General features: G+C 56.0%; 11 protein-coding genes, 1 long non-coding RNA gene and 3 other non-coding genes across 31 annotated transcripts; 6 read left to right on the top strand and 9 right to left on the bottom strand.

Moving 5' to 3' along the window:
- The first annotated feature begins 4198 nt into the window (after window positions 1-4198).
- On the top strand, window positions 4199-5693 carry HPCA (hippocalcin). Its single transcript, XM_063418868.1, has 3 exons — window positions 4199-4741; window positions 5236-5341; window positions 5564-5693. The coding sequence occupies exons 1-3, from the start codon at window positions 4364-4366 to the stop codon at window positions 5659-5661; spliced, it is 582 nt and encodes a 193-aa protein (XP_063274938.1). The 5' UTR covers window positions 4199-4363; the 3' UTR covers window positions 5662-5693.
- Window positions 5694-5711: 18 nt separating this feature from the next.
- Window positions 5712-8319, bottom strand: TMEM54 (transmembrane protein 54). The gene is made up of 6 exons (XM_063418867.1): window positions 8141-8319; window positions 7408-7601; window positions 7029-7088; window positions 6726-6914; window positions 6509-6643; window positions 5712-6397 (listed from the first exon to the last, which is right to left on the bottom strand). The coding sequence occupies exons 1-6, from the start codon at window positions 8151-8153 to the stop codon at window positions 6308-6310; spliced, it is 681 nt and encodes a 226-aa protein (XP_063274937.1). The 5' UTR covers window positions 8154-8319; the 3' UTR covers window positions 5712-6307.
- Window positions 8320-9089: 770 nt separating this feature from the next.
- RNF19B (ring finger protein 19B) lies at window positions 9090-35550 on the bottom strand. The gene is made up of 10 exons (XM_063419230.1): window positions 35420-35550; window positions 21307-21977; window positions 16303-16508; window positions 14181-14325; window positions 12771-12933; window positions 12224-12338; window positions 11627-11767; window positions 11263-11470; window positions 10241-10372; window positions 9090-9874 (listed from the first exon to the last, which is right to left on the bottom strand). Exons 2-10 carry the CDS (start codon window positions 21864-21866, stop codon window positions 9400-9402), a joined length of 2145 nt encoding a protein of 714 aa, XP_063275300.1. The 5' UTR covers window positions 21867-21977; window positions 35420-35550; the 3' UTR covers window positions 9090-9399.
- On the top strand, window positions 21968-34369 carry LOC134561878 (uncharacterized). Its single transcript, XR_010082996.1, has 3 exons — window positions 21968-22160; window positions 27497-27603; window positions 28198-34369. It is a non-coding gene; the product is annotated as an uncharacterized LOC134561878 (long non-coding RNA).
- Window positions 35551-37627: 2077 nt separating the features above from the next.
- AK2 (adenylate kinase 2) lies at window positions 37628-44843 on the bottom strand. Of its 2 annotated transcripts, XM_063419233.1 has the most exons (7): window positions 44684-44843; window positions 44174-44299; window positions 42327-42437; window positions 42128-42222; window positions 41498-41570; window positions 40421-40616; window positions 37628-38432 (listed from the first exon to the last, which is right to left on the bottom strand). In XM_063419233.1, the coding sequence occupies exons 1-7, from the start codon at window positions 44795-44797 to the stop codon at window positions 38425-38427; spliced, it is 723 nt and encodes a 240-aa protein (XP_063275303.1). In that variant the 5' UTR covers window positions 44798-44843; the 3' UTR covers window positions 37628-38424. The 2 variants fall into 2 exon arrangements, with proteins under 2 accessions (XP_063275303.1, XP_063275302.1); XM_063419232.1 differs by lacking the exon at window positions 37628-38432 and having other exon boundaries at window positions 40380-40616.
- A 19-nt stretch (window positions 44844-44862) lies between these two features.
- Window positions 44863-52287, top strand: AZIN2 (antizyme inhibitor 2). The gene is made up of 10 exons (XM_063419231.1): window positions 44863-46875; window positions 47919-48081; window positions 48157-48330; window positions 48973-49145; window positions 49544-49675; window positions 49954-50119; window positions 50242-50404; window positions 50478-50590; window positions 51211-51434; window positions 51767-52287. Exons 2-10 carry the CDS (start codon window positions 47983-47985, stop codon window positions 51906-51908), a joined length of 1386 nt encoding a protein of 461 aa, XP_063275301.1. The 5' UTR covers window positions 44863-46875; window positions 47919-47982; the 3' UTR covers window positions 51909-52287.
- A 912-nt stretch (window positions 52288-53199) lies between these two features.
- NDUFS5 (NADH:ubiquinone oxidoreductase subunit S5) lies at window positions 53200-54406 on the top strand. The gene is made up of 2 exons (XM_063418838.1): window positions 53200-53538; window positions 54212-54406. Exons 1-2 carry the CDS (start codon window positions 53323-53325, stop codon window positions 54314-54316), a joined length of 321 nt encoding a protein of 106 aa, XP_063274908.1. The 5' UTR covers window positions 53200-53322; the 3' UTR covers window positions 54317-54406.
- Window positions 54407-61411: 7005 nt separating this feature from the next.
- On the top strand, window positions 61412-206592 carry MACF1 (microtubule actin crosslinking factor 1). 15 transcript variants are annotated; one of them, XM_063418741.1, is made up of 100 exons: window positions 61412-61646; window positions 93228-93289; window positions 94237-94326; window positions 95546-95644; window positions 97342-97419; window positions 98784-98876; window positions 104874-105040; window positions 105634-105746; window positions 105839-105945; window positions 106338-106457; window positions 106556-106651; window positions 106884-107011; window positions 107107-107200; window positions 107931-108085; window positions 108503-108779; window positions 109145-109273; window positions 109500-109577; window positions 109665-109826; window positions 110346-110450; window positions 110956-111051; window positions 111326-111451; window positions 113375-113527; window positions 114650-114804; window positions 115324-115450; window positions 115899-116082; window positions 116563-116732; window positions 117281-117459; window positions 117611-117749; window positions 118090-118283; window positions 118394-118556; window positions 119027-119110; window positions 119203-119310; window positions 119941-120039; window positions 120717-120869; window positions 120966-121054; window positions 121447-121582; window positions 125326-130614; window positions 131106-131255; window positions 131595-131810; window positions 131890-132039; window positions 132718-132945; window positions 134214-134357; window positions 134440-134673; window positions 135210-135431; window positions 136514-137032; window positions 137294-137470; window positions 137929-138052; window positions 138342-138550; window positions 139083-139400; window positions 140128-140294; window positions 141541-141697; window positions 142348-142465; window positions 143714-143776; window positions 145754-146001; window positions 146473-146602; window positions 147417-147616; window positions 149526-150021; window positions 150613-152084; window positions 170581-170742; window positions 170882-171052; window positions 172445-172611; window positions 173902-174061; window positions 174478-174804; window positions 175480-175564; window positions 177709-177950; window positions 178031-178237; window positions 178871-178990; window positions 180115-180222; window positions 180550-180768; window positions 181318-181521; window positions 184181-184412; window positions 185517-185743; window positions 186604-186726; window positions 186852-186953; window positions 187317-187418; window positions 187517-187690; window positions 187781-187936; window positions 188069-188266; window positions 188607-188735; window positions 189065-189238; window positions 189907-190062; window positions 190163-190369; window positions 190492-190611; window positions 190796-190965; window positions 191094-191253; window positions 191509-191703; window positions 192319-192447; window positions 192526-192669; window positions 192792-192980; window positions 193291-193408; window positions 193914-194077; window positions 195102-195264; window positions 195367-195521; window positions 196618-196692; window positions 197345-197362; window positions 199186-199303; window positions 200608-200819; window positions 201317-201427; window positions 203134-203257; window positions 204895-206592. In XM_063418741.1, exons 1-100 carry the CDS (start codon window positions 61427-61429, stop codon window positions 205143-205145), a joined length of 22527 nt encoding a protein of 7508 aa, XP_063274811.1. In that variant the 5' UTR covers window positions 61412-61426; the 3' UTR covers window positions 205146-206592. The 15 variants fall into 15 exon arrangements, with proteins under 15 accessions (XP_063274811.1, XP_063274810.1, XP_063274813.1 ...); XM_063418740.1 differs by having other exon boundaries at window positions 132718-132951; XM_063418746.1 differs by lacking the exon at window positions 61412-61646 and adding an exon at window positions 66563-66725 and having other exon boundaries at window positions 132718-132951.
- A 1030-nt stretch (window positions 206593-207622) lies between these two features.
- Window positions 207623-219681, top strand: LOC134561669 (bone morphogenetic protein 8B-like). Its single transcript, XM_063418861.1, has 7 exons — window positions 207623-208047; window positions 212453-212645; window positions 214064-214212; window positions 214756-214953; window positions 215518-215597; window positions 216346-216456; window positions 219075-219681. The coding sequence occupies exons 1-7, from the start codon at window positions 207636-207638 to the stop codon at window positions 219222-219224; spliced, it is 1293 nt and encodes a 430-aa protein (XP_063274931.1). The 5' UTR covers window positions 207623-207635; the 3' UTR covers window positions 219225-219681.
- Window positions 219682-222963: 3282 nt separating this feature from the next.
- On the bottom strand, window positions 222964-226685 carry PPIE (peptidylprolyl isomerase E). Its single transcript, XM_063418984.1, has 10 exons — window positions 226565-226685; window positions 226366-226464; window positions 226197-226240; window positions 225875-225901; window positions 225645-225726; window positions 225445-225545; window positions 225202-225325; window positions 224074-224259; window positions 223402-223544; window positions 222964-223302 (listed from the first exon to the last, which is right to left on the bottom strand). The coding sequence occupies exons 1-10, from the start codon at window positions 226593-226595 to the stop codon at window positions 223234-223236; spliced, it is 906 nt and encodes a 301-aa protein (XP_063275054.1). The 5' UTR covers window positions 226596-226685; the 3' UTR covers window positions 222964-223233.
- A 1315-nt stretch (window positions 226686-228000) lies between these two features.
- PABPC4 (poly(A) binding protein cytoplasmic 4) lies at window positions 228001-242881 on the bottom strand. 2 transcript variants are annotated; one of them, XM_063418935.1, is made up of 16 exons: window positions 242726-242879; window positions 241907-242481; window positions 236361-236554; window positions 235242-235357; window positions 234641-234780; window positions 234380-234474; window positions 233664-233801; window positions 232989-233084; window positions 232271-232543; window positions 231896-231983; window positions 230173-230289; window positions 229529-229656; window positions 228888-228981; window positions 228675-228805; window positions 228497-228597; window positions 228001-228349 (listed from the first exon to the last, which is right to left on the bottom strand). In XM_063418935.1, exons 2-15 carry the CDS (start codon window positions 242097-242099, stop codon window positions 228511-228513), a joined length of 1890 nt encoding a protein of 629 aa, XP_063275005.1. In that variant the 5' UTR covers window positions 242100-242481; window positions 242726-242879; the 3' UTR covers window positions 228001-228349; window positions 228497-228510. The 2 variants fall into 2 exon arrangements, with proteins under 2 accessions (XP_063275005.1, XP_063275006.1); XM_063418936.1 differs by lacking the exons at window positions 228001-228349; window positions 228497-228597; window positions 228675-228805; ... (1 more) ...; window positions 229529-229656; window positions 230173-230289 and adding an exon at window positions 230299-230504 and having other exon boundaries at window positions 242726-242881.
- LOC134561890 (small nucleolar RNA SNORA55) lies at window positions 229922-230049 on the bottom strand. Its single transcript, XR_010083003.1, has one exon. It is a non-coding gene; the product is annotated as a small nucleolar RNA SNORA55 (small nucleolar RNA).
- On the bottom strand, window positions 232620-232747 carry LOC134561888 (small nucleolar RNA SNORA55). Its single transcript, XR_010083001.1, has one exon. It is a non-coding gene; the product is annotated as a small nucleolar RNA SNORA55 (small nucleolar RNA).
- Window positions 233244-233379, bottom strand: LOC134561889 (small nucleolar RNA SNORA55). Its single transcript, XR_010083002.1, has one exon. It is a non-coding gene; the product is annotated as a small nucleolar RNA SNORA55 (small nucleolar RNA).
- A 5013-nt stretch (window positions 242882-247894) lies between the features above and the next one.
- On the bottom strand, window positions 247895-256734 carry HEYL (hes related family bHLH transcription factor with YRPW motif like). Its single transcript, XM_063418951.1, has 5 exons — window positions 256417-256734; window positions 253149-253215; window positions 252710-252793; window positions 252190-252271; window positions 247895-250515 (listed from the first exon to the last, which is right to left on the bottom strand). Exons 1-5 carry the CDS (start codon window positions 256494-256496, stop codon window positions 249863-249865), a joined length of 966 nt encoding a protein of 321 aa, XP_063275021.1. The 5' UTR covers window positions 256497-256734; the 3' UTR covers window positions 247895-249862.
- Window positions 256735-262163: the final 5429 nt, after the last annotated feature.

The raw sequence follows: 262163 nt of genomic DNA, 5'->3' as shown, positions 1-262163 counted from the left end.
TTTGTCCCAGTATCCCAGAAGGTTTTAGGGGTGGTGTCTGTTGGGTGCTGAGCACCAAACCTCCCCTGCCACAGCTCCTGTGCCACCCTGGCTGTGTGGGCACCCACTCGGGGCTGATGAGGGCGGCGAGGCCGATGCTGTGACCCCAAATCACCGAGCTCTGGGCACCCCGAGCATCATCGAGCCCCACCAGCTCGGGGACCTCGGCCAGGGCCACTCTGGGGACATCACACACCGCCCGGGACACACAGAGGTGTGCGCGGAGCCCTGCCAGCCCTGACCCGCCGTCCTGGGGCACAGGGACACCACGCTGTCCCCTCCCCTGCCGGGGTGTCCCCTGCAGCCCCATCCCTCCCTCCCCCCGTGCTCTGCCGCAGCGAAGCCTCGGGGGCTTCACGGCTGCCATGACAACGCAGGAAATTCCCACAGAAATCCCTGCAGGGAGGAGGAGGAGGAGAAGGGAGAGGAAGAAAACGAGGGGGAACTCCCAGGCAGGCATCACCAGCACCCCACATCTGTCCCCAGCAGCTTTGGGAGGATGCCACAGCGGCCCTTTGGCTATTTCAGCATCCTCCTGGCAGCCCCACAGGGCCAGAGGGACCCACCCTGGACCAGCCCTGCCTGCCCTGGCACCCCCAGGACATCCTCATCCCTGGGGGCATGAGCTGGGGGGCCCATCCCCCTGGCAAGGGGTGCTGGAGGGGCTCCAGCCAAAAAACCACAATATTTTGGGGTGGAGGGGGTGGCAGCCAGGCGGGATGAGCTGGGGGGTGTTTGCCCCCTGTGCCAGGGACCCTGTAACTCCCTGGGGGTTTGATGTCCCTGCCCGTGCCCCCCTCATGGGCATTATCCTCCCTCTCCCTCTCACAATCCCTTCCAGCACGGGGATTAGGTGGGTTTAGGGTCGGGCTGGAGTCGGAAATGGGATGCTTTCAAATCAGCCTGCGTCAGTGGTGCCTCTGTCACTCATGCCCGGGGGGATTAAAATAGATATGAAGATTATCAGAGGGGAGGTGGCACCCCCACCTTGGGGGCCCCCGCTCTCCCCCAGCCCTGGCTCTGCTGCCTGTGGGGCGCTCAGCTCCAGGACCTCTTCCCAAAGGCACAAAGGTGTGGAATTTCTCCCTTTTCCTCACCTTTCTCTCATATCCCATCCCACCCCCCTTCTCAAATCTCTTTCTTAAATGGGAGAGGAGAAAACACTGCTGCAGCATCTCCCCTCTCCAGTTCCCACATTTCCAGCCCAATCCCATTCCCAAAATGCACAAACCTGGAGCTCAGGGAGGGTTCCCAGGTTTGTTGGTGGGAATTGCTCACTCCTGTGATGTGTCAAGTCCCTGTGGCCTTCAGGGCCTGGGCTGCTCCTCTTCTCGCCCTCTGTTTGGTCAAGAGCTGCCCACCAGTGTTCCCAAACACACCTCTGGATTTTGGATGCTTTGCCAGGACTGGTCCCTGTCTCCTGCCCTGCTTCAGCCTGGAGGTGCCAGGTGTTCCTGGGTGGGTGCCTGAACCCCCTCAGCCTCACTGACCAGGGACTGGTTTGGCTGGGAAGGGACCTTAAACTCCCCCAGTGCCATGGCAGGGACATTTTCCTCTATCCCAGGCTGCTCCAAGCCCTGTCCAACCTGGCCTTGGCCTCTGCCAGGGAGGGGACAGCCACAGTTTTTTAATCCCAGGAGATTTTGGGGGTGAATTAGCCCCGTGCTGCCTCCTTCCCCCCAGCTCCCCACCCCGGAGCACTCCTGTTCCCCCAGGCCAGCGGTGGAGCTGGATTTAATCACTTGATGCATTTTTGTTTGTGTAATTCCAAGGAGGGTGGCTCTTCCTCCCATCTGCCCCTGCCATCTGCTCCCCACGGCCACCCCGGGCCCCGCAAACGGAGGGAGCTGTGCAGGCACCCTGGAAAACCTCCTGATGGAGAGCATCCGTCTGCACTGGAGCCTTTTCCCAGTGCTCCGGGAGCCACTTTGCTCCTTACTGGAGTGACTGGGGGTGCCTGGCTACCCTCGTCTGAGTCCTGGGGATGCTCAACCCAAAATGTCCCTTTCTAGCCCCAAAAAGCCTGGCTTGGCACCTCCTAGGGTCAGTGGAGAAGGTACTCCCAGTGCTCCCAGTGCTCCCAGTGCTCCCAGAGCTCCCAGAGCTCCCAGTCCCCCAAGATTCTCAGTGTTCCCAGTGTTCCCAGTGCCCAAAGACCTTCCAGTCCACCCAGAGCTCCCAGTGCTCCTTCCCAGTGTTCCCACTGCACTGAAGACTTCCCAGCGCCCTGAGTGCTCCCAGTGTTCCCAGTGCTCCCAGTGTTCCCAGTGCTCCCAAACCCCTGCAGTTCTCACAAAGTTCCCAGTGCCTGAAACCTCCCAGTGCTCCCAGTATTCCCAGTGCTCGCAGTGCCTGAAATCCCCCAGTGTCCCCAATGTCCCCAGTGTCCCCAGTGCTCCCAGTGCCTGAAATCCCCCAGTGTCCCCAATGTTCCCGATGTTCCCAGTGCCTGGAAACCTCACAGTGCTCTCAGTATTCCCAGTGTTCCCAGTGCCTGAAACCCCCCCGTATTCCCAGTGTTCCCAGTATTCCCAGTGTTCCCAGTATTCCCATCCTCCAAGACCTCCCAGTGCTCTCAGAGCCCCCCATCCCCGCCAGCCCCCTCCCTCCCGGGGGTGTGCGGTGTCCCGGGGCGGGTGGGGGTCCCGGGGGGCGCTGCCGGCGGTGCCCCCGGTGCCGGTGCCCCCGGTGCCGGTGCCCGCGGTGCCCCCGGTGCCGGTGCCGGTGCCCCCGGTGCCGGTGCCCCCGGTGCCGGTGCCCCCGGTGCCGGTGCCCCCGGTGCCGGTGCCGGTGCCCCCGGTGCCGGTGCCCCCCCGCCGCCCGGCGCTGCGGCGGGCGCTCCCGGCGGGCGCTCCCGGGCTGCGGTGGCGGTGGCGGCGGAGACAGCGGCCGTGTGCGGGCAGGTAGGAGGTGGCGGGGACGAGGGGCGCGGGGGGGACACGCACACACCCGAGCGGGGGGCACTGAGGAACCGCAGAGCCCGGAGCACCGGCACGGAGCCGGCCCCGGGCACGTCCGGCCCCGCCGGCGGCTGCAGAGCCACCCCCGCCCCGCCGCCTCTTTCGGGGTGCCCCTCGGTCCCCGAGGCTTCTTTCGGGGGGCCCGGTAATGCTTCGGGGGCTTCGGGGGCTTCCCTTGAGTGCGTCCCCGGCGAGCCGAGGGTGCCTGGTTTGGGGGGAATCCCCTGTATCCCCCTCCTCACCCCGGAGAGGATTCCCTGGGGGTGCCCACCCACCCTTCCCGAGGTGGCCGCTTTGGGGGGGTCCTTGCAGAGCCCTCTCGGGGGGCTGAGCCCCCCACGGGTTCCCTCCCCAGCGGCGGGAACTGCCCCGGGCTGTGGGGAGGGGTCCCAGACCCCCGGGTATTAGAGGTGGGGGTTGTGCCAGACCCGGGAGGACAAAACTGAGGACCCCTGAGTGGGGTGGGGGACACGCAGATCCTTCCTCGGGCTGCTGGAGAGGGGCTGGAGCCGTGGTGGGGAGTGATGGAGAGACTCTGGGGGGTCCCATCCCCTGTAACTGCGGGGTCCAGCCCTACCTGGCTGCTCCTCCTGGGGACTCCTGTGTGCCCTGAGCTCCAGAGGGGGCTTTGGGGAGTCTGGGGGCTCTCCCTGCTCTGGATAAGGCAGCTCCAGGCACTGAAGCCCCCACTGCACCCCTGAATCCCCCCGAGCCCTTCCTGTCCCACGCAGGGGTCACGGCACGGCCCGGGGGACACGGCAGGACAGTGGCAGTGGGTCAAGGTCACCACAGAGTGCCCAGGGTGGGGACCTGAGGTGCGTGCCCGGGTGCTGGACACCCTCTGAGCTCCTCGGGGCTGACCCTGCTGGGTCCCCCCGGGCTGGGGGCACCCCGAGCCACCCCCCAGCCCTTCCTGGGGCTCCAGGGCCCGCCGGAGGCATCAAATATTCACGGAGGCAGCGGAGGAGCCGAAAATAACCCTCCTCCGAGGGATCTGACCCAGATCCGGCCAGCCCCAAAGCCGGGCCGGACCCAGAACCGCGGGCACGGCTCCATCCCCGCGCCCTCCTCCGGGCCGCTCTGCCCCGCTGATCCCACCTATATAGCACCTATATCTTATGCAAATGAGCTATAAGGGCTTATTACGCAAACAGGAGGGGGCTGGCGCTGCCTGGCGCTGGGTGGTCCCCGGGGCCGGCCCCGAGGGCTCAGAGCGGCCGGCGGGGATGGAGGGAGCAGCACCGGCTGTGTCCGGGGGAGCGCTGCCCGGTCCCTCTCCCCTCCTGTAGCGCACAGGGACCCCCCGAGCCCGGCCAGGCCCTGCCCCTGCAGCGCTCGATCCCCCCGGGACTCGTCCCAGCGCGATGGGGAAGCAGAACAGCAAACTGCGCCCGGAGATGCTGCAGGACCTGCGGGAAAACACCGAGTTCTCGGACCTGGAGCTGCAGGGCTGGTACAAGGGTTTCCTGAAGGACTGTCCCTCGGGCATGCTGGACGTGGAGGAGTTCAAGAAGATCTACGCCAACTTCTTCCCCTACGGCGACGCCTCCAAGTTCGCCGAGCACGTTTTCCGCACCTTCGACACCAACGGCGACGGCACCATCGACTTCAGGGAGTTCATCATCGCCCTGAGCGTCACCTCCCGCGGGAAACTGGAGCAGAAGCTCATGTGGGCCTTCAGCATGTACGACCTGGACGGCAACGGCTACATCAGCCGGGAGGAGATGCTGGAGATCGTGCAGGTAGCGGGCGGCCCCTCCCGGTGTCACCGCGGTGGCGCGGCCGCTGTCGCCTCCCCGGGAGCGGGTGGGTTGGGGGTTTCACCCTGGGGGACCCCCGGGACGGGGTTTTGCAGTAGCAGGGATGAACCCGTTGCTGCCTGGGATCGTTTTATCCTGGAGCATTCCCTGCCCGGGGATGTCCCTGTGTTGTCCCATCCCGGGACTCTTCCCGCGGCTCCAGGGCTGGCAGTTGTCCCCCGGCACTCCTGGTGGCGTTGGCAAATGGGCAGGAGATGCTCTCCTTGCCCAAATCCCAACCTGGTGGTTCTCAGTGGCATCCAATGGCCAAATCCTCCCTGCAGGAGCAGCTCCAGCCCTGGCTGTGCTGGGAGTGAAGCCCCCACAGCCTGATCCCATGGGAAGGGCGTAAAACGTCCCCAGAGCTGTGTCCCTGTCCCAGGTGGGCAGTGCCAGGAGCCCACCCCACACCACCCTCACCCCTCTCCTTGCCCCAGGCCATCTACAAAATGGTCTCCTCTGTGATGAACATGCCCGAGGACGAATCCACGCCGGAGAAAAGGACGGACAAAATCTTCCGACAGATGGATACTAATAACGACGGTAAATGAGAGGAGCGGGAGGGGATTAGGGAAAGGTCTCATGGCTAAATCCAGGGGTCTTAGAAGGAGCCGCACGCACGCTGATTAAACGGCTCATGTCTGCTGCCGTGGCCCCGCAGGCTCAGGGTGCTGAGCACCCCAGGGTGCTCCTCCTGGCTCGGGGGATGTCCCCGGGCGGTGTCTGGTCCTGGCTGGTGGCTGAGCCGTGTCCCCTTCCCTGCAGGGAAGCTCTCGCTGGAGGAGTTCATCCGAGGGGCCAAGAGCGACCCGTCCATCGTGCGCCTGCTGCAGTGCGACCCCAGCGGGGCCATGCAGTTCTGAGCCCCTCGGACCCCCAGAGCCCCCCACCCTGCCAGCCCCACCCTGCAGATGGTCACTGTCCCCTGCCCTGCAGTCCCCGCTGTGTCCCCACACCCCCTCGTGGGATGAGAGCTGGAGCCCGGCTGAGATTGGGCCCAGTCCCCATCCCCGGGGGGCTCCTGCACTGGTTTGACTGGTGGGAGGATGGAGGCAGGGTCTGCCCTGAGTGAGGACAGGGGGACAGCCCAGCCCGGGGGGACAGGCTGGTGGCCAAGCCACCGCTGCAGGTGTGGGGACACAGCCCAGGGGACAAAGCCCCGGTGCCTGGGGGGTCCCAGGGCTGGGTCAGCCCCCTCCCCACAGCCAGTGCAGGGGGTGGGGCTGTGCTTCTGGTCTTTAATACCTGCAGAATAAAGTTTGTGTCAGTGCAGTCCATGCTGGGAAAGGGGACACGGAACCCCTGGGGAAAGTTCCTCCCTGCAGGGTCTGGATCCAGCCCCGTTTCCTCCCTCGCTGCAGCCCCAGGCCGTGGGGTGGGCTCGTGTTCCAGGGGATCCTCCACACACCCCGGGAGGCAGCTGAGTCCTGTCGTGGGGCTGTGCCGTGCTGGGATGGGGCAGGAACGGCCAGGACACATCCACAGGGTGTTTTACCCCTCAGGCCCTGCTCAGAGCCGGGCAATTTCCACACTGCCCAGTCTCAGCAAGGCCAGGCACTGCCCGGGGCCGGGGCTCTCCACAGGGGCCTGCAAAGAGACCTGGAAACCAGAGAATGATGAGAGTGGGACCAGAGGGGTGCAACCTTTGGATCCACAAATCACCCCTGAGCCCAGCCAGGTCTGAGCCTGAGCCCAGGAATCAGAAATCACCTTCATCCGGAGCACCCCACGGCAGCAGCGGCCGGGGCGGAGGAGCTCGAGGGTGAGCAGGAGGCAGCGGATGCTGAAGAAGATCGCCACGGCCTCGAGCAGGAGGGAGATGGCCCAGAGGGACAGCGTGGAGCTCTGGGGGACAGGGGAGCATCAGCTGCCTGCACGTCCTCCCCCTGCCCGGCACGTCCCTGTCCCCATCCCACCAGGGACTCACGTAGACGCGGGTGGGATCGAAGGGGCACTCGCGGGAGACCGGGGTGAGTTCGACGCTAGTCATGGAGCAGGGGGCCAGCAAGGCCCGGCCCTGGTTGCCCAGGGTCAGCCCGATGGCCACGAGCAGCCCCAGCAGGCAGCACAGGCAGCACAGGCTGCTGCAGGCGCTCAGGGCCAGCAGTGCCCATTTCTGCAGGAGGGAGAGAAGAGGCAGCGCGGGGACTCGGGGATGTCCCCTCCCCAGGATGGACCCCAAGAGGGGTTGTGGGGGCTGTGCAGCCCCCCGGGTGCTGGGGGTGCTTACAAAGGCAGCAGGGCCGAGGTAGCGGGACAGCAGCAGGGCAGAGACTCCACAGGAGATGGTCTGCAAGGAAGCACGGGGAGGTCAGCCAGGAGCAGCACCTGCCCCGGTGACACCGGGCCCCTTTCCCTGCTGTCACTGTCCCTGGAGGCTCATCCAGGGGGCAGAGCCTCATCTCCCACAGCCTCACCCCGTAACCATCCCCTGAGTGTTTAATTCCCCGGGTTTGTGCTAGAAAGGCTCATTTAGAGTGGGGAAGGGGAGACAGAGCAGTGTCCATCCTGCACCCCATCTCCTTCCCACCCCGCATCCCTTCCCCATCTCTCCCTCACCCCAACCCTTCCCCACATCCCCCCGTGTCCCCAGCCCCCTGCAGGGGTACCAGCAGTGCAGCAAGGACAGAGGCGCTGTTGGTGATGCCGTAGTGCAGCGCGGTGGCGTCGCGGGCGGTGACCACGAAGCGCAGCACGGAGCCGTGCACGAGCGCCCCGGTGATGAAGATGAGGTGGCCGAGGATGAGGAGGATGAGCCCCGTTTTCATCAGCACCTTTCGGTGGCTGCCGGCATTGAGGTGGCCTGAGACGAGGGGAAAGGGGGGTGAGGGGTGGCCGGCACTGAGCTGTCCCCACCCGGCACAGGGTTGGGGACATTTGGGGACAGCCCCAGAGGACGTGCGCCGTGCTGGCAGGGGGATGAGGCAGGAGGGGATGTGGAAGCCACCGCTAGCCCAGGTATGCAAACCACTGGTCCAGCCAGCTCTCCTGGGACTGGAGCAAAGGTGTGGGGCCAGTGGCCACAGGAAGAGGGTCCCTGTGGGGCTCCGAGTGCCCTGAGGGGCTGCTCGGAGTGACGAGGAAGCTCTGGGAGAGCAGCTGTCCCCAAACTGCGGCTCCAGGGCTGGGCTCTGGCACCCAGCGCTTCAAGGAGTGACTGTGGGGCTGTTCCCCCTCTGGATCCCACCCTCACACACCCACCAGCACCCAGTGCTCAGCCCAGCTCCTTCTCTGACCCCGTCTGAGTCCCTCAGCTCCTCTCCCTCCCTGCCTCAGTTTCCCCCGCAGGAGGGCAGAGATGGAGCCCTCCTGTTGTGATCCCCAGGCCAGAGCTGGACTCACCCACTTGGCACATCTTCACCGGGCCAGGACCAGGCCAGCTGAGCCCCGCGATGCCCCGGGGGCCTGCCCTGCCCTCAGTCCCCGGGCAGTCGGATCCATCGGGGGGGTCTGGGTGGGAGCAGGACTGGGACCACCCGGAGCCACCCGGAGCCACCTGGAGCCACCCGGAGCCACCTGGAGCCACCCTCCTGCTGCTCCAATTCCTGTCAGACCAGCTCCCCGGGACTAAGGGATAACTCCACCTTCTCCCGCGTGTCCCACCCCTGCCCTCCCCTTGCAGCCGTGCCGTGCCGTGCCGTGACATGCCGTGCCGTGCCCAGACACCATTCCACGCTTCCTCATCCCCCTCCCCACCCCACAGCCGGGGCAGCAGGCTGGGATCCAGGCAGGGCCCAGGCCCAGGCTGAGGGGCTGGGAAGGGGCAGCCCCTGGGACACTGCCGGACCTCAGGGCACTGCCCGGCACTGCCCAGTGCCAGGGACTGACCCGCAGGGAGAGGGCGAAGCAGAGGGGTCAGGGCGGGCGGTGACTTGGACAAAAGGTGACTCAGGGGAGCTGGTTCGGTGGCCATCGCCCTCAGGGAGCTTCCAGGGAAGTTCCAGGGAAGTTCCAGGGAAGGGATGGGGAATTTGGCTTGCTGGGGTGGCTGTGGGAGGAGTCCCCAGCTCAGCTGTGGAGTCCAGCAATTACAGGGACAACCCTGGTTCCTGTCCCCAGTGTCCCACCTGAGCCTCTGCTCTCATCCTCAGCTCCCACACACCCCAAAGTGGTGGAAAATGTTATTTTTGTCCCATTCTTCCCCTCCTTTCACCTGTACCCAGCCCTGTTGCACAGGGAGAGGGAGAAGAGAGACCTCTCCTCTTCCCAAGCCTTTGGGAACAGCATTCACGTGGGCAAAGGCAGCTGGAAGATTTCTCTGCAGCTTTGGAAAGGACGAGCTGGATTCAGGTCGAATGATAACCAGTTTTTATTCCAAGAGTCTCTTGGGATGGTTGCAGACATACAGACACACGTACATATTTACACTCTTACACACCTCACAGAGTCTGAACCAATAAATTAAAACAAAAAGAGGGCGGGGGAGGATTTTTTTTTTTCCTTTCCTTTTTTTCTGTTGTGGTTTGTTTTTTTTTTCTGTCACATAAGAAACAGCAACTCCCCGAGGCCAGGCTGGGGGAGCCAGCTGCAGGATGGCAAACAGGAGCCAGCAGGGACACAGGGCTGGCCCAGAAGCTGCAGTGACAGGGAGAGTGCTCGGGTCACACTCTGGCTTCGATGCACTCCAGCTGGACCATCTCGTCCAGCCGGCAGCCCTCGGCTTGGGCACAGTGGCTCAGGTGGGCACTTGGGCTCTGGGCACCTCTTGCTCTGGGGGTCTGGGGGCAGCCTGCAGCGGGCTGGCAGTGCGGGGACTCGCACTCGTCCGAGGTAATGTCCGGCACGTCGTCCGACTGGCTGTCCGAGCTCTCCAGGTCGCTGCGGATGCTCTCGGGCTGGGCCAGGGTGATGTCCCACGTCTGGCTGGCAATGCAGTCCTTTTGCTCACAGCTTTGGTGTTTGCACGTCTGCTCCTGCTTGTCGTCGTCCTCCTCTTCTTCCTCCTCCTCCTCTTCCTCGTTCTCGGCCATTTGGGTGTGGACGTGCAGGGAGTCCTCGGTGCTGCTGCCGCTGGTCAGCTGGTAGTGGCTGGGCTTGGCCTCGATGTCCACCTGGATCTCCATGTTATTGCACTCCCTGCAGGAACAACCAGCCTCATGTTACTGGGAGCACTTGCTGGGTTCAACTGGGCTGTACTGGGAGGAACACACCCTCCAAACACGAGCTCATCGCTCGCTGCTCTCCTTGAATACTCCTAACAGAGCCAAAATCACCCCTGGGATGAGCTGGGAATGCTCCAGAGTCCCCTCAAACTGCCACAAGAATCTCTGAGGGTGCTGGGCTGCAGATTCCCTCCCCAGGCCCCACACCACGCACGGAGGCTGCTCCCAAACTGTCCCCAGCCCTCCTCCCGTGCTGGGGGCAGGACGGACCCCGGTGCCCACACAGCCATCCCACCACCCGTGGGACGCCCCCACCAACGCTGCCCTCCCCGTGCCCCACCTGTCCTGGGGGTTGTAGGAGCTGATGATGGAGCCAGCCATGGCTCGGGTGCTGGCGTTGTCGCTGATCGCCCCCAGACTGACCGAGTCTTTGGGGAAAATCTCCTTCTGGACGTCTGCCTGGACTTCCAGCCTGCAGGAAAGACGAGGATTCCTCAGAAATGAGGGAGCGCCAGCCCATCCCCGCTCCTCACGGGAAAGCAACAATCCCAGCGAGCTGGCACAGCTCAGGTGGCAGGAGTTTAACCCCACTGGTTGCTCTCATTTACTCTCATTTTTGCTTCATTTAGGCAAATCCATTCCGTTTTCCATGACGAAGGTGAAGCCGTGTTTACATCCATGACTCACACGGTTCCTGCAAAGAGCTGATTTCCACGGATCTCGCACAGGGCCGTGATTACATCCTGGCTGCCACATCAACACGTGGCTCTAATTACCCAGCAAACTGACTCACAGGCAAGTGGGGAGGAAAACTGTGGTGTAACCTCCTGACTTGGAGAGCAAGTGACCCTGCTTGCAGAACAGGAAGCATCAAAGCCTCCAGGCTGGGATAACAGGGCTGGAATAGCTTTAAGCAGGGCAGGCAGGAGCTCTGTGCTGTTGCCAATTAAGCTGAAGCATCAGCTCTGTGGTCTGAAGGAGCTCAGTAGGGATCTGTTCTCCTTGCAAGAACTAGACTGGCACTGACTCCAGAAACAGAATCGTGGAATGGTTTGGGTTCCCCCTGCCTAGACCAGGCTGCTCAGAGCCCCATCCAACCTGGCCTTGGAACATTTCCAAGGACGGGGACCCCACAACCTCTCTGGGCAATCTGTGCCAGTGCCTCCCCACCCTGGGTGGCTCTGAATTCCAGATCATCCCAGGTGATCTCCTAGACCTGGTTATTCTACAACACACCAAGACACAAAAACACCACGACACAACCCCTAGATCAAAGCAGCTTCCTGGAAAGCTCCCCAAAATAAACCCACTCAAGCCACACAGGCCTTGGGAAGCCCTCTGCTTTTCCCACAGCCCAGTTACCTGCTGTACTTGCCCTTGCTCCCCGAGAGGACGCCCCCGCTCAGGGTGCCCCCGGACAGGGCGGCGAAGCTGGCGGTCTCGCTGTAGTTGCCCTGGATGACACTGAGCCCGTCCGTGGGGCTGCCACTGGTGCTCAGGACACTGGTCAGCCCCTCAATGCTGCTCTCTCCAATGCTGGGGTTCTTCAGGGCTCTCCAGGCATCGGCCACTGCGGGGAAGGAGAGCACAGCGGGTTGGAATCGGCAGTGGGAGCGCGCGGCTGTGATGTCTCAGCTCAGATTTGGGAGACATCAGGACCTCGAACCATTTCACCACAAGAGGCAACAAGATCATTTTATTTCACCCCCTTCCCATCAGTTATTACCTGTGATGGGTCCATCATCTTCATCAAACTCGATCTTCACTCCCTTTCCATTGGCTGTGCTGACCCCGCAGCCGCCGCCCCGGCACAGCGAGATGGGCACGACCCCGTAGACGTAGGCCAGCATGATGGGGACCCCAATTCCTGGAGAGAAGGACGAGCTGGGTTAAGAGGAGCTTAAAGATGCATTGGCCAGACAGAAAAGATTTTTTAGAGATTCTCTCAGTCACGTTTTTGTCGCTTTTGAAGGCCTCAGTTCACAGTTTTGCACACAGACAGTGGAGGAACCCTTTGTGCTGAGCGGGGGAGCCCCGAGAGCATTGAACCCCCAAGACATCAGCCACTAAACCAGGACAGGGGACAGCTCTGTGTGACAAGGGACTCCAGGATGGGCTGTGGCACTGCCAGCTGGTGCTCCAGACAAGCCCTGTGCTGGCTCTGGGTCAGCTCGAGCACATCAGGAGTGAGACAGGGCATTGTGCCCAAACCCACACACAACTTCTGCATTGTCCTTTGGCCACCCCCATGGCACAGGGCTGGGCTACCTGCTTGTCTCAGTGGCTACTGGGCAGCAGAAGGGACGGGGCTGAGCCCACTTACCAACACTGACAGCAGCAATGACTGGGGAGGCAATGACAGACAAGGTGACCCCACCAGTAATGGCCAAGTTCCTCTTGTGCTTGGAGGTTTTCTTCCCCTCGTACCTGCTGTGGATCTGAGGGGAGAAAAAGCACCAGGTGAGGACAGCAGACACCCAGAGGACATTGAGAAGGGATTTTGCAGCTTTGCCAGCCGCATGAACCCTTGAAGAATCTTGTTTTGAACTCAGATCTCCTCAGAGAACACAGCTAAAAGGAGGGGCTGTGTTGAAGAAGAAGCAACCACAAGTACAGGATGGGCTCAAAAGGGACCCCCTGGGTGCTCCTGAAGGCACAAGAGAAATGAAAAATGCATCTGGGAGGGCTTGAGCCTGAAGGGCCACCAGGGCTATCAGCCACCACCTCCCCACACAAAGCCCAGGAGATAAGAGAAGCTTTAGGAGAGAAAACTGAATTTGGGTTCTATGACAAGATCCACCCTTCCTATCAGCTCCAAATTTCTGGTCAGCACAGAGAACACCCCAAACCCTTCTGCCCCCCACACTCACCTTCCTCCCCACGTACACGGGGATGCCAATGACCATGGCAGGAATGGCAATGCCAGCGATGAGGGAAATGCCCACAGGAGCGCCAATCAACGTGCCCAGCTGCCAGAGAATCTTCTTTTTACGACTCCATGGCTTTTTGCCCCAGAATGTACAGCCAGAGGGGCTTCATGGAAGGGGAAAAAATGGCATTAGCACTCCAGCAATTCCTGTAAGCTCCTGAGAACCCCAAGTTCAACTTGCATATGAATAACACCCAAAACTTAGGAAGCAGGTGGAAAATACAAATAAGTTTTCTGCCTTTTTTCCCCCCCAAAAGGTGAATATAACACTATTGGGTCTATGTTTAATAGTACACCAAGAGCTCTTTAAAGTAATTGTACCAGGAGCTTTGTTTGGTGTGGGAAGAGCATCTGAACGCTTTAAAGTGGGAGCAGAGTTCACCTCCAAGTTCAACTTGCACATGAATAAAACCCAAAACTTAGGACAATAAAAATAAGTCTTCTTTTTCCCCCCAAAAGGTGAATATAACACTATTGGGTCTACATTTAATACTCAGTACACCAAGAGCTCTCTAAAGCAATTGTACCAGGAGCTTTGTTTGGTGTGGGAAGAGCATCTGAATGCTTTAAAGTGGGAGCAGAGTTCACCTCCAAGTTCAACTTGCACATGAATAAAACCCAAAACTTAGGAAGCAGGTGGAAAATACAAATAGGTCTTCTGTCTTTTTTCCCCCCCAAAAGGTGAATATAACACTATTAGGTCTATGTTTAATACTCAGTACACCAAGAGCTCTCTAAAGCAATTGTACCAGGAGCTTTGTTTGGTGTGGGAAGAGCATCTGAACGCTTTAAAGTGGGAGCAGAGTTCACCTCCAAGTTCAACTTGCACATGAATAAAACCCAAAACTTAGGACAATACAAATAAGTCTTCTTTTTCCCCCAAAAGGTGAATATAACACTATTAGGTCTATGTTTAATACTCAGTACACCAAGAGCTCTCTAAAGCAATTGTACCAGGAGCTTTGTTTGGTGTGGGAAGAGCATCTGAAAGCTTTAAAGCGGGAGCAGAGTTCACCTCCAAGTTCAACTTGCACATGAATAAAACCCAAAACTTAGGAAGCAGGTGGAAAATACAAATAGGTCTTCTGTCTTTTTTTCCCCCCCAAAAGGTGAATATAACACTATTAGGTCTATGTTTAATACTTGGTACACCAAGAGCTCTCTAAAGCAATTGTACCAGGAGCTTTGTTTGGTGTGGGAAGAGCATCTGAACGCTTTAAAGTGGGAGCAGAGTTCACCTCCTCGGGTCAGAAACAATAAAACTCCACTGAGGAGAGAGGGTGAGAGTCCAGCAGGGGCAGTGAGCTCCCCCAGGCAGCCCGAGGGGGGCAGGAGGTGCTGCCCTGCTCACCTGAGGTAATGCAGGTCCGAGATCTCCTTCATGCAGAGCCAGCAGAACTCGCAGCCGCACACGGCGCACGTCATGTGGTTGCAGCTGCCGTCGTTCATCTTGATGATGTAGGCACTGCAGCGTGGGCACGGCTTGATGTCATCGGCTGAGGGGAGGAAACGAGGGGTGAGATGGGATCTCTGCTGTGAGACTGAAGAATCAGCCAGGGGCTCTCATTAGGGACTGAAATCTTTGTTTTCTCTGCAGCAGAACACCTTTGCTGCTCTCGGCGTGTCTTTATCTCAGAGGAGATAATTCTGATGTGACAGACCCCACCAACAGCAGGGATTGGGAACAAAAGCCACTTTTAAAAGCTTGTTCTAATCCTGAACGGGATGTATTCCAGGATTCATGCTTGAGCACTGGGAACGAGTCATACCTGCCCAGCACAACGAGCCATTGCTGAATTGCTCCACGGAGGTGATTCAGGGGCCAAGAACAACACAACAACTGCGAGAACAGGCACTGGAGAAACCCCAAACCTTTGGGGGACACGGGGCTGCAGCCACACACGGCTGCTGAGGCTGCTGGCAGACTAGGACAAGGGGCTTTCATCCCTCCCTTAATTCAGGCGTCATCTGCCCGTGGTTGTGCAATGGCTGTGCCGTGGTTCGGGGCTCTGCTGGCCCCTGCAAAGCTCAGCAAGATGAAATCCAGCTGTGAGCCCGCCTCACACCTTATTAATCACCAGGCTGGATCCAGCACGGCGCGGTGGGAGAAACCACTGTCTCAAAAACCTCCCTTCCCGTGGCTAAGTGCCCTTCCTGGCAGGGATCTCTTCTTTAACAGGACAGGAAAACTCTCACTCTGGGTTTTTCTGCTGGCTGGGGCAGTATCTGTGCTGTCCATTCTTAGGGTTCTCTAAATTGGGGCATGTTGGACCTTGGCACACCACTGAGCCACCTCAGAACCACCCAGGGCAGCTCCACGCTGAGGGAATTAATATTTAAACTCCTCACACAGAAGGAAAAACAGGGTGTTTTGTTTGGGGCTAGGGCAGGGCTTTCAAAAATGGCCTCACTGCCCACTTCCAGAGTCAATAGAGTTATTTTTAAGGAACACAAACTCAGCAGACACAGCAGCTCCTGCCAGGCAGTGGAGGAGTTCTGTGGGTTGGCATTTTTTTTTTTGGTACCTGGCATTACCAAGACCTAACAGTGCACAAGAGCAGAGCTGGCCATGAATGCTGCTCTTCACAACCACACCGGGCAACTTTGAAGCTGCAACAGTTAAGAAGTGACTGCTTTTTCACTGTTGTTCAGGGTTTAGATCAGCAAAAAAGCAAGAACATCCAAGATCAAAAGAGCCACAAGCAGAGCTGGGGCGGATGAGGGGAGTTGCCGTGACACAGAGGGACCCAAAGCACATCATCACCTACTGCTCTGTTTGGTGCTGCTGGAAGAGATCACGTGTGTTCTAACACACAGGAGGAGGGGAAATGACTCGTGAGTTTTACAGCTGCAGGAAAAGAAGCTCAGGCTTTGAGAGGAGGAGGCTTGCACAGAGGTGCCTCTTTCTCAGCACACACACAGAGGCCAGCAACCAAAAAATCAGGGTGTGACTCTTGGGGCCATGCAGGGTAAGGAGCTGGAGCCTAGAAGGTCTCTCCCAACTTGGTGCCTCTTTCTTAGCACACACACACAGAGCCAAGCAACCAAAAATCAGGGTGTGACTCTTGGGGCTGCCCATGCAGGGCAAAGAGCTGGAGCCTAGAGTCTCTCCCAGCTTGGTGCCTCAGCAAACACACACAACTGAGCAGCCAAAAAATCAGGGCATGACTGTTGGGGTCATCCTGTGCAGGGCAAGGAGCTGGAGCCTAGAGTCTCTCCCAATTTGGTGCCTCTTTCTTAGCACACACACACAGAGCTGAGCAACCAAAAAATCAGGGTGTGACTCTTGGGGCCATGCAGGGCAAGGAGCTGGAGCCTAGAGAGTCTCTCCCAGCTTGGTGCCTCAGCAAACACACACAACCAACCAACCAAAAAATCAGGGTATGACTCTTGGGGCCATGCAGGGCAAGGGGCTGGAGCCCAGAGGGTGTCTCACAGCCTGGGATATTTATGAGAAATGGGTGGATCCATACCCGGCCCGGACTCCTGTCCGTAGCTGAGGCCCGAGGTGTGCTTGGTGCGTACCCGCAGCGCCTGCGCCCGCTGCTGCCGGGCCATGTCGCAGGTTTGGTTGGGGTGCCATATCTGCTTGCAGTGGTAGCAGAACTCCGTGTGGCAGCCGTCCCTCTCGCACGTCAGCTTGGGGCAGCTGGCGCAGCCGTAGGCGATCACTGCGTATCTGCAGGGAGGAGAATTGAAATACAAAGTTAGCAGGCTCAAGCAGAGCCCAGAGGCACCAGCCCATCTCCTCTGTCTCCTTCCTGATGGCTGGCACTGCAGCCTCCACAGCAGACACATTCCTGTGCTCTGCAGGGCCTGAAATTAAGCAGTGCTAATTGGGTTACGCAGGGCAGGGACCTTTCATGCGGGCAGCTTGAGATGCTGGGTTGTTCTCTCCTCAGTGACTGCTGGCAGTTCTCACTGGCGATTCACGGAGGCCAGATTTGTCTGGCCCAGTGTGCCCAGCTGACTCCTTGCTTTCCTCCCAGAATGGGCTCTGGCTGCTCTTTCCAGGCACACACATCCCTCATTTCCTCAGGACAGACCTAGGGGTGGATGCTGTAAGGTCCAGAGGAGTCTAGGGAAGCTGAGCTTGTCCTGGGCACTTCTATCAACTGAATGAGTCTAAAAAAGTGGAATAACAGTTCCATATGTAGCTAAGTCAACAAGCTCCTGATGATCTCCTTTTCCAAAGAGCGGTTAAGAACAATGCCCTGCCTTTGCAACAAGCCAAAACTGGAGCAAAATGATCAACTGTGCAAGAGAGAGAGGCCAAGCTCAACCAGCTCACTGTGACAGCAGTGTGACACGCCCAGAAGGAAGTGTCCTGTGTACACAGCAGCCCAAGCAGCATCACCAGGCTGTGCTGCAGAAATCTGACTGACAGCCACTGAGGATGAGGCTGTTTCCATTGGCAGGGGCTGCCATGAGCAATTCCAGAAGTGCCTTCCCAGTCCTGCAACACCCATATGGCAAAAGGGTATTTTTGTTCCTCACCCTCAGTATATTTGTTAGTGGTCAGAGGAGAATAACTCCTATTTCAGGTTTCATATTCAGAGCTCGTGTGGCTCGAGTTGTATTTGCCTCTTCTTCTCCGAGGCAGCAGCGTGAGAACCACTGAATGTGTCATACCACAGTGATTCATATCCCGTGGGAGTTGGAGCAACTTCATCCTGCCAGGCTACGACAGCATCGCCAAAGAAACAGCATCCGAGGGCTGGCAGGCACGACTGCAGCTCTACCTGTGCATCCACACACCTGCCCCTGAGCCCAGCAGCACGAGAGACGGGAAAAACCCATCCCTGGAAGTGCCCCAGCCCGTGGCTGGATGAATTTTAAAGGTCTCTTTCAACCCAAATCACCCTGTTCCTATATGATAATTCTGTGATGCAGACAGCCCAGAGGGCTGGGAGGGATGAATTTGATTCCTGTGCACCTTGCCTGAGGAATATCCCACTAAATATCCTCACTCTGCCACGAGCCTCTGGCCTGCCCTTGGCAGAACAGAAAAGAAAAGCTCCCTCTGCCCAGCTGTGTTGTGACACTGCTATTTCAAACCATGACAGCAGCCTAGGAGAGCTCAGTGTAATATATTAAGCAACCCCACACTCTAAATTAATTCCTCGCTCGAAACGTTGGGTTTTTTTAAACACTCAAGAAATTAAAATCATCAGCATTTATATTTTATTGCTGGAGCTGAAATGACAAATATCATGCACAAGCCCACAGCTGTGGGGAAAGAAGCTGCAGGACTGTCTAGTGGGGAAAGAAATAACACATCTCCACATCAAAGTCAACTAGAAAGTGGGTTTTGAAGTGAAATGCTGAGGAATAGTCATGGCAGAGCTGGGTGGACAGTGGTTCTCCTCTTCCACTGACCCCTGACACTTAAATGACCATTTTCAGGCTCAACCCCAGCAGATAAGAAGGGAAACTGAGTTCTCCTCCCTGACTTTTCCCCACAGAGCAATGTGAGCGTCTCCCTAGACCCCAGGAATCGCTTCCAGCCCCCTCCTTGGATGGCCACGAGTTTCCTCCGTCCCTCCTCCTGCCCATTCACGGATCTCAGCCCACACAGCTCCATCTTCTTTAAAGGTTCTGTTTTCCTCCCGAGCTTTTGGGAAGCTGCAGTGTGACAAACACTAGACAGCGATACCACCTGATTGTAGCGAGGGTGGGGGGAAAAACCCGGAGCTGCAAACACAGAAAATGATTTGTTTTGCGATTGATGGCGCATCAATTGACCAGGGTTTCTATGGCAACACGCACCGGTGTTGTGTTCTCCTCCTCCTCCTCCTCTTGGGCAGCACAGCCAGGCTTTTTCATTTAGGAAACATTGCAGGATGCAAGGAAGGCACAGGATGTTTTTAGGGTGCTGTCACAGCTCCTTGATGCCACCACCTCGGTGGCACTAAACCCCAGCCCTGCCCACCTTGGTGGCGTTGGAAACGATACAACTTTTAGCGTTTTTGTTGTTATTTTCACTCAGGGGTTTTGTTCGCCTTTGCCCAAGGGGAGGGGAATTGAAGTTTCTCTTCAAAAGCCCGGGTGAGGCCTCATGAGCTGAATATCAACAGATTGAGAGGAGCCAATAGAAACAGAGGAGATAATGGGACATCAACAAACATCACCCCCTGGTGAGGCTGGAGACACCTGGTCTGGGACAAGATCGATAAGAGAACCAAAGAATGAGGGCCAAATTAGCATCGAAGGGATCAATAACCAACAGGAGATCGAATCATTGTGTAATTAAGACCAAGTAATGTGAATTTCTTTGGGTTTTTTAATGTATAAAAATGTGAAAAGTCTGGTAAAGAACCAGGTGGGATGGAAGGATTTCACTGCACAAGCCGGGTACGTGTGGATAAAATTATTCCTGTTGTACATCCTGACCAGAATAAAGCAATAAAGCCTTGATTCCCTGACACTGAAATGACGTTGTTGGAGAGTTTCAGCTCGGGTGACAGCGGTGGGTGACATTCAGCGACAAACATCACTCTGCCGTGCCCCCAGCCCTACGCTCCCGTACTCTGGCACTACTACAGCGGGGAAAGCCCGCTGTAAATAATTCATACCCTGATTTTACATAAGCACAGCCACACAGGCTCTGCTGGGAAGAATGAATAGGGTGATTAATTCCTCTCCCTGCCGGAGGGCTGATTCCAGCAGCCTTTGTTCGAGCGTTACAGACACACCAGCAGCGCTGGTCCACCAGAGCTGTCTCCAACATCTCCAACAGCCCCGGGGTCGCTTCTTGCTCTTCTGGGCAGCGGGAGGAGGATGCCAGCACTGTCACCAGGCTCATCCTGCTCGCTGACTAACCAGGGAGGAGGCTTTAGCTCGGAGAAGGAGCCGTGTGTGCCACCAGCCTGCCCAAACCCCCCCAGAGGAAGGGATCAGGCTCAGGCTGCGCTGCTGTCACAGAGGCAACGCCCTCCGGGCCCCGAGCTGGAGCTGGCTCCTTCCAGCCAGCCAGCCCGGGTGACGTCGCTGTTTGTACACCTTATCCTGGGCACAGATAACATCACAATAGTCGAGGAGCTGAGATTTGCTGAGCAGGAACTGGATTTTCTCTAGCCGGTTACCAGCAGAGGCATTCCCTCCGTGGCGGCACAACCTGCTCTATCTCCCTGATCTTATCCCCAGCGCTGCTGAAATATCGAGATCTTGCACTTGATTTGGCTTCAGAAAGGAGCAAAGGTGTTGTTTGCTGTTAACTTCACCCTCTGAGGGAACAAGCCCTCATACAGGATGCTCAAGAGGCCGTGAAATGGGTAACCTGAGCCAGGTTCACTGATTTGCATAGGATGCCTATTACAAGGCTCTGATTAAATCACAAGTCCTCCCACCACCTTTTCCATTCCGACTACTAGGTCAGACTTTCCTTTCATGTTCTTGCTACCCAAAATTGCCATCCAGGCTGAGTTGTAGCTCAACTTTGCAGTGCTCCTCTCAAGTTCCCCGACAAAGCCCTTTTCCAGGCAGCTTTGGCTACCGCCCAAAACAGAAACCGAGCAGAGTTCGTTTAAAAGAAAAGGGAAGAGAAAATGAAAGCAACACGTTCATAACTACACAGTCATCAGGCTTGGCTGGGCTGACTTCTGGACGGACAGACAGACGTTTCCTCACTTGGGCAACGGACAGTGAGTCAACATCACTCCTCTGTGTCGTGTATTAACGTCCTCACTGGGAAAAAGTGACTGGTTATGGTTCCTTCTTCCCCACTGCTGAGGGCTGCAGTGCTGTCCCCATGCACTGTCCCCAGGACTGGCAGCAAAACACACAGCCGGGAAAGTCCACACTTACCATTCGTGCAGAAAAAAGGGTTTCTGTTAAATGAGGGAAACGATGGCTCTGCTAAAACCCCCTTCAATCATATCACTCCTATCCCGATTTGTCTATGTTTTCACAATCCCCAAGGTCAAATCCTTGTGCTCGAGGGAGATATTAGGGATAGATGGAATTTTAGTACCCAGTGCCTATCAGCTGTCCTGAACAGACCGCAGATAAGCCAAGAACCCCTGCAGCGAGGGCTCCTCATGGGACACAGCGGGACCAGAGGTGTATCAGCAGCAGCAGCACCCTACAGAGGGTGAGCCACCCCTCCCCGGGTGTCCCGGGGCCATCCCAGCCGGGATGCCATCCGCAGGACCTGCCGGGGACAGGCAGCAACCCACACTGGGCTCCACCTCACCCAGCTATCCCAGCATGTGTTGGGGACAGGCAGCATCCCTCCGGGACGGGAATCTACCTCCCCCAAGACGTCCCAGGACAGACAGATGGGGCAGCACCCTAAGGTGACAGCAGGTTTCTCCTGCCAAGCTGTCCCACGATGGGTCACGCTGTCCCAGGCTGGAGAGGACAGCGGGTTCCCCACTCCCCAAGGTGTCCCAGGATGGAGAGACGACCAGTTCCCCCGTTACCCGGGCTGTCCCAGGACGGAGCGGCAGCATCCCCCCGTGTCCCCCGGCACTCACCCGCAGTCGGGGGCCGGACACCAGCGGCAGTCGGGGTCTGCGGCCAGGCAGCGGCGCAGCATGAACTCTTCGTACTTGGCGACGAGGTGCGGGGAGTCGCGGAGCAGGCGGCGGATGTCGGCGGGGTTGAGGCGCTCGCTGCACTCGGGGCAGCAGATGTTGACTCGGGACTCGGTGATCTCGATGCGCAGGTACTGCCGCAGGCAGGCCCCGCACGACCGGTGCGGACAGGACAGCAGCCGCGGCGCGTTCTCCGCCGGCTGCCGCACCAGGCACAGCGGGCACTCCAGCTCCTCCTCGCCCTCCGGGACCTCCGGAGCCTCCTCGGGGGGCGGCGGCGGCGGCGGTGGCGGGGCCGGCGGGGCGGCGGGGGGCGGCGGAGGGGCGGCCGGGCTCGGCTCGGCCTTGGCGCGGCGGCGGCCGCCCGCGGCGGAGGCGGCGGCGGCGGAGAAGACGCTCTGGAAGGAGAGGCGGCGGCGGCGGCCGGGCTTGGGACACTTGGCGGCGGCCGAGTGGATGGATGAGGAGCGCGGCGACTCGGAGTCCCGCTCGGAGCCCATGGCGGAGAGGTTGGCCCGGCGGTGTTACCGGCGGCGGGGTCCCAGCTGGAGGCAGCGGATCAGTCCGGGGGCTCCGGGCGCCGCGTCCCGCCGGGCGCTGCCTCGGCCGCGCTGTAACGAAAGCGGCGCCGGGGCCGGGTGAGAGCGGCCCCGCCTCGTCCCGCCCCGCCCCGGCCGCGCCGCCGCCATTTCGGTTGTGGGCAACGCCCCCGGGCAGCCGCGGTGCCCGTTGCTGTCCCTGTCTGCGTGCCCCGGCTGCCTTGCCTGTAAGTGGCTCTGAAGCATCTCAGCCAGGTACAGCTGAGTGTCCGCTCTGCTTCTGGGCTCCCCTCAGTGTCCCCCGGCCCTCAGCGCCTCCATCACCCCTCAGTGCCTCCATCTCCCCTCAGCGCCATTGCTCCCCTCGGCCCCTGCTCCCCTCAGCGCCTCCATCTCCCCTCAGCGCCTCCATCTCCCCTCAGTGCCTCCATCTCCCCTCAGCGCCATTGCTCCCCTCAGTGCCCCCCGGCCCTCAGCACCTCCATCTCCCCTCAGCTCCTCCATCTCCCCTCAGTGCCTCCATCTCCCCTCAGCGCCATTGCTCCCCTCAGCACCATTGCTCCCCTCAGTGCCCCCCAGCCCTCAGCGCCTCCATCTCCCCTCAGCCCCTCCATCTCCCCTCAGTGCCTCCATCTCCCCTCAGCGCCATTGCTCCCCTCAGCGCCTGCTCCCCTCAGCTCCATTGCTCCCCTCAGCTCCATTGCTCCCCTCAGCGCCATTGCTCCCCTCAGCGCCTCCATCTCCCCTCAGTGCCCCCCCGGCCCTCAGCACCTCCATCTCCCCTCAGCGCCCGACTCTCCTCAGCACCTCCATCTCCCCTCAGCGCTCGCATGTCCTCTAAACACCCCTGTCTCCCTTCTGCTCCCCATTTCCCCTCAGTGCCCTCTGTGGCTCCTCTCAGCCCTCAGTCCCTGGGTCCCCTCAGCGCTCCTGTTTTCACACTCTCAGGCACGCGGTGGCATTCATGAGGTGTCCTGCATAAGGCCAGGAGTTGGACTCCGTGATCCCGATGAGTCCCTTCCCACTCAGCCTATTCTATTGTTCTCCCTTCAGCTTCACATCTTCTCCTCAACATCCCTCACTCAGCACTGCCATGGCTGCCTCACGCAGAGCCTGGAATGGGGTGAATCTTCTGGCTGGATTGTGCAGAAAAAAAAGGTTTCTATTAAAAAAAACCCTGGGGCAGTTTGCTTTTTAACATCTCTCGTTGGAGAGGGGTGTCTATAACCTCAGGATCGCCCTCTAAATCCATCCATCCCAGTGGAGCAGCTTGTCCCTCACTGTGTCCCTCCTTGATAACGTTTCTGAAGATCACGAAAAGATTTATTTAGCTGGGAACTCCTCCCTGAGTGCCAGGTTTAGAGGCACTGAAACTACAACCCACATTCTCACTGCACTCATGCAGAAAGTTAAAAGCCTCCACTTCCTTGCAGGGTTCCCCCGTGCCCAGAGGGGTCTGCCAGCCTCATATCCCATCCAAAGGCAGATAAACCAACAGGAAGGACGTTGCTTCTTATTATGCAGGGGAGGCGAAGCAGAAAGATCTGCTGTGTCTACGAAGAGCTTCTTAAATAAGCACAGAAGGAGCTGCCTTGCCTTAGACTGTCAGCTCTGACTGGACAGGCTGTGGTTATTCATGTGACAAGTGTGGCTCCATCACTGTCTCCCAGCTATCACCATTCCTGAAATTGTCTCTCTCAGCAAAGCCTGTTTGCATGATTATTATTACCGGGATTCTTCCAAGAGGGGTGGGAACAAGGAACCAGGATTTCGGTGCTGGTGCTGCTGGATTGCTGTAGGCAAAGACCCCAGATCTGTCGGCACAGTGGGGATAATGATGACACTTCCCTGTCTGATGGGTGAATGAAGGCACAGAAGGAGTAAATCACCTGCACAAATGAAGCATCGTCCTTTCCTAAACGCCCTGCAGCAATCCTGCTTTTCCCTGTGCTCCTTCTCCATTAATTCTGTGCCTGCCATACACCCTCCCTTACTGCTTATCCCAAGACGTCTGCTACACCCAAGTCCCTCTCCAGAAATTGCATTCCCCAGACATTTGTCAGCTCTTCACATTCCTGCCACAGCACACAGGCCTTTGGACCAGCTGGAAGTTTTGGACCACACTTGGGTTTGGCCTCTGAGTGGTAAATTCCTGCCTGAGATCAAAAACCCTGTTAATTAGCAAGTTAATTTGGCAAGGGCCATACAGCTCTGCTCCAAGAGAAGCAGGGATGCTTTGAGGGTGTCTGTGGAACACATTTTTTTCTGAGCAGGAGTTGCTGAGCTGTGGTCCTTGGGCAGGCATGAAGATTTCCCTGATGGAATGGAGCTCCCAGAGGAAAAGGGAAAGGAATAAAACGTATTTTCCATGGGAAAGAAGAGCCAGATGAAGAAGGGGGAGATGTTATATTGGTGTAAAACGAGATTACATTGAAATCAACAACAAGCCAGGTATGAGGCATCTTCAAATGGCTGTCGCTGCCCATCTGTAGCAGAGACTGTCTTGCTTTGATGATTTCACTAGAAGAATCACACTCTTGACTGAAATAGAGAAACCTGAACAGGACTCGTGTGTGGGATGGATCTCCCAGACAGCGCTCTGCCAGCTCAGCCCTACGTCCTCTGCAGCGCACAAGCACAGACTCTAATTGTGGGAAGCTTTCAGCTCAAAAGCTAATGTGAGACAGGCCTGAATTACCAGTAGTGCAGACACAGAGAGACTGAGAGCAAAACCATCTGGAGCTCCTGGGAAAGGACGGGCTGATGGGGCAGAAATGACTCTTCATTGCCTTATATGAGGAATCACGATACCAGCAAGGCTGGGGGAGGCCAGGGTAAATCCGAGTGACTTCAGAGCTATCCTTCCTGCTCCCAAGCTGTGCACAGCTCTTGCCAGTGGTTGTATTTTTGAGGGAACTCAGTGCTTTTTTGGAGCTCTGAGACACAGATTTCCAGCTGTCCGGACCCCGCTGTGGTCCAGACAGCCCAGCTACTTAAAAACAAGTTCTCCGTGGCTGAGGTGTTTCTCCATGGCGAATTTCCACAGCCCTTGCCAGGAGCAAAGGCTCCTGCTCAGCGTGTTCCTGACTAGCAGTTTGAACCCGGTAGTTTGTTTTGATTCAAATATAAAAAAAAAAAAACCAAACCAAAACAAACAGCCAGGAACTGGAAGGAGAGGGCAGGAAAGCAAGCTGCCAGGGAGGAGAGGAAAGAGGCTGATTGAAAAGTCACCGGATTGGGAGCGCGATCAGATCAGCCCCTCCCCGGAGCTGCGGGGAAGCTGCCACCAGCCTGACCGTTAAACTGGAGGATATTTGAAAAGATAAACCCAAAACAAACAAACAAAAAAGATACAGAAGGAGAGGGCGTGGAGGGGGATTCAAACGCTGCAGCGAATCGTTCTGCAAATCCCAGCTCCAATAGGCAAATTTGCTTTTGCTTACTCTGGCAGAAAGCTGGAAGATTGCTGACTTCCGACCCCTCTGGATTTGGCACAGGCGACTTTTAAAGCTGCCTGAAAGCGCCTTATCCCCCAGGAAGGCTTCCAGGGAGAAAGCTTTGTTCAGACACCGGCTGGAGCCACCCCACACCGCCCAGTTCCCAGCCTGGATGGAGCCACTGGGAGAGGCTGAGCTGGGCTGGACCTGCTTTGGGGTGATATTTCTCTTTCCAGAGAAATACCCTCGTCACCCACACCCCAAAAACCCCCTGCAAAGCAGAGTGACAGTCTGTCGCTATCGAGGAGGAAGAGCCTCTGGTGATGTAATGAAAATTCCCCTTGGTCATTCAGAGAGTGAAAGCAGAGGCTGGGCTGCTGGGAAGGGATTGTGAAACTCAGACTGCATGGAGGAACTGGGGTGTGCCTGACCGCGAATATCGCTGCGGTGGGACACTGGCAGGAGGCACGTCGGTTTAGGTTTGCAGCCGATAAAACTGAAATTCCAGCTCCTACCACATCCCTTTTGCCCACTTTCCTCCCCATCCTGGTTACCCAAATATCACAGGTATGGGAAATACCTGCCTGGTACCCTCCTCCCTGGCCTGCAGGACACAGGGGGTGTTGAAACAGCTATTTCAGGACACACAAAGATCCAATCTGCCTTAAACCTCTGGAATGCCAGCACCGAGGTGTGAACCTATCCCCAGCACTGCCTCTTTTCTTTAGAAATCTTTGGGTCTCCTCAGTGTTTCTCCCACTTTTCCCAGGCGGGGATGGGGGGTTATTCAAGGGGGACGGGCTGCATTCCATAGCAGATGGAGTTTAGAGAAAACCCGGCTCGTGTTGCTGCTTGCTGATGAAATGCGGGAAGGAAGAGAGCAGCTTTACACCAGGAATTCTTCCTTGTTTTCACACAGGGACACTGGGCAGTGACTCAGCTCTGGTTTTGCTGGGCAGGCTGAGACCTTTGGCCCTATTAAGGTGGGACAGCCAGGGCTGTTAAAGGGGTTTAGGTGCATCAGGATGCCAAAATGCAGGTGGCAGGTTCAGGGGTCTCTCTGCTGAGGACCCACCACGGGACCCACCTGAGATGTGCTGCACTCACAGCATCTGGAGGAAGATGAGGGACAGACAGAGGTTTTAAACCTCTCAGAAATGCCGTGCGAGGTCTCCCCCCAGCTCCCTGCCCTGGAGAGTTGTGCCAGGGGCACGTGGGCTTCCCTACTCCTCTTTTAGGGATCCCAGCTCCAGAGCAGGGCTGTCAATCTTGGCTTGCCCGAGGCATTCGCCGAGGTTTAGCCCCCCGAGAGCCCTTCGAGGGACGCTGAACGTTCACGGGGAGCAGCTGTGATTGCGAGAACTGAAGCTCATCGGGGTCATTTTCTGCCAGGGCCCCGGGGAAGCACCGGCTCATAATGACATGCACTGTGATCGTTTGTCAGATGGAGATGTCATTAACAGCCGCTCATGGCTCTCCAGGGAAGACACCGTGGCTGGGGAGGGCTCTCCCCAGTGTGCACAGCTCTGCCTCTATCCAGTTATTTCATGTTCTGTTTGCCTCTCCTGGTCCCCCGAGATGTGTTCAGGGAAGGAAGGAGATGATTGTGCTCGACTCCTCTTCTCTCTGCTGGACTTAACAAGGATTGACGTTCTTTGAAATGAGGAGGAAGAGGCAGGAGATGGGAGCCTTGGGATCACAAATGCAAGGTTCTTCCAAGAGGATTCGTTCTGGTTTAGTCTGTGGTTACACCTCCTCTCCCCTCCATCTCCCCATCCCACTCTGCTCCCTCCTAACACCCACACGCATGGCAATCTTCCACTCCCTGCTGCGACTTTCTGGGGAAGAGGCTGTCATGTGAAATCCTGGGAGAGAGTTCCCACATGGAGCTCTCCGAAATCATCAGAGCAGGCCTGGCAGAACAGGCCGGCAGCCGGAGGAACGCCGCGCTCCCCCTCCCCGAAATCCTGAGCACTCCTCTCACGGATGGCAGGTGGGGGGAGCGGGGAATCGTCTTGGAAGCTTGGGAGCCGCCTACACACATGGCAAGTCTTGTCAGCAGCTGATAAAAGAGGTGGGAGGTGGGGAGATTTCGAGGGGGAAGCATGTGGAGGCTCCTGTGCCCACGTAGCTCCCCCGTCCTGTCTCCTGCAGGGCTCCCACAGCCGGGATGGCCACGGGCTCGGCCCCGTTGGTGGCACACGTGCAGGGAGGAGAGACCCCAAAAAGGGACTCGGATGTACTTCAGCAATGACGCAAAGGTAGGGATCGTTAAGCAATTACTTATAATAGTAATCTGACATGCTTTTCCCCTCTACAAAAAGCAGCATTTCCTTTTGTAATAAAAGCACAGGCTGTTCCGTGTTCTTTATTCACCTCCACGCTCACTGAACAGCTTTGGGGATAGAAGTGACAATGATCCCCGCTCTCAAGTCACTCTCACCAGTGACCTGCTACCCTTAATGATGGGGGATTTATAACTGAGAAGGTTTAGCACTGTAGGGTGCTGCCAACAGGATAGGGCTGGCCACATCCCTACAGCAGGAGGAAGGATCCAGACTCCCTCCTCACCTGAGTCATTAAATAGACAATTAAGTGTTTGGTGTTGGCATAAACACAGGCAAATTAGTCACTAGAGAAAATATCAGTGCCTGTGATGGCTGGCGGTGGTTAGAAGGTGGTGGTGACAAACACCTGTGACAGCAGAAGGCCAAGAGGCATGGAGATGGCATGGCATGGCATGGCATGGCATGGCATGGCATGGCATGGCATGGCATGGCATGGCATGGCATGGCATGGCATGCTCCTGGCTCTGGACCATCTCCCTGATGCCAGCTGGTTTTTGGGGTGCTCAGCTTCTTGCAGGACACGAGCAAACCTGGCCACAGCAGAGGCAGCAAGATCAAGGTGAATTCTTCAGGAGAAGCACTCACGAAGAGCTAAGGAAGAGTTTGTCCTGCCCTTCAGAGAGCAGATGCACAAGGCAGAGCTCTGGCACGGGCTTGGATTTCTGCAAGGAGAACTGAGCGAGGCACTGGCCTGGTTTCCAGGAAAGGAGAACAGTGTGTCACAGAGAAGGCATTGAAAAGACCTGAGGCTTCTGCCTCAGCTTTCGCTCTTACTCCTGCAGACACGTGGGTGCTTGGGAGTTGAAAGGCTGAACTGGAGGCTGTCCTGCAGCTGGCAGAGGACAGGAAGCTGCGGGCTCCTCCTGCAGAGCTGCTGGAGCAGAGACCACAGAGGGTGTCCCTGTGTCTGCTGGAGATCCCTGCTCAGCTCAGCATCAATCCCTGCAGCGCTGGCCTTTGCAGTGGGACTCTGGGAATCCAAGGTGGACAGGAAGGCTCGGTACAAGGCACTATCTCCAGAGCCCTCAGAGGACACTGGCAGCCCTTCAGCAACATCTCAAACCCCACAGGATCTCTGACATCCTCTCCAGCTGGTGCATCCCACAGCACAGGTGGGGCTGGGCACACCACACGTTTCCTCCAGCCGACCCACCCATTTCCTATTTTCTGCAGACATGACAACTAGTGAGTTAATCCTGCAGGCCATAAACTAAGCTGTATTAGCAGACACCATCTGTCCTTTTTCATTTGCTGATGCACGACCTATTTTGCTGTGTAGTGGAGCAGGCTCTGCTGTTTCGGGGCTCGCAGTGTCCCTGTTGCCAGGGCATAATCCACTGCTCACAGGGACCTGCTAGTGGGAGAAAGCTCCAGTGAACTGAGCACCACTGGGACCTGCTGCCATGGGCAGGGGTGGATGAAGCCTGTCCCCGTGGCTGCTTGGCCTCTGAGGAGGTTTGGGCTTCAATCCCACCAAGCACCTGGGAAGGGAAAGGTCTCAGCAGAACTTCCAGGGACAAGAGCATGACTGCCCTCAGCAGGGTCTTCTGGAGCCCTTTCAGCAAAGCCACATCCACCTTCCCTCATTTGTCAGGAGGTCATGGAGAGACCCGAATCCTCATCCCAAAGTGGATTTTATGGGAACAGGCTCGGCACTCCAGCCACGCTGCTCTGGCCTGGGGTAATTCCTATGTTTTACAGAGCTGAGCAATGTCAATCACACCAGGACAGGAAAAGACTGGAAGAAAACTCTTCCTTTATCCCTCTGGTCATGTCTTGGAGCAGTGTGGTGACCCTTGTTTGGGTACAGAAGTACAGACATTGTGAAAGGTCATAAAACAATCAGGATTTTCTAACCCAGTTATTATTTGACTTTACCAACTCTTGAGGCAATTCCAAAGGTTAGTGCCTTGTTGCAAGAAGCCTCCTGAATTTACCAACTTTTAATTTAACTCAGTGCTGGTGGCAGGAATTTTCCCTGAGTTCTGAAACCAAAAGCCAGGAAATTCTGTGGCTGTGTGCTGAGGAGTCAGGAGGGAGCTGAGTGCAGGGCTGGGTGCTAACACTCTCATCTGTTCCTCAGAACCAGGATCATCACTGCTCACTGACTTCTGGACTCCCAAAATCGGCCAGAGAATTTTCAGTTTCCTGCCTCACTGCACAAAAGCGGAAGAGAGAGTGGAGGGAATTATTCAGACTGACCTTGGCCTTAGCCAGACCACTTCTTTCTGACTTAGCTCAGTTGCATTATTTGGGTTTTCCAAAGAACTCTCAAGCTCCTGGCTAGGATGTGGCCCAGATCCACCCCCTTCAGTACCATCAGTGTCCTCTGAGTATCCAGCACTGCCAGAAAGCTGGCCTGGAGTCATTCCCCTTTCCTGCTAGTCCTGCTCTTTCTCTTAGAAACCGGCTTAAGCTCTGAACCCTGGGGTTTCCTACCCTAAAATCCGTGGTAACTCCTACCTGCAGAGGTGTTTGACCCTCTGCTGAGCTCTGTACCTTCCAGCAGCAGCAAGCCCTGCTGTCTCCTTCCTGCCTTCCCCAAGCTTTGCCCCGAGTTCCTTTGTGCTGTGGACACTCTGAATCAGATGTGACCAGAAATAATGACATCCCACACCATGCCCTGGTGTTCCTGCAAGCTGTGCCCCCTGTCCTGCACTGGGGAAAGGAGAGCTGGTGTCAGGATCTCTGTGCTAGGAACAGACTGATAATTTGGTGTGTAAATCCCCACTGGTCCCAACTTTTCTTCTTTCTCTCTTTTGAGCTTTGGGAGGAGAACTGGCTCAAGAATTGTATTGATCTCAGTCCAGGAACAAACATTCCCCTTCCACAGGCCACAGCCTCTCTCTCCTGTGTGTCATGTGAGGAAGAGGAGCAGGGAAGGGCAGTGCTTTGCCAAGACTAGAACGTACCCAAAGCTGTGACTGCTGTCAGGAGGTGGGAAGAGGAAGAAAGAGCCCATGTGGTCAGCCCTGGAAAGGGCAGTTCCTGCTGAGAACTGCCTGGGGAACATTCCTGCTTTCATAACCAGCAACAGCTGTGAAAAGGGGAAAGAACAGTGATCCTGGACCCTGCCAGCAGCACCTCTCGCCTGCAGCCAGCCTGGGAGAGCAGAGAGAGTTCCCAGCACAGCCCCCTGGCCCTGCAGCAAGGAAAACTCGTGTCATTTTCCAGAGGGCTGAGCCAGCATTAACCAGGTGGGGAATGTATGAGCCTCTCACTCCGAACATGTGCTTGCTCAGGGTTCCCTTGTCTCAGCTGAGATCTTTCCCCAGTCCAGGCCCCTGCCCCCAGCTCAGTCCAGGGCTGTTCCCCCTGTGCTCTGTTCAAGGTGGGCAAAGGGAGAGGGGAGCTGTAGTTTGTCTTCGTTCCTGGGCTGCCATGGAAAGGCAAATGGGTTTGTTCTGCTGGGTTTTGCTGCTGACCCACGCTTTCCTTCCCCCAACCCCATGCCATGACCACAAGCTCATTCTCTCTAACTTCAAGCACAACCCACCTTTACCACAACCAGGAAATTCCTCTTCTCCCTCCCTCCTCTCCCTCAGCCCTTTACCACCATGAGAAACTCTTATCCCTCTCTGGGGCTTGCCATCTGTGGGATATCTTAACCAGTGTTTGAGCAAACTGCCCCCTGTGCTGCCTCAGGCTGGGCTGTGCACAGCACAAAATTGAGTAGGAGGTTTCTGGGGCGATCAGTGCTCACTGAGACCTCAAATGCTTCTCTGAAATCAGGCCCTGCTGTTGCTCCAGAGCATCCTCCTCACAGGGAGGCAGCAGCCTCTCATCTGCCCAGCCCTGCCATCTCTGATCCAGGCTGCCATCCCTTTTCCCCTGAGCACCAGGAGAAGTCCAGTGCCTGACACTGAAACAGCGGTAGCTGCCAAGAGCCTCTCAGCTGCCTCCGAGTTACAGCATCCCTCCCTGCAGTCTCTCAGGAGGAGCTGTCAGCAAAAACAGCCCTATTTAACCAAAGCAGAGACAGCCTGGCTTTACATGGCCTCCCTCTGCCTTTTCCTGCTCCCTTGGAATCAGGCATTCCTTGGGAAAAGCCTCTCAGGGCAGCGCTGACTCCTGCGCTTCCCCCTGGACGTGAACCCTGCATGCAGGGGTTCACGTAGCTCTGGGTCCTGCTCCAGCTATTCCCTCCCCTCTTCCATGGATCTCCTGCACGATTCACAGCCCAGCACCCAGGGGTGCTCCCTATCCCCGGAACGGTGCCCTCAGCATGGGATGAGCAGCGAAATCGCAGCTGGAAAATCTGGCAGTGGACGTGGAGCAGAGCCCTGTCCCCGGGCTCAGGACCAAGAATGCCTCTTTCCCATCCAACACGCCAAGGCTCCGAGCCCTGCCAAACCCCAGTGTTTGTTCCTGCCTTTGGCAAGCAAGGGATGGCAACAAAAGCATGTGCGAGGCAGAAGGAGTTCAGTAAAGGAGGGAAGTGGGTTTCTCTTGGGTTTCTGTGACCTTTTCTGGTTTGGAAAGAACAGATATGTGCAGAGATGCTCAAAATGCACAGCAAGGCTGTTTTCACTGCCCCAGCAGCAGAACAAACCCCGAGGCCTCCTTCAGTCACAGGAAATTGGAGCCCAGAGCCACAGCCCAGCCTTTGGAACCAGAAATCAGCTCCTGGGAGTCGATGCCTTTGCCTGTTTGCAAGGAAAATTTATATGCAGCCATGGAACCTCGCTGTGGGCTCCTTGTCTTCCAGCCCTGGTTCTCTGGGATACAGCTCCTGCTGTGGGATGGCAACAATATTTCTTCAGCTGAGCCAAGTTGTCCTGGAGTCCATGGACTGGGAGTTATGTCAGCAATGCCCTTGGCCATGAGGAACCCACTGACCTTCACCTCTCTCCTTAGAGAAGCAAGCACAGAGAAGGAGCAGTTGGGGCAGGGCCAAGAGGAGGGCTGAGACTGAAGAGTCCAATGACTCCAGAGGTTTCTCCGTGTGCTTCCAGCCCTTGTGGCTTAACCTCAGAGAGAAAAAATGGTGCTTGGAGGAGGAAAGAAGGAGAGTGGGGTTCTGTGCAGGTAAATCAGGAATGTGCCTGGATCCTCCGAGAGCTGAGTCAGGAGCAGGTTTATAGCAAAGATAGAAAAGCTGATTTGGCCAAAGGAATAATATTTCTGTTGAGAACCAGAGAACTATTGATTACTCAACTAACCTCAACTATTTAACAAACAGCTACCTCAGCAGAAAGAAATTTCAGCCTGGCTTTAGGGAGAGGATTGAGGGGACTCCAGGGTGGCCAGGCAATAGTGGGAACATTTATTCCCACTCTCCTTGACTCTCCTTGCTGCACTGCTGCCCTGCCTGCTCCCACTGGCACCAGATAAGGAGAGAAAACAAACACAAGGTAGGTGCCTGTGAGTGCCCCTAACAAAGGAAGGGGAAAACGTTCACTGCAGCGGAGTCGTGGCCAAGATAGACTGTGAAATAGGAAGGATTAAAATGTCTCACAGGACCTGGCTCAGCTCCCAGGGTCTTCTCTGGACACTGGCACGAAGGCAGCTCCTCCCGATGCTCTGGGTCTCTGCAGAGGCTCACACATCCATAGCACTTTTCCCAGGAGGGAGCACGAGTTCCCAGTTCTTGTATTTCTGTGTTATTGTGTGCCTGGCAGTGACAGCCTGTGGTGGGGGCTGAGCACACAGGTAACAGAGCAGGGCTGTGGGGACAGGGTCACAAGAAGGCACCAGGAGCATGTCAGAGCCTCAGCTGCTGCAGCTGTGCAGATGCCAGGCTTTGTAATATTCACATGATCATCCCTTTTGCAGTGTAGGCAAATATGGGGGAAAGCAAGGAGAGCCAGCTGAGCCATGGAGAAGGTCAAGGACTAGGAGGGGGTGACTTGGCCTTTATGTTTGTGAGAGGTCCTGATACCATTCCTGCATCGAATTTTGAATAACCTTGAAAGAAACCAAGTTGGAACGTGACTTTGAAGCAGTCCCACTGCTGGTCATGCATGACCACAACCCCGGGGATAAAACTGCAGAACAGCAGCATTAACTCCACCCTGCTCCCTTCCCAAACTGGCCCTGGGAGCCCAGCTCAGGCTGTGCCCAGCAAGGTCCCACTTGGAGCACTGGGGCCCATCCCGAGCTGGCTCCTTCCCAGCACAGCTGCCCTGGGCAGAGCTGAGGGCTGGCACGGAGCAGCTGACGGGCCCTCCCCTCCCTGCCCGCCCATGCCAGAGGCTTGGAATGCAGCTGGCCCCGCAGCCACCTGGGTGACAGCACTGCCTGTCACCCTCCAAGCATGGGGCTCCCACCCTTTGCTCCCAGAGAAGCCCCACAGAGCAGCACAAGCTGCTGCTGTTGGCAGTTTCCATCCCATAAGCAGCAGTGTGGCCACCTGGGCCACTCCCAAGCGGTCCCAGTAGACCCAGAATCTGTGCCTTGGTGAGGAATCACACAGCAACAGCTTCCCTAATTAAAGCATATTTATGCTTCTTGTTGCAATTATGCTCTCAAGCACTCCTGGCTGCATTTCTCCACAGCCCCACTGGGTCATGGCCCCCCAGCCCTTAAAGTGCCTCGGGAAATGTGTTGGTTCAACAAAATGGTCATGACAGGAGCACTGGCCTCTCCCTGTGCTTAGATTTCAAGCAAGGTTTCTACTTTGTGCCTCCTCCATCTCCGCCCCCGTACTGGTTTCTGACACCCACAGGCGTTACCAACACTGGGCTTCTGACCCCAGACGTGTTTTCCTCAGTCAGATACACACTGAGAGTCCTGAAAGGCCACAATCAGGTCAGCACAGATGAGTGGGGTGCTCACAAACTCATTTTCTAGTTTGCTAAGGCTGCGTAGCCTGAGTGTAGGTGTAGAGTGCCTACACCCCGCTGCTGTGGGATCAGAGCTGGGAAGCCACAAGCAGCAAAGAACGAGCCCAACTCTTGAATTAAGAAAAAAGGTGAAGTTCTCCCCAGGACCACGGGCCAGCACAGCACACAGGTACTGCTGGGCTGCTGCAGGACAGAGGTGACCGTCACCCTTGCTCCCTCTGCTAACAAAACAGATCCCGTTATGCAACCCTCGTGCTAAAAGGCAACACGACATGCAGAGAGGCTTCAAGGACTTTGTTATTTTGCCTTCCATGTCTGCAGATCCCCAGGATCCACATCCAGAGAGCTCCTGGCAGTACCCCTCACCTGGCTGCCTTCCCCAGAACTACTGGTGCTGCACAGGCAGGGGAAGTGCTGAGGCTGCTGGGGATGTGCAGTTTAGGATTCCCACCACAAACGCGCTGCTGGGCTCGGTCCCAGTGCACCAGCTCTGCTCACAGCCTCCTCTGAGATAGATGCAGCTCAGGGGATGGAGTCTCAAACTTCTGATTGATTTCATCAATGATCCGTGCTCTAATCCCTAGGGAGAACTCTGCTCCCCTTCTGCAGCCAGGGACCAGGGCTGCTCTCCAGCCCCTGTATCCTGTTCTGGAAGTGCAGGTGCTCCTGGCTCTCCCCAGTACAGCACCAGTGGCACACACACTGCTCTCCTGGGGGGAAGCATCTGCACCAGTTCCTGCACCAGCCAGCTGGGCTGTGCCCTGCTCTCGCTGTCCCGCAGCCAAGCCCTGCTGTGCCAGCCTGTTCAGGCATTGTATAATATTCCCGCTGCCCAGGAGCCATCCCCCAGCGCCGCACCTCTCCCAGAGATGCCGAAGCAGGCGCTGATCCCCCAGCAGCTCGTGGAGCCCCCCGTGCCCCGCTGCCCCCGGGGCATCCCTTACCTGTCCCCGGAGCCCACTCCCGGTGCCGCGCTCTCCCCTCCGCAGTGTCCCCGCTCTCCCTTTCCCACTCCCCTTCCCTCTGCGCCACCTCCCCGCGTGATGTCAGCGCAGCCCGGCCCCCGCAGCCTCCCCAGCGCACCCTCCACGCCACGCAGCCGCCCAGCGCATCCCGCTGCTGCTGCTGCTGCTTCCCTGCCCAGCGTTGCCACAGCGACAGCAGGGGAATCCCATCCCCTGCTCCTCCACCGCCCGGGGCCTCGCTTGCTATCACCCACTGCAGCTCTTCCCAAAGAGAGCGAGGGAAGGACGGGGCCACGGCAGGGGACAGCAGGGAGCGGCCAGCGATGGTGGCTCAACACACCTGGAAGGGGAGAGCAGAGGCAGCCAGGCGGAGCGGGCTCAGAGCTAGCAGGCTCTCACCTTACCCGCAGCAGTTCCACCCTCGTCCCCTGAGCTCTTCCCACCTTCCCGCTCCCTCCATTCCTCGCTCCCGGGCAGTTCTTTGTTCCTCAGCCCCACGTGCTCGCTCCTCCAGGGCTGTGCACATGAGCATGGCACAAACTCCCCACAGACATCTCTGCAGCGGCTCCTCTTCGCCCCCACACAGATCAGGTTATTGACAAGAAATTTAAGACCAGCTCCAAACCAGACCATCAGGAGTCGGTGGGTTCATTACCACTAACCACAAATCCACAGTGAAAGGTTTTCCTGCAATCCCTGTCTCCAATGGTTTCATTGGGAAGGGAGAAGGGCAGATACATTTTTAGGACTGCAGCACATTTTTAATGGAAAGAGATGGCCCAGGGCTTTCATCCCTCCCCCCATTCAAGATGCTGTTTCTTTTCAGCAGAAATATTGCTGCATTAGAGAACAGGTCACTTCCTCTATCAGTGAGAATTCAGTGTCCTATTTGATGCTGGTCCTTGTGCTATAAATAGGAATTTTCCCCTTTTATAGTTGCTGAATAATTGTGTGTATGAAATATGAACAGTTTTCAAAAGAGTGCCTGATAAGCAGCTTGCTGGAACGAAATGGTTGAGCAGAAGGAATTTACAGCACCTGCAGAGCATCGTGTGCTGTGGAAAACATTCAAGGTCAGCCTGAGAGAGACAGGTCACAGCACAGATCCAGCTCCAGAGGATCCAGGCTTGAGCTCACAGACTCCCCACTGCAGCCTCCCCACAGCTCCCCAACGATTCATTTCATGCTCCACGCTCAGGCAAGGATCAAACAGAGGCAGCTCAGCTCAGAGGAGCCAAGACTCCTCCATCCCACAGAGCAGAAAGCCAAGAGGAGCAGGCAGAACAGGTTTTTAAAACAACAGCAGGCAAGGAGCAGAGGACAGCATCGCAGACAAGGAGGAAGAGCACAGTTCAACATCCACCATCAAAAGGATCAAGAGAAGAACACCACAAAGGGCAGAGAGGCACAGGAATGGAAATGGGAGGTACAGAGAGGTGATGGAAACACCTGAGCACAGAGACGGAATGGCGGAGGAGCAGAGAGCCTAATTATGCTGGAAAACCAATAATTTCTGCACGAAATGGGTACATGCAGCCCAACCTTTTCTGGTGCCTGAACACAATAAAGGCTGCGAGAACCATGGATAAACAAACCTCCATCAGTCCATCAGGAACAGCCTCCTCTGGGATACCACAGAGGGTCAGAGTCCCTGCGGAGGCAGGAGAAAGGGAGGCCAGGAAATGCTCTCATTCCCTGCATTAGGACAGATTTTCCCCTGTGAATTTAGAGAGAGGGAGGGATGCAGCGAAGTATGAAAGGCAGAAACAGAAGACACAATAATGTGGCTTCCAGTTGGTGCAGGAGGAGAGAAGGAAATAACATCAGCTCCTCCACACACTGGAGATTCAAAGGGAGGAGGAAAAAAGGGGATTACATCAGCTGAAATACTGCAAGGAGCTCTGGACAGAGAGGATACACAGGGGCTTGGTGCTTTCAGCCTTACACAGGAAGAAACAGGAGAGAGAACCAGCAAAAAACCACCATTGCTATGGTGATCTAAAGCATTGGACACACTCGGCAAGGAGAAGAGATAAAAGGAATTACAAGCCACATTTCCAGCTGCACAGAACATCCCTGAGATAGGATCAGGCCCCAGGATCCACCCAGCTCAATTGTTAGTTGATGCTGTCATCTGCTTCCTCATCCTCCACACTGTCTGCAGGTCAAAGAGGACACAGCACCAGATACAAATGTAAAGGGGTTATTTTATTATTGATTCAGAGGTTAGACAAGGCACCATTTGATCTAAAAAGAAATGCAAAAAAACCACCCCCAATTAAGTGTTATTTTCACAGGAAATTAAGACAAGTCTCTTTTGCATTTCTTCAGCATTGTGTGAATTCCAGCTTGGTCATGATCACAGAAAAGCCACCCCAATTCCCAAGTAAGGCAGGTTTGGACTAGAGCCACGGCCCCTCTGTTCAGCAGCAGAGAATCCTTGAGAAGTCTCTATGCCAGGGTTTAGGAATGCAGCAGAACAAGAAAAACAAAACTTCCAGGAAAAGACCACGGGCATCTCTTTTTCCTTTCCATTTCAGACATGATGAATCATTTGTTCGTTTTGGTCCTCGCTGATAGGAAGCAACTTCAGAAAAAAATCACAGCAAACCTTTCAGTGGCCTCAGAGTACCAAGAACCCATGAGACAAGCCCTGAAGGTCCTGGGGAAGCCTGGAATAACATCTAGCCCAGCCCTCCAACAGGTCAAAAACTGAGATGTTTCCCTCTCCACAATTGTTTTGCCTCCACAAACATGATTTCTACGGAGAAGGCCACCTCTTCTTCACAATGATTCTGCCAAATAAGAAATCCAACCAAAACCCAACCAAATCAGCCCCCCGACCCCTTGTTTACCACCTCCTTCCCTCCCTCCCATCAATCATACCCCCCTCCCAGCTGCCCTCCCTGCACCCAGGGAAGGGCTGCAATGGGTGATGCAGCAGAGTGTGCAGCGTTTGGTGGTGTCTCATCTGCTCGATGGAGTCACTCAGCTGGAATAAATGGGAACAGAGAGAAAAAAAATATTTAGGGAAAAATAAACAAATAAAATTAAGCATGGTTTATGGCAAAAAAAAAACAAAAAAAGAAAAAAAGAAGAAAAAAAAGAAAAAAAGGCTGGTGAGCTGGATGTGAAGCAAGCACAAAGGAGGAAAGGAATGGAGAGTGGGGAAACAACTTGCTCTTGCTGTAGAGTAAAACCTTGACCAAATCCAGGAATGCCAGCTGGCTGGAAACCCTTCCCAGAGTGTAGGGAGTACAGCTCTCCCTTTGACTCTCTCAAAATAAAAGCTGCTTCCACACAACTTCTTTCAGTCACCAGGATGCCAGGGCAGCTGTAACTCACACACTTTCTCACTCCCTGGGGCACACCAGGCCCATCCTAAATGCTATCCCGACCTCCCAGCACACCAATTCCAGGTTATCCTTCCACAGCAAACCCAAAGACAGAGCAAGGGCCACCTGGGAATCCCAGGGGACCACGGGCTGCTGCCAAAACCAGCCTTGTTTTCTGTCAGAGCCTTTCTCCTCAGCCATGTGCTTTCTAGAGCAACAAGTCCACTGCTTTTGGTTGCTGGTGTTATTTCCAGTTTGCTGGAAGGGAAGAGGTTCTATCCCCGGAAAGGATGTATGAGGACAGAGAGGGGATTGTCAGGCAAAAGAGAAATTATCAAGGAAAGAGCAAGGGATTCCTGAGGATTAAACATCTGCTCTGGCCACGGAGCTCACAGCAGCTCAGTGCACAGGATGGAGTGGGCCATCCCGAGAGAGAGAGAGAGAGCAGGATACTCAATAACAATCAGTAAACACACATGGAATGCCAAAGGACAAAGTTTCATCTGGGCAATCCATATTTACAGCAGGGTCCTCTAGGAAGGGCTGGAATCTCTCACGGCCAAAGGTCAGTGCCAGCCCTGCAGTGTCACCACACAGAGCACAATGCCCTGGGAAGGCTGAGGCACTGAGCACACACAGAGTCCTCAAACACAGCCTGACGGAGCTGCTGCATTTGCTCAAGAAACAGGAACATTTCCATGAGCTCACAACAAAGGTCGTCAGCTCAAGGGCACGTGGAGCCAGTGGTTAATAACGCTGTCTCTCCAGCCTTGAGAAATCATTTGTTTTGCAATAAGGCTTTATTATATTTAGACTTTGGGATCAGGAGAAGCTCAATGCATCTTCCTCTCCCTGGTCAAAACCAAGGCAAGAGTGAAGGGATAAAACCCAAGTCCTTTTCTTATCCTCAGGACATCCCAATCTGCCACACAGTAACTGTCAAGTTCTAACCACAGATCTCACATTAAAAAGAGCAAGAAACATCTCATTAATTTGCTATAAATCCCACAAATAAATAAAGGTTGAAGCCCCCCACCCTCTTTCTGTCCCCCCAAGTGCCATCAGAACAGGAACCTGCCACCCCACAGGGAATAAAACACTTACAAAGAGAACACCCAACCCCGAGCAGCAGCCAGGCTGTCCCTCAGGCTGCTCCCACAGCAACACACACAGAGCAACCCCAGGTTCCAATCCTGCAGCTTCACATCTCCTGTGAAATCCTTCCCCCACACGCCCAACCTTCTCCAAGGCCCCTGTGGGGAGGCCAGGAGGAGCTGGGAGTACAGCTCCTTCCAGGGAGTGCATTTCTAGGATGAAACAAAGGCTTTTCGAACTAAAAGAGTGCAGAGCCCATTTCGGGCAGCTGGAGCCTGGGCTCGCTGCGGCCTCTAGAGGCCAAAATCCCAACATCCACACACACACTGACGTTCACATACAGCCACATCGAGACCGTTAACAGCTCGTTTAATTAGAGAATTAGCACAGCCCTGCCTTGGGCTGCATCACCTCTTCCCTTCCCCTTCTACTCTGCTCAGCTCTTCACCCTCCTTGGCCCCAGAGAGACAGAGACAGAGAAAGAGAGAAGAAAAAATAGGAGAGCCCCGTCCTGGGACAGAGCCTTAAATGAACATAACCAGGTCTTTACATGTTGCTTTCGTGAAGGCTGCCAGGATGCTGGCAAACACCACGTCGGGAGACTGGGAGGCATCCACGGCCGTATGGATCCCTCTCTTGCTGTAGTAGGACACCAGGGGGGAGGTCTGGGTGTGATAGGCCTTGAGCCGCGTCTTCAGCGCCGTTTCGTTATCGTCCGAGCGGCGGATCAGGGGCTCTCCAGTGACCTGGAGAAGCAAGGGGACATCTCTAGAGAGCTGCAGCCTGGGGTGTTCCCCCCTTCTCTCCCTGCTCCCCTCCTCCAGGACAGGAGACTCCAGGTGTGCAGAGGAGACAGAGCGAACCCAGGGCAGCCAGAGCAAGTCCCAGAGCAGTCACTGAAGAGAGGAGGGCTCAGCACCGTGGTCTTTTTCCCCACACACCACTCTGCTTGCTAAAAGGAGCCTCGAGACCAAGCACCAGCTACAGCTGCTCCCCAGGATGGAAACCAGCCACAACCCACCGCAGCTTGAGCTGTGGACAGAGTCCAACAAGTTCTGAGGCTTGGCAGAGCCTGGGCCAGCTCTGCAGACTGGCCATGCCCTCCATCCATCCATCCATCCATCCATCCATCCATCCATCCATCCATCCATCCATCCCTCCATCCATGCATCCATCCATCCATCATCCATCCATGCATCCATGCATCCATCCATGCATCCATGCATCCATGCATCCATCCATCCATGCATCCATGCATCCATCCATGCATCCATGCATCCATGCATCCATGCATCCATGCATCCATCCATCCATCCATCCCTCCCTTCATCCCTCCATCCATCCATCCCTCTATCCATCCATCCCTCCATCCATCCCTTCATCCATCCATCCATCCATCCATCCATCCATCCATCCATCCATCCATCCATCCATCCATCCATCCCTCCATCCCTCCAGGCCTCGTTCCCCGCAGGGCTCAGGCTGCCCAAGCAGCTCCCCACACTCCCCAGAAAGCCATGGCAAGAAGGTACAAGAGAAGGAAAGAAATGAGTTTTTCCAGGGAGAGACTGCAAAGCATCAGCTAAACCCAAAGCAAGGTCAGCTGGAGCCTTGGGAGCTCACGTACATCGTCCTTCATGTGCTCTTTCGGGGGTCTGAACTCCTCGTGATACGAGCGGCCACTCGCTGGGTGAATCAGCCTGAGACAGAAAAGAAGAGTCAGCAAAGGACAAGATCTCCTGAACCTGCCACTCAGCAGCACAGAAACATCTGCCACAGCACCATCATTAGCCTTTCACTTGGAAGAAAATTCTCTCCAGTTATTTCTGTACCAAGGGCCTCTTCAGTTTGGAAAAGCAGCTGCACTGAGAGATGAAGAAGAGGAGTTTTATTTCCTGCTCTGCTGGGAAAGGGGTCTGGACAAGAGTGCAAGAGAACACACTCCTGACCCTGCAGGAAGTTCACTGGTGCCCAGATGTGCTCAGTGTCCCGTGTAAGGGAGCAGTAACAGCTTTGGAGGAGGAACTTAAAGGGGTGAGCTGAGATTTTCTATAGAAATCCCTGATTTATAGGGCAAGGAAGGGGCTCTGCTCAAGGCTGGCACAGGAGAACAGGCAAGGGATCAGGGCAGCAATAGAAACCAGCATCACTGCCAGCCCTAAGCACCATGAGGACAACTGGGATGTGAAATGAGGATGCTCTTCCACAGACTGGGCAATCCCAACCCATGCACTGGGCACAGGGAGAGCAGGATTACCGTCCAGTGATCCTCCGGATCAGCAACGAGTCGGGGATGCTGAACTCAATGACGGAGTCGAGCTTCTCTCTCCTTTTCTCCAGGAGCTCATCCAGCTGCAACAGCAAACACCGACCTCAGAGGGGCTGAGGGAGCAGGGACCCCTGGTTTTGAGGGAAGGAGGTGCTGGAGCAGCCCCCATGCTTGGGGGCTCCCTTACCATCTCTGCCTGTTTCACTGTGCGTGGGAAGCCGTCCAGGAGGAACCCGTTCTTGCAGGGAGGGGAGTCCAGGTTGTTCTCAATCAGCTCCACCACCATCTCATCACTCACCTGCAGACAGGTATGTTGTCAGGAAGGACACTCTGAATTTACACACAGCTGCTGCCCTTGTGGACAGGGTAGGATTTTGGATTTTTGTGCAGGCCCAAGGGTTGGGCTCGATAATTCTCGTGTGTCTCTTTCAATTAAGGATATTCTGTGACTCCATGATTCAATGCTCAGGCTGCCTGCTCAGACCTGCCCACATCAGAGCAGCACTCCTTGCAACACCACGACATGGGCAACGCCACATTTCACTCCAGGGACACTCCAGCTTGCGCAGGGACTTGGACCAGCTCTGTAACCTCACTGTTACAAAGGTTACTGCGCTGCAAGGAACAGTGGCAGCTCAAACTCCTTAGGTTATTATTATTTACCAATGCACAATACAAAATATCAACATAACCCCGATTTCCTGTTACTTTGTACCTTCACCTACACATCCCCCCCTCGGGAGGCAGGTCCGGGCAGGAAGGGCAGAGCAGAGTTGCTCATTGACTCCCATAAACCTGGTATGAAGGTAAAAGCCCAATAGCTGCTGACAAGCTCTGGCTTCACTGGATAGCTCTTTCCCATCTAACAATCTCGGCATACCACTGGGATTAGTGCCTTTTCCACACTGTAGCACTCAGAGATGCTGGAGCCCCAACAATAGGTGTTTATTTGAGAGCAGCTCTCCTCAGCAGCGCTGTTTTCCCCAGCACACACAGCTGGCACCCAGCAGGATTGGGGACCAGGCTGTCACAACACACAAACAGCCCTGCAGGCAGCGGGGGAGGAAGCAACAAGTCATTTCTGTGCCTTCCTGATTATACCCTTTGGAGAAAAAAAGATCCTGAGCATAAACTCCATCCTGAAATGCTGCTGTGCTCCCAGCTGAGTTATCACAGAGATGTACCCGTGGAGCTGCCTGCCACACACACACACACACACGTGGCAGATACCACCAGCCTGGCCAGATAACGTCCCTATCTTTCATAACCAGCTGGGTATTGCAGGCTCGGTGTTGCAATGAGCTCTGGACAGAAGTGAGATAAGGCTGCTCTCCCCATCTGGGACCTGCAGATTCTCCCCGGGGTGTTACGAGCCCGTGGCAGCCGCAGCGATGCTCGAGATCTGCCCCACACTGGGGCAAGTCACTGCAATTTGTGGTCCCTCAAGTTTCCCTGAGAGATTTCAGTCATTAGGATGAGATAACGAGACCCTCAGAAAATGAATGTCAGAGATTCTAACTCGTGGCTCTTGGGGATCCGAAGTGTTTCTCTCACACAGCAGCTGCTGTAACTACCACAGCAACACCTTTAGGTCTGTTTTCACCTTATAGTTACAGGTGAATCGAGCTTATGCAAGAGCTGGGATGCAGATGAACCCTCTGAAGTGATACCTGCAGCTCAGGTATCACATGAAGAGACACAGGAGCCGCAAAGCAGGGCTGTAACATCCTGCAATGCCAAGGATACTCTGTCACCTCAGTGTTCAGGAGCCAGAAAATTGCCAGCCAGACTACACCCCTAAAAGATAAAAACAACCCAAGGCCACAGGCTGCTGGAAAGCAAATAGTAATTTTCAAAAGGATGATTGTATAGGATGCTTCTCCTGCAGGGCGATAGAAAGAAAGCCCCCATCATCCCCTACCTTCACCCTGCAATTTGCCTTCCTACACTAATTAGACAATTCTAATTAGGAGATGGATTTTGTCTGCTCTCATTCCAGGTGCTGCCAGCCCGTGTCCATTCCCTGTGACCCACCAGCTTCCCCGAATCCATCGTCTCCTTGAGCCGCTTGCCCAGCTCGGAGCCCGAGGCCACCATGGCCCGCAGCATGTCGCCGGTAGCCAGGTGACACACGCAGTAGGTCTCGGCCAGCTTCGGGGCCTGCAGGAGAGGACAGAGGTGAGAGCGGCCCTCGGAGGCTGAGGATGCCCGGCCCGGCGGGGCCTCGCCCCGCTCTGGCGGCAGCGGCACAGTCGCTGACCGGCCAGCACGTGGCGGGGCCCGGCACAGAGCCCCGGTGCTCAGCGACACCTTTGTCCCTGGCCCGGGACAAAGGGATCCGGCGAGCGGGACCCTGGGGGCAGGATGCTTCCCGCGGGAGGGAGGCCGGGTCCCACGAACGCCCCGCACACCGCGATCCCTGCGCGGGCACCGCCAGGCCGGACAGCCGCGTCCCTCCCCGCGGGGGTCACACGCTGAGCGCCGGCAGCGCGCAAAGCCGGGCGGGCCGGTCCCGCCGGCCGTCCCCGCCCGCATCGCCCTCACCTGCGTGCCCTTGCCGGCGCCGGGCGGGCCCAGCAGCACGGCGCGGATGCCGTGGCGGATCCCCGCGGCCGGGGCCTGCCCGCTGCCGCCGCCGGCCTGCGCGCTCGGAGCCATGGCCGCCGCCGACTGCGCGCCCGGCCCGCGCCTCGTGGGCGGGGACAGCGCCGCGTGGGCGGGGCTATGCAAATAATAAATTAGAATATGCAAATTTAACGCGTGTTTTCCATGAAGTGGGCGCGGTTAAAGCGGAAGTGGGCGTGGTTATCCGGTGGTGGGCGGGGTTTGTGGCGCCACGTGGGTGCCCCGAGCTGTGCCCACGTCCTGGGCGCTGCTGAGGCCGCGCCTCGGGTGCCCGTCCGGTCCTGGGGCACTCAGTTCAGGAAGGACATTGAGCTGCTGGAATATCTCCAGAGAAGGGCTACGGGGTGGAGTACAGTCTGATGAGCAGCGGCTGAGGGAGCTGGGGTGGCTGAGCCAGGAGAAAAGGGGGTTCAGGGGTGACCTTCTCACTCTCTGCATCTACCTGAAGGGAATTTGGAGGCAGGTGGGAGTAGGGCTTGTCTGCCCGGCAGCTAGTGACAGGACAAGAGGACACAGTCTTAAGCTATGCAAGGGGAGGTTTAGGTTGGACATTAGGAAGAATTTCTTCACAGGAAGGTTACACATTGGGATGGGCTGCCCAGGGAGGTGGTGGAGTCACCATCCCTGGAAGTGTTTCAGGAAGGACTGGACGTGGCACTTGGTGCTGTGGTCCGGTTAAACGTGGTGTCCTGTCACAGTTGGGCTTCGTGATCTCAGAGATCTTTTCCAGCCTAATTGATCCTGTGATTCTGAGCTGTGCATGCCCTGGCGTTGCGTGGGATGGGCTCAGTGCCCTGCTCTGTGTGGGCTGTGCATCACAGCTCTGCCCAGCACATCCAGGAGGGACTGGCACTGCGGGGCTCTGCATCTCTCTGTTCTCCCAACCTCTCTGCATGGTCCCCACATCCCACACAGCACAGTCCAGTGCTGGTGATGGGCCAGGGCACAGGCAAAACCGGCCAGGATCTCACAGCAGACAAGAGCTTCCTTGGCCCTGGTTGCCAGGAGAGTCTGAGGCAAAGCCAAGACCACAGTGTTGAATACAGAAACCCTAGGATAAGTCAATCCATCTCAGTCACCTGTCAGTGGGGGCAGCCACCCCTCCACAGACAGAACATTTCCTCCTCAGCAACACCAAAGAGGGACCTGCACAGTTAACAAGAAGCGTTTAAAATCCCTGCTGAGCCCCTCCTGCTTGGGATGGAGCGGTGGCACCATTTCCAAGAGCCAGGTCTCACGGATCAGACAGAGCATCTGCATTGATGGCAGAGCTGGATCTGCCGCTGGGGCTCCCACCAAAACCAGCAGCAGCTCAGCAAGGGCAGGATCAGTCCCTGACATCCCCCCTGCCACCTCCCCCTCTCCGAAGTCCCAGCCAGACACCGCTCAGCCTTTAACCTGCAGGAAGCCTGGTTTTCCTGGCAGCAGCATTTCCGAGGTATTTCGGGCTCTCTTCCCCCTGAGGGTCCCCGCGCTCAGGATGCGCAGCCGCGGGAAGCAGGGCCGGGCTGCCGGGCTGGGGATGAGCTGCGGGGACTCGGTGAGAGCGCGGGGGGACTGCAGGGGGCAGCCCCAGCCTCGGGAGAGGGTGGGCGAGGAGGAGGAGCGTTCTCCAAAAGGGATGAAGGATGCTCGCAGGCGGCTCGGCCAATGGGGAGGCGGGATTTGGTTGTCATGGCTACGGTTGGGAGGCAGAGCAGGGAGGCAGCGCTGGAAGAGAAGGGGTGCAGAGCCCCCCCCGATCCTCTACAGGGGCTCGGGGCAGGCAGGGAGCCGGGGCAGGACAAACAGCCGGCCCTGGAGCCGGTTCATTCTCTTGGGAGACCCATGGCAGAATCTGTTTAAATGCTTTCTGAGGTAAGAGGGCTTTGGGGGGGTGCTGTGGGGGAGCTGTTTTGCCTGGCACAGTGAGAAGAGAGCTTAGAGTGCCTGGGGTGCTGAATTCGGGGATGGGGGTGAAGGGTATGGTGCTGTCAGTGCCCCTCTCTTCTCCCCAGAGACCCCAGACCCCCAGGCACAGCTACACCTCAGGCTGCTGCAGGAGGTTGGCGTTCCTCGGGGAGCCCCCCTGACAGCACACCAGGACACCCGGGAGGGACACCTGGACCGTGGTAAGGAGGGGATGTCCGAGGCTGGGGCACGAGTTCTGTCAGGAATGACCCATTTCATCCCTTCTGTGCCCAACCAGTGTGGGCTGGTGCTGTTTGGTGATGGGGAGTGAAGGGTAAAGCTGGAGGAGTTGCTCTCCTTTCCTGATTATGAAGCTCTAAGGGCTTCAAAACATGTTTTTTATCCCAGTCCCCATCTCTGGAATTGGCTGGTGGTGCTTGCTCAATGCATTACAACATCCTGCAGCTCCGGGGTCAGCGTGGTCTTTCTCCCAGTGCCCCCTGGAATGCTGTCAGGAGGTCTCTGTGGGGAGGAGGTGATGAGAAATGAAACCTCTGCCCTCTGCACACTTCAAGTCAGAGAGACCATGCTCCTGGAAAAGCCCTGGAGCCAGACCTGAATTATTGGAGTGGAAATGTTCCCTGCCAGCTCCTTGGGCTGGGCTGGATCCAGGGCAGGAGATTGCGAGGGGACAAGCTCAAAGCTAAAGCTCTGCTAGGATGAACCAGAAAACTCCGTGCTGCTTAACTGTCCCCTTGTTCCACACCCTGTGTCACGGGAGAGCCGTGGAACTGCATCCACAGCAGGCAGCAGGCTGTCCTGAGCCTGGCTGGTGTCAGCCAGTGGCCTGTGCCTCCCTTGTCCTGGGCCTTTCCACTGGGAAAGTGAGTCCAGGAGGCTTCAGCTGTTTGGAATCCATATGGGATGTTCACCCCACTGAGCCCTCGGCAGATCCAGCTGCATTCCAGAGCGTGAAGGGGCCTGTCCTGGCCTAGAAATGCTCTTTGTGGTGCAGTTGGCTTTGTTATTGACTGTGCTGGTGCCTGCTGATGGAGACAAGGCTGCTGTGTGCCAAAACAGAGCTCTGAACTGCAGAGAAATGTGTCTCCTCCCCCGGGGAAGATGCTGTAACCCACAGCAGGGCTCTGCTGAGCCGCTGGTTTGGAGCAGAGCACAGAGCTCTACCCAGGGGCATCCCAGGCTGGGTGGTCTGTGCTGATGGAGTTTCTTGACCTTTCCTCTAATATTCCTCTCCTTTTTACAGTGTATCTCATCCTTAGAATCCACTGCCTACTCCAGGAGCATCACCACACCCAGAACATCACGCCATGAACGGGTACTTGAACGAATCCAATTTCCTGATGGTGGAGGAGGGCTTCACCACCAGAGACCTCCTGGAGAACCTCCTGGGGGAGCTGTGCCAAGAGGTGAGGGCTGATGCTCTGCTGCTGCCTTTGGAAAAGGCACTCCCGGAGCTGCTGCTCACCCCAGCTGTCCCCCAGAGCGAGCAGCAGGCCTTCTTCGTGGCAGACCTTGGGGACATCGTGAAGAAGCACCTGCGGTTCCTGAAGGCCTTGCCCCGAGTGAAACCCTATTTCCCAGTTAAATGCAACGGCAGCGAGGGGGTGATCCGGCTGCTGGCAGAGCTGGGGGCAGGATTTGCCTGTGCCAACAAGGTAGGGCTGTGGGAGGACAGCTCCAGGGGAAGGGTTTGTGGGGGAGTGGCAGAGCTCACCCTCCTTCCCTAAGTCTCTGCTCTAGGTGACATTTACAGGGACAGGAGTCTCCCTCTGCTGTCACAGCCCAGAAATCCTTGTCCCCTCTGTGTTGTTCCCTTTGGCTCGCATTCCTGTCCTGGCTGGTGGCACAGCACATCCCTGGGGTGTCATTGCCACAGCTGTCCAACTCTTGGTGTCCTTAGGGCTGAGCCCAAAGCTTTTTGCTCCCTCCTGCTTGTCATTTGCAACAGCCAGACTTTCAGAGAGGAGGCAAAATTAAATCCCTCATTTTTATGTAATTAAATTAAATAGGACATGTTTCCAGGAGAAGAAAGTGCAAGAGTTGTCACAGCTCAGAGCAGGGATCAGCCCCAGCCCTGGGCTTCCCTCTTCCATTCTCATGGCGTTTTTAAAGCTCTCCACGCCAGGACAAAGTCCACTATGATCCCTTTGAGCTCTGCTAGCTTTTCCCTGGAATAGCCCAGGCTGCAACGCTGGCGCTCTGCCCTCCTCAGCACTGCAAGCTGGCCAAGACCCAGAGCTGCTGCCTGCTCCACACCCAGCCCCTGGGGACCTCCCTGTGTCCCCTTCTCCCCACAGGCAGAGATCACCCGGGTCCAGGGCATCGGGGTCCCAGCTGACAGCATCTTCTACAGCAGCCCCTGCAAGCAGGTCGCCCACATCAGGCACGCGGCCGCCCACGGCGTGAGGCTGATGGCCTTCGACAACGAGGTGGAGCTCAGCAAGGTGGCCAGGAGCCACCCCCGTGCCAGGTGGGTGTCTGGCAGTGCCACCAGAGCAGGGACGGGCAAGGGGCTCTGGGGGGCAAGAGGAGGTTGGACAAAGTGGGTGTGAGTCTCTTCTCCCAAGCGATGGGACAAGAGGAAAAGGCCTCAAGCTGTGCCAGGGGAGGTTTAGATTGGATATGGTGAAAAATGTGATCACTGAAGGGGTGATGAGGCAGTGAACAGGCTGCCCAGGGAAGGGGTGGAATCACCATCTCTGGAAACAGTAAAAAATTTGTAGATGTGGTGCTCAGGGATGTGGTTTAGTGCTGGACTTAATATTTGCACTCAGTGATTTTTGAGGGCTTTCCCAGCCCTCAAAGGCTTTTCCTCTCATGGCCCTGTGATTCCAAGACCCCTCACCACAGCGTGGCTTTGCTGTGCAGGATGTTGCTGGGGATCACTGCTGACTGCATCCCTTGTGCCCAGCCGGGCATGACCTTTGGGACCACGCTGAAATCCTGCCGGCGCCTGCTGGAGGCAGCCAAGGAACAGGCCGTGGAGGTGGTGGGCATCAGGTACAGCCGTGGGCCTCCTTCCATGGCAGTGCTCAGCCCCTCTGGACTGGGAAATGGGGAGCTCTGCCCTGCTGGAACCACATTGTGCTCCAGCTGCTCTGAAGGCAGGGATTTGATCTTGTTGGGATCAGTTTGGGGCAGGTTTCACCCCAAGAAAGGCTCCGTGGGGCTCTGGCTTGGGGTGGCATGTGGGAAGCTGCCTCCAGTGAGTGACAATCCCGTGTCCCCTCTGCTCTGGGGACGACCAAACCCTGCTGAGACAGGGTCTGTGCCCTCAGCTTCCACCTGGGCAGCCGTGGGCTGGAGCCCCAGGCCCTGGCACAGGCCGTGGCTGCAGCACAGCTGGTGTTTGACATGGGCACGGAGCTGGGACACCACATGCACCTCCTGGACATCGGGGGAGGATTCCCCGGCACCGAGGACGCCAGAGCCCCGCTGGAAGAGGTACAAACCTCCCCACACCTGCCCTCAGCACGCAGAGAATGAGCTTGGAAGCTCTCCCCGGCTCTGGCTCCCTGCAGAGCTCCCAGCTGACCGAGAGGAAAGTTCTTTTTCTTCCCTCACAGATCGCTGCGGGGATAAACGCTGCCCTGGATTTGTACTTCCCCGAGGGCAGGGGGGTGGACATTGTTGCCAGGCCTGGGCGTTACTATGTCACCTCTGCCTTCACCTTGGCCGTCAGCATCACTGCCTTGGAGGAGATCCCCGTGGAGCAGCCTGGCTCTGACGGTAGGTGTGACACAGCAGGATGTGTCCCCCGTGTCCCCGAGCCCCCCTGAGCCCTCTCCCCTCTTCCCTGCAGAGGAAGAGTGTGGCAGCAAGAAGAGCCTGGTGTATCACCTCAGTGACGGCATCTACGGCTCCTTCAGCTGCCTCCTGTTCGACAGCCCCTGCCCCAGGCCCCGGCTGCACAAGGTGAGGGAGGGGCTCACCTGGCTTGGGGACAGCCCGGGGTGTCCCTCACCCTGGGTGGCATCACCTCAGCCAACCCCGTGCCACAAGGGGAGGCTGTACCCACTCCGTGGGCTTGGACTTTGGGGGTCACTGTGACACTGGGACATCCTCACCCCTGTGTCTGCTCTGTGTTATTTCTCAGAGACCCTGACATTGTGACATCCTCACCCCTGTGTCTGCTCCCTGTTTTTCCTTAGAGACCCTGGCATGGGACATCCTTATCCTTGTGTCTGCTCCCTGTTTTCCCTCAGAGAGCCTGACATTGTGACATCCTCACCCCTGTGTCTGCTCCCTGTTATTCCCACTCAGACCCTGGCACTGGGACATCCTCACCCCTGTGTCTGCTCTGTGTTATTCCCTCAGAGACCCTGACATTGTGACATTCTCACCCCTGTGTCTGCTCCATTTTCCCTCAGAGACCCTGGCACTGGGACATCCTCACCCCTGTGTCTGCTCCCTGTTTTTACTGCAGAGACCCTGACATTGGGACATCCTCACCCCTGTGTCTGCTCTGTGTTATTCCCACTCAGACCCTGGCACTGGGACCTCCTCACCCCTGTGTCTGCTCCATTTTCCCTCAGAGACCCTGCCCAGAGCAGCCCTGGCACAGCAGCAGCCTGCGGGGCCCGCGGGGGCTCCCCGAGGATCGCATCGCCGACGGGCTGGAGCTGCCCCAGCTGCACGTGGGGGACTGGCTGGTTTTTGGGAACATGGGAGCCTACACCATCCCAGCCACCCCCACATCGTCCCTGCTCACGGGGGGTCCCCAGCCACGGGTCACCTACGCCATGTCCCGCATGGCCTGGTAAGAGATGGGCAGGGTGAGAGGGCAGGGCTGGATCCTGTGGGAGGTGCTGGCTTCTCTTCCACATGCGCTCTTGGCCCAAGGGAGAGGGGAAATCTGAGTGCCAGAACCTGAAAATTCAGGGTAAAATCATGGCCTCAGAGGCACAAATCTTATTTTTTTTTTAATGTTATCAAATTTGAGCCAGTTTTTCACTGGGGAAAAGAGAGCCAGCTTAGCTCTGGCTGTTGTTGTGGGGGACAGGAGAGCCCTGGAGCTCCCCTTCCCTGGGCCCACCCCATTTCCAAGGGGCTGCTCCTTCCCCTGGCTCCCCTGGGTGTCTCCACTTGCAGGAAAGCCATCCAGCTCTTCCAGGGAAAGCCACCCCAAGCAGAAGACGACCGTGAGAGCCTCTGCATGCCCCTGTCCTGCGGCTGGGAGATGGCAGAGACACTTTGTGTCCCTCCTGTCTTCGCTCCAGCTGGCATCATCTGAGCGATGCTGGCACTGTGGGAGGAGGAGCCACGGTGGGAAAGGTCCTGTGGTGGTGCTGGCAGGGGAAATGTCCCATAATGGTTTTGGGATGGGAAAAATCCCATGGCAGCACCAGGGGAAAAGGTCCCACAGTGGCACTGGAGGGATAAAAATCCTACAGTCATACCACAGTGGGAAAATCCCATGGCAGCACCAGAAGGGAAAGGTCCTATGGTGGTGTCAGAGGGGGAAAGGATCCCATGGCAGTGCCAGGGAGAGGGAAGGTGCCATCCTGCCTCTGGCATGGCCCTGCTACGCTCTCATGGACTTGGCAGTAAATCCTGTCCCCTAAATCCTGTCCCATAAATCCCATCCCATAAATCCTGTCCCATAAATCCTGCTCCTCCAGCCTGTGCGGTGTGCGTGCCTTCCAAAGGGGTTTGGCAGGTTTGGGCTCTGGTTTTAGGAGTGATGTGATAATTGGTAGCCCAGCATGGCCTTGAGGGGTCAGGTGAGGAAGCCCCTGGCTCTTCCTCCCCACCCTGTGCCGGAGGTGCTGGAGAATCCCTCTGCAATCAGCATTTAATGAGGCTTTGCTCGTTAGGGATCTCCAGGTTTGGGGACTGCGAGAGAGCACTGGAAGGACACTGGGAGAACTATACTGGGAGGACACCAAGGGACTGGGAGGACACTGGGAGCATTGGGAAGAGACTGGGGCACTGGGAGGAGGACAGAGGGAGGACACTGGGGCACTGGGAGGAGGACAGAGGGAGGACACTGGGGCACTGGGAGGAGGGCACTGGGAGGGCATTGAGGCACTGGGAGTGCGCTGGGAGGGCACTGGGGCAGTGGGAGTGGGACAGTGGGAGGGCACTGGGAGCATTGGGAGGGCACTGGGAGGGCACTGGGAGGGCACTGGGACACTGGGAGGGGGACACTGGGAGGGCACTGGGAGCATTGGGAGCACTGGGAGGGCACTGGGAGGAGGACAGAGGAGGGCACTGGGGCACTGGGAGGAGGACAGAGGGAGGGCACTGGGAACATTGGGAGCACTGGGAGGGCACTGGGAGGAGGACAGAGGAGGGCACTGGGAGCACTGGGAGGGGGACAGAGGAGGGCACTGGGAACACTGGGAGGAGGACAGAGGAGGGCACTGGGAGCATTGGGAGCACTGGGACAGCCTTGAACCCCGTGGCCGCCAGGGGGCGCTGGGGCGCGGCGTGCAGCGAGTCCTCCGAGCCGCCAGGGGGCGCCGTTCGTGCCGCCCTCCTCTCTGCCTCCGCCCAGCCGTAAAGAACACCGCGGTGCCGCGACGTCGGTTGCGCTCGACGGCGCGAGCGTCGCGAAAGGCCCGTGAAGGACAGCGGCGGGCCCCTGAGGGGGGGCGGCGGTGTCGGCGGCGCGACAGCGGCCGTGTCGCGACAGCAGCGCAGCCATGCCGTTCTGGGACCTGCAGAAGCAGCTGGGCATCGATGTGGACAGCTGGCTGTTGCGGCAGAGCATGCCGCAGCCGTACGGCCGGGCCACGGCCTGCCACGCCTTCGAGCGCGAGTGGGTGGAGTGCGGGCACGGGCTGGGCCAGACCCGCGCCCGCCGCGAGTGTCAGCTGGAGTACGAGGATTTCATGGAGTGCATGCAGCGCACCAAGATGGTGGGTGAGCGGGGGGACACGGGGACACCGCGGGGACACGGGGGGCGTGCGGCTCTGGAGGGTCCTGACAAAGCGGGGACACCAGCTCCGGGCTGGGCGGACTCGACGTGCTGGGTCAGGTTGGGAGGAGGGTGCAGAGGCTCCTGGCCGTGCTCTGGGGGAGGTTTGGGGGCTCCAGCGCAGGGTGGCAGCGCTGCCCGGTCATTGTCAGTGTGAGGGGGGTCTGGCCCCGCAGCAGCGCCTTCCCCAGGGCTGTGGCGGCTGCGGGAGCCCGGAGGAGCTGAGGCTGCCCCGTTCCTGGAAGCGTTCCAGGCCGGGTTGGAGCTGCCTGGTGGGTGGGAGGTGTCGCTGCCCACGGGGGTGGGGCTGGGTGGGATTTGGGTTCCCTCCCAACCAAACCATTCCGCGTTTGGGGGCAGCTCGGGGCAGACCTTTCTCCCTGCCCCCAGCGCTTCTCCACATCCAGGACAAAATCCTGAAATCCTGGTCAGAAAATTGGGCTGGAAACCCAAAATATCATCAGTACAGACCATCCTGAAAGCCCCAAAGTCTTTGAGAAGAGCCTCAAACTGCAGTGAGGAGCCCCAGGGCGGGGTTAGTGTGGGTTCACATCTGCCAGGACCTGCCTTGGGGTGCCCCTGAGGGATCCCTGAGCCCCCCCTGTCCCTGCCAGGCTCAGCGGCTCCGGACCATCCTGGAGCAGCGGGACAAGATGATCAAGGAGGGGAAGTACACCCCCCCCGACTACCACACGGGCAAGGAGGAGCCCAGGCCGTGATTCCCGCTGGAATTCCTCCTGGAAGAAAACTGGAGGGGAGCAGCCTCAGGCTGGGCATTGCTCGGGCAGTAAATATCCCTTTGGCACGGCTCCTTGGCTCTGTCTTGTCTTTTTTTTCTTTTTTTTTGGGGGAAAACACCTCGTTTCCACACGGATTCAGAGTGGAAGGGGATGGATTTGGGATGTCTCCTGCCTTTTCAGTGTGTGGGAGGCAGATTTCCTCACTGGGGGCTTTGCAATCCCGTTTGCCAGCAGGATCCCTGCAGTCCCTGGCACAGCCCAGGGGGTTTGTCCCTCCCTAGGAGAGTTTTTCCTTCCAAACTCAGTTTTGGAACAGCACTGGAGCAGGTGAGTCCCTGGAAGTGAAGAGTGGCCAGCTCTGTGCTTTAATCCGTGATTTTAATACTGCTGGTGGTGGAGTTAATGCTGGATCTTTGCTGTGAGATTCCTGATCCTGGCAAATCCCCCTGCTGGGATGACAAAGGCTGAGCTCAGTGTGACCTCAGGGGCAGGAAGGACATTCCAGGGGGGACATCCCAGGGGGGACATCCCAGGAGGGACATCCCAGGGGGGACATTCCAGGAGGGACATTCCAGGAGGGACATCCCAGGGGGGACATCCCAGGAGGGGCATCCCAGGGGGGACATTCCAGGAGGGGCATCCCAGGGGGGACATCCCAGGAGGGGCATCCCAGGGGGGACATCCCAGGAGGGACATCCCAGGAGGGACATCCCAGGAGGGACATCCCAGCCCCCTGCCCTGCCCGCAGAGGGATCTGTGCTGCTCCTGGGGCAGGCTGGGCACAGGAGCCCTCCTGGAGAGGAGTCCCATGGATCCCTGGCTCCAGTGATTGCCATGCCCTTGGATACGAGGGATCACAGCCCTTGGATACGAGGGATCACAGCTGGCTGCTGCTTTTGGGGGGCTCTGAACCACCCCAGGATGTCCAGAGCAGGGATCTGAACCAGGACAGCTCCGTTATTTCCCCTTTGAGCAAAGCACGCTGGAAGAATCCCTTCCCTGGGTTCCACAGGGCCTCTCAGGAGCCATCCCAGCTTTTCCTGGGATTCCTGCTGCCCCTCAGGCAGCCCCTGTCCCCCAGCTGCCCCCAGAGCAGCCTCCCCGAGCCTGCTGAGGTTTTTCCCTTCCCCCAGCCCCAGATGGATCCCTGCTTCAGCCCAGATGGATTCCCTGCGCTCCCGTGAGTCACGATTCTCCCTGGCAGGGGGAGGGTGGCACTGGAGAGCTCCAAATTCCCAATCTGCCCTCAAATCCTCTGAGCCAGAGGCACATCCACACCCAGGACTGGCTCTTCCCTGTGTCTGCCACTGCTGATCCATGCTCTGCCATGTTTGTTCCCTCTATTTTAGATAATTCTAGAAATAATGTCCTTTTTCAATTTTTTTTCATCAGTTTTGATATTTTTCTCCTGTTTCCTGCTCAAAGCAGGAATAACTGACCCAAGACCCCACCCTGGCTGGATCCTGGCTGTCCCTGACGGAGGCTGACAATCCTCAGGGGTTTTTGTTGCTGCTTTAAATGTGAAAACTCTGGTGCTGATGAAAACCAACATGAGGACATCAGGGCTCCGTGGATCTCAGCATTCCAGCTGTAAAAATGAGCAAGGAGGAGCTCTGAGGAGGGAAACACAGGGAAAACACGGGAGCCACGTGAGGGAAAGGGAATCAGGTGGAAAGGGACCGGGAAGGCCACGGAGCTGCCAGAACAAATAAAGGGAAGGAGAGGGAAAATCGTGCTGGGGATGGAAATGGAGCAGTGCCGTGGAGCCGTGGGAGTGATTTATCCTCAGTGAATTGTCCCGGGGGGATTTGGGGAGGAGGAGGAGGGGATGGGACTGTGGATGGGGGATTTGGGGACCCACATGGAGCACCCCGAAAAGTCTGAGCTGTTCCAGGAGCTGATCCCTCACCAAACCACGCTGCAATTCCCCAGGGTCAGTCCCTGGGTGGAAATTTGGGAAGCGGAGCCAGCCAGGAGGTCAAATCTTCATCTCCACACTTGTAATCACTCATCATGAATGAAGATTAATTAATTATCAGTTCTCCTTCCCTTTCCCAAAGAGATGTGAGCTGGTGGAGGTGCCAGGAATGCAGAGAAGACTTTGGGGATGACTTTTCTGGTGGAGGCTTTGCAGTGGCATCACAGCTTCCTCCCAGGCTGGATGTGAGGGCTGCTGGCACCTGGAAACACCCAGCAGCACGGGATAACGCTCCCAGGAATTGCTGTTTTGGGAAAAAAACCCTGTTTTGGTGAGGAAGTGTTGCTTTTCCAGGGAGAGGAGGGAAAAAAACCAGGCTCAGCAAAAAGCCTGGCAGCTCCCTGGTGTGGAGAGTGACTCATCACATCGAGCGGCCCAGATGTCGGAGGAAGTGCTGGGATGAATCCGAGCGCTCCTGGCTCCCGAGGGGCTCTTTAGACCCATTCAAATCCTAATTGCTCCGGCGATCTCGGCGTTATCGCGGCCACTGCGTGAGGGGAGCGGCCGCAGCCCGCAGGATCAGTTCGTTCAGTTAAAAGCTCTGTCAGGAATTTCAGCCAATGAGGGGATAATCAAAGACCTGATGAAAACTGATCAAATTCATGGAGAGATTGAAGAAAACTCCTCCCGGCTGTGCTGGGAGGAGACCAAAGCTGAAGCTCTGGCCGAGCAGCAGGGATCGAAAATGGATCCGATGCTCCCGCCCGAGTTCCCCTGGGCAAAGGGATTTGGAGCATCCTCAGCTCCACAGTGTGGTTCACCACGGAGCTCTGAACAGGATCCACATCCAGCCTGGAGCAGTTCCCAATTTCTATTTTGCTCTTTGCCTTTTTTGTCACTTTTTTGGCACGGGGTGATGCCACGTCCCGGCTGGGTGGGAGGCACCAGGGCTGGGAGATGTCCGTGGGGAGCTGCTTCTGCCATGGACACGGCCTCGGGTGGGCAGGAGCCCCTGAGGACAGAGCACCATCCCTCCCCACAGCCCCTCATTCCCATTTTCCTACAATCCTGAGCCCCCAGGAGTGGGAGTTGGGGTCTGGGATGGGGCTGAGCCCCCATCTCCTGCAGCTCCCACAGCCCTGGATGTGCTGAGCATCATCTGCAGCTCCTCTCTGCCTCGGAGAGGGAGAATAAACAACTCTCAGGAGATGAATAATTTATCAAAAGTCAAGGCAAAGGCAGATTTCAGGCCTGGGCTTGGGCAGAGGTTTTAATGAGGGAGAGGGGACAGTTCTTGGGGTGAAGCTGGGTTCTGCCTGATTTGCACCAGGAGACCTCCCTGTGGATGTCCAAGATCTCGGGCGCCCAGGGGTCCCCTCAATCCTGCTGAGCAGCGCAGGAACAGGGAAATGCAACGATTTAGGGAGGACCTGCCTCCCCCTTCCTCCTGAAATAACAATTCCCTGTCTCCACGCAGGCAAAACAACGCCCGATCCTAACCCAGATTCGCAGCACCAATAATCCAGCACCTCGCGGCGTGCGAGGGATTTCGGGAGGAAATCCTGAAATTCTCAGCTCCAGCTGAGAGATCCGCGCTCCTCCGGGGCTCAGCACGCCTGGAACTGGCTGGGTTTGCTCCCAGAGCACCGCGAGGGAGGAGGCCGGAGCACGCCCGGTGACACGGGGTGACAAAGCCACACGTCACCCTGCGGCCAGCGCCGCGCTTCCTGCAGCGGCCGGGCCGTGAACCCCGCGCGGTGTCCTGAGGGCGAGTGGTGCCTGGTCACCAAGGAGGGAGCAGGGGTGGCCGAGGGTGTCACCGCAGCGTGTGCCGGGGGCCGGGCCGGCCCTGGCCGGGCGCTCGGGGCCGGCAGCGCTGCAGACACGCGGCCGAGCCGCCCAACCCGTCCGGGAGCTTTGGGAACGGCGCTGCGGCAGCGTCTGCCTCTTGAGGCGCTTCCCTGCTCCCGGCACGTCTGGGGCCGCCGGCTCTGCCGGGGTGAGCCTGCCCTGCTCCGCGGCTCTCACGGGGTTTGGGGTTCCCTGCAGTGATGGGAACACAGCCCCGCTTGAGTGCGTTTATCATCAGTGTCAGGTACTGACCCCACCGTGGCTCCAAGAGTGTGAGACTCACACAGAAAACAGTGTCAGGGTGGCACCAGGGTGATGGCCCTGTCGCTGTCACCTGGCATTGGAGTGGTGGGACTGGTGCCAGTGCACAAGCACACCCTTTTCCAGTACACCCTTTACTCTGCCCCCAGGTCCCCAGCACCAGTCTGGCCTGGCTGCAGCCCATGAAAGTCCCCAGATCCCAGAACTCCCAGCCTCATTCCTAGCTGGAGCTCGTGTATTCGAGGCCTGGCCCCTCTGCATCTGTGTATCCACACGGGGCAGGTTTTGGCCAAGTGCTTCCTCCCCGTCCCTGCATCGCAGCGGGCAGGGCCGCAGGGCAACACGTGCTCCTCTCCAGCCACGTCCCAGGCTGCGTCCGAGCGCGGGTGTCACCACACCCCACGCCCTGTGTCCTGCACCGCGTCCCACCCCCTGGCTGGAAGCACTCAGGAAAACACGCGCAGGGAAGCAGAGGTGTTGGGATGAGATCTGAAAACCGGCGGGGGAGAGATGCCCACGGGGCGCTCGGGTGCGCCGAGACCCCGGGGGCACTGGGGCGCCGGGCTTGGCCAGGCCGCTCACGGCGCCGCGGGGGCAGCCGAGCCGGCCCGGGGCCGTGGCACGGAGCCGCCGCCACCGCCGCTCGTTGGATGCCGCCGTCGGTGCGGGGCGGCTGGATCTGCCGTCAGCCGGAGCGGTTTATCCTGCTTCACTCCTGCCAGGCGGCTGGGGCTGTCCTGCAGCTCCGCCACCCCTTCGGGCTGCTCCTGGTGTCCCTGCCCGCGCCGCGGCTGGCGCTGGGACACGTTCGGCTGCGGCTGGGATGCCCGGCTGCCCCGCAGGTGAGGTCCTGGGCAGCTCCCGGCCCTGCCAGCGCAGCCCTCTGGACCTTCCCAAGCCTGTCCCCACACCCTGTTCCTGTCCCCGCACCCTGCTCCTGTCCCCTGCACCCTGCTCGTGTCCCCCACACCCTGCTCCTGTCCCCCGCACCCTGCTCCTGTCCCCACACCCTGCTCGTGTCCCCCACACCCTGCTCGTGTCCCCCACACCCTGCTCCTGTCCCTGCACCCTGCTCATGTCCCCACACCCTGCTCGTGTCCCCTGCACCCTGCTCCTGTCCCCGCACCCTGCTCCTGTCCCCGCACCCTGCTCGTGTCTCCTGCACCCTGCTCATGTCCCCACAGCCTGTTCCTGTCCCCGCACCCTGCTCGTGTCCCCCGCGATGCGCCGCGGCTGCTGGCCCCGATCCCCGATCGATGATGCTCTAATTACCCTGGGCCTGGGGGGATCCGGAGGATGAGGATGGAACGGGGATGATGGGAGGATGCCGGGGGGGGCTCTGTGGGGTGCGGGGAGCTGCTGAGTGGTCGGGGGGGACCCCCAGAGCAAAGGGGGTGCAGCGTGGGGAGGCAGCAGGCGTTGGGGTGCCCTGGGGAGCACGGGCGGGTTGGAGGGTGCAGCGAGGGAGCCCCGAGGGGGGTGCCCGGGGGTGCCCGGGGCGGAGGTGCCGGTTGTGCCGGCGCAGGGGCGGGCGGCGGGGCCGGTCCCGGGGCTGTGCGGGGCGGGAGGCGGCCGGGACCCCCCCGCCGCTCCCCGCCGCCCGGTGGGCAGGGCCGGGCCGGGCCGGGGGAGGCGCCGCGGCGGCGGGAGCGCACGGCGGGGCCGGGAGCCGCCGGACCGGGAGCGCACGGCGGGGCCGGGCCGGCACCGGAGCGCCGCGTCCTGCCCGCGCCGAGTCGGTACCGGAGCGCCGGCGGGGGGTGAGCGGGGCCGGGGCTGCGGGCAGGGGGCTGCGCACTGGGGAGGGACCGGGGAAGGGCGGCGGATGGAACGGGGAAGGGCGGCGGATGGAACGGGGATGGGCCGGGGATGGAGCGGGAAAGCGCAGGGTCAGAGCGGGGGATGAAGCGGGAAGGGAAGGACACAGGGATGCAGCGGGGATGGAGCGCGGAAGGGCGGCCGGTGGGCATGGGGATGGACCGGGAACGGGGGGCAGCAGCCGCCAGGGCTGGGCTGCAGCTGCGGGCACCGGAGGGTGCCTGGAGCAGGGGTAGGACCAGGTGGGAGCAGCAGCCGGGGGGGCCACGCCGGCCCCGTGTGCCCCCGCAGAGCCGTGCCCGCACCCCGCTGCCTCCTGCACCTGCTGCCCCCCCGCCCGCGCCGCAAACCCGGCTCCAGCCCCCGCACCCCCGGCCCTGCCGCTCCCTGGGCACCGAACCCCGCCCGGCCCCGCAGCCCCCCCAGCCCCACACCCGTGGGTCCCCCAAAAGCAGGGCGCGGGCTGAGCCCCTCGGGGCTGCCGGGGGAGCCGCGGTTTTGGGCCGCGATTCATTTTTTCGCAGCTTTTCGATGGGGGGTGAATGACTCATGGAATCCTTTCTCCGTTTCTTTCAATGTTTTTTTGGGTCTCTTTGTTCCTGTTTTGCTGATTAAATGATGGGAATAAGGAAAGGCTCGGCGTGATGGAGGCGGCTCCTGCGCCGCGGCACATCGGTTGTAGGAGTCTCAGGCATTTTTCCTGGCCGTGCTAGAGGACACAATGAGATTTATTTTAAATATGTCTCATGTAAGGTGCTTATTTGCCCAGCGTGTGTACGCGGCACAGCTCAGTCCCGGCGTGCTTCAGAAAGCCCTACCATCTTCCTCTGCCATGATTAATAAGATTTTTAAAGCCATCCCCGTTCTCAGAGGGGAAAAACCTGCAGGTACAAAGGGCAGAGCCGAGCTGATGCTCCTTCTTGTACTGAGCACAAAGAAATCGAGCCCAAAAGGTTGGACACGGCTTTGTGGGAGTGAGCTCGGGGATCCCAGTGTGAGCTTTGCTGGTGGAGGGGCAGCCGTGCCACTGTCCCCATCCCCGGGAACCCCAGCCAGGGGCAAACTGAGGCAGCGTTCAGAACCTCCGGGAGGGCAGAGACGCCCATGGTGGAGGATCCCTTCTCCACCGCCGCCAGCACCTGTGGCGGGGAGGGCCCGGTGTCACGCACTGTTTGCTCCTTCTCCAGGGTGCTGCTGCCCGCGGGGACGTCCTGCCCGCCCTCCTGCCCCTGCCTTGGGCCATGTCGTCCTCCGACGAGGAGACCCTCAGCGAGCGCTCATGCCGGAGCGAGCGGTCGTGCCGGAGCGAGCGCTCCTACCGCAGCGAGCGCTCGGGCAGCCTCTCCCCCTGTCCCCCCGGGGACACCCTGCCCTGGAATTTACCCCTCCATGAGCAGAGGAAGAGGAAGAGCCAGGATTCGGTGCTGGACCCGGCCGAGAGGGCTGTCGTCAGGGTCGCAGGTAAGGCAGCACCTTGTTGGTTCCCCCTCCGGGTGTTCCTGTGCTCCCTCGTGGGGACTGAGGTGCTCTTGGGGTCATTTCTGTGCCCCACTGCTCCTCAGGGAGCCGGGGGATGGATGGGGAGAGGAGGGGAGGGATGGATGTGGCTCTGGTGGCCGAGGAGCAGGGTGGTGGTTTGTCTCTGCCGTGGCTTTGTCCTCTCCAGGCTCGCCCTGGGAGGTTCATCCCCTCAGCACTGGGGTTAAGGGATGACTGGGCACCTCCAACTCGAGGGTTGGGTGACATTAAAATGCTTAATTAAGGACTGAATGGCTCCTTGGTGGAACAATGCCCTTGGCTGAACTCCGTGGAGGAATTTGCCTGGGGAGGTTTGGGATTCCCGCCTGGGTGATGGAGCTGGGGCTGCTCCTTTGTGGTGCCTACCAGCAGCTCCATCACTGTGGTCACTGGGACATACTGGTGTCCCCGTGTGGAGGGGACAGTGCCCCGTGTGTCCCTGTGCCAGTCACAGGGAAAGGAGCAGGGATGGGAAGCAGAAACAAAGACAGGGATGGACCCACCTTGGCCGATGGCTCCTTGTCCAAGCGCCGGCTGTGGGGTGGTGGGGACCCCTCTCCAGGATGGCTGGGGAGGGAGGAGGGGGAATTTGCTCAGGGTGGTGGCTCCAGACACCAGGGCTGGGATTCGATTCTCCTCCAGGGCCAAATGGCCATCGAGGGCTTTGATCTGTGTCTGCCGGGCTCTGTCCACATCTCCCGGCGCCTTTGATCTGCTCCTGCTGGAGCAAACGGGGATTTGGGGATTCAGGCCATGCTGAGGGTCCCCTGCTGGGCCCTGAACAGGCTGTCCCTGGCTGCTGCTCCAAACAAACCCGGGGCTGGGCTTTAATCTCACTGGTGGGAGAGGGCACAAACCCCCGAGGTGCCCGCTCAGCCCCCGGTTGGTGACCAAACCAGCCCCAGTGCTGGGCTCGCCTTCCTGTGGGGACACAGACTGGGAGCACTGGGGAGCAGGGACAGCACCTGGCACAGGGACAGGTGCCACCAGGCCAGGGGTGGCTGTGGGGTGCTGCTCCCTCGCTGCCTGCCTGCCCCATGGCACAGGGGGTGCGTGTGGATCCGGCTGTGCCGCCGTGCCAGCCTGGGAATCCTGGGGCTGGAAGAACCAGTTGATTCAAATGATGGTTCTTGAGAATGAACTGTCTGGGGCTGGGATAGGCAAATGTGCAGGGTGCGGCTGGCCCTGCCCCAAATCCCAAATTCCAAATCCCAAATCCCTGGGGCGGGGAGATGGAGGGGTACCAGGATCCTGCTGTATTCACTGCCTCTCATGGATTCGCTCTGTCCCCAAATCCCATCCTCCCACACCCCAGGGGTGGGTTCTGCCAAGGCCAAACAATTCCCCAGCTCTGTTTCTGCCCGGGATGCCGAATGTTTGTCGTCACCCCAGCTCGATGCAGCCCGTGATGAAAGGCAGGGGGATGTCACAAAATTCAGCCTCATGCAGATTCCCCATTAAAAATAACTCAGGAGGTGCAGTGAGACAGTGCTGAGCTGGGAAAAAAAGAGAAGAGTTCCGAGACAGTTTTGTGTCACCAAGTTTGAAAATGAGCTGAAATATTGATTCGGATCCTTGCATTATTCAGTGGGAATGTCTGCAGGGCGCTGCCTGCCCCAGTGCCTCTTCCCACCGGGATCAGGCCTGGGAGCAGGGATGGTGGCCTGAGGAATGTGTCCTGGGGGCCCTGGCACCCCTCAGTGAGGTGAGGGGAGGGCGATGGGGGCTTGGCTTTTTGGGATCCCCAGGAAGAGGCACCAGGACCTTGGGATGGAGCCTGGGCATGATTTGGGGCTGGGGAACCCCACCCTTGTGCCACCATGGGCCCTGGAGAGATGACACAGAAGGAGTGGCACTTTTGTGGGATTGGGGGACACAGGGATCTTGGTTTTGAGGGGACACAGAGATCTGGGGGGCTCTTGCTCCTTGCCATCCATGGGGTCCAGCAGTCTCTGCATCCCTTCTGGCCATCAGAGCCAAGGAAAGGAGGACACAGCCGTGCCCAGGGAGGGCCTTGGTGGGGGCTGGGATACGCTGGCCCAGGTCTCCAGGCAGCTCTGGAGCCGTTCCCTGCTTTTCTGGCATCTCCTGGGAAGGCCGTGGTGGGAGGGGAGGGGCGAGCGGGACGTGGAGGGTCAGAGTGTGACCCTTGGCCCTGCCTTGCTCTGTCTCTCTCCAGGCGCTTGGCAGAGGGCGAGGGTGGGCGGGGGTGCTGCTTTTGGGGGAAAAAAAGACCTTTTTCTTCCTAAATCTGCTTGCACTTGGTGCTGCCAGGGCTGTGCTGGGGCGCTGCTGGGCCAGGAGGGGCCGGGGGGCTCCGGGGTGCCAGGGCTGAGCGGGCAGGGGTGATGGACGAGGCGTCGCGGGGGCTTTCCAAGAGCTCTTTGAAAAGGTTCCTGGCAGTCCTTTGTCACCCGGGCGCGTCACCCGTGCCGCTGGCAGAGCCGGCGCTGGCTGAGGGAGGGAGCTGCGCTCCTTCCTCGGGGACACGGGAACAAACCCCCTTGTTCTCCGCTGCCCGGGGAGCCGCCGGCTGGCGGGGCCGGGGCAGGTTCCGAGCAGCGTTCCCGCTGCCCGAGGAGGAATTGCCGAGTGCCAGCTGGCCGGCACAGATTTCCCCGTCCCTGGGAACGCGTTTTTGGGTCAGAGGGATGTGGCGAGCGCAGGCACCTCTGCAGGGCTCTGCGCCCGGCGGCTCCGTGGGCAGAGCCGGGGGAGCTGCGCCCCTGGGGCCGTTCCCGGGGGATTTTCGGGCCGTTCCCAGTGGGATGCTCCGCCGAGGGTGCGTGCCAGGCCCTGGCACCGCTGGGCACAAAGGCCCTGCCACGAGGTCGCCGTGATCTAAACCCTCCTCCCCGCGGAGGCTCTGCCGGGGATGCAGCCGGGCACCGGCGCTCTGTGCCACGTTAATTACTTTTCCTAATTAAGGCGCCAAGCTGAAAGGGAGATGCCTCCAAAACCGGGATGAGGGGGGTGATTTGTGTAACCCCACCCCGGGCTGGGGGCTGCGGGAGGAGGAGGAGGAGGAAGATGGAGGTGCTGCCCCTGGACCTCTTCATTCCCTGGAGGGATGCGGGGTGCGGCCCCTCCCAGCCCTGAGGGGGCTCGGGGGTCCCTGGGTGACTGCGGGGACACGCAGGGGACACGCAGGGCGTCTGTCTGAGCGGGATGGGGCTTTTCTCGTTGCCATGGTTACCCAGCCGGGCCCTCCAGTTGCCATGGGAACGGCGCATCGGGGTGAAAAAGCAACATCATGAGATGGCCAAAAAAGGGCCGGGATTTGCCCCAGCTAGGGGGGGCTGGGTCATGGCAAGGGGGTGTCCTGTGGGCTCAGCGGGGTGTGCGTGGGTGTTGGGGGGACTGGGGTGTCCCCTGGCCTGGGGACAGCCACCCTCGTGCCCCTGTGAGAGCGATGTCCTCGGGTAGTTTTGCTCTGTCAGCTCGGCTGGGATTTGGGGGGGCTGAGTGGGGTTTCTGTGCATATGGGAGTGCCAGGCCTTGAACCCCCATTTCCCCGTGGGATTTGACTCTGCCCCACTGTTCCCCCTCCAAAGTCCCCCAGCTGACCCTCAGGGCCCCTTTGTCCTGCCCGTTCCTCACCAGGTGATGCTGAGGGGTCCCCACAGCCCCTCCAGGCAGTGCCAGGGGTCCTGGCTGTCCCTGTCACAGCCTCCAGCCACGATCACGGCCCGGGGGATCCCCACGGGCGTGGCAGCCCCCCCAGTTTCTCCCATGCTGGAAGGAGGGTGGGGAGCAGCAGGACCCCTGTCCTGGGGGCAGCAGGACTGGGGACAGCTGAGGGACACTGGGATCTGCTGGGATGTCCCGGGATGAACTTCCTGGGCTCACTGGGATGTGCCAGAAGCAGGAATTGCCACTGGGGGGTCTCTGGTGACAGTGTGGCACTGGGAGGTCACGGCATCACATCCGGACAGTGTTGTCCCCCTCATCCCAAGGTGTCACCCCCTGGTGTCACTGTCTGTGTCAGTCACTCTCCGGTGTTGTCCACAATGTCACTCCCAGTGTCACCCCCTTGTGTCACACACACATTGTCACCCCCTGGTGTCGTTCCTGATAACACAGCCATTGTCACCCTCGGTGTCATCCCGGTGTCACCCCCAGTACAATCCCCGGTGTCACCCCAGTGTCACCCCGGTGTCACCCCCGGTGTCCCTCGGCCCCTCCCGCCCGGTGCTGCCCCGAGTGGCCGCCAGGGGTCGCGGTGGGCCCGGCGCGGTCGCCAGGGGGCGTGGCCTGCTGGGGGGGTGTGGCCTCAACAGGGGCAGACCAAACACGGTCAGGTGGGCGTGGCCTACTAAAATGGGCGTGTCCATGGGCGTGGCCATCATGATTTTTTTGCCCCTCCCCGGGGCGTGTCCGGGGGGGGCGTGTCCCCATCCATGGGCGTGTCCCCCATCCATGGGCGTGTCCCCGTGCATGGGCGGTTACCGGGCCGGTGCCGGGGCCCCGGGAGCGAAGGGGCGTGTCCCTTTCGGGGGGCGTGTCCCGGGGCGTGTCCCGTGTCAATGGCCCTGTCCCACTGGCGATGGGCGGTCCCCCGGGCGGGTCCCGGTGGCGATGGGCGGTCCCCCGGGCGGGTCCCGGTGGCGATGGGCGGTCCCCCGGGTGGGTCCCGGTGGCGATGGGCGGTCCCCGGGGCGGGTCCCTGTGGCGATGGGCGGGTCCCGGTGGCGATGGGCGGTCCCCCGGGCGGGTCCCGGTGGCGATGGGCGGTCCCCCGGGTGGGTCCCGGTGGCGATGGGCGGTCCCCGGGGCGGGTCCCGGTGGCGATGGGCGGGTCCCGGTGCCTATGGGCGGCTCCCCGGGGCGGGCCGGTCCCGGGCGCGGCGCGGCGGAAGCGGCCCCGGCACAGACGGGCCCTGGCCGCGCCGCCGGCAGCTGCGCCCAGCCCGGGCACAAAGGCCGCCATGGCCGGGTACGTGCCGGGGCTGCTCCCGGCCAACCGCAGCCAGGAGAAGGAGTTCGTGCAGGCCTACGAGGACGTGCTGGAGCGCTACAAAGGTACCGCGCCCGCCGGGGCCCGCGCCCGGCCCTGGAGCGCGCCGGGGCCGCCCCGCGGGGCTGAACCGGCGCCGTCCCGGAGCCTTTCCCGGAGCCTTCCCCGAGCCTTTCCGGTGCCTTCCCGGTGTTTCCTGGGTGTTTTCTGGGTGTTTTCCCAGCAAACCGGGCGCGCTGCGGGGTGGATGCTCGGGGCCGGGCAGCATCCCCGGGGAGCGCGCTGTCCCCGCGTGGGGCGCGCTGTCCGAGCGTCCCCAGCACGGGCACAGCGTCTGAGCGTCCCGGTGTCCCCTGCGTGGGGTGCCCCGCGTTCCCGGGTGGGCTGCGCGGGGGAGCAGCGTCCCCGCCTGGGGCTCCCGGGTGCCGCGGCTCCGGCGTGGGCTGCCCGTGGGCTCAGCATCCCCGCGTGGGGTGCCCGAGGGATGAGCGGTGGGATGTCCGGGGGTGCTCGGCGTGAGGTTCCCACGTCCCCTGGGTGGCTCTCCCAGAGTTGTGGGGTCCCCGTGTCCCTTCCTGGGGGTGCCCAGCATCCCCCCCGGGCGCCCCGGCGCTCGGAGCAGCGCGGCATCCCTCAACCCCGCGGTGCCACGAGGGGTGTGGGGACCCATCCGTGTCCCCGGAGCCCCCCACGCCGCGGGGATCCCTCGCTGAGCCGCAGCCGGGCAGGGCTGAGGGGCCCGGGTGCTGCCGCGGCCGGTGCCGGTACCGGCGGTGAGTGCGCGGTACCGGCGGTGAGTGCGCGGTACCGGCGGTGAGTGCGCGGTACCGGCGGTGAGTGCGCGGTACCGGCGGTGAGTGTGCGTTACCGGCGGTGAGTGTGCGGTACCGGCGGTGAGTGTGCAGTTTTGATGTCAGCGGCTCATCCCCGGCAGCTGTATGCGTTCCCATTCTTCGGCTTGTTATTATTATTTTTTTTTCCCTCCTCCTCCTCCCCGCTGCAGCGCTAGGCTTGTCCTGGAGCCCAGATTCCAGCCCCACAGGGCTCCCAGTGCTCCGTTTTATTAGTTTAGCAGCCAAGTCTGTTTAAAATGCGGATGGCCGGGCCGAGAGGAGTTTCCTTTTCCTTTCTGCCTGCGGAGAGAGGGGAATAATGCATTCCCTGGCTCCCTGATTCAGAGGTGCCACTCAAACATCCCGGAGGTGGGAAAGACACGCAGCCTCTGCAGGGAGCAGGGAATAAAACCTCATCGGGTGCCCTGGAAAGGGGCTGGGAAACGTGACTGGGGCCCGTCCAAGTGCTTGACAAACTTTTTTATTTATAAAAAGCTGCTTTGATGTCGTTGGGTTCAGCGTGGAGACGCGGGTGCCAGTGCTGGTGTGGAGGGTGCTGCTGTTTGCATCGGGTTTGCCTCGTTCCAGAAAAGAAATGGAAATTCCAGGGCCTGTCCAGGGCTTGGTCCAGCTGGAGCACCCCTGGCACCTGGGCTCCCCTTGCCCGCTCCCTGCTCGGGCTGTTGGTGCCTTCCTTGGGTTCTTCTGGGAAGGAGTTTTTCTGGGGAACACCTGATTTTTGCACTGGGATATGGTGGAAAGGTGGTGATAACTCGGAAATACCCTGCTGGCTGTTGTGGGAGTTTGTTTGTGCTGCAGGGGAAATGGGTGTTTATACTCCATGAAAGTTTTCCTTTGCTTTTTACCCCTTCCCAGCTCCCCCCCACCTCCAGGACATCCCAGCAGCGCCGCAAGGGCTGAGCTGGAGCCCCAGTTTGGGTTGTTTGGTTCTGAGTTGGTGGAGGTGTTGTCTCTCCCTTGTTGTTCCCCACTGCAGCTCCTCTAAGCCCTTCGGTTTTTCCTGTCCAGAACAAGTTTTCCACTGGCTCATCCCCTCCCCCTCTTAATCCTGCAAAAACAGAGTTTTCACTCAACTGGGGCTGCTGAGGGGGAGCCCTGTGGTGTTGGTGGCCGGCTGGCAGTGACCACCCCAGACCTGCCACATCCAGGACCTGGCACTGCCAGCACGGGCAGCAAGGAGGGCAAGGAGGACACTTGGCACAGGCAGAGCCAGGATTGCAAATACATTTCTCTTAGACCCTAAAAAAATCCCAATTTTTGCAGCGAGGCCTCTGCTGCCGAGCGAGCCGGGACAGGTCCGGAGACAAGCAGAGCGGGAAAGGTCCCAGAGCTTTCAGGCTGCGAGTCCTGGTTTTCCCTGGTGAGCAGGAGTGGAGCAGCTGGCAGGTCCCCGTGACTCCTTTCTTTCTAAGAACACCCACCCTCGGCAGCGGGGTGCCGGGGAGTTGTGCCGCAGCGCTGCGGCGGCGCCGGGGCTGGCTGGGATGCTCCCAGTCCCGGGGGAGGACGTTTGCATCAGCGCTGCGGGGGCACCCACCTGCTGTGCCCTGCTCCGGAGGGGGTGGCTTCAGCCACAGGATGGGGCTAAAAGTGGAGATTTTGGGGGCGGTGGCTCCGGTGCTGTCTCAGCGCCTCCCTGGCTCTCGCTTCCTTCAGGCGTCCTCGGGGTTGTCGTGTCTGGGACAGCTGGGGGGTCCCCAGTGCCACCAGTGTGGCCCAGTTGAGAGCCAGCAGAACAGTTCCCCGTGGGGATTCCAGCCCCTCTTGCCTCATCCCTGGCTCACAGGGCCGTGGCACATGCCGGGACCTGGTGCTGCCCATCCCGGCGGGAACGGCGGCACCGGCACGGTGACACCGGAGCTTTTTGGACACCTCTCTTTTGGGGTCTGGGCAGGGAGGGGAGCCTGACTCTGTCACCCACCCAGCAGTGAGGCCACTCTGCATTCCCATGGCAGCCTCCTGTCGTGTTTTGGGGGTGCTGACCCTCACTGTCCCCTTGGAAAATCGGGAGCCAGCACATGGAAATCCCAGTGCGGAGCAGCCCCCGGCAGCTCAAGGGTGCCAGCAGCTCTGCCAAGCTCAGAACACAGGTCATGCTTCCCCTGCTCAGAGCGCTGTAAACATTAACTAATCAATCCTGGTGAAATCCTTTCTTTCTCGTAATTAACTGGGTTTTTTTGGGATTGGGGGTAGACAACCTGGAGCTGTGGCATCTCAAAAGCTTTTCCCCTGCTCCCGGCGCTGTCTGTGCTCTGTGGTGCCCGGCACGTGGCCAGTTTGGACAGGGACAGCACAGGGTGGTTTGTCACCTTGGTTGAGTAACCTGGCCTCAGCTGGGGAGGGAACAACGTCCCAAGGACTGGAGGAGACTCTGGGCTGGGCAGGAGAGGTGGGGGACCCTTGTATAAATCAACCAGGATTCATTCCAGTTGGGACTGGAGCCTTCCTGATGCTGGGTGCCATTCCTGGTCGTGCCCATCTCTGAAGAACCTCCCTTTCTCCCACTTGTGGCTGGTGTTGTGCCACAACAAATGCACCTGGAGGTGTCTGGGGACTCAGAGGTGCCTTGTTCCTGCAGCTCTCCCAGCGTGCAGCCGCCTCCTGATGCAAGGGATTGCATCCCACGAGGACAAACATCACTCCTGGCTGGTGCTGAGTGGGCTGCACGAGGCCTCTGTGGCCTGTGACAGCACTGCTGGGGCTGGTGACGTGGTGGTGACTCCTGGCTGGGGGAGAGGAAGCCCTTCTTCCTCCTCATCCCTCGCGAGGAGCGTTGGCCAAGTTCCACTTTTGGAGTGGAGAGTCCCTGGCTGGAGCGAGTGTGGGGGAAGCTGGGCTGGAATCCATGGGATTTTCCATCACTGGGTGAATAACCCTGGTTTTTGTGGGGTCATTGGCTTGGGAGAGGAGGGACCAGAGGTAAAAGGGGGCTCAGGAAGGTGCAGGAGCCTGGGGCAGCCCTGGGTGGAGCCCAGCACTCGGTGCAAGGAGCTGTTTTGCTCATGTTGGTTTTGGCCAGCGGGAAAACGGGGCTGGTGCTGCTGCAGGTGCCAGGATCTGGCACCTGATCCCCACCTGGCCCTGCTGGCTCTGCCTGGAGCCATCCCCACCCCAAGGCCCAGCAGAGCCTCCTGAGCTGGGGCTGCCTCCCCCATCCCGCCAGCATCCCCGGGATCAGCTGCAGCCAGCACTGCCCTGGTGCCCTGCTAATGAACCAGAACCGTGGCTGAGCCCTGCTCCTGCAGCTCCTGGGGCTGTTGGCTGCTTCTCTTCCTTTCCATGTGCTTCTCCAGAGAGAAAATCCCCAGGGAGGGCAGGGGCTGGGTGCGAGGCGGCCTCGTGTGCGGTACCTCGCTGGCACCGCCGCCGGGACGTGACCGTCGGGAGGCTTTGATCTCCTCCCGGCCTCTGCAGAGGGCTGGGGCTGCTCTCTGCCTGCTCTCCTCAGCTCTGCATTCCCGTGGAGCCTTTTCCTTCCCGGCTCATGCTCCGGGGCGAGACCGGAGTCTTTGACCTCCGTCTGCTGGGTCCCAGCCAAGCTCCTTTCCAGGCTCGTCTCGCTGGTGTCAGCTAAGTTTAGACTGCTCTGGACATACCGTGGCTGATGCCAGTGGCAAGGAACCTCTCAGAGGGAAGTAAAACAAGAGGTTTTATTTGGATTTCAAGCGTCTTAACACCGTTGTTTGAATATCCGGGTGATGAGTGCCTTTTTTATGGATCTGGAATGGATAAATCCAGGCTGCGGCAGCAGCAGGGGTGCTGCGGGTTCCAGTTCCTCCTGTCCTGAAGGAGCTGGTCCATGCTGGGATTTCTGGATCCAGCTCCATCCTCCTGCACAGAGGGGGCCTGGATCGTGGGCTCAGCCTGGCTGGCTCCTGCACGGGGCAGTGTTTCTCTGCTGGCTGCAGCAGCAGCGCCGGGACAGGCACGGAGCAGCTGGGAGGGAAGCCCTGGAAAAAGGACCTGACTCCCCGAACTCCACCAATCCAGCCCTTCCCAACCCTCTCCGTGGCTCTGCCGTGCCCAGGAGGGCGTCGCTGCCGTGGGAGCTCCGTGCTGTGGCCGGATCTCAGCGACGCCAGCGGAGTTTTGCAGGCGGGTTTGGCAATCGCTGCCCTGGGGAGGGGCGGTGCGGAGGTGCTGGCACACCTGGCTGGGGCCGGCAGCGGGGAGCTCGCATTGCCGGGGCCGGTCAGCCGTGCTGTGCCCCCCGGCGGTGGGTGAAGCCTCGCAGGCCACGGGCAGGAGCAGCAGAGCGGCTCCTCTCCGCAGCCCCGATTGCTCACACCTTTCCCATCCCATCCCATCCCATCGGAGGCTGCGGGCGGGGTGGGAACCAGCAGAGCCGGTGCTGGGGGTGGAGGCAGGGAGCTGCTCTCCCTCATCCCTGCTGGATGCTGGCCTCGACATCTCCCTCTCCTTCCAGGCGCTTTTTCTGCCCGGAAAACTCCAGACTGAACCTCTCAGCGCTGCCCTGTCTGGGGGGTCTGGGCCCGCTGCCGGGTCTGGGGGTGTTCAAACAGCCTCCAGCTTGGAGAGGGGAAACCGCCAAGGAAATTCCCTGCACGGGGGATGCTTGTGTTAATTAGCTGGGAAGTTTCGCTTCCAAGCTCGTGCTGTGTGTGTGTCGGGATGGATCCCACGTGTCGGGATGGATCCCACGTGTCGGGATGGATCCCACGTGTCGGGATGGATCCCACCCGGCTGGGGGCCGGGCAGGGGGGATCCTCCAGCCCCAGCTTCCCGCAGGGATGGGCAGTGGGGAGGGATCAGATTTGGTGTGTGTTTGTGGACACGGTAAAACGAGTCCTGGGAGGTGATGTGAGATGTGTGTCCTGTTCCCTGGTCAGATAAGCCCAGAGATTCCTGGAAAGGCAGGGAGAGGTGGGAGGGGATGGTTTGGGAGATTCCGGGTGAGAAGCAGGATGCTGATCCCGGCTGCAGCTCCTGTCACCCCTCAGAGCAGAGGTGGGCCAGGTCTGGCTGCAGGGCCTGTGCCTGTGCCTGGAGTGTCCCTTTGTCACCCACTGTTTATCAGCACTCCGAGCCAGCGAGCTCCGGGCGCTGGGAGGCCACAATTGTGTTTATTTTGTTGTTTTCCTGTGCGTGACAAGCCTGCATTTCCATTTTTCATTTCCTGTTGAGCCCTGTTTCCCTCCGCTGAGTCCCAGCCTGCCCTGCCTGCCCTTCTCTGCTCAGATGAGCGTTTTTTTAATGATGCTGGGGAAGCTTTTTCAGCCTCCCACAGGTGATGAGTGCTGTGTTTTGCACCTCTGCAGCACCTGCGTGGGCTGTGTTCTCTCCCAATTTCTGTTTTGCCCACCTTGAGCTCTGCTGGGAGCTTTTTCCCCTTTCCTCAGGCTCTGCCAGGACCCCTGCCCTGGTTGGGAGTGTAATCCTGGCATGGCTGGAGTTGAAACCAGCTCCTCCTCCAAATTTTTTGCTCTGCCCTTGCTCCCCCCAGCCACCCACCCCACTCCTGCACAGCCGTGGAGCTGTGCCTTAATCCCAGTGGGATTTTTGTGTCCCGTCAGGGTGAGACTCCTCATGCTTTTTATTAATCGTTACTCGGGTCCGTTGTGGCCCTACAGAAATGCTTTTGCCAGCAGCTTATTTTTCCCTGCAGGAAACTGTATACAAGGGCTCCCTTGGCTGGGAGATTCCAGCTGACCTTGGGCAGTTCTGCTCCTGGTGAATCTGTCCTGTGGGAGCGACTCCTGTCCGTGTCGGGACATCTCCCCAGCCCAGCTCTGCACGTGCTGCCCCGCCAGCTAATGAGCATTAATTAGTGCCCCCCGCAGCACCCCTGTGTGCTCAGTGGTGTTGGGGACAGCTGGTGTGGCCCTGTCACCCCGCTGGGGGCTCGCCAGGGTGGTGACAGTGCAGCCTTAGGGCTGCCCCTAAATAAATCCTAAATAAATCCCTAAATAAATCCTAAATAAATCCCTAAATAAATCCTGCACCCCAGGATCACACCTCCATTCCCTGGCCTGGCTTGAGCAGCCCCATCCCCACCCCTGGGGTGTCCCAGCGTCCCCCCAGCCCCGCGGTGACAGCGGTGGGGACAGCCAGGGGTGGCACGGGAGCTGCTCTCAGTGCAGGCGCCTCCAGACGCTGCTGCCCATGGAGATATTTCATCCTGGCCGGCTGTTTGGGATGCCTCTCGTTCCTGCTGGGAGGGCAGTTGCTGTGCTGGGAGAACTGGGATTCTTGGATGTTTCGGGAGCTGGGGGCTCCCCTGACTCTCCCCACTCGATCTGGGTGTGCTGATCGAGCCAGCTGCAGCGATCCTCCCTCCTCCAGGAATTCCTGGCGTTCCCTGCAGAGGGGAGAAGGAGCTGGGATGTTTGGGGATGGGATCTGGTGGCGTCAGACCCGCTCTCCATTAACCCCCTCGGGACTGGAGGAGGGAATGGCCTTTGTCCCCATCCAGGCAGGGTTTTGGGGGGTTCCAGGCTGAACTCCCTGCATCTCCCTCCTGCTGCTGGGATTTTGGAGCAGCTGCCTGCTTGTCGTGTCCAGTGGCCATCCTGGTGGGGTCTGGTCTCTCCCCTTTGCTGGGAAGGAGAGGATGGAGATAAACAAGGTGGGATCTCACTGTCCCCCCGTGATGGGTTCAGCTCCCTGCGCCTCTTTGAAGGGGAAGGACCTGATGTCCCCTCATGTCCCTTCCATGGGGCTGTCCCTTTGTTCCCACAGCCCCTTTGTCAGCAAGGATCAAGATTTTCATTTGTTCCCCCTCTTTTTTTTTTTTGCTTCCTTTAGAGGAAAATTCCATTGTGCTATTTTTAGTGGTGACAACTTGGCTTCTCACACCAACTTTCATTCTGCTGCCGGCGCTGCCGCGGGGCTCGGAGGGGATGGATGGCTGGGAATGGCCCAGGGATGCACCAGGAACCTCCAGCTCCCAATTCCAGGCTCTCCATATGCCCCTCCTTGGTGGCTGGATCAGCTCCTGGATCAGCTCCTGGATCAGCTCCTGGAGCAGCTCCTGGAGCAGCTCCTGGAGCAGCTCCTGGATCAGCTCCTGGAGCAGCTCCTGGAGCAGCTCCTGGATCAGCTCCTGGAGCAGCTCCTGGATCAGCTCTGGAGCAGCTCCTGGATCAGCTCCTGGAGCAGCTCCTGGAGCAGCTCCTGGAGCAGCTCCTGGATCAGCTCCTTGCTGGGATGAACGATACCACCTCCATCCCTCCCGAGCCCCGGGGTGCAGAGGGTGCTGGGGTAATCAGAGTGAGGAGAAGGCACCTCCCCACCTGCCCCTCTTTCCAACTGGGAGCTCCCTGAGGGATTTTTGGCTCCCTGCTTCCCAGCTGTCAGGGGCACAAGCAGCAACTGGCCTGCTGGGTTTGGTGCAAAGTGATACCCCCGGTGTGTGTCTGTCCCTGGAGAAGCGTCCGTCTGTCCTGGAGCTGTGGAGGAGGTGGGCACGGGGTTGCTTCCATGAGTGCTGTGGTTTTATTAATATTTTTATGGATAATTTGCTGTGGGATGCATCTCAGTACACAGTGAAGGAGCCAGGGATTGATGTGCCTGTGGATGAGGGGAATCTTCTCACTACCCTGAGTTTCAGGGAGCTTCCCCTCTGGATTTTGGGGGGAGATTTGGCTCCTGCAGCACATCCTTGCTCTGTTCCTTTCCCCTTCCTCTGGCAAAGCTCAAATGCTGTGTGGGAGCCCGGGCAGGATGATCCTGCACCGTGTGGTGGGTCTTGCTCAACCTGCTGGGATCTTTCCAGAGAGGGAGTGAGGAAAGCAGGATCTACCTCTGTGACAGCACATTTCAACACTGCTAAGATGATTATATTATTATAATTATCGTTGTCATTATTGTTTTTATTATTTGATTTAACAGAAGTGCTGGTCCATGCGCAGTGGACACCAATCCTGCTGAAGGGCAGCAAGGAGCGGGTCAGGCCCTTGCATCCCCTTAGGTCACTCCGGGCTGGTTCCTGCTGCCAAAAATTCCTTTAAAACCAGCAAATCTCCTTTTCAGCTTTGTGAGCGCCTCGCAGCCGGGGCGAGGTGAACATGTGGCGGTGTCGGGGGGCAGAGACCGGAGGGATCTGCTCCCCATCTGCTCCTGGCTCTCACCTGGCCCGTTTTTCCAACATTTTGTGGCCCTTTTCTGATGCCTTCTCCCTGGTGCCAGTCACCAGCGTGGCTTTTCCCACAAGGATGGGAACCCATCTGCATTTTCCTCATCCCCTGCCTGCCAGCCTGAAATCCCACTGTGTTGGGAAGGATGTAGGAAGTAATGTTCTTTATTGAATCAATGGACACAGTAAAGAAAAAAAACACATTCCTAATCATATCAATAAATTTAATGAAAAACACAGGCACTAAACACTGCCTGTTATGATTCTGTGACATTTTTGCTCTGGAGATTCATCAGCTCCTAATGCTGACATTCTGAGGTATTAATGGCACTTCATGGCACCTCTCCCAAAATCTGATTTTACTTGTGATTCCTAACTCCTTCACCACTGGTTTTTTTTTTTCCCTTCCCCTCCCAACTCCCCTCCTTGCTGGAAATATCCCCAGGACATACAATCTCTGAAAGCTGCTGAGGGCTGGGCTGGGGGATGCCGAGGGGGCCACAGGGCAGTTGCTGCTGGGCTCATTTGCACAAAAGGGGGGTGGCCTCAGCCCTGGGAGGCTTTCATGTGCTTCATCAAATAAGGAAACGCTGCCAGTGGTCAAAGGGCGGCCGAGAGGAGTCCAGTGGGAATGCTGAGCCAGGGACAGTGGCTGGAGCCCGTGGCAGCCCCGATGCCGCCCAGCTGAGAGGGTGGAAAATGAACCTGGAGAAGTACAAGAAGTTCCTGGACGGGCTCGGAGCCCTCAGAGGTATTTGTGCGGCACGGCGGGGACAGGCTGAGCTGCTGGGTGCCACCATCTGTCACCCATGGAGCTGCTGGCTTCCCTGGAGAGGAGCTGCTTCCACCGCCCCGCTTCCCTTCCGTCTTTTGTCCTCTCCTTGCGTTTGGAGCTGGGCACAAAGGAGCGCCCAGCCCCTGCCAGCAGCTCAGGGAGCCCAGGGAAGCTGCTTGGGAAATAACAACTGGGGAAAAAAAAAAGGAATTGAGCTGCAATTCCTGCTCCAGGGGACGGCAGGCTGCTGTCCCCGCGGGATGAGGGTGTTTTCGCCGCGTGGCACCCGAGTGCAGATTGCTGTTTTCCCACTTCTTTTCTTTCTAAAGCTCTTTCCCAGTGCTCTGCCCTCTCCTGCCTCTCGGGCTGTCCCTGGAGAGCCAGCTGGGACACCCGATCGTGCTGGGCTGGCCCCTGGCAGGTGGCTGGAGGCAGGCAGGCGTTGTCCCACTGTCACAGGCAGCGAGCCGGGGCCGTGGGACAGCAGCTCGGCTTACCTGGTGCTCTGGGAATGCTTTCTCTGCCCTTTCTTTCCCTATTTTTTATCCTCCCTGCTGTCAGAGGAGCTTTTTTCCTCTGGAATTCCCAGCCAGCCTCATCCTGCTGCAGGGCTTCTCTTGCTAGAAGGAGAGGAGAGGAAAACAGAAGGCACCTGGAATGCCATCGCCTGTCACCCAACAATGCTGTCATTGACTCGCCCCTTTTACAGCAAGGCCTGGGCTTTACCAGCTGATCCCATTGTATAACAAAGGTGAATCAATTCCATGTTTAATTTAGCAGGGAGCCAAGGGAGTTGTCACCAGCGGGCTGGCAGTGTCCCCACCCTCCCGTGCCGCTGCGAAGGGTTAATCCCACAGCTCTGTGCTGACAGCTGCCCTGAGTTATCGAGTCTGGGAGGAATATAATTCACTTTCTTATGCTGCCGTGGTGTCCATCATAAATTTTTCCTGTGCCTCGCTGCAGCTGGCCCTGGGAATCACTGAGAAAGGAGCCCTGAGTCGCTTGGTGTGCTGGGGCTGGTGGCCAGCTCTGCCTGCTCCATCTCCAGCCCCTTGGCAGCCGGAGCAGGGCTGGGTGCTGGGTTTGGGTGCTGGGTTTGGGTGCTGGGTTTGGGTGCTATTGAGCTCTTTTATATATTCTGGGGCTGCTGAAGGTTTCCCGTGGCGTTTTCCAGCCCCGTCTCCAGCTGCATTCCCGTCCTGCCCGCGCGAGCGAGGCGCGGGGAGCCAAGATGACATTATTAATTGTGTTTACAAGGTGACTGCTTGCAGGAGCTGAGCTGGCAGCCTTCCCCTCTCCAGGTGCTGCCCAGAGCCCTGCCGGGAGCGCTGGCTCCCGTGCTGGCTCCCACATCCCGGAGCTCCCGGCGCTTTCCGCTCCCGCGAGCCCGGAACAAGGATGTGGAAACGCGGGTGGCACGTCCCCGAGAAGCCAAATTTGGGGGTTTTGGTCTGTTTTGCTGCCCCTAGACCCAGTGATGCTGACTCTGTCTGTCACCAGCTGTGTTTACCACAGCCCTTTGTGGCTTTAATTCAGGGGGTGTGGGCAGGGAAGGGGTGGAGGCTGGAGGTGTCCAAAGCCAGGTTGGACTCAGAGCTGGTCTGGTGGAAGGTGTTCCTGCCCATGGGGGTGAAATGGCCTTTAAGGTCCCTTCCAACCAAACCAGGCTGGCAATTTCTGTGCTTGGAGGAGCTGCTTGAGCCAGCACAGTTTGAGCTGAGTGAGTTTTCACGCTGCTGGGAGCCTTCCCTGTGCATCCAGGCACAAAAGGGGTGTCCACAGGGAATGGTTGGCTCTGTGGTGCTCACTGCCCTGGGGATGCTGTGCTGTGCATCCTGCTGTCACTGTTTGGCATTGCCATGGATCTAAGTGTGCTCCCAGCACGGAAAACAGCCAGCCCAGCCTGCCCTTGAGCTGCAGGGCTGACCAGAGCTGGAGGAAAACAAGGTTTTATTGCTGGAGAGGTTTCTTTTCCCTTCTCCCCCCTCATCTCTATTCATCTCCCCGGGGAGGTGGAGGCAGCAGCGGATATTGGAGCTGGGAGTGTTTCATATGTAAATGCTCGTGTGTGTAAGTCCAGGCCCCTGACCCCCGGCTCGGTGCCAGCATCCATCCCTGTCAGCCCTCCAAGGGGCTTGGAGAGCATCCCAGTGCCCCCCAGCTGGGCTGGGGCTGGGGGGCCCTGCCAGGTCCCTGTCTCCATGCCGGGGACAAAGGATGCTGCTCCGGGAGCGACCCTGCCCTGGTGGGTGTGGGGTCACCCGGACTTTCCACACAGTTTCCATCTTGAGTTTCCCGGGGCAGCGTCGGTCACGGCCCCGAGATGACCAGATCCTTTGGGCTTGGCTGAGGAAACCCATCAGATTACAAATTTATTGCTGGGTTAATTTTACCAGCAAGCACGAGGCCGGCTGGTTTCGCTTTCTGAGGAGTTTTGTTGTTTACTTGGCAGCCGGCTCGAACCTGGCGTCTCCTCGGCCCTGTCCGTGCATTTCCAGCTAATCTGGCTCCATCTGACCTTGGAGCTGCTGTGTGCTTTCCCCAGGGGAACCGAGCTCAGATTTTCCCCTGTGACCAAGGAGTGGGTCCACGCTTGTTCCTGTCACCTCACCACGGCACACGTGCCTGCAGTGAGGAACTCCACGTCTCTGCTGAGTTTGTGCTGTTAAAAAGGAGGGATTTGAGTGGCTCTGCTGCCTGAGGGAGGCAGGAGCAGCATCCTACCCTGCTGTGTGCCACAGTGCTGGAGTGGTGCCACAGCCTGTCCCCTTGTCACTGTTTGCTTTCGTCCCATGGTGTGGTGGCTTCCCCGAGGAGCAGCCGGGGCCGCCCAAGGTGGCCGGGTGTGATAAGAGACCCAGGGCCAACATCTTCCCTGGCTGTCCTGGGTGGAGGCCCTGGGGAGCTTTTGCTCTGCCAGCCCCGTGTCCCTGTGTGCAGGAGGATGGCGCTGGTGTCTCCTGGGACAGGGGAGGGGACACTTTTCCAGCACGGCCACCCGGCGAGGTGTCCCCTGGGCAGCAGGGACACTCCCGGGCTGTGCCCTCACTGGGGATCTCTGTTGATTTACAGCTTTCCCACCACGGCTTTGTGGTGCCAGGGATGGTTTTAGCCCCACAAAGGTCCGGCTCAGCCCTGCTGAGGGAATCTGCTGGGCTCGGGCCAGGCTGGAGGGGTCCGGCAGATCTGGAGCTTGAACGGAGCGGCCGGAGCAGTGTTAGCAACTGGATTATTTCATTTGCTTTTTAACAGGGATTAAGTTTCTCTGCAGGAGAGCAGGTCTCTAGGGAACAGAGGTTTTGGGCTCCTGCCTCCCCCTTTTTTTTTTTTTAATCCTACATTTCTCTGTGCTGCTGCACGCCAAGGCCAACTGGCCGGGAGCTGGCGGGAGCAGCTGGGATGAAGCATCACTTCAGGGCACAGCACCCTGGAGGGGTGATTGAGCTTGGAAGGACCAGGACCAGGTCCTGGGTGCTGTGAGGAGGCAGCTGAGGGTGCCCTGCTTCTCCAGAGGCGGGGTGCTGGGGCTGGCTGGCAGGACAAGCCGCCGCTCCTTCGCCCGCCTCCCGCCCGGCGCTAATCAGGTTTCACACTGCTTAGTTTGGGACATCTAATGAGATCAGGGCTCAAGGTTGCTGCCTGCCCTCCATCTGCAGAGGAAAAGGAGGGAATCGCCTGCTTCCTTCTCTTTGACCTCCATTTCTCAGAGGAGGCTTTGCACATTTCCAGCTCCGCCGCCGCCGTCCTCGCGTTCGCAGCCTGGCGAGGGTGGGGAGACCCTGAGCTGCTTTTCGGGGGGCTGAAGGCAGCAAAAAGAGGGGACCCACAACTTCCTGACAGCACCTTGGGCATTGACCCCTCTGTGCTTTATTTGTGGGGAGCAGGACGAGGCCATCAGGGCTGGTGACCATACCCAGGGGACAGCCCAGCCCTGACCCCCGTGGCCCTGACACCCCCATTGTGTGGGGCCTGAGCAAACACAGCACCCCCAAACAAAGCGCAGCCAGTTCCCACTAGCCCAACATTTCCCTCTTTCCCCCGCTGCCAAGCAGCCTCTGGTTGGCGTTGGAATAACGAGCCTCTCTGCCGAGACACCGGCTCTTTTGTTAGCTGCTAGAAAAGGAGTTTTGATGCCGGCCATCCCTCCGCCCCCCGGCTTTCCTGCTCCCTAAGCCGCCGCTGTGGGAAGTGCAAAGCTTGGACTTGAACTGCCGGGGATGATCCCGGGGCCGTGGCTCCCATCAGGCTCCCCACAGGGCTTGGCGAGCCCTGAGCAGCCTCACCACAGCGGGGCCTGGCTCCTCCAAGAGGGGCTAGGGCCTGAGACCTCCTTTGGAGCATTTTTCCAGCGTTGGGGGCATTTTTCCAGCGTTTGGGGCATTTTTCCAGCATTTGGGGCATTCCTGGTGCTTGGCTCCTGTGCAGGCGCTGGGAGCGGGTGCAGGATTTGGGATTTGGGGTTTGGTTCCTCTCTGGCGTGGGGCTTTTGCCATCCCCTCTGTTGGGTTTTCCAGCACATCTCCTGGTGGGGGGGTTTTGTTGGTGACTTGTTTTTCCATGGCTTTTCTCCCTCCCCTGCCGGGGTGTGCTGGGAATTCCGGAGCGGGTGTTTACCCAGGCTCCGTGGAGGTGTGCGGCGTTGTCCCCGTGGCCGGAGGGGCAGGGAGGGACCCGGAGATGCCATCGCCTTCCTCCTCCTCCCCCTGCCTGGGAAAGAAGCCACCTTCTCGTGTCAGCACAGGCCCCTGGGAAGGCGTGCAGACGTGTGTGTCCTCTTGCACGTGGGCGTGCGAGCAAGCCTCCCTCTGCCCAGGGCTGCTGCTGCTCCCTCCCGAGGGGCCCGTGGTGTTTTCTGCGCCGTTCCCTTCCCTGTGCATCCTCATCCTCCTCACCTGCAGCACCGCCTTCACCTTTTCCCTCTCACCCAGGATGGCTCCAAGCTCTCTGTGCAGCTTTTTTCTGTGCCTCCAGTGCCCCGTTCCCTCCTGCCCTCCCCAGGCAGGACGATGCCACCGAGTCCGTGCCAGCTCCGCGGGGTTCGGTGCTTTCCGGGGCTGTGTGAATTTGGTGGCATCACTCAACGAGCAGGCGCTGCCAGCGTCCTCGGAGGGGTGACGAGCCACGGGGAGGCTTCCCAGAAGCGGGAAGGGATGAAATAATGCCCGAGCTGCTGCGTCAGCAGGATCCCGGCAGCCTTGGGGAGGGTGGATGGAGGGAGGTTTGTCATGCTGGGAAAGCAGCGATGAGATCACTCCCCCCGAAGCGTGACGCTGCTCCCGGGCTGCAGGGAGAGTTCCAAAGGCCGGAATGAGATGTGTCCTGGCTGGAATTGTGTGTGCACGTGGGCAAGGAGCTGCTGGGGTCCGTGTCAGGGGGCTGGGGTCACTCCGGGGGACGTGGCAGGGGTGGGGACCCTGCCTGCACGGCAAGGGCTGTTGGCTGTGGGTGCCCCTGGGAAAGGTGCTGAATCTGGGACACCAAAAAGGGAGCCCCAGCAAGGAAAGGAAGGTGATGCCCTGGGAATGCTGTTCCTGCAGGAGATGTGGGAGCCTCTCCTGATGCTGCTGTGTAGGGAACGGTCTCTTCCTGAGTTATTTGTGAGATTCTCAAGGCTCTGGGTTCTCCTGTTGGCTCTGTCCATCTCATTCCCTTTGGACGGCCCCCGTTGGGATGTCACATTCCCACAGACCCCATAACTGCTGCTGTGCTGGGGGATTTGCCCTCCAGCCCGGCAGCAGGAGCTCATGCTGCTGGGGAATGATTAAGTCATGAGCAGGTGGCTGTCCAGCTCAGCTGTTTGCCTTTGCAGGATGAAAGCCACAGGAATGATGTTTGCTTCCAGCCCTGCCTGGAACCTTCTTGTCCCTGCCCTCCACCTCTATCCCACAGCAAGGTGGTCCTGGGCTGCTTTCCCACGTCCCCCCCGAGGCAGCACTGTCAGCCCTGCTGTGGGAAGGGAAGTCTTGTCTTTTTTTAAAGATATTATTCTAATTGTGGTGCCCAGACGTCTGCTGGAAGAGGGAACATCTCCATTCTTATCACCAGAGCTTCCTTCTGCTCAGTTCCCATTTTACCACTGATGGTGCCTGGGGAGGGTTCTGAGGTTCCCTCCCAGCCCCTTCCCTCTCTCCTCATTTTGCTGACCTTTGGAAGCTCCTCTGTGAGAGATTTGCAGGCAAATATTGATTTGTGCTGCCCTCACGGTGCAGAACAGGCCCCCAGCCCTGGGTGGGATGGAGCTGCTCTGGTTATTCCAGAATATGAATCCCAACTCGAGCTCCCACTATTCCTATGCAAATGGGGAGCAAGGAAGGGATACTCAGAGCCAAACCCCTGTTTGCACAAACCCCTGTGTTTGGGACGTTGATTTTCCAGCGCCACAAGAGCGTTGCTGGCCGGGAGTTCCCCTATTCCCAATTTTGGCACTGCTGGAGTTGGGTGATGATGCCCCAGGGACCCCGGGGGCTTCTCCCCGTCCCTCCCAGCAGGAATGCGGCCACGTGGGGATGATGAAAGCCAGAAGGAAATGTTGAAGGCAGGGAATGTGCCCGCCGTGCCAGCAGCCGGCTGGCGAGGGGAGCTGTGCCCGCACACGCCGGGGCGGTGATTCACCGGCAGCAGGAGGGCACCGGGAGCTGGAGCAGCGTCGGGAGCTGTGACCCGCCTCGTTTCCACCTTGTTTTTAATAGCCTGGATCAGAAGAAAACGTCATCTTTGTTCTGGCTTTCCTTTCCCAAGGCTGCTGGCGCCGCGGGCAGGGTGGAGCGGGGCTCCGCACCCCGCCGGGGCGCTGCCCGTGCTTGCCCCGGTGCCCTGGCACGTGCGGGAGCGCTCGGCAGATGCGTCTTGCTGAGCTGTCTGTCTGTCTGTCTGTCTGTCCGCAGCTGCCTTTGCTGTGGTTTGCCGGGAGGGTGTGATCCGAGGGGGGATGATCTCAGCTGGGCGCTGCAGTGGGGCAGGTGCTCCGTGCCCTGGCCGAGGGTTGGGAGCGGTGTTTGTGCCAGCCCTGTGCCCCCACCCAGCCCCTGTGGAAGCCCAGACAGACTCCTCGACCCACCCCAGAGCAGGGCCTGCCCCTGGGTGATGCTGTCTTTGATTTACCAGGGCATCCCTGATCCAAAACCTGCACTCTCCTTCCCCTCCTGGTTGATTTTCAGCCTCTGCCGTTATCCACTGAGATTTGCTCCTAAAGCTCCCAGAAAGGAGGAAAAAAACAACAGAAAGGGGAAAAGCTTTGCTGAGGAAGCACGGCAGGAAACCTGGCTCCTGTGCTGCAGTCACAAGTTTGTGTGTGCTCAGCACTGCTCCTGGCCAGGCCCTTTAGCTGCTGTGGGGACTGGAGTGCCCCCTGGGCAGGGCAGGGTGACCCTGTTGACCCTTTGGGGGGCACAGAAACCCTCCAGGGCACTCCCAGCTGCTGCCATGCCCAGTTTTTCCCACTGTGGGCAATGGAGGGGCTCGGCTGGGGGGCACTGGGTGCCCACCCAGTGCAGGCAGACCCCCAGAGCCGTGCTTCACCCCAACTCAGGGCTGCGAGCTGCCACCTCCGGCTGTGCCCGCAGCCATGCCCGCTCCAGCGTTTCCACAGTGCCACCTGGCTGCCACCTCTCGGGGCTGGCACACGCAGCTCAGGGACTTTTTGCTGCCTTCCACGAGGCCACAGCACCCGGGGGTGATGAAGCAGCACCCCGGTGGGTTTGCCCACACCGGTGCCAGGGTGCCTCGGTGCCCTGAGCGGCGCCGGGGACGCGGGGGCTGTGCCCGGCTCCCGTGTGACGCTGCCCGGCTGCTCCTCCGGTCATATAAGGAGATGCCGGAGCCGGGAGCTGAGCCGGGAGCTGATCTCTGTCGCCTGAGCATTACTCACGGGGGAGGCACATGGAGGGGGGAGGAACGGCCCGGGACACCCAAAGCTTGGCGTGACTCAGCTCCGGGGGAGAGCGGGGCTGGAGCCAGGGGGGTTCGGCATCCGCACCCCCCCAGGCTGCCCCACGGGGTACCCTAAACCCAGCTGGGGTACCCTAAACCCAGCTGGGGTGATGCAAAATGCTGCCCGGGGCACCTTGTGAAATAAAGGGGTGCCCTGCAAGGTGGGGACCCCTCCCTTGGGAGGGCAGGGCCTCTCCGCTCCCCAAATTCCTGCGCGGGCGGGAGATGTGTCCTCTCCCCACCCCTTTCCTTTCCGGGCAAAGCTGTCTTGCAAGGAACTAAAAATGAGCTGTGTTTGTGTTTTGGGTGCTCAGGGTGGTTTCCATGGCAGGGAGGGGGTGGGGAGTGGAGGCTGGTGGCTGCATCCGGGGCTGGGTGGTCCCCTGAGCCCGGCAGAGTCACCCCAAAACCCAGCGTTGGATCAGCCACCTCCTTCCTGCCCCATCAGTGGGAAAGGGGAAGAGGGGTGATGGTGTTAAACTGAGCTGGATGAGTTTGGCATCTCAGGAATCCCCAGGCTGCCCTGATGCAGCAGAGGGATGTATTGATATAAATGTACATTTATATAAATATATTCAAAAGTTGGGCTTGGTGATCCTTGTGGGTCTTTCCCAAGTCAGGGCATTCTACGATTCCATTAAATTATATGTATAAATAGAAATAAAAACATATATTTACACACGATTATATATATTTTAAGAACTTCTTTCACCCAAAGCCTCCTCCAGCTGGAGCAGCTGGCAGCGCTCAGTGCATTTTATATTTTATCATCCCCTCATGCAGGAAACACCCGGGAAGCCCAAGAGCAGCTGAGCCCCCGTGGTTGCATCAGGGGTGAGGGGATGTGGGAAACCAGCTCCTGCTTCCTTTTCCTTTCCTCCTGCTTCCTGCACCTTTTTCCACTGCTCCATCACTCCTCTGCCTTGCAGGAGCCTTTTTGCCCCTCTCAGGCTGGACCACGGGCCCATTTATGGTGGCCTCGTGCCTGCCTCGTGGTGGGTCATTCCTCCTGCAGCTTTAACAGAAAGCAGACGTCTCTGGAGGAGAACTATGCCAGGATATTTTTCATCCAGGCAGGGATGGAGCTCTGGAGAATATATTACAACAGCGCCGAGCCCCGGGGTGATTCTGTATTTTTTTATCACCGTTTTGTTGTCCCAAAGGATGTGGGGGCTGCAGGAACCCCAGGGAATGATGCAGTTGTAGGATCATGGGATGGTTGGGTGGAAGGGGCCTTAAAGATCATCTCATTCCATCCCCTCTGCCTGCAAGGACACCTCCCACCATCCCAGGGGTGCTCCAAGCCCTGTCCAGCCTGGCCTAGGACATTTCCAGGGATCCAGGGGCAGCCACGGCTTCTCCAGGCAAACTGTGGCAGGTTTTGGAATGTTTCAGGCGATGTTTGGGTCTGTCAGGTTTTGCTTGATACGGTTTTCTTGGTGTGCTTGATTAGCTGGTGGCTGAGTTGGGTTTGCTCAGGGTTATAAATATAAAATATTTATATATATTATTTATTTATTTATTTATATTATTTATATATAAAATATAAAAATAAATATAAATATATAAATATACAATTTATATAAAAATATAAATGTCTGTTTGCACCTGGATGAAACCGTGGGCCTCATGGGGTTTCCCAAATGTGGGGCAGGAGTTGTGGGATGGCATCTGGCCCTGCATCAGCTGCATCTCCTGGTCGGTAGATCCAAATCCAGGATTCCTGCCTCTCTCACCAGTAAATCCCAATCCAGGATTCCTGCTTCTCCCACCGGTAAATCCCAATCCAGGATTCCTGCCTCTCCCACCGGTAAATCCCAATCCAGGATTCCTGCCTCTCTCACCGGTAAATCCCAATCCAGGCCGATGCTCTGCAGGTCTCTGTGCCACCCTCACCTCAACAACTCCCCCGAGCCCCGGCAGAACAACCCCCTCTTGTCTGAGCCCTGGGGAGAGGGCAAGGGCGAAAAACGAGCCTTTAATTCTCTATGCAAGAGGCAGTTTCTCCCTCTGAGCTGGCAGGGGGGATGTGAGGGGCTGTGAGATCAATCCGGGCTTTGTGGGAGCCTCCCCAGGGTTTTTTTTCCTGCGGTTAAACGGCGCAGGGGCCGGGCAGGCACCGGCTGCTCTCGCTTTCCTTTCCCCGCTTTGCCGTGCCTGGCACCGCCGGCAGCGGAAGCGTTTCCGAAAAAAACCTGAAAATCTGAGTAAAAAGAGCTGAAACTCTGAGAAAAAAGAGATGAAACTGAGTAAAAAGAGTTGAAACTCTCTAGGCTGCAAAGTCTGCCGTGCTGAGGGCAAGCGGGACACCCAGCCACGGGGAGGGTGGGGGGCTGCACGAACCTCTGCTCTTAGAGCATCTTTTGGGGCGTTTCCTCATGGCAGGGGGTGTTCTTTCTTTATTCAGAGCATCCGGGGAGGGTGATGGGGATGTGCTTGTGGTCCTCGACTCCCAGAAGCTCAAATTTTGTCACCGTTGCTTTCACCCTCCTGCCGGGCAGAGTTTCCTGCGGGCTGGCTCCAGCCCAAGTAGCCCGGGAGCCCCTGGAAGTGCTGGATCCGTGTCCCTGGATCCCGGCTGGATCCGTGTCCCTCCATCCCGGCTGGATCCGTGTCCCTCCATCCCGGCTGGATCCGTGTCCCTCCATCCCGGCTGGATCCGTGTCCCTCCATCCCGGCTGCGCTTGGCATCCCTGGCAGGGGACGCTGCTGGCTGTCACCCACCGCGGGGAGGGGACAGCTGAGGGTCTGTGCCTGTCCCCAGCCCCCCGTGAGGACGGGGACATCGCGGCAGTGCCGATGTCCCCCCGGCTGCGGCTCCCTTGCAGCGGGGCTGGGAATGGATATGGAGGAGATGACGTCTCCTCCCCACCAAGCGGGGAAGGGAGCGGGGGGAGGACCACGACGAAGTTTGGCCGCGAGAACTCCGAGGAAAGATGTTTGAGGCGGCCTGACGCTCGCTTTTCTCCCTTTACCCGCCCCCTCTTGGAGCTCCCAAATCTCCCTGTCCCAGCGGCGCTGGCTGTCCCCAGCCCTGCCAGCCCCGCAGGACACAGGCAGGAATTTTGGAAGTTTCTCCAGCCAGCGGCTCAGCCGCCATCCCCTCACCCTCCCCGGCGATGCCGGGCTCCAGCAGGAGGAGGAGAACGGGAGCCAGGCTCGGGATAAAGGGCCGGGAGTAGGAGGCGATGCCGCTTTCGGAGGGCTCCTATCTGCCCCCCGCCGCCTTTGTGCTGAGCCACGTCCTGGGCATCGCGGGCGTGCTGTACTGGAGGAGCCGCAGCAGGGAAGGTACGGGGGGCTCCGGAGGGCAGGCAGCGCTAAAATGGCCGGCACGAGCAGGGCACCGATTGTTTTCCTTCCCCGGGAGCCGGGACAGCGGCGGCGACAGCGACAGACGCGACAGTGGGGAGGAGGGAGGACGACACGGGGAACTCTCGGTGGGGAGGTTTGAGCGCCTAAATTTGGCCTCGCCGCCCATTCCCGGCCCGTGCGGGGCTGGGGGCGGCTGGGATGAGGGGGGGTCTGAGGCTGCTTTTTGTCTGGCACGGTCCCACCACGCGTGGCTGGGGTTCTCCCCCCGTGTCGCTCCCACCGCCCGCCGTGACAGCGGTGTCCCCGTCACCCCCCGGTACCGGCAGGACGCGGCCCCGGGAGATCCTCCTGGAGCTGGCACGGCCTCGCCAGGCAGCCGGGGCTGACCCTGCCTCAGTTTCCCAAAATAGGGCTGGCACATGACGGCCCAAGGAGGGCAAGGATTCATTACAGGGCTGTGGGATAGCTCCGGGCCCCAGCTGAGGTCTCGGTAACTCCTGCTCCGTCCCGACCTCTCCCCTCTTGGGATTTGTTTGTTTTGATTCCTCGCTCTTTCTTTCCAGCCGCGCTTGTTCTCGCCTGTGCCTCCGCATGGGGCCCTTTCCCCGCGTCCATGACCGATTCCCTCTTTTCTTTCCCTTTTTCCATGCGAAGGGGCGGGACCTTTCCCTGGATGCTGCTTTGGGATCCGCTCCTTCCTCTCTCCCTCGGAGCCGCTGGGAGGAGGGAGCTGAAAGGGAATTGCACAAACACGTCATGCACAACGCGCCCTGTCACCCACTAAACCCAGCCTTGCTGCAATTCCTCCTGCTGACCTGACCACTCGATTCATCCCCGTGGCTGGGCAGTGTTGTCCAGTGATTTTCTTGACTCCATTTGGGGACCTCTTGGATGCTTCCCAACTGGACTGTCTCTTCCCTGTGCTGACCTGCTGCTTCCTCCTTTTTAGAGGGATGTTTCCCCCTCCAAATCCACCCCTTTTTGAAAATAATCCTCAAGTAAGTGTTGCAAGCAGCAGGTATATTCAATATCTCTTTTCTTTCATCCAATTTTCCCAGAAAAGGGCAGTTCAAGCCCAATCCTGGAAGGCCAGGATCATTTTGCAGCAGGTTTTTCACTCTGTGACGCTCTGCTGAGCATCTGCCCTGCTCTCCTTTGCATCACCACATCTCAGGTGTCTCCCTCATTAAATATGCGGCTGTTGGATCCTTTTCCACCGCAGGTATCTCCTGTGCATTCTTCCAGGCTGAATCAGGCTCCGTTTCCTCTCCCTGGGTGAAAGGCTCTGTAAATCCTGCCCTGTTGGCTCTGTTGTCATGATGGATTATGTCAGCTCTCAAGTTGGCAGCCGGCATGTTTCAAATACCTTGTGCTCCTCAGCCTGCCAGGTTTTTTTTTGCAGATCCCCCCTCTCAAAAGTGCCGGGTTCAATAAGCCCCCTGTGCATTCTCATTCTTTGCTTGCCTTGAAGGGAAAATCTTGGGTTTCATCACTTAAATATTTGGAGTTTTGGCTTTTTTTTTTAAGTAACCAACCCCTCCTTTACCCCATGGCTGGCTCTTGTTTAATCCCACTTTCACACTGGCTTGGAGATACCCTCGAGATCTCTGCGAGATCACCCAGTGCAGTGCCCTGTGTGATGTCTCCCACGTTCCTGTGGATTTAACAGCAGGAGAAAGTTTGGGAAAGCTTCCCAACTTTATTCCAGGAGCTGGTGGGCAACACAAAACCCCCTGGTTCCCTCCCAAGGATGGGTGGAGGCCACCCCAGGGAGCACTGGGTGTCGGTGGGATGGAGGGTGCCAAGCCAGGGTTGGGGTTAGGGATGGTTCCTGGCCAGGCACCTTTTATAACAACAGGAGAAAGTTTGGGAGTTGCTTCCCAACTTTATTCCAGGAGCTGGTGGGCAACACAAAACCCCCTGGTTCCCTCCCAAGGATGGGTGGAGGCCACCCCAGGGAGCACCGGGTGTCAGTGGGATGAAGGGTGTCAAGCCAGGGTTGGGATTATGGATGGTGCCTAATAAAGGAACCTTTTATCCTGCTGGTTCCTGGGGCTGGGGCTGCCCTGTGGCAGCAGCCTGAGGCAGGAGCAGGCACACAGGGATGGAGTGTGACAGCGATGGTGGAGGAGACACCCCGGGGGGAGCAGCAGCTCCTGGCCAGACGTGTTGGGAGCTGCTGGGGACAGGCAGGCGGCCAGGACAGAGGCTGCTGCAGGCAGGCGGGAAGGGAATTGTCTGTGCAGGGCGTTGTGGTGGTGCTGGGGGGGTTCTCTGGCACCCAGCACCTCCTGTGACAATGGAAAGTGCCTGGGGATGCTGAGGTCCAGCGGGATGGGGAGTGGGAGTTTTTCTGGGTTTGGAGTGCTGGAAAGCAGCTGTGGGACAAGGACAAGGATGTGTTTCCCTGTTTCCTTTCACTAGGTGAGTTCAACAGCAGCAGAAAACCCCCAAACCTCACCTTGTGCAGCCACCTTGAGCCTCTGTGCAGGATTTGTGCTGCAGTGCCCCGGTTCCTTTGGGACCCCCATTTTTGGGGGTGCTGTGAGCTGAGCTCTGACGAGGGAGGGAATTAAACCCTCAATTAAACTAACAACTGTGTGTTCCTGCAGAGGCTCACGGCCTCTGATGATGATGTTCCCTCTCACTGCCACCAGCTTTTCTCCATGCCCCTGTGTGAGGGACCTGAGGCTCTGCAGTCCCTTTTCCTGCCACAAGCTTGTCTTTGGAGTGGGACACATTTTCCTTTTCCCCATAATCTTCCCTCTGGCCCTGCCCTACCTGCCTGCTGTGCCTCTGCTGACTGTCCCTGGCTGGTCACAGGGTGGCTTTTGGTGTTTGGGGCCAGCAAACTTCTGCTAGACCAGGGAGAGGACGAGCATCGGGGGGATTGCAACAAGTTATTTGTCAGAGTGACTCTGGAAAAGATTAGCTGGGCAGAGATAAGCTTGCAATGCCTTAATATTGTTAGTAAGCAGTAACCAACATTATTATTAGCTCAGCTGATAGCACGGGTCCGGCCTGGGGAGGTTTAATCTGGTTAGAACCCGGGAACCACCCAAAGGAGGTGAGTCAGGGTAGAAAAATCTGAGGAAAATCCCCCAATTTCTGCGGGACAGGGGATGAGGGGTCTGGTGGAGGAGCCTCTGGGCTGTGGGATGCAGCGCTGGAGGTGCCTGGCTGCCGATTGTGACATCCATCCCTCGGTCCTCCCGCGCTCCCTGCGATGCTCGGGGATCTGCTCCCACCTTCCCGAGGCACTGGCCCGGCTCCTCTCTCCCTCCAGGCCGGCAGAGGGGCTGCGGGGGGATTATATTTAGAAGAAGAGGAAGAGAGGCGGTGATAAGGAGGCCCCCGTTATCTCCCCGCGTGCCGAGCGGGGCCGCGTCCCGGCTCCAGCGCTGCGGACCCGGGGCAGGATTTGGGCAGGAGCCGCGGGCGGAGAACAGCCCGGCATTGTCCCTGCCGTCCCCAGCGCAATTAACTGGAAAACAAGGCCAGGGAAAACAAGCCAAGAGGCGGCCAGCGGGCAGTGCCCGGCTCTGCGGGGCGAGCCTGTGCCCGCACGCCGATCGCGCCGGGCTGCGGGAGCCGCGCTGGGCATCGCTTCCACCCCTCGGGCCGGGGAGAGCAGCAGCGGCTCTGCCCTTCGCTGCCGGCAGGGCAGAGCCTTCCCTTCTCCAAGCCGGCCACCGGGACCGCTGAGGGTTTTACAGAGCCCGGAGGAGCCGGGAGCGGGCGTGGCGGGGAGAGGCCGGTGGCGACGCGGCGGAGGAGGAACGGGCGCTGCCGGGGGCACCGGCGGTAGGAAGTGGCTCGGTGGGAGGAGCTGTGGTCCAGAACTCATCCGTCCACACCCGGCCGGGAGCGGCAGGTGCCGCCTCAAGACCCTTCCCCAGGTGTTGCCGCTTTGCCGGGACGCAGCGCTCGCCGGCCCGGGGCGATGGAGAGGCGGCTCCTCTCCGGGGAGAAGAGGCGGCTCAGCGCCTGCCTGGTGTGCCGGATGTGCTGCATCGGTTAGTACGCACTGCCCGGGGCTTTATCCATCCCCAGTGGACACCAGAGCTGGGAAAAGACCCCACAGCGCGGCTCTGGAGGGGTCTGGTGAAGGAAAACCCCGAGGAACACCTGGGGGTGGCACAGCTCCCCACGGTGCCAGGCGGCAGCTCCGGGGCTCCCGGGACGCAGTGCCAAGGCTGGAGCCCGGCGGGGTGGGAAGCGAGGGTGGATGTGGTTCAGCCTCCGGGTGGTTTTTGGCTCCTGGTTCCGTGCCGTGGGCTGGGGACAGAGTGGGACACGGGGAGGTGACGCCCGTGTCACCCTGTGCCACGTGTTTGCGGCGCTTTCGGATGGGGAAGCCGCGGGGTGGCTGAGGAAGAGGAAGAGCGTTGGGTGGTGCTTTCCAGGCTGCGTGGATGGGGACATCGGGAGGTTTTGCCGAGGGTCCCTGGGGCTGTGCAGGGACCCCCAGTGACCTCCCGTCCCAGGAGGGGGTTCTGGGGCTGTCCTGGGGAGCTTGGCCTAGGAGACACTGGATTTTTCTTGATTTTAACTTAAAACCAAAGCAAGGGGTGCTGCTGCCTGGTAGCCCCTGATGTCAGAGATGTGTTTGGGGTGAGCAGGGCTCGTCCTTTCCTGAAATATCCATGGGGTCCTCTGGGCTGGAGATGCAGTGCTGGGGGCCGTGTGCCATGGGTGGGTGCTGGGGATCTCTCTGTGCTCCAGGGTGATGTTGTTAAATCCTGCTGGACACAGGGCTGGCTGCCAGGCCTGCCCTGAGCCCTCCTCACTGCCTGGGGAGCTGAGTGAGACCCCCCCTTGCCCTGTGGGACCATCTCCTTTCGCCTGTTTGCCTGTTTTTTCCTCTGATATTATTTTTTCATGGAGCAAAAAGCCAGCCTAGAGCTCCTCCATCGCTGCTTGGTGTCACCACAAATCTCCCATCGTGTCCCCCCCAGGGGCTGGGACCCTCTGGGGATGGCACCCACATTGTCACCCTGTCCCAGCAGCACTCAGAGCTCCCAGTGTCCTGCCAGGGCTGAGCCGTGGGACAGAAATAAACATTAAATCCTGGCAATCCAATGAACCAAAAATACAGTGACAGAATAAGCTGCTAATTGCACGCGCTGGCGGTGCCCAGCCAGGACCTGTGATGGGACATCTGGGGGTTTATGTAACACCCTGAAACCTTCCAGGAGTGGGAAAGGGAAGGGGACACCCTCCTAAAATTGGGCAAACCCCGTTTCCCTCTCTGTGCTGCCTCCAGGGGAGGTGGGGAGGCACAGAGGGGATGAATCCCAGGGGTGCTGCCGGTCCCAGTCATCCACGCTGCTTTAATATTAAATTAAATATCTGTTAAATATCCTTATTCTCCCCAAAAAAACCCCGGTGTGTTTTCATTCTGACTCTCATTTCCCTGCCCAGGGGGGCGTGCTGGAGCCTCCTGAGTGGCCCCATCCCCTGAATAAGCTGCCTCTGTTCCCTGGGATCCGTGCTGGCACCGCCGGCGATCCCTCTGTCTCTTCCCGTCATTTCAAAGTCGTTTGAGTTTCTGCATGAGAACCACTGACCAAGAGCTGCCTTTGTCTCCTTTTGACAGATGAACGGGACAGAGTCCAAAAGAAAACCTTCACTAAATGGGTCAATAAACACTTGATGAAGGTAAGAGTCACGGATTTTGTTATAAAGCCACTGAAATGACCGTCTCTGTGTCTGTCGCAGCTCAGGGCTGGCAGATAAATGAGTTTTTAAGGGTTTTTAAATTTTTTGTTGTGCTAGGACTGTTTGTTTTGAGTGTTCATATGAGTCAGAGCAGAGCAGGATGTGCTGGAAATGTGCTGGAGCCTTTGGAGGGCACTGTAGCATCACCACACAGCCCTTTTATTACCTTTCTCTCCTGAGCACCTGATCCTTGCTTAAAATGAGGTTTGAGCATCCTGGGGGAAAGGAGGGGATCCAGACTGCCCCCCTCACACCCCCTGGCCAGGAAAAAGGGACATTTTTGTCCTTTGTAGGATGCTCCAGGGTGGAGACAACACCCAAAGTTTGTTAAGCAGGATTAACGTGGCACCACGAGGTGCCTCCTGCTTTTTTGCTTAATGCCAGGTGGGTTTTAATTAATTCTCCATTTGCCAAAAAAAAAAAAAAAAAGAGGGGAAAAAGTGTTTTGAGCACTAGGTGTCCCAGCTGTGTTTTCCTGCCAGCTTTGCAAAGCTCTGTGCCAGCTTTTGGCTGCTTCCTAAACCTCACAGAGGAGGGGAAAACAGAAAGAAGAATTTTGAGGCTGCTGAGGGGGAAAACACCCGGGGGTTGCCAAGAGGGTAAAAAACCCCAGGATGGGGTCTGGGTGTTTGGGGAAGGGAGGCTGCACGTGGAAAGCTGCTCTGCTGCCAGGTGGGAGCTGTGTTTTGGGAGAGGCTGAGAGGAAAGTGGGAATGTTAAATCCACAAGGGGCTGCCCCTCCTGGCATTACCTGGAGCACAGATGGTGCCACGGTTGGATTTCGTGGGTGAGGTTGGCAGCAGCTTCTCCCAGCCCGTTTGGGAGAGGGGAGGCCGCTTTCCCTGGTGATAATTTTGGGCATCCCTGATGGCTTTTCCCCTCCCCAGGTGCGCAAGCACATCAATGACCTCTATGAAGACCTGAGAGATGGCCACAACCTCATCTCCCTGCTGGAGGTGCTGTCGGGAGTGAAGCTGGTGAGTGCCCAGGGCTGGGCAGGGATTCTGGAGTGCCCCTGAGCCCCCTCCATCCCCTCCCTCTGCTCCCCTTCATCCCCAGCCATCTTTTCTCACACCATGGTTTCAGTTTCAAGTGTCTGTCATCGTTTCTTTTATTATTATTTGCTGTTTTGTTGATCACTGTATTTTTTATTTCTGTATTTTTACTCAAACCCCTGTTCCCCAGGCTGGGTCTCTCACCTGATTATGGTGCCTTGGGTAAAAAAATAAACCTCGCCTCTTCTTGCCAAGTTTTACACACCTTCACCTTCCAGATGAGGCTCCACATTTAAAATCATGGATAAAAGCAGAATTTGACCGAAAACTGCTTCTGTGGCAGCGTGCCCAGCAGTTTATCTCAGTTGTGACACTCCTGCCTCATGCTCAGCTCCTGTGTTTGTAGCAGTCACTGATGCAAACCTCTCCCTGCGCCTGGAGCATCCTGGAGTTCCCCCTCCTTCCTCCTCCTCCTCCTCTTCCCTCTCTGACTGACACATTCCCTCAGCTCTGGGAAGATCCCGAATGCCGTGGCACAGCAGGAATTATTTTAGTTTCCCCCAAAAATAGGATCTGGGCAAAGATCTCCTCCGAACCCTCCGGAGACGCCAAATCGGATTTTTTGTGGGGGCTGAGAACTTGGATCACTCCACTTGTGATCCAAACAACTTCCTGCTCCTCAGCTTCCAAAATCAGGAGCAAACTCCAGTGCTGGAGCCCGGGACGTGCTGGAGACCCAGCTGCCTTCACCCTCTGTCGCTGCTGTATTTTTTTTTTAATTTTATTTTTTGGGTTTTGTTTTGTTTCTCCTGGAGCCCGGGGTGTGTTGGAGACCCAGCTGCCTTCACCCCCTGTTGCTGCTGTATTTTTTTTTTTAATTTTATTTTTTGGGTTTTGTTTTGTTTCTCCCGGAGCCCGGGGCGTGCCGGAGACCCGGCTGCCTTCACCCCGTGCTGCTGCTGTATTTTTTTTTTTAAATTTTATTTTTTGGGTATTGTTTTGTTTCTCCTGGAGCCCAGGGTATGTTGGAGACCCAGCTGCCTTCACCCCGTGCTGCTGCTGTATTATTTTTATTTTATTTTTTTTGGGTTTTGTTTTGTTTTGTCGTGTTTCTCCTGGTGCCTGGGTGTCACATTTTGGTTTCCATTCTGTGTCCCCGCCGTGCCACCCCTCCTGCCACCGTCCCTCCCGTCCTCCTTAGCCCGTAGAGCCGCCAGCTCAGCGGAGCCTTCGCCTGGTGACAGCACCGGCCTGGTGCCGTGCGAGCAGCGAGGAGGAGGAAGATGATGATGATGAAGAAGTAGGTGGAGCCTGCCCCGGCCGCAGCACCTCCCTGGCAGTGCCACCAGATAATCCCAGCGGGGTTTGGGATCAAACCCGCCCCGGGCGCTCTGCTGGGCATCCCTGGATTATCTGAGTGTGCCCTGCGGGGCCAGCCTGCGGGCAGGGCACGCCACCCGCCCGGTGTGACAGCATGTGTCCCCTCCACGGGGCGGGAGGGGACAGGGGTGGCACTGAGGGCTGCACACCTGGCACTGCATGGACAGGCTCCGGGCACAGGCACCTCCGGGGGTCCTGCATGGCAGGGGGGGTGGGAGAGGGCACGGCACAGCCCCAGGTGAGGGGCAGACCCCAAAAGGGGCTCAGGTGTGTTTTACAGCCCCTGTGCTGGGGGTGTGACAATGCCATTGTGCAGTGTCACCTCCCTGGAGCGGTGCAGGAGGAGCTGGGGCACCGTCCCCATGGTTCCCTGCAGCCCTGGAGATGTTCCCCTTGGAAGGGACAGATTTCCTCCTTTCAGGGACAGATTTCCTCCTTTCAGGGACAGATTTCCTCCTTTCAGGGACAGCTTTTCCCCTTGGCAGGGACAGCTTTTCCCCTTGGCAGGGACAGCTTTTCCCCTTGGCAGGGACAGATTTCCTCCTTTCAGGGATAGCTTTTCCCTTTGTAAGGGACAGATTTCCTCCTTTCAGGGACAGCTTTTCCCTTTGTAAGGGACAGATTTCCTCCTTTCAGGGACAGCTTTTCCCTTTGTAAGGGACAGATTTCCTCCTTTCAGGGACAGCTTTTCCCCTTGGCAGGGACAGATTTCCTCCTTTCAGGGACAGCTTTTCCCTTTGTAAAGGACAGATTTCCTCCTTTCAGGGACAGCTTTTCCCTTTGGAAGCACAGCTCTTCCCTTGCTGGGACAGCTCTTCCCTTCAGGCTGGAAAAGGAAGGTGGCTTGGAGCACTTGGGGTGTCCCAGCAGCTCTGAACATGGCTGTGGGGTGTGTGTCCCCACCACGGCTGGAATTGGATGTTCTTTAAGGTCCTCTCCAACCCAAAGCTCCAGAGATTCTGTGAACATCCTGGATTCCTCATATTGAGGCTGGGGTTTGGTTTTGGGCGTTGCTCCTCCCTCTCCTGCTGATTCAAAGCCTCCCATCCCCTTTCCCTGGTGATGGACACCTCTGGAAATCCCTCAGCACCCATGGGCAAGGCCCAGGGTGTCTCACGTGCCCCTTCCCAAGGGATCCAGAGGTTCCTGGAGCAGCAGCTCCTGCCCCAGGGGTTCCCTGTGTGGCTGGGGCTGAGGTCAGGGTTCCTCTGCCATCAGTGGGGACCTGCAGTCTGTCCCTGCCTGAGTCCCCCTGTCCTGCCTCTGCTTCCACCTGGACAGATTGGACTCTGTACCAGTTTGGGTCCATCTCTTTGCTGACCCAGCTTGTCTGGCTGTCCTTGACCTGGGCAAACTCCTGCCCTGGGCCAGGCCTGGACCCAGCAGAGCTCTGGATCTCAGGATCCTCCCTCTCCCAGCAGGGCACTTTAACCTTCTTTTTGTGCACAGCAATGACCTCATTTACTCCAGAGCAAGGCAGAGCAGGACGTGTGGGGGCACAGGGGGGTCACAGCAGCACGCTGCCAGCTCCAGGGGGGTCACTGTGCATGTGGGGGGCTGCCAGCCCAGCCCAGCCCCTGCAGCCTGACCTGAAACTGCTGCTGCTGTCTCTTGCAGCCGCGTGAGAAGGGGAGGATGCGCTTCCACCGCCTGCAGAACGTGCAGATTGCCCTGGATTTCCTGAAGCAGCGACAGGTAAGGGCTGATAAAAGCTCATCCAGCAGAGCTGGGTGGTTTTGTGGATTCCTTCTCTTGTCTGAGGCTTTGGAAGGAGTCGAGAAGCAGCGTCAGCCTGCGCTGGGGTGTGCCCGTGTCTGGTGCTGATCGAGGATGGCTTTTCCTCTGTTGTGCCTCTGGAAACCAGCCCTGCACACAAAAAGCCCTGTGAAAAAGGGGCCTGACCCCAGCTCTGAGGAGGGGTTGGCAAATGTCAGTTCTGTACCTCAACAGCCTCCCCTGGGGCTGCCTGGCAGATCCTGCTGTGGCACACCCGTGCCCTCCCACCAGCTTCTGGGGACATGTGGCACTGGCTGTGCCCAGCCCACGCAGCCTCGACCTCAGGGCTGGCACTGGGGGTGTCTCTGTGTGGCATCACCCCTCTGGATATCAGCCTGGATTTATTATCCCTCAGTTTTTGGAGGAAAGGCTTTTGGGAACTGCTGGCCCCTCAGAGACCAGTGAGCTCCACAGCCCTGGGCAGATCCTGCCTGGAGCAATGGGATGCATCCCAAAACTTGTTGGCTCTGCAGGTGGAACCTCTGCAGCCCCAAGGGGGGGGTGGGTGTCCTGTTCTGCCTGTTGGGTCAGGTTCTCCCCACCATGATGCTCCCAGATATGCCAAGGTGATGATGATGATGATGATGATGATAAATGGTACCAGTTCATGCTGAAGCAGAGACTTCTCTCCCTCGCTGCTGCCCTGAGGGCACGGAATAAATTTGAGCACATTCCCTACTCCAGGGAGGGTGAGCTGCTTCCAGCCCCCCTCCTCCTCCTCCTCCTCCTCCTCAGTTCCTTGATAGAGACATTTTGCCAGGGGCTCTGGAGAACTTGTTTCTCCACTTGGATGAAGCAGCCTTTTCCTTTGAAGTGTGGTGGTGTCTTACCCCAGACACTGCCAGGGAATGATCCCTGGGGTCCTGTGGGGAGAGGGGACCCCCCCAGGGGAGCACTGAGGGTGTTCCTGCCTTCATCACAGCTTGGTTTGGAGCCCAGGCCCGCGAGTTAAAGCTTGGTCAGCCCCTTTTCCCCCTCTCTCTGTGGTCTGTAGCTGCTCAATTATGCACCAGTGCTCAGGGACGCTGCTCTGTGAGCTGAAGTGAAGCCATTAAGTGCTGGGAAAGCACTTCTGGATGGAGAGTGCTGGAAACATGGAAAAATCCTCCCCGAGCCAGGACATGAGGTGGCATCTCTGCCTCTCTGGGAAGCACTGGGATCTTCCTGTGTGCCACCAGAGTGCCTGGGGTGGCCCTGGGGACAGCATGGTGAGGGATGTGTCCCCCTTCTCTCCCAGTGAGGCTGATGGGAAACTTTAACCCCGTTTGCTTTTTTTTTTCCAGGTGAAACTGGTGAATATCCGCAACGATGACATCACGGATGGCAACCCCAAGCTCACCCTGGGACTCATCTGGACCATCATCCTGCACTTCCAGGTAGGACACGGAATTTTCTCTCAGGGCGGGCGTCGGGAGCGCGTCGTCTCTCCGGGGCAGTGGAATCCTCCTGCATTTCCCAGTTTTTGTTGCATTTCCCGTGGTGATGTCAGCGCGTGGACGGGTCTGGAGGTTCATGGCAGTGTCATGGAGACCACGCTGGGAGAGCAGCAACACGCAAATTTCATTTGCATAATGAAATCCTTAATGACGGGTTGTGTGCCGTGGCCCCTGGGGGTTGTTGGCCGTGGCTGTTTGCTCAGCTGGAGCGTCTGGAGGAGAAAAGCAAATTTGGAAGGGGCCACGGGTTGTTGTCCCAAGGCACTCCTGGCCCTTGGGGTGGTCGCTGCAGCCACAGAACTTTGTGTCAGCTGGGAGAAACACCCCAACCTGGGACTGTCTCCAGCAATTGTGTGCTAGAGGTGCTCTTGGAAAAGCGAATTTTGGGTCTTTCATAGCTTCAAATTATCCAGCTGTAGCTCTGATGGCTCCAGGGGGGTGACATGTGGCTGTCAGTGAGCTGGCATTTGGGTTTTGCTGGCCAGCAGCTCATTGGCCGTGTGGGATCTGCTGTATCCCAGCTCCTTATCCCTGCTGGCATCTTCCAGACGGGAGCAGCCCCGGCTTTGAGGCTCTTAAGGAAGATTGTGCTGGAAGATTGGATTTTTTTGGAGGATGGGCAGTGCTCTGGGGAGAGGCTTGGAGGGGAGCATGGGGCTGAGCTGGTGTAAGGCTGCTGATGAGGCTTTTCCCAGGCTGTGGCCCTGGGGAGCAGCGGGGTCGAGCAGGCTGTGGATGCTGATGAGTCACCGTCGTCTCCGGTGGGGCCCTGCCTGTGGCATCTTGTCCCCGTGTCCTTGTGGTCACCCAGCCCTGGTGCATCCTCTGTTGCAGGACACTGGGACCTCCTGGGTCACCTCCATGCCTGGCTGGGAAGGGGAGGGGACACTGCCACCCTGGCGTTGGGGACAGGAGCGGGGCCGGTGCTGGTGACTGTGCGTCCTCCTCCCGCTGCGCTAACGGGATTTTTTCTGGGGTTGTAGCTCCATTGTGAACCTCTTAATCTCCCGTGTCCCGGTGCTGCTGCCTGGGGGCAGGCGGCTGGGAGAGCCCCGGGAGAGCTTCGGGGGTGGGATGGTGCCGGTGTGGCCAGCTCTGGCGTGGTGACAATGAGGGGGGTGCCCCGGTGCCCTGGGGGCTTTTCCCTGTGCCCTGGCAGCTCTTGTGGTCACTGATTTCCCTTAGTCATCCTCTGGGTTGCTCCCTGTTGAGCGTTTCCTCGTGGAATGTTTCCCTGCTTCCTGCGGCTGAGCTCAGTCCCCCCCATCTTTAAAGCCCTCTGCTCCCCAATTTTTGTCTCACCCCCACTTTTGGTGCGTGTTACCCTGCCCTGGTCCCTCTGAGCAGAGCTGGGATGCTCCGTGCTCCTCAAACCCCTGCCCTGGGTGGGCACAGGAGCCACAGGAGAGAGGCAGGGCTGGGACCGGGCTCCCGTTCCTGCCGGGACCCCCGCCCGCGGCTCCCTGGAGCGATGCTGGGTCCCCAGTGCTGCCCCTCTGTGCCCCAAACTGGGTGAGCCCGGCAGCAGCGTGGGCCCCTGAGTTGTGCTTTTGGGGCTCCCGGAATGAAGAATTAAGGAGCAAACCTCCCGAACTGGAGAGAAGCAGCCCTGCGGAGCCGGCTGGCGAGCATGCAGAGTCACTCTGACTCCTCCCTGCTTTTGCTTTTTTCTTTTTTTTTCTCCCCATTTCTTTCCCACCCCTTCCTTTATTCTACCTTTGCCAACCTTCCGTAGGTTTTGTGTTTTATCCCCGTCTTCCCCACCCTCTCCCACTCCCCTCCTCGCTCCGCCGCCCGATCCCTGCTCCCCTGTTTGTGTTGGCAAGGGCCGTGCTCCAATTACCTCATATTTGGAGAGAAGGACGCCGCAGCCAATCCCCGCTCCCTCTGCTTTTAGGTCAAGTGATTTCTGAACTGCAGTGAGATGCTTTGAATTTGTCTCCTCGCAGCGCCCAGGCTGTAAGATGGCTGTCTGGAGCGGCGGCGGTGGCGGCAGGGCTGGCGGGAGGGGACAGCGACAAGGGACAGCCCTGGCAGCGCTGCGCTCCGGGCGTTCGAGCCGATGAAGCCCGGCTCGGGATTTACCCGGGAGCCGGCGATTCGCTCAGCCGCGTTCCTGCCGAGCAGGAGGAGATGGGGAATTCGCTGGGCTGCGTTAAAGAGCAGAAGGAAAAAGCGGCGGGGAAGGCACCGCTGTCTCCCAAAAAAAGGGTGCGCTTCAAACGGAGGCGGAGAGGGAAGAGGAGAGCGATGCCGGAGGCAGCCCCGCAGGAGGAGCCGCCGGCGCTGGAGGCGGCCGAGGATGAGGAGGCGCCCAAGAGGAAGGCAGCCCCCGGGCAGGAGGGGGCAGAGGAGCCCTCCGGCAGCCGGCCCCGCTGCGGGGACCCCGAGCCGGCGGCTCCGCAGCCCGGGATCATCGTGCAGGTGAAGCAGCGCTTCCAGGGGGAGGTGCAGAAAGCGCGCCTGGTGCTGGAGCCGCAGCGGCTCCCGGGTGTGGCGGGAGCTTCGCGGGAGGAAGGCACCACCGTCATCGCCCGCCTGCTGGAGAACCCGGCCGAGAAGGACTGCGAGAAGGCGGTCAGCCGGCTGGTCGAGCTGCAGAGGAGCGGCAGCTGCCGGGCCGTGCTGCTGCCCCTGCGCACCGGCACCGATGGCCGTGCTGGGGGACCCGTGTCCGGCGGGGAGGCAGCGCCCAGCCGGGAGCCGGAGGCCGGCAGCGCCCTGGATGCCTGGGGGAAAGGAGGCAGCGATGATCCCAGCTCCAGCGCCGCGTGGACGAGCTCCTCCGCAGCAGAGCCGGGCACCGTGTCCGAGCTGTCTACGCCGTCCCCCATGGTGGATCAGCTGGAGAACCCCAGCGCGGGGAGGAGCTCGGGGCTGCCGTCGTGTCGGGCCGGGGAGGGAGACGGTCACGGGCTGCCGGTTTCCCGCAGCCCGTCCTCCTTGAGCGGCAGCGCGGCCCGCAGCTCCTCGGGGTACGGCAGCGACCGGCCGGCCAAGGGCACAGGAGCTGGTGGGACCGCGGTGTCACCCTCTGATGGTGGCCTCAGGCTCGCTGTGGAGGGCCGGGCTTGCAGGGGGAGCTCGGGGACAGCTGGAGCAATGGTCAGTGTGTGCGTGTGCCCTCGCCCCCTTTCCGGAGCGGGGTGGGGGGACCCGAATCCCACCCCTGGCTCAGCGGACCCTAAATCATTGTGGCTCCTGGGCATGGTTGTTTCGGGGCAGCCGCGGGTGGCAGGATGCTGGGGCAGAAAATTGCTGAAGTCTTTTTCCCTCCAGCATCTCCACTGGGAAAGTGTCCCCTGGGGACCTGTCCTGTGTCCTGCTGGGAGTGGCATTCCCTGGATCCAGTGGGTGAGGCTGGTGGCTGCTGTCACCAGTGGCACTCGTGCCCTCAGGGCTGCTGGCTGGGGTGTCCCCTTCCTGCTGCCCGTGCAGGGTGAATGGCAGCGGGATGAACGTGGGGCTCTGCTGCTCCAGGGGTCTCCAGGAGGAGCAGGAGGGGATGGTGCTGTGTTTCAGGGCTTGTTGCTGTTTGCTGGTCACTCTTTTGGGGGTGACAGTGTGGGCAAAGCTGCCCTTGGGTCTGATCAAGCTGTGAGTGCCCCAGGACAAGTGTGTGGTTCGAGGGGCTGTGGCCCTGATACCTTTGCCAGGTTGGGACCAGTGTCACAGCCACCATGTGGCCTTCAGCATCCTGCCACCAGTTGCTTGATGGATGAAACCGGTGCTGGAAGGGTTTGGGAGGGTTTGGCCCCAAGTCCTGCGAGTTTCCACTCTCTTTTCTTGCTGGTGCCTCCCTAAATCTTTGTCCTGTCACAGACATGTGAAGAAAGGAGGGTGGAGCTGGTGCCGCACCCTGCACCTCAGTAAGCTCATCTCCAGGAGAGTTTCCTTCAGGGATGCTCTCAGGGAAGAGGCCCAGTGGTTGGAGAGCCCCAGTGCTGTGCCAGGGATTAAAAATAAAGCATTTATCAGAGCTGGGTGCAGTGAGGTGCTCCTGGACGGGCAGCACTGCTGGAGAGCCCGGGTGGGGCACAGCTGGTGGGTGAGTTCACAGAAGGATTCATTCTGCTGTTAATTAAGAGGCAATTAATAAAGGGGTGCTGAGCAGAGGGAGGTTTGTATGTCCTCCCCTGCTCCCTGCAGGCGTGGAGGGTCCCATCCTGCATCCTGTGCTCTCCCAGCTCATCCCGTCCATCCCAGCTCTGCCACCGGGTGCTGCCTCTTGACATCCCCGGGGAGAGCCAGCCCCGGGGCTGGAGGAGTTAAAGGCAGCTCTGGCAGAGTGGCAGCCGCTGACAAAGAGCAGTTTTCTGTGTGATGAGCGTATCAGGCTGGAGAGGGAGGTGAGCTGCAGCATACCAATGACACCGGCAGCATCCGCCCCGCCGCCGGCGGCAGGGAGGGAGGGAGGGATAATCCCGCAGGTCCCCTGTCTCCTGCCTGCAAAGGGATGTCTGTCAGCTGCGACCTGAGCCGTGCCAGCACCAGCTGGGTGTGTTTTGGGGAGGGGAAAAGCAGCTGGGCGTTTTCAGGGCGGTGGGTAGGGCTGGGTCCTGGCACTCCTTCTCCCCGCAGCGCCGGGAGGAGGAATCCTGCCTTGCCTTGCCTTTCCCCGGGCACCTCGGAAAATCTGAGCGGCTCCCATCCTCCCCTTTGTCCTCCCCTTAATTAAGGGGAGGTAATTGCACTAACTGGGGAGCTGGAGAGGGGAGGGTGAGGAGGAGGCCGTGCCAGTGAGGAATATGCTGGCATGCGGGGACACGTGCGTGGCATCACGTGCCAGTCTGGGATTCGCAGCCAGTCCTGTCTGAGGGGTCCGTGACTGTCGCTGTCTTTTGTTGGGAACTGGGTCACAGCACCCCCTGGCACCAGCACCCCCTGGCACCAGCGAGGCAGAGGAGGAATGTCACATGAATGTCACATCCTTGTCCCCATCCTTCCCTTTTCCTCCTCAACTTGGAGCTGCTCCATGGCTGCAGGTCAGGGAGAAACCTCCTCTCCAAGTGTTTTCTCTCTTCTTAAGTTGGTATTTTTTACAACTGGATGCTCCAGGTGAGGCTCCCCTGCCACACCTGCAGCTCTAACAAGAGATATTGGTGGTGGTCCCTTCTCGTTGCCCACCCTGGGTGCTGCTGGGTGGGACTGACTGTTCCTGCAGGAGCCCCAGGGTGCTGGGGCTCCTCGTGGTGGGTGCTGGCCAGGGGCAGTGAGGCTACAGGAGGGTGCACAGCGTGTTTGGAGCAGGGAGAGGCAGGAAAAGACCTGCCTGGAGCCTCCTGTCTCCAGGACATTGTGTTCCCAGTGAGGCGTGTCCCTGTGTGGTGGGGACAGGGATGGGGCGCAGGGAGCGGCTCCGGGGCCTGTTGGGAGCTGGGGTTTGGTGTTGTCAGCTCCTGTCCCGGCTGGGCTGGGCTGTGGGGCAGAGCAGCACCTGCTGGCCCTGTGAAATGGGCTTGGTAAATGTCTGGCTCTGCCTGCTTGGATCTCCAGCCTGCCCAAACCACAGCCACCCCTTCCAAATTTCCTCGGCCACAGGGTCCCCCCTTCCCCAAGGTGACCACAGAATCACAGAATAATGAGGTTGGAAGAGACCTCTAAGATCATCAAGTCCAACCTATGCCTTAACACCTCAACTAGACTACAGCACTCAGTGCCATGTGCAGTCTTTTTTTAAACACATCCAGAGATGGTGACTCCACCACCTCCCTGGGAAGACAATTCCAGTGCTTTATTACTCTTTCAGCGAAAAATTTTTTCCTAATATCCAACCTGTACCTTCCCTGACGTAGCTTGAGACTGTGTCCCCTTGTTCTGTTCTGTCACGAGTTCCCTCCTGCCCTTTCTGGTAGCCAGGCCTGGGGCAAGTTCATGGAAACTGGTGGAGATTTCCCTTCTCCTGCACCTTCCCATGGCTTTGCTGCTTCCTTCCAGATCTCTGACATCTACATCAGTGGGGAGCTGGGGGATATGTCAGCCAAGGAGAAGCTCCTGCTGTGGACACAGAAGGTGACAGCAGGTTACATCGGGCTGAAGTGCACCAACTTCTCCTCCTGCTGGAGCGACGGCAAAATGTTCAACGCCCTCATCCACAGATACAGGTAGGCAGGAGGAAGCAGTGGGGATGGGAGGAGGGATGAGGATCTCCCATCTGTGGTCAGTGATGGGCTTGGAGAGGTGAGTGAGGCCGGCAGGGAGCAATGTCTGTTTTATTTGGAATTATTTCTTCGGCCAGGTAGCTGTGGAATGGAATGGGGGGATGCTTGGAGTGAGCAAAAAATACGTGAGGTTGTAGGAAAAAAAAATCTTATTGAGGTTGTGGAGAGAGGCAGAAAAGGAAAGCTTTTAAACTCTTGAGTGCTGCAGTGGTTACGTGTCAGCGCTGCCCTTTCGCTCTCCATGAAGAGCAGCACTTCCATCCATGCTTTTATCCAAGGGTCTCAGAGGTCTCCTGAGCAGCAGTTAAACCTCTCTTGGTTCCTTTTTCCCCAGCTGAACCAAGAGGTTTTTCTTTGCATCCTTCCCAAACGGGATGAGACAGGGAAGTCCTGCAGCCCAGGTCCCCTTGGAGAGCCACCACGCTGGGACAGGGGCTCAGAGCAGCCCTGGAGCCACCCGTGGCACCAGTGCCCAGCCAGGATGCTCTGCCCTGGCCACCCTGGTGCTGGTTGTGACTCTGGGCTGTGTCTTGCAGGCCAGATCTGGTGGACATGGAGAGGGTGCAGATCCAAAGTAACCGGGAGAACCTGGAGCAGGCGTTCGAGATCGCCGAGCGCCTGGGGGTCACCCGGCTGCTGGACGCTGAAGGTGGGTGCCCAGGGCACGTGGAAAGGGCAGGGAGGTGCCAGCCTCTCCTCCCACTCCCTTTCCTCACTGCCTTTGTGCTTCCCTCTTGCCAGACGTGGACGTCCCCTCCCCGGATGAGAAATCCGTGATAACTTATGTGTCTTCAATCTACGATGCCTTTCCCAAAGTCCCCGAGGGAGGAGAAGGGATCAGCGCCATCGTAAGCACTGCTGGGAGGCTGGGACAGGCTTGGGAGGCAGCTGGGGCTCGAGGGTGGGCTTTGGGAAGGGTCTGATCCCTGTGGAAGAGCCTGAGGAGAGGGAAGAGGCTCCGAGAGAGGAATTCCCACTGTGGTGTCTGCCCTGTGACCTGCTGGGGTGTCTGTAAAGCCCAGGAAATAAAGCTGAGCTGCAGGAAATAAAGCTGAGCTTCCAGAGAGCAGCTGGCAGGGAGGATCCTCCTCATCCTCGCTGTTCCTGGGGTGGCATCACAGCAGCAAGGCCCTGGCACATGATCCACGCTGCAGCTTGGCTGTTCCTCAGTTTCCTCTCGCCTTATTCCCGTGGGGATTTGCCCACCAGCAGCTCTTGCAAAGACACTCTGGCCCCACAGGAGGTGGACTCGAGGTGGCTGGAGTACCAGAGCCGTGTGGAGTCCCTCATCTCGTGGATCAAGCAGCACACGATACTCATGTCAGACAAATCCTTCCCCCAGAACCCTGTAGAGCTAAAGGTAGGTCCTGGACAAGGTCCCTCCTCGTGGTGTTCAGCGCTGAGGGAGGGGTGGTGGCATTCCCCAGGGTGGATCCTGATGAGCTTTTCTCATCCCAGGCACTTTATAACCAGTACATACACTTCAAAGAAACTGAAATCCCAGCAAAGGAGCAGGAAAAAGGACAGATAGAGGAGCTCTACAAACTGCTAGAGGTAAGGATCACCGTGGCTGCCCAGAGGCTGGGAATGTTGGGATTTTTTAGCAAGACTAAGCTGTGCTCAGTTCAGGTTTAATTTGGAGTGGAGGAGTTGGAATAACCCTCAGGATAAACGAGGCAGCGAGCAGCACTGCAGGAGAGGAGGCAGAGCCCCTCTTCCCTCGCTGTAATCCCCACCCAGCTCGAGGGAGAGGTGGGAAATGCCCTTCTGTCGGTGTTTCCCCCAGGTTTGGATTGAATTTGGACGAATCAAGTTGCCCCAGGGCTACCACCCCAACGATGTGGAGGAGGAGTGGGGCAAGCTCATCATCGAGATGCTGGAGCGTGAGAAGCTGCTGCGGCCGGCCGTGGAGAGGTGGGTGCTGTGCCCCTGGCAGGGACGTCCCCTGCTCCTTCCTCTGGCCACAGGGACACCCAAAACCCCTCTCTCATCTCCCTCTGTCATTCCAGGCTGGAATTGCTGCTACAAATCGCTAACAAAATCCAGAATGGTGCTCTGAGCTGTGAGGAAAAGCTCACCCTGGCGAAGAACACGCTCCAGGCTGTGAGTGGGGTGTCCCCCTCCTGGTTTTATTGATTTATTTGTTTATTTTATTTATTTCCTGCTCTTCTTTTGTACCCATCTCCTCCCCTCTCTTCTGCTTGGGGTGATGGGTTCCCCTGGACATTTTCCTTTCTTTTCTGCCTGTGTCTCTGTCTCAGAGGTGCTGTAGGGGAGCTGGTGGATGTTTGGTGATCCACAGATCACCTTGAGGACAGGGGGATGGGGAATGGTCTTGTCCTCTGGGAATGCAGCAAGTGAGGCAGGATATCTGCAGAGGTGCTGACGTGGAGGAGAACAGCACTTCTGGGGAAATTTGTTGAATATTTTTTGTTGTATAATGAGGCTTAAAACCCCCAAAATCTATTTTATTTACCTAGCGGAAAGGACTCAGTGGCAGACCCGGGGTGGAGAGAGGATTCTGAAGAGGTTTTCTTTGTTATAGGAGAAAAAGATGTTGGTTGAAGGGGTTGGGAGCTAAAAATGGTGATCCCATCTATTCCTGGAAGCTTTCAGTTCATCTCCAGAAGTCTTTCTAAGGGGTTTGTCCTGCACATGGTGTGGGGAGATGGATTCATGTTCCACTCCCATTAAGCTGGTGGATCCAGAAGTGTTTCCAGTCTCCAAGCTGGGGTGCTGTGGTGTTCTCCCTGCCCCTCCTGGGCTGAGGGGACCCTGCCCTGAGTGTCCCTGAGTGTCCCTGAGTGTCCCTGAGTGTCCCCTGTCCCCTCAGGACGCCGCTCACCTGGAGTCAGGCCAGGCAGTGCAGTACGAGGCGGACGTGGTCGTGTACCTGCAGGAGTGTGAGGGGCTCCTCCGCCAGCTCCAGGTGGACGTGCAGATCCTCCGGGACGAGAACTACTACCAGCTGGAGGAGCTGGTGTTCAGGTGAGCGAGGAGGAGGTGGAAAAGCTCCCTCAGGGGATGCTCAGGGAGGGAGGGAGCCCACGTCTGTCGCTGTGAGCCTTGCCAGAAAGACACACTGGAGTCTGGAGTTTGGGTATCTCAGAGCAGCAGGGAGAATCCCCTGCTTTGTTTATTACTTCTTATTTTATATTTCTAGCAAGGTGACCGTGGGTTGGAGAGTGGTATTCTCACCTCTCACCACATTGGTCAAAGGGATTGTCACACAGTCTTGTGTGTCCCAGCAAAGAATGTGAAAACAATGGCAATGTTTATAGAACACAACTGGTGTTTCCATGAAAGGAAGGTGCAAACCTTCTACTTTAATATGAAATATTCAACAAACCAGTAAAATCTCATGGTGACACACGTCCTCACCCGCTCCTCGCTCTCCTCCCCCAGGATCATGAGGCTGCAGGACGAGCTGGTGACGCTGAGGTTGGAGTGCACCAACCTGTACAGGAAGGGTCACTTCTCCACGCTGGAGCTGGTGCCCCCCTCCACGCTGAGCACCACGCACCTGAAGGGCGAATCCCTGACCAAAGGGCTCCACACCTCCTCGGCCTCCTGGTTCCGCAAGCCCATGACCAGGACGGAGCTGGTGGCCATCTCCTCCTCCGAGGACGAGGGCAGCCTCCGCTTCGTCTACGAGCTGCTGGCCTGGGTGGAGGAGATGCAGGTGAGTGCTGGGCCAAACCTGCCTGTGCTCAGCTGCCCCCCAGGCCTTTTCCTGCCTTTTTGGAGAGTTGCTTTGATGGTTTGTAGTTTTTGGAGATCTGAGGCTTCTGTCTGGAGCTGGGGTTTCTCTCTTGTGGTCCAGCCTTTCAAAGCTGGGAGCAGATCTGTGCTGATGCAGCCACTTGGTCTTAACGTGGGTGGGAAGCTCGTGGAGGCTGTCCCAGAAATATTCAGTGCTGGAGCACCGGTTTAGGATCTTCCAGCAGGACTGGGAGGTGTTTGTTCCCTCTGGGGTGGCCTGGGAGGATTCCTGGTGTCCCTTTGAGAGCAGAATGGGCAGTGCTGACCTGACCCTCTGCGTTTCAGATGAGGCTGGAGCGGGCAGAGTGGGGCACTGACCTGCCCAGCGTGGAATCCCAGCTGGAGAGCCAGAGGCACATCCACGCCAGCGTGGAGGAGCTGGGCTCCAGCGTGAAGGAGGCCAGGGTGTACGAGGTATGGTGGGGGGCATGGCCCCACAGCGGGGCTGAGGGCACTGGGATCAGCCCTTGTGGGTCACATTCCTGGCACAGAGGTGATTTTTAATTATGGAGCTCCTGAGTTGATGCAGTGCTGCCCTGAGCCATCCTCTCCACCTCCCCTCCCTCACAGCAGAGCAAGGTTTGGTGTGGAGTTCTGGGTGATGCTGTGGTGGGTAATGGAAGTGTTTTTCATCCTCCAGGGTAAAATGTCTCCGAATTTCCGCGCCAGCTACACCGAGACCCTGGGCAAGCTGGAGACCCAGTACTGCAAACTGATGGTGAGTGGGGCCTGGCTGGGCAGAGGGGAGAAAAAACCATCGGCTACAGAGCAGGGAGGAGAATAATAAATAATTCTTTGTGTGCAGGAAACCTCGAGCTTCAGGCTGAGGCACCTCCAGAGCTTGCACGGATTCGTGTCCCGGGCCACGGCTGAGCTGATCTGGCTGAATGAGAAGGAGGAGGAGGAGCTGGCCTACGACTGGAGTGACAACAACCCCAACATTGCAGCCAAGAAGAATTACTTCTCGGTGAGTGCTGGGAGGGCAGGTGCTGCTTTTGATCCTCTGTGCAGCCCTCAGCTCCCAACAGACCCAAATTCCTGAGGCTGGATGTTCCCTCCCAGCTCACTGGGCTTGCTGCTCCTGAGCAGAGCTGATGGAAGCTCTCCCCAGAGCAGAGAGTGAAATGGAAGTGTGTGTTCGATTGAACTGCGATCAAAAAGACATCAAAAGATGTATTTATGGCATTGTTTTAGCAGCTCAAGGCATCTTGAACTAGTGGGGGCGAGGGGAATAAGTCTGAGCCAAAGAGGAAAATTGATTCCTCTTTCAGGCAGTATAAACAAATCCCCATTTTTCCCCAGCCACACTGTGTGAAGCTGCAGATCCCTGGGCAGGTTTTTTAGCCCACAGGAGACAGATTCCCGTTGGGAATGGGGCTGTGCTGCCGGGCTGGATTCCCTGGAATCCGCTGGCATTTCCTTTAGAGCTTCCACACGTGGTCTGGGCGAGGTCCCAGGGCTGAGAGTTGGGCTCTCCCTCCTGCAGGAGCTGACAGCAGAGCTGGAAGAGAAGCAGGACATCTTCCGTTCCCTCCAGGACACGGCTGAGCTGCTCTCCCTGGAGAACCACCCGGCCAAACAAACCGTAGAGGTGAGAGCTGTGGGCTTCCCAAGGATCAAACCCCACTCAGGTGGAACTGGCAGGTTTGCAGCCCCACCCCACAGTGCCTGATCAAGCGTTCTGTGGTGCCAGGACATCAGTGCAGGGGTAGAGCTCTTTAATTCTGGGAAGTGGCCGTTCCCAATTAATCCCCACCTCAAATTAAGGCACAAAACACACGGAGTATGAGCCTTTCCTGCAGTGAGGTGAGGCAGGGAATGGCCTTGGCTGCCCTGGAGTCATCCAGGCTTCCAGGGACACTGTGGTGGTGAAGCAAAGGGCTGTGGGAACCTTTTCCATGGAATAAAAGCAAATTCCTGCCTCAGGCATCGTGGGTGACCCACTGAGACAGGGTCTGCCCTCTCCTGTGTCCAAACCCTCGTGGCTGCAGCCAGATTTTGGCCATTTCTGTCCCTCCCTGCAGCTCCTGTGTCCTAACTGTGCCCCTCCTGGCTGTGAATGCCCTTTTCCAGCCCCTTTTCCCTGTTTTCCACAGGCCTACAGCGCTGCTGTGCACACGCAGTGGCAGTGGATCAAGCAGCTCTGCCTGTGCGTGGAGCAGCACGTCAAGGAGAACGCTGCCTACTTCCAGGTATTTGGGACAAAATTCCCTCCATCCCATCCACTGAATCCCACTCCATGAGCTCCTCACGCTGCTGCTCTCCTTGGGAGAGAGGGAAGGAGGGATTTGGGCTTTCTCTGGAGTATGTTAGGGGAAAAAGGGATCAACTTCCCCATAGTTCTGGTGGGATGATGCTGCCCTTGCAGCCCTAAAGCCAGAGCAGTGTCAGGAGCTGCTGGCTGAGCCTTTGGGGTGCTCCTTGCCTGCCTCCAGGCTCCTGTGACCCCTTTTTTTTCCTCGGCAGTTCTTCAGCGACGCCCGGGAGTCGGAGGCGTACCTGCGCAACCTGCAGGACTCCATCAAAAGGAAATATTCCTGCGACCACAACACGAGCCTGACGCGGCTGGAGGACCTCCTGCAGGACTCCATGGTGGGTCCTGTGGCACCCCAGCACCCTGCTCTGCTCCAGCAGCCTTGCCTGGGGCACCTCTTGCTTCCCCGGGGAGAACGGAGCTCTTTATCCCCACGGATCGGTGGGATGGGGTTTGTTCTCCTCCTCGGGCAGGGATTTGTTTTCCCTGAAGGAGCTGCAGGCTGTGGTGTGGCTGGAGTTGGTTTAAAGGCACCATCTGCTCTCTCTGTGTCCTCAGGGTGAGGAGCAGGCAGCCTGTGCTGTCTGTGCAGGGTCACAGACAATGTGTGAGCTGCTGCTGCTGCCCCTGCCATGCCCGTCCTGCTCCAGACAAAGGCAGGGCCTGCAGGATGCTCCTGGTTCTGCTTTGGAGCTGATGGAGCAATGCCTGCTCTTTATCCAGCCCAAATCCTGTGTTAATCCATCCTGCTGGGTTGGGGAGAGCCAGGGCAGCCTGGCTGTGCCCGGGGCTGAGCTCTGAGCACGTGGCCTGGCTTAGCTGAGCAGAGCACAGCCCGGGCCGTGGCACTGTCACCCTCCTGCCTGATTTGGCCTGAGAAAAACCAACCTAAAAACAACCCCCGAGGAGCAAAGCATCAGCTGGTGTTTGACACCAGGGCCAGGGGAGGGTTTGGGCTGTGGCTGAAGTGCTGAGCTGTGCTGGCAGGGTCACGAGGTGACACTGAGTGTGTCCAGGTCACTTTGCTGTGAGCAGGGTGTCCCCAGTGGCTCTGGGGTGCCCTTACTGGGGATGATGGGTGCATCAGCACTGTCCTGTCTCCTGGAGGCCTGGGGGCTCCCCCATCCTCTCTGTCACAGTCTCGGGGTTGTCCTGGCCTGGCTGTGGTGCTGCCAGGACACGGAGCAGCCAGCCTGGCTCTGGGGTTTGTGTCTGGGAGCCCTGGAATGTCAGGAGGTGCCACTGGGGTGGGAGAGGCTGTGGTGGGCAGCCAGAGAGTGGCCACAAACCCAGGACTGGGGCAGCTGCCCTGAGCTCAGCTATATTGATCTTTCTTACCTAATAAGTTAAAGTTGTATTTCTTCCAATCATGCTCCCTGGGACAGGCACAGGTAGTTTATTTAATCATTTATTCTTTTCTTTTTCTTTTATTTATTTTTTTTAAACCATTAAATTCTCCTCCACTGTCGCAGCACACTAACCAACCCCAGAGTACCGAGCATGAGGGAGAACCTTTTCTGGGATCCTTTTATTTTGTTTGTTTTTTTTTTTTTTTTGAAACCTTTGCCACAGCCAGCGTGGGCTGAGCTGCCACTAATCACTAATCATTAATCACTAATTACACGAGCTGCCAGTGCTGGGATCCACACACAGCTCCAGGGGGGCTTTGCCTCCATTCCCCCCGTGTTGGTCCCATCACCAAACCCAGCAGGGATTTGCAGATTTCTCCCCCAAGCCAGAGCCCTGTGCCATCGCTCCACCCCGAGCCCCTTCTCCTGAGGTGTTTTATCCACATAATTCATCATCTCCCATTCCAGCCCTTCATCCTTTGCTTTAGAGAAGGGAGCATGCTTCCCTGGGCTCTCCTGCAGGCAGCTGAACCTCCCCAGCTTTGGGCTGGGCTTTGTCCTGCTCTCAGCCTCTCACAGCTCCTTTTGGGATTTTCTTTTGGTGGATGTCGTGTTCTCTATATTTTTTTTTTTTTTCCCTTTTGAAAGAAAAAAACATTTTCTTGTCCTCCCAGCCAGAGAGCCAGAGGTGTGCATGTGGCTCTGCAGGGCAGTGGGAGTAGCAGTGACGTCCGTCCTGCCTCCCATCCCACCTCCTGAGCCCTCCTCCCGTCCTGCAGGGCAGCAGGGTCCTCCTGCCGTGTTTGCTCAGCCCTTGCAGGCCAGAACTGGGGTGGGGGGAGAGCCGAGATGCCAAAGGACACCTCCCCTCAGCATCCCTGAGCAACCCATCCTCCTCCTCCTCCCTGCCAGGACGAGAAGGAGCAGCTGATCCAGTCCAAGAGCTCGGTGGCCAGCCTGGTGGGACGCTCCAAAGCCATCGTCCAGCTGCGCCCCAGGAACCCAGAGCACGCCCTGAGGAGCACCATCCCCATCAAGGCTGTCTGTGACTACAGGCAGATCGAGGTGAGGGCTGGTGGCACTCGGGAAGGGGTGGCAGGGACAATGTTGGAGTCTGGAACATCCCTGTGGCCACCCTGGAGGGTTTGGAGACCGGGCAGGGGGTCTGGGGTCTGTCCAAGGGGCTCAGGCAGCCTCACACAGAGCCCAGGAGGGCACTGCCTCTGATCCCTGCCATGGCAGTGAATGCCCACAGTGTGTGAACAATCACAAGCTGGGAGAATTCAAAATAAGCAGTATTTAGTTTATCATAGAATGTAAATGTAGAATTTGGGATTCTCAGTATATGGGGCTGAGGAGACAAGATGGAGGAATTGGGGAGTGGCCCCTGTGCTCCTTGTTCTTGCTCTCGTCCCCCATCTTGTGCTGAGTTGGATTTTAGAGATTGGTTTAGAGTAGAAATGACATGTTAGCATAGGCAGTGAGTATTGGTACAATTTTGTAAATAAAAAGTTCATTGTGGACAGTGGTTGGGTCAGGGGTACTGTACATAAGGTGTGGGGCTCTCTGAGCCGCCCAGTCCCCCCCGTGTCCTGCTCTGCTGGGGACGCCCTGCAGAGCTGGGACACAACTGAGATAATGAAGAATAAACAACCCTGGAAATGAAACACCCAGGGCAAAGAGAAGCCTGAAAACCTGATTACCTCTGGGAACAGCAACCCCGAGGAAACTCCCAGGGAACAGCAACCTTGGGGGAACCCTGAGCACCTTGGGGAACACCAACCCCGAGGAGAATCTCAGGGAATCAACAACCCTGAGAGGACAAGGCAGGGGCTGTGACACCCTGACAAGCAGGATCCATCAGTGGAGACAGCGAGAGTGGGAAGACACAGGGAGGGAAACAGCTTTTCCTGGAGCAGATTTCCACATCTCAGATTTATTCTGGGCAGGAGCTGGAGTCCTTTCCCCCTTCCCCTTCATCAGCCTCAGCCAAACAAGCCCGTGGGTGGCAGCCAGCTCCCTGTAACTTCCTGGGCCCTTCCTCTCCCGACACGAGTGTGCTGCACTGCTCGGCACCATTCCAGGCTGCTGCTTGATTAAAACATCTCCATCTGGGTATTTTTGGGAGCTGGCTCACCCCCAGCAGAGGGGCTGGCAGCGGTTTCTGACGGGCTGCTGCTGTTGCAGATCACCATCTGCAGGAACGACGAGTGTGTCCTGGAGGACAATTCCCAGAGGACCAAGTGGAAGGTGATCAGCCCCACGGGGAACGAGGCCATGGTGCCTTCTGTCTGCTTCCTCATCCCCCCGCCCAACAAAGAGGCCATCGAGATGGCCAACAGGTAACTCTGGCAGTCACAGAGGAACGGGATGGTGGCACGGGATGGGACGGATTTGGGGTGGGAATGGGAGAAGAGCGGGGATGGAAAGTGGTTTGTGGTGAGGAGTCCCTCATGGTTCTACAGCTGCAAATTCTACTGCAGTAGCTTGGAAAATGAAAAAAAAAAAGACGATTTGGGAGGAGGGATGCCCCCAGGGATGGTGGCACGGGAGGGGATGGATTTGGGGTGGGAATGGGAGAAGAGCGGGGATGGAAAGTGGTTTGTGATGAGGAGAGGAATCCCTCATGGTTCTACAGCTGCAAATTCTACTGCAGTAGCTTGGAAAATGAAAAAAAAAAAGACGATTTGGGAGGAGGGATGCCCCCAGGGCACTGAGCAGCAGGAGCATCACTCCCTGCCAGACTGGGATCACTGCATTGATGGGCTGCTGTCTGCCAGTGATGCCTGCAGGATTAACGGGGTCAGGGCTGGGTTTGCTGGAAGATCCTGGCCTGATGGATCTGCTCCTTCCCCTTGCAGGGTGGAGCAGCTGTACCAGAAGGTGATGGCTCTCTGGCACCAGCTCCACGTGAACACCAAGAGCCTCATCTCCTGGAACTACCTGCGCAAGGACATAGCCCTGGTGCAGAGCTTCAGCATGGAAAAGGTACAGAGGAGCTTCCCTGCCTGCCTCTAGGGGCTCCCCAGGCTCCTCTGTGTGGCCAAAGAGAGGAAAACCAGAGTGAAAGACTGGGGAAGTCAAGGGTCTTTACACCTGGGGCAGTGCACACCTTGAAAAGGGTCAGAGTTTACAGCTGTGGGGAACAGCAGGAGAGCAGGGGAACAATTTACATCTTGAAAACCTGAGTTTGGGGGTGCTGTGAAAAAGGATTGCAGCTTTTCCTAACAAAAAGAGCATCAGGAGTTTGCTGCTGCTGAGAGATCGTGGATTGAGCATTTCATTGGGGGGTGAGCACGGCTGGAGGGAGGCAGGGGTCTGATACAGGATTTACCTTTCCCCCTCTGCAAATACTCCTTGGGTAAACGATGGTGGTTCGGTTGTTGTGCAGGAATTCATTCCTGATGTTTGGCTGTGCCCCTTTCTCCGCTCACAGCTCAGATCCTTGGCTCAAGGGGAGTGTCAGCAAGCCCTGAAGAGCCTCCAGGCCCACTACGAGGATTTCCTGCAGGACAGCCGGGACTCGGAGCTGTTCTCCGTGTCGGACCGGCTGCGCCTGGAGGAGGAAGTGGAGTCCTCCAAGGAGCGCATCCGGCAGCTGCTGGAGTCCATGGAGAACGGTGAGCTTCAAAGGGCCTGAGGGCTCAGCCAGGAGCTGTGGGAACTCATAAACAAAGGATTTATGGGACGGCTTCGTGTTCTTCTTTTCCTGAGCTGGCTGGTTGATGGTGTGAGCAGCTGCTCTCCTCATTTCTCCGTCTGTCCGTCCAAGTGTTCGGCCTCTGTCCAGCGCTGTTCCTGCAGAGAGGCCTTGGCTGAGCTGCTGAGTCCTTTTCCTTCCCCTTGTGTTGGCAGCAGGGGATGCATTCCAAGCAAGGAGCTCCTCCTGCACTTATTCTTTGGGGAAATGCACAGGCTGGTGGCACTTGTGACACCGTGAGTCCCACCAGGACCGAGGACTCCAGCGAGGTTCCCTGTGGCTGGACTAATTTCCAGAAGGAGACGATTTAATTGACGTTTTCTCCATCTGAGCAGAAAATTTGGGACAGAGACTGGCCTGTGGTGCTTGAGCTGATGTTCTGTGTGTCTCTGGCTTGCAGAGGACAAGGATGAGAGCGTTGCCAGGACGTTCCTGTCGGAGCTGAGGAACATCCGCCTGCGCCTGGAGGAGTGCGAGCACAGGCTGGTGAGCCGCCTGCAGGCCCCGAGCAGCGCCCGGGCCGACGGGGACACCATCCAGGAGAACGCCATCCGCCTGGCAGAGCAGGAGGTCAGCCCTGCTGCCGGCACCTGGGCAGGGCAGGGAGGGATGGGGTGGGCTCAGATCCGAAAAGAGCCCCCAAAGTGGCTCCCATGGGGTGGGCTCAGATCCAAAAAGAGCCCCCAAAGTGGCTCCCATGGGGTGGGCTCAGATCCAAAAAGAGCCCCCAAAGTGGCTCCCATGGGGTGGGCTCAGATCCAAAAAGAGCCCCCAAAGTGGCTCCCATGGGGTGGGCTCAGATCCAAAAAGAGCCCCCAAAGTGGCTCCCATGGGGTGGGCTCAGATCCAAAAAGAGCCCCCAAAGTGGCTCCCATGGGGTGGGCTCAGATCCAAAAAGAGCCCCCAAAGTGGCTCCCATGGGGTGGGCTCAGATCCAAAAAGAGCCCCCAAAGTGGCTCCCCTGAGTGGGAGGAGGGCACGGGGTTGGAGGGATCCTGCAGCAGCAAACCTCAGCAGGTGGGCTCCCTGCTTCATTCCCTCCTTTGCCAAGGGCAATCCTGCCTTTTCCCTGCCTGCTTTGGGCTCTCCTTTCACTGCCTCCCTCCCTCCCTCTGCAGCGCACGCAGGAGGATCTGCAGCAGCTGCAGTCGGAGCTGCAGGCTGTGTCTGAGAGGTGCTGCAGCTTCCTGGACAAAGCTCCTGCAGGGCCCAGCACGCCCCAGCTGCGCTCAGAGCTGGACCTGGTGGTGAATAAGATGCAGCAGACGCACGGGCTGTCTTCCATCTACCTGGAAAAGTGAGTTGGGGTGTGCCTCTGGTCCCAAACACCCTTTTGGGTGTTCTCAGTTCACGCCTCGTGCTGGATGTGGCTGAGTCCATCCCGCCTGCAGCCTGCAGGTCTCTGCCCCACTGGGACATCATGGTGCTGCCTCTGTTTGGCTTTCCAGGTTGAAGACGGTTGATGTCATTATCCGCAACACGCAGGGAGCAGAGTCCCTGGTCAAGGGCTACGAGGTGAAGCTGAGCCAGGAGGAGGCTGTCCCTGCTGACCTGGCAGCCATTCACACCCACAGGACGGCCTTGCAGGTCGGTGCTGTTGCTTTCCCTTTTTTTTTCTGCTGAATTTGGACCGTGGGATGTTTTTCTCACCTTGATACATCTGAGAGGGTTTTGTGCTGCTGATGTGAGAGCCTTGACTGCTTTGTAAGTGCAGAGGAGGTGCTGGGGCTTGTGCTGTGTCTGCTGCTGTAGGACAGAGCCTGAACCAGTCTGACCTGGGAGCGTGTTCCCCTTCATTCTACACCTCCCATAACCTCCCAGCTCTTTGCAGGTTGAGGAGAGTGGGGAAATAAACCCTCTGCAGCTGTGTCACCTCTGGGTGGGAGCACATCTCTGACCTGGTCCCTTGTGCTGTCTCCTTTTGCAGCAATGGCTCGGGGAGGTGAAGGACAAGGGCTCCGTGTTCTCCACGCTGGAGGAGGAGATGGCCAAGGCCAAGGAGGTGGGGGAGAAGCTGCTCCAGCTGAGGCAGGAGCGCAGCATCGACCTGGAGCGCCTCCAGGAGAGGGGCAGCCAGCTGTGGGACCGCTGGCAGCGAGTCTGCGCCCAGATCGAGACCCGGTGAGAGACCCTCCCCTGCCTCCCCTCCCAGATTCGCTCCCACCCTTCAGCTGAGAGCTCAGGTGGTGGTGGTGGTGAAATTTCACCCTCTCCTCGTGGTTTTTCCTCAGCCACACGGAGCTGGAGAGCATCCAGGAGGTGCTGAGTGATTACCGGCAGTGCCACAGCGCCCTGATCCAGTGGATCGAGGAGATCACAGCGCAGCAGGAGCTGATGAAGCCTGGCCAGGCTGAGGACAGCCGGGTGCTGTCGGAGCAGCTCAGCCAGCAGACGGTGAGGCAGGAGCTCGTGGTGTCTCGTTGCCACCGTGACCGTGTCACTTCTTTTCTTCTCTGAGCCTGGAAATGTGAAAAGCAGCAGGGAAGAGGCCGCAGGCCTGAGCTGGGTGTCTGGGAAGTGGAGGAGCAGATGAGGTCTTGTGTGAAAAATTGGAGAGGGTGAAGATTTTACCCAAAAGTGCAGGGATGTGAACCAGAATTCTGCTCATGTCCCCATGGCTGCTGTCACAGAATCCCAAAAAGGTTGGGTTGGAAGGGATCTCCAAGGTCATCTTGTTTCCATCCTCCTGCCAAAGGCAGGGACACTTTCCACCACACCAGGTTGCTCCAAGCCCCGTCCAGCCTGGCCTTGAACACTTCCAGGGTTGGGGCATCCACAGCTTCTCTGGGCAACAGCTCAGCCAACCTGTTGTCAACCCATAACACCTGTCCTGACAACCATTTTTACTTTGAATTTCCTTAAAGGCTTTGGCTGCAGAAATTGAGAAAAACCAAGCCAAGCTGGACCAGTGTCAGAAATTCTCCCAGCAATACTCGGCCGCCGTCAAGGTACAGCTCCCACCCTGCACGAGGGCAGGGAGGGCTGGGCAGGAGCAGGGTTTGCAGATCTCACAAAGCTCCACATCTCCTCACCTTTGCAGGACTATGAGCTGCAGCTGATGACCTACAGGGCCTTCGTGGAGTCGCAGCAGAAGTCGCCCATGAAGCGCCGGCGGATGCTCTCCTCCTCAGATGCCATCACCCAGGAGGTAGGAACCCAGCTAAACTCAGCAGGGGGAAATTTCGGGGGCCTCCTCCACGCCCAGCAAAAAACCACCCAGCAGCCTCTGTGAAATGAGCTCCTTTCTGCTGAACTCTTGTATGAACAAAGTTTCCACCCTCGCTGTTTTTTCCACTAGCCAGAGAGGATGGCTTAGTGCCCTAAGCACCAGGTATGCCATACCTTGACTCCTGGGAACCCCTGGGTCAAATCCAGCGGGGTCGGCTCAGCCCTTCAGCCTGGCGAGGTAAATAACCAGAGCACCCTGCAGTGTTGCTGTGTGTGCATCTTTGGGATGAGAACCTCTTAGGCACCCGAGGCCCTGTCTGCTCTGTGTGGATCATAAAGATGCCTGGAGCCCCCTCCCCTGTAAGAGCTGAGCGTCCTCCCAGTGTCCGTGGAGCCTGCCCTGGCTCCAGTGTCCAGCACGCCTTGTGCATTTAAAATTGTGTGGCCACTGCCCTCCCCAGCAGAGCTGCTGCATTCCATCGGTGCCACCCCTGCTCTGCCAGGTGCTCTGGGGGATTCAGTGTCATGCACTGCCAAGGGTGACACTTCAGGTGTGCCAGCAGGGCTGATGCAGCCCCCTGTCCCTCTGTTCTCCCCCTGTCCCTGGCAGTTCATGGATCTGAGGACTCGCTACACGGCCCTGGTGACGCTGACCACGCAGCACGTGAAGTACATCAGCGACGCGCTGCGGCGCCTGGAGGAGGAGGAGGTGAGGCCTGGGGGACACCTGGGCTCTGTCCCTGCGTCCCCCTGCGTCCCCCTGCGTCCCCCTGCGTCCCCCTGCGTCCCCCTGCGTCCCCCTGCGTCCCCCTGCGTCCCCCTGCGTCCCCCTGCGTCCCCCTGCGTCCCCCTGCGTCCCCCTGCGTCCCCCCGCGTCCCCCTTCCTTCCCTTCCTTCCCTTCCTTCCCTTCCTTCCCTTCCTTCCCTTCCTTCCCCTTCCTTCCCCTTCCTTCCCCTTCCTTCCCCTTCCTTCCCCTTCCTTCCCCTTCCTTCCCCTTCCTTCCCCTTCCTTCCCCTTCCTTCCCCTTCCTTCCCCTTCCTTCCCCTTCCTTCCCCTTCCTTCCCCTTCCTTCCCCTTCCTTCCCCTTCCTTCCCCTTCCTTCCCCTTCCTTCCCCTTCCTTCCCCTTCCTTCCCCTTCCTTCCCCTTCCTTCCCCTTCCTTCCCCTTCCTTCCCCTTCCTTCCCCTTCCTTCCCCTTCCTTCCCCTTCCTTCCCCCTCCGTCCCCTCCTTCCCCTCCTTCCCCTCCTTCCCCTCCTTCCCCTCCGTCCCCTCCGTCCCCTCCGTCCCCTCCGTCCCCTCCTTCCCCTCCATCCCCGGGCGTTGCTCCCCCTTTGGACACCCCTTTTTGACGTGGTTTGTCTTCCTCCTTCCTCCTGTGTGTGCAGAAAGTGGTGGAGGAGGAGAAGCAGGAGCACGTGGACAAGGTGAAGGAGCTCCTGGGCTGGGCCCTGGGCTTGAAGCAGAGCGTGCAGGGCAGGGCAGCTGCTGCTGGGAGCAGAGAGCTGGGGGACATCGAGAAATCCATCTCAGAGCAGCAGGTAAAGCAGGAGTGGCACCAGAGCCCGGGGTTTGACTTCTGCTCTTTTCCCACAGCTGCATTAAGCTGCTTTCTTTCTTTTTAATTTATTTTTCAGGCCCTGAATGAGGAGCTGACTGCGAAGAAGGAGCAGGTCTCTGAGGCCATCAAAACTTCCCAGATCTTCCTGGCAAAGCACAGCCACAAGTGAGTGTGACCCAGGGAGAGAACAGGGGCTGGAGATGAGATTCCTGCTGGATCCGTGGGATTTAATTAAAAAACAATGAGCTGCACACAGCAGCTGTCTTCTTTGTTGTCTGCAGTGAGTCCTGTGAAATGTGCAACCTGTTTATGCTGTGGGACAACATTAATCCTCTGTAGCTGAGATGCAGCCCCATAGATTTGGGGATTTGATTGTTACCATGCAGCTCAGCCTTTGCTCAGTGCTCCTGGCAGGTTTTAGCTGAGCTGGGCAAGGAGCAGGGCAGGGAGAGGAAGGGACTCATGGTGGGTTTGACTTTTTCCTGGCTTGGAAGGACATGGTAATTCTGTGGAGCTGGTTTGGGCTGTATCCTGAGATATTCCCCTTCCCCTTGCAGGCTTTCCCAGCCAGAAAAGGATCAGATTTCTGCTCAGATCAGTGCTCTGAAGGAAACCTATCAGGATCTCTGCAGCAACTCCACGGAGCAGCTCCAGCAGCTCCAGAGCCAGCTGGCCCAGGAGACAGAGCACAAGGTACTGCACCTATTCCCTCCTTGGGACGTGGAAAAGGTTTCATTTTGTTGTGTGTCTCGTGGCCACTGGCCCCTCACTGCCTCTTACTTGCCCATGGTTGCCCTCCCTTCTCCATCCATGGTCACCCAAAGCATCTGGTGGTCCCTGGAGGCCAAGCAGGAGCTGTCCCTCGGTTCCCCTGGGGGCTCTGCTCAGTGAGCAGGGTTGGCAGGTGAAATTCTGGAAACAATTCCACCTGGAAATGATGCCCTCGAGGAAATCTGTGTCCTCTGAGGGCTGCAAGCTCAGAGGGCTCAATCCCACAGGCTGCCTGCGGGCAGGAAAGTGGGACTCACGTGGCCTCAGGCATCTCAGGATCTGCCCAGGGGTTTTTCTCAGCTCTTCCCTGTGTCCAGCCTGGCACTTGGGAGACTTTCAGGACCTTGCTCACACCCACCAGGCCCCATAGGGAGGGCTGGAAGCGCATCCTTGTCCCCTCTTGTGACGAGCTGTCATTCCCAGATTTACGTGTGCGTGTTCTCTAAGTGTATATTCATGTGTCAATGGATATTTTTGTGTGTTTGCTTGCTGGCTCCCTGTACCCTGAAGCAACAGCCCGCTCACATCAGGCTGTGAGACGCAGGGTTTGGCTCTCGGGTCTGTGAGTGAAGCTCTGTTCAAGGCACCCATGGGGAGAAGGTGGCAAAAAAAGCTGCTTTTTTGGAGATCTGCCCCCCTTTTTTGGAGATCTGCCCCCCTTTTTTGGAGATCTGCCCCCCTTTTTTGGAGATCTGCCCCCCTTTTTTGGAGATCTGCCCCCCTTTTTTGGAGATCTGCCCCCCTTTTTTGGAGATCTGCCCCCCTTTTTTGAGAGTTGCCCCTTTTTTGAGATGAGATCTGCCCCCTTTTTTGAGATCTTCCCCCTTTTTTTGAGATCTGCCCCTTTTTTTGGAGATCTGCCCCTTTTTTTGAGATCTGCCCCCTTTTTTGAGATCTGCCCCCTTTTTTTGAGATCTGCCCCTTTTTGGAGATCTGCCCCCTTTTTTTGGAGATCTGCCCCTTTTTTTGAGATCTGCCCCCGTTTTTGAGAGCTGCCCCCTTTTTTGGAGAGCTGCCCCCTTTTTTTGGAGAGCTGCCCCCTTTTTTTGGAGAGCTGCCCCCTTTTTTTGGAGATCTGCCCCCTTTTTTTTGAGATCTGCCCCCTTTTTTTGGAGATCTGCCCCCTTTTTTTGGAGATCTGCCCCTTTTTTTGGAGATCTTCCCCCTTTTTTTGGAGATCTTCCCCCTTTTTTTGGAGATCTTCCCCCTTTTTTTGGTGATCTTCCCCCTTTTTTTGGAGATCTTCCCCCTTTTTTGGAGATCTTCCCCCTTTTTTGGAGATCTTCCCCCTTTTTTGGAGATCTTCCCCCTTTTTTGGAGATCTTCCCCCTTTTTTGGAGATCTTCCCCCTTTTTTGGAGATCTTCCCCCTTTTTTGGAGATCTTCCCCCTTTTTTGGAGATCTTCCCCCTTTTTTGGAGATCTTCCCCCTTTTTTGGAGATCTTCCCCCTTTTTTGGAGATCTTCCCCCTTTTTTGGAGATCTTCCCCCTTTTTTGGAGATCTTCCCCCTTTTTTGGAGATCTTCCCCCTTTTTTGGAGATCTTCCCCCTTTTTTGGAGATCTTCCCCCTTTTTTTGGAGATCTTCCCCCTTTTTTTGGAGATCTGCCCCTTTTTTTGGAGATCTGCCCCTTTTTTTGGAGATCTGCCCCTTTTTTGGAGATCTGCCCCTTTTTTGGAGATCTGCCCCTTTTTTGGAGATCTGCCCCTTTTTTGGAGATCTGCCCCTTTTTGAGATCTGCCTGTCCAGCCTTCACCTAAATACTCAGTGTTTTGCTCCAAACTGGACTTTACAGCCTATTCCAGGTGTTTCAGAGCAGGAAATGATTTATTTTCTTGCCAGCCCTTTAACCCTTGTGCTGGCAGCAGAAAGGTGGACAAGTCATTCTGTTAAGCCACCACAGATTTGATGCAGCATCCCTGTGGAATGGATGCTTTTTTTTCCCTTTCCCTTTTCCTCCCTTTTGGGTCAGGAAAATGATTTTTAGAGCAAAACCCTTCTCCAGGGCTTGTTTTGGTGCAGCACGAGGATGTTTTGGGGCCAGAACAGTTTTCACTCACGCACTCAACAGAGCCCAGGCAGCAAAACAAGCGGGGCTTCACCTTAAATCCCCGTCTGCAAAACCATCCCTGCGGCTCTGCTGCGGAGCCGTTGCCTCACTGTAGAGGGAGCATGAAGAACTCTTTAACATTTGCTTGCTGGAAACATCCAACTGTCAGAAAGAAGTTACAAAAGACCGAAAAAAAAAAAAAAAAAAAGCAGAAGCAGAACGCGCTAAATTGAGCATGATGTGTCCCTGTATGGTTTTGTGTTTCATGTCAACTGTTTTTATGATTAACTGACATCCTTGCTTACAAGTTTAACTAACCCCTCCTGGGATTTAAACAAACAAAACACACAAAAGGGAAAAGAGGACGGACCTGTGTGTGGGGTTCTTTTTGCAAAACAAAAGTCGCATGCTGGACGCTAACCCCAAGCTTTACACTGTGTGTGATACGGCTGAACTGCTCCATAAGGCTCTGTCTTTAACTGCTCAAGGCACACCCTGCAAGTCGGTAAGTAAAAGCCTTTTACTCCCATCCATCTCCTTTTTTAGCTTTCTCTTTTGTTTTTCTCCCCCCTTTCCCTCTCTTCTCTGTCTTTCCACGCCTTGTTCATCTCTGAGTATGCACGGCAGGGTCTGGAGATGCTGGTGGAGAGCTGAGGTTGTCCCAGAATGTCCCTCCTGTCCCCACAGCAGGGTGTTGGAATATAAAAGGAATTCATTCCATAGTCCTGATTCCCTCCTTGCTGTCCCCACAGAAATCTTGGAGTGCTTGGGGCCAGCCTTACACCCAACCAGTGGCACTGGGAGAAACCCAAACATCCAAAGAGCCTTTGAACAAAGACACTTTTTATCACCTATTACCATCCCTGTGGGGATGGCAGCAAGAAAAGCCCCTCCAAAAAACACCACAAGAGTTGGTGTGGTCCCAGTCTGTCACTGGAACCTCTGTGTGGTCCCAGTCTGTCACTGGAACCTCCGTGTGGTCCCAGTCTGTCACTGGAACCTCCAAGTTGTTCCATTTCTCCCCTGGCCCTGTGTGAGGAGCAGCTTGGAGGTGCTGAGTGGGCAGAGCAGGGGCTGTGGGAGCTGTCCTGCTCCTGCCCTGCTGCATGGCTGGAGCTGCTCCATGGCTCTGAGGTGTTCCCCACCCATCCTGGCATTTGGGATTCACTTGGGAAGTGCAGGATTTTCAGCATGGAGGCTGCACTGGGAGAACTTCCCTTTACCCCAGAGTGGGGGGTGGTTTTGGGGGGGTTTTCTTCCCCATCAGTGCACAGTGGGATTTGTGTTGTCTTTACTTTTTAAAGCTGGAGGTGTTGGAGGGCTTTGTGGTGCTTGTTGGTCTCCTGCCCTCTTTTCTGTGGAGCATTAGGAATGATTCTGAATTTTGGTGCTTGCTGCTTTGCTGCATTGCTGGCGGTGGATATTGGAAGCATCTTGGTGCTGCCCTGGTGATGGAGTAGATTTCAAACACTTTAGGACTTTCTAGCCTGTTGGGGATTTTAAGTTTGTTTCTTTTTTTTTTTTTTTTTAACTGAGGCCTCCCTGAAACTCATTCAATGAGTGCTGGAAATGCTGGATTTTGATTTAATTCTTTTTCCTTCTCTTTCTGTTCCAGGGCAGCCAAGCCGTGGCAGGAGTCATCGATCTTGGCACTGTAGAAATCTTCCCTGTCTTTGGTGCCATGCAGAGAGGTCTGATAGATCAGGACACGGGCCTGGCCCTCTTGGAGGCCCAGGTGATCACCTCTGGCTTAGTTGTCCCACAGACCAGTGAGAAACTCTCCTTGGAGAAAGCTCTGGCGAGAAACATCATTGATCTCAGGGCATTCCAGGTGCTGCAGGAATTGAAGGAGGCTCTCCAGCAGGTGGAAGAAGTCAGAAGTGAGGGGAGGCAGCTCCTCCCCGTCACTGCCGTGGAACAGGGGAGGATCAGGGAGAATGTTGGGTTAAAGATCCTTGAGGCTGAACTCGCCACTGGGGGCTTCAAATTCCAGCAGGGCAGAATCAGCATGGAGACAGCAGTGCAAGAAAGGCTCCTTCCCCCCCAGCTTCACTCCAGGCTCGTGTCTCACCTGGAAACAGCCAAGGATCTGATTGACCCCAACACTGCTGAGAAAATCAATCTGCCCGAGCTCCTGGAGCGCTGCATCCTCCACCAAGAGACTGGGCTGAGGCTGCTCCCAGTCAGGCAGCTGGCGGGAGGGATGGTGAGCTTGAGCTCAGGCAGGGAGGTCAGCATCTTCCGTGCCCTCCAGGAGGGGCTGATGGACAGGGAGGTGACAGTCAGGCTGCTGGAAGGCCACCTCTTTGCTGGTGGCATTGTTGACCCCAGGACAGGGCACAGGCTGAGCGTGGAGGAGGCTGCCAGGCACGGTTTGCTGGACCAGGATTTGGCCTGCACGCTCCTGATCCGGCAGCTGCGGGCGGGAGGGATCATCGACACCACCACGGGGGAGAGGCTGACCCTGGATGGAGCCCTCAGGAAGGGGCTGGTGGCTCCAAGGACTGCGCTGCTGGTCCTGGAATCCCTGCGGGCCTTCGTGGGGCTGCTGTGGCCAGAGACAGGGGAGGTCATCCCGGTTGGAGATGCTTTGGAGCAGGGGATCCTCTCCACGGAGCTGATTCAGGAGGCTCTCAGCAAGAGGCAGCTCCTTCAGGGTGTTTTTGTACCAGAAACCACAGAGGTGTTGTCCTGGCAGAAGGCAGAGGAACAGGGCGTCCTGGAGAGGGAGGTGGTGAAGAAGCTGAAGGCAACAGCCATGCCTGATGTGGTGGCCAGCGTTGGCTCTCCAGGCAGGAGCAGGCACGGCCAGAGCTCCCCTGGGAGCCCCACAGAGCTCCAGGAGCCTCAGCTGAGGAATGACAATGAAAGGCTGATGTTCCACCTCGTGACCCACAGCTACATCAACATCCACGACGGGCAGAAGGTGCTCTTGGTGGATTCAGAGTTGAGCAGTCTCACCAAAGCTCTCATCCAAAGCCAAGAAAATGGATCCTGTGCACAGGGGCTGGAAGGCTTTGAGGAGACAGAGGCAGACACAGCCCCTGAAAGCAAACCTTGCGATGGTTTGGCTTTGCAGCTTCAATTTGCTCCTTCAAAAGGGGAAAGTGAGAAGATCCTGCCACCCAGAACTGCTTTGGAGAATGGGGAGGTGGTGATGGGAGCTGAAAGTCTCCTCCTGGAGGATGCAGAGGGTTTCCTGCATGTGGAAGAGCAGGAGCAGATTTCCACTGGACAGGAGACCATCAGGAGTGAAACTGGAGCTGAATCTGGAAGAGAACAGGTCACTTTTACAACCAAGGATAAACATCAGGTTAAATTATTGATACCAGAACCTCCCAGTGACCTTGAGAGTGGATTAATCAGAGAAACACAGGAAATGATGACTGAGGCAGAAGATGGAGTGGAAGGTTCTGAATATCAGAAGAGGGTGTTGGAAAGTGGGGCAGTGGCTGTGAAAAGCGAAATCTGCGTAACAATGGGTGTTCCAGAAAGTAGAGACAGACTGAAAATCACGGCAGAGAGGTCTCAGGGTGTGAGGGAACCTGAACGAGAGGCAGAAGACGTTAGAGAAGTTTGTTTGCTGAAGGAGGAGAGAGTTGAAAACGGCGTGCTGGGAGGAGAGGAGGTTGTGCTGCCTGCAGGTGGAGAGGCAGAGAGGCAGAGCAAGGACATGGAAAGAGTGTCAGAAGTGGAAGAAGGAGAGCAGGAAGAAGCATCAGGTGACAAGGAACCATCCCTGGCAGCCCCTGAGGAGCAGGAAGCAGAGGACACTTTGGAAAAGCTCCTGAGGCAGCTCCAAAGCGGTGGCATCGTCCACGAGCAGACGGGCAGGACGCTGCTGCTGGACCAGGCGGTGGCCGCCGGGGCCGTGTCCGGCCACGCGGCCGTGAAGCTCATGGAGAGGATGAAGATGTTCAGTGGCTTCTTTGACTCTCAGGTGTGCGAGCCCTTGAGCACCGAGGATGTGATTGAAGAGGGTCTGATGGATGAGGAGCTGCTCCAGAAGGTTCTGGTGCCCGACAAAGCCATAAGTGGTGTCCTCGACCCGGGCAACAACTTTGTCTACTCCATCAAGGACGCTGCTGCCGTTGGCCTTCTGGACAAGGAGACAGCCATGAGGATTTTGGAAGGGCAGGTGGTTACTGGGGGGATTGTGGACTTGAAACGTGGCAAAAAAGTGTCGGTGACTTTGGCTTCAAACCTGGGGCTCATAGAGCCAACGAGTCAGACAGAGCTGGTCAAGCTGGAGAAGGCTTCCAGGGGGAAAGGCGCTGATGAGGTGACCAGGCAGAAGCTCATTAATTTACAGGCTGAGACCAGTGGAATTGTGGATCCTGAAAGCAAACGGGCTTTGACTGTGGCAGAGTCTGTTGAAAAAGGGCTCCTGGAGAAGGAAAAAGCTTTTCAGCTCTTGACCAAGCAGGTGGCTGATGGAGGAATCATCCATCACGTGTCTGGGATGAGGCTTTCCGTGGACAACGCGATGAAACACGGTTTGATCAACCCAGATCTTTGCGAGGAGCTCAGGAAAGCTGAGAGTGTGGTCCTGCAGGATTTTGTCCATCCAGCCACAAAGGAGAAGCTGCCCTTGCCCCAGGCAGTGTCACTGGGGCTCATTAGCCCAGAATTCCAGAGGAAAGTGCAGGAAATCCAGGCTGAGAGCGGGAGCATTCTTGATCCAGCTTCTGGCCAGAGACTGGCGCTGTGTCAAGCGGTGCAGCAGGGCTTGGTGCCCCAGCAGGTGGTGGAGAAAGCCCTGTCCTCCTCAGAAATGAGGGAAGGCATCGTAGACCCCGAGACCTGCATGATCATTCCCTACTCGGAGTTCCTGAGGAAGTGCAAAATCGACGTCGGGTCCGGGCAGAGGTACCTGGAGGTCCAACCCTTCCAGGCCATCAGGGATGAGGTGACAGGGACCAAGCTGCCGTGTGCTGAGGCGGTGAGGCTGGGGAAGGTGGATCCCCTGCCCACCCTGAGGCTGCTGCAGGCACAGGCAGACAGTGGAGGGGTGGTGGAGGGCACTGTCAGCAAGAGGCTGTCCCTGAGGGCAGCTGTGGAGCAAGGGGTGCTGGACGAGGCCATGGCCAAAGTCATCGCCACCAACCAGCTCAGGGCAGGGGGAATTGTTGATGCCCCCAGTGGGAAAAGGTTGACTGTGAAGGAAGCTGTTGGAAAAGGATTGATTAGCCAAAAATTAGCTGCCGGTCTTCGGGATGTGCAAGTATCCAAAGAGAAAGTTGGTTCTGAGGTCTGCAAGGTAGAAAAAATGCAACTTTCACAGGAGAAAACAGAAAAATTGTCTCCAGAAGAGGAAGGTGTCATCCTCCCTGCCAGATCTGGTGGTGCTGAGCCCAAAGCTCAGCCTGAAGCTGTGAGCTATGACACAGCTCCAAGTGCAGCTGCAGCCACTGAGAAACCCCCCAAAACACGGACAGAAAGGGAATTAAAACCCCAGGAACCTTCAGAGGGTGGTGTCCATCCCCAAGATGAACATCATCATCTTCATCATCCCCAGGCAAAGGCTGAGGTGACTCCAGAGCACCCCTCAGTGTTGGGGACAGCACCTCTCCCTGAAGAGACAGCGGTGGCAGGAAAAAGAGATCCCAAAGGCAGCTCCCGAGTGGGAGCAGCCCGGGGGAAGGAATTGAGAGAAGGAGTGGATGGAGGGAAAGTAGAGAGTGGAGAGAAAGTAGAGAGCCTGGGCTTGGAGAAGGAGTTGTTGTTGTTGGGCACGGAGGTGCTTCACAGGGAGGAGGATGGTGAGGAGAGGAGGAGGAGGATGGAGTTTGTAAGTGCAGAGGGAGTTGAGGCAGGTGGAGAAGGTGCAGTGGTGGCTCCTGGGCAAGGAGGGAGAGTGGTCCAGGAGACAGCAGCAGCCCCGAGGGGATCTGTCAGTGTGGGCCCAGGGGAGGGAGGGATGGGTCCTGCAGAGCCTGGAGAACCTCCTGGTGTTCCTGTGGAGCCTGCAGGGGATGAGCTCGCAGGGAAAAAAGCTGCCAAGCACACAGAAAGAGAAACCTCTCACACAGAAAGAGAAACCTCTCACACAGAAAGAGAAACCTCTCACACAGAAAGAGAAACCTCTCACACAGAAAGAGAAACCTCTCACACAGAAAGAGAAACCTCTCACACTGAAAGAGAAACCTCTCACACTGAAGGTCCCACTGATCAGGAAAAAACAAGGGGAACTGAGCTAAAACCTACCCAGAAACAGAAAAGCAAGAAAAAGAGAGCAAAGCAGGGCAGCGTTCCAGGAGACAGCGCTCAGCCAGAGGAACCTTCTGCAGAAAAGCAGCTCCCTCCTTCTCCAATTTCCCATGAAATTCCAAGGAAAAAGGGTGAGGAGGAGCACTTTGTCTCCAGGTTTCCAGAGCAAAAACATGAATCCAGCATCGAGACTGCTGCTGGGTTGGCACGAGACACAGCCAAGCACAAGGGTGGAAAAGGAAAGAAAACAATTCCTGGGAAAGATCCAGAACACCCCGGAGAGGATCAGGTGTTCCCTGTGCTCCCCGAGCAAGGGGAGGCTCGAGAGGTGGTGAAAGGTGGCATCAAGGATTCCTTGGTGGCACAGGAGGACACCAGGGTAGGAACCACCCAGGATGTGCCCAGCACAGCCCCCGTGGCACAGGAGCTGCCCCAGGATTTAATAATCAGAGAGGAACCCACGGAAATTCAGGAAACCTCCGCAGCCCTGGAGCTTGGAGAGGAGAAACAGCACGAGCAAACAGCTGAGCTCAGAGCAGAACTGGGGGCTGCCCCTGCTCCCCCAAAATCCCAAGAAGAAACCCCCCAGGAGAGGAGCAAGCAGCCGGGTCAGGGTGATCGGGGTCTGCTCTTACCTGTGATCGTGGAGGGGGAGCTGCTGGAAACCTCGAGGGAATCTTCCAGACCAGCCCAGGTCAGTGAATATTTTTTTGCTATTTTGGCAATTTTTCTGAGCTATTTGTGGATGTTTGGTGTGAAATCTGTCTGGGATCCTGGGCACAGAGGACAGCTGAAGCATGAGGAGTGGATGTTGCAGTATCAGCTGCAGTGGATTTGGCAAAGGAGCTGGTGATGTACAACTGGAAAAGATCAGGGCTTAGTTGTGGCTCCTTTTGCTGGAGCATTACTGCTAAATGACTAATGAGCAGAACTCTTTTTTTTTTTGGCACTTTTGCTGCAACACCAAGAGATCTCTTGCCATTTATAAGCTTATGTTGGAAAAAGGACCATGTGTTTTATTTTTCCTGTAGTAAATCTTGCAGATAAGGCTGGCAAGTGGCAAGTCCATGAGCGGGAACAAGTTATTAACAAATTTCTCCCTGGGAACAAGAAAGAACTTTATATAACCCTTTGTCTCCTTTTCTGCCTAAGTTTGAAGCTTTGATTTCCTGTGTGATTCTGCAGATCAAGTTCAGCAAGAAGATGTGTCTGGAGCACGACCAGAGGCTGGTATCTTATCTCTCCATGCTCCGAGATATCGAGATGAGAATCAAACGGGTGCAGCCGGCGGAGCAGAATTTGGCAGCTCTGCACGACCTGAGGCAGCAAGCAGAGGTGAGAGAGGTTAACCCTAACCCTCTCCCCAGCTTCCTGCACAGCTCTTGCACCCCTCCCTGCTTCTGGGAGTTTTGTCTCAGGTTTAACAGGTTTTTATATCAAACCTCATCCCCTTCCTCCTGATCCTCCCTGCCCAGACAACAGCCTGAGCTTGGCTGACGTGAATTTTACAGCCTGGAGAGAGGCAGGAGGGTGCTGGCAGCTGAGCAGGGCTGGAGGGTGGTGATGAATCTTTCTAGGCTCAGTGTTTGGAGCTGCCTCTCCAAAGCCCCTGCTGGGTTTTGGCAGCAGGGAGGTGAAGTCACCCTGTCTGAGCCGCTGCTGTCTTTGTCTCAGGCTCTGGGCGCTGAGCTGCAGGAGCTGAGCTTCCCAGTGAATCAGGAGCTGGATGCTGTGCAGAGGATCGTGGCCAACCCCCCTGAAGAAGTCCCCGAGCAGTTACTGAAGGCTTTGGAGAAGGATGCCAAGAACCTCCAGAAGTCTCTGAGCTCTGCAAAGGAAGTCCTGCAGTCCCGGCTGCAAAACCTTCACGGGGCGGCAGAAGCTGAAAAGGTAGAGCTGGCAACTGCCCCCTGCTGCCCCACAGGCCTCCTCAAATTCCCCCTTTAAACGATGAATTTCTGCTTTTAAGGCTAAAATCCTGGCCCACCACGAGGCTCTTCAGGGCAGGCTGCAGGAGCTGCTGAGCTGGGTCTGTGGCACCACGGCGGCGCTGGGTGACAGCGACTTCCAGCAGGCCACCGATGCCACCAGCCTGAGCCTCTGCCTGCAGCACTACAAGGTAACCATGGCAATGCCCCTAATCCTGCAGGCTGCTGAACTTGCTGCCCTCTGCACAGAGGAGAAGCTTTTAATCCTGCTCCTCTCCCTACCGAGGGTTTACCCTGAGCTTGTGGCAGGAGCTGCTGTGCTGGGTGTTCTCCAGAGTCATTTATTTCTATCCTACACGGCCTGGTTTGGTTGTTTGAACATCCTGTGCAAGGGTGTGGTGGTGGCTGAGTGACCTGGGGACATTCCTGGCAGGCTGTTGAGGAGAGAGCTGCATCCTCTGGGAAGCTGCTCCATCACCTGTAGGAGGAGCCCATCTCCTTCTCCATCTCCTAGCTTTAAAGATTATTTCCAAATTTAGTGGTGGCACCTGGGCATGGAAATCAGGGGATTGAAGGCTTTGAGAGCTGGTGGTGGCACATGGAGTCACTGTGGCCAGGTCTGGGTCACCTTCAGACCCAAGGGCAGCCCTACACACATCCAAGAAACCTCTTGGTGTGGTGCCTCCAGCAGCTGGTGCAGAGGAAAGCTGGAAAATCCCTGTGGTGAGAGCTCTCAGCTCATGCTGAGTGTTGTTTTGGGAGAGTTTGGTGTTTCTGGTGTTTCCTGTGGCACCTACAGATGGGAACAGCACAGCACAGCCCTGGCTGCAGGCTCCTTTTACCCATTTTACCTTTTCTCTCCCGTTCAGGAGCTGAAGGAGCCCCTTGCTGACACCAAGGCTGAGCTGGACGCCGCTGCCTTCAGCATCCAGCTCCTGATCTCGGAGCACGCCCAGGATTTAACCCCCCAGCAGAGCAGGCAGCTGCTGAGGCTGCTCCACGAGCTGCAGAGAAACTTCAGGGACCTGTCAGAGCGTGTGACAGCGCGGCTGGAGGTGCTGCAGGTCTGTCTCCAGCAAGTGGAGCAGACGGAGCAGGTGAAGGTTGTGAGACATCTCCTCCCTTTGCTCGCTGAGGCGCTTCCCAGCCACAGGAACAGGAGCTGAGGCACCCCAAATTTGGGATTTCCCCTGCATGCCACTCCCAGTTCAGGAGTTCTCACTGCACATCATGAGCTTCCTCTGAAAGTCTTTCTTCTCCCAGCCAGGCAGAAAGTTGCTTTGCTCCCAAAACACGGAGCCCTGCCGAGGTCTGGGTAACAATTCTCTGCTAGATATGGAATTGTTTGGGGCTGGGTGGAATAAACCCTGTAATCACCCCCAGAACCCCTCTGCAGAGGGGCCACCACAGACACCCAGCAGTTTTAATGTCCCATTCCCACTGCACACGTTGCTGTCCCAGGGAAACAGCTGGCAAGGACAAAAACAAATCCTCAGGTCTCTGCTCAGCACCCACCACTGCATGGATCCTCTCGTCCAAGGCAGGATTAATGTGGTTTTTTATTAACCATTGCTCTCTGTAACTCTTGCCTGTCCTCTCTGGAGTGTGTGTGTGTATTAACCAGTTTGCTTTGCCTTTTCAGATTGAGTGTGCGCCCATCCTAACCCAGGAAGAACTCGCTTTGCAGCTGAAGAGCTCTTAAGAAGGCTCTTTCAATTTGCTTCTGTTGTTTTATCTTACGCCTGGGAGAAACAGGCACAGTGTTTTGCACAAGTTTGTTCATCACCTTGCTGAAATGCCCAGGGAAAAACCAAAAAACTTTTTATTCACCCCAGAGGGTGTCACAGGGACTCTCAGGTCACATCATGCTCAATTGCTCAAAATTGCTTCTGTGTTGTGCTCTGGCAGCAAAAAGAGGAGCTGGATCAGCTACAGAAACACTTTCCCTCTCCAGGGCTCTCTTTCCAACCCCAAATCATTTTTAAAAATCCCTTATTTGGGGTTGTCTGGGGCTCCACAGTGGCGCAGCCTGACCTGGGTGGTTGTTGCCTCTCACTCAGTGAGTTTCTGCTGCTCTTTTAATGTTTGTAAAGTGGAGTGGAAAAAAGCACAGGGACTCGTGGCTGAGTTTTTTTTGGGAGAGCAGTGCAGCTCCACCTCGGGTGGTGACAAAAGCGCCACCAGCTCAGCAGTGACGCAGGACAGGGAGCGCCCGGAGAGCCGCAAAGTTTTCTGTGCTGCATCCTCCCCTGCAGGAGCTGCTCCAGCTGTAACCTCACCTTGCCTTTCAGCAGCGTTGAGAGGAGGTGCAGGGCCCCTAGTGACTGTCCCCTGTGTCCCCCTGTCCCCTTTGCTGTGCCCGCAGACGCTGCAGGAGCAGCAGGCAGCCCGTGCACACAGCCTGGCCGAGCTGCGCCGCTGGCTGGGCCAGGCAGAGGACGCGCTGACAGAGCAGCAGAGAGCAGAAGGGGACCTGCCTGCCCTGCAGCAGAGGCAGAGCGATGTTAAGGTCAGTGATATTTAAAATTTGAGGGGGCAGAGGTGGGGAGGTTTCACCTGGCTGCAGCCTCACGGCGCCGTCCGCTGCGCAGGAGCTGCAGAGGAACATGCACAGCAGAGCCGCCTCCTTCGCCGGCGTCCTGAAGAGCACAGAGCAGTTCTTGGAGGAGAACAAGGCCAAGCTGGAGCCTGCAGAGCTGGCAGCGCTGCAGCAGGACCTGCAGCGGGCCAAGGAGCAGTACCAGTCCCTGCAGGAGAGGACAGAGGTGGCCCAGAAGGAGCTGGAGAGCGCCGTGAGCGCTGCAGTGCAGCAGGAGACTGAGAAGGTAACGGGCCAGGGCTGTGGAGCCTCCAGGGTTTGCTTGGAGGGGGCTGTGAGGTCCTGGCAGCCTTCTGGGTGATGCAGCACAGAGCAATCTGTGGTTCCTTCCTGGGTGTTCCTCAGGTGAGGTTTCCCCCAGGTATTTCTGTCCTGAAATGCCTCGGGAGTTGCAGCCAGGGATGAGCTGGTTGTGGAGGGAATGGGGGAGGAAAAGGTCCCTGATTCTGCTTTTGGGGTGACCCTGAATGGATGAGGATTGTCAGTCACATCCCAGCCCTTTTGGCATGGGAGCCCTGGGTTGTATCAGGATGAGAAATTCAATGTAGCAGCGAGGCTGAGTTTTTTCACAGCTTCTTTGCACCTTCCAGAGAGCCACAAAGGGTCTGAGAGTGTCTCAGGCATTTGCTGAGGCTGGGAAACTCCTCGGGTTTTCTTTTTATTTTTATTTTTTCCTGCTGATTTTGTCTCCCTCCCCCGTGCAGCAGTTTGCTGAACATGCAAGAACTGGGTCATTCTTATCTGGAGCCTTTGTGCTTTCAGGTGAAGGCTGCCAAAGAACTGGAGGAGAACAGCAATAAGATTGATTCCCTTTTGAACTGGATGGCATCGCTGGAGCAGAAGGGAGGGCTCCCGGAGTACAGACCACACCCTGTCAGCCAAGGGACAGAAGCAGGAAAAAGCCCTGGGGATGTCCCTGATGGGGACATTGTGGGAGCAGACAGAGCTGCAGAGAGCCTGGACCAGCAGTACGAGAGGCTGAAGGTCAGCACTGACACCTCACCCCACCCAAAACCTCCTGACCCTGGTGTCAGAGGGGTTTGGCCTCTGAAATCAGTGAAATTCCATGTGGGAGGCTCAGGAGGGCCCTGCCTGGCTCCCTGCAGGAGATGTGTGGTGGGTGTGTGTAATCAAGGTGTGATCAGGTCCAGAAGGTGCCCAGGATGGTCACTCTGCTGTGGGCACAGCTCCTGTAGCCCAACCTGGGCTGTTCCCAGTTTTCCCCACCCTGCTGGTGCTTTGTCACTGAACAATTAAAAAGTTTGGGTTGGAAAGGGCCTTGAAGGTCCTCCTGTTGTACTCCATGTGCAAGGACACCTTCCTCTAGACCAGGCTGCTCCAATCTTGAACCCTTCCAGGGATGGCACAGCCACGGCTGCTGGGGGACACAGGCTGTGTCACATGTGGGGTGTGTCCCTCTGGTCCAGGGGGGTTTGAGATGGGGGTGTCACATGGGCCACCAGGAACTGATGCCTTGGGAAGGCTGACCTGAAACAGAGACTGGGCAAAGCTGGAGAATAAAGCAGATATTTATTGGAAGGCCTTTAAGGATCCACCTTGGGCAGGACAAGAGCCTGGCCAGGGCTAGACCCAAGGTGGACCCAAAATGGTCACAAAAATGGTCCCAAAAATGGACCCAAAATGGTCCCAAAAATGGACCCAAAATGGTCCCAAAAATGGACCCAAAATGGGCACAAAAATGGACCCAAAATGGTCACAGAAATGGCTGTCTGGTCACAAGGTCTTACATTTTTATAAGTTTTGCTCCATCTGCATATTGGGGTTTAATTGTCCAATTCCAGCTGCAGGCTGTGAGGTCCCATCCTTCTTGTTCCTCCCTCCAGCCACCCTTATTTGTGCTTTTGGGCTGAAAGTTGTAACTGTTGTCCTTGGCCTTTAGCAGGAGAAGGATTTATTTCCTCTGCTCGCTCTGTGAAGGGAGATGACTTAATGTGAGCTCAGAGCTGCACCCCTGGGCAGCACAGACCCAAAAATACATGAAAGCTCCAACTTAAAGACACCGGGCACAGACCCTGAGCCCCGAGCCTCACTTTTTGCTCTTTCAGGTGCAGCACCAGGAGCTGCTGTCCCAGCAGCAGGACGTGATCCTGGCCACGCAGGCAGCCCAGGCGTTCCTGGACCGGCAGGGCCCGGGGCTGGCCGGGGATGAGCGGCGGCGGCTGCAGGAGCGGCTGCAGGAGCTCCGGGGCCGGTACCCGGCGGCGCTGGCGCGGGCGGAGGCGCGGCTGAAACGGGCGCAGCTCCTGCGGGAGGAGCTCCATAAATTCCTGAGGGACCACGGCGAGTTCCAGGCGTGGCTGGAGCAGGCGGAGCAGGAGCTGGAGGGGATGCGCCGGGGGGACGGCGGCGATCCCGCCGCGCTCCGGCGGCTGCTGCGGCGCCAGGGGAGCTTCTCGGAGGATGTGATCTCCCACAAGGGTGACCTGCGCTTTGTCACCATGTCGGGGCAGAAGTTTCTGGATGGGGACGCCGAGGGCGCCGAGCCGCAGCTGGAGATGTCCAGGAGCGTGGTGAGGAGCAAGCTGGAGGATGCCACGCAGAGATACACGGCGCTGCACTCCAAGGTAGGGGAAGGGCTGCACCCTGGGGGCTCTTCTCCTGTCCCAGCTGCTTGCCTGGACTCCCAGGACATTTATAAATTGTAGGACAAGGATTGTCTTCTTCAGGGTTTGGGCAACACCCTTGTCTTTCTGTTGGTCTGCTTGTAATTCACAGAGCCTGTGGCGAGATTGATTTTTTAAAATTGTTTTTTCCTTTCTTGCTGATTTCTGCGCCGTTTCCCACACTTGTGTGCATCCCCATCACCTCTCATTGCTCCTTTGCAGTGCTCCAAGCTGGGCTCCCACCTGAACACCCTGCTGGATCACTACCAGCAGTTCCAGGAGGTGGCAGAGTCTCTCAGGACGTGGCTGCAGGAGAGTGAGGCTGCCCTGGGGAAGCTGCTCTCGGAGACGGTGTCATCAGAGGTGGCCGTGCTGCAGAAGCAGCTGGACAGCACCAAGGTACAGGGACCCTGCGGGATTTCCTGGGAAGGGCTGGAGCCTGGAGGGGGATTTGGCTGCTCTGAGCAATCAGCAGCAGGGAGGAGCAGCGTTGTGGGGTTTTTTTTTTTGGTGGTTGAGGGCAAAGATGCACCTGTAGCAGGTTCTGGTGCTGCAGGTAAGGTGGGGTGAAACTTCTGGGAGAGGTGCTCAGGGTCAGGAGCAGGGGTTGGTGTCACAGAGGGACACAGAGGGGGACATTCCTCCCCCATGAGGGTGCCAGAGCACTGGGACAGCCCAAACCCTCTGATCCAGCCCTGCCTGCAGTGTGGGGGGAGATTTTTCCATCATTTCTCAACGATTTAGTGACAAAGTGCAGAGGATCCCTCAGAGGGTGGAAATGGAGCCCTGAGCTCCACGAGGGTGGGAATCCTGCCTGGGAGCCCTGTCTGATTTTGGATTGTCTTGTGTGAAAACAGCAACTGCAGGGAGACCTGGCTGAGCACCAGGTGCCAGTGGAGAAGCTCCAGAAAGGAGCTCGGACCCTGCTGGACATCCAAGGGGAGCCAGCCCCAGACCACGGCCACATTCGGGAAACAACAGGTACAGAGCAAAGCAGGGAGGGTTGGGTTGGGGAGAGTGAGAACAAGCCAGAGGGGGAAAAAATGAGTCACTTTTTGGGGAAATTTGGGGGTAATCACTTGGCAGTGCCTCCCCAGGGTTTGTGTTTGTGTGTGGGGAGGGATGTGGCTGCTTGTGTTGCGTCTCTGCTGAGTTTGGGGACAGGGATTTGTCATCACTGGGGGTTTTAGGGGAGCCAAAGGTGACCCTGGCTGCTCTCTGAGCACCTGGAGCTCCGTGCCCTGAGTGTCCTCTGTGCTGAACCCTGCAGATGCCATCGTGAGCTGCTTCCAGAGCCTCTCCCAGCAGCTGTCGGAGCGCTCGGACCTGCTGCAGAAATCCATTGCCCAGTCCCAGAGTGTCCAGGAGAGCCTGGAGAGCCTCCTCCAGTCGGTGGCTGAGATTGAGAAGAGCCTGGAGAAGGATCAGCCAGCCGTGCTCTCCTCTGCCTCCATCCAGGACTCGCTTGCCACGAGTGTGGTAAGGCTGGGCCCGGCTCCCTCAGCCCGAACACCCCAGAGCAGCACCTGCACCGTGCAGGGTTTAACTGCTGGGTTCTGAAAGCACCAAAAAAATACCCTAAAAAGGAATGTGAGCAGCACCTTTTTATTTTCATAGAATCACTGAGTGGTTTGGGTGGGAAGGAACCTTAAATTCCATCTAATTCCAATGCCCTGCCGTGGGCAGGGACATCTTCCACTGGACTGGGTTGCTCAGGGCTCTGTAAAATCTGGCCTTGGACATTTCCAGCTCCAGCATCTCTGGGCAAACTGTGCAAGGTCACAGACTCATTGAAAACCTCCTTTTTTCTTCGCTAACAAGATTTCAGACGCAGGGAAAAGCAGAGTGCATTGGGCAGGTCAGAAAGGCAAGGAAAACCGGGATATAAAACTATTTATTTCCCAACTCTGGTTATGCCAACCACCTTCTGCTGCTCCTGAGGGCAACCCGGTTAGTTGTGCTTGAAAACCTCCCTTTAAAAACCTTCCCTGTCCTGGTGTGCTCCCCACAGAAGCTGAAGCAGGACATTGCCCGGCAGAGGAGCTGCCTGGAGGCCACCCGTGAGATGGTGACGCGCTTCACCGAGGCCGCCGACAGCCCCGCGGCCTCCGCCCTGCAGGACAAGCTGGCCCAGGCCACGGAGCACTTTGGGAGGCTGTGCCAGCGGCAGCAGGAGCGGGAGGAATCCCTCAAGGGGCTCCTGCCCAAGGTGGAGCAGTACGAGCAGCTGTGGGAGAAGCTGCAGCAGTTCACGGAGAGCAGGACGCGGGCGCTGGCGGCGGGGAACCAGCCGGACCGCGACATCGCGCGCTTCTCCCAGCACATCCAGGTGAGCTGCCTGCACCTGAGGGAGGCTCCAGGCTGTCCCCAGCTGTGGGAGAAGGGGATGGCGTTTCCCAGGAGCCAGGCTGGTGTTCAGATAGGATCCAGGATTTTGGGATAGCAGGATTTTACCAATGAAAGACTCTGTGGGGTTAATACAGTGAAATGCCCCGTGCTGGCAGCGAGGGCAGTGCAGGATGTGACAGAGACCTCGGAGGTCTTAGAGCCAGAGAACCCTGGAATGGTTTGGGTTGGAAAGATCGTCTCATTCCAAGCCCCCTCTCAGGGACAGGGACACTTTCCACTGGACCAGGTTGCTCAGGGTTGCCTTGGACACTTTCAGGGGTGCTGTGGGCCGTGGTGGCTGTGCAGGATTCCTCCCTCTGGCATTCTGCCACAGGGGGAGCTTCATCCACAGCCTCAGAAATGCTGGAAGATGACAGGAAACCAGACACGTGTGCTGTGGGAGGGGTTATTTGGCTTGGTCCCCATCCCATCCCATCCCACCCCATCCCACCCCATCCCAGTCACCAGCTCTGGTGGGATTTGCCCCTGCAGCTGCTCCAAGTATTCGTTGAGCTGGAGGAGCAGGTGGCAGTGAGCTGTGCCCAACATTTGGCACTGGTGCCACGCGTGGCCCTGCCCACACAGGGTCTCTCCAGGACGTGGCACTGTCCAGTTCATGCCCTCTGCTGCTGGGGAACACGGTCAGCATCACCCTTTGCTGTTGGCAGGAGCTGAATTCGGAGATGAGGCAGCACCAGGAGGACCTGGCCACGCTGGAGCACCTGGCTGAGGAGCTGAGCTCCTGTGGCTTCGCCCCCGGCACCTTCCAGCAGCAGGAGAAGCTGCAGAGCCTGAAGAAAGATTTCCTGCAGCTACAAAAGGTGGCAAGAGACAGGTGAGTCCCAGGGAGGGGAGCTTGGGGATGGCTCCATGGTCCGAGCAAGACCTTGTGGAGATCTCCTTTCCAAAGAGGGGGGCACGAGCCAACTCTTCCTGCCACCCTCCTCCCACGCCAGGATCCTGAGGCAGCTCTGCTCCAGCTGACGCTTTAAAAAAAGCCTTGGCTGGGGGCGTTGTGAAAAATTCCTGGTGCTGCAGCGGGAGCCGGCGCTCTGCGCTCCCAGCTCCCGGCGTGGGGGCTGCCACAGCCCAGAGCATCCTGCTGGGTGCTGGCAGCCAGGGGACAGCAGAGCAGCCTGTCCCTGGAGTGTCCTGAAAATATAAAAAGGGGATAAAAAGGTTCAGAGCAACAGCAAGCCCAGGAGTCACACCCCTCTGGTATCTCCCAAATCCCCAGGGAAGGTCTAGGTGGGGTCAGTCTCTTTCTCCAGGACACAGCCTCAGGCTGCACCAAGGGAAATACAGGCTGGATATTAGGAAAAAGTTTTTTACAGGAAGGGTGATAAAGCACTGGAATGTTCTGCCCGGGGAGGTGGTGGAGTCACCATCCCTGGATGTGTTTAAAGAAAGATTGGATGTGGCTCTCAGTGCTGTGGTTTAGTTGAGGTGTTAGGGCTGGGTTGGACTTGATGATCTTGGAGGTCTCTTCCAACCCTGTCAATTCTGTGAATTCTGTCAATTCTGTGAATTCTGTCAATTCTGTGAAGGTGGTGGGGAAAAGCAGATGAGATTCCCAATAATCCCCAGTAATTCAGAGCTGTGCAGGCTGCTCCAGCTGCAGCCAGCAAGGAAAAGCCAGAGGGGCCCATGACTCCCATCCAGGGCTGCCTTGTTCCTCCAGGATCTGCTGGATGGATGGAGCTGTGGCCAGGGAGGAGGGGCAGCACAGGCTGGGCTCCCCCAGGGACGCAGGTGCCCGGGTGGACCCGGCATGAATGAGCCCTGTCTTCCCAAAAATGTCACTTTTCCCTGGACAAAGAGCCCGGGCAGGCTGGCAGTGGTGATCCCATGGCACCACTGGGGTGCCCAAAAGTGCCACCAGCCAGGATTTGAGGGGCTCAGCAGCACTGAGGGGCTGGCACTGGCTGCACCCCATTTTGTGCTGTTCCCTGGCAACATCTAATAATAATAATAATAATTTAAAAAGCAGCTCCTAGAGACAAAACCGTGCTGCATTCAGGAGGGGGTAATTGCAAGGCAGAGCACGAGCTCTGACTCTCCAAAACCTTTTCAACTCCCAGGGAAAAGGATGCATCGTCCTGCCAGGAGCAACTGGACGAGTTTCGGAATCTGGTTGGCGCCGTGAGGAAGTGGCTGAGGGAGAGCGAAGGCAAAATTCCACCTGCCGAGACCTCCCTGGGCACCCAGGAGCTGCAGCAGCGCAGGCAGCAGATCCAGGTGGGTCAGGGGAGCTGGAATCAGACTGGGATGTGAAGGAAATCCCAGCAGGCAGAGGCCTGGGAGGTGTTTTAGGGTCTCAGGAATCCTCAGTGCACTCGCAGAGCGGGGAGCAGTGTGAGAGGTTTCCTGAGTGGGAGACCCGAGCACACTGGGGTTTTTCCAGGATTTCCTGAGCACACTGGGGTTTTTCCAAGTTTCCCAAGCACACTGGGGTTTTTCCAGGATTTCCTGAGCACACTGGGGTTTTTCCAAGTGTTTCCTGTGGTAGGTGTGGAGGGTGGCCTCCTGTCACCCAAGCCCCCGCTGCTCTCCAGCTCGGGGAGGTGACAAATGGGGACAAGCCCGGGGTTTGACTCAGAGGCAGAGCAGCTCCGCTGAGTCACCCGCAGCCCCCTCGGGGATGGGCTCACAGGGAGGAGGAGGAGGAGGGATGTCCCCGGAATGGTGGGAGGAGAAGGTTCCCTTCAGCAGACCCATGAGTGGGGAAGAGCTTTTTGCTGTTTGATTCCCCCCTGGCAAAAATCAACATGTCACACGCGTTCCCCTGGGTGCTGTGTCCCGGTGTCACCCCAGAGGGGACAGGAGAGGAGGGAAGGGCTGTGGCAGGGCGAGCGTGGCCTCCAACCCCAAACTTTGCTTTTGAGCAGGATCTCCTCGAGGAATGGAAGGAAAAGGGGCCCCAGGTGGAGGAGATTGGCCGCAGAGGGACCCTCCTGGAGAACCTGATCGTGGAGATCACGGCCCCCAACACCCCGCCCAAGGCAGGTGAGTTGTGGCCGACGCTCCTGAGGACAACTCTGCTGTCACCACTGCATCTTCCCTGAGCCTGCCTTGAGCAAAAAATGGGATTATTTCCCCTTTTAACCAAATTCAGAGGGCCTGTGGTGATCTGAGTACTGTGGGGCTCAGCCCAGTGGTTGAGTCGCTGGTGCTCATTGCTTTAATGCATCATTCTAACTTGGCTTAATTAACTGTAGCCTAACGAGCTTTGCATTGCCCTGTGTTTGCTGTGGGGACACATATCACTCTCTGATAGAGCTCGGGAGCTCATGGAAGTGGCTCCTGCTCTCTCCTGGTGATGTTCTTCAGCCTCCCGAGGGCTGGAGTTGTTTTAATCACCCTCCAGCATTTGGGTTTCATATCTGGATGACATTTGGGGCTGCGATAGGCAGATGTGATTTACTGGTCTCCCTTTTGGCTTCGAGTCTGTGAGGCAATGAGATTATGTCTGGTTCATTTGGAAACCAGCTCAAAGATGTCTTCCAGCTTGTGAGAACAAGTCCCTGGACTCTCATCACTGATGGGAATTTATGGGAATTCACAGTCTGGATGTGTTTGTTAGGATTAAGTTCATGAGGAGTTCTTTGGGAAACCATCAGAAGTGAGGAGAGGCTTGTGGGTGGCCAAAGGTGCAGCCTCTTATGTCCATGGAAGCTTTAAAAGATGTGGTTAGAAAAGAGAGACTTGCCTGAAAATGTGAATCTCCCTCTGGTTGTGACATTTGGTGTCCAGAGGAGGGACACCAGTGCATCCTGAATCTCTGGGCAAAGAGAGCATAGACACAGGGCTGGTTTGAATAGTTTCATTCAGTAAAAAAGGAGGATATAGGGGATTTAATCCCTTCATGGAAGGCATTCAGCAGTTTTATTGGGTATAATTCACAAAATCCTGCTCAGGGTAGCAACTTCCCAGGCATGGCAGGACACCTGTGGTCCCCAGTATTGCAGGAGCCACATTATCCCTGCTCTCTGGGTGATGTTGGGGTGCTGGGAGAGCTGCCCAGCTCCAGAAGCTCCAGAAAGGCAGGAGCAGCTCCAGGAAAGTGAGGGGAGCAGGAGGAGGAGAGATAAAGGGGCTCCAAACCAAATTAATGCCCAGTGTTGGGTGGTGGAGATGCTGCATCAGTGCTTGGTCATCCCTGTCATGCAGCAGCCACTTGTCACCTGCTGTCTGCATCCCTGACACTTCTGTCTTGTCCCTCTTGTCCCTCTTGTCCCTGTCCCCTCTGCCCAGGTGCCACTCTGCCCACTCCAGGAGGCTCAGGGGGCAGCGTGAACGGATACCACACGTGCAAAGGTGAGCTCTGCTCCCCCTGTCCCTGCTTTGTCCCTGCATTTCCATTCCCTGGGAATACAAACCTCAGTGTGACACCCCCAGAATCCCGGGAGAAGGGAAATGAACTTGGCAATGGGTTGGGAATTCTCAGGAGGGTGGAGGTCGGGCTGAAGGATGGAGAGGGGCAGCCCTGGGGAGTGACAGAACCCTGACACCTCCTCAGGTGGTGTCAGGAGCCGATAAATGGGAGATCATTTTAAGGCCTGCAATTCAATTTATTGGTCCTGCGGGATTATAACAGCATCCAACCCTCCAGTTTGAAGAGCAATTTTAATTATTGCCCGTTATCTGCTGTTGGTTCGGCAGTTTAACGAGGTAATAGGTGCATAAAAATGACTTCATATCTCGGTGCCAAATTATTTAACCTTGTGTTAGCAGTGGTTTATGAAAAGGGGGCTCAGCTTGCATCAAGCTCACAAAGAGAGAGCTTTGTAAAGAGTCAAAGGGCACGGGGGGGACAAGTGGCAAATGTATGCACACATCCTGTTTTATCACATACCTGATAGTTAAAGTCTCTCATAACTGACTGATGTGTGTTGCACAAACTACTCCCAGCTGTCTAAGAGTTATGGACTTCAAAAATAAATAGTGTGTGCCATTTTGTGAATAAACCCCATTTATATTGCAAATACTAAACTGTAATAATGGCTTAACGGTACAAGAAGGCCTGATCTTTCTAAACCACAATTCCTTTTATGCTTTATGCACGCGTGCTGTTTTATCACGTATGCTGAAAATTACCTTTGATAGTATAAAATACTATATTTAATAATAATTTAATATATTTAATAATAATAATTTAATTATTTGATCAAATTAATTAAATTTAATTAATAAATATTAAATAAATTAATTAAATAATAAATAATAAATTAAACAATAAATCATAAATAATTTATTAATATTAATATTTATTAATAAATAATGAACTAAATAAATTAATTTAATAAATATTAAATAAATAATTAAATAAATTGATTATTAATTACATTAAATTAATTAAATGACTAATAAATAATGAATTAAATAATAAATAATAAATAATAAATAATTATATTAATTTATTAATATTACTATTTATTAATAAATAATAAATTAAATAAATAAGTTAAATTAATATTAAATAAACTAATTATTAATTTAATTAATTTAATTTAATTATTTAATACATTTAATAATAATAATTTAATATATTTAATAATGCTAAATACTGGTAGTATTTAAATACTCTCCCCCGTGGCAGGAGAGGTGAGGATGATGCGACAGCGGGGTGGGCACAGCAGGGTGGGCACAGCAGGGTGGGCACAGCAGGGTGGGCACAGCGGGGTCTCCTCTTCCTCACCTCGGCTGCCTGGGGCTGGGTCAGAGCCTGGCAGCCCTGGCTGGGGGCCGTGGGGGCCTTTGATAGTATTTAAATACTGGTAGTATTTAAATACTGGTAGTATTTAAATTAAATACTGGTAGTATTTAAACACTCTCCCCCATGGCAGGAGAGGTGAGGATGATGCGACAGCGGGGTGGGCACAGCAGGATGGGCACAGCAGGGTGGGCACAGCGGGGTCTCCTGCTCCCCACCTCGGCTGCCTGGGGCTGGGTGAGAGCCTGGCAGGCCTGGCTGGGGGCCGTGGGGGCCTTTGATAGTATTTAAATACTGGTAGTATTTAAATACTGGTAGTATTTAAATTAAATACTGGTAATATTTAAATACTCTCCCCCGTGGCAGGAGAGGTGAGGATGATGCGACGTCGCTGCGCAGGCGGGGTGGGCACAGCGGGGTGGGCACAGCGGGGTGGGCACAGCAGGGTGGGCACGGCAGGGTGGGCACAGCGGGGTCTCCTGCTCCCCACCTCGGCTGCCTGGGGCTGGGTGAGAGCCTGGCAGGCCTGGCTGGGCGCCGTGGGCAGTGCTGCTGACCCCGGGGCGCTGTTTTGGGCGCAGATCTGACGGAGATCCAGTGCGACGCGGCCGAGGTGAGCCGGCGGTACCAGGCGCTGGGCGCGGCGCTGCGGGAGCGCCTGCAGCAGCTCTCGGACATGCTGCAGGCCATGCAGGAGGTGCAGGACCAGGCCAGCTCCATGCTCAGGTGGCTGGAGTCCAAGGAACGGGCGCTGTCCGAGCTGGAGGCCTCCTCCTCCTCCTCGCCCACCAAGACGGAGACGATGAGAGCTCAGGCTGAGCACAACAAGGTGAACGTCTCTTCCTGGGATTCTGGGATCACAAAGGGACCTTTAAAGATTCCACCCCTCTGCTCTGCATCTCCCAAAGATGTGTTTTATTGCACAGAGTTAGCCATGGGGGTTTGCTCTGAGTTAAAGAAGGGCATTCCCAGATGAGGAATTCCAGGCAGATCCACGGAGCAGCCGCCCAAAGTTCCCCTTTGCTTTTAGACCTGTTGATGTCAGGCTGGTGGAAAAGGAGATTATTTGGAGTCCTTGCTGCTGGGTCACTCCAGCTTCTCCTGGAAAGCGATTCCCAGCCTTTCCCTGCACTTGCCCTTTCCCTTGCCCCCCAAGTTAGCTCACAATATTGTTAAAAAATTGATTTAATTAAAGAGCAAAGAATACGAATTATCCAGCTCCAGCTTGTAGCATCCCTTCATTCCTACTCAGAGATTCTTTCGCCCTGTATCTCACAAAGTTCAAATCATTCTTTCCCAGGCATTTCTGGCTGAATTGGAACAGAATTCTGGGAAGATCCAGAAGGTAAAGGAAGCACTTTCTGGCTTGCTGGAGAAATATCCAGATTCCCCAGAAGCAGCGAACTGGAAGAAGATGCAGGAAGACCTGAGTAAGTGCCTGAAGCATTAATGAGGCTTCTGTCTGCAAACATCACGTTAGAGGTGGTTCAGGAGTGTGGGGCGATCCCAAAGTCACGCTAGAGCAGAGTCACTTCTAATTAAAATTCAGTAAATAGCAAACCTATCTCTGGGCTGTCTGGTGTGGAAGGTGTTCCTGAGATGAGCACTGTCGTGATTAATGAAATCTCTGTGATGGATGTGGATTTTAAAGGATTGCCACCTTAAATTGCTTCTTAAAAAAAAAAAAAAAAAAAAAGGGGGGGAGAAAAATGTGTTAGCGGCACAGGTTGATTATTTTGATTAAAAGCTTCACTGCTTGATATAAAATTCTAGTCATTAGTGAGGCTATCCTAGGTAATTAAGTGTTGACTAAACAAGGCTGTGTGTTCAAAAAGAAGCCCAGAGATTCCCTTCTTTGAAGCAGCAGGAAGGTGTTGACTCCTCCAGGAGCCCTGAGTGTGTCTAAGGATGGGCACACATGAGAATATCCTCATTTATCAGGCCAGGGAGGTGAGATGGCTCACCCAAGGTCAGCCCAGCTCATGGCAGTGGTGACTACAGCACAGAAATCCTGCTTGCAATATTTTCTAGAAGCTTCCAGACCACGGAGCCCCTAGGTTTGGGTGCTGAGTTATTAGATGGAGAGCAGAAAGGCTTTATTAAAGGAAAGCCACACAAGTTTTGTTGCAAAACAAAGATTCCCTCATTGGGAAAACCATGGAGAGAGGAAAATAACCTTGGTGAGGGATGGCTGGGCTGGCCAGGAGCTTGAGCACGGCCAACAAGAGCTGGTGCTTCATTCAGACTGCAGGTGGGAGAGGGCCAGCCAGGCCACGGCAGCGCGGCAGCAGAAGCTGGAGGAGTCGGCGACGCAGCTGGCCACGTTCCAGGCTGCTGAGGCCCAGCTCAGGCCCTGGCTCATGGAGAAGGAGCTGATGATGAGCGTGCTGGGGCCCCTCTCCATCGACCCCAACATGCTGGGGGCTCAGAAGCAGCAGGTCCAGGTGAGAGGGGGGTTTGTGTCTTTGTGGTGGGGGCGCAGGATGGAGGGAATGTCTCGTCCGGGAGGGAGGTGGCCCTTGTTGTGAGCACTGTGGAGTGCTCAGGGACCTCCTGGCTCCTCTTCCAAGTCCTCCAAACCCCCTCTCCATCAACCCCAACATCCTGAATGCTCAGAAGCAGCAGGTCCGGGTGAGAGGGGGGGTTTGTGTCTTTGTGGTGGGGGCTCAGGATGGAGGGAATGTCTCATCCAGGAGGGAGATGGACATTGCTGTGCTTGTTGTGCTTGTTGTGAGCACTGTGGTGTGCAGTGAGTTCTCACGGACCTCCTGGCTCCTCTTCCAAGTCCTCCAAACCCCCCTCTCCATCCACCCCAACATCCTGGACGCTCAGAAGCAGCAGGTCCAGATGAGAGGGGGGTTTTGTCTTCATGGTGGGGGCTCAGGATGGAGGGAACATCTCATCCAGGAGGGAGGTAGATGTTGCTGTATTTGTTGTGAGCACTGTGGTGTGCAGTGAGCGCTCAGGGACCTCCTGGCTCCTCTTCAAGTCCTCCAAACCCCCCTCTCCATCAACCCCAACATTCTGAGTGCTGAGAAGCAGCAGGTTCAGGTGAGAGGGGCTTTGTGTCTTTGTGGTGGAGGCTCAGGATGGAGGGAATGTCTCATCCAGGAGGGAGATGGACATTGCTGTGCTTGATTTGTGAGCACTGTGGAGTGCTCAGGGACCTCCTGGCTCCTCTTCCAAGTCCTCCAAACCCCCTTCTCCATCAACCCCAACATCCTGAATGCTCAGAAGCAGCAGGTCTGGGTGAGAGGGGGTTTTTGTCTTCATGGTGGGGGCTCAGGATGGAGGGAACATCTCATCCAGGAGGGAGATGGACATTGCTGTGCTTGTTGTGAGCACTGTGGTGTGCACTGAGTCCTCACGGACCTCCTGGCTCCTCTTCCAAGTCCTCCAAACCCCCTCTCCATCAGCCCCAACATCCTAAGTGCTCAGAAGCAGCAGGTCCAGGTGAGGGGGGGGTTTGTGTCTTTGTGGTGGGGGCGCAGGATGGAGGGAATGTCTCATCCAGGAGGGAGGTAGATGTTGCTGTGCTTGTTGTGAGCACTGTGGTGTGCACTGAGTGCTCAGAGACCTCCTGGCTCCTCTTCCAAGTCCTCCAAACCCCCCTCTCCATCAACCCCAACATCCTGAATGCTCAGAAGCAGCAGGTCCGGGTGAGAGGGGGGTTTTGTCTTCATGGTGGGGGCTCAGGATGGAGGGAATGTCTTGTCCAGGAGGAAGGGAGATGGACATTGCTGTGCTTGTGAGCACTGTGGTGTGCACTGAGTGCTCAGAGACCTCCTGGCTCCTCTTCCAAGTCCTCCAAACCCCGCTGAGCCCAAACTGCTGTGAGTAACTTGCAGAGGGTGCAGTGCTCAGCTCCCTCCCCGCGCTGGATTGACTCACCAGTGAATCACTTGGCCCCTCTTGGAGAGTGGAATTGCTTTAAACAAGGGCTGTGCTGACGCTCTGCAGGACTTGCTAATGCTGCCCCTGTGCCTGCCAGCCTGGCCCTTCCATCCCTCCTGCTTCCAAATCGTAACATGGCTGTAACCAGCCACATCACGGAGCAAAAAAAAGCCCCAGTGGAGATAATTAGATTTTCATCTCATCTAAGTGGTTTATGCTCCATTACAAGACAAATAAGAGGGACAGCAAAGTGCTGGGGTCACAGACCCCTCCCAGCTTTTTAACTTCCAAGGTCACAGTAAATCCTGGGCTACCCAGCCCAACTTCTGTGCCACCCCAGGACCTGTTCCTGCTGATTCCATGGGCTGGATAAAGCCCCTGGAGGTCTGGTTTGTTTTGCCTGTGTGTACTCGGAGCTGTCAATTTTACACAAACATTTTTATTTTATTTCTGTCCCAGTTTATGCTGAAGGAATTCGAAGCTCGCCGACAGCAGCACGAGCAGCTCAACCAGGCAGCCCAGAGCATCCTGAGTGGCCCTGGAGATGTTTCTCCATCCACCAGCCAGGTGCAGGATGAGCTCCAAGGGGTCAACCAGAAATGGTCCGAGCTCACCGAGCGCCTCAACTCCCGCTCCAGCCAGATCGACCAAGCCATAGTGAAGAGCACCCAGTACCAGGAGCTTCTGCAGGGCCTCTCAGAGAAGGTGAAGGCTGTTGGGCAGCGCCTGAGCAGCCAGTCTGCCATCAGCACCCAGCCTGACGCTGTCAAACAGCAGCTGGAGGAGACCAGCGAGATCCGCTCGGACCTGGAGCAGCTGGAAGAGGAGATCTCGGAGGCTCAGACCCTCTGTGATGACCTCTCCGTGCTGATTGGGGAGCAGTACCTCAAGGATGAGCTGAGGAAACGTCTGGAGACGGTGGCACTTCCCCTCAAAGGGCTGGAAGATCTGGCAGGTGAGATAGAGGAGAAGCTGCTTAAGAGATGTTGGGATGTCAAGGTCCACCCTTGCTCTTTGCCCAAGGGCTCTCCCATCACTGGGTTTATGAAAACAATAGGGGAAGCACCATTTATCATTTTTTATGATAAAAAAATCATTAAAAATTTTATGTGGGACCAAGCATGGGAGAGTTCCAGCTCCAGAAATAGCTGAGCCTGGGGAGGGAGCAGAGGTGTTTTAGCCCCACTGGTGTGGCTCTTCACCAAGCACATGCTTGGGAAAAAAACCCCAACTGGTTCCTAAATTCAGATTGGGGCATGAAGAAGCCCCAGTGGCCACCCTCTGATGTTGAGGTCCATCCTCTGGCTTCTGAGACTTCTTACATTTAGAGACTGGTCAGGAGAGCTGAGACTTCTGCATCACCACTGCCTCTTACTACTTCAGAAATTTATGAATCAAGTGAGCAAAAAGGGCTGGTGATGCAATGGAAAGCTCCTTCCTGTTAATCAAAACACAGTTGGTGCATCTGAGATGATTTGAAATAATTGCACTCTGCTTATTTGATTTGAGCTTTAATTGTCACCGCGTAATCTCGTTGCCGTTGCAGCCGACCGGATGAACCGGCTGCAGACTGCGCTCGCCAGCTCCCAGCAGTTCCAGCACATGTTTGATGAACTCAGGACCTGGCTGGATGACAAAAGGTGCCAGCAAGCCCAGAGCCAACCCATCTCTGCCAAACTGGACAGGCTGCAGAGCCAAATCCAGGAGCAGGAAGAGTTCCAGAAGAGCCTCAACCAACACAGCGGCTCCTACGAGATGATTGTGGCCGAGGGAGAGTCTCTGCTGCTTTCGGTCCAGCCTGGGGAGGAGAAGACCACTCTGCAGAACCAGCTGGTCAGCCTGAAGACACACTGGGAGGAGCTCAGCAAGCAGGCTGCAGACAGGCACGCCAAGCTCAAGGACTGCTTGCAGAAAGCTCAGAAGTACCAGCGGCACGCCGACGACCTCCTGCCCTGGGTGGAGGACTGCAAGGCGAGGATGGCAGAGCTGGAGGTGACCCTGGATCCAGTGCAGCTGGAGGCCACTCTTCTGAGGTCCAAGGCCATGCTGAGTGACGTGGAGAAGCGCCGGTCCCTGCTGGAGATGCTCAACAGTGCTGCTGACATCCTGACCGACGCTTCCCAGGCGGATGAGGATGAAATCCGGGATGAGAAGGCCGGCATCAACCAGAAGATGGATGCCATCACAGAGGAGCTGCAAACCAAGACTGGCTCCATTGAAGAAATGTCCCAGAGGCTCAAGGAGTTCCAGGAGAGCTTCAAGAACATCGAGAAGAAGCTGGAAGGGGCGAAGCACCAGCTGGAGATCTACGATGCCCTGGGGCCGCAAGCCTGCAGCAACAAGAATTTGGAGAAGCTCAGGGCACAGCAGGAGGTGCTGCAGGCCCTGGAGCCACAAGTGGATTATCTGAAAAACCTCACTCGAGGTCTGGTGGAAGACGCTCCGGCCGGATCCGACTGCTCCCAGCTGCTGAGCCAAGCCGAGGTGGCCCAGCAGGACTTCCAGGCCGTGAAGCAGCGAGTCAACGACTGCTGCTCCCTGATGGAAAACAAACTGGAAGGCATCGGCCAGTTCAGCAGCAGGGTGAGGGAGATGTTCTCGCAGCTGGCGGATCTGGATGACGAGCTGGACAGCATGGGCCCCATCGGGAGAGACTCCGACAGCCTCCAGTCTCAGGCCGAGGACGTGCGCGCCTTCCTGGGCAGGCTGCACCGCCTGCGGGGCGACATCGACGCCTCCGAGGGCGAGTGCAGGAGGATGCTGGAGGACGAGGGCAGCCCCGACCTGCTGGGGCTGAAGAGGGAGCTGGAGACGCTGAGCAAGCAGTGCAGCAAGCTGACAGAGAGGGGCAGGGGCCGGCAGGAGCAGGTGGAGACCACGCTGGCCCGCGTCGAGGACTTCTACGGCCGCCTCAAGGAGCTCAGCCACATGACGGCAGCGGCCGAGGAGAGCGAGGCCTTGCAGTGGGTGGTGGGGACAGAGGTGGAAACCATCAACCAGCAGCTGGCAGACTTCAAGGTGAGCTTGATTCCGTAACGGTTTGACGCCTTTTATTTTATTTTTTTTTTTTTTTTTAAGTGGTTTCTCGGCGTTGCGGGTTTTCGAGGCGCGGCGTCGTCGCTGTTTGTGAGTGGGTTTGCACTGAAATAGCCTCGCTCTGCAGGATGTGTAATCCTGCTGGTGAACTTGATAGTCCGTGGTGAAAAGGTGTGGAAAGATTCCGGGGTTGGCAGGAAAATCCTTGTTCCTCCTGGTGATGTGTGATGTCGGCGTGCCAGCGCCTCGTGGGCTGGTAGAGGTGGGTGGCATTTAGATTTTGGGGGAGGAAGGGAGAGGTTTGAGTCCACCTGAGCTGTGAATTTGCACCGTTTGAGAGTCTAGCCCAGACCAGATCGTCCTGTAGGTCTGGCTCTGCCTGGCCCACTGTTCCTGGTTGTTGTTCACTCCATCTGGGTCACACATTTATGTCCATTTTGGGATCCTTGGGTACAGAAAGAGCCACAGATAAACTGTGAGACAAGGAGTGCACCCAGGAAATAAAACCAAGGTGAAGTTTTATGTGGGCTGTTCACATTTCCAGCAAGGAGCTGATGGAGACCTTCAAGACTTGAGAGAGGGAACAGCCAGAGTGTGTTTGATATATTTTTATACAGTATTATGATGTTGGGTCATGCTGTTACACTACATTAATTATATTAACACGGCTTAGAAATTCTCTCGCTGTGAAACTCCTGTTCCTGATGTGCTCTGGAGTTGATGATTGGGCTGATTTACATCTGGCTGCTCGTTTCCTGGTGTTAATGGGGGGGTGGGAGGGAGAGGCAGCTTTACAGCCATTTACTTTTCATCTCATGGCTAATTGATCCCGTTCCACCACTTGAGCAGCTCTGCGAAACCTTCACCAGGGCAAGGTGTTTCTGGTTTGGGCTTTGCCTATCCAAAACAAAAAGAGCTGAAGTGTATTTACGGGACAAATTCAGCCTCACCTGATGGTGTTGCTTGTGTTGGGCAGTTTGCTTTGAGCTGATGAGAAGGATTTCAATCCATCATTAAACACCACAGAGTCACTTGGAACAAATATATCCAAAAAGGAGATTTGAGTCCTTAAAATCAGTGAACCTTTCCTGCAGAACAGGGGATTATTCCTGGCTGAGCAGCTCTCATTAGGAGCGATGACAAAACCCAGACTGGGCAGGAGGAGCTTAACCCACCGTGGGCTTTGCACGTGGTCCTCGGCTCAGTGACCTTGGGTGTCACAGTGGACACGAAAAGAACCACACGGGGACACGCTGGTGAGCGAAGCAGGAAAAAGGGACGAGTTTATTTACAAAACTCAGTTTTATACATTTCCTATGGTGCCTATGGATTGGAGGATGGAATTCTACCCCTCAATCTACATTGGTCAAGCCAACTGTTAATTACCTTTCTCTTCCCACCTAGAAATAGGTAAACAGTGAAAGATAGTTAGCAAAATATGGCCAGTGTTTATAGTAGAAAGTGTGATAAGGTGAAATTTCTGACTCCAATATGAAGAACATTACAGAAGGCTTAAAAAAGTCTTCAAAACCAGGGTGACACTTGGGGGTGACCCTTTGGGGCGTGGGTGACCTGAGCTCAGGGGGTTTGGGGCTCTGGGGTGTCCTCACCAAGAGCCTTTCGTTGGCCAACGTGGAGCAGCTTTGTGGGTGGGAAAGCGAAAGCTGCAGCAGTGGTGGGAAGGTTTTGCTGTGTAATGGTTGGGAATGGAATGGGGGAGAAGCAGGAGTGGAGGATGGAGCAATCGTGGTTGGAGCATTCCTTCATTCCCCCTCCCCTCTGTTCCTCCTGTGTGCGCTTCATCCCCAGGGGTTTCTGCACAAATCCTAAAGGTCACGGAGCTGATCTTGGCAAAGCTTCACCTTCTGCTCCTATCTAAGGGAAATGCAATCCCAGATTTTGGTCTGCAGGTGGAAGGGCATCAGCAGAGGCTGGAGGAGAGCTGTGGAAACGCCTGGCTCATGCTCTGTGGGGAGCTCGGGGCGCTTCTCCTGCTTGCGCCAGGCTTTTATTTCCCAATAAATTCTCTCTCGAAGACAACATCACAACTCTTGCTCTCCTTGGACAGCAAACCAGGGGCGTGCCCGGAGTGTCCTGGTGGAGCAGAGGAGCTCCTCAGTCTGGCAGTGCCCCGGGGGGAGGATGGAGTGAGGGATGGGGTGACGGGGGCTCCCCGGGAGCGGTCGCGCTCTGTCTGTCCAGAAGGCTCAAATGCAGGCAGATATTATGTCTTAAGGCATTAATTTTAATGAACATCTGTGTAAATGAGATGCAAATCAGGCACGGCCCCGGGGCTCCAGGCAAGTTGCCAACGGAGCCCTGACAAAGGTGGGCACTTCTGGACCCATTGTGTCCGGATTTTAATAAAGAAGATACATTGAAAGCTCTGGTGGAGGCTGGGAACGGATGGCTTTGGAAACAGCTCATATTTGAAGCTTCCCATGTATTTTTCTTTTCCCTTTTCTTTCCCCTAAAGGCCACAACCTCCTTAACTTTTGGAAAGCTGCCATTTGTGCATTTCCTCTCTCCCCTCCCCAGCCCCTTTCCCAGGTCACAGAGGGACTAATCCTGGCTTTGGGATGGATGAGCCCTCTCCCGCTCTAAGTTTTCCTCCTGGCCCGGTTCCTCCGAGGCAGGAGGTTGGGAAGCAGCTGTTGGATCGTGCTCAGGGGGGAGCTTTGTTTGCAGGAGGGGTTTTTGCCTCAGCGAGCGGATTTGATTTTGGGGACGGGTCCTCACCAGCTCCCATGGCCATCAGGAGCCAGGACAAGGATCCAGGGTGGAGCTGGAGTTCAGGGAGTGTGGGAAAACCAGGCAGGGACTGGTTGGTTGTAGCAGGATTGCAAGAAACCCCATCTGGAGGAGATTTTTAAGGGGTCATCGAATTCAGCCCCGAGTTTTCTGGTGAGATCAAGTGCAGCTGAAAAGCATTTCTGTGGTTTGGAGCCTGTGCTTATATGGACATCCCCATGGATCGCCTCGGATCCAGCTGTGCCACAGAAGAAATAACGTGGGTTTAGCTCATGTTGAGCTGTCAGAGCAAAGGAACCTCATCTTTAACTCCTGATCTCCAGCAGGAGTTTAACCCAAGTGCCTCTCGTTCCATTGCTGCCTCTTTTTGTGTAAAAAGGTGCTAAAAGTCAGGAGAATCTTTGTCCTGAGCTTCACACAGCCCAGTTGGGCTTTTCAGCACGAGGGACAAGTGCCAGGCACCAGCAAGAGCTGCTCGTAGGAGTTTCTAGGCTGGGGCACTTCTTCCCCCTCCACTGTCTCTGCTGTCAGCTCAGGTTTCTCAAAGCTTACGCTGATATTAAATTTTAATGACTGGAATCAAATGAGCTACAGTTGAGATGTTTCTAAACATAACAGCTCTGTGGATTCAGTTTGGCAAACAGCAGAATTCCCCAGGGAAATGATTCCCCAGGGAAATGATTCCCCAGGTACAGATGAGACAGGGGGGTCACTCACATGAAGGCATGGGGGGGTTTCTGCATTGCTTTGTCTCCATCATCAGCAAGCCCTGATCAGTTGGGTGACCCTAATTGAGAACTCTTCACCCCAAAAATCATGAAATTAATGGGATAAAGCTTGTGCTGCTCAGTGCAAGTGGTTCATTCTCCTTTACACGCTGAAGGGTGAGGTTTGCTGGCTGGGAGCAGAGGTGCCAGAAAGCCTCAGGCATGGGTTTGTCCTGTCTGGCCAAAAAGCTCCGTGGCCCAGGCTGATGGGATCAAATCCTTGGGTGTTTTGGGGCAGACATCTGTGCTGGGGTAGCTTGGCCTCCTGGCTGAGCAACCTTAAGCCTGGCTTTTGTTTATCTTTTACACAGTGGATTTGGAGCTTGGGTTTCAGAGCGTGGCTTGTGCTTGGCGTTGGCAGTTCTGATGTGGGACCCTCTTTGACTCACGGGGTTGTTTTTGGACAAACTCTTCATTTCACCTACGAGGCACAGCGTTGATGCTCAGCCCTGGATCTGCTGGCAGGGAGTTTTGGGATCTGCTGGCAGGGAGTTTTGGGCTCTCTGCTCACAATGCTCAGGAGTGAAGGGTCCTGGTGCCTCTCCAGTCATGGAATCATGGAATGCTTTGGGTGAGAAGGGGCAGGGACACCTTCCACTCTCCCAGGTTGCTCCAAGCCCTTGAACTCCTCCAGGGATGGGGCAGCCACAGCTTCTGTGGGCATTTCCTCCAGCAAAGCATCTCAGCTGTGTCGTGCCAGGCTGCTTTGCTTTGCTTTGCTTTGCTTTGCTTTGCTGGGGACACTTTGTGTCCCCGTGAGGAAGATGAGAGCAGGATCAACCCCGCCTTCCTCCCGAGCTGTGCTCAAACACCCAGCGGGGATTTCTGGAGCGCTTCCCTCAAAATGAAAAAGCACCAGAGGATCACCCTCCCTTTGGGTGGGTGCAGGTGCAGTTGGTGAAGGGTGGGGACACCTGGTGACGTGTCTGTGCTTGGGCTGGTGGCTCCCGCTGTCCCCACAGCTGAGGCGGGCGGGTGGCGCAGGAATGCGGCGAGCCGGGACCTGTGCAGCTGGCACAGCCAGGCTGTTTATCCAGGCTCTGGCCTCCAGAGTTAATTAAACCCCACCCTGGGGAGGAGGCAGCAGCAGGAGGGGTCTCCTCCATCCAGCCTTGATGGCTTTGCAAGGCGGCGGAGGGAAGAGATGGGATTTTGGGGTCCTGCCTCTCCTCCTGGCATTTTTGGGGAGGTTTTTTGGAAGCTGGAGTTGCTCTGGCATTGCTGTGTCACAGCAATAAAGGTTTAATGCTGGATGATGAAGAGGGGGAGGGAGGATCCCTAGACAGCAATAACTGGAACCTCACTGCTTTATTTTAGAGTAGGTCAGGTCGGCCAGAGCCCGCGCAGCCGTGGTGCCTCCAGCACCCTTTGTCTGCTTCAATTAAAAAAAAAAAATAATCAGGAAAGAAATCCCGCGAGTGGTGATGCAGTGAGTGAGGCCCAAACCAGAATTACTCATCTGGCCATTCCAATGCCATCCTGACCCTGCTCCAGGTCCTGCCTGGGAGAAGGCAGCAGTCAGCCAGGGCTGGGGAGCCCACGCACGCTCCCGTGCCCTCCTCCTGCCCGGGGGGTGTCAGCTTCTCTCAGCACTTTATTTATGATTCGTAATTCCCCCAACCTTTCCAGCAGGGAGCTGACTCAAAGCAGTGTCACTGGTGCTTTGTGTCCCTGGGTTTGTCCCAGGTGCCACTGCCTGAGGGGGATGGTTTTGGAGAGGGGGCTGCCACTGATGTCACCTCATCGTGTCCCCTGCATGAGGCATTGATGTCAGAGGCAGGGAGGGATGGGGACATGGCTCCCCAGCATCCTGCAGTGTTTCACCGAGGGTATTTTGCAGGAGGATCAAAGTTTGGGATTCTCCCCAGAAGTTTTGGCCCTTTTAGGTTTGCAGCTCGTGCTCCTCAGTGGTCGCTGGGTGCATTTTGTGACCTTCCTTTGTAGGGTGATCTTGAGGGTCTTTTCCAACCTCAATCGTTTTGTGGTTCTCCCTGGGACTGTTAGCTCTGCTCCTGCCACTGCAGAGCTGCTCTTGAAGACCAGAGGATGGGTTTGGGTTGGAAAGGACCTTCAAGATCATCTCATTCCAACCCTCCTGAGGAGAGCAGAAGGGCAGAGAGGAAGAGCAGCATCCCATTTCAGGATTGAAGGGCTGGACTGGAGAGCAGGAGTGACTCCATGTGCTGATGGCACACGGTATTGACACTCAAACCTTTAATTTCTGGAGGCAGCAGGACAAATGATCCTTAGGCAGGACAAGTGATCACACAGGCGATGCCCCAGCACCCAGCCCACGCCTCCGGGGTGGCTTTTTTGGGCACTCCACACCCCACCAAACAGCCAAACCCCCGGCAGGTGGGCGAGGGGAGGTGGCTTTCTGAGAATGGGCTGTGGCAGGGAAGGGACACTCTGCCACTTGCTGTGCCCCAGCCTGGCCCAGGGTATTTTTAACCCTTCTGTGCCCCCGGAGGAATGCGTGAGGCTCCCGACAGTCGTGGGGTTGGGAGCAGCTGGGTGGGACTGGGCTGGGAGTGGGGACAGGCTGTGTGATGGTGTCTTCTCGTTGAACGCTTTCCAGACCTACTTAAAGTATCTCTGGCTTGTATTTTCAGCATCAGCAGCACAGGCAGAAATGCCTCCTCTCTGACAGCTGTTAAGCTGCCTTAAAGGCACCATCTCCCCTCGTTGGGGAAGGGGATGATAAATGGGGGGTGATAAGCACGGGCTGTGATGGGTGACAGAGCTGTCACCAAGCCTGGGGACACCAGCCCAAGCTGCAGAGCCCTGGAGATGCTGGGTGCATTCCCAACCTTGTGCTTGCACAAGAGGAGCACGAGTGGCCCTGGAAGCCTCCTGGCTCCTTGGGAGTGAATTTTAGCACAGGGGGAAGAGCAGCCGTACCCCTGGAGCTCCTCCTTGGCAGGGGGAATGCTGCTGGTTCACCAGCGAGCCACGGGTGGGCTGTGACCTTGACGTGTCAGCAGAGGCACAGGCGCTTCCCTGATCCTGAGAACAAGAGCAAATTGAGCCAGGAGTTGCTGAGATCAACCAAATCGTAGCGAGGCTTTTTTCTTTCTTTTTTTTTTTTTTTTTTTTTTTTCCCCTCCTCCTTTCCTTTTCTTTTCTTGACCGTGAAACAATCGGGCTGTGATCAAAAGGTGCCTTTCAGGAGCTGCCTTGGGTCAGTGCTCCAAAAGCCACCCACTTGCAGATGCTTTGGTGACCCTGCCACGTGTGAGATGGGCAGGAGGAATGTCCTTTCTCCGGAGCACTCGTTAGCTGGTGCTGCTGACACTTCACAGTGTTTCCAGGAGATACTAAAAATACCAGCTTTGCATAAGACCAGGAGAGCTGAGGATCCGAGGGAGGAGGAGATGGAAGCTTTTTGTCTGCAAGGGCTGAGCAGAGGAGGGGAGAGGAGCCGGGTCCTGGCAGGATGGAGCAGTGGAGGGGGGGATCTGTGGGGACATTTCCATCACCCACAGCATCCAAACCGGGTTTGGGAAGGGAGGGACTGTGGCCACTGGGTCTGGAGCGTGCAGGGAAGGACTCAGGCTTGGATTAGTCACTGCAGCCTTTCAGGAACAATTGCCAATTCTCCTGCCGAAGGAGTGGTGTAGATGTCTCCCATCCAGAGGATGCTCAGGGTGATAACACGCTTACCTCACTTCCTAAAGAGCCTCTGAACAGTTCATTAATCACCCCATCCCCGTTGTCCCCCTTTGCTCTGGGGAGCAGCTTCTGCAGCTCGTGGGCACTGGGGTTGGGAGTGAGATGCTGGCAGAGCCCAGGGTGCCTCAGTTTGCAGGGAAATGGAGCAGCTGAGGACAAAAATGGGAATTTCAGCAGCTCCAGCCTCCTGGCCACGGGGGCCCTGGCACGTGGCTCTACCTTTGTCTCACAGAGCCATCTCAGGTGGCTGCCAGGGAGTTTTGGGGCTCTCTGTGCTCCAAGATGGGGTTCCATGGGAACGCTGAGTGCTGTGGGGCTGTGCCTGAGCGCTGCTGTAACACGTGGGCTCCAGCCTTCGTTTGGAGAATTATTTATACCAACATCTATATTAGCTGCCTTGCAAGCGAGAGCGCTGCGGTGCAGCTCCTGCACTCTTGGAAGAACAAAATTAATTGAAATTTTTTGTTTTGTTTTGTTTTATGATGCACTGCAGCTGTGCATCCAAAGTGCAGGAGGTTTCTCTGGGAGTTTAGGTTTTTAACCTCTTCCTAAAACTTTCCCCCGTGGAGGTGCAGACCCGCAGGGAGCCTGCCCAGGTTTCCTCCCACAGCCCTGTGGAACAGAGTCCTGAATGACCAGGCTGCAGGTTCCCAATGGCTGATTTAAAGATGTGCTGGCTCCCTGCAGCTGTGGGCTTTGAGGAGGGATTGAGTGGTGGCAGAGCCCTGACGGGAGGTTGGTTTGAAGTCAGCTGTGAGCCAAAGGGATCAGGGAGCACCCGGAGCCCCGGTGCTCCTGCCTGGATCAGGCATTGAAATGCCAATCAGAGGTTGGGGAAAAAGGAATGAGTGAGGAGGAGAGCAAGAGGGAAAGAAAGAAGCCTCTCTGACCTGACAAACGCAGAGAAGGCTTTAAAAAACATGAATCCTCTGCTAAAAATCCCAGCGCAACCTAAAGCGCTGTTTCTAAGGGAGATTTTGTGTGTGCCTGATTTGGCTTTGTGCTTTTATTGCAGTGTCTGAGGGAGGGTGAAATGCGCCCTCAGCCCTTCTGTTGGGCTGGAGGCACTCAGGCTTATCCACTCTGCCTTGCTTGGACATGGCACAGTGTCCCAGCCCAGGGGTGGCACTCCTGGAGTCAGATGTGGGGACACAGTGACCCACACGATGTCAGGCACAGGGGACAGTTGCCCAGAGAAGCTGTGGCTCCCCCATCCCTCAAGGCCAGGCTGGAGCAGCCTGGTCTAGTGGAAAATGTCCCTGCCCATAGCAGGGAGTGGGACAAGAGGAGTTTTCCTCTCCTTCTGACACAAACTATTCCATGATTTTATGACATGGTCAGCAGGGACAAAGCTCATCGTGCCAAACCAGGAGCTCTCCTCCATCCACCCTGCACTCCCAGGGCACCAAGGTGAAGTTTAAAGAAACTTTGAGGTTGAACAAGACCCTTGGTTGCATCCTGATCTCCTAAATGACCCGTCCATCAGAGATCTCGAGCTGCCTCTGAGCTCTCATCACATAACACAGGTCCCTGGCTTCCAGCTGCTGAGATGCATTAAAAGAAATCTAAAAATACATTGGTTTCCAAATAGTGCTGTGCCATGTAAACAGTGGTGGCAGGATGTAACAGAGCCATAAACAGGGTGACATCAGCCCGTGGCGGGGACGGCGCGTGTCCCCAACCCCGGGGCCGGTGGCCGTATGAGGAAGGCTTGAAAGCAGCAGGTTCAGGAGATAAATGGGGATGCTCCTGCTTGGAGAAGGTCTTGGAAAACCTCTGGGTGAAGGTGTTTTATCTGCAGGATGCGGCTGTGGTGGCTCCAGGTCTGAGTTGGGTGACGGGAGCTGTTTTGTGGGAGATTTGGGGACTGAGCAAAAGCCTAACGAGGGGTCCTGGTGGTCACTTGGAAACACCTGGAAGGACAAAAATCAGACAGGACCTTCATGTCCTTCCACATCCATCCCTTACAGCGACACAAAGCTCGAGCAAAGCCCTGACCTTGCAATTCCCAGCACTGCTTGGCTCCTGTCCCCATCGCTGGGGTGGCACTGGGAGGCTTAAAGCCGTGATTTGGGGAACCTGCGAGAGCTGTGGCTGGGCTCTCGGGGCCAGGCACAGCAGGTTTCCAACTGGCTTTGGTCCCTGCCCAATATTTCCCTGATGGTTTTAAAAATTGTTGGTGGGGGGAACGTTGGAAGACTCAGCTCGCTCCTGGCACGTGATTCGGTGAGGAAATGGGAAAAGAATTTCTGGCTGTGAAACGGGGCAGCTCCAGGAGAGAGAGGGAGAGAGAGAGAGAGACCGTTCCTTCTTCGCAATGGAACAAAAAATCCTCCTCGCCCCAGCCCGGATGCCTGGGATTCCTGGCGGAGGGGCCCCGGAGCGGTAACGGTGCAGCTCCGCCAGCTCCCGGCCAAGGTGGTGGCACAGGAGCCGGGGCGGCGGTGCTGGCACAGCACCGCTGTCCTCCTGTTGTTTCAGCTGCTCTGGATTAGTACCAGGGCCCGGGAGCTGCGGGTTCCCCCAGCGAGGGGAGGAATCCGGGCGTTGGGACGCTGTGGCAGGGTTGGCAGCTGGGGCTGGAGGGGGCTGAATGTCCGGCTGTCTGTCCAGGAGGGCTCGGGGGGACGTGGAGGGGACATGCCCTGGATGGGCAAAGAGGCTCCCTGGGGGATGTTTGGAGTCCCCCCACAGATCCCCATTCCCTCCCCGCTCTTTTCCTTGGTTCTGTTTAATGATGAGGGGGAAAAAAAGGGGGTTCCAAAGGTTTCCCACAGTGCAAAAATCTCCATCCGAGGAGCACTTTGGGCTGTTTAATGGGCAATTCCCCCTGAACCCTCCCCTTCCACAAAACATCCGTTCCCGGAGAGCAAAACAAAGCTTTGGGAACGCGGTGCTCGTGCAGTTGGTGCCGGGACGTTGGGGATGAAAGGTCTGAGAGCTTGGGGATGTGGAAGCTGAGCTCCCACCACGCCATACCACGACTTTGGCACAGCCTCAGTGTTCTCAGGATGGCAGAGCATCAAAAAATATTCGGGATTTCACTTTCCTTGGCCGTGGCTCTCCATGGCAGGGTGGGAAGGCTTTTGGTGAAGCTGTGGCACTGAGATCTGATTCTCCCGGTGTTGGTGCTTTTGGAGTGCAATGCTGCACGGTTTTTTTTCTCTATTAAACACCTTGTATTTTTATCCCGATGCCATAATTCATCCCAAAGTAGCAGGCCGGGTGGCTGGTGGGGCGGGTTGTTGCCTGGAGATGCGTGGAGGCTGTTCCCAACCCTCCTGTTTTCTCTCCCAAGTCTGTGACTTCCCTCAGCATCACTTCGCAGCGCTGATTCACGCGCCCGGGCTGCCTCCCTCCCCACTTCCAATGCTCCCCATCTCTTAAACCCAAGGGGTTTGGGGGAGGAAAAGAAGGGTGACAGGACTCAGGATGGGAGGAGCAGGATGCTGCCCTAGAGCCGGGGCTATAAAAATCCCGATTTTTAGGAAAAGAGCCTGCAGTGTTTGATGGGAACGGTGGCAAGTCGCGGGTGGCTTTTTTGGCACAGCGATGGGGGAAGGCAAAATCGGTACTTTGGGGGTGTTTCGGGTGGGTTCCTCCGGTGATTTAGAAACTCGGTTCTTTGTGCGAGGGCGGCTGTGAGGAGCAGGGAGACCCGATGTGTGTGTGTGTATGGGGGTCGCCACCTCCCTCCCAGCGCCGGGGAGCAGCGGACAAAGGGCCGGGGGAGCGGGGCCGGTGGCGGCGGGAGCCGGAGCCGGAGCCGCCGCCGAGCCAGGGCGTTGCTGCTCTTTGTCGGGGGCTGCCGCCTCCCCCCGGAGGAGGGGCCATTCCCGGCGGGGCGGGCGGGGACCACCCCCGCGCCGCCACCGAGCATCCCCCGCCGTTCCGCAGCCGGGTCGCGCTCCGGTCCCCCCGTTCCCGGGGCCGGTGGCGAGGGTGGGCGCGGGGGGGCGCGGGAGGCACCGCGGCGCTCGGGGAGGGGGTGGCCCCGGCGCTGCCGCCCCGCCCCGCGGAGCCGCCCCCCGCCCGCCCCCGCGTCCCCCCGCCCTCCGCCGGGGCTGGAGCTCCGCGGGAGCCGGTGCTGGCGGCGGCGGCGGGGCCGGGGCGTGCGGCGGCCTGCGCGGCTCGGCCTTTTGTTCCGCCGGCGGGAAGGAGAGCGGGCGGCGGCGGCCGGGAGCAGGAGGACGAGCGGGAACAGGAGGAGGAGGAGGAGGAGGAGGAGGAGGAGGAAGGCAGCGGCCATGCATCCCGCCGCGCCGGCCGGGGGCTGCCCGCGGGGGCGGCGCGGAGCCCCCCGCCCCCGGCCCGGCCGCTGAGCCGCGCACAAAAGGGGCGAGAGCGGCGGGGAAGGGGAACGGGAGGGCGGTCCCGGGGTGTGTGTGTGTGTGTGACCCCCACACCCCCCGGTCCGCCCCGCATCGCCGCCGGTACCGGCCCCGCGCCCGCCCCCAGCCCCGCTATGGCCGGGCCGCCCGGTGGCGCGGAGCCGCCGCAGCCCGACACCGGCCGCCGGGAAAGTTAGTGCGAGCGGGGCCGGCAGCGGGAGGAGGAGGAAGGAGAAGGAGAAGAAGAAGCAGCGGCAACAGCCGCCTGCAGCCGCGGCTGCTCCCCGTCCCCCCCGTCGGCTCCCGGAGGCAACTCAGGGGATTCCATCCCGCTCCGTCCCTTTGCCATTTTTGGATGCGTTTTATAGGCAATTTTTTTTTTCCTGGGGAGAAAGCGAAAGAAAAAAACCAGCGAAGACCCAGCAGCCTTCCTGCACCTCCGGACTCCGCGGCCGTGCCGCCGCCGCCGCGCTGGATTTTGGGGGGGTTCCGCCACCGCCGGTGGCACCGGGCGAGGTGACGGCGGCGACAATGCCATCATGTTTTTGAGACAGGAAACCTCCGAGTTTGCCCTGAATGAAGAACTTCCTGTGTTTAAAGTTGTACGAATATCCGCTGACAAGCCCAGTTCAAATGAAAACACGGGAGTCGGGGGGAGAGGCTAATTCGGACCAGCTGGACTCGCACGGCGCTGGGAGCCGGGCGGAAAACGCGCGGAGCCGCTCGCCACCGCCAGCCGGGAGCGGCCGGGACAAGCAGTGCCTTTGTTAGTAAAGAAGGACGGACGGGGTAATTTAAGAGCTTCAAACTCTTCCGCCGCGGACCGCACGGGATATTTTACCGAAGCTGTTGGATTTTGGATGATCCGCTGATGGATGGGGTTTTTTAGGGGGACGGGGTGGGGATGAGATGTGTTGTTTCGCTGCTCGGGACCGCCGGTCCCCCCATCCCGTCCCCGTAGTGTCACTTTGGGATCAGAGGCTGGCCCGGCGGGTTTGGGACCTGCTGGCCGTGTGATGCTTCCTGCCGTGGCGGGCCAAAGGTTGCCGGGGTGGTTCCGTCATCCCTAAGGACGAGAGTATGGGCAAACCACTGAGCCGGCCAGACTGTTTACGGCAGAACCGCACGTGCCTGGGGAAGGGCGAGGATGAGGATGGTTATATAGAGGATTGCTACGTGCCCCAGAGGTCGATATACGACACGATGAGAATTAACGAGCAGATCGATCAGGGATCGAAGCTCAACCAGGTCTCCAAGAGCACCCTGGGCAAGGGGGACGGCAGCACCATATCCAGCAACGGGACTCTGGGAGCTGCCAACGTCTTCGAGTCCAGGCCGCCGGAACCCAAAAAGTTGGACGAGCGGGTCATCTTCGACCAGCTGAAGCTCAGCAGCGACGTCTCCAAGCCGGCGCCGGCTCCGCCGAAGAGGCGGCCGAACCCCGAGAAGAAGGAGAACGTCAACAGGCGCTCGTGGAAGTCCTTCATGCCGCCCAACTTCACCGAGTTCGCCGAAAGGATGGGGGCTTCTCTGAGCGAGGTGTCGGAGGCGGGCGCTTCCAACCCTTCCCTGCGGGATAAGCGGGATTCCAGCGCCATGCTGGCCGAGCCGCCGGGCCAGCCCGACCACGGCGAGCCCATGTCCGAGTCGCTCACCTTGGAGCACGTCTCCAAGTCGTCTGGCACGGCAGAGGCCAAGCAGTTTGGCGGGGATGGCTACGGCGGTGGCCGGGACGAGCGCCAGGCGCTGCTGAACGCCGGCGACAGCCGTGTCAGGGACCTGGCCAGGGCCCGCCGCCTCCCCAGTGCCACCTGGCCACGAGCCAGGAAGAATTTCATCAGGGGAAACTTCAACGATGGGCACCAGGAGACCCTGGAGGCCTCCGAGTCGGACTCTACGGTGGAGAACGTCAACCTCTCTCCGTGCCTTAGTGAGGAGCTGCTGGATACGGGACTGGATATCCTCATCGCCTCCAATCTCAGGGAGAAAACGGAGTCTGAGCTGAGATTTGAGGAGGACGAGCGCTGGGTGATGATGGAGGAGTGGGAGGAGGCGACGCTGTCAGAGAGAGGAAAGGCTGTGCTGGTGGCAGAGGAGAAGAGGAGCTGTTGCTTGGCAGATATTTCTGAAGAAAGGGAACAATCCGCCGCTCCGGAGGATGGCTCTGCCCCCAGCCCAGAGACCTCCCGGTCCTGCACGTCCCCAGGGGGTGGTGGCAGCGCCTGCTGCACGGAGGACGCGGCGGTGCAGTGTGGGGTTGAGGACTTTGCTCCAGTTTTGGAGCGCTCAGCCAGCCCCACGGGCCCCGAGCTCTCCGACACGGACTCGGTGCAGATGTTCCTGGAGCTGGAGGAGCAGTGCCTGAATGAGGACAGGGGTGATGGAGGTGTCCCCAGCTGCCTGGAGGTTCAGATGTCCCCAGTGTCCCCAGAGGGGCTGGACCCAGATTCGGCCAAACTGGCCAGGCTGGTGGTTGAAGGGGGTCAGCACAGGGCCCCCTTGGATATCAGCGCCTCGGACTCTGCCGTTGTGTCAGATCTGGAGGACTTCGATGTCACCTGCAGCTCACAGGTGCTGAGCACGCTGGAGCCCTTGACAGAGCCCTTCTCAGAAAGGGACACCTTGGCTGTCACCCCAACAGACTCGGACGGAGGGGCCTCCCCCAGCCCCGTGGCCATGGCAGGGCTGGGGACCCTCCTGGAGTGCTCCCCAGTGCTGGGAGGGGACATTGATCCTGACCCGGAGTTTGTGACTGGTGGGACACCAGGGGCACATCCAGCTGCTGCACTGGGGGGAGATGGGTACCCCAGTGCCCCGGTGGGGTGGGGTGAAGATAACCCAGACTTGCTTCCCGAGGGGACCTGTCCTGGCCCAGTGTCCCCCTGCCAGCCCCCAGCTCTGGACACAGCGGTGGAGGAGCTGGGGTCCCCCCCACGGCACAGCCAGGCTGGTGTTGAGGGCTTGGTTCCATTCAGGACCCATCACCTTCCGCCTGGAAGGACAGAGGTCGCCAGCTGGGATGTCCCAGAACTGGTTTCTGAGGACGAAGCCACAGATTTGGGATCAGAGAGTGGAGCTGAGGGCTGGACTCACCCAGCGGAGAGTGGGGACGTTTGCTGTGGTTCTCTGCTGCCTTTCCACGCTGGCTCTGCATCAGAGCCAGGCTCCAAGGCTCCGACAACATTCCCGGTGCCTGTTGAGGACCTCCCATGGGAAATGGTTTCCCTGGGCCACGGCCTGTCTCTGGAAGGGGCTGCCCACACAGAGGGGTGCCCCGTGGAGGTGGCTGTCACACATGGGGGGACAGCAGCAGCCATCCTGCAGCCAGGAGATGTGGACTTGTTGTTTGTCCCCAGCTGGGAGGTGCCATGTCCTGCCAGCCCAGCCGCCCCTGAGGAGCTCCCTGCCACATTATCCATTGCTGGGCCTGCCATCCCTTGGGATTTTGGGGAGCTTTCTGCTCCAACCCACCCACTTTCACCAGGAGATGTGGCTGTCCTGGAGCCCCAGGCTCAGAGGATGCCACCAGCCACCGGGGACCCTCCCATGGATGCTGAGGAACCTCCAGGAGACACCAGCACTGCCATGCCCTTGATGGTGGAGGAGCTTCTGGAAGCCCCACCACCCTTTGCTGACGTGCCTGCCACCCCTGTGCCACCACCAGCGGCCGAGCCACTCACCTCGGGCGCCGGGGACCTCAGTGGTGACCCCGTGCCATTGGTGGTGGCCTTGGGAGATACAGATGACTTTTCCATCATGGTCATGCCGCCCATCCTGGAGCACCTGCCCGCTGGAGCGGCGGCCGTGGAGGACGACCCCGCTGTGAGCGCACCTGCAGCGGGGCTGGCAGCTTGGGGGGGTCCCCCTGGTGCCTTCTCCCCACTCCCAGAGGGTCCCACCACCCCAGAGCTGCTGGGGACGCCCTTTGCCACAGCACCCAGGGCACAAACCCTGCCCAGGGCCGTGCTGAGGGGGCCCCTCCGTCCCCGCAGCTGCGGGGGTGCCCTGTCCCTCCGTCCCGGCCAGGGAGAGGGGACACCGGGCACAGAGGGACCCCTCGGCGCCGCTCTCGTGGCAGAAGGGCCCCCTGCTCTCCCAGATGGATTCGTTCCACATAACGAGGTATTTGTTGCTCCCGCAGCCGGGGCTCCAGGCGCAGAACTCGATTTATTTTGCACTCCAGGGGCGGGTGGGAGGTGGGAACCCGCTCAGTAATGCACGATCCGGGCTTCCAAGCAGCCCTCTCCCTCCCGAGATCAGCTTGAATTTGGCAGGCAAAAAGGAGATTTTTTTTGGGGGGTTGGGATTTGTGTGATTGTGTCAGTAAGGGAGGTGAAAGGTTCTCGCTGCTCCATGACCTGAAATGTTGACTTGCACTTTTTTTTTGGCTTATTAAAGTACATTGTGGTCACTCGGATGGAAATCATGGACTTGAGAAAAATCTTTTTGCTGGCTCCTGGCAGGGAGTTCCCATCTTTGAAGCAGAAAATATTTCAGGAAAGAGAAACCTGTAAAATGAATTAACTGCAAGCAATTCCTGTCCCGTGCAGTCATTGCTGTCTGTAGGTTTTTTTTTTTTTCCTGTGAGCATTGAGGTGCTGAGGCTCAGAAGGTGCTTGGGAAGGGGCTCAGATTCCCTCTGGTGTTTGGGGATTTGTGTTGCTCGTGGCTCTTTCCTGGAGAGACCTCAGTGCTGGAGTTCCCACAGCCCAGCGCTGATTTCCTGCCATCTGGATTAGGAGAAATATCACTAAGGAGACATCAGAAGTTAGTCAGCACCAAAAATCCCGATTTGGTGGCAATTACTCATCCTTTGGGCTGTACCACCCCTTTGAGATATGCACGTGGAGGGGCTCGGAGAGGTGGTTTCACATGGGGGGTCCATGTGAGCACAGGCTGGGACACCCAGAGGGGACCTGGACGAGGGAAAAACCACTGGGTTCTTGCCATAGTTACCAATTGCTTGAAATCCAGTGGGAGGATCCTTATTTTAGATTCAACACCTCTGATTGTTAACCCCACAAACCTCTCCCTTTGCTCCAGGCATTGCTGGAGCTGCTTCCTGGAATTCCACATCCAGCAGCAGCGGGGTTAAGGGAGATGAGGGAAGCAGAGAGCGAGGGGATGCTTTGGGAAGCCTTGCTGGGAGTGAGGAGGAGGTGTGGTGGAGCAGATGTCCTTCTGCTCTCCCTGGATGTCTGTCCAGCCCTTCCCCAGGGCAGGACACCTCGCTCCACGGCGGGGTCGTTAAATATTTGTTTCCAAGCTGAGTCACAGTGAGGTTAATGAACTAAATCGCTGGAATCTTTTATGAGCAAAGGAAAACAAGTGTGTTGGGCACGCTCAGCCTCAGGCTGTTGCTGGGATTATTTTTGTCAGGCTCCTCAGGGAGCACTGGGCTCTCAGGCTGGCTGCTACCTGTGTGGCAGGTAGCCCTGGTTGGATCACCCAGCCTTTTCCACAGGGCTCCCTCCCTGCCTGGCTCCTCTGGAGTTTGTTTTGCAGCACACACAGAGCTCAGACCAGCCTGGCATGCCAGCCTTATCAGCCTGATCCTTTTGTGGGTTTGGCTCTTCCACCCAGCAGCTCCATATATAAACACTAACAGGAGCACAGCCCGGGAATCGAGGATTCCAAGTCCCCGTTTGTTTCTTACGGCCGTGGCAGAATTCTCCATGAGCAAACAGCTCTGGACAGTGTCTGCCAGCTCACCCTCCGCTCCTGTCCTGGAGGGACCTCCCTGCCCTCTGCTTGCCAAGCTCTGCTGGGAAGAAGTAGCTTTTTTCCCTTTGGGAATGAGGCAGGGAAAAGCCAAGCAGCGTTTCTTGTTCTTGGGAGCTGTGCCTGTGTGGTTTTGGGGGGATTTTGGTGTTTTTAGGGGGTTTTGCTTCGTGCTCCTCTGGAGCAAAGCAACTGCCGGGCACAGAGAGCCGTGTTCTCCACCAGGGTCTCCTCTGCCAGGGGAGTTCTTGCCTCCAAGTGGGAATTTTTCAGCGTAGGCAATGTCCCTGCTGCCTTGGGCACAGGGAGCAGGTGGCTGGCTGCCATCCCCTCTGCTTCCCAACGGGAAAACGCCGTGCCAGGGCCAAGGGCTGTGCTCCTGCCCGGCTGTGGGGTGACCTGTGCTCTGCATGGACTCCTGGCCAGGGGAACAGAGCGAGCCAGGAATCTGCTCCCTGTTTTTGGGGTGTTTGCTGTGGGGACAGGGCAGGCTCATCCCTTGGGACTGCAGGGTGCACAGGCAGCGCGTGGTTCCAGCAGATCCCCAGCTCTGATAAAGAGCGTTTATCTCCTCCGGAGAAACAGGATTCTCCCTGCTGCCTCTCCTGACAATGGGGAGCTTCATTCGCTCTCCTCCCCCTTCCCTGTCAAATCTTTTTTGGTTTAGAAAGCTTTTCCCCACAGGATTCCCAGGCAGGACCGTGCCAAATCCGTGGTAAACGACTCGCACATTAATTGCCTATTGCCTTTGTCTTTCGAAATTCAGCGAGCTCCTCGCTGCCTGTAATTTCGTGGTTAACAAAACTCATATGATGTCAGGTCTCCGCTCTCAATAGCTTCACTGTGAGAATTGCTTGGGGTTTTTTCCCCAGGAGCATTATTTCCCAATCTGATGGCGAGTCAGAGCCGATGCTCTCATTTCTTCCCCAGTTTTCTCTTTTTACCTCACTCCAGTGCTTGGAAAAATGAGATTTCTCCCATTTAAAACCAGAGGAGGGTGTGGGTAGACTCTGAGCTGTGCTCCACACCAGCAGACTCCTGTGACATCTGTGTCACTAGGTCAAGGCGAGGGAGGAGTTTAGACAAACTTTCACAATTCCAATAAAATCAGTGCAAGTGTCTGCTGCATCTTCCCTGGAGAGGAAAGCCTGTTGTATCCATGGAATGACTGAACGGCTGGAAGAGCAGCTCACAGCTTACAAATCACCTTTTCTCTCCCACCTTTTCCACCCACAGCAATTCCAGAAGGAGCAAGTGGATCCCCTGCAGCTGAAGCTGCAGCAGGTCAATGGAATCGGTCAGGGACTCATCCAAAGCGCCGGGAAAAACTGTGATGTCCAAGGGCTGGAGCACGACATGGAGGAGATCAACACCCGCTGGAACACCCTCAACAAGAAGGTGGGACCATGGGGAGGGGCTGTCCCTGTTTTTTCTGGGGTCTGGGGGAGGCAGAGGATCACGGGCGGGGGGCTGAGGCGCTGGTGCTGGTGCCTGACCCTGTGTTGGGGTTGTTTTTGGGTTGTTTTTTGGGGTGCAGGTGGCCCAGCGAGTGGCTCAGCTGCAGGAGGCCCTGCTGCACTGCGGGAAGTTCCAGGACGCCCTGGAGCCTCTGCTGAGCTGGCTGGCAGACACCGAGGAGCTCATCTCCAACCAGAAACCTCCCTCGGCCGAGTACAAGGTGGTGAAAGCCCAGATCCAGGAGCAGAAGGTGGGTGAGAACAGGGTGGCTCTGTGGGAGGGGACCTCAGGACAACCAGACAACGTTCTGGGCGTCCAGCTGGGACATCCACGCTTCTTTCCTGGTGGATCTCAGTTCCCCACATCCCAATGCAATGAAGAGTTTGCCCTCACTCAACTCCATCACCTAAATCACCGCGTCCCTTCGTTGTCCCGCTGCCTCTTGACATTGGCTTTGCTGGTTGGAAGTGGTTTTTTCCAGAGTTTTGCTTTGTGCTGATAATTCTGCTGTGTCAGGAGCAGGCTGGTGGTGGTGCAGGGCCTGGTTTGGGTGTTTGGACAAAGGGAATGTCACAAAGTGTGAGAGCAGCCCCGAGGTGTGCCCGTGTTTGCTGAGATAACAGCCCGGGGTCGGCGCCGGCCCTCGGGGCGGGAGGAGGGAAGGTCAAGTGTGGTCATGGGGAAATATTTTAGAAATGAATTCTTACCCAGGCTCGGTCTGACGTGTGGAGGTTGGAAGAGGAAATGGGCTTCAAGTGGAAGTTAAAAACTTGATAAGTTTGGAGGGGTTTGGTGGGGAGGACTCGGAAAACTCTTCTGGGCACAGAAGTGGTTTGGATCTTGAGTAGTGTAAAAGAGAGAAGGGGGAAGGGAAGAGGAAAGAAGAGGGGGAAGAAAAAAGGGAAAGGGGAAAAGGAGAATGGAATGGAATGGAATGGAATGGAATGGAATGGAATGGAATAATGGAATGGAATGGAATGGAATGGAATGGAATGGAATGGAATGGAATGGAATGGAATGGAATGGAATGGAATGGAATGGAATGGAATGGAATGGAATAATGGAATGGAATGGAATGGAATGGAATGGAATGGAATGGAATGGAATGGAATGGAATGGGATGGGATGGGATGGGATGGAATGGAATGGAATGGAATAATGGAATGGAATGGAATGGAATGGAATAATGGAATGGAATGGAATGGAATGGAATGGAATGGAATGGAATGGAATGGAATAGAATAGAATAGAATAGAATAGAATAGAATAGAATAGAATAGAATAGAATAGAATAGAATAGAATAGAATAGAATAGAATAGAATAGAAAAAATGAAAGTTCAGTTGGATGGGACCTACAATGATCACCCTGTCCAGCTGCCTGACCACTTCAGGGCTGCCCAAATCAAAGCATCTCATTATTATAATGTAATATAATATAATACAACAATATAATATAACTCTATAATTTTTTTGAGCTGGTTTTGAGGGCAGAGCCATCCCTCTGGGTTGTGCCCGCTCTCAGCCCAGCGCTGGCAGCGCCTCTGAGCCCACAATTAGAGATCTGACCCCTCCAAGGGCTGGATTTGGTGCTGCTGCCCCAATCTGCTCACTCCCCTCCCCTCTTCCTTTTCCTCTCCAAAGCTGCTCCAGCGCCTCCTGGACGACCGCAAGGCCACGGTGGAGATGATCCAGGCCGAGGGCGACCGCATCGCGCAGGCGGCCGAGCTCGCGGACCGAGACAAGATCGTGGGGCAGCTGGAGAGCCTGGCCCGGCGCTGGGAGGGGCTGCTGGGCAGGGCAGCGGCCAGGTGAGGGGCACCAACCCACCTTTGGGCAGGGCAGCTGCCAGGTGAGGGGCTCAGGACCACCCCTGGGCCAGGTGAGGGGCTCAGGACCACCCCTGGGCCAGGTGAGGGGCTCAGGACCACCCCTGGGCCAGGTGAGGGGCTCAGGACCACCCCTGGGCAGGGCAGGGGCCAGGTGAGGGGCTCAGGACCACCCCTGGGCCAGGTGAGGGGCTCAGGACCATCCCTGGGCCAGGTGAGAGGTTCAGGACCACCCCTGGGCAGGGCAGCTGCCAGGTGAGAGGTTCAGGACCACCCCTGGGCAGGGCAGCTGCCAGGTGAGAGGTTCAGGACCACCCCTGGGGAAGGCCGGGGCCAGGTGAGGGGCTCAGGACCAGCCCACCCCACTGGCCGTGGTCCCCCAGAACCCCGGGTGACATTCGGAAGCTGGCGGGGATTTTGGTGCAGACACATCCTGGAAACAGATGGGAAACGTGAGGAATCAAAGGCTGGCTGGGAGCTGATAGCAGAGGTTTACAATGGCAGGGGAGAGCTGAGATTAAATAATTTCCCTGCAGGGGAGGGATGTTATTTTTATTCCTGTGAGTTTTAATGTTTGGCAGCATCCTGTTGACACCTTTATGCCGCCAGAATTTTGTTTATGAGTTACTTATTTCTGCCTAAGCTGATGTTTGAGGTTATGAAGTCACTTCTGAGGGCCAGATTGGACACTTTTCTATTTTTTTCATTCCAACAAGCTGGACTGTCCATCCAGGACTGTTGTCTTTAAACAGAAGCCCTGAGAGATCAAGAGCCTGGCCATGAGCTGAGGGATCTCCAAGACAGTGATAGGGATGGAACAAAAGGGAGTTGGAATTAAATGATCTTTAAGGTCCTTTCGAATCTCAAACTGTTTCATTAAAAGCTGCACAATGGGGAAGCCCTTCTGCCACCTTCCCAGGGCGATAAACCGGATCCCAAAGGCACAGCTGCAGGAAAAGCTTATTTTGCAGTTCCTCCACATTGATTTTTATCTTTGCCTGACAATGGTGTCTCACCTTGCTCTGAACAGAGCTGCTTCAGTTCCTTCTTCCAAAGACCTGAAGCTGCTGGGAGCTGCTCCTTGGTGTTTTCTTTGACTCAAGGAATCACAGGCTGGTTTGGGTTGGAGGGAACCTAAAAAACCATTTTATTCCAACTCCCTGCTGTCAGCAGGGCCACCTTCCACCAGCCCAACTCGCTCAGGGCCGCATCCAACCCGACCTTGAACAATTACTTCCTTCTAATTTTATTTTGATTGCTTTTTTTTTGTAGGCAGAAGCAGCTGGAGGATATCTTGGTGCTGGCAAAGCAGTTCCACGAGACCACGGAGCCCGTGTCCGACTGGCTGTCGGTGACTGAGAAGAAACTGGCCAACTCTGAGCCCATTGGCACCCAGACTGCCAAAATCCAGCAGCAGATCAGCCGCCACAAGGTAGGACCCGTGCAGGAACAGGATGGAGGTGGTTGGACTCAGGTCAGTTGTTTCCACCACAACCAGAGGGGGTTTTTTTGGCACAAACAAGGACTGGAGGAGTTATCCAGGCTGTTTTATGTACAGAGAAGGCTGCAAGGCTTGACCCACCAGTGTGGGTAAACATTAAACTGGTGTCCTTGCACCTCCCAGCACATTTGGATAGAAAAACCCATTCCCATTCATGTGTTTCTTTTTTAATTTCACCTCAGTTTGCCCGTTCAGGGGCGGCTTTTACATCTCCTCCATTTTATCAGTTACGTTCCCCATTTTACGTTGCGTTCTTTTTATTTCCCTCATTCTCCACTCATTTTTTTTGTCATTTTTTCTTTTCTTCCCACCCCTTCCCATTGTCCATTTTGCCCCCCACCATCCAGGCTCTGGAGGAGGACATAGAGAGCCACGCTGCCGACGTGTCAGGGGCGCTGGGGCTGGGGCAGGCGCTGTCCTCCCTGAGCTGTGCTGCCGAGCAGGGGCTGCTGGCAGAGAAATTAGAAGCTCTGCAGAGCCGCTACGGCGAGGCCCGCGAGCGGTGTGGCCGCAAGGCAGCACTGCTGGCACAAGCCCTGGCCAACGCCAGGATTTTTGGGGAGGAGGAGGTGGAAGTGCTCAACTGGCTGGCTGAGGTGGAGGACAAGCTGGGCTCAGTGGCCATAAAGGATTACAAACGGGACGTCCTGCAGAAGCAGCATGCCGACCAGCTGGTATTTCCCCTTTTTTTTTTTTTAAATTTTCCTTTTATTTTCTTTTCTTTCCTTCCATCTTGATATTGTTTGTTTCGTTGAGTTTTATCTGGTTTTGTTTATGTTTCTGGTCTGAGTTTAATTTTGCGAAGCTGGGTCTGTCAGAGGCTTGGAGAGGAGCGTAAAGAGATTTTGTGTGTTATAAACAACAATTGTGGGCCCCCACCAAAAAAAAAAATGGGTTTCTCAAGGCGGGGGAACTTCAAATAGTTGGTTTGATTTGTGAACAGTGTGTGAGCCAGCTTGGCCACCCCGTGCCTTCAGAAAGCTGGATTCCAAAACTGAGAGCTGGAAGAGCCTGGTGGGTTTTTGGAGCTGGGCTGGCCACTGAGGCAGCTTCTGCTTCCCCTCCCTGGGGCTGTGCAGGCTCTGTTCAAGAGTGAGGTTCTGTCCAACACCAAGGGTCCTTTGGTGGCACAGATCCAATGATTTGGGTTGGGTTTGCTCTGAGATTTGGGTTTTTTAGTCCCCAAAATCCCAGTAATTCCCTGAGCAGGATGACAGGACAGTTTTCAGATGGGTTTCCCACCCTGCCTGTGCTCAGTAGGGAGGTTCGTGCCCTCCACAGCATCTCTGGCTGGCAGGACTCAGGGACCTGCCCGCAGCAGGGTGACCCAAATTTGCCTTTTGCTTCAGGCTCTGAATGAGGAGATTGTGAACAGGAAGAAGAACGTGGACCAAGCCATTAGAAATGGACAAGCTCTCCTGAAGCAAACCACAGGTATGAGAGGGGATCTTGGCGTGCTCTGGGAGATGTGGGGGGTCTGGGAATCCATCCTCAAGGCTTTTTCTTGGGAAGCCCATGCTCTGTTGGGTGGAGGCTTTTCTCCCTCAGGTTTTAATTTCCTTTTGGAAACTCCCAAAGTAGCTGGTTTGCATCCAGGCTTGGATGCTAAGCCACAAACACTCCAGCTTAGGATTTGCCTGGTCCCAAAATCCCAACCTCACAGCTTGGGGAGCGGGTGATTCCCACTGCTGCTGTGGGGATGCTCAGTGCTGAGGGAGGCTTTTCTCACTGCAGCCAGCTGCTAAATCACATGGAAAAGAGTTTAAAAATACCCCCAGCCCTCTCCTAATATTGCTTTCCCAGACTGAGCAGTTGTGGCTGTTGCCACGTGGGTGTGAGTTTATGTTTATGAGTGGGAAGAGAGGTCGGGGCGCTGCGTTTCCTTCAGATGTGGTCAGCTGGGAGCAGATGTGCAGCCCTGCGTCCTTGTGGGAGCTGTGGGGCAGGAAGAGCGATTACAAAGGCTTTGGCAGGCAGCTCTGTGTCCTCTCGGAAACAGCAGCGAGGGGTGAACTGACCCTGTTTGCTTGGAGCTGTGACACGTTGCTGAGAGCTGAGTTGAGGTGGCTTCGGGGCTTGGGGCAAAGCTGGGCTTTGCAGCACACTCCCATCCTCATTCCCATTCCCATTCCATTCCCATCCCATCCTCATTCCCATTCCCATTCCCATCCCCATCCCCATCCCCATCCCCATCCCCATTCCCATTCCCATTCCCATTCCCATTCCCATTCCCATTCCCATTCCCATTCCCATTCCCATCCCATTCTATCCCATTCCCATTCCCATTCCCATTCCCATTCCCATTCCCATCTCATTCCCATTCCCATTCCCATTCCCATTCCCATCTCATTCCCATCCCCATTCCCATTCCCATTCCCATTCCCATCCCATTCTATCCCATTCCCATTCCCATCTCATTCCCATTCCCATCCCATCCCATCCCATTCCCATTCCCATTCCCATTCCCATTCCCATTCCCATTCCCATTCCCATTCCCATTCCCATTCCCATTCCCATTCCCATTCCCATTCCCATTCCCATTCCCATTCCATTCCCATCCCATTCCCATCCCATTCCCATCCCATCCTATCCCATCCTATCCCATCCTATCCCATCCTATCCCATCCTATCCCATCCTATCCCATCCTATCCCATCCTATCCCATCCTATCCCATCCTATCCCATCCCCATCCCCATCCCCATCCCCATATCCCATTCCCATCCCATCCCATCCCCATCCCCATCCCCATATCCCATTCCCATCCCATTCCCATTCCCATTCCCATTCCCATCCCCATCCCCATATCCCATTCCCATCCCATCCCATTCCCATCCCCATTCCCATTCCCATTCCCATTCCCATTCCCATTCCCATTCCCATTCCCATTCCCATTCCCATCCCCATATCCCATTCCCATCCCCATATCCCATTCCCATCCCCATATCCCATATCCCATTCCCATTCCCATTCCCATTCCCATTCCTTCATTCCCATCCCCATCCCCATTCCCATTCCCATTCCCATTCCCATTCCCATTCCCATTCCCATTCCCATTCCCATCCCATTCCCATCCCATTCCCATGGCCATCTCATTCCCATTCCCATCCCATTCCCATCCCATTCCCATTCCTTCATTCCCATCCCCATTCCCATTCCCATTCCCATTCCCATTCCCATTCCCATTCCCATTCCCATTCCTTCATTCCCATCCCCATTCCCATTCCCATTCCCATCCCCATTCCCATTCCCATTCCCATTCCCATTCCCATTCCCATCCCATCCTCATTCCCATCCCCATTCCCATCCCCATCCCATTCCCATCCCATCCCCATTCCCATCCCCATTCCCATCCCCATCCCATCCCATCCCATCCCATCCCATCCAATCCCATCCCAGGGATGAGGTGGATGTTGTGCTGGTGGAAAATCTCAACTCCAAGTAAAAACAGGCTGAAGTCGCATTGACACAAAGAAAAGCGAGGCTGGAATTCGCTGTTTAAAAGAGAGAGGGACAGAGAAAGCGGCTCCTGGGGCCTCCTGGGGTGTCTCATCCTTTCCCCCTGGCCGCTGTCCCGCAGGGGAGGAGGTGCTGCTGATCCAGGAGAAGCTGGACGGGATCAAGACGCGCTACTCCGACATCACGGCCGCCAGCTCCAAGGCTCTGCGCACGCTGGAGCAGGCCCGGCAGCTGGCCACCAAGTTCCAGTCCACCCACGAGGAGCTCACGGGCTGGATGAGCACGGTGGAGGAGGAGCTGGCCTCCAGCGGGGCTCAATCCCCTGCTGGAGAGCAGATCCCTCAATTCCAGCAGCGGCAAAAGGTGGGAGAGCAGCACCCTCGGGATGGGGGTGGTTTATTCTCTGCTTTGGGAGGACACACATCCATGGGTGCCGTCCACAGGAGCTGAAGAAGGAGGTGATGGAGCACAGGCTCGTGCTGGACACGGTGAACGAGGTGAGCAGGGCTCTGCTGGAGCTGGTGCCCTGGAGAGCCCGCGAGGGGCTGGACAAGCTGGTGTCGGACACCAACGAGCGCTACAAACTGGTCAGCGACACCGTCAAGCAGAGGGTGGAGGAGATCGATGCTGCTATCCAGAGGTCTCAGCAGGTGAGGGAGGCACCCCTGCAGGGTTTTCTTGGGAGAGCAGGGCACACGGGGGCCGTGGCAGCAAGCACAGCCAGACAGGAGGGGGAAATCCCATCAGGAATGCCAGGAAATGGATCCCAGCAGCAGCAGGGTGGTGGCTGACCCGTCCTGGGGTGTGTTTTTGGGATGGGATAACTCTGGAGCAGCACTGCGTGGTCCTGCCTGTGAACTTCTGCCTGCAGGGGTGATGGAGGTGGTGTAAAAGTGGTGACAGGTGACTGTCAAAGCTGGGAAAACACCATCCCCTGCTGGGAGAGCACAGGGATTTGTTCCAGGCCAGCAGTCCTCCCCAAAAAGGCTTGTCCTGAATGAACTGGAGGGTGTGGAGTGCTGGGAATGCCTGAGTTCTCCATGAAGGAGCAAAGAAAGTTCTCCTATTTATAGGGATGTCCCTTTCCCTGCAGGCTGTAGGGACAGGTGGCTGCTCCAGCTTGCCCCAAAAGCAGCCGCAGGAGCCACGAGGGCAGCGTGGGGTCAAAAACCTGAGCCCCACCCCAATGTCCCCTTCTCCTCCACACCTTTGTCCCCGTGGGTCCCTCTGTGACCCCCACTGTGCCCAGCACTGACCACTGTCCCTCCTGTCCCCTGTGCCAGTACGAGCAGGCAGCGGATGCAGAGCTGGCCTGGGTGGCCGAGACCAAGAGGAAGCTGCTGGCTCTGGGTCCCATCCGCCTGGAGCAGGACCAGACAACGGCTCAGCTGCAGGTGCAGAAGGTCTGTGTGCCCTCCCTGGTGGGCTGGGTGGGGTGGGGACAGTCCAGTTTGGGTGGTGGGATGGGTTTTGGGGGAGCAGCTTCACCCTGGGGTGGGCAGCAAGGAGGGACAGGCCAGTTTGGGGGGTGGGATGGGTTTTGGGGGAGCAGCTTCACCCTGGGATGGGCAGTGCTGAGCTCAGAGCGCCGGGAGAGATGCAACACTTGTCCTTGAGATGTGAAAGGAGGAAAAAAAAGGAAAAAATTTATCTAAATCATCCCAGGGTTGGGCTTCCCAAGGGAAAATCTTCTTAAAGCTTACAGGAGCCATTTAGGGCTTGATGGGTGCTTTGCTTTGGTCTCCCTTGGGAGAGCTGCTCCCATGGAAGCTTTTCCCTGTGGCCACCAGAGCAAGCTCTGCCAGGGTCTCACCAGCACAGGCAGCAGGAAAGGTTTAGAGAAATGTATATATTGATTAATGAGGGTGGTTTCCATTTGCTTTTTGCTCATTGTTCCCTGCAGTGAGGGACTCCACAGCTCCCTCCCTACAGCCAGACGTGGAACAAAGAGGTGCTGGAGGGGTTGGGTTGGTTTTTTTTTTTCTATATATCTTTGAGATGAGCTCATGGCTGAAAGAACGTGTACTTTAAATAAACGGCCCTTTTCTTCCCTCTGCCTGGGCAATCAGAGCAGCACGCAGGCTTATTGGATTTAAAATTAAAGAAAAAAATGGAAAACAAGACGCTGTTATAAGAGAGAAGGGGGACTGAACTGTCGAGCATTAAGTTAAATTGAGCTCAGCTTCCCGCTGTTAATCTCATGGACCTTGGGAATGGCAAAGTTATTGGTGGATGCAGCTCTGGAGAGCATCATTTTGTGGGATAAGATTCACTAACGAATGGGTGATGGAGCTTTTCCTCCAGTGAGGACCTTGGGTGTGGATCATTCCAGATTTTAAGAGCTGTTTTTGGGTCTTTAAAAGAGAGAAGTTGGTTTAGATGAGGAGAACAGGCAGGAATCTGCATTCCCAGCCAGATTTTCAGTTTGCCACAGGACACTGGGGGGGTCTCTTGACAGGAGGATGCTGTGGCTGGGCTGGGGAGAGGTTGGGCTGAGCTCTGAGTTGTCTCCTTGCTTTTTCTGCAGGCGTTTTCCATCGACATCATCCGGCACAAGGACTCCATGGACGAGCTCTTCAGCCAGCGCAACGAGATCTTCGGCACCTGCGGCGAGGAGCAAAAAGCTGCTCTGCAGGTGAGCCCTCCTCTGCTGTTTCCTGCAACAGGAGGGGACAGAGAGGGCAGAGAGGTGAATCCTCAACCCTTGCACGGTTTAAAATCACTCCATCTTCAGCAATTCCCACCAGCGTTAGCAGGAATCTCTTTACGTTTATGACTCTCCTTTATTGCCTGGTTTTATTGCACGGTTTGGCGATGGGGAGGGGGAGATTCCCGAGGCTGCTTTAACTGGAATTACAGCGTGGAAGGCCACCAAAGGCACCTCCTTTCCTTCCAGCTCTCAGCGTGGAGCTGGCCCTTTTGCCTCCCTCCCTATAACTCTCCTCCCTCTTGCTGTTTTTAGGAGAAAACCGAGTCCCTGGTGCAGCAGTACGAGGCCGTGAGCCAGCTCAACTCGGAGCGCTACGCCCGCCTGGAGCGTGCACAGGTCCTGGTCAACCAGTTCTGGGAGACCTACGAGGAGCTGAACCCATGGATTGAGGAGACCCAAGCCCTCATCTCGCAGCTGCCACCCCCAGCCATCGACCACGAGCAGCTCAAGCAGCAGCAGGATGACATGAGGGTAAGAGGATGCAGAGTTTGCTCCTCCTGCCCCATCAGTTCTGCCCTCAGCAGAAGGCAGGGGAAAGAGCATCTTTTTCTTCTGAATTTTCCTCCTTTTTTTCCCCTTTTGTGTTCTTTTTGGGGGGTTTGCTTGTGTAATGCAAGAGTGCCACACAGAAATCCCTTATTATGTTGGAGCACTCCTTACCAAAATTCAGCTCGCTCCCAAGGAAACCTGGCTACTTTTGGATCTCCTGGAAAAAAACACTTTGTGCTTTTGGGGTAGGGGCTGCAAAGCAAAAAAAATTCCCAGTGGGGTCCTCCGTGGAGCTGTGGGGAGGGTGAGAGGCTGGGGAAGGGCCCGTGCCAGGCGCTGTGCCATGGCCATGTTGGGAAGAGCCCAGTGCCATGTGCTTGGCAGATGCTGGGGCACGAAATCCAGGGTGTGAGTTCCTCCCAGATACCATCACTGCTCTTGGAGTGCTGTTTGGAATAAACAGGCAGCAGCTCGCAGCAGATTTCTAAACAAACGTGGGGGTTTTATCCCCCCCTTCCCTCTATTCCCTAGCAACTGAGAGAGTCCATCGCTGAACACAAACCTCACATCGACAAGCTGCTGAAAATCGGGCCCCAGCTCAAGGACCTCAACCCCGAGGAAGGCGAGATGGTGCAAGAAAAATACTCCAGGGCTGAGGCTTTGTATGCCAAAATCAAGGAGGAGGTTTGCCAGCGGGCCCTGGCGCTCGACGAGGCCTTCTCTCAGTCCACCCAGGTACGCCGGGGTGCCAGGGAGGTGAATCCCCCTCCCACAGCCCCCCGGGACAGCCACGTGCCTTTGAGTGTGGTTTTATTCCCCCTGTAAAATCCCTTTACAAGGAATAACGTGGTCAGGCACCTCCAGGGTGGTTTCCTGCTGGCTGTGGGAGCAGAGAAGGCGTTGGAGGCTCCAATAGTAAATGGGGTTGTAAATTTTTACGGCCTCAGTAACGATGCTGGTTCAAAGGGGCTGCTCTGGCATCTGCCCAAGGTTGGGAAGGGCCTCTTGAAAGAGCTTGAAGAGATAATTTTCAGTTGTGATAAGCTGTGAGTGCCATGGGATGCTTTGTACGGGAGAGGTAACGGATGTGTCCGGGGTCTGGGCATCTCCTGAGGAGGTGGGTGAGTGCAGGAGGAGAAATAGGAGAGGAAGGGCAAAGACTGGAGGTGCTAAAATCCAAAAAGGGGGTGAAGTGCTCCTGCTGCTGAGGGTTGTTGACCCCCAGTTATGTTTCATTTCCCCCCCGTGTCACCGCAGCGCGGTTGGTTTTTGTCACGTCCTGGGTGTTTATTTTCTTAATTCCTGTATTGTGTAGTCACTTCTCTTGGTTTGCACTTGTATTAACTCCGAGTTTTTCCCCCCCTCCACATTCCCCTCCCCTCTCATCTCTCACTCCCACTGTGGAATGTGTTTGTCTGTGTGTGGTGCTGCCTGTGCCCGTCCTCCCCACATTTCATTCTTGTGTTGACTGCGCCCCACCATTGCAGATTTCGGAGGTAAGCGAGTCCCCCCACCACAGATGTCCATTTACCCTCCCTGGCCTGACTCTGTTTGACACCCAGACTTCCATTTCTGGTCCGTGCACAGCTCAGCAGAACATGCTTTTACAAATTAACACCGGGCTGGGGGGCCTGGGATCACATTTTTTTTGGGATGGCTTTCATTGCGTTGTTGCCTGGTCTTCAGCTTCTCAGCTGGGAACGCTTCCTGCAGGGCAGAGGTTTTGCTTTTGGAAGGGTTCACACTGCTCCAGCTGGATGTGCTGGTTTGCTCCTGCTTGTTGGCTGAGCCAGCCTGTCCTGATCAACTTTGCACCGAGAGCCCCAGCCCCTCTCTGCTGGGAGAGCTGGGATTTGGTGGGCACCTGCACTGGTGCATTCCCAGTAAGAACTGGGAGAGGGACAAGAGCAGCCCCAGTGCTGAGCTGTCCTTCCCACCAGCAGAGACAGTTTGGGATCTTTAAGGCCAAAGTTGACTTCTCTTTTAAAAAAACAACAATAAACCCTGCTAGACCCCCCCTCCCTCCTCACTTTGTGGCTTTCTGGTTCTGCTTTTGAGGCCGCAGCTCCGTGGCAGCTCCTCCCCACCCGCATGCAGCTCCCGCCGGCCCTGAAAGCTGGGATGGGTTTCCACTGGCCTTGCACCACGTGGAGCTTCCCATCAGCACCAAACACGGGCGCTTTTCCAGCAGCATTTCTTGCCTGGGTGTTCCCTCAATCAGCACTGAGGTTCCCCAGCCACCAAAACTGAGATGGCAGCGAAGGAAAAGCGCGGATTTTTCGTGCTGAATCCAAAGCGCTGCCGTGTTTGGGTCACAGGTGCTCTGCGAGTGTCCCTGTGGGCTCTGCTGCAGCAGGGCAGGCGTGAGCAGGAGGCTGCAGGGGTGGCATTGCTGCTGCAGAGGTGTCATTGGTGCTGCAGGGGTGGCATTGCTGCTGCAGAGGTGTCATTGGTGCTGCAGAGGTGGCATTGCTGCTGCAGGGGTGGCATTGCTGCTGCAGAGGTGTCATTGCTGCTGCAGAAGTGTCATTGCTGCTGCAGAGGTGTCATTGCTGCTGCAGAGGTGTCATTGCTGCTGCAGAAGTGTCATTGCTGTTGCAGGGGTGTCATTGCTGCTGCAGAGGTCTCATTCTGCTGCAGAGGTGTCATTGCTGCTGCAGGGGTGGCATTGCTGCTGCAGAGGTGTCATTGCTGCTGCAGGGGTGTCATTGCTGCTGCAGGGGTGTCATTGCTGCTGCAGGGGTGGCATTGCTGCTGCAGGGGTGGCATTGCTGCTGCAGAGGTGTCATTGGTGCTGCAGGGGTGGCATTGCTGCTGCAGAGGTGTCATTGGTGCTGCAGAGGTGGCATTGCTGCTGCAGGGGTGGCATTGCTGCTGCAGAGGTGTCATTGCTGCTGCAGAAGTGTCATTGCTGCTGCAGAGGTGTCATTGCTGCTGCAGAGGTGTCATTGCTGCTGCAGAAGTGTCATTGCTGCTGCAGAGGTGGCATTGCTGCTGCAGAGGTGTCATTGCTGCTGCAGGGGTGTCATTGCTGCTGCAGAAGTGTCATTGCTGTTGCAGGGGTGTCATTGCTGCTGCAGAGGTCTCATTCTGCTGCAGGGGTGTCGTTGCTGCTGCAGGGGTGGCATTGCTGCTGCAGGGGTGGCATTGCTGCTGCAGGGGTCTTGTTCTGCTGCAGGGGTGGCATTGCTGCTGCAGGGGTGGCATTGCTGCTGCAGAGGTGTCGTTGCTGCTGCAGGGGTGGCACTGCTGCTGCAGGGGTGTCGTTGCTGCTGCAGAGGTGTCGTTGCTGCTGTCGCAGGCGCTGTCCGTGCCCTCTCCGGCTCTGTGCCGGCGGCTCCGCGGTGTCACTTTGTCCCCTCCCTCCTGCCCTGATGGCTTTGCTCCTCCCCAGTTCCACGACAAGATCGAGCCCATGCTGGAGACCCTGGAGAGCCTCTCCTCGCGCCTGCGGCTGCCGCCCCTCATCCCCGCCGAGGTCGACAAGATCCGCGAGTGCATCAGCGAGAACAAGAACTCCACGGTGGAGCTGGAGAAGCTGCAGCCCTCCTTCGAGGCCCTCAAACGCCGCGGGGAAGAGCTCATCGCCCGCTCCCAGGGAGCAGACAAGGACCTGGCAGCCAAAGGTACCTCTGGGTGGATTGGAGCGTCCCAACTTCTCCCCAAGCCACGGCTCCGTCACTGCTCGGGAGGCTTTGGTGTCCCAGGGGTGTTATTTTGGAGGTTCTGCTGGCTTTAGGGGGAAGGATGAATTTTCTGGATGGATTTGGGAGGTTCTCCTGGGCTTAGGATCAAGGTTGAGTCCTTTGTATGGGTTTGGGAGGTTCTCCTGGCTTTAGGACCAAGGATGAGATGGATGGAGGGATGGATGGATGGATGGATGGATGGATGGATGGATGGATGGATGGATGGATGGAGGGATGGATGGATGGATGGATGGATGGATGGATGGATGGATGGATGGATGGATGGATGGATGGATGGATGGAGGGAGGGATGGATGGATGGATGGAGGGATGGAGGGATGGATGGAGGGATGGATGGATGGATGGAGGGATGGATGGAGGGATGGATGGAGGGATGGATGGAGGGATGGATGGATGGATGGATGGATGGATGGAGGGATGGAGGGATCCATGGATGGAGGGATGGATGGATGGATCCATGGATGGATCCATGGATAGATCCATGGATAGATCCATGGATGGATGGATGATGGATGGATGTGCCTGCTTTCATCTCAAACAGACAGGCTGGCATCAGCCAGAGGAGAAAAAAAGTATTTTGTGGCTTCTCAGCCCAGCTGGCCTCTTGTTGGTGGCCCCTGGGACAGGATTTGTTGGTGTCGATTCAGCGTCTAATGGAGGGGAGGGACATCCCCCAGCACAAAAAACCCATCAGCACGATTGGCACTAATTGGCACCTTCCTTGGCAGCTCAACAGGCAGCTCATGGACTGAGTGAGCAGGGACTTCATGCTAGAGGTGGCCAGAACAGAGGTTTGTTGGAGGGAGAGTGTGTGGGCAAATTTGCCCCGAGCTTGCACATAAACAAAAGCTTTTCTGCAAGCTGGAGTTTCTCACGTCCCTCAGCATCTCCCAGAGTTACTGCTCTGATAGTTCTGGCCATCCCTCTGGATATTCTGTTGGCTGTTTCTGAGTGTTTCCAAAATGCTCTTGTGTTGTCAGTAGGTTTCCCTTCTTCGCTGAATGCTTTATTTCCCTTCCACAGTCATCCAGGACAAGTTGGATCAGATGGTTTTCTTCTGGGAGGACATCAAAGCTCGCACCGAGGAACGTGAAATGAAGTTCCTTGATGTGCTGGAGCTTGCAGAGAAGTTCTGGTATGACATGGCAGCGCTGCTGACAACCATCAAGGACACCCAGGACATTGTCCACGACCTGGAGAGCCCAGGCATTGACCCCTCCATCATCAAGCAGCAGGTGGAAGCAGCAGAGGTGAGGCCCATGGGGCTGTTCCTCAGCTTATCTGCTAAATTGGGAAGATCTGAGATCGTCACCGTGGCCAGAGGTGGCTGGAAATCAGTTTTGGAGGCGGTGACTCAGATTATGAAGAGTTATTTCCATTGCAGTTTGGAGCAGAAGTGGATTTCACACATCCTTCACCTTAAATCCCATTTTCTGCTGCTGTTTGGGGAAGCACACGGAGCTCTGTGTGCTCAGAGCTCTGTGCCCACCTGCCTGGAGTGAGGTGGGAGCTTGCAGGGCTCTGCCCCAGCCCCAGCCAGAGGCTGGCTGACGTGGGGAGAGTATATTTAGATTTAGATGTAGATTTAGATTTAGATTTTGGTCACACCAGGGATAAGTGCTTGGATTTGTGTGTTGCTGGTTGCTTCAAGTGGCAAAATCCATTTCAGGTGGATCTGAGTTGACTCAGGCCGTGAGGAGCAGGGATGTTTCTTTATGCTTTGCTAAGTTCAGCCTTGCTGCTCCCTTCTCATGACCATTCTGACTCTGTTTGCACCTTTTGAGCCTCAAAACCCTCACTCCTGAGCTGACAAAACACTCCTGTAAACAGCACATCCATAAAAAACATCTTCACAGAGAGAGAGGAGAGTTCAGGCTCACAGCTAAACACAGATGTTCCTATTTTAGTCCCAGAGGTGGCAGCACACCAGGGTGGTGCTGGTGACAAAATTGGCCACCTGCTCTCAGTGTCACCTGCTCCTGGGGTTTGGATTCGGGCTGCTGGCCAAAGTGCAGGACACTGGAGCAGGAAAAGCCCCTCCTGCTCATGGAGGAGCTTTGGAAGAGGGTTTGATGATAAAGGTTTTTTTTCTGTGGCTGTGCCTGTGCAGACCATCAAGGAGGAGACGGACGGGTTGCACGAAGAGCTGGAGTTCATCCGCCTCCTTGGGACCGACCTGATCTTCGCCTGTGGCGAGACTGAGAAGCCAGAAGTGAAGAAGAGCATTGATGAGGTGGGGAGAGGCAGCAGCTTCCCCTCCAGATGAAATCAGGTTCCCACCTGATTTCACCACCAGAGCGAGTGGGAGCTCTGGTCGAGGAGCCTAACGAGCTTTGTGGGCAATCCCGTGTCCCGCAGATGAACAACGCGTGGGAAAACCTCAACAAGACGTGGAAGGAGAGGCTGGAGAAGCTGGAGGAGGCCATGCAGTCAGCAGTGCAGTACCAAGACACGCTCCAAGTGAGAGGCAGGGCTGCTGCTGTGCAGTGGGTGGGCCTTGGGAGCACGCTGTGAGCCCTCTGTCTGGAGTTGTGCTGGGATTTGCACTTCCATAAAGCAGGAAACATCTCCTGGGCGAGTGTCTGCAGGCTCTGAGGGAGCCTGAGCTCAGCCAGCAGCTCTGAGGAGGAGCAGAAAGCTGATTGCATTCCCAAATCTTGATTCCTGCTGGGAGCAGCAGCATGAGGGGAGGCCAGAGGGAGGCCAGAGCTGCCCTGACAGAGCTCCACGCCTGTGGGGTGGTGGAGGGACCACCTTTATCCCCCCCACCAGCTGCAGGGGGGACACTTTGCCGTTCCCTCACGTTGTCCTTGCTCCTTCCAGGCCATGTTTGACTGGCTGGACAACGCTGTGATCAAACTGTGCAACATGTCCCCCGTGGGCACCGACCTCAGCACGGTCAAGGAGCAGATGAACGAGATGAAGGTACCTGGCAGGGCAGGGACGGTTCTGTGGCCATTCCTGGTCTCACAGAGCTCCAGTGATTCATTCTCTTCTGGTTTCTGTCCCGCTTGTCTTGGCAGGAGTTTAAAATGGAGGTTTACCAGCAGCAGATCGAGATGGAAAAGCTTAATCACCAAGGTGAACTGATGCTAAAAAAGGCTACGGATGAGACAGACAGAGACATCATCAAGGAGCCACTGACAGAGCTCAAACATCTCTGGGAGAACTTGGGCGAGAAAATTGCTCACAGACAGGTAGAGTGAGCAACCAGGGCTGGCACAAGATGAAACTCGCTGCTCCCCAGCCCTTTACAACTCCCCTTTTCCATCCCTGTCCTTGCCCAGCACAAGCTGGAAGCCGCCCTGCTGGCACTGGGCCAGTTCCAGCACGCCCTGGCAGAGCTGATGGCCTGGCTGACCCACACCGAGGAGCTGCTGGATGCCCAAAAACCAATCAACGGGGACCCAAAGGTCATTGAGGTGGAGCTTGCAAAGCACCACGTGAGTATTCTCCCACTCCAGGTGCATTTTCAACCCGTTTTCGATTCCTCATGAAAACTTTGAGCTGTTTTGATCCCTGGGAGCAGACAGGGGGTTTGGGAGAGGTGCCCAACGTTCTCCCACCTCGTGCAGGTGCTGAAGAACGACGTCCTGGCCCACCAAGCCACGGTGGAGACAGTGAACAAAGCAGGGAACGAGCTGCTGGAGTCGAGCGCAGGGGATGATGCCAGCAGCCTGCGGAACCGCCTGGAGAAGCTGAACTCGTGCTGGGAGTCTGTGCTGCAGAAAACAGAGGAGAGGGAGCAGCAGCTGCAGTCCACGCTGCAGCAGGTCAGCAGGAGGTGTTGGAACACCCCCCTGTGCAGTGGGGTGCTGCTGTGCCCTTTTTTTAGGGAGAAATAAGGGGGGGAAGGAGTTGGGACAACACTGGGGGTTTTTTTATGGAGGTTTTTCTGTGCCTCCTGTGGTTCAGTGCCTGCCCAGAGGCGCAGGGGGGGCCAGGCACACCTGTGGGTTGTGGACACACCACGTCTCACCCTCCTGAACACTCTGGCACATCCAGCTCTGCCTCTTTATCTGCCTTCAAAGCAAACACAGCGTTTACCCCTGGCACATGATCAATGGTGGCTGATGTCATCTGATCCAGGGCTGATTCTGTGTTCCTGAACAGGCTCAGGGTTTCCATGGTGAGATTGAAGACTTCCTCCTGTGGCTAACGAGGATGGAGAGCCAATTGTCAGCGTCCAAACCCACAGGAGGTCTGCCAGAGACTGCCCGGGAACAGCTCAATGCCCACATGGTAATTTCTCAGGGGAGATTTTTTTTTTTTTTCTGTTGGTTTTTTTTTTCAATGCTTTTAATTCAGCAAGTTCCTGTCAAATATCACCATCAAAACTTCTCCTCTCTGTGTGTGACGGGGAAAAGAGGCCGCTCTGGTCTCCTCTTACAGATCATTTTGCACTTGATGCCTGGAACAACCATCAGGATGCTTTCACCACCTTCCCTCATCTCCAAGTGTCGCTCTGCTGTCACTCCCCAGCCTCATGTTCCCATCACCTGCAGCTTTGCAGCACGACGTGTTCCCTCTGTGAGCTTTCCTCTGCTTTTTTCTCCTGTGGCTCTTTGCAGGAGCTGTACAGCCAGCTCAAAGCCAAGGAGGATGTGTACAGCCAGCTGCTGGCCAAGGGGAGGCTGATGCTGCTCAACCGCGACGATTCCGGCTCCGGCTCGAAGACGGAGCAGAGCGTGGCCCTGCTGGAGCAGAAATGGTGTCTGGTCAGCACCAAGATGGAGGAAAGAAAGGTAATGTTGGGGAAAAAATTCATCCAGCCTTGCCCCGTGGTCTGACAGCAGCTGCTCCCTGTTTTCCCACTCTGCTTTCCTGCACAGAGTCGGGATTTGGGGTTTTTTGTCCGTCTGTTTTTCAGGTGGTCAAGCTGTTAGCGTGGGGTTTTTTTGTAGATAGTCATCAGAATTGGTTAAATCGCACAGAAAATGAGAGTGAAATGGCGTTTTGGGTTAATTGAGGGAGGTGGGAAGGAGCCTCCCGCAGCTCTCAAAGGCAGGCTTTGTTGGTCAAGCCAAACCCTCCTCCGAACTGACTCCATCCTCAGCTTTTGGCCAGGGATGAGATAAAACAAGAGCCTGGGCCCAGAATGAATCTGCAGCGCTGCAGCTGCTGCCACCAGAGTCTCATCCCTGTCCCCCAGCCCCGTCCCCACGGAGATCCCTTTCCCAGGGAGCCGGGGGTGACACAGCTGCCCGTGTGCCGAGGAAGGTCTCCCCTTTCAGGGACCATTCTTGCTTGGAGAGAAATCCGTGCCTTTCACTGAGCCCCCTCCCCTTGGCAGAGCCGGGGACGATGAGGTTCCTGTTGCAGGGGCACAAAGGCTGCCTCTGTCTGCACATCACAGCTCTCACCCTCCGTGTGGTGTTTTTTCCTCTCTTTCTCTCCCTCCCCGCTGCCACAGGCGAAGCTGGAGGAGGCATTGGCCCTCGCCACGGACTTCCAGAACTCCCTCCAGGATTTCATCAACTGGCTGACCCTGGCTGAGCAGAGCCTGAACATCGCGCCGCCCCCCAGCCTCATCCTGGCCGCGGTGCTGGCCCAGATCGATGAGCACAAGGTACCCCAAGGGCTCCATCCCGGGGCTGGGGGGATCCAGGGGGGCTCCTCACCTCCCCTGTGGCTCCTCTGACACGTGGGACCCCCTTTGTTTTTGGCAGGTGTTCGCCAACGAGGTGAACGCGCACCGGGATCGCATCATCGAGCTGGACCAGAGCGGGAACCAGCTGAAGTTCCTCAGCCAGAAGCAGGACGTGGTGCTGATCAAGAACCTGCTGGTCAGCGTCCAGTCCCGCTGGGAGAAGGTGGTGCAGCGCTCCGTGGAGCGGGGACGGGCTCTTGATGATGCCAGGAAGAGAGCAAAGCAGGTGAGGGGCGTGGGGAGGGTGGGGCACACCCCAGGGAAGGGCCAGCAGGAGGTCCCAGGAGCACAGAGGCACTGGGGACACCACCAGAGGGAAGTTTCAGGCTTGCTGGTGTCACCTTGCAGTTCCACGAGGCCTGGAAGAAGCTGATTGATTGGCTGGAGGATGCAGAGAATCACCTGGACTCGGAGCTGGAGATCTCCAACGATCCTGACAAGATCAAGCTCCAGCTCTCCAAACACAAGGTGAAGCTCTGCCCGAGCCAGGCTGGTGCTGGGTGGAAGGGGCTCTGTTGGGAGGGTGAGCAGGGCAATATCTCCTCCTCCAGGACAGGAGAAGAGCGTGTCCATGCCTCCCATTGCCATGGAAATCTTGGAATCCTTAGAGCCAAGCGTTCTGAAGTAGTTTTATTTTCTCTCCACTGCCCAGGAGTTCCAGAAGACTCTGGGTGGGAAGCAGCCTGTGTATGACACCACCATCAGGACAGGCAGAGCCCTCAAAGAAAAAGCCCTGCTTGCAGATGACACTCAGAAGTTGGACAATTTGCTGGGAGAAGTCCGGGATAAGTGGGACACAGTGTGCGGAAAATCTGTGGAAAGGTGAGCCCGGCCCCGAGGCCGTACCAGCAGTGCCACAGGGATTTCCTGGGCTGCCTGGAGGCCACTGGGATGGGACAAAAAGAGGTGGGTTTTGCTCATGGAAGCTCTCTGGGGTGTTTGTTTTCCAGGCAGCACAAGCTGGAAGAGGCCCTTCTGTTCTCTGGGCAGTTCATGGATGCGCTGCAGGCGTTGGTGGACTGGCTGTACAAGGTGGAGCCCCAGTTGGCAGAGGACCAGCCCGTCCATGGGGACCTGGACCTGGTCATGAACCTGATGGATGCTCACAAGGTGAGAGCACCTTTCCCCAGCTCTTCTCCAAGACCTTGTGGGGTGGGGAAGGGACAAGGAGTGGGACTTGTCCTCCCCAGGAGCCAGAGAACAGACACAGAGTTGGTGCTTTGCTGCAGGAGTGCCTGTCGCGCTTTCCTGCAGCAGATAAAGAGGGAAAAACCAGCAAAAAATGGGAACAACTTCCACATTACTGGGAAGGCGAACAGGAGTGGAGCTGCCTAACCCTGCTGAGCTTCTGCTGTGTCCCCCCAGGTGTTCCAGAAGGAGCTGGGGAAGCGCACGGGGACGGTGCAGGTGCTGAAGCGCTCGGGCCGGGAGCTCATCGAGAACAGCCGGGACGACACCACGTGGGTGAAGGTGCAGCTGCAGGAGCTGAGCAACCGCTGGGACACGGTGTGCAAGCTCTCTGTGTCCAAGCAAACCCGCCTGGAGCAGGCCCTGAAGCAGGTGAGGAGGAAAAACCCTGCCTGGAAGCTCCCTTGGGGCGCTTTGATGGGCTCCAGGTTTGTTCCACAGCAAGGGAAGAGGTTTTGTCCTGGCCGGGCAGGATGTGCCAGCCCTGCAGTGCTTCCTGCAAAGCAATCCAGCAGTAATCCCTCATTACTGAGTGTTTTTCCTAAAAAAATGAGCAGGTAAAGGCTGGTTTGAGAAGGGAGGATGGGAAGATCTCACTGGTGTGCACAACAGAGATCAGGCAGGCCAGGCTGGTGTTTGCCAGTGTCCAGAGAGACTCGACTGAAGCTAAAAAAAACCCAAAAAAAACCAACCAAAAAGGTCAAAGGCTCTTAAACAGCTTTTACGTCAAGTAGGCAATTTACAGAGTAAACTACCCAGGTGCCAGATTGCTCAGGATACAGCACTTGTGCTGTTTTTAAAAACATTTCCTTCTCCAGTGCAGCTGATGCTGAGGGAAGTGCAGCACAGCCCAAACCCCAGCCCCAAACAGGGCTTTTTTTTCCCCTTTGGGTGTATTTTTAAAGCCCTTTCCAGCCCTGTTGTCACTCCAGCAGCCTGTTTGGGGAGCTGGAGGGCTGACAGGAGCCTGTGCTGTTGTTGCTGCAGGCTGAGGAGTTCAGGACAGCCGTGCACTTGCTGCTGGAGTGGCTCTCGGAAGCGGAGCAGTCCCTGCGATTTCGGGGAGCGCTGCCGGACGACGCCGAGGCCCTGCAGGCCCTCATCGATGCCCACAAGGTGAGGGGGAGCTCCAAAACACAAGTTTAGAGGTGTTTGGTGTGGAATATCCACAAATAATTCCTTTGGGGCTTTCAGGAGTTCATGAAGAAAGTGGAGGAGAAGAGGGTGGACGTGAACGCGGCCGTGGGGATGGGCGAGGTCATCCTGGGCGCCTGCCACCCCGACTGCATCACCACCATCAAGCACTGGATCACCATCATCCGGGCCAGGTTCGAGGAGGTGAGTTAATTAACCCCTGCAGGGTTAATTCCAGGCTGCTGCTGGTTCCAGGGATGGCCACGGAGTGGTGGGTCCCACCCCGGGTGTCCCACGCTGGATTGTCACCCCCATGCTTCCAACAGGTTCTCACGTGGGCAAAGCAGCACCAGCAGAGGCTGGAGTCGGCTCTCTCCGAGCTGGTGGCCAATGCAGAACTTCTGGAGGAGCTCCTGGCTTGGATCCAGTGGGCTGAGACCACCCTGATCCAGCGGGACCAGGACCCCATGCCCCAGAACATTGATCAGGTCAAGGCGCTCATCTCCGAGCACCAGGTGAGCCCCAAGCTGAGCTCGGGAGAGGGCAGGGGAGGGAAGGGAGGCTTCCCCTCCTCCCTGGGTGGAGGTGGCACTGTCTTCTCCTGGAATTCCCTGGTAAAGCAGCATGGGGCCCAACTGGAGCAAAACCAGCCCAGGGATGATCTCCAGCCCTGGCAAATCCAAGCAGCAGCTCAGCCACAATCCCCAATCGCTGGTGCTCGGTGCTCACCTCCCTCTACAGGCCTGGCACGTCCCAGCAAGGGCTGGGAAGCAAAAAAACTGTGAAATTGCAAAGGGTTTTTTTATCCTTTCTGTGTTTTGACAGTCTTTTATGGAGGAGATGACAAGGAAACAGCCAGACGTGGACCGGGTGACAAAGACGTACAAAAGAAAAGCGACGGAGCCTCCCCACGGGCCCTTCATCGACAAATCCCGCAGCAACAGTGAGTCTGCTTCTGGTCCTAGCATGGCAGGAAATGAAGTTCCTAGGAAGCTAATTAGCTTTGATTATCAATTAACAAGGCATCCTGCGCTAACAGCCACCAGGAAGGCGGCGGAGCCTTGTCAGGAGGGGAGAATCCAGGTGGCATTTCCCAAAAGAGCCGTGCTGGGTGTGCTGATCCTGGGGGTGCTTGGGCCAGCACTGCTCTCCTCCCTCTCTCTGTCTCTCTGCAGTTGCTTTGGGATGAAGTTTTGGGGTCTTTTTTTTGTGGTTTCTTGAAGCCAGAGTCCGGTGTGAGCTCCTGAGTGCTGGGGGATGTGGGTGTGGAGCTGTCTGTCACCCTGTCCTCCTCCCTGGGGACGCTGCATCCCTGGGGACAGCAGCCAGCAAGGCCGTGGGAGTTTTTCCCTTCCAATAAAAAACCCAAAACACATTTCACTGCTGCTCTTCAGGCTTGTTGCACCCATGAACAGCACCTCAAACAGCTTCTCCCCCTTTTTTCCCAGGGAAATCCTTGGGGCAGGCTGCTCCCCCCAGCATGCCCATCATCTCCCAGTCAGAAACGAAGAATCCCAGAATAAACCAGCTCTCAGCACGCTGGCAGCAGGTCTGGCTGCTGGCCCTGGAGAGGCAGAGGAAGCTCAACGATGCCCTGGACAGGCTGGAGGAGGTAACACAGCCCCGGGCAGGGTGGGGAGCTGGGAATTCACCCCCAGAGAGGTGCAAGAAGAATTTTAAATCAGTGCTGCCCCAGCCCCTGCAGACAGTTCCTGCTGCCTTCCCAGAAATCAAATATTCCTAAAATATTAAGGCTAAAAACCCTTTGGTAATTAAGTAATTAACTGCACATTAACCAGGTTTGTGCCACTGTATTTCGTATCTGTAGAGTTAATGACAGCCAGGCCCTGCTTTCCTCTTAATAATTAGTTTAACAATTACTGTCTCTATTTTATCCAACCATCTAATGTCATTTTTGTTTTTATTTACGCTTAACAAAGCAGCTATGCCCAGAAGTGAGTGGTTTTTTTCGTTTTTTTGTTGCTTTTGCTGTAGGTCAGTTCAGTTCCTTCGTATTCATGTTTTTTCTTTGTTGCTTTTCACCCCGAGAATGTTTAGAGAGAGAGAGAGACAAAAACAAAACCCCCCAAACCCCCTTAAAATTGTTGTCTTACCTTGGTGTGAGCTGCTTGAGCTGGTGGGGTCATGGGGGTATTTTTTGGGGTGGGGAGATAAGAAAGGTGATTAAATTGGAGGGTCTGAAGCTGGGACTTGTAGAGCTGGAAAATGAGCAAGAACTCCCTCCTTGGCTGCTCAGAGGGAAAGGGAGAGGGGAGATCCGTGCCCAGAGTGATGCTGGCAGTGGGAATTCCTCTCTGGGAAGTCCCTGGGGTGAGGAAACATCCTCAGCATTCCCAGCAGACGGGGTGTGTGTGTGTCTGTGTGCTGCTCCTCCCTGCCTGTGTGTCCCCACAGCAGCGTGGGGTGCACAATCCACGTGCTGCCTGTGTGTCCTGTGCTGGGAATCCAGTTTGGGCAGCCCCTCCTTGGGAATTTTCTGGATAAATTTTCTGTTTAAATCCAGATAAACCCTCTCAGGAGGGCCGGGAGCTGGCCCAAAATGGGGTTGGGGTGGTTCTGTGTGTGCTGCTCCTTCGGGATTTCCCCCACCGACCCTCCCCGGGTTTTCCTTGCAGCTGAAGGAGTTTGCAAACTTCGATTTCGACGTCTGGAGGAAGAAGTACATGCGCTGGATGAACCACAAGAAGTCCCGGGTGATGGATTTCTTCCGGCGCATCGACAAAGACCAGGACGGCAAAATCACCCGGCAGGAATTCATCGACGGCATCCTGGCTTCCAGTGAGTCCCTGTAACCCCCCTGGAGAAACAACCTGGCTCTCCTGCATCCCTGCACCCCACTGAGGAGCTCCTCCTTTCCATCCTTCCCTTCTCCCTCTCCAGAATTCCCCACCACGAAGCTGGAGATGACGGCGGTGGCTGATATCTTTGACCGCGACGGCGACGGCTACATCGACTACTACGAGTTTGTGGCTGCCCTCCATCCCAACAAGGACGCCTACAGACCCACCACGGACGCTGACAAGATCGAGGATGAGGTGAAGCACCAAAAAAAAGGGGTGCTGAGCAGGGCTGGGGGTGGTTCAGGCAGTGGGGAACAGAAAAATCAGATTAAAGGCGGATTTTGGGGATGCTCATTGGGATTGGGGGAGGTTCAGGCAGTGGGGAAGAGAAAAATCAGATTAAAGGCGGATTTTGGGGATGCTCATTGGGGCTGGGGGAGGTTCAGGCAGTGGGGAAGAGAAAAATCAGATTAAAGGTGGATTTTGGGGATGCTCATTGGGTTTGGGGGTGGTTCAGGCAGTGGGGAAGAGAAAAATCAGATTAAAGGTGGATTTTGGGGATGCTCATTGGGGCTGGGGGTGGTTCAGGCAGTGGGGAAGAGAAAAATCAGATTGAAAACGAATTTTGGGGATGCTCATTGGGGCTGGGGGAGGTTCAGGCAGTGGGGAAGAGAAAAATCAGATTAAAGGTGGATTTTGGGGATGCTCATTGGGGCTGGGGGTGGTTCAGGCAGTGGGGAAGAGAAAAATCAGATTAAAGGTGGATTTTGGGGATGCTCATTGGGTTTGGGGGTGGTTCAGGCAGTGGGGAAGAGAAAAATCAGATTAAAGGTGGATTTTGGGGATGCTCATTGGGTTTGGGGGTGGTTCAGGCAGGGGGGAACAGAAAAATCAGATTGAAAGTGGATTTTGGGGATGCTCATTGGGTTTGGGGGTGGTTCAGGCAGTGGGGAAGAGAAAAATCAGATTAAAGGTGGATTTTGGGGATGCTCATTGGGGCTGGGGGAGGTTCAGGCTGCAGGTTGGCAGTGGGAAAGAGAAAAATCAGATTAAAGGCGGATTTTGGAGATGCTCATTGGGGCTGGGGGTGGTTCAGGCAGTGGGGAAGAGAAAAATCAGATTGAAAACAAATTTTGGGGATGCTTATTGGGGTTGGGGGACGTTCAAGCAGTGGGGAACAGAAAAATCAGATTAAAAGCAGATTTTGGTGGTGCTGAGCCAAATTAATTGGTTGGAAGTGATCGTGTTTTAGAAGGAGAGGCTGCTTGGGGTTGTTTTAAGCAGTGATTTGTACAGGGGGGAGACTCCCAAAAAAATCCCAGCTCCTCACCTCTCGCGTTGGTGGTGGCAGGTCACCAGGCAAGTGGCCCAGTGCAAATGTGCCAAGAGGTTCCAGGTGGAGCAGATCGGCGAGAACAAATACAGGGTAAGGCAGAGAGGGGTGGAAACCTCCCCAAATCCTCCTCCCCTTCCCACCGAGGGAGGGGGCATCACCCGGGGGTGCCCAGGCTGGCACGGGGTGAGGCAGAGGTGGCTGGGATGTGTTTTCCCAGCTCCACGCTTGGCCCCAGGGCGTTCCCTGAGCTGGGAGAAAATAAAAGTGTCCCTGTTCTGGGGCACGGGGCCTGTGAAACGCCGCATTCACCGGGCAGGAGCCGCCCTTGAAGTTCCCCTCCTGCATGAGTGTATAAAAACACCTTACGCCTGTGTTTTTCTTAGCTGGCTCCCCGAAGCAGGGAGAATAATTTCCTGACAGAATCTCTTTGTAACGAGCTGCTGGTGGTGTTTCAAACCCTTCACCGGGGTGAAGTGGCGGCAGGATTCCCTCTTGCCTGCCCCAGCTGGGTTTGGGGTTGATGTTGGAGTTTGGGGCAGCACCAGCCTCAGGCTCCCAGAGCTTCTCCTTCCCCCCCAAATAGCCCAAACCCCCCCAAATTTCCAACTCCTGCAGTTAACAGATTTCATAATTATTGCACTGTTAATCCCATAAATGTTTTTCTTGTTTTTCTTTCCCCTCCTCTTCCTCTTTTCTTTCCCTCTCCCCATTCCCTCTCCCTCCAACTCCTCTCCCTCCGTAGTTCTTCCTCGGCAATCAGGTACAGTTTTACCTCGTGGTGCTGCCTCTCTCTCACCTCTGGAATTTTTTTTTTAACCACCGTAGCTCTGTGTGTTGTGGTGCTGCTCTGTCCTGTGGTGCTGTGGGAGGATGTGATCTGGGAGAGCTGCTCAGCAGAGCCTGGTACAGAGGAGTGCCACCCCCCCAGAAAAAGAAAAAAAGATTGGGTAGAAAAAAGAGAAAAAATCGATGGAAAAGCAGGATTTGGCAAAAGTGGAGTGATTTTTCTCTCCGGGTTTTTCTCCTGGATGTATTGGGGATGTTGATGGTGGTGAATCGTGGCACTGGGTCCTCCTGAGGGGCACAGCCAGCCCAGGGGGTACAACCTGCACCAGGCTCAGGGTGGGTTTGGGCTGCAATCACCATCAGTAATCCTGTAGGACAACTAAACCCTCATCCCTGCTACTCCCACTGAGTAACTCCTCCCTGGGGCGAGGCTCTCTCCCAGAACCTGCATGAATCCTGAGAGTGTCGTGACCTGAGACCAGCCCAGCCCCTTGTGAACAGGGCTGGAGCAGCCTCTGTCCCTCTGATATCCCCACTGCCCCTGCCTGGATAAAAAAAAGCTTCTTTTTCACAAACAATGATGGTGCCCACCCAAAAAGATGCCCCAAAAGATGCCCAGAGTGCAACAAAGCTGGATGTTGGAAGTGGATGACTCCTGAGAGCTCTGGCTTTCTTTTAGGCAGTGATTATAGAAATGTTTTCAACAAAAACTGGAAAATCATGAGAATTTATTCGTCCCTGGGGTTGGCTCTTGAAGGACACCTCATGTAGATGCTGGAGAGAGGGGAGAAGTTTCCCTGCTCCCTCCCCTGCCTGTGAGCACAGCTCTTTAACTGGGACAGGGACATCCACCAATGGTCCAGGTCCCCGTGGGTCAGAGATGTCACCTCCTGCCTGACCCATCCCAGCCATTTGCACTCTGTTTTCATTAAACCTCTTACTTTTTACATCTCTACCCATGAAAAATGTTCCTGTTTGGGTTTGGGGTTTTTTTTCCCCTTTTAAAAAATAATTTTGGAGAGGGTTTTGCTTCCCAACCCTGGTTCTGCTGTCTCCTCATCCCAGAGGGGCTCTGCTGCCACATCCAGGCTCTCCACGTCCCTCCCAGGCCTGGCAGCCACCCTTGGGTGCCCAGGAGATTTAGGGGAGCTTTATAAACACGTGCTTTCGATCTGGGGTGCACTTTTTTGACATCACAGGCATTTCAAACCACTAATGAACATCGCAATCACTAATCAGCATTGCTGGGGATTCCAGCCTGGATTCCCATCACTCTGCACTCACCCAAACATCCTCACCGGGCAATTCTGCAGCAGGGGCTTGGTGGCTGCTGGGGCTGAGTCTGAGGCTCAGGGGAATCCCTGGATTTCAGACTTGCTGGTGATCAGAGGTGTCAGGCTTGTCCTGCTGAATCAGCCGGCTCCTTCCCGTGTGGGCTGCACCAGGGGGCTCAGGGCATTGCCACCTTCTATTTCCTTCACAAGAAAAGAAAAAAAAAGAGAAAAAAATTACAGTTCTACTTGAGAAAACCCATCCAACCCCCAAATTCTAGAAGTGTTCCTCTAAAAAAAATACCTTTAAAACTAAAGGGGTTTGCTTGGTTGCATAATCTTCAAACCAGGTGAGAAAACTCCTCACCAATTGGGATTACCTTGCATTTATCCCAGAAGAATCAGCCTGGAGAAGGTTTTAAGCTGTGAAACAGGTGGATGCAAGCCTCTGGTGCAGCCTGGGGAGGGAAGGAGCCACGTTCCCCTGGCTGTTCCCCTCTCCCTGACCTTTCCCTTGGCCCCGCAGTTCGGCGATTCCCAGCAGCTGCGGCTGGTCCGTATCCTGCGGAGCACGGTCATGGTCCGTGTGGGCGGAGGCTGGATGGCCCTGGACGAGTTCCTGGTGAAGAATGACCCGTGCAGAGGTGAGGATTGGTGCAATCCCAGCCTTCCCAGCCACGGAGGGGAGTCTGGGTGCTGTGGCTGGGTGAGGGCGTGGGTCGTTTATCCAGATGGGCAGGAGGGGCTCCCTTTGACCAGGGGAACAGATCCAGAGCAAACCAAGAGCTTGGAATCACCAGATCTGGTGATGCTGCAGCAAACCTGGCAGCGTTGATCCAGGGAAAGAGGGAAGGGTTGAGTTCTCCTTGTTTTAAGACCCCAGCAAGTGCAGCTGGGCTCAGCTCCTTCCCAAACCTTGAGGTCTCACAGTGGTCAGAGCCACTGGGCTGGACAAGAGCCATGACCAGGGGACAGAGCAGGATTAGCCAGGGGCTGGCCAGGACTGCAGCGTGTTTTGGAGAGTGCTCCACATTTCCCTGGGCTCTCAGGGGTGTTAATTGCTTCGGGTGTGTCTTGTTCAAGCTGCTGCACTCCGCGCTCCGGCTGCCCGACGGCTCTTGCTGAGAGCAGCATGATTTACAGCCAGCTCCGGGGAGAGCCCTCGGGCTTCTCCCACTCCTCCTCCTCCACCCTTCAGAGCTTTGCAGCGCTGACATCGAGGTTGTTTCTGTCCCTTGGTGATCTCAGCGTGGCTCTTCCCTCCTGCAATTGCTTTCTTGGCTCTCTGGTGTCCCCGGAATCGCTCCGGTGTCCCGTAAGGCTCGGTGCATGCCCTGGCTCTGTTTGAACACCCCTGAGCATGGAGCACTCTGGCACACGGCAGCTGAAGCTTCCACAGACCTTCTCCCTGCTTGGTTGCCCCTTGCTTGTCGAAGTGAGGCCCTCCAGCTCTTTGAGGCGTTTGGATGAAAGTTTTTGAAAAGTCTGTTTTCGTGGCTGGTTGGAAAAAGTTGGGAAGGTGGTTTTCTCTCCTGTCTCCCCAAAAAATCCATGGAGAGCTGCCCAGAGCTGCAAGAGAGCAGAATCTCTCTCAGGTTCTCAAGAACCTCAACCCTTCAAAGCTGCTTTTGCTGTTTTTTAAGCCACGTTAAAGATCGCATTGTTGTGACATGGTGAGTTTAAAGGCCATGGGGATGCTTCTCCACAAGAGAGGAGCAGAGCATCCAGTGGGAATTCCTGGCCCTAGGGCAGCTTTTAATCAGCCAGTTTCTCAAAGAGCTGATCCGTGGCACGAGGTGGTTTTAAGGCAGAGCAGGAGAACCCCTGGAGATGGGTGTGGGGAGAAGCCCAAGGAAGCTGCTCCCAGCCCCGGAGCCCACTGACCTCCGTGTTGGAGGATGTTGTGTCCCTCCAGAGCTGATCTCTCCTCTCCTTTCTCCCCTTCCAGCACGGGGACGGACCAACCTGGAGCTGCGGGAGAAGTTCATCCTGCCGGAGGGAGCCTCGCAGGGGATGACCCCGTTCCGCTCGCGGGGCCGCCGCTCCAAGCCCTCCTCCCGGGCAGCCTCCCCGACACGCTCCAGCTCCAGCGCCAGCCAGAGCAACCACAGCTGCGCCTCCATGCCCTCCTCTCCGGCCACCCCGGCCAGCGGAGCCAAGGTGGGCAGCAGGGCCGGAGCTTCCCCTTCCCTTTAGGAGCCGCCGCTCTCCGAAACCCAGAGGAGGAGCTGCAGCAAGTGGAGGGAGGAGGAAGGCTGGGGATTGAGGGCTTGAGGAGGGTTCTAGAAGGTGCTGGCTGGTGTCCAGGTGGGATGGGGGTGGGATGCTGCAGGACAGGTTTCCAGGTGTCCAGCCCAGGTTTGGAGCCCTGTGGCTCCCCAGGAGGGTCCCCAGCACTCGCCAAGGCAGGGCCGTGGTGTCAGGAGGAAGCCATCACCCCTCATCTCTCCTTCCCCACCATGCCATTATTTCATCACCTTTTGGGGTTTTTTCTTTTATTTTAATTTATGTGATTCCTGTTTGGTCCTCGCTCCATTTTAGTGCCGTTTCCCCCCCACGCCGTTTTCCGGATACTCTCCCATTTCTCTTTTTCCATTTTTTTTTTCTACCACTCATCCCACCTCTCCCCCCCCTTCCTTGGCTTTTCCATTCCACAGACTCCACACCACTTCTCTCGATGTTATGACAAACCCTGGTTGATAAACAGTAAAGCCAACACCCCCCTGAGGGGATTCGATTATTCCGACTTCCAGCTCCCGAGCGCCGAGGTAGAGTATGGTCTGCCAGCCCCCAGGAGCTGCTGGCAGGCTGGAGTGCCCCTGCCACGGAGTCACCCCACTCCCCTGCCTGCTCTTAACGCTTTCCTCGTGGTAGAGCAGCGCTTGTAGCACCGCTAACGCTCCCACTGTTGGCGTTTTTCATGGGTCTCCAACTCGGATTAAAATCTAAATATCGGCATCAGAGCGAAGCGCAACGCTTTCAATTCACCTTCACCTGCCTCCAAACCGTGCTAATCCTTTTGTGCTTTGAAAAGTATATTAATTTTCTGAGTTTTATTGGAAGGGGGCCGCGTTTGGCTTCCCAAAAAAATTGAAATCCAGCAGCCGAGTTGAGACTTGAAAATCAGCTACAGCGCATGCGCCGTAACCACAGCGCCTCAGTTTTCTGGAGAGCTTGTGTTTATCACCGTGTTGAAGCACGCCTGGTGTGCCCAGCCACCGCCTTGATGCTCCCAGGAGGATGAATTTGGGCTGAGGCTTTGGTTTCCCTAAAGTTTTCAGCCTCCTCGTGGACTTTTCCTGCCCTTGGGAGCGGGCGATGAGAAGCACTGGGTAGATCCCAGTGGTTCACTGTGCTGGTGAGGTAACTGTGTCCTGCTCAGCGGTGCTTCCACGTGGAAAATGGATTAATTTGATTCACCAGGAGGTCAGGAGAACTCCCCCGATTGCCCCAAATCGATGCTTGCTGCCTATTCTAAAGTAGGATCAAGGATGAGAATCGAAATCTCTGATGATGGCAATGGTACCTCGAAAATCGCGTGTTAATGGATTCTGATTCCCTCAGCTGCCCCCCTCCCCCTGCAGCTCCAGTTTCATCACATCCCAACATTTCTGAGGCTCCCAAAAATCACAAAATCACAGGGGATGGAGGAAAACCCCTCAGCTCTTGCTTTAAAGCTCTGTGGGACGTGCTGTCTGGGATCTGTGTCCCCAGGGATGCAGCACCCCTAAAACCCCCAGGGCTGGGGACACCACAAACCAGCAGCACTGCCCCAAACCCAGAGCTTGGGATGGTGAGCAGGAACTGGAGCTGCCTTTTCCAGCTGGATCCAGGTGCCCTCGCCCTGCTGGCACCTTCCCCTTGGCTTCCTGCTGCGGGCAGGAGCGGAGCTGCCTCTTGTGCTGCTTCACCCCACACCAGCTGCACCTCCAGTATCTCAAAGGTCGGGCAAAGGCGCCGTTTCAGAGCTGATCTGCTGGGTTTTGTGGCCCTGCCCATCACTTTTCCAGTTTGGCTCCCTCTGGGCACTGGGATAGGTGTGGGCATCAGCACCAGGGTGTCCCTGCTCCTCTCCACCACAATGGGTTGTGCTGTTTAAGGTCTCGAGTTGGACTTGACCTTCCAAAATGCTCCTGAGCTGCTTGGATGCTAAAATCCCTGTCTTTCCATATTCCACATTCCCTTGGAGGAGGTTTCAAGGCCAGCTGATGCTGTCTCTTAACAGCTCTGCTTGGAATTTTCCTTTCCCCAACAAATTCCCTTCCATCAGCCCGCAGCTCACAAACCCCCAAATTTTGGGGATTTTCCCTTTGTTTTATGAACTGCTGAAACGGCTCCTTGTGCCCTCCCTGACGGTTGAGATGGGGGTTCCTTAAATGCCCAGATTTTGGCTGAGGATCTGACCTGGGCTGTGGTGCAGGTCACGGTGCAGGTGAGGGCTGAAGGACATGTCCTGTGTGTGCTTCCCCCCAAGGTGACGCCCTCGGCGGGCAGCAAGCTGAAACGCCCCACCTTCCACTCCAGCCGGACCTCCCTGGCTGGGGACACCAGTAACAGCTCCTCACCAGTCTCCACAGGTGCCAAAACCACCCGGGCAGGTGAGTGGAGGGAAAAGAGGGAAAAACTCCCCCCCGGCACAGTGGAGAAAACAGGGAATGGTTGAGGGATGGGTGGTGAGGGAGGAGGTGCTGGCACAGCTCTGCACTCCGGGGAATTGCTGGAATTCGGGGAGGAATCGGCCCTGATGTTGAACCTCCCACCTCAGGGGTGCTGGTGGAAGCACCCACAGAGGGTAGGCAGTGTTAAAGTATAATATAATAAAGAAGTATTTATTTAAAAAGGCCTTTAAGGATACCCCTTGGGCAGTACAAGAGCATGGCCGTGGCTCTACCCGAGATGGACACAAGATGGGCTCTGAGTCAGGAGCTTTCCCATTTTTATAAGTTTTGGTCCATTTCTATATTGGGCTTAATTGTCCAATTACAGCTCCAGGTTATCAAGTCCCATCCTCCCACTTTGCTCCCCTCAATTCGCTGTTGTTTATAATTTTTGGGCCCAAAGCTGCAGTGGTGTCCTTGGGCTGGAAAAGGATTGTTTTGTCTCACTAAACCTTGAAAAGAGCTGGCTGACACTTTACATGAAGTTCAGAGTTATACACCAATGCAGTGCAGAATCTGAAAAATATGAGAGCTAAACCTTAATGTGAGGTTGTTATCTTCTTTTCTTCGTGTTAGAGCTGGGATTAATGCACAGGAATTGCAGTTTTGTCAGTGTTAATTAATCCTGTAGTACAGTTGGACTCTGTGGGTTGGACTCAGTGGGTTGGATTGGACTCCATGGGGTGGATTAGACTCCATGGGTTAGGTTGGACTTGGTGGGTTGGGTTGGACTCAGTGGGTTGGATTGGATTCCATGGGTTGGGTTGGACTCCATGGGTTGGGTTGGACTCGGTGGGTTGGGTTGGACTCCATGGGTTGGATTCCATGAATTGGATTGGACTCCATGGATTAGGTTGGACTCCATGGGTTGGACTCGGTGGGTTGGATTGGACTCCATGGGTTGGGTTGGATTCCATGGGTTGGGTTGGACTCCATGGATTGGATTGGATTCCATGGGTTGGGTTGGACTCGGTGGGTTGGGTTGGACTTGGTGAGTTGGGTTGGACTCCATGGGTTGGATTCCATGGATTGGATTGGACTCCATGGATTAGGTTGGACTCCATGGATTGGATTGGACTCCATGGGTTGGGTTGGACTTGATGGGTTGGGTTGGACTCCATGGGTTAGGTTGGACTCGGTGGGTTGGGTTGGAATCCATGGGTTGGATTGGATTCCATGGGTTGGATTGAACACCATGGGTTGGGTTGGACTCGGTGGGTTGGGCTGGACTTGGTGGGTTGGACTTGTTGAGGTTGGGTTGGACTCGATGAGTTGGATTGGACTCCATGGGTTGGGTTGGACTCCATGGGTTGGATTGGACTCCATGGGTTGGGTTGGACTCGGTGGGTTGGGTTGGACTTGGTGAGTTGGGTTGGATTCCATGGGTTGGACTTGGTGAGTTGGGTTGGATTCCATGGATTGGATTGGACTCCATGGTTTGGGTTGGACTCCATGGTTTGGACTCAGTGGGTTGGGTTGCACTCCTTGGATTGGGTTGCACTCCACGGGTTGGGTTGGACTCAATGATCCCGGCGATCTCTTCCATCCCTCCCCTCACACCTTTTCCCTCCTCGCAGACCCCAAGAAGGCGGCCAGCCGCCCCGCCAGCCGCGCCGGCAGCCGCGCCGGCAGCCGCGCCAGCAGCCGCCGCGGCAGCGACGCCTCCGACTTCGACCTGCTGGAGACGCAGTCGGCGTGCTCCGACACCTCGGAGAGCAGCGCGGCCGGCGGGCAGGGCTCCCGCCGTGCCACCAAGCCCTCCAAGATCCCCACCATCTCCAAGAAGACGCCCGCCGCCGCCCCAAAAACCCCGGGCCCCAAAAGATAATACTGAACCCACTGCCCTCCCAATGGGGAGACAGAGAGAGGAAGGAAAAAGGAAAAAAATCAACAAATCGACCCGACCCGCGTCCAGTTTTTAACCCGTACATTGGATGTATATTTATTCTAAATGGGAGAAACTATATTGTTAAAAGTGTAAAAGAGAAGTTGTGTTATGAAGCTGCCTTATTTGGGGTTTTTTTTGTTTTGTTTTCATTTTTTTGGTTTTTTCTTTTTTTTTTTCCTTTTTTGTAAGTTACTATTTTCATGTGAATATTTATGTAGATAAAAAAAAAAAAAATTGCCTCTCGGTGACCCCTGTTTAGAGAGGGGCCTGGAAAACTGAAATGTGGGAGAGAAAGAAAAAAAAAATCAAGAAAAAGATTAAAAAAAAAAAAGGAAGCAAAAAAAAAAAAAGGTCAAGATGTGAAAGTGTAAAGAAAAACTAAAATATAAATAGGATTTCTGCGCGGTGCAGGGTGTGAACCTGCTTTATCTTTTAGGATTGTTTCCTAAATGCATCTTTATAAACTTAACTTGCTGTCTCAGCAAGGTAAATTATATTTAAAAGCAAAGACCTGAATCCTGCAGTGTTCAAGGAACTCTCTTTTTTGTAAATCACAGATACCTCAACCAGAGAAACGTGAGGTGAGGGGACTTGGGGCTTATGTTTCCATTTTTTTTAAAAAAGCTATGTGGTTTTACCTGAAGAAAGCGGAGTTTGACTTTAATAAAATTTGCACACACTACAGCAAAGGCCGTGATAATTTTGCTGTCTTGAAAATACTGTTGTGACAACTTTGTTTTTAAAGAACAAACCGAGGGTGAGGGGTTTGGGGAGGGGTTTGAGGAGGGGCTTCACGCCGGGGGAGAGCACGGGGCAGGTCTGGATCACTCGGGTGCATCCCTTAGAGGTGGTGGGACCCTCCAAAATCAAAGATTCTTCTGGAATCATGGCTTAACCAACCCACCCCGAGGCGTTCCTTACACAATCGCTGTTTTATCTGCATCTCTTTGTTTTTCCTATTTATTATTTAACTGGTCATTCCACTTCCAGCCAGGCTGAGATCAATGTGAACTCTGCTCCTAGGAGAAATCTGGATTTACACGCACAGTTTGCTTGTCCTTGAAATGAGTCTCACCAGCACACTCGCTGCAAGTCCTGTCTCGCTTTTGTACGCTCCTTTTTCTTTGTAATAAAAATCCAACTGACCAAGTGACCAGGAGACAGGGCGAGGGCTCTCCACAGCTCCTGTATTTATTAAATATTGTTCCTCTCCGGCTCTGACCGTGTTGCTGTGTGATTCTCTCAATTGGTTTCAAATTGAGGCAAAAAACTGAAGCTCTACCAATGAATTGTTTAAAAAAAATAATAATTAAAAAAAAAAAAAAACCAAGACACATTTTTGTATTAAAATTGCTTGCGGTAATAAACGATCTTGCCTCCTACTTTATTCCCCGGTGTTAGCTTTGTGAGGATGAGCTGGAGCTGTCCTGCAGTGGCTGTGGAGGTCAGGGGGTGTTTGCATCCAGATTTTCTTGGGGGATGGAGCAGGGAACCCCCAGCCCCGAAATTCAGGGTGCAGGTGGGAGGGTGAGGCTGGTGAGGGTGCTCAGAGGGGTGGGTGTTACATTCCCACCTTTTTCCTGTCTCCTGATATATTCCTCCAAGGCCTGAGAAGGACGGAGCTAACTTAGACCCTTAAGGGAATTAAAGGAGGATTTATTTATCAGGTGGGGAGGTGGGTGCCTGTGAGGGGAGGGGATGCAAGGGGGGTGTCCAAGAGTTTGGGTGGCCTTGGGAGTGGGTGCCCATGGGGTTAGCGTCCCCAGGTGTGAGGATTTGGGTGCCAGTGAGGGTGGGTGCCCTTAGATTTTGTTTCCACAAGGGTGAGCGTTCCCAGGTGTGGGTGTTCATGGATTTGGGTGCCAGTGAGGGTGGGTGCCCTTGAGATTTGTTTCCACAAGGGTGAGCATTCCCAGGTATAGATGTTCATGGATTTGGGTGCCCCTGGGTTTGGTTTCCCACAAGGCTGAGCCTCCGTACGAGTGGGTGCCCATGGGCTGAGCATCCCTAGGAGTGGATTTCCATGGATTTGTTCACCCACGCGCAGGAGCATCCCTGGGGATGGTTGCCCACGGGGTTGGGTGTGAGTGAGGGTGGGAGCCCACGGTTTTGGGTGCCCACGAGCAGGAGCATCCCTGGGGATGGGTGCCCACGGGTTTGGGTGGGAGCCCACGGTTTCGGGTGCCCATGGGGATAAGCATTCCTAGGGATGGGTTCCCGTGAATTTGGGTCTCCACTGCTTTGGCCGCCTGCCTCTTCTCGTGCCCAGCGCTGCTCCCCGGAGCCGCCGGGCGGGGAGGGCCGGGGCGGTGCCGCTGGAGGGACCGTCCCTTCCCCTCTCCCCGCCGGGGCGGGCCGGGACCGGAGCCGGGGCCGTGCCGGTGCCCGGGGCCGCTCCGCACCGGGCGGGCGGGGGGTCCCGGCGGTGCCATGGGGCGCGGGGCGGGCGGGGGGCGGCGTGGGGCCGTGGCTCTGCTGTGGGTGGCGGCCGTGCTGTGCCAGCTGGGCAGCGGCAGCGTCCTCCGCCGCCGGCTGCACTCGGCCGGGCTCCCGCAGCGGCGGCTGAGCGGCGGCGAGCGGCGGGACGTGCAGCGGGAGATCCTGGCCGTGCTGGGGCTGCCCGGCCGGCCCCGGCCCCGCGCCCCCGCCCGCGCCCCCGCCGCCGCCGCGCCGCTCTTCATGCTGGACCTGTACCACGCCGTGGCCGGCGAGGAGGAGGAGGAGGAGGAGGGTGAGGAAGCGGCGGTGTCGCGCCCGGTGCTCACCGGGCTCAGCACGCAGAGCCCCCCGCCCGGCAGCGTGGTGAGCCGAGCGGACACCGTGGTCAGCCTCGTCAACATGGGTGAGGGGCACCGGGGGGCATCGGGGAGCACCGGGGGACACCGGGGGACACCGGGGGACACCGGGCTGTGCGGGCATGGGGAGGACCGGAGCGCACCGGGGGTACCGGGACGTGCGGGCAGGATCCCGGCGGCTTTGGCAGCACCGTGGGCATCGGGACGATCGGGGCGCACCGAGGGTACCGGGAGGGGATACCGGGATGGGCGGGCGGGATCCCGGGGGCATCGGGACGATCGGAGCGCACCGGGATGATCCGGGAGGCTCAGGCAGGACCGGGACGCACGGAGGGACCGAGGGGATAAAAGCAGACGGGAACGGACGGGCAGGACCGGCGGGGAGGCGGCGGCTGAGCCCGCACAGCGCAGAGCCGCGGGGACACCGCGGGGACACCGGGGGGACACCGGGGACAGCGCCCGGCGGGACGGGCACACGGGGCTGAGCTCAGCCCAAGCCGCGCTCCCGGTCCGTGGTGCGGCACCGGCAGCTCCGAGCATCCCTCGGCCCCGGGGTGATTTCTCGGGGCGTCCCTGTTCGAATAAGGAACTCTTTTACCCAAATTTGAGCTCAGTACCGGGGAGGGCGGCGGTGAGGGGACACGGTGGCGGTGAGGGACGAGGTGGCGGTGAGGGGACATGGGTGAAAGTGGCAGGAATTAACCCCAAATCCGCTTAAAAAGGGGAAATTAAGAAGGGGAATTCTCTGTAGCAAGCAGGGGCTGAGGGAGGCTCGCCCACCCTGCTCTCCCCGTTCCGGTGGGCACGGGGGGCTCAGGGCAGCAGCTCTGGTGCCAGCAGCGGGGTGGGACCCTCGATGGGACCCTGAACCACGGCTCCAAATAAAATCCTCCCGGCTGCTGCTCGGTGCTGGAATCCCCTGATCGCTGCTGGAATCCGGTCCAGCTGCTCCCCAGGCTCCCCCTCCAGCATCCCGCGTATTTCCAGGCAGCAGCGGGGCCACAAATACTCGGGATGAGAAGAATCCGCTCCCAGAGCAGGCACTGGGGTGGCCCGAACCCAGCTGGGAGAGCTGGGGAGCACAGCCCCAGCACAGCCCCAGCCTTCAATTTGAATGGCTTTGATTTCTGCGGCGTCCTCGGCCCCTTCATGTTAATTAAATAAGGGATTTTTTTTTTTTTTTTTGGAGAAGGCCAGCTCTCATTTGCATACATAATTAGCTGCGCAATTATCCTGATGGGACATGCAAATGGGCTGAAGTCTGTGCCTCGCTGGGCACTTGGACCTCTCTGCTCGCAGCCACCCCTGTGTGAGCTGCGCTCCTTTTTCCTGGGAAGGGGAGTGACAAAACTCCCTGGAGCACAAACACGGCCCGGTTTGGGGGACAGGGGCACCTCTGGACACCCCCGATTGTTTTTGGTGATGTGGATCCACCCCTGCCATCCCTTCTGCTCCCCCCAGAGCGAGGATAAAGCCTGGCCTGGGCTATTCCTGTGCCCTCGCTGGAGGAGGCAGGTGGGATGTTGGGGTTTTAAAGCCTGAAGTGAGGATGGGTTTTGGGATTTCTCCTCAGCTGTGAGTGGGATGTGCTGGGATGTTCTCGCTGGGATAACTCCTGAATCCCTCCCCACCTCAGAAAACCTCCGGAGTTTATTTTTTCCTGCTTGCTAGTGAAGGACAGCATCTTCCCTGCATCTCCTCGAAACCTATTTTAGGACCCAGGGCGCTTGATGTGGTTGAATATCCTGGCATTTCCTTTTAATTTGGTGTCTGAAATGCTCGTGGGGACCCGTCGGGAGCAGCCAGGGCCGGTAATTACGAGCGATGTGCAGTTTATGGAAGCACAGACAGTGCACAAGGAAAAACCTGCAGCTAAGAATAACCTGGGGAGCAGGAGGGAAGGGTGGGATCAGGGAGCTGGGAATGTTCAGGGACTGGGAGACACCAGCTGAGAGGGAGCTGGGCAGGGGAGCAGCCCCAAGCCCGTTTATATTGGTGTATAATCATTTTAATATTATTTTTTGGGGGGTGATGAGAGCACAGAGGGGACACTCAGCTTGGGGGGAAGGTGCAGCAGCTCCTCGGGGTGATGCCAAAGGAGGGGGGGAAAGGAGAGCAAAGCGCCCAGGCCGGGTTTTTTTCGTGCAAATCCGGACAATCCGCCCACGGATAATTGAGGGTTGGTGGTGTGGCTGAGCCAAGCCCAGCCAGGGGCAGGTTCCCAGGCACCATGGGCTCCCCAAACCAGCCCGGGGGGCACCCCCAGTGCACCCCCAGCAGCATCTGAGCACCCACAGCTCCGCTGGGGCACCCACTGGGTGCTCAGGGGGAGCTGCGGGGTCCTCGTGTCACAATAATTTTTATTTTAGCAGCAAACACGGTGGTGTTGATCCCTCTCCGAGCTGCTGTTTGTGTTCCAGTGGTTGCTTCTCCCTCCGTCCTCCCCCTCCAAAGGGGTTCAGGGTTTTTTTGTCCCTGAAGAAGCAGAGAATTCAGGGATTGCTCCCAGAATTTCATCCCAAACACAGATTGCTGTCAGATCCAGCTTACCTGGTTCATCAAGGAACTCAGCTAATTGCAGCCCCTTTAGGGTTTCTCCTTCTGCCAAGGTGTCCCTGAGCTCCCCTCCCACCAAATCCCCTCCTCTGCCATGCCTGGGCCCCTCCATCACCTCCACAGCCACAGCAAGTTTTCATTTAAAAATTAGCAGAAGATTTTCACTCTTCTCTAGGGACAAAATTCACCTTTTTGGCTTTTTTTTTTAATCTGGTGTGGGGTTTCTGTAACATCCTTGGCTCTGGCAAAAAAATCCCTCTGCCCATCCCTGGGTGAGGGTCCAGCTACAACCAAAGGGTGTCACCCTTGGGTGGCCCCTTGGAGAAAAGGGTCACCCAAGTGACCAAAACCACCCCAGGGGACCTCACTCTGTACCTGAGTGTCCCCTGGACCAACTGTGGGGCACCCATGGGTGCTCATCAGTGCCAAAAATCCAGAGGTGACCCCTCTGCTCGTGTTTTGGGGGGAAATTAAGGAATTTGTGAGCGCCACGAGGCCTCGGCAGCTTTGACCTCAGCACCAACAATCCAGGAGAAAAAAACCAACCCACCACAGGATGGTGGAAAAAAGGGAAAAGAGGGAAGAGCCTGGGGGGCTGCAGAGGGTTTGGGGGGCTGCAGAGGGTTTGGGGGGCTCTGTGTCCCCCCTGGAAGGGGACAGGGGTTGGGGCAGGTCCTGGCTGGCGGCAGCCCCGGCGGGCAGGAAGCGCTCTCCGCATCCGCCCTGCCCCGGGCTTTTTTTGTAACACCACTTGTGGTGAGGCCAGGAGCTGGAGGGAATGTGGGATTTGGGAAAAAAAAACCAAAAGGGGCAAAAAAAAAAGAGGAAAAAATAAGAAGGAGGTGGAAAAAAAGCTTGTGGGTATGTAAGCAAAATCTTGGTCGGATGCGCTGCTCCCTCCGTATAAATGACAATGGCAAGCTGGTGGTGGGAATTATCAAAATAAATTTGAAATATTTCCCTCCCAGGATTTGGTTAAAAATGCATTTTAAAGGTTTATTTTTGATTGAGTTAATTATTTGTTTGTTTTAGTTCTATTTTCACCAGGTGAAATTGGTGACGTTGCTTTTGCGCCTGAAGCAGGAGAAGCTTTAGTCACACTGAATCATATTTGATCATAAACTTTAATTACACTCAGACTGGGAAGATTGGGATATTTTTAAAGGATAATTCGAGGCAAATAATTGCACGTTAGCAAAACTGTGGGGGCTGCATTACCATAGAGAGAGGAAGGTTTATTCTTTACAGACGAACAAAATAAAATCAGATTTTTCCTGTCTCTGTGTGATGGAGAAATAAAGGTGTTTTCAGGAAAAAGGGAGGGGTTTTTTAACAGAGCAGTGACCTGATAATTCCCCCCACAACTCCCCAAAAACACACAGGCTGAAAATTTTTACTTGTGGATAAATTTTTACTTGTGGACAAAACTTTCCTTGTGGACCTGCAATATCCAGTGATGGCCGTGGTGAGCCCTGGGCTTGTCTGCTGCAAGAAAAGTTTGGAAAACCCCAATTCCTGCTCCAGATGGTGCTGCTAACCCCCAAAACCTCAAATTTTTTGTATTTTTTGCAGGCTGCAGCCCCTAAAGCACAGCAAATTCTCTGTGCTCCTCCCATAGCCAGCGTTGTGCTTTTAATTTTAATTTATTTGAATTTTAATTAATGAGAAAGGAAGGGGTCTGGGAGGGGAAGCTGGTGGGTTTACAGCAAAACAAATTGCAGAAATAGGGGAGGCTGCACCCACACTCAGACCCTGAGGAGTTGGGAATTTCCAACCAAGGGCGGGCGGTTCCAAACCAGCAGAGTTTTGGGTTTTTCCCCAAAATCCCCTCGGTGGGACCCTGCAGGGAGGCTCCAGGCTCGGAGCAGCCACCCCTGAGCCCTTTTTTCTCCTCAGTGGAGCAGGACAGGGACCTGTTCTGGCCCAAGCCCTACTGGAAGGAGTTCAGGTTCGACCTGACCCAGGTGCCGGCGGGAGAGGCCGTGACGGCCGCGGAGTTTCGCATCTACAAATCCCGGGGAGCCCCCAGGGGCGCCAACAGCAGCCTCCAGCTCAGCATCTACGAGGTGGCTGCACAGCATCCCAACAGGTGAGGGGCTGGGAACAGGGCCGGGAGGAGGATGAGGAGGGTGGGGATGGGGTGAAGGCAGTGGGAGGGGTGTGGGATGAAGGAAATGGGATTGGGGTGAAGGAAATGGGATTGGGGTGATGGGGATGGGTGTGGGGTGAAGAAGATGGGAATGGGGGTCGGGATGAAGGTGGTGGGGATGGGAAAGGGTGAGGGGATGAAGAAGATGGGAAGGGAACGAGGATGAAGATGATGGGGATGAAGATGACGGGAAGGGGTGTGGGTACAGGAATGAAGACGGGAATGGGAATGGAATGGGTGTGGGAATGGGAATGGGGATGGAAATGAAGATGATGGGGGTGAAATTGCAGGGGATGAGGGTCAGGATGAAGATGATGGGAACGGGGATGAAGATGATGGGAAGGGGTGTGGGTACAGGAATGAAGACAGGAATGGGAATGGAACTGAAGAAGAAGGGAATGGGTGTGGGGAATGGGGTGATGGGGACGGAAATGAAAGGGGTGAAATTGCAGGGGATGAGGGTCAGGATGAAGATGATGAGGATGGGAAGGAAATGGGAATGAAGGTGACGGGAATGAGGTGAGAATGCAGGAGATGGGGATGAAGATGATGGGGATGAAGATGACGGGAAGGGGTGTGGGTACAGGAATGGGAATGGAACTGAAGAAGAAGGGAATGGATGTGGGAATGGGAATGGGGATGGAAATGAAGATGATGGGGGTGACAATGCAGGAGATGGGTCTGGGATGAAGATGATGAGGATGGGAAGGAAATGGGAATGAAGATGATGGGAATGAGGTGAGAATGAGGGGAATGGGGATGAAGATGATGATGGGAATGGAGATGAAGGGAATGGGGATGGAACTGAAGAAGGGAATGGGGTGATGGGGATGGAAATGAAGATGATGGGAATGGCGGTGAGACTGTAGGGGATGGAGATAAAAATGGGAATGGGAATGAAGAAGATGGGATTGGGAATAGAAACAAGGTTGATGGGGATGGGGACAGGAATGAAGATGGGAATGGGAATGGGGAATGGAACTGAAGAAGAAAGGAATGGGGCTGGGAATGGGGTGATGGGGATGGACATGAAGATGATGGGGATGGGAATGGGATGAAGATGGCGAGGCTGGAGGCAGCAATGGGGACCAGCCCCAGGCGTTCCCACCCCACCCGGAGCGGCACCGCCGTGTCCGGCTGCTCCCACACTTCCCCACAGGGCAGTGCCACGCCCTGGCATTTCCCCCTGGGAGGGGAGGGAGCTGTTCCCAGGGCAGCTGCCAGGACACCCCCACGGTGTCCAGCACAGCCGGGGGCACCGAGAGCCGGGATCTGCCCGGGCTCAGCTCTGGGAGTCATTTCCATGAATTATCCCTCGGGTGCTGTTACTCACAGCTCCTTTCCCCCCGATCCTGCAGGGAATCCGAGCTGTTCCTGCTGGATGTGCAGGACCTGCCTGCTGGGACAGAGGGCTGGCTGGTGTTCGATGTCACAGCCGCCAGCAGCCACTGGTCAGCGGAGCACAAACACAACCTGGGGCTGCGGCTCTATGTGGAGAGCGAGGATGGTGAGTCTGCCCCACCTGCCTGCAGAATTGGGGCTAAATTCCCAGGAATTGGAGTCCTCCGGGTGCCCTGGGATGTGGTGGGGGGCTGATCTCAGTGCAATTTCCAATTTCCAGTGCAGGCAGTGTGGGTTTGCAGGTTCTGATGGCACGGACTGTAATTAACGCCATTAATATTTAATGAACTCCTTACCTGGAGGGATCCTCTGTGTGTGGCAGGGATTAACCCTCCTTTCCCCACGGGATTAAATCTGCTCCAGCCGTGCCTTTTCCAGGTGGGAAGGCACACAAAGAGCAGCTCCTCTTCCATGGGAGGAGGAATAATCCCAGCCAGGAACTCCCCATCCATCCCTTTCCCTTCAATTAAAATTCACTTTTAATCCTCAAACAGCCCAGTGTGACCATTTTGTGCTGGAACAGGGGGCTCCAACCCCTTGGGACACCAAACCCGCAGCTCCTGCTGCAAATTTCCTGTATTTTCAACATTTTCTTTGACCAAACGAGTTCTTTTTGAGGACAAACCCAGGCACAATCCTGTTCCCTCAGGGCACAGCGTGGATCCGGGCTCGGCCGGGCTCCTGGGGCGCCGGGGTCCCCGTTCCAAGCAGCCTTTCATGGTGACATTTTTCCGGGCCAGCCCCGGCCCCTCCCGTGTCACACGAGCGGCCAAAGCCCCGAGGAGGCGACAGCAGCCCAAGAAATCCAATGATCTCCCCCACCCCAACAAGCTCCCCGGGATTTTTGGTAAGGTGTTTTCTGGAGAAGGAGGGATCCCTGTGGAAAACACGAGGTTCTGTTTGTCAGCGCCTTGAAATCCCAAATTTTGGCCCAAGGGAAACAGAGCAAGAAGTTCTGAGGTTTTAGGATTGGAGGTTTTTGCAGTTTGGGAGGGTTTGGGTTGGATGCCCTCAAGGAATTGGTGTTTTGTGAACGTGTCAGGATTACTGAATATTGGAATTTCTGCCTCATTACCCTTGGCTTTAGAGCCCTGGGAAGGTGTCACAGCTCCAAAAGCTCCGGCAGGAGGGGAGCAGGAAAGCCCTGAAACCTCTGAATTTGGGAAACCCTCAAAGCTGCGGTTCAGCCCTTCCAAGGGTGAATTCCTTCACCCCAATATTGGAATATCAATTTATGGCCCAGTCTGGAGCTGCTTTTCCCTTTGTGCAGCAACAAAGGCTCCTCTCCTTGGGTTCTCCGGGGTTAATCCCAATCCCAGGGGCTCTACCCAACCTCTGAGGGGGGGAAATGCAGGGGAAGGGTGGGATGGGGGAGCCCAGGGCTGAATTTCCCTGTCCCCTTTCCCCACAGACGACGTCCACGCCGCGGATGGGCGCCAGGTCTGCCGGCGCCACGAGCTCTACGTCAGCTTCCAGGACCTCGGCTGGCTGGTACTTGTCTGCTGGGAGAAGTAAATGACAAAAAAAAAACAACCAAAAAAACCAAAAAAACTAAAAAAACCAAACCACCACCACCACCACCAAAAAAAAAAAAAAACAAACAAACAAAAAAAAACCACCACACAACAAAAACAAACAAACAAAAAACAAACAAACAAACAAAAAACCAAAAAAAACCAAAACAAAACAAAACCAAAAAAAAACCAAAACCAAAACAAGCAAACAAAAAAACACCCACAAAAAAAACAACAAAAAAAACCCCCAAAAAAACCCCAACCAAACAACAAAAAAAACCCAAACAAACAAAAAAAACCCCAAACCACCCACAAACAAACAAACAAACAAACAAAACCCCCCCCAAAAAAAACCCCCAAAAAACCCCCAAAAACCCCAAAAACCCCCAAAAAACCCCAAAAAACCCAAAAAACTCCAAAAAACCCCTCATTCCATTCCCCCAGCCTGGGCTCCCTCCCAGGCTGGATTCTCCATGAAACCATCCCGGGAGCTGGGGAGGCAAACACGAACTGCCACAACCCCAAACCCCACCGGTGACCCCGAACAACTCACGGCTCAGTCCAAAAAATCAAAATAAAATCAAACTGCTGGCACAGTTTTTATTTTATTTTTTTCTGGCAGGGAGGAGGTGGCTGGGTTGTTCATGCAGGTGGGGAATGGATGAGGGGGCACAGGAGGGTGAAGCCCTCCGTGTAATCCCAATTTTTTTTGGTTTTTTTTGCAGGATTGGGTGATTGCCCCCCAGGGATACTCAGCCTATTACTGCGAGGGGGAGTGTGCGTTCCCTCTGGACTCGTGCATGAACGCCACCAACCACGCCATCCTGCAGTCCCTGGTCAGGCCAGGCCCTGGGGGGACACTCGGGGTCCTGGGGGTGACATTTGGGGTCCTGGGGGGACATTCGGGGTCCTGGGGGGGACACTCGGGGTCCTGGGGGGACACTCGGGGTCCTGGGGGGACATTTGGGGTCCTGGGGGGACATTCGGGGTCCTGGGGGGGACATTTGGGGTCCTGGGGGGACACTCGGGGTCCTGGGGGGGACATTTGGGGTCCTGGGGGGACACTCGGGGTCCTGGGGGGGACATTTGGGGTCCTGGGGGGACACTCGGGGTCCTGGGGGGACATTTGGGGTCCTGGGGGGGACATTCGAGGTCCTGGGGGGGACATTCGAGGTCCTGGGGGGACATTTGGGGTCCTGGGGGGGACACTCGGGGTCCTGGGGGGACACTCGGGGTCCTGGGGGGACATTTGGGGTCCTGGGGGGGACACTCAGGGTCCTGGGGGGATATTTGGGGTCCTGGGGGGACACTCGGGGTCCTGGGGGGGGACATTTGGGGTCCTGGGGGGACACTCGGGGTCCTGGGGGGGACATTTGGGGTCCTGGGGGGACACTCGGGGTCCTGGGGGGGACATTCGGGGTCCTGGGGGTGACATTTGGGGTCCTGGGGGGGGACATTTGGGGTCCTGGGGGGACACTCGGGGTCCTGGGGGGACATTTGGGGTCCTGGGGGGGACATTCGAGGTCCTGGGGGGACATTTGGGGTCCTGGGGGGACACTCGGGGTCCTGGGGGGGACACTCGGGGTCCTGGGGGGACATTTGGGGTCCTGGGGGGACACTCGGGGTCCTTGGGGGGACACTCGGGGTCCTGGGGGGGACATTTGGGGTCCTGGGGGGACATTTGGGGTCCTGGGGGGCACTCAGAGCCCGGCAGGGCCTGAGGAAGGGCTGGGATTTTGGGATGAGCACGGTTGTGGCTTGGGGGTGTTTGGGTGGGAGGTGCAGTTGGGCTCCTGATTGAAATGAAGAATTAGTGGGTGCTGAAATAAATAATTAGTGGGTGCTGGCACATCTGGGTGGGTGCTGGCACATCTGGGTGGGTGCAGGCACATCGGGATGGGTGCTGGAACATCTGGGTGGGTGCTCACACATCTGGGTGGGTGTTGCACATCTGGGTGGGTGCTCGCACATCTGGGTGGGTGCTCACACATCTGGGTGGGTGCTTGCACATCTGGATGGGTGTTGCACATCTGGGTGGGTGCTCACACATCTGGGTGGGTGCTCACACATCTGGGTGGGTGCTCACACATCTGGGTGGGTGTTGCACATCTGGATGGGTGCTCACAGCCTGGCCCTCACCTCACAGAGATTCCAACATGGAATTTCAAGGCATTCGTGTGCCCAGAGCGAGGGCACAAAGTTCTGCCCCTCCTCCTCCTCCTCCTCCTCCTCTGGATTTTGTGATTCCAGAGCTCCCTCAGCTCCTGTTTTTCTGGCTGACACGATCCTGCTCCAGTTCCACAGCAGCTGGGGCAAAACCTGATGATTTTTCACAGGTCCCTCAACCCTGGCAGCGAGCTGGGGAGCAGGGACAAGCCCAGGGAACACCAGAACCCTCCAGCTCTTCCCAAAAATCTCTGAGTCATCCCTGCATCCTCCTCTCCAGCTGCTTCCGAGGGTTTATCCACACCCCCGGCACCCAAACCTTGGGCTCAGCATATTCCGAGCAGGAAACTTTTAATGCCTTGGGTTTTTTTGTTGGGTTGTTTTGTTGTTTTTTTTTTTCTTTCCCAAACCCACCCCACATCCCAGCCAGCGCTTTAATTTCTGGAATTTCCTGCCCTGTGAGTGCTCGGTTTCCCCATGGCAGAGCCGCCCCGGCTCCGGTGCTCTCGCTTTAATTACAGGGAGCGCCGAGCCTTTGAAGGTGTCACCCGGCGGGGTTTAATTTTGACATTAATGAAGCTTTCAGGACCCATCCGGGGGGGCTGGGAATCATCCTGGCAGCACCAGGGAGGGGCTTTTTTCCCCCTCCACACCCACCCATCACCCCAAACCCAGCGCTGCTCCCAAAGCGGGGCAGGATGTGAATCACCTGCACCCGGCCCTGCTGGGAAGAGCCAGGGCAAAGGAGCCGTGCCAGCCCCGGCCCGAGCTGCAAATTGCAGGGTTGGAGAGCAAAAACATCGGATTTCCGAGCTGGGAGAGCTCGGCTGCCCCTGCTGTAAATTAATCGCACATGTCGGGGCTCCTGCGAGCCGCTCCCTGCAGGAAAACAGCGGCACAGGGGGAAAAACCATCCCAAAGTGGTGCTGTGGACTTTGGATTTGAAATTTGGGGTGGAGGATCTGTGCTGGAGCAACACCCAGAGCCCCCCGCCCACACCGGAGCCTGTGCTGTGCTGATTTATGGGTTTTTGAGGGTTTTTTAAAGCTATTTGTCTATTTTTGTGAGAAAAAGGGCCCTGAAATCCCCAATGAATGAAGGGGCTGCCCGGCCCACGCAGTGCTGGGAGCCCTGATCCAACACAAACCGCAGCAGGGACTGCCTGGAGTTCAGAATAAATATTTGTGCAAGGAGATGGAAATAATCCCCCCATTCACCCAGGGCTTTTTGGTTGGTTTTGTGCTTTTTCTGTTGCCTGGAGCCACATTTGCTCCATCCATGCCCCCAGGTCCACCTGATGAAGCCCGAGGCCGTGCCCAAGGCGTGCTGTGCCCCCACCAAGCTCAGCGCCACCTCTGTCCTCTACTACGACAGCAACAACAACGTCATCCTCAAGAAGCACCGGAACATGGTGGTGAAATCCTGCGGCTGCCACTGATGGACAGGTCCCAGTCCCACCCCTGAGAGTCCCATTGCCACCCCTGGATGTCCCATTCTCATCCCTGGATGTCCCATTGCCACCCCTGAGTGTCCCATTCTCATCCCTGGATGTCCCATTGCCACCCCTGGATGTCCCATCCTCACCTGAGTGTCCCATCTCCATCCCTGGCTGTCCTATATCCGTCCCTGGATGTCCCATTGCCACCTCCGAGTGTCCCATGAGTGTCCCATTGCCACCCCCGAGTGTCCCATTGCCACCCCACAGTGTCCCATTCCCTACTCTGGATGTCCCATCCCCACTCTGGCTGTCCCATTTCCACCCCTGGATGTCCCATCCCCACCCTGAGTGTCCCATTCCCTACTTTGGCTCTCCCATCCCCACTCCTAGATGTCCCATTCCCATCCCTGGATGTCCCATTCCCACTCCTGGATGTCCCATTGCCACCCCTGAGTGTCCCATTGCCACCCTGGATGTCCCATTGCCACCCCCGAGTGTCCCTTTCCCTACTCTGGATGTCCCATTCCCACCCCTGGATGTCCTATCTTCATCCCTGGATGTCCCATTTCCATACCTGGATGTCCCATCCCCACCCCTGAGTGTCCCATTCCCACCCCTGGATGTCCCATTGCCACCTCCAAGTGCCCCATGAATGTCCCATTGCCACCCCACAGTGTCCCATTCCCCACCCTGGATGTCCCATTCCCACCTCTGAGTGTCCCATCTCCATCCCTGGATGTCCCATTCCCATCCCTGGATGTCCCATCCTCACCTGAGTGTCCCATTCCCACCCCTGAGTGTCCCATGTCCATCCCTGGATGTCCCATTCCCATCCCTGGATGTCCCATTCCCACCCTGGATGTCCCATTCCCACCCCTCGATGTCCCATTGCCACCCCTGGATGTCCCATTCCCACCCTGGATGTCCCATTGCCACCCCTGGATGTCCCATTCCCACCCCTCGATGTCCCATTGCCACCCCCGAGTGTCCCATCTCCATCCCTGGATGTCCCATTCCCATCCCACAGTGTCCCATTGCCACCCCACAGTGTCCCATTCCCTACTCTGGATGTCCCATCCCCACCCTGGATGTCCCATCCCCATCCTGGATGTCCCATTCCCATCCCTGGATGTCCCCTCCCCACCTCACAGTGTCCCATTCCCACTCCTGACTGTCCCCTCCCCATCCCTGGATGTCCCCTCCCCATCCCTGGCTGTCCCATTGCCACCCCCGAGTGTCCCATTGCCACCCCCGAGTGTCCCCTCCCATCCCCACCAGAGCAATGTCACCCCTGAGTTTCTGCTGCCTGCATGGACGAGGAGCTTCGTGGGCTGCATCAGAGCAAAATCCATTAATAATAATATTAATAATAATAATAATAACCAAAAATAAACCCCTCCCACCCCTTTCTAGAAATGGATGTAAATAATGCAAAAATTCTCTTCTCTTCCCCTGCTTGATGAGACACACAGATATACACAAACATATATATATATATAGGAAAAAGAGGATTTTTGGCTGATTCTGTTTTGTCTGTGACTGATTTGTTTTCCCTGAGGTGGAGGCAGATTTTGGGGGGTGGCAGCATCCAGGTTGCTCTGGCACTGAGCTGTTTCTAGCCATGTATTTCTCCACTAACTCACCTCTCCCCAAAAGTGCTTTTAATTCCCTTAATGAAAATATCATCAGCCAATTAAGCAGCTGGCTGACTAACCCCCTCCTGTTTACCCAAAGTTCACCAAACTCAGCCAGTTGGAAAAAACAAAAAAAAAAAGGAAAATATCCATATTGAGCTACGGCACTGTTATAAAATAAACGCCAAGTTTGGAAAGTAAACACGGAGTTTCTCTTGCTCTTTGTTTTTTAATGTCACAGCACAACAGGGCTCTGTTTGGAGGGCATTTCGCAATGAAAAAATACTCAGGATTGGCTAAAATTGTACCTATTTGCCCAAAAATGAGCCCTGATGTGAGTTTTAGGTCAGGCTGTGCCCATCCCGTGGGCTCCCAACGGGGCTGTGACCACACCAGTCCCAGGCAGCTTCCCCAGGCTTATTTGCACAATTAAATTCTTTATTTACTCTGATTTTAAAAGGAAAAAGCCTGTCCTGGTTCTCAGCTCGGCTACCTGGGAACCTCACATCAATGAACAAGGAAAGAATCTGGCACAAATTGGGGAAAAATCACAATAACCCCACCAAAATAAGAAAGGTTTGCTCCCTGTCAGTGCCCAGCTCGCCAAGGAAAGGTCCTGCTCCTCTGGGTGTGTAATTCCATATAAAATCCAGCCCTGGATGCAACCCTGGGGATCTAATTCCACATAAAATCCATGGATCTAATTCCACACAAAATCCAGCTCAGGATGCAATCCTGGGGATTTAATTCCACACAAAATCCAGCTCAGGATGCAATCCTGGGGATTTAATTCCACATGAAATCCAGCTCAGGATGCAATCCTGGGGATCTAATTCCACACAAAATCCATGGATCTAATTCCACATAAAATCCAGCTCAGGATGCAATCCTGGGGATCTAATTCCACATAAAATCCATGGATCTAATTCCACAGAAAATCCAGCCCTGGATGCAATCCTGGGGATCTAATTCCATACAAAATCCATGGATCTAATTCCACACAAAATCCAGCGCAGGATGCAATCCTGATCTAATTCCACAGAAAATCCAGCTCAGGATGCAATTCTGGGGATCTAATTCCACATAAAATCCAGCTCAGGATGCAATCCTGAGGATTTAATTCCACACAAAATCCAGCCCAGGATGCAGTCCTGGGGAAATCCAGCCCAGGATGCAATCCTGGGGATCTAATTCCACACAAAAACCATGGATCTAATTCCACACAAAATCCAGCTCAGGATGCAATCCTGGCTCCATGGATTTGTGCCTCCACTCAGACCTTCCCCTGCCTCTGGACTCTCAGGTCTTGCTGACTTTAAAATGTGGGATTTAAACAAAAAGAAGGGAGCAAGGAAGGGGAAAGCTGGGCTGGTTTGTGTGGATCACATCCTTGCATCTCATCTTGTCTCAGTTTTAGGACAATGCACGACCCCCAAACACCCTAGGAAACCAGCAAGTGGAAAAAAAAGCAATTCTTATGGAAAAGCAACACCCCTGACTTGTGAGGGGCTGGGCAAACCCCAAATCCCACAAACACTTCCAAGCATCCCCAAAATCCGAACATCAGATCCTCCCCTCCACCTCAGCAGCCTCATCCCTCCTGCCAATACCTGCACAGGCTCAGAGCCAAACATCCCTTCCCTAATTTCACAGAAAACCCCAAATCCGTCCCTTCCTGGTCACCTTTCAGTGCAAAGCCAGGGCTGCCCACCACAGGAACGATAAATCCATGTGGTTTATCCCACTCTGCAAATCCTTCCCTACAGCCTCATCCCTCTGGGTTTTTTTCCTCTTTATTACCCCAAGAGCTCCCTCATTTCCTGGTGTTCCTTGTCCTCACCGTGTTCTTACACATCCCAGGGACCTGCCTCCCTCTGCTGCTGGAAAAGGACATTACAGAGCCAAAAACACCTCCACAAGAAGCTGCTGAGGAATAAACACAAGAGGTTTAGCTCAGCTCCTCTTTCCCTGGCACAGCATCTCCTTCCCCTGGAGCCAGCATTTAGGCATGAATTAATGAAGATGAGGGCAAATATTAAAAAAAAAAAAAAGGATCTTTGCTCAAAGACCAGCTTCACAGAGGGAATTCAGCAGCCAGACCCTCAGCATTTTCAAAACTAGGTTTTATTTTTACCAAATATAAATTCCTTCCCCAGAACACGGCAGCAGGACCAGCCCAGCCCTGCTGGGGCAGCGCAGGCTTGGAAGAGATTTATCCCAGGAAGGACAAATCCTGCCTACAGGAACCTCTGGAGGGGAATTCCAATGGAAAGGTGCAGGATGGGGAGTGCTGGAGTCCCTGGGGTGTCCCTGGGGTGTCCCTGGGGTGTCCCTGGGGTGTCCCTGGAGTGTCCCAGCCCCTCGGAGCACCGAGCTCACGGGCACTCCCCGCAGTCAGAGATGATCACCTTCTGCTTCGGCTTCCCATCCTTGGTGCCCTGAGCCTTGGAGGAAAGAGCAGGGATAAAAAGCAAGGAAAAAGCAGCAATTCCAGGCATGAATCCTCAGGGTTTCTTCCCCCAGCACCCCCTGCCCTCACCCACCTCGATCTCCCGCACCACGTCCATGCCCTCGGTCACCTCCCCGAACACCACGTGCTTCCCGTCCAGCCAGTCCGTCTTGTCACACGTGATGAAGAACTGGGAGCCGTTGGTGTTGGGGCCTGAGTTTGCCATGGACACCATCCCTGGGGTCACACAGGGCACGGTTATGGCTCAGCTCCAGCCCAGCCCCATCCCCACATCCCGCAAAAACACCGCCGGATTCGGGGGAGCTGCTGGATACCCACAGAAACTTCTGGAAATCAGCTATGCTTGAGAAACACAAGTGTGAAAGATGCTTGGCTATTTTTAGCTGCAGTAACAGCAAAGCTAAAGTTTGTAGGGAGATAAACCTGCTGGCTTGCTCCTTCTTTTCACAGTCATGCTGCGACATCCCTCGTTAAAAATCAAGCAGGAAAAGCAGCTTTGAAATTGGTTTTCCTTTAGGTAATACTGCAAATAAAGTGGGTGGAGAGGGAGCAAAGCATTTCTGCTTGGTGAGACATAAAGGTCTGAATTTGGCAGAATAATCTGGCCAATAATTAATATTACAACTACTATAATTATAATTCAGAGCTGCTGCTATCAATAAGGCCAGAAAAGCCCAAATGTGGTCCCCAGATGCTGCTGAGCCACTTTCTCTCCAGCCCCTGCCCCTAAAGCAGACGGCTTTACCTGGCCCTGTGTGCTTGAGGATGAAGTTCTCATCATCAAACTTCTTCCCGTAGATGGATTTTCCGCCGGTGCCGTTGTGGTTGGTGAAGTCCCCGGCCTGGCACATGAACTGGGGGATGACGCGGTGGAAGCTGCTGCCCTTGAAGCCAAATCCCTTCTCGTGGGTGCAGAGGCAGCGGAAATTCTCTGCATGGAGGGGGGTAAAAGGAAGGAAGGTGAGGGCTGTGGTAGGCTGGGGGTCCCCGGGTTTAGGGTTGTTGCTTCTCTGAAATTTTCCTTGGGGTTGCTGGCCCCAAGGAAATAAGGGGTTTTTTAAGGTTGCTGTTTCTAGAGGTAATCAGGTTTTTAGTCTTCTCTTCGCCTTGGGTGTTTCACACTGAAGCTAGAGACAACAAGTTGAGTCTAGCAGTTTGTGTTATTAAGCTGTTTATTTTTAATTATTTATCAGTTCTTGTCTAGCTTTGCAAGGCGTCTCTAGCAAAGCAGGACACGCAGCTGGACTGGGGTGGATTAGAGAGCCCCGCACTTTAAGTACGGTACTTTTGACTTAACTACTGTCTGAGACGTATTTTTTATTTACAAAATTTTACTAATACTTACTACTTATACTAACATGTCAGTTCTACTCTAAGCTAATCTCTAAAACTCAACTCAGCACAAGATGGGGGAACAGCAAGAACAAGGAGGACAGGGGCCACTCCCCAATTCCTCCATCTTGCCTCTTCAGCCCCATATATTAAGAATCCTAATTTCTATATTTATATTCTATAATAAACCATCTACTACTTATTTTAAATTCTTAGGGTTTGTGATTCTCCCTGCGTGTGAGTGTTCACTGCCATGGACAGGAATCAGGGTCAGTGTCCTCCTGGGATCTGTGTGGGTCTGACTGACCCCCTTGGACAGACCCCAGACCCCCTGTCTGGTCTCCAAACCCTCCTGGACAGTCTCCAAACCTCCTGTACAGTCTCCAAACCCTCCTGTACAGTCTCCAAACCCTCCTGGACAGTCTCCAAACCCTCCTGTACAGTCTCCAAACCCTCCTGTACAGTCTCCAAACCCTCCAGAGCAGCCAGAAGAATATCCTGGACTCCAACAGCCGGGAGGGGAGGCTGAGGCGCTGCTCACCCGCGGTCATGGGCACCACGTCGGAGCGCAGCAGGATCCGCAGCCGCCCCGCCGGCTTGTTCCCGATCTTGATGTCCATGTACACCTGGGGGTTCACCCGGGATTTCTTGGCAGGAGGCTCGTCCTGGGCAGGAGAAGAAAGAAAAGGAAGTTGTGGTGGATGTTTCTGTGCTCTGTCTCCGGCTTTATGTGCTCATCCTTTGGGATAAGGGGGATACAGATGGTGCTGGTTGTTTTTCCCACCTCCTGTGCCTCTGCTTTGGGGGCCTCTGCTTCTCCCTCCTCTTTGTTCTCCTCCAAAGTCTTCCCTGAAAACTTCTTCAGCCACTCATCATCTGACCAGACTGTGGCCACGAAAGGAAAGGTCAGAGCACAGGAACTGACCCAAAGGGCCACAGCTCAGCTCAGGAGCTCCGAGCATCCCCTGGGTTGTTCCAGCTCACCAGGCCTGGAGGATCCCTCTTTAATCCGCATGGGTTTGGCCAGGTTCACACGGATTGTCCTGCCAAAGAGCTCAGATTCGTTCTGCAGAGGGGAAAAAAGCACAACAAAGCCCACCAGAAGGTATAAAACCACCGTGCCCCCCAAAGCCCTGCAGAGCTCAGAGGACAGAGCTCTGTAGCACCCAGGGCAGCAAAGCCACAGGGAACAGGGGTGGGAGCAGGGCCCATACCATGTTGTCAATAGCTGCTGCTGCATCCTGCCAAGAAATCAAAATAAAACCATTATTAACATTTATTTATATATATGACAGCCCATGGTGGCCATGAAACCAAGAAACCCAGGCAGGGTCAGTGGCAGGGCAGCAGTTTGGGCTGGAAACAGGAAAAGGGGAAACTTCAGCCCAAGAGAAAATGGGAAAAGTGAAAGAGCAGAACAACATCTGAATTCTGTGGTGGGTATCCCGATTTCACAGAATTCTCCAGCAGGAAGAGGAGGATCCATCCCAAAACCCCCAAGAGGAGCAAAAACCCCAAACGCTGCCGGTTCCTCACCTCTGCCAGCTCGAACTCCACGAAGGCGAACCCGCGGTGCTTTTCTGGAGGGAGGGAAGGGAGGGAAGGGAGGGCTCAGGGGCGGCACGGACACCCCGGTGCCCATCCCGGGAACACCGCCCGCACCCAAACCCGCACCCAGGGGTGCTCCGGCCGCCCGGGCACGCACCGGTCTCGTAGTCCAGCGGGATCTGGATGTCGGTGATGTCTCCGAAGGGGATGAAGGCGGCGTGCAGCACCTTCTCGTCCACCTCCTCGGCCAGCCCGCCTGCGGGGCGGCCAGCGGTCACCGCGCACCGCCGGCGGCCCCGGCCCCGCGGGGGTCCCCTCGGGGGTCCCCTCGGGGGTCCCCCGGCCCGGCCACTCACCCACGTACAGCACCCGCTTGGTGGCCGCCATGGTGCCCCCGGTGGCCCGGAACGGCTCAGCCCGGCCCGCCCCGGAACGGCGGCATCGCCAGCGCTCCGCCTCCGCCGGGGCCGCGCCGGGGCGGGGGAGAGCGGCTGGGGAGAGAATCCAGGGATTCTGAACCTGGGTGCCATCCTTCCACCCTGGTTTGTGTTTGGGGAGAAAAATCCATCAGTTCTGCACCCGGGTACCATCCTCGGCTCGTGTTTAGGGGAGAGAATCCAGGGATTCTGAACCTGGGTGCCATCCTTACACCCTGGTTTGTGTTTGGGGAGAAAATCCAGGGATTCTGCACCCAGGTACCATCCTTACACCCTGGTTTGTGTTTGGGGGAGAAAATCCAGGGATTCTGAACCTGGGTGCCATCCTTACACCCTGGTTTGTGTTTGGGGAGAAAATCCAGGGATTCTGCACCCAGGTACCATCCTTCCACCCCGGTTTGTGTTTATGGGAGAGAGAATCCATCAGTTCTGAACCTGGGCACGCTCCTTCCACGCCGGTTCATGTTTATGGAAGAGAATCCATCGGTCCTGCAGCCCTGCACGCTCCTTCCACCCCATCCAGGCTTTTCCACTGCACCTTACCCACCCTTTTCTGAAGCTGAGGTGTTGTGTAGGCTTGCAGAGATGGCGTTTTAGGATAAACATCTCAGAATTGTCTAAACACGAAGCAATCAGCCACGTTTCAGAGCCCTGCTCTGCCCTTTCCAGGCAGCCTGCAGGGCCAGGAGGCACCGGCAGCCTCCGTGCTGTGGCTGCTGCCCCTCCCTGGGAGCAGAAACAGAGGCTGGGGAAATAAAACCCCATCATTTCTCATCCCCTCAGGTTTCAAAAGTCAAAACTGACACAGTGGGCAGTTCAGCTCCAGCCTGAATGAAGTATTTTACCTTGGATTTAATTTTTGGATTGGGGAGGTCTTCTCCAAGCTTAGCCCATCCGTGATTCTTCCTTTCAGAATTAGTGCGTGCTCTCTGTTTACCTGAACAGCTTTTTATCCCAAAGGATCACCCAAAATAAGTTGGCAAAGGATTTATCCCAGTGCCAAAACTCAGCCATCTTTGGAGTGTAAGCAGCAGAACCATGAAAGATGCAGCTGAAAATGTAGAAATGTGAACAAAGAACAGCCCATGACAAAAACAGAGCCCAAACCCTTTTACCCCTCACTTGAAAATACCTCCCCAGCCTTTCTTAGTCACTCTTTACAGCCACCACCCCTTCAGACACTGCCCCAGGCATAATTTTAACTCATCTGCCTCAAAATACTCATTATCCAAAATTAGCAAGCAGAGTAAGTCAAATCCCTGCTTAATGTATTCACCCCCAATAACTGCCCATCAGTTTAATTTCACACCCTGTTTTTTTATCCAAGACAGAACTGATGACAAACACAGTGCAAGTTTATTCCTTTATTGATAAATGTTTTCCAAACTTTCCAAACTGGATTGTTCAATTAAACACAAACTCACAAAAATACTTCCAGCTTGAAATCCTCAACGTCCTCTTTTAGAAGACACAAGGGGCAGCTCTGTTCAGGCAAAGGAGAAGCTTGCAAACCCCCTCAACATTCTGGTTTTGGAAACCTCGAGCTTCAGAGTTTGCTTTTTAAATAAGATCTTTAAGATTAATTTACAAAATGCAATATAACTATGTGATACAATGCATGGCCTTGAGATCTGCAGGACAGTGAAGGATCTTCAAACATCTTGAGCTGATGTGTAGGAAGGGATTATTTGGCTTCTTTGTATCCTAGAGGGGAAAAAGAGAGAGAAAAGTTGCTCCAGGCTAGGGAATATTCCAACATTCCAAGGATTTCCTTATTGAGAGTTGTTGTTCACTAACAACTGTTTTATTTATTGATTCTGGAAGCTTTTCACTGAGGACTGAGACACTCACCAGTCGTCCTGGTTTCAAGAGGTAGCAGCAACCACTCCCACTTTCTGGGCAGCTTCTTTCTTGGCTTGGTGAGCCTGCAGCACTGCCACGGCCTCCTCCACCTGGGGACACAAATCCAGTGGGATTTTCTCCCTTCTCAAAGGCCTCACACACAAAAAAAAGGAGCACAGGAGCTCACCTTGGAGCGGAGGGACTCTGGGGATTCCAGCATGTGCAGCAGCTCCGAGTTGTCGATCTCCAGCAGCATTCCAGTGATCTTCCCCGCCAGGCTGGGGTGCATAGCTTGGATCAGGGGGAACAGACGTTCTCCTGAGGGAGGAAAAGGAGTTCAGACGGATGAGTTTTGGTCTTTGAAACCTGAGGGGATGAGAAATGATGGGGGTTTACTCACCCAGCATCTGTTTCTGCTCCTGGGGAGGGGCAGCAGCCAGCATGGAGGCTGTCAGTGGCTCCTGGCCCTGCACATGCACTGCAGGCTGAGGTGCCTGGAAAGGGCAGACAAGGGGTTTGGAATAAGTATGAGGCTGATTGCTTCATGTTTAGACAATTCTAAGATGTTCCCTCCTAAAACACAACCTTTGTCAAGCCTACAGAACACCTCAGCTTCAGAAAAGGGCAGGTAAGATTCACAAACACTCCCTGCAAGTGTGGAGCTAGAATGTCACACAGGAACACCGTAAATATCTCACAAAAACTGGACCAAACATCATGAGATGTTGATCCAGTGGGTGTGGGTGGTGCTCTTTCTTTCAATGATACCCCAGTGAGAACTTGGCAAAGAGGAGAGAGACTTAAATGGTTGCAAAACGGGAACAAAGAATCAAGAAAAATATCCTTACAGCCAGTCTGGCTACAGAAGGGCTTGTGAGTACAAGACAGATCAACCAACCAGGATGCCCCTGGCAAAGGCACAACTGCCAGCTCTTTAAATTCCAAATTAGGACTGTCTGGGTCATAAAAGCAGCTTGAAGTTTCTATAAAAATACTTCAGTTGCACGTGAAACTGTAAGGATTTCCCAGCCCCTGTGGTACCTGCAGAGGTTGGACACCTGGGTGTGGGCTGCGGACACTTGAGGCGTATTTGTAAGGAGGGACAGCCCTGGGAGCAGGGGCAGCTACAGGAGGACGGGGAGCCAAATTCTGTGCTGCTGTGCCAACACCTGCAAAGGAAGGAGAACACGGTGACAAACACCTGCAGCAACATGCAAACAGCTTGGGATGTCTGGTTTTAATTCTGAATTCACACTATGCTCTGCATGGTGATACTTCTTCAGAAACCAAAGTGCAGCTGTCTTCTTCAGGAAGGGGCTGTTCTCCCTGGAATCAATCCATAGATTCTATATTTTTTGTTTTGCAGCTGGAAAAAAACTGAATTTGGGTGCTCTCCTCTGAAAGCAAAACCCGTAAGCTCCAGAGATTTTTGAGTGGTGTTGCAGAGGTGTAGAGATGAGTCCCAAACCAGTGAGGAACCATCTGGATTTCCACTGCTGTGCTGTAGCACCAAATCCCCCAGCCCTGCACTGCACAGCGAGGAACGGGAATGAGGCAGGTGCTGCCTCTGCTCTTTGCAGACACCTCAGGTCTCACAACCATTTTTGGGAGTAAAAGTCGAGTCTCTACAGCATCCTCCTCCCTCGCAGAGAGGAGGAAAAGCCCAGGAGGAGCCCCCTCCTTACCGACTCTCTGTGCAGCAGCGGGGAGCCCGCGGGAGGCGGCGGCGTTGGCGGGGGCCAGGTGGCGCAGGGCGGGCCGCGGCCCCGACTGGCGCATGGCACTGGGCATTCCCTGGAAACCTGAGGGATGGAAAGAGGGGAAATCCTCAGAAGGGAAGCAGCTGGAAAGGCAGGACAGGCAGCTACAGGGGTGGTGCATGGGAGGGATCAGAAAATCAGGGGTGTAGGGGTTACCCTGTGAGGGTAGAGTCGGGGACAAAGTATCTCTATAAGCAAAGCAGCAGGGGTAGGATGTGGTTTATTGTGAGGGCCTTGCTTGTGGCTGCTAGGAACAGCTAAAGCAGGCCAGGAGAGCAGGGAAAGAGGGGCCAGAGAGAGAGGGGAAAGAGGGAAGAGAGAGAGGGGAAAGAGGGGCCAGAGAGAGAGGGGAAAGAGGGAAGAGAGAGAGAGGGGAAAGAGGGAAGAGAGAGAGGGGAAAGAGGGGCCAGAGAGAGAGGGGAAAGAGGGGCCAGAGAGAGGGGAAAGAGGGGCCAGAGAGAGGGGAAAGAGGGGCCAGAGAGAGGGGAAAGAGGGAAGAGAGAGAGAGGGGAAAGAGGGAAGAGAGAGAGGGGAAAGAGGGGCCAGAGAGAGCGGGGAAAGAGGGGCCAGAGAGAGCGGGGAAAGAGGGGCCAGAGAGAGAGGGGAAAGAGGGAAGAGAGAGAGGGGAAAGAGGGGCCAGAGAGAGCGGGGAAAGAGGGGCCAGAGAGAGCGGGGAAAGAGGGGCCAGAGAGAGAGGGGAAAGAGGGGCCAGAGAGAGAGGGGAAAGAGGGGCCAGAGAGAGAGGGGAAAGAGGGGCCAGAGAGAGAGGGGAAAGAGGGGCCAGAGAGAGAGGGGAAAAGAGGAAAGAGAGAGAGAGGGGAAAAGAGGAAAGAGAGAGAGAGGGGAAAAGAGGAAAGAGAGAGAGAGGGGAAAAGAGGGGCCAGAGAGGGGAAAGAGGGGCCAGAGAGGGGAAAGAGGGGCCAGAGAGGGGAAAGAGGGGCCAGAGAGGGGAAAGAGGGGGGAAGAGAGAGAGGGGAAAGAGGGGGGAGAGAGAGAGGGGAAAGAGGGGGGAGAGAGAGAGGGGAAAGAGGGGGGAGAGAGAGAGGGGAAAGAGGGGGGAGAGAGAGAGGGGAAAGAGGGGGGAAGAGAGAGAGGGGAAAGAGGGGGGAAGAGAGAGAGGGGAAAGAGGGGGAAGAGAGAGAGGGGAAAGAGGGGGAAGAGAGAGGGGAAAAGAGGGGGAAGAGAGGTTCTGGTAACCGTACAATAAATATCTTTCCAAGTTGAATAGTCTGTGTTGGACCAACCAATCTAATATAAGATAACAACATTTACATACAGCCAATAGAACTGTCCCATTACCTAAGGCAAGCAGAAGGGTTTAATTGTTTAATCAAGGGAGCTGGCCCTCAGCTTGGCACATCATTATTCACTCTCTGATGGCCCTGTACCCCACACCCTAAATCTCAAAGCTTGCTTTCATTTCTATCTCACTTGTTGGTCTCATACTCCCAGAATCTATTTATCTGTAAATCTATTTATTTGTAAATCATCATATTTACAAGGCCTTTCTACTTCATCCTTCCCAACACACGGGGTATGCCGGGATCAGAGGCCAGCTCCTGGCCCTGGGAAGGACCATTAATTGTTCCTGTTGGGAAGCACAGCCCCCAAAGGGTTTTACAACCAAAACAGCCTCTGGCGTTCTCACCTTGAGGTCTCCCTCCTTGCTGCCATCGTGGGTTGGGTCTCATCTGTGTCATTTGGTTGGGTGCATAGTAAGTGGGTCTGCTCTGAGCCTGGAGGAAGATCAGAAAAGCTCAGAGGGAACATCCAAGCGCATCACAAACATTGTTTACAGCATCACAAACATTGTTTACAGCATCACAAACATTGTTTACAGCATCACAAACATTGTTTACAACGTGTTTTGGCAGCCAGGACTCAACACTCAGGTTGGATTAAGAGAACAGGCAAGCCCCAGAATTAACTCCACTGCTGCAGCCCTCATTGGGGGCTGTTGTTTACAGGCGTAAGAAAGGCTCAGTGAGATTACCACAGGTTAGAAACCCCCACAGGAGCTCACCTGGGGCACGGCAGGCATGAAATAGCCGCCAGCAGCGGGCTGGAACTGGTTGATGATGGTGTTGGCAGGCAAGGCCCTCATGCCAGCGATGCGCTGCATGTACTGGTTGGTGAGATGGGCCTTCCTCTCCTCCTTCCTCTGTGCCAGGGCCACGTAGAGGGGCTTGGAGCCCACGATGCGCCCGTTCATCTCTGTCACAGCTTTGGTGGCCTCCTCTGGAGAGGAAAAGCAGACAAAGCCAAACCCTTTGCTCCGGCCATCTTCCAGCATCACCTGCAGCAGAGACCAGTGGCTAATGGAGTAGCAGCACAAGCTGAGCTGAAGAATGTGTGGTTAGATTTTAGGCAGGACGTGTTGCAGAGGTGTAGAGACAGGTTCTCATCGAGAGTCACCTGTCTGGATTTGCTCTGCGTTGCTGTCAGCACCATGTGTCCCCAGGCCCACACCGCACAGTAAGGAATGGGAAAGATTTGGTGCAGTTCTGAAGGCACACAGGAAAGTGCCATGTCATGCTTGTCACCTCAGGCAAGCATGTTTGACACTTCCTGCCACCCCTTTCTGTAAGGGAATGAAGATTTCAGTGAAATCCCACCATTTACTAGCCAAGGTGTTCTCAGAATCACAATAACCAGGTTAAAAACAGCCCTTTAATCCCATGTCAGACAACAATTCCTTCTTCAGGCTTTAAAATCCCAGTAACCCCCAAATCCCACAATACCTTGGCACTCGTTATTGACCCAAAAGGTGAGAACTCCTTCCTCAGTTTTTCATCATCTATAGTGTCATCTAGGTTTTTAATGTACAGGTTAACACCCTGCAAGGGAGACAACAGCACGACATTCACAAAAAAAATCATATTAAAAAATAAATCTTAAGCACATCAACTGTTACCCATCTGCCAGAGCTGTAATTTATCTGAAAACTCTTAATTTAGCATCATGTTCTTTCCACACCACCCAAAGCTGAAGGTGATAAATGTTGCAAAGGCGTAGAGACAAGTCCCACTGTGGTGGAAGGGAGCTTGTCTGGATTTCCTCTGCCTTCCTGTGGCATCATCACAAGTCCCCAGTCCAGCACTGCACCTCGGGGAGTGGGGGAGTTTCAGATGCCACCTCTGACACGACCCAGTTCTGCCACAAATTACAGAGAGCAGCAAGAGATCTCTCCAGGGATCCTCATTTGAAAGTCAAGGAGACTTCATGCCTGTTGTCTCACATCCTCCTAAACACTTTCAGTACCAAGACTGAGCCCTGATGCCCCCTTTGCCACCAAACACCACGGAGACACCTCTGTGTTTTAACCCAGGATGTCTCACAGCACAATAACTACTCAGGCAATTCCTTCATCAGGCCAGAAATAATGCTTAAATTGAGAAAACAAACAGATTATTCACCTGGTACCGGCTGAGTCTCTCCTGTTTCAGCTGCTCAAACCTTCTTTTCAGCTCTGCCTGGCGCTCAGCCTTCTTCTGTGCTCTGCCCACAAACAGCATTTTGCCATTGATGTCCTTCCCGTTCATTTCTTCCACTGCCTGCACAGAGGGTTCAAGAGGAAACTCTCAGCTGCTGCAGCAGGACAGCCCCTGATCCTGTCAGGAGTGCCCAGAGCTGTGCCCCTGCCTGCCAGGCAATAAATCAGAGTTTGCACGTTACCTTTGCACTGCTCCTGTTAACAACGGGCTCATTAAAGACAAGCTGCAGTTATCACAGAAATCAAGCTGACACACCATGGAACTAACTTGGAAATTCATCCCCCACCCTTTCTTGTAATTAAAACTACATTTTAACAAGCATTCTGCTTAGAAATACCATTTTTGAGCAATGTTCTCACTCTAGGTGCCCTCCTCCTTCAGCCCTGCACTGTAGTATTTCTCCAGCAATTAACATTCTTGATTATACCACTGCACTCTGTGTGGATCTAGGAAACTGGAGGAATGCCAAGTCACCCTTGAATGTCAAGCTATTAAGGTGCAAAAGGTTTCCAAGTTCCCACATCTACAAGAGGTCATGCCTGAGGCAGAATTTTCTTCCATTTCAGAAATAGGCTCTCAAGATAAATCAAGTTTTTTCTTCTCTGAAGTTATCCAAGCAACATAAAAGTTGGTCCTACCTTGTTGGCCTCTTCGTGCTTTTCAAAGCTTACAAAGCCAAAGCCTTTGGATTTTCCAGTGGGGTCTGTCATCACTTTAACACTCAGAGTTTTACCTGTTACCAAGGGACAGGGTTAGTAAAATATCAAAAGTATTTCAAGATCATCAAATTCCAGATAATAGCTCCAATTAAAGTGACCCAGGTAGGGACTACACAGTAATACTCAAACTCCCACATTTCATGAAATTTATAGTCACAATAAAAATATTTCTGTATTTACCATATTTGCCGAAGAGCTCCTTTAGTCTTTCATCATCCATGTCATCCCCAAAGTTTTTAATATAGACATTGGTGAATTCCTTCGCCTTGGCTCCCAGCTCAGCCTCCCTCTCTTTACGAGACTTGAATCTCCCAACAAATCTGTAAGATAAAAAAAAAAAAGAAAATCCCAATAAAGAGATCGGTCTCAAAAATGAAAAAATAATGTGTGACTTGCGGCGAGGCAAAAAGAATGAGTGTGCAGTAGGAGCTGGGAACGGGGACAAGAAAGGGTGACAGCAGAGGACAACAAAGAGCCCACAGAGCAACCAGAAAAATCACCTGTGCTGTGGCTGGTCAGGAATTCCCACTGGCCCTAGACAGAACCCACCCCAGCCCGCTCGCAGAGAGGTGACAAATCAAGGCTCGCTCAGGGAAACCCCCCAGTCCTGGAATGGAGGGGTAGCAGGCCATGGCTTGGGCAGGGTCACTCACCAGCCCTGGAGTGGAGAGGTAGCAGGCCAAGGCTTGGGCCAGGAGAACCAGTGCCTTGTGTGTCCCTGTTAATACCGAGATGCATCCCGGAGCATGTGAGCGCTGCTGCTGCCGCCTGTGACACTCACACTTTGCGGTCGTTGAGCAGCATGCCGTTCATCTTCTCGATGGCTCTATCTGCTGCATCCTGCGTCTCAAAGTGCACAAAGGCGTAGCCCTTAGAGCCATTCTCATCACACACCACCTGCAGGACACGGAGCAAGGCTGGGTGTCAGAATCCCTCCTCTGAAAAGGTCCTTCCTTACTGCCAAAGGTTGGTGCGAGGCAGGTCCTGACAGGTCAGCACCACGCAGGCACCGCTGTGTGTCACATTCCTGCCTGGTCCTGACAGGTCAGCACCAGGTAGGCACCGCTGTGTGTCACATTCATGCCCGGTCCTGACAGGTCAGCACCAGGTAGGCACCACTGTGTGCCACATTCCTGCCCAGTCCTGACAGGTCAGCACCAGGCAGGCACCACTGTGTGTCACATTCATGCCCGGTCCTGACAGGTCAGTACCAGGTAGGCACCGCTGTGTGTCACATTCATGCCCAGTCCTGACAGGTCAGCACCAGGCAGGCACCGCTGTGTGTCACATTTCTGCACTTCATGACCAAATCTGATGGAATTTCAGCAAGCCCTGAGCTTTTGGTCAACTCTGCCTCTCAGAGTTTGAGTTTTAACACCACGGTGACAGGATTGATCTCTCATCATTCATTTAAAGAGTTGGACTTGATGAGCCTCGTGTGTCCTAACTCAGAATATTCTGTGATTCTGTTTCTTACACATGATAAGAAGTGTCCCTTTCACCACTCTCAAATCTCTGATCATGTCCCCACCCTAAAAACTGGACAGGACTGATCTCTGTAGGCACAATTTGTTTAAGAGTTGGACTGGATGAGTCTCATGTGTCCTAATTCAAAATATTCTGTGATTCTGCTCCTTGCACTTGGTAAGAAGTGTCCCTTTTCACCACAAATTCACCTCAAATCTCTGATCATGTCCCCACCCTAAAACAACTGGACAGGACTGATCTCTGTACGCATCATTCATTTAATGAGTTGGACTGGATGAGCCTCGTGTGTCCTAACTCAGAATATTCTGTGATTCTGTTCCTTACACTTGATAAGAAGTGTCCCTTTCACCACTCTCAAATCTCTGATCATGTCCCCACCCTACAAGAACTGGACAAAGTAACCACATCTCACCTTGCAGGACAAAATGTTTCCAAAGGCCGAGAAGGTGTCGTAAAGTGCCTTGTTATCAATGGATTTGTCCAGGTTCTTGATGAAGACATTCCCAACCCCTGACTTCCTCAGGGAAGGGTCCCTCTGGGACCACATGATGCGAATGGGTTTCCCTTTGATCACGTCAAAATTCATGGTATCGAGAGCTCGCTCAGCTGCAAGAGAAGCCAAGAACAGATTTGTGGGGTTGGTTAAAAAATAAAGGTTTCTATGGGGTAGGTGATCCTTTTCTCTGAATTTTACTCAGCTCGTGGAGGCATCTGGGATATTATCAGAGGTGATCAATGATTTTTAACTCAGTGTTTCAAGGGAGTTCTTTGCAGCACAGTCACTAAGTATATAAATGGTTTCACAGGCTTTAAATTTACATTATAGCAATATATTCACCACCAAAGCAAAATGGATATCAAAATGCCTGGTTTATTAGCTATATTCTGAATTATTATAAAGGCAAACTACTCCACCCAAAGAAGGAAAGGAAAAGCAAGAAACTCTGGTAAAAAAATGAATTTAAAAAAAGTGACTGTGTGGCTGTTTTGCTTTTCATGAAGCTCACATCTCCCCATCCTCATTTCTATTCAGAGAGAAGGATCATCTCCCTGTCAGGTCAGGGAAAATGTGCACGAACACATGGCTGGCTGTGAGGACATGAGTCAGCCTCTACATAACTTATGTGGCCAAAAAAATGATTCCCAAGTTGCTAAAGATGACAAGAGAGTTGAGAAAATTCTGAGAAAAAAAAAAAAAAAAAGTCTGTTCACCCCATCTGATTAACAGGGAAGTGTTTATTTAAACTCTCAAAAACCAGCCCTGTCATTCTAACCTGCACTGAACCCCCCCTCCAGGAGGCTATTTCTGCTGCCTGCTGGTGTATTAAAAGGATCATTACATACACACATCAGGATCTTGTTCATAAAATTGAGATGCTCGCACTGTTCTGTGCCAGAAAACGTTCCCAGCATGGAATGAGCAGAGAAGAAAGAAAGACTCTTAATTCCCAGCATGGAGCAGGCAAAGAGATGGAAAGATGTGCATTAAAATCATGGAAAATTAACAGGGCAGAACCAAACTTTTCCAATTTTGTTTGGCTCAGTTCTCCCAGGCCACCCTCACCCTGTGATATTTGCTGATTACATTTCAGGAGCTGAAAATTTAAGGAAAAGACCAATCTGAACACCTTGCACATGACTTGGATTGTGCATGACTTGTGCAGCCTCAGCGTGTCCCAAAACCACCTCCAGGAATTCCAGTGGGATATTGCATTTATAACATTTCCTACCACAGCCTGCACTCCCCACCCCCAATGCCACCTTCCACTGCTGCATGGAAGTTTCTCAGATTTTTCATGTCCTTTAAAATGTGTTTTTTCATTCTTGCTGCTTTTTAAATTGAAGTGGGACCATCACTGTTCTCCCCACACACAAATCCAGCTGGAAACAAGCCCTGCTTGGAAAAAAAAATGCAATTTAAAGGACTCCCAACAGCTCTGTTTAGACCAAGGTGTTAAATGCAATTAACTGCCAGGCTAAAATGATTCCCCAGCTGCTGCTCCGAGTCCATGCAAGCCAGGTTCTTGCTGCAGTCCTTTCCTAGTGTAGGCAGCTCAGCGAGTGCAGCTCGTCAAATTTGGCAGTGTTTATTTATAGCAGGCAGAGGTCCTGCAGAAGCATGTGCTGGCAAGGGCACAAACTGGGTGGATGACATGAATAATACTTGGATTTGGATAACATTTGGAGCAGATCAAGCAGTGGCTGTAAGCAGGGGGAGCTGGGAAGGCCCTGGAGATGTTAGGAAGTTCCTCCTGGTTCTCCCAAGCTCCCTGAGCAGATACTATTGCACTGCTCTTTCAGCAGGTTGCTACTGTTCCACTCTATTATTACACAGCGTTTAAAATTCGCCCAGATATTTCTGGTGAGCGGTGAAAGCCCTACATGGATTCCCCGAGGGATGTGTGCCACACCCACAGGTGGAAATGCAACCTCAGAAAACCCGCAAAGGATCTGCAAGAGCTCTGTGAATGACTCACACCGAGCACATTTGATTCATTTCCTTCATCTGAGCAAACACCTTCTCATTTTCTGCTATTTAAGCCACAAAGCTTCAGCCATTTCAGTTCCTGTATCTGTTCCTCTCCCACTGGTTCCTGTCATCCTTCCAGCAGACTCGACTGCAGCTCATACAGAACATTAAACACACGCACAGCCCCTTTCAGGCTTCCTTTTCATTTCATTTTCACCTGAACTCAGTTTGCCTCAGGCCTCAAGAGCAATTAACCTCCCTTACAGATGCGGAGTTAATGCTGGGATTAGTGATTTGAGCTTGAAGAATGATAACCAACCTCACACCCCAAGATTAATCCAGGAGAAGCTCCACACAAGGAGTTTTACTCTCCCCAAACCTCTGGGCTCTCACTGAGCTAAAAAGTCCTGACAAGGAAAGCACACAGTGCAAATTTAGCCACTTTTTTCTGTTTTTAAAGAGATGTGCATATTCAAAAGAATTAAATTCCTCAATCACTGAGGTTACAACCAAATGCTGCTGCAATGAAGCTTGTGTCAGTACCAACTCCTCCCTTTTGCCTTGCACAGCTCCTCCTTTACACTGTCTTCAAGGAGGAGAACAAACAAGTTTATCTATACTTTCCTACAGAAACACATCTCTGTTCCCAGCCCTGGGATCCTCCTTAGCTTGGGAAATATTCTGTTTATCCTGTGCTTTCAGAACACCTTATCTCTGCAGCCAAACTGAAGTTTCTCTGTTTCATTAACCTGAGTTGTCATTTCATGACTGTCAATGTTTGGAATTCTTGACTGTCAGTGTTTGGAATTCAATTGCATGGAAGGCATGAAAAGAGAAATTCAGCTTGTTTGTTGAGTTTTTCTTTCCCTTCTTCACAGTCAAAAGGAATAAATATTAACAACCACCGCTGAGCCTGAACTAGCCAGAACTTTGAAATGTTTCCTTACTCTGCCTATCACAGGATGACAGGCTCAGAATTCAGCATTCCCTGGTTACTACAGCAAGGAACTGCAATCAAAACCAGCAGAGCTCATTTTCCCTAAAAATAACCTCCCTGCAGCAGATTACTGCCAGTCAGATAATGCCTGTCCAGCATCCCTCCAGCAGGTAAAAAATTAGAAAGAAAAATCACAAGTTTTGGCCCAGTTTGGACACGGGAACCTGAAGTGCAGAGGATGCTCAAGATGTGACTGTGAGCTCCTGGAGACATGAAATGGGGAAGAGTTCTGGCTGCTTGAGCTGCTCTGTGGACACAGGGGCAGAATCCTGCTTTAGAACACTAAAAAAGAAGTGAAAACATTCCTTTCTTCAGATTTACAAAGCCCTGACCCGTCCACAAAAGGTGCCAGGGAAATGCAAACTATCATTTATCAACCTTTTTAGCACCAGTTCAAACAATGTGTCCACAAGAAGTCTGAAGAGCACAAAACCTCCTGATTACTGTAAGCACCTTCTCTCAACCATAAATCCAACCGGATTCCTACAGTGCTCCTCAGCTTTTCTCAGATTTAGTGGGATGAAGCCCAAGCGCATTTCTGATTACACATTCCTGGAAGAAAACACAGAATCCCTCCTCCTCTGAGGAAGCCTCATGCAGGCAAGTGCCACCTTGAAAGCAGTCCAAAATTCTGCATTTTACAACAAAAATTCTGTTCTTCATAGTCCAGTTTGTTTTGGAAAGATCACAACCCTCTTCCAAACTATCTGCCCACGTCCTGCTGCATCACACGGGGTGCAGCAGCTGGATTTTTTATTTATGCGGGGTGACACACACTGCAGTTTGACAGGAGAAATTCAGAAATTCACATCTCCTCATGAGGCCAGGAGGAGTTTGATTATTTCCCTGTCCCGATATTCACTCAACGATTAGGTTTAAACCACTTGACCTTCTAAGACCTGCCAGTAACAGGACACCCCTTACTCGCTCCAAGGATCACTTCAAGTCCAGGAGCTTCCTAAAATGTCTGCTGCCTCCCCAGCAGCCCAGGATGGTGCAGCCTCCCCCTAAATTCCTGCCTATTTATTACCATAAAAGATTACCTTGGAATATGTTGGGAGGGTATTTGTACGAGGTGCAGACCAGCCACTGATCCCTTCTGAGATCACTTTTCTCTGCTTTGAGAGAATTTTATCTACACTTCTGCACCCCATCTCCCCAAGATTTATCTAATCCAAGCTGGAGCTCCTTCCTGGCTTTGTTTCTGCTGCTTGTTTTTATTTCAGTGATCCTGCAAAATTGAGATTAGAGCCTAAGGAAGGCAGGTGAGCTGGGATAACTTTGTTCAGCACATAAATTAACTAAGGTGGTTTTATAAGAGGCACTCAGGGCAGGATAGGACCACAAATACAGGATCTCGGGTTCCTCCCTTCTCTGAGAATCTTTAAACACAAATACACCGCCAAAAACAAAAAAAAAAAAAAAGCTTTTTTGAGAGTGCCGTGAATGAGAAATTAGGCAGTCAGCTTTTAATCAGCATGACAAGGGAAAGGATCGAAAGTGCTCAGTGAGATCAGTCCCAGGAAATGGCACCAGAAGGAACCGCCCTGGGAGAGAATGGAATCTCTGCAAAAATGTAAAGTAAGAAAAAAACCTACTACAGGCTAAAGGAAAGTTTACTTGTTGCTGAAATCTGTACTGTTGCAAACTGATTCTGAATTCAAGGGAAAAGCTCCCTCTCGTCTCTACTTGGATGCCTGCATCACGCAGAGATGCTGTTAAACCCCAGCACAGAGCAACAAACTTGCAGCAGTCAGCAGGCAGAGCTCTGAAAACTGGGGCAGAAAACGCTGACCCATTTTCCTTCCAGAAAAGACGTGTTCCAAAATGACCTCTCCTGTCCCATCTTTCACATGCTGCTTCAGCTCTGCAACACCTGGCTCTGAGCAGGAAACAAAGTGTGAAGAAAAGAAAAATAGTCTGGCAAAAGCAAAGCAAATGTGGCTTCTGCACATGAGACAATCTGGCTTTCCACGCATTGAACAAAGCGTTTTATTTCACTTTAAAGCAAGAGCATCACTTTCCAAACTGGGAGGCAAATCCACCTGCTTGAACACAACAGATATTAAATTCATTAAACTGGGAGTGTGACAGGATCGGTCATTTAATTGAGCACTCAGCCAGGGCTGACTGCTCTGAACTTTCTCTGCCAGGAGTGGCTGCACAAATCCCCAGAGAAACAGCCCCAAACTACCCCAGAATGAAGGGAAACACAGCAGGGATTATTTTCTTATGTGAGGAAAGTCTCCGAAATTTTGTATCACTGCAAGAAACAGGCGTGTCTAAAGGAGCTGTTACAAAGAAATGCATTTACAAGGCACTTTGTAGACATCAAGGAGTAAAAAATATTCCTTTGCCATCACCAGAAAGAGACGACTCACCCTGTAACGCCGTAGCGGGCAAATATACAGCAACACGTGGATCCGTGGGTGAAAAACGAGGGGGAAAAAAAGCCACGGATGCGGCTACAATTATCACTTTTGTCACTTACCATCTGCGGGCTGCTGGAAGTTAACGTAGGCGTAGCCCAGGGAGCGGCGGGTGATCATATCCCTGCACACCCGAATGGACAGCACGGGCCCGGCAGGGCTGAACTTCTCGTAGAGCATGGCCTCGGTGATATCGGGGTGCAGATCCCCCACGTACAGCGAGGCCATGGGGTAACTGCTGGCAGCCGTGTTCATCTTCCCCTCGGCGCTAAAAACCGCTGGGGGTTTTCACTTGGGGGGTCTCAAGGCGAGCTCTGTATAAATATTAATTCTGGGGGTGCACTCGAAGTTTTAATTAAAAGCCTAAGATGCGGCTGGCAGAAGGTTGGGATAAGGGCGGCAGGGTGGGCACAGGGACACGGCAGCGGAGAGGGTCGTGCAGGCTTGAAAATCAGCAAAAACAGCCCAAAGTTAAGGCTCCTGGAGAGCAGGGATCGGAAAAGACGCCAAAATTCATACGCCGGCTCCCGAGCGCTTTGAGGCAAATCCTCCTAAACCCCAACGTCTCTTATATATATATATATATATATTGCTTCGATTTAGCCCAGATTCTGCAGAACGGCGGCCTGTTGATTTTCTGAGGAAATAAAAAAAAATATATATATATATAAATAAAGCTCAAACACGCATTAATATAACTATCTCTTTTAAAACTAGCTCGGCTAGACAGCCTAAAGGCATTCCAAACACACCACAGCGGCTGCGGCGGCCTGAGGGCGGCCAGGGCGCGGCCGCGGCGCACCGCGCTCCCCCGAGCCCTCCCTTCCCCACGGCTCCCACCCGAGGCGGGGTCGGCAGCGCCGGGCCCGACCGGGACTCACACGGTGCGGCCTCGGCGAGCGGAGGGGCGGCGGTTTCGGGAAGCGGCGGCGGTTTCGGGAAGCGGCGGCGGGCGGCCCTTTATAGGCGCCGCGGCGGCGCGAGTGGGCCGCGGTGCCGCCGGGAGGAGGCGGCCGGGCCCGGCCCGGAGCGCCCCGCGCCGCGGACAGCGCCCCCCAGCGGGCGGGAGGACCGGCCCCGCCACCGCCATTTCGGGCCCGCCTTGGGAATGGCTGGAGTTAATCGCTGGTGGAAATGGTGTGGTTTCCTTAATTCGTTTTAGGATAATAAAGGCAAGGAGGTGGTGGAGGGGGTTCGGCAGAGGTCACAAAGATGGTTTTGGGGTCTGGAGGGGAGATTGTGGGAGCTGGGGCTGGTTATTGTGGAGAAGGGAAATATCAGTGTATTGTGGAGAGGGGATGCCATAAATCCATAAAATATCCCCAAGGGGTGTCAGAGGATGGTGCCAGATTCTGTTCAGCCATAAGCTAAAACACAAGTTTCACCTCCACATTTAGGCAGATTTAGGGACAAACAATCCCCTGTGTGCAGCTGGCAGGGAGATGGATGCACAGCAAGAAACCCCACAAGAGTTTTTGGGTTTTTTTTCCCTCCCACCCCACCTTACATGTGCAGATGTCTCACAGGGCAGCTCAGTGTTTTTAAAACACAAAAAATCCAGGGAAGCCTCCTGAGGAGAGCAGGGTGGTGGGGTTTGGGAGAGGGGCAAGGAACAGAGAAATGCACCAGGAGAGCAAACAATTCCTCTGGATCGTTCTCCAAGCTCTGGTTTTGGAGGTGTCACTGGCAGCAGGATGAGGAGCGGTCAGAGCTGTTCCCACAACCTCCTCCTCCTCTTCAGAGCATCATTTTTCCTCAAATAAGCAAAAGTTTCTGCCAGCTCCCATCATGGGCTGTTCTGGAGCAGGACCGAGGGTCCCGATGTCTCGCTGACAATCCCTCTTTGAGGATTTAAATAACTGCCAGCAGAAAGGAATGGGAACGGGATCCACCCCCTGTGCTGCTGTCCCGTGGCTTCACGCTCACAAGATCAGCTCCAGGGAGACCCGTAATTATCTATTTCCAGCATCTTCAGCAGAGCGTGAGGACACGGCAGGATTCAGTGATTCATCAGTGACCTTCAGGCTCCATGGCTGTGCTGTTAAGGGGGACTAAGATAAACTGGTTAGCTGGGCATTGTGGCTTTTCAATTGTTTAATTGCCTTTAATTTGCTTTAAAAGCGGGATATAACGCTATCATAAAAATGGGATATGATATCATCCCCTTCACTACAGCAAAATAATCAAGAATAGCAGAATAAAGGTAAAAATAGCGAAGCGAGTTGTAGCGATTTGCAGTATTTTCTGTCTTGAAAAACACGAATGGCACCACCAAAACCACCAATCCTCCTCCTCCTCCTGGCCTCACCATTCTCCCCACAGCTGATGGTGCTGGTGGGGTCACACCTGCCACGGTTTTGTGCTTGGTCCTTCACAGCTGGCAGCTCCTCGGCTGGGAAAGCAGGCAGTGACACAGGCATGTCACCGTGGAAGCTTTGACAGCCAAAATCAAAACACAGCACAGCTCAAAAAGCGTGTTTCCACATAAAACACCCTGTGGCTGCAGCAGCCGCTGCGAACGGCTCGGATTTGAAACATATTTAGTGACATTTGTGTCCCCTCCCAGGGGACACAGCCACAGGTCCTGTGTCCTGCTCGACCCTTTTCGCTCCCCACACGGACGGACTGACGGACTGGGGGTGCAAAACTGCCCCAGGGACCCCTCTGCTCTTGGTGCCCTCAAGACAAGAGTGCAGCTGCTCCTGGTGAGCAGCTCCTGAGATCCTCCCAGTCTCAGGGTTGTGATTCCCTGAGATTCTCCTCGGGGTTGGTGTTCCCCAAGGTGCTCAGGGTTCCCCCAGGGTTGCTGTTCCCTGGGAGTTTCCCCTGGGTTGCTGTTCCCAGAGGTAATCAGGTTTTCAGGCTTCTCTTTGCCCTGAGTGTTTCACACCAGAGCCAGAGCAGCCAGGCTGAGTCCCCAGTTTGTGTTTCCAGGGTTGTTTATTCTTCATTATCTCAGTTCTGTCCCAGCTCTGCAGGGCGTCCCCAGCAGAGCAGGACACGGGGGGGACTGGGCGGCTCAGAGAGCCCCACACCTTATGTACAGTACCCCTGACCCAACCACTGTCCACAATGAACTTTTTATTTACAAAATTGTACCAATGCCTACTCCCTATGCTAACATGTCATTTCTACTCTAAACCAATCTCTAAAATCCAACTCAGCAGAAAATGGGGGACGAGAGCAAGAACAAGGAGCACAGGGGCCACTCCCCAATTCCTCCCTCTTGTCTCTTCAGCCCCATATACTGAGAATCCCAAATTCTACATTTACATTCTATGATAAACTAAATACTGCTTATTTTGAATTCTCCCAGCTTGTGATTGTTCACACACTGTGGGCATTCACTGCCATGGCAGGGATCAGAGGCAGTGCCCTCCTGGGCTCTGTGTGAGGCTGCCTGAGCCCCTGGGACAGACCCCAGACCCCCTGCCCGGTCTCCAAACCCTCCAGGGCGGCCACAGGGATGTCCTGGACTCCGACACCCAGCAGGACCTTCAGGGCACAGAGGACATCTGTTAATGGCTTTAATGGCCAATTAACAATTAACAATGGCCAATCCATCCCCATCCATGCTGGTGGGTGACACATGGGTCATCCAGAGTCCTTCCCAAGCTGCTACCGCGTGTGTGAGCTGTGCCCCAGTCGTTGATGGTGTCCCTAAAAGATCACCAAATTCTCAGCACAGATGCACAAATGCTGCCCCCGGTTTAGGATTTCTCCTCCTCGGCTTTAGGATTTCACCAGCAGATGGCAGGGCGGGATTGCTCCATGTGAAAAAGTCATATTGTGTGGCTCTGCGCAGATATTTACTATATGTGATATGCTAGGTAGAAAAGTTATACTGTATTGACATTAGAATAATGTAGTGAAAATAGTTTAGTAATTAACAATAAGTTGTAGTATAACAGAAGCTGTGTATGTGTGTTATATTTTTTTGCTCAAGAAGAAAAATTCCTCAGCACAGAGATAACATTCACAGAGGCCCCTAAACCTTCTAGTGAAGAAGAATTTATGGCCTCTTATCCACAGAACCTGACTTTCTCAGACGTATACTCTCATGTGTTTTTTTAATTAACAGAAAGCTTTTGTGACAAGAAACGGCTGAAAATTACTTGTTTTACGTAAGATATAAATAGTCATAAACCGAAGGCTTAAAAAGGAAAAATTCTTTTTGTTCTAAGCCCTTCTCCTGCCTAGCCTTTGTCTAGAAGGGAGGGGGGACGGTAGTCCCAGGCTACCTCCTTTGCTCTTATTGTCTCATAAATTGTCCTACTCTAAATTGTTTAACTTTTATTATTATATGTGTATTACTAATTTTTTATATAACCATTTTTATTTTTATTAAATTTCAAAAAAATTATTAAATATTAAATTTCCAAAAATCACAGAGCGAGTGATTGGCATTTATTACTCCACGAGCAGAAAGGAAGGAGAACATTTCACCCGGGGCAGACAGCAGCAGAACTGAGATAAACCACATTTTTCATGCGGGGGAATTTGGGAGAGCTCCTGGAGCACCTGCTGCACATCTGCCACAGCCTGGGAGTGTCCCTGTCCCCTCCAAGCTCGTTCATCAGGACAAAAATCTGTTTTTTTCCAGCCTGGTCAGGGTGGGAGCCTTGGTTATCCCCGCTGTGCCACCCAGCCCACGCCTTCCCATCAGGATTTATTTTTTTGCATGAAGAACAAGGATGAAGGGAGAGTTCGGGGATTTCCCCTGCAGGGTAGATCAAAAGTTGCCACCATGTATTAGAGTTTAGGCTAAAGAAAACCCTGGGGGGGAAAAAAAAATAAAATGAAGCTGCAGTGCTGAGCTACTGCTCTATAATCACTGCGTTGCTGTGGGGAGAAAACCCCACGGGCCTGAACCGAGGCCCTTCCACCCATCCCGGCTCCCTTTGGTCCATGGAGATCAGGAAGGGGTTTTTTGGTTGGTTTTTTTTAGTTTTATTTTAGTTTGGTTTGGGGTTTTGGGGGGGTTTTTGGGGGGGGTTTTTTGTTTTGTTTTTGTTTTTTGTGGTGGTGTTTTTTGGGGTTTTGTTTGTTTGTTTTGTTGTTGTTGTTGTTGTTGTTGTTGGGTTGGGTTGGGTTTTTTTGGTTGTTGTTTTTTTGGGGTTTTTTTTGTTGTTGTTGTTTTTTGGGTTTTTTGGTTTTTTTGGTTTTTGTTTTTTGGGAGGGTTTGTGTGGGGTTTTTGGGGGGGGGGGTTTGTTGTTTTGTGGGGTTTTTTGGTTTGGTTTGGTTTGGGTGGGGTTTTGGGGGGGTTTTTTTTGGAGGTGTTTTTTTTCTCCCCCCCGTCTCTGTTTCATTTTCGCCCCGTAGCCCTCGGGGCCGGTCTGTGTGCCTGCATCCCACGAAGGGAAATTTAGTTTCTCTCTCCAGCCGGGGTCACAGCAGAGCACGGAGCTCCCACCGCCGCCTCCAGCCGGGTCAGGGCAGGCACCAGGGACCAGCCATCATCAATAGCTCCATTATTGCTCCTGAATTTCTCCCCGCTTCCAGACGGATGCTGCATTACTCCATCGCAGCTGCACTCGCTCCCTTCCAGCAATTCCCCGCACGGCACTTAAGGAAGGGATTTATGGGCGGTTTTGAAAGGCATTTCGCAGCGAGGAGGAGTTATGGGAAAGGAAGTTGAATTCCCACCATTCCCCAGTAAAATTCTCCCAAGTATCTTTCACGAAGAGGGATCATTTACTGGTGCTTTCCTCAAAACAGAGACAGGCTCTCAGCTGTGGCTTTGTTTAGTCCAAAGCATTTCCCAACATCGAGATGCCACAGGGGTTATTTGGTCCTGGCTGCAAAGGGTCAGGAGACCAGGGCCAGCCCTCAGTCTGGTTCTGCCAGGCTCATCTGTTCCCTGACACCTTTTTTAGACCCCAAATTAAATGATTTCTCCTCAAGTGATGGATTATTGCCAATATCAGGGCAAGCCTTGGTGAATACCCGGCTGGTTTTGACTCGTTTTCCAAAGTAAAAAGTCTTGGGGCCAGAATGACCAAGAGCTATAAAACAATCAGAGGGCAAGTCACCTTAAAAAGCTGCATCTTACCTTTATTTTTGAAGCTTTTCAGGAATCAAAACCTGCCACAAATTGCTCATCAATGACCATCACAAGTCTCTTCTGTGATCCAAGCAGGCTGGAGGAGCAGATCAGCTTCACTTCAACACATTTCACAGCCAGGACAGGGGTTTGAAAGACTTTATTTGACACTTTGCTGATGTCACAGCTCGTGAATCTAAGAGCACTGCACAGTGTAAAGTGAGGCCGTGAGCTCTAGTGCACAAACCAGCTGCAGGAACAGCCAGGCTCCACGAGGATTCCCCTCCTGTGACTTTATTAAAAGGGAATATGTAATTCCTGGCTGATTCCTGCACTTGAGGACAAGGGTGAGAAGCAGCAGAGGCATTTCTGTGTATTAAGTGCGATGACTTCCATCAAAACAACTGGGAGGGACTGGTTTCCCAAACAGTGGCAGATACATAAATTGACATGCAGATGGCAGATACCATCTGCAGGAAGGAAAACAACACCTCATCCATACATCTCAACGACCTGAGGCATGGGAAGAGTTTCTCTCATTCAAAAGAGATCTTCTCCCTCTTTTTTACCTTTCTTTGCACTGACCTTTTCTCTCTTTCCATGTCGGAGCGCTGTAGAGGTGGGCAAGGGTTGGGCATGCAGCTGTGTCCAGAACATTCTGCACGTGTATCCCAGCAAGTCAAGGCACAAATGCAGGGAGCAGGTGAGGGGGAGCACTGGGACACCCTGCCCTGCCACCACAGGACGTGGCACAGAGCCAGGGTGGCTTAAAAGCTTCAAGTTTCTGTTTTTTCTGCCCAAAGAAGAGAGGAGGTGAGGCCAGCTGCAGGAGCAGAGGTGTGATCTGCACTGTCAGGGGCACACGGGGCAAGGCAGGGAGAGCTCTCAGGACAAGTGCAGTGACACCTCAGTGGCTTTTGGTCCTGGCCCAGGGAGGGGGATGAGAGGTGTGAGACCCAAATGTGGTGCTGGAGAAAGAAAACAGAGACTTTGTGGTAGGGGAGGGTGAGGGACGCTGGGCTCAGGGAGAACGAGGGAGGCACTTCAAATTCAGGCTGCTCCATTTTCCCCCTCTGCAGTCACATCTGTTCAGCAGGGGGTGGAGGAGAGACAGCTCCAGCAGGGAGGCTGGCAGAGAGAAAGGCATTTTCTTCTCACTTTGGCCATCAGAGCCTTCCCCTCCGTGACAGGCGTCCCTTTGAAACCCTCTGCCTCACCTCCTCACACCTCGGTGCGGGGCAGGGGCTGTGCCTGGCCAGCTGCTCCAGCAGGGTTTGTGCCAGGAGCCCAGCACGGGCCCTGCAGCCCCGGCGGGATCCCAGCCGGGCTGTGGGAACCAGCCCTGCTAAGCCGCTGCCTCACTCCACCTTAAGGGCACGTAAGTGGGAAAAGCTGGTAATGCGGAGAGGAAAGCACAGGGATTAGCAGGCGGGCAGTTCTCCTCGGGAGCTGGGGGGGCTGGAGCCTGCCCTGTGGGTGCCAGCAGTGCTGGGCACAGGGTGTGAGCTGTGCCCAGCCCACCACACCAAAATTAGGTGCTGCAGCTGGGGGGACGCATCGCAGGGAATGAGCACGAGCGAGTCTGGCTGGCAGCTCTGAGTCCCCGGGGAAATAAAGAGAATATTTCAAGGCTGGCTGTTTTCCAAAGGAGAGCAAGGCTGGGTTCTGCAGAGGGGTTTGCTGGAGGAGGAACGGGGTTGGGATCTGCGTGCCAGATCCCTCGCAGCCAGAAGGGTCTGGAGCGTGGCCTCGTGCAGACAAGTGCATGGAATTGGGTGTGATTTACGTTTGCAGGCGTCACGAGGGAGAGGACGCGCGATGGTGAGGCCAGGAGGGAGGGAAGAGCAGAGAGAATTTTCTCTACGGATCCTTGGCTTCTGCGAAGCAGGAAAGATGCCTTCTCAACCGAGTTTGTTCTCAGCCCTGTGGGCGACGAGCGCTGAAGAACTCCTGTCTCCGGAGGGGAAGGCAGGGTCAGAAAGCCCCGATTTCCGTCGCCCAGGAGCGGCAGATCCTGGATGTCCCAACCCTGATCCCTGGTCCCTGCGCGGCAGCGCCCAAGACGGGAGGTGCCACATAAGCTGGCGGCACAGGGACGCCGGCAGAGGCCGGGGAGAAGAGGAACGTGGCGATTTGGCTGCTCTTGGACGAGCCCTCTCTCAGTGGCCCCGCCGGCGACGGCATCCTGGGCACGGCTGGCACGGCCGCGGTGGCACCGCGGGCTCTCCGGCTGGAGGAGCCCATCCTGCTGGCCAGGACGCTCCGGCGGGACGGCAGCATCTCGCCGGGGGCGCGGCGGAGCGGCGCCGGCCTCACCGCGGGGCTGGGGTACGGCAGGGAAGATGCAGTCAGAACGAGCGGGGCGGGAGCAGCCTCCCTCCTGGGGACGTGCACGGGGCCGTGCAGGAAGGACCACGGCCACGTCTGGACGGGCAGCAGCGATGCAGCCACGGGCGAAGGCTCCATTTCAGCCACGTAATTATTCAGGTGGGAGAGGAGGCGCAGCCGGATGGGGTCGGCAGCGTTTTGGCCCTCGAGGACGCCCAGGTACCTGACAACTTCGGTGAGACACTCACGGAAACCGATGCTTCTGTAATCCACAGCCAGGGCCCGGGCATCCAGGAAGCCTGGAGGGAGAGGAGATGTGATAAATAAATCCTCCTTTAATTCCCTTAAGGGTCCAAGATAGCTCAGTCCTTCTCAGGCCTTGGAGGAATATATCAAAAGACAGGAAAAAGGACTCAAAAGAGGCTCTCACCCTTAGCTGCAGTAAAGATGTTTATTCCAGGTGGTCTCCAGGGGAAAGAGGACGTGCACAGGGGGACGGGGTCTTTTCTCAGGACTTCTGAGGGTGGGGCAAGTTGACACACAACCAGTGGGGTCAGAAAGGGAAGGAAGGGTCAAACTGCATGACACAACTCTAGGGGTCCCTGAGCAGGGAGAAATCATTCCCACAGGGGAATGGAACAGAGATGGGTGACAGCAAGGCCGTGCCGGGCTCAGGAATGCGCCTGGATTTCACTACCCTCTCTAAGGCACTGTGTATTTCACTTGAGGCACTTTGCTGCCGTGTGATATTCCTGGAGGAGGCAGCCAAGTGGGTGTCCCAAGGGGCTGGAGTGTGTCTGAGAGCGGCATCTGTGGTTATCTCACTGGGAAAAACCCGGGAGCCTCTCACGCCGTGTGAGAGCAGGAAAAGGTTTCATTAGCTGTGCTCAGGAAGGGAGGATTTGTTCCTATTGGATTCCATCAGTTATGATAGAATTGTCTGCTGGGTTAGATGGGATTGGGCTGCCTTTGCCAGTGGGATATTCCACTCAGGACAGTGTCCCCTCAAGGCACAGATTAGCACCACTCCTCTCTGCCTGCCTCCCAAAATTTACACTCCCTTTAAACCAGTGTCACAGGGCAGCGGCAGAAACCAAAACAGCTGGGCTGAGAAAGCTCAAAGCCACAAAAATCAGCAAGAAACCGCTGATTTTCAGGCTTCTGCTCCCAACGTGCAGCTTCGTGAGGCCATCAGCAATAAAGCAGAGAATGTCACAGCACAGTGAAGCGCTGGACCACTGTGCTTGACGGGGTCTCTCATGACAATGCTGCCCTTTGTTGCAGTGCAGTCAAACTGAATATCTAAACAAATGTTCCAGACCAAGTTACAGCCCTGAACCAAAGCCTGGATGCCAGCAATGTCCCCAGCAAGCCAAAACTGGGTGGTGAGCAAGCCAGAGGCTTCTTTACTGGAGCTGTGATCTCCATCCTGTTAACTGGAACAGGACAGAGGGTCTGTACTGAGGTCTCAGTACAAATAAGAGCTTTGTTGAATTTTGCACAGGGCTCCCTCTCTCTTCTTATAACAACCAAGAGACACACACACACACAAAAAAAAAAAAAAAGAACAGAAAGGGAAAAAAAGCCTTGTTTATTTGCAGAGTCCTCATGCAGAATTCAGCCTCCGCAGGAAATGTATCCCAGGGAGGAGGTAAAGAGTTTAATATGGTTTTTCTGGAAGCAGGCTCCACTTGTGAGCAGGAATAAATGAGTCTCTGGCAAAACAGCTTTTAGAAAGGGGTGTGACACCAGGGTGGGGGGTTCACCATCCCACATACCCCTGTGTCCCAAATGGATGCATGGGATGCTGACCCATCTGTAGGAAAACGCCCATCTGGCCTCCCACAAAAGGTATTTCCCTTGGGAAGCAGGCAGGGCTGGCTGGAGGCAGCTCAGTGCTGCTGCTGCTGAGGAATTTTCCTTCCAGGTTTGCACCTTCACCTCACCCATGTGCTCATAAGAGCAGCTCTTACCCGTTCCTCCTGTGGCGTGAAGCATTTTTAAGTGATCCACTGTCATTTGTAGAATTTCTGCCTTCTCCAGCTTGGAAGACCCCTGTGTTGGGACAGAAAGGAAAAGCCGTTTGTCATTTTATGGTCCAGGGCTTTGTGCCCCTCAGGAGCCGGGGTCTGACCAATGATTTCCTCCCTGAAACCTCCCTGAAGCCCAGGAGTGCTCAGAACAGCGCAGGGCATCCACCAGGGCTCTGTTTTTCACATCAAGTGAGCAGAAAAAAGAGCTCCTTCCCGATGCAGATTGAAAAATCCCCATTCCTGTGCTCCCTCATATCTCCAAAACGCTTAGATTGAATTTATCCTCCCCAGGGCTCCTGAATATTTGCTAATATCATTTCACCACCCCTTTTCCACCACCTACTTACTCCCTGGAGTGAGGACGATAAGAAAGGCACAGCTCCAGGCTTCCCAATTCTGGGGGCTGCACCCCAAACCCCAAACCCTCACGGGAGGGCACGGGGGGCTCACAAACCCTCACCTGCTTCTCGAAGGCCGTGGGCACCAGGCGCCGCAGCTCCGACAGGCTGCTGTTGATGCGGTCACGGCGCCGCTTCTCGATGATCTGCGGGAGATTTCCAAGCAGGCAGAGGAAACCAGAGTCACTCACAGGCACAGCTCACACACCTAAAGCCCTCCAGGGGCTTTGGAAGGGCCCCGTGTGCGAATGTGTTGGGGTGCAAAAGCTGAGCGGGGAAATGTGAACTGGTGCGATAACCCCAGGTGAAATTGCTCTCCCCTTTTTCTGCCAGGTTTGAGGGCAAATCTCTGAAAAAGCAACTGGCTTTGGGGAGAGTTCTGCAGGAGGTGGGGCAGGAGGGTGATTTTTGAAAAAAGTGATTTTTCACTGTGTCCTAACAGCCCCCAGTTCACACAGGGCCAGCCTGAGCAGGGGACACAGGCTAATAAAGGACACTCACCCCTCTCCTCTTCTTCCTGGCTTGTATCTGAGATGTTGTGGTGGGAGACACAGACCTGGAAACGTGGCTGGAAAGGAAGGAGAGGGGATCATTTCTGCCTGGAGAGCAATCTCTGTTGCGCAGATGTTCTACACACGTTTGCCATCTGCAGTTTCCACCCCCCACCCCAAAAAATATCTTCTGTGGTTCCCATCTCGTTTTTACCCACAACAAAGCGCTCAGGAATTGAGGATGGGGAGCAAAGCAGGGACTTGAATCCCACTCTCTCCCCTCTGAGAACCTCCCACCAGCCTGGGGCAGATTTTTGCACCCAGCTGTCCATCCACTCTCCCAGGCACAATTCTTCAATCCCAGCCAGTGATGGCATCTCCACGGGGCTGGAAAAGCACCTGAGCTCTGGAGTCGTGGCCTTTCCTCCTCCGTGTGTGAACCTCCCGTCTCTCGTGTCTGAGCCTGCCCTGTCTGCAGGGTTTGCATCTCAGGGCCACGATAGCGGGAGGGATCCGAGCTCTGGGATCCCAGCTCCCACCCAGGCAGGGCTGGCTGCTCCCCAGGGTGAGGCCAGCGCTGCCACTGATGTGGTTTCTGAGGAGTCGCTTCCCAAACCGCAAATTTCGGGGTGGGCTGGGGCGTTCTGAACTCACGGACACCCCTGAACCATTCACAGAGGGAGCAGGGATGTCACCGGGCAGGAGGTGACAGAGCAGGGACATCGTGGGGACAGGCTAAGGAGCAGGGCCCCAAAATCCACCCCACTAAAGGCACCAAAGGTCAGCACTGGACGTGCAGAGGGAGGAAAATTCAACCCTTCTGTCCCCACGGAGGTGAAGTCTCCATACCCACGGATAACCGGGCATGGGAAACTCCCTGGAGCAAGACCCCGTGGCTGAGGAGGGGGATGAGGCTGCCTGGGCCCCCTCCCACCTCCCCCGAGCAGGGTTTGTCCCTCTGGAAAGCAGAGCTGGCTCAGGGCTGTGCCTGTGCCTTACGAAACTCAGATTGGGGCTGTGAACAGGCGCCTGCAATCCCGGCCAGCCCAGAGCGCCGCAGGGACCAGAGCTCCAGTCAGACACCCAAATCTGGAAAAGGGGCACTTGGGCTCACCCCAACCCAAAGGTTTTTGGGTTTGACGAAGCATTTTAATAGGAGTTTATTAAGGATTTTCCTGCACAGGCTGTCTGCAGCGAGCAGAAAACTAGACCCAGCTTAACCTATTAAAAATAGGCCCAAGCGAGGCGCTTTCAGAAGTGGTTTTACACAATAACACATTCTCCTACTGCCTGCTCTGCTCATCTGCATCCAGGTCCCCTATTTGAATGTCTGCTGGGTGGGCTCTGTGGCTGGCTGGCTCCACAGGTATTAACAAGCATCGCCAGCTACACAGACACACACAGAATGAGCAATTTTGATGTGAAAATGGGCTCTGGGTGGACACCGGGGTGTTTCAGGTGCAGGGGGAAAGGTGCTGAATTCACCTGGAAATGCAAAGTAGGCACCCAAAGAAGAATAGTGATTTTTGAAACTCTCTTTGTAGAGCGGTCTGGATGCGTTGCTCTTTGTGAACTTAAGGTCCAGATGTGGACACCAACACCCATCTCACTGCAAAATGTATTTAAAAAACACATCTGGTGGATTTGAACCACATAAAAGACAGTGTGAGTATATTCTCCAGTGATTAAAATTTCTTCACTGCTCTTTGCTCGGTTTTATCACCCACAGCACAGCTCTGGCTGTGAACTGAGCAGATCCTGCACTTCTGCAGTGACCCCGGAGCCTAAACCTGCTCCGTGCACTGATCCAAGCCTCACACCCGGCGTGACTCATCCCCTCACTGCGGGGAAACTGGTTTGCCCAAAGCACTCAGCCCATGGGTGATGGCCTGGGAACCCCAGCAGGCAGCCTCTCTCTGCTCTGATCACTCCTCCTCACTCCCCACCTGGAAGTGCCTGATTTTTCTGGGTGCACCAGCATCCCATGCAGGGTGGCATCACCTGGGGTGTGACCTCAGCAGGGCAGGAACAGCTTTTTTGGCCGTAGATTTGCGTGACACGAGGAACAACATCCACCTTTAGAAATATCACCAGATCACAGCCAGCCTGCTCCTGCCACTGCCTCAAGAAGACAAACACATCAGCAGCACCAGAGAGAGATTAAAAGTTTGTCATTACTGTTCACCAAAATATTGTGGCAATTCCAATATTTTATCCCTCGGGGTCCTATGGACTCCGTGCTGCTCTAATGTGAAGAGGGGGGATATATTTCACCTGCAGCTTAAATACTGCTGCACTTGGAAACTGCGTGAGGGCTCAGGGAATTTCTGCAGGACATTTTGTGAAAGACCTGCCCGACTCCGCTGCGACTGTATCAGAAGCAGATTCATGAATTTAGTCCCATGAGAACCTGAGCTTGGCACCAGCCAGGCAGCTCCTCCACTCAGGATACCAAAGAGGGAATGAATTAATCCAAGGCTTTGCTGGATGCGGAGGGAGGGGGGGGACACTTGGCTACTGAAACAAGAGTTCAAAAGCAGCTGATTTTTTGGACGGGAACAAATAACAGAGCCTTTCCTTCATCCCCTGCGCCGTCTGCACCCTCGGAGCCTGGGAGGGCTGGCCCAGCCCGGGCTGCCAGGGGCGCTGGGGATGCCCGAGGGCATCGCCCGGGGAACCGCACACGGGTCCGGTCCTCACCATTCCCTCGCACACAGCAAAGCCCCGGAGCTGAAAGCGCAGCTCGGCAGCGATGGGACAGAGCAGAGGGGCACCGGGGCAGCCTTTCCCTGCTCCCTCCCTAACACATCCCGGCCCAGCTGGTGCGTTACGAATGCATCAGCACAAAAAGCGTTTTGCTCATGCGAAACCTCCCGGGTTCTTCCACATTCCCTGGGAGCCCTCGGGTGTGGGGCTGCCCCATCTCGGGGTGTAGAGAGCGGGCTCCTCCTGCCCTTCTCCCACCTGGCAGGGCACGGCCACAGCGCTGGCTTGGACGGGATTCTCCTGAAGCTCCTAACACCGCTTTAACACTTGCATGACCCCTTCGGTTTCCTTGCGGGGTCAGCCCCATCCATGGCCAGCACCAGCCCTGGCCGCCACTCTGGGGTCACCCTGCCGGTCCCCGCAGGGGTTAAGCGAGGTGCGGGGGACTCCCGGTGCAGCCGTGGCAGCCCCGCTGCCCTCCCGTGCCTTGCCCCGGCTGGCACCGAGCGCTGCCGCCCCGAGCAGCTCGGGGACCCCCAAAACCCCGCGTGGGGGTCAGAGCCTGTCCTCACCTGTACTCCTCCTCCCGGCCCACGTCGATGGTGCCGTCAGACTCGGTGTCGGACGAGCTCTCCTCGCAGAGCCGCTTCATCCTGGCGTGGGGAGAGGCCGCAGGGCTCGGCGAGGCTGCCCCACGCGTGGCCGCCGCCGTGTTCGGGGCAGTGCCGTGTCCCTGCCCGGGCTGCGCCGCTCCGGCCCCGCACGGCTCCTCCCCTGCCCGCTGTGCCTCTCCCACCCCCGGCTCTCCTTCCCCGGCTCCCTCCCGGCACGTCCCCACCTCCCGGGTAATGGGTTAATGAGCCACCATCTCCCGGGAGTGACGGATTACGCGGCCGCGCCGGCGCTCCCCGGTTCCCAGGGCCCCCCCTCGCCCCTCCGCCTCCTCCCGCTCGCTGGTCGAAATCCCAAAGTCTTCCTGTAAAAGGAACAGTCTGTGTGAACCGTCTCATGTCCCCCCCCTCCTGCCCGCGGCCCCCCTTCCACCCGCCGCACATTGGCCTCAGCCCCAGTTTAAAGGGACCAGTGACCTCACTGGCAACAGAAAACCGTGGGAAAGAGATGGGACTGATAAAGCCTCGAGTTGTTTCAGGGAAAAATCAACATCCAGCCCCACACGCACACACATGTCTGCGCTCCGCGGGCTCACGGCTCGGGTGGGAGCTGCTCCAAGGGCTCTCGGCTGGCGCTGATCGGTGCCCACCGCCCACGGCAGCGGTGGCAGCGGTGGCACCGCGCTCGGGACAGGGCCAGCACCGAGCCGCGGTGGTCCCGCCGGGAGCTGGGCCCCCTGCCATGCTCCCACAGCCTCGGAGCCTCTTCCAGAGCCAGCTCAGGGCGCTGCCAGCGCTTTTGACACCTACCCCATGAAAGCCGAACTTTAGGCTTTGTAACACCGGGGTGAATCGTTGTTTTTCGTTTTCCACAGTGCTGGGAACTTTAACCCACAGCCCAGCGTGGAGCGAGCATCTCCCTTTCCCTGCTCTCTTGCAGGAAGGAGGCAGGGATGTGTTTGTCAGAGCCCTGCGCTGCTAAAATCCCCCCAAGGCAGCAAAAACGTGTGCGTGTGGGAGAGAGAGAGACAGAGAGGAGGGGAGGAGGGAGAGCGCTGAAGTGGAGGTTCCCAGTACGAAAATAATGCCTTTTATTTTGGAGAAAATAATCGGTGCTGAGATCTGGCAACACGTGGGTTTCCCAAAGCCCTTCTGCCGATAAGAGCCCGCCGCCGCTCGGCCCGGCCAAGCCGCCCGTGGCCTCCCGGGCTGCTCCCTATCGCCCTCAGCCATCTCTGCCAGCTCACCCACCGAGGTGTCTGCAACTCCCCAGCAGCTCCGGAAAAGCCAAATCCCGGCTCCTGCCTGCCCTTCGCCCACGCCTGCCCCAGCCCAGCAGAGCACGGATCTCCCCCCTCCCCGCCTCCGCCTTCCCGAGCAGTTTTTTGGGGACTGGACCACACCGTCCTCCCTTCTGGAGTGAAGCAGGAGGGACCTGAACCAGGGCTGGAGTGGAAACCTGACATCCCAGCAGTGTTTGTAAACTGGAAAAGGGAGTAAAACCTTCGCTTTGGGTCGCAGAACTTTGTTACTCTAATTCTGGGTGTTTTGTTTTCACTGTGAGAAGTGGTCAAGAAGCCGAGCTGTTATTAGCTTACATTTCCAAATGAAAAGTTACTTTGAACCAGAAGAATTAGAAAAGTGTTATTTTAGCAGTTTTGAGACCTGCTCCTCCTCCCTTTCCAAAGTGATTTCAGTTAGAAACACATACATCTCCAAACCAAACTTCCCATAAACATGTGTTTTTGAGAGATTAATACTCTTTCCACTGATAAAACCATTTAAATGGGTTCCTGAGATTGGTTGTTTCAGGCTCTTACTCTCATCACAGCCTGAACCAAGCCGAGCCCAGACCTGCCACAGAGGAACACTTTTCCTCTCCATTAGAAAGGAATTCACTGTCCAGACTCCATCTTTTCTGGGCCCTGTCTAAGCATCATTATCTGGGTTCAATTGAAGTGTAATTGGCAACATGTTTTTCTAGGATTACACTTCATTATGAACAGAGTGGGGGCCCCCAAACCCACTTCTGCTGTAATCGGATCCGTCCTGCAGCCTGTGCTCCTGGAGAGTCGCTCATAATCGACCCCAGGGGTCCCAGGGGGATTGTGAGGGGCATCTGAACCCCCCCAGGAGCAGCAGAGACCCCTCACGGGCCGGTTCAGTGGAGACGACAGCGAAGGATTAAACGGGCTTAGCTGCCCGAGGGGAGCTGGATTTTGGGAGTGTCACCCGTGTCCCACGGGAGGAAGCAGCCAGACCTCCCCCACTGCGGGCACAGGGAGCTGGGGGTGCAGAATTGGGGCTTCAGCCCCTCCTGGCCTCTCCTTGGGGGTCTTTGTAGCCAATTCCCACGGTACGGTGACCCCCAGAGCAGAGCCACAAGCAGTGGGTGACCAAAATTCTGCTTTTCTCTTCCCTGGAGAGCTCCAGGCTCTGCCACAGCCAAGCCAGGGAATTACCAGAGGAAATCTCTCCCCAAGCCCTGCATTAACAGCGCTGGCCCCCTCCTCGGGGCTGTTTCCCCTCTGGAATCACAGTGAGCATTGCTGGGACGCCTGTCCCCATCCCCGGGACCCCTGTGAGACCCTCAGGAGCTGCTGAGAGCTGTCCCCTGCTGGGGCTGGCTGTGCCTCTCCGCGGTGGGAACAGTTTCCAGGGGATGGGTGTCACGAGGACGGGGCTAAGCCATCCATCACACCCAGCACTAATTGGCTACCCCGCTTCAGAGGCCAAGGAATAAGTGAGCTGCAAAGATTGATGTCCCTTCCCTGCAGCAGGAAAAACTCTCCGGGCCAGGAGTGAGGGTGGATCCCTGCCAGGGAGCTGGAATTGCCTGTGCCAGGCCTGTCCTGGTGACGAAGGGCTCCAGACTAAATGTCCCTGGAGGGGACATGGTCAGCCCAGCCACCAACCCCCCTCCCAGGCTGGGACCACGCTGCTCCCTCCCCTCCCGCCTTCCCAGCTCTGGGAAATGTCCCAGGAGAGCGGCCAGCTGTGAAAAGCTGCAGCAGCTGGAATGTGGGAGGGAGGGCAAGGCTTCTGGAAAGCCAGAGGCGGCCCGAGGAGCAGCACTTATCTGTTACCTCCCCGTGAACTGACACCTCTGATTTAACCCCGTGCATGCCTGGAATGCCCTGTCCGCACATCTTCAGTCAACATCACCTCCTAACCTCAGGTCCCACAGCTGTAATTTCCCGAGCAGAGGCCTCGCAGGGATGCTGGACAGGATCCCTGGCTGTGGACAGGCTGCCCTGCTCTGTGGCTGAGCAGATTCCTCGCAGGCGGGGAGGAGCAGGCAGGGCTTTCAGGAGGTGATTTGGGATGAAAGCGCGGAGGGATGAATGCGGTATCACCTCCGTGCTCTGTCAGATCTGGAGCAGGGCCAGCAGGGGATTGTTTGCCGTGGCTCTGCTCCAAGCCAGAGGCACCACAATTGCAAACTCCCCCCCACTTCCCCGGCCCACGCAATCCAGAGCCCGCCCAGCCGACTGCTACGGGCAGTCCAGGGGAGGGAAAAACAACATTTTCCCACAAACCCGCGGCCTCACCCTTCCCCAGGCAGGCACGGGGCAGATCCTGGAGCTGAAATTCGGCACAGGCAGGGCTGTCTGTGTCCTCACACCTATTGCCCCACGGCGGGGCTGGAATGGGGCTCAGCCCTGCAAATCCCTGGGACGGGGATCCACGGGGACCTGCTGGAGCTGCTGCTGTCCCCGAGAGCCTGTGCCACTCTGTGGGGCTGAGGGACAGGGACAGGATCCCCATCCTGCTCTGGAATCGGCAGCACACCCTGATGGTTCAGCATCAGACACCGCCGGTGGGTTAGGCCCTTGACTTGCCTCAGTTTCCCCACCCATAATGATGGTGCTGCACTGGGCACTCACTTCCCGGAGAAACCACAATGAGTGATAATTAATATTGCACCAAACCTGCCAACAGACGGGTCAGTGCCTGTCCAGGAGCCCCGAGGGGTCAGGGCTGCCCTGTGGCCACACAGAGTGGACAAAAGGCTTGTGCCACTGGACACTGGGCTGCTCGTCTCTGGTATTTTGTATGCAGGGAGGGTGATGGGGACAGGGTGAGGGTGATGGGGACGGGGTGAGGGTGATGGGGACAAGGTGAAGGTGATGGGGACAGGGTGAGGGTGATGGGGACAGGGTGAGGGTGGTGGGGACGGGGTGAGGGTGGTGGGGATGGGGTGAGGGTGATGGGGACAGGGTGAGGGTGATGGGGACAAGGTGAAGGTGATGGGGACAAGGTGAAGGTGATGGGGACAAGGTGAAGGTGATGGGGACAGGGTGAGGGTGATGGGGACAGGGTGAGGGTGATGGGGACGGGGTGAGGGTGGTGGGGATGGGGTGAGGGTGATGGGGACAGGGTGAGGGTGGTGGGGACAAGGTGAGGGTGGTGGGGACAAGGTGAGGGTGATGGGGACAGGGTGAGGGTGGTGGGGACAGGGTGAGGGTGATGGGGACAGGGTGAGGGTGGTGGGGACAGGGTGAGGGTGATGGGGACAGGGTGAGGGTGGTGGGGACAGGGTGAGGGTGATGGGGAGGGGGTGAGGGTGATGAGGACGGGGTGAGGGTGGTGGGGACAAGGTGAGGGTGGTGGGGACAGGGTGAGGGTGGTGGGGACAAGGTGAGGGTGGTGGGGACAAGGTGAGGGTGATGGGGACAGGGTGAGGGTGGTGGGGACAGGGTGAGGGTGATGGGGAGGGGGTGAGGGTGATGGGGACAAGGTGAGGGTCGTGGGGACAGGGTGAGGGTGATGGGGACAAGGTGAAGGTGATGGGGACAAGGTGAGGGTGATGGGGAGGGGGGAGGGTGATGGGGACAGGGTGAGGGTGATGGGGACACGGTGAGGCTGCTGTGGCCCCCATGACCACTGCAGCCCTGGGTTCCTTGGCTCTCAGGGTGGGACGAGCCAGCCCTGGAGGTGCCAGCCCCGCTCCCACCTCTGGCCGCTGGAAAGCCTTGGATGGCCTTAGGGCATCCTCAGGGCTGCACCCGTGCTCGGAAACAAGAGGAGCTGGGATGGGAAAACCCGTGGCTGGTGAGGCAAGGTCCTGGCCTTCCCCCGGGGCCAGTCCCCAGGGCTCCGGGGAACACAATGCCTTTGTTTGGGACTTGGCCTGCTCAAGGAGCCCTTCCCTGCTCAGCCCCAAAACACCAACCCTTCAAAAGGCCTGTGCTCCCCCTCCCCTTCCCCCAGCAATGCTAATGTGCCAGGCCTCTTCTCATGAACCCTGGGAGAGATCGGGCTGGTAGACAGCTTCACCACTTGTTAAATGTGTGTTTAGCGATCTTGTGAGTAGACAAGAACAAACACAAACAAGCCGGGCTGGAGAGCCCCTGCCCCTCCGCCCTGCCTGGAACGCAGCAGCCCCGAAGCCTTTCTTCTCTAACCACTTCAAACTTTCATTTCTTCTGAAGCCACAACAAGGCACACTTTGTAAAGCAAATGAGTAAACAGCAACTTTCAGCTTAAAAGGAAAACAAGGGGGAGGGACTGTTTTTAATTACTGGATTTTAAAAAGGGCTTTATTCTGTTAATTGCTTTCTGTTGTAAAATGTTCTCCTGCACACAGCCCCGGTTCTAGCTGCGCTGCTGCTGGCCAGATGGCACTGCAGAGGCAGTGACAGCATGTGCCTGCTCTGCCTGGGTACACAAGTGCCTGGAACATTCACAGACATCACCCCCGAGCC

Source organism: Prinia subflava, chromosome 24, assembly GCF_021018805.1.
Source record: "Prinia subflava isolate CZ2003 ecotype Zambia chromosome 24, Cam_Psub_1.2, whole genome shotgun sequence".
In the NCBI taxonomy this organism is placed as follows: Eukaryota; Metazoa; Chordata; class Aves; order Passeriformes; family Cisticolidae; genus Prinia; species Prinia subflava.
Note: the sequence above shows the minus strand (reverse complement) of the source record. Positions and strands in the feature narration are given on the sequence as shown.

What these genes read in the sequence shown, in the direction of transcription:
- NDUFS5 (XM_063418838.1), top strand. Translation starts at nt 53,323, where the DNA reads ATGCCGTTCTGGGACCTGCAGAAGCAGCTGGGCATCGATGTGGACAGC. An exon ending in GCATGCAGCGCACCAAGATG is followed by an intron (nt 53,539 to 54,211) that starts GTGGGTGAGCGG and finishes TGTCCCTGCCAG; the next exon opens with GCTCAGCGGCTCCGGACCAT.
- MACF1 (XM_063418740.1), top strand. Translation starts at nt 61,427, where the DNA reads ATGTCGTCCTCCGACGAGGAGACCCTCAGCGAGCGCTCATGCCGGAGC. An exon ending in TCTCCTGAAGCAAACCACAG is followed by an intron (nt 175,565 to 177,708) that starts GTATGAGAGGGG and finishes GCTGTCCCGCAG; the next exon opens with GGGAGGAGGTGCTGCTGATC. An exon ending in TCCAGCTCCCGAGCGCCGAG is followed by an intron (nt 201,428 to 203,133) that starts GTAGAGTATGGT and finishes CTTCCCCCCAAG; the next exon opens with GTGACGCCCTCGGCGGGCAG.
- TMEM54 (XM_063418867.1), bottom strand. An exon ending in ACCTCGGCCCTGCTGCCTTT is followed by an intron (nt 6,915 to 7,028) that starts GTAAGCACCCCC and finishes TCCCTCCTGCAG; the next exon opens with AAATGGGCACTGCTGGCCCT. An exon ending in TCGATCCCACCCGCGTCTAC is followed by an intron (nt 6,644 to 6,725) that starts GTGAGTCCCTGG and finishes CCTGTCCCCCAG; the next exon opens with AGCTCCACGCTGTCCCTCTG.
- RNF19B (XM_063419230.1), bottom strand. Translation starts at nt 21,866, where the DNA reads ATGGGCTCCGAGCGGGACTCCGAGTCGCCGCGCTCCTCATCCATCCAC. An exon ending in CGGACAGGAGTCCGGGCCGG is followed by an intron (nt 14,326 to 16,302) that starts GTATGGATCCAC and finishes TCCTCCCCTCAG; the next exon opens with CCGATGACATCAAGCCGTGC. An exon ending in CCGTGTACGTGGGGAGGAAG is followed by an intron (nt 12,339 to 12,770) that starts GTGAGTGTGGGG and finishes TTCTCCCCTCAG; the next exon opens with ATCCACAGCAGGTACGAGGG.
- HEYL (XM_063418951.1), bottom strand. Translation starts at nt 256,496, where the DNA reads ATGAAGCGGCTCTGCGAGGAGAGCTCGTCCGACACCGAGTCTGACGGC. An exon ending in GGCCGGGAGGAGGAGTACAG is followed by an intron (nt 253,216 to 256,416) that starts GTGAGGACAGGC and finishes CTTCCTTTCCAG; the next exon opens with CCACGTTTCCAGGTCTGTGT. An exon ending in TCACGCCACAGGAGGAACGG is followed by an intron (nt 250,516 to 252,189) that starts GTAAGAGCTGCT and finishes CTCTCCCTCCAG; the next exon opens with GCTTCCTGGATGCCCGGGCC.
- AZIN2 (XM_063419231.1), top strand. Translation starts at nt 47,983, where the DNA reads ATGAACGGGTACTTGAACGAATCCAATTTCCTGATGGTGGAGGAGGGC. An exon ending in GTGGAGGTGGTGGGCATCAG is followed by an intron (nt 49,676 to 49,953) that starts GTACAGCCGTGG and finishes CTGTGCCCTCAG; the next exon opens with CTTCCACCTGGGCAGCCGTG. An exon ending in GGAGCAGCCTGGCTCTGACG is followed by an intron (nt 50,405 to 50,477) that starts GTAGGTGTGACA and finishes TCTTCCCTGCAG; the next exon opens with AGGAAGAGTGTGGCAGCAAG.
- LOC134561669 (XM_063418861.1), top strand. Translation starts at nt 207,636, where the DNA reads ATGGGGCGCGGGGCGGGCGGGGGGCGGCGTGGGGCCGTGGCTCTGCTG. An exon ending in CAAGCTCCCCGGGATTTTTG is followed by an intron (nt 214,954 to 215,517) that starts GTAAGGTGTTTT and finishes CTTTCCCCACAG; the next exon opens with ACGACGTCCACGCCGCGGAT. An exon ending in TCCAGGACCTCGGCTGGCTG is followed by an intron (nt 215,598 to 216,345) that starts GTACTTGTCTGC and finishes TTTTTTTTGCAG; the next exon opens with GATTGGGTGATTGCCCCCCA.
- PABPC4 (XM_063418935.1), bottom strand. Translation starts at nt 242,099, where the DNA reads ATGAACACGGCTGCCAGCAGTTACCCCATGGCCTCGCTGTACGTGGGG. An exon ending in CTGCTCAACGACCGCAAAGT is followed by an intron (nt 234,781 to 235,241) that starts GTGAGTGTCACA and finishes TTTATCTTACAG; the next exon opens with ATTTGTTGGGAGATTCAAGT. An exon ending in GCAAGGAGGGAGACCTCAAG is followed by an intron (nt 230,290 to 231,895) that starts GTGAGAACGCCA and finishes TCCATCCCTCAG; the next exon opens with GTTTCCAGGGAATGCCCAGT.
- HPCA (XM_063418868.1), top strand. Translation starts at nt 4,364, where the DNA reads ATGGGGAAGCAGAACAGCAAACTGCGCCCGGAGATGCTGCAGGACCTG. An exon ending in AGATGCTGGAGATCGTGCAG is followed by an intron (nt 4,742 to 5,235) that starts GTAGCGGGCGGC and finishes TCCTTGCCCCAG; the next exon opens with GCCATCTACAAAATGGTCTC. An exon ending in GATGGATACTAATAACGACG is followed by an intron (nt 5,342 to 5,563) that starts GTAAATGAGAGG and finishes CCTTCCCTGCAG; the next exon opens with GGAAGCTCTCGCTGGAGGAG.
- AK2 (XM_063419232.1), bottom strand. Translation starts at nt 44,797, where the DNA reads ATGGCTCCGAGCGCGCAGGCCGGCGGCGGCAGCGGGCAGGCCCCGGCC. An exon ending in CAGTGAAACAGGCAGAGATG is followed by an intron (nt 42,223 to 42,326) that starts GTAAGGGAGCCC and finishes TTGCTGTTGCAG; the next exon opens with CTGGATGAGCTCCTGGAGAA. An exon ending in AAGAGCACATGAAGGACGAT is followed by an intron (nt 40,617 to 41,497) that starts GTACGTGAGCTC and finishes TTGCTTCTCCAG; the next exon opens with GTCACTGGAGAGCCCCTGAT.
- PPIE (XM_063418984.1), bottom strand. Translation starts at nt 226,595, where the DNA reads ATGGCGGCCACCAAGCGGGTGCTGTACGTGG. An exon ending in CAGCAGCTATTGACAACATG is followed by an intron (nt 225,727 to 225,874) that starts GTATGGGCCCTG and finishes TCCCCTCTGCAG; the next exon opens with AACGAATCTGAGCTCTTTGG. An exon ending in ACGTGGTGCGGGAGATCGAG is followed by an intron (nt 223,303 to 223,401) that starts GTGGGTGAGGGC and finishes CTTTCCTCCAAG; the next exon opens with GCTCAGGGCACCAAGGATGG.